This window comes from Genypterus blacodes, unplaced genomic scaffold (assembly GCF_046128005.1).
Source record: "Genypterus blacodes isolate CSIRO-AG114 ecotype Tasmania unplaced genomic scaffold, CSIRO-AGI_Gbla_v1 ptg000156l_1, whole genome shotgun sequence".
In the NCBI taxonomy this organism is placed as follows: domain Eukaryota; kingdom Metazoa; phylum Chordata; class Actinopteri; order Ophidiiformes; family Ophidiidae; genus Genypterus; species Genypterus blacodes.
The window spans coordinates 7,455,324-7,713,453 of NW_027466957.1; the positions used below are offsets into that span (position 1 = coordinate 7,455,324).

At 44.6% G+C, this 258,130-nt stretch overlaps 15 protein-coding genes across 26 annotated transcripts in view; 8 read left to right on the forward strand and 7 right to left on the reverse strand.

Annotated features, from left to right (window-relative positions):
- bmp7b (bone morphogenetic protein 7b) overlaps positions 1–14,226 on the reverse strand; it is a 17,596-nt gene extending 3,370 nt beyond the window's left edge. Inside the window, exons 1-3 of one of the 2 annotated variants that reach the window (XM_076166989.1) lie at positions 13,517–14,226; positions 1,992–2,181; positions 909–1,057 (exon numbers count right to left, since the gene is read on the reverse strand). In XM_076166989.1, coding sequence (XP_076023104.1) covers positions 909–1,057; positions 1,992–2,181; positions 13,517–13,916 — 739 coding nt within the window. In that variant the 5' untranslated portion in view covers positions 13,917–14,226. Of the gene's footprint in view, positions 1–908; positions 1,058–1,991; positions 2,185–13,516 lie in introns of both variants that reach the window. The other variant, XM_076166988.1, reaches the window with a different exon arrangement.
- Positions 14,227–20,796: 6,570 nt separating this feature from the next.
- spo11 (SPO11 initiator of meiotic double stranded breaks) lies at positions 20,797–25,768 on the forward strand. The gene is made up of 13 exons (XM_076166808.1): positions 20,797–20,961; positions 21,374–21,487; positions 22,173–22,261; positions 22,685–22,751; positions 22,898–23,006; positions 23,138–23,224; positions 23,431–23,467; positions 23,549–23,658; positions 23,801–23,900; positions 24,278–24,315; positions 24,704–24,780; positions 25,176–25,287; positions 25,592–25,768. Exons 1-13 carry the CDS (start codon positions 20,861–20,863, stop codon positions 25,709–25,711), a joined length of 1,161 nt encoding a protein of 386 aa, XP_076022923.1. The 5' UTR covers positions 20,797–20,860; the 3' UTR covers positions 25,712–25,768.
- A 141-nt stretch (positions 25,769–25,909) lies between these two features.
- LOC143013191 (5-aminolevulinate synthase, non-specific, mitochondrial-like) lies at positions 25,910–30,388 on the forward strand. Its single transcript, XM_076166730.1, has 11 exons — positions 25,910–26,307; positions 27,197–27,378; positions 27,486–27,662; positions 27,753–27,851; positions 27,949–28,168; positions 28,256–28,440; positions 28,532–28,711; positions 29,139–29,303; positions 29,382–29,650; positions 29,750–29,912; positions 30,111–30,388. The coding sequence occupies exons 2-11, from the start codon at positions 27,213–27,215 to the stop codon at positions 30,269–30,271; spliced, it is 1,785 nt and encodes a 594-aa protein (XP_076022845.1). The 5' UTR covers positions 25,910–26,307; positions 27,197–27,212; the 3' UTR covers positions 30,272–30,388.
- A 2,696-nt stretch (positions 30,389–33,084) lies between these two features.
- LOC143013249 (dual specificity protein phosphatase 7-like) lies at positions 33,085–37,174 on the forward strand. The gene is made up of 3 exons (XM_076166807.1): positions 33,085–33,826; positions 34,452–34,880; positions 35,515–37,174. The coding sequence occupies exons 1-3, from the start codon at positions 33,457–33,459 to the stop codon at positions 35,823–35,825; spliced, it is 1,110 nt and encodes a 369-aa protein (XP_076022922.1). The 5' UTR covers positions 33,085–33,456; the 3' UTR covers positions 35,826–37,174.
- Positions 37,175–44,608: 7,434 nt separating this feature from the next.
- tnnc1a (troponin C type 1a (slow)) lies at positions 44,609–47,503 on the reverse strand. Its single transcript, XM_076166817.1, has 6 exons — positions 47,420–47,503; positions 46,006–46,036; positions 45,581–45,727; positions 45,321–45,435; positions 44,743–44,879; positions 44,609–44,640 (listed from the first exon to the last, which is right to left on the reverse strand). Exons 1-6 carry the CDS (start codon positions 47,441–47,443, stop codon positions 44,609–44,611), a joined length of 486 nt encoding a protein of 161 aa, XP_076022932.1. The 5' UTR covers positions 47,444–47,503.
- Positions 47,504–62,223: 14,720 nt separating this feature from the next.
- Positions 62,224–67,996, forward strand: slc6a1a (solute carrier family 6 member 1a). The gene is made up of 14 exons (XM_076166668.1): positions 62,224–62,452; positions 62,640–62,771; positions 62,906–63,006; positions 63,143–63,252; positions 63,358–63,490; positions 64,149–64,283; positions 64,392–64,495; positions 64,803–64,927; positions 65,186–65,298; positions 65,906–66,037; positions 66,190–66,292; positions 66,584–66,684; positions 66,851–67,018; positions 67,577–67,996. The coding sequence occupies exons 1-14, from the start codon at positions 62,224–62,226 to the stop codon at positions 67,994–67,996; spliced, it is 2,106 nt and encodes a 701-aa protein (XP_076022783.1).
- A 14,035-nt stretch (positions 67,997–82,031) lies between these two features.
- On the reverse strand, positions 82,032–85,823 carry vgll4a (vestigial-like family member 4a). The gene is made up of 6 exons (XM_076166951.1): positions 85,614–85,823; positions 85,081–85,223; positions 84,403–84,565; positions 83,949–84,174; positions 83,755–83,869; positions 82,032–83,487 (listed from the first exon to the last, which is right to left on the reverse strand). The coding sequence occupies exons 2-6, from the start codon at positions 85,160–85,162 to the stop codon at positions 83,282–83,284; spliced, it is 792 nt and encodes a 263-aa protein (XP_076023066.1). The 5' UTR covers positions 85,163–85,223; positions 85,614–85,823; the 3' UTR covers positions 82,032–83,281.
- Positions 85,824–88,970: 3,147 nt separating this feature from the next.
- On the forward strand, positions 88,971–96,662 carry syn2a (synapsin IIa). The gene is made up of 11 exons (XM_076166918.1): positions 88,971–89,323; positions 94,566–94,623; positions 94,736–94,827; positions 94,920–95,076; positions 95,173–95,262; positions 95,363–95,425; positions 95,560–95,702; positions 95,807–95,881; positions 96,086–96,188; positions 96,294–96,440; positions 96,528–96,662. Exons 1-11 carry the CDS (start codon positions 88,974–88,976, stop codon positions 96,660–96,662), a joined length of 1,413 nt encoding a protein of 470 aa, XP_076023033.1. The 5' UTR covers positions 88,971–88,973.
- A 4,852-nt stretch (positions 96,663–101,514) lies between these two features.
- raf1a (Raf-1 proto-oncogene, serine/threonine kinase a) lies at positions 101,515–111,684 on the reverse strand. Of its 2 annotated transcripts, XM_076166405.1 has the most exons (18): positions 111,180–111,684; positions 109,351–109,577; positions 109,050–109,162; positions 108,854–108,956; positions 108,603–108,760; positions 108,006–108,095; positions 106,173–106,326; positions 105,572–105,691; positions 105,400–105,424; positions 105,173–105,282; positions 104,962–105,079; positions 104,738–104,822; positions 104,392–104,568; positions 104,261–104,307; positions 104,033–104,151; positions 103,773–103,904; positions 102,804–102,938; positions 101,515–102,699 (listed from the first exon to the last, which is right to left on the reverse strand). In XM_076166405.1, the coding sequence occupies exons 2-18, from the start codon at positions 109,549–109,551 to the stop codon at positions 102,559–102,561; spliced, it is 2,028 nt and encodes a 675-aa protein (XP_076022520.1). In that variant the 5' UTR covers positions 109,552–109,577; positions 111,180–111,684; the 3' UTR covers positions 101,515–102,558. The 2 variants fall into 2 exon arrangements, with proteins under 2 accessions (XP_076022520.1, XP_076022519.1); XM_076166404.1 differs by lacking the exon at positions 105,572–105,691 and having other exon boundaries at positions 111,180–111,682.
- Positions 111,685–113,530: 1,846 nt separating this feature from the next.
- Positions 113,531–117,432, forward strand: cnbpa (CCHC-type zinc finger, nucleic acid binding protein a). Of its 4 annotated transcripts, none has more exons than XM_076166745.1 (5): positions 113,531–113,614; positions 115,142–115,280; positions 115,509–115,574; positions 115,792–115,990; positions 116,434–117,432. In XM_076166745.1, exons 2-5 carry the CDS (start codon positions 115,145–115,147, stop codon positions 116,549–116,551), a joined length of 519 nt encoding a protein of 172 aa, XP_076022860.1. In that variant the 5' UTR covers positions 113,531–113,614; positions 115,142–115,144; the 3' UTR covers positions 116,552–117,432. The 4 variants fall into 4 exon arrangements, with proteins under 4 accessions (XP_076022860.1, XP_076022862.1, XP_076022864.1 ...); XM_076166747.1 differs by having other exon boundaries at positions 113,548–113,609; XM_076166749.1 differs by having other exon boundaries at positions 113,580–113,604.
- Positions 117,433–118,426: 994 nt separating this feature from the next.
- On the forward strand, positions 118,427–123,159 carry LOC143013352 (haloacid dehalogenase-like hydrolase domain-containing 5). Its single transcript, XM_076166943.1, has 8 exons — positions 118,427–118,750; positions 119,902–120,105; positions 120,261–120,373; positions 120,472–120,565; positions 120,672–120,705; positions 120,797–120,971; positions 121,092–121,280; positions 121,869–123,159. The coding sequence occupies exons 1-8, from the start codon at positions 118,460–118,462 to the stop codon at positions 122,263–122,265; spliced, it is 1,497 nt and encodes a 498-aa protein (XP_076023058.1). The 5' UTR covers positions 118,427–118,459; the 3' UTR covers positions 122,266–123,159.
- Positions 122,694–124,849, reverse strand: gp9 (glycoprotein IX platelet). Its single transcript, XM_076166944.1, has 2 exons — positions 124,670–124,849; positions 122,694–124,394 (listed from the first exon to the last, which is right to left on the reverse strand). Exon 2 carries the CDS (start codon positions 124,365–124,367, stop codon positions 123,624–123,626), a length of 744 nt encoding a protein of 247 aa, XP_076023059.1. The 5' UTR covers positions 124,368–124,394; positions 124,670–124,849; the 3' UTR covers positions 122,694–123,623.
- A 540-nt stretch (positions 124,850–125,389) lies between these two features.
- On the reverse strand, positions 125,390–202,230 carry iqsec1a (IQ motif and Sec7 domain ArfGEF 1a). 7 transcript variants are annotated; one of them, XM_076166397.1, is made up of 16 exons: positions 201,505–202,227; positions 190,369–190,398; positions 184,309–184,416; positions 139,979–140,258; positions 138,510–139,789; positions 137,780–137,941; positions 137,172–137,294; positions 136,575–136,741; positions 135,703–135,842; positions 134,685–134,714; positions 133,868–133,993; positions 133,677–133,776; positions 133,290–133,451; positions 132,770–132,946; positions 130,503–130,552; positions 125,390–129,115 (listed from the first exon to the last, which is right to left on the reverse strand). In XM_076166397.1, the coding sequence occupies exons 1-16, from the start codon at positions 201,759–201,761 to the stop codon at positions 128,588–128,590; spliced, it is 3,720 nt and encodes a 1,239-aa protein (XP_076022512.1). In that variant the 5' UTR covers positions 201,762–202,227; the 3' UTR covers positions 125,390–128,587. The 7 variants fall into 7 exon arrangements, with proteins under 7 accessions (XP_076022512.1, XP_076022513.1, XP_076022517.1 ...); XM_076166401.1 differs by lacking the exon at positions 130,503–130,552 and having other exon boundaries at positions 128,964–129,115; positions 201,505–202,230; XM_076166398.1 differs by lacking the exons at positions 184,309–184,416; positions 190,369–190,398; positions 201,505–202,227 and adding an exon at positions 173,272–174,289.
- Positions 202,231–207,011: 4,781 nt separating this feature from the next.
- On the reverse strand, positions 207,012–226,995 carry nup210 (nucleoporin 210). Its single transcript, XM_076166461.1, has 39 exons — positions 226,372–226,995; positions 225,880–226,019; positions 225,067–225,198; positions 224,373–224,469; positions 223,981–224,131; positions 223,610–223,742; positions 223,318–223,477; positions 222,579–222,646; positions 222,311–222,417; positions 221,985–222,125; positions 221,719–221,856; positions 221,470–221,625; positions 221,159–221,354; positions 220,668–220,813; positions 219,420–219,632; positions 218,701–218,874; positions 218,140–218,332; positions 217,647–217,753; positions 217,319–217,423; positions 217,089–217,190; positions 216,743–216,871; positions 216,354–216,481; positions 216,124–216,259; positions 215,982–216,044; positions 215,422–215,601; positions 215,261–215,341; positions 215,017–215,148; positions 214,614–214,772; positions 214,136–214,227; positions 213,868–214,033; positions 213,148–213,323; positions 211,120–211,340; positions 210,769–210,905; positions 210,070–210,184; positions 209,826–209,972; positions 209,289–209,539; positions 208,910–209,198; positions 208,741–208,802; positions 207,012–208,134 (listed from the first exon to the last, which is right to left on the reverse strand). The coding sequence occupies exons 1-38, from the start codon at positions 226,530–226,532 to the stop codon at positions 208,771–208,773; spliced, it is 5,454 nt and encodes a 1,817-aa protein (XP_076022576.1). The 5' UTR covers positions 226,533–226,995; the 3' UTR covers positions 207,012–208,134; positions 208,741–208,770.
- A 5,617-nt stretch (positions 226,996–232,612) lies between these two features.
- LOC143013023 (fibulin-2-like) lies at positions 232,613–252,624 on the forward strand. The gene is made up of 17 exons (XM_076166438.1): positions 232,613–232,707; positions 234,472–235,914; positions 241,281–241,395; positions 241,900–242,029; positions 242,872–243,076; positions 243,638–243,856; positions 244,567–244,677; positions 245,120–245,221; positions 246,100–246,231; positions 247,860–247,997; positions 248,779–248,931; positions 249,016–249,144; positions 249,708–249,833; positions 250,195–250,311; positions 250,411–250,539; positions 250,941–251,064; positions 251,301–252,624. Exons 2-17 carry the CDS (start codon positions 234,579–234,581, stop codon positions 251,656–251,658), a joined length of 3,624 nt encoding a protein of 1,207 aa, XP_076022553.1. The 5' UTR covers positions 232,613–232,707; positions 234,472–234,578; the 3' UTR covers positions 251,659–252,624.
- The last annotated feature ends 5,506 nt before the right edge of the window (positions 252,625–258,130 follow it).

Here is a 258,130-nt window from a genome sequence, read left to right on the forward strand (position 1 = left end):
TCTGCAAAGTGTGTTTCTGCAAGCGCACGCATGTACGCTCCGGCAGTGTGTGCCTTGTTCTCACATAAAAGAATGTGTCTGATCACCGTTTGGTGTTAAATCAAGGCTGCTGGCTGCTGCTGGCGACTGGGTGTCCCATGCGCCTGTCCGTACATGCTCACCAATAACCCCCCGATACATGCCTGATCCATCTCTCTCTACATCTGTCGCTCTCTCTCTCACACACACACACACACACACACACACTCAAAGGTACACCCTTCCCTGAAACTCCCCCCAAAATGAAAGCAATATAGTGTCTGTTCTCCTCAGCCAACGTGTAACATCCTGCCATCCTGTGAGATATCATTCTCTCGGCTGATAATGATTTCTTCCCCCTGACTCACATCGCAGTCTCATGACGACAAATCCCGGCTGAGATCCCGCTGCGATAACGCCATGTGCTTTCTGCGTGCCTGCTAACGATGCTGAGGGTACGGATGACGATGATGATGAATACCAGGGCTTGATTTATCTTCGCCGTGTAACGCACAATGAACGGATTAACTCACTTTGCTTTTAAGAAAAGAAATTCCAAACAGTCCTGTTGAATGCTGGGGAATGTTGTAATATACTGCAGACCTTTGCAAATGTACTTGACTTGGATTCTCTTACACGAGCCAGCAGGGTCGGTTGTGGTTGTGAGGGAGTTGTACTTTTTCTGGGGTCAGCACTAATGAATGACCCTGCCAAGCCATGTAGGAAGATGTACATGTTACTGTAATTGACATTTTGTCATAGGTCAGAGTTGATGCTTTGCTGTGGATCTGAGGATCTCCTGGCCTTAGTGTGCCTGCTATGTTATCATGCTTTCCTGATTTTGTACACTTGAGACTTCAGCGAGCACACTGATGTGTAGCGAGACTCACCGCTTGTGCTCTCCAGGGCCAGCTGGAGGCCCAGGTTCCGGCCGGGGTTCAGCACCCAGTGGTTACTGGTGGCCGTCACGTCAAACACCAACCAGCCCTCTTCCTCCGCCCAGATCGCTCGCGAGTCCAGCAGGAAAAGGTCTGACTCTCTGGAAAGCACACGGAAGAAATAAAAGCACACACACACACACACACACACACACACACACACACACACAGATTAGCTTAAACCAACAGGGACTAAATGCTCAATTACAAAACATGGGTTGAATTATAAGATAGAGATTAAAGCGTCCAAAGTGAGAAGCAAAGTAATGGAGTGGAGAGAGGTAGTTAGGAGGAGTGTGACGGAGCGAAACAAAGGGAAAGAGAGATGGAGGGAGAGCGAGAGGGAGAGGGAGAGGCAGAGCGAGGGAGGCAGGCAGGCAGGCAGGGAGGGCTCCAGATGGTGAGGCCCAGGGGAACACTTCATTTTCTTAATTGACAATAATGGCTTTATAAACGACTGGTCCTTTCATACAGTACACACAGTCCATCACGGGCAGGAATTTTGTGGGAGAGTCAAAAATCCGGGGAGAGAGAGAGAGAGAGAGAGCAAGAAACAAAACACAATGAAGAATGAGAGAGAATAACTGTGTGAAAAGTGGCAAGAGAAATAGTGCATGTCCAAATCTGTCCCATTGTTTGGAAGTGAACTTTGGATTTTCTGCTCTTTCTCTATCGGGAGACCAAAACCCCTTGTTGTTCATGCGGCCATTCATGTATCCGACCTATTTTCTGACTGGGTGGATAGTGTATCACAGAGCTCCAGTTCATTCATGTACCCAGGCCCGTCTCTGGCACGGGAATAAATGACTGTGTTGTTCCCTCCGGACAACAGAAACCTTTAGGAGGGGTCGAGCAGAGCAGGACACGGGCCATTCCGGAGCCCCCTTTCGCTAGTGTGGGTTACATACACCTTCCGGAACAACCAACACTAGGCCACATGGACACAAACACACACACACACACACACACACACACACACACACTCGCACTGCTTGGCCAAATCGCAAAAAGGCACCGACGCGCTGCCGTGCTCACCTGTGCGCGTGTTCCTCCAGCACCTGGTAGATGCTGATGCGGAAGGTCTCGTTGTCGTAGCGTTCATGGATGAAGTCTTTGTATATGCGGAATTCTGCAGCCGTGACAGCTTCTCCCTCGGGAATCCGGGACAGGTCAAATCGGAACTCTCGATGATGCCGCCGCACTGGGAGGAATTCCTTGTCGTGTTCTACTATAAGATACCAGAAATAAATGAGTTATCAGGCAGGTTGTGTGCAGACAGCGGCCCTAAAGTTATTTGACAACAATGGCAGCCACTTCATAACTAAGTCCAGACATCGGTCAATAAAAGGCTTCAAATAGTTTCCTAACTTCGTGCAATTGAAACTACAATGTCAACAACAACAAAATGTGCCAAAGAGACAAATTGGATTCTAGTTGCACAAACTACTAATGTAGACATGCTGACCATAACACAGCAATATTTCAAAAATCTGCTGATGTTTCTAAATATGGGCGTTATGTTTTTATTGGAGCTTAGAGTTATAAATGTGAGGCCCCGTTTGTAGAAAGCTGATACAGCGTTCGGTGTCACGTGATACCAACTGACTAAACACGTCCCTCTTGTCAGAATAGGGGTGGAGTGGGGAATAAAGCATATGAGAGCACTTCCTGAACCAAATGAAGGTCTGTGATTGGTTAAATCTGAACGGGCGGCCTGTGATCGGCAACGATATCCCAAAATAGCTTAAAAGTTAGGCACCAAAGAGAAAGAACAGCAGACGGATAAAAAAATAATAATAATGACAAACATGTGTGTAAGCCTGTTTGTCTCTTTAGTTTCACGCTGTGTCTCGCTCGTCCTCCGTTGTTAGCGAGGCGCTGACGCAGCTTGTCAGAGTCTGTCACAGATATGCGCCGCACGTGTTGTTTTATGATTGAAAAGCTCGTCCAAGAATACGTGAGGATGCATCTGGCACCCACTGGGCTATGATAGAGAGATGCGGGCCGACGCCGACAGCTTTACGAGCCCTTTTCTTCTCCTTCTCTTCCTCTCGTGGCCCTGGAGAGACATCCAGTCTGCCCTTCATCTGGTTCTCATGAGTTGGGGCTCCGTGTTCGATGTACCCCCATCGCCTCCCCTCCCCTCCCCCCTCTCTCGCTCTCTTCGCAGCTTCCCCAACCCCCTGTACCCCCAAAGGTAACCCCCCCCCCCGACCCAACATGCCCCTGACCCCGCTCCTCTCATGTCCCAGCAGGACATCCTAGGGGTCAGCGCCTTGTCTCTCATCATCTTCTAGCTCCCCCTTCACCTCCTTCTCTCTCTCTCTCTCTCGCAAACTGCCACAGACCCCCCACGCATACATGTATATACAAACACAAGATACGGTAGACACACACACACACGCACACACACTGACTTACTAAATCACTGATAACATTGCCAATGAGAAAATGAAAGCAATCAAACCAATCCAAGCCCTGTGGCAGCATTTTAAAGACACACATGCTTGATTTCATCAGGTGGACTTGGCTCTGTGTCACCCACGTGCAGGTGACGTGGTCGTCGAGGCTGTGTGACGGGGGGAAAGCCCTCTACCTCTCTGCCGTCATCAGCATCCAGCCAGCCAGCCACCCACTCACTGTCCGTCCCTTCCTACTCAGCGGACAGCAAACCGACTGTGAACTCTGGACAGCTTTGGCAGCAGAGCCGAGGCCCAGGATCTTTGCCAGGGCGTCATCTCACACACACACACACACACACACACACACACACACACACACACACACACACACACACAGAAGACACAACCACGCCCAGAATCTCTGATAACTGCAGCACATACATGTTCTGTCCCGTGTGAGGAGCTGTTCATGTGGCTTCATTTCCATCATGGCACACCTGCTGTATCTTTGTCTGTTTTTCTGTAAATGATTTCCTTTCATTGCTGTTTTCCAAGCACACACACACTCTCTCTATCTCTCTCTCTCCACTACATCCCCCTTTCATTTATGTTCCTACCCACTTGCTGAAGGATGTTATACAAAGGAAGCGCTGTGGGATGATTGGGCTCTACTCTCTCTTTAGGCTGCCATTGTCCTCCATCTCCTATAGGCACACACACACACATCACACTGTTTACATTGACCGTGTACACACTTCAGGCGTCAACTAGCATTCTAAGAAATAGCCGATTCAAGCACAGATCATCACGATGTCATATATCTCAAAGGAGAATCCGACTGTATGATTTTCTTTTCCTCTAACACTTTTTGTTTGTAGTTTTGCTCCCCTCTCCCCCCTCCCCCCTCCCCTCTCCTCTCTCCCCCCTCCCCTCTCCTCTCTCCCCTTTCCCCTCTCCCCTCTCCCCTCTCATTTCTCCGTCTCTTCCTCCGCCACACCGGGGACGTCTCCCTCCTCCTGTAACCCGGCGCAGGTGCACTCCCTCTGGGAAGAGAGCCAGACTTTGCTCTTGAGGCACTGGAGCGGCCGTCCGCCCCGTTCGCAGTAAAAGCTCTTTATCTCTGCTCGTGAGTAACAGCTGGGTGCTGCTGTGATGATACACACCCACTCGCCTTCTCTCGCTTCCCCTTTGGCTTGACACTGCTCAATGCACACATTTCATACGCTCATTACAGCAGCCTACACAGTGCAGCCTTGCCCTCTGGCTCGATTCTCCCTTTGTCTCTTTCTGTATCTCTGCGTTTTCTCAGTCTCTCCCTCCCTCTCTCTTATACACACACACACACACACACACACAGGCCATTACAGCAGTATGGCAGTGATTAGATGAGGGGAAAAGGCACAGTTAAAGCCGAGAGGGTGCATTTATGACTTCCTCTGGGAGGAAGTGAGTAGCCAATGCCCCACCTGTGTCGCACACCGCAAACACAGCGAACACACCCTCGTACACCATATGAGCCCCTTATTCTTTAGTAGCCAGGGTACACAGATACACACACACACATACACATACAAACACACACGTACGTAAGCATCACAAAGTATTGCCTGTGAAGTGAACGGTCTTGTGCGTCATTGTACTGTAACTCAATCATTATGGCTTTCTGTAATCCATAATTAGAGATGAAACAACACGTGCGCTCACACACACACACACACACACACACGCTCAAAGTGACTCCTTTTATCGTGCCTGATCCGCTATTTCTACAAATTAGGGACGATGGCGCTCCGTGCCTGGCCGTATCAGCCCACAACATTTCACATGTGCCGGCCACACACGTGCACGCCACAACAGAGATGCTGTGCTGCCGACGACCGACCGCCTCATCCTGCAAACACACGCTGCACCTGGCAACCAGAGGTTTACGAGCGCTGTAACCATCCTCCTGGCTTTGTGCTTCTCCACAAGGACACGCAAGCTTTTCAACTACACAAACGACCGATTTCTGGTACTGTTTAAAGTTCGACCTTTTCACTTTCATCGCCATGAAAGAAAAAAAAAAAAAACTTATCCCATCAAAGAATTCCTGTCTTATACCATAGACTGTAAACCTCTGATTAACTCCCTTTCTTCTTTTGCTTGTGATTCCTTTCTTCTCCTCTTCCGCCACATTCCACACTCCCTCTCTTTTCATTCCCTTCTCCCTTCTCTCCCCCTCTCCTCCTGCCAGGCCTGCGGACCTAAGACACTTCCCCGACACCTCGGGCTCCAGAGCAGCGGCGGACCAATCTGACGGCTCGAATTAGCCCAAGTGTCTGTTCAGCGCCCTCACACCCACAGTCCTGCCCTGCACACTTCCGCTGCCTGCTGAGGTGGGAGCATCACCCTTGGCACTCCCTTCCCCCCCTCCCCTCGTCCTTGTCCAGCTTTGAGTTCTCTTTGAGATAACAGATGAACTTAAAGGGAAGTCAATGAATTCAGGCTCTTACGGGGTGTTTACTTGTTTACAAGGGGATTTGAACACTGCATAGAGATGTGCAGATTTGACAGATGCACCGTAACGATCTCTCTCTCTCTCTCTCTCTCTCTCTCTCTCTCTCTCTCTCTCTCTCTCTCTCTCCCTCTCTCTCTCTCTCTCTTTGTATGGCACTAGGAACAAGCCGGTCATAGTTTCCGTAAGCAAAAAAGGAGAGAGGGAAAGAAAAATGGTGCGCAAGGCAGGGGCCGATTGCACAAGATGTTTATCCTATAAAGAGTGGAGAGGGTTTGATCTCATGGGTAACGGGTGACTACACACAGCAGGGCGATTACCACGTTAGGAAACATCCTGCCCACTGGCGACTACTGATGACATCATGCCTGTGTGATGTATTTATACTGCTGTGGAGCCTGACAGCACAGGCGCCCTGGGAAAGGGTCAGCGAAGTTTCATGCTATAACTTAACCGCACTTAACGATCATTAACTCACAGGAGAGTGTGTGAATGTGTGAAAGCACGCGTGTGTGTGTGTGCGCGTGTGTGCGTCTGCGTGTTCGTGAGCACATGCATTTTGTGCCTGTGTTAATGCTTATGTGCAAGAACAAACAGTAACCACAGGGAGAAGAGTGATTACGCCCGAGCCCTGTCAGGTTGTTCTCCACAGTACAGAGCATAAGTGGGTTTCTTGACCTCTCTCTCCCTCTCAGAGGCCACGCCTGCCCTCTGCACCCATAAAAGTGTAGGTGCTGAGTTCCATTCCATGCCTCAGTGGGCATTGAGGAGGTGCATATCTCATTTGGGCCCAAGATTTATACCAAAGATGTAGCAACATGGAAACTCAGAGGGAACGGGCTCTATCAGCGCTGTCGGCTCCCGATTAAGCCGTGAAGAAGCGGTGAAAAATGGAGAAACCACAGGACAATGAGTGAAGGTCCTGCAGGGCAAAATGAGTCATCGCGGAAATGGGAATCTAACCATCAACCTAAAACCTCAAAGTTCTTTTAAGAGAGATTCTGCTTTGTTGAAAGGTGAAGGAGACGATTCCAAAAAAACACAGCTTTGTTTGTGGCGAGAGTTGATATGTACAATAACATAGGATATGGCGATGATGTGTCTGCTAATGCTGCTCTGGCCATCTGCGCTTCCTCTCAACTGCTGAATAAAACAACTCGGGGAGACGTGGAACCACAGTCATCCAGTTTCCCCCACTCACTCTTGCCCTCGTCCCCTTGTTTTTTATGTTCTTTAATTTTGTGGCCGCAGCGGACACACCCTCCTCAAACCCAGCCAAGCCGCCTCTTATTATAGACCTCAGGAAAATTCACATACAATACACACATCAGCACATTGAAATACATAAAACACACATGCGGATTTCCGAGAGTCTACACAAACCGTTTTAAGAAAAGAATAATATCCCACGACGTCCCGGCACACATGGCAGGGACGACCATTTTAACAGCTTGTCTAAATAAATAAAACCCCGCGCAACATTCACTTTGTATTCCATACTACACGGCCATATTATTTCATCACTTATCATAAAAACACTTGCCTACAGTTGCTTGACTTTTACAAGCTGGGATTTGGCTGAAGTGGGAGCCTGGTGAGGAGTCTGGTCAGTATTATGAGCTTCCGCTAACGCAATCTTCCTCTCGTCTAGAACAAACTAACACATCACACGGCACAGATGGGGCCTGGGCAGGCAAAGGTGGCTCTGAAATAGTGTTTTTACTATGCAGGGGTATAACTCTTAGCGCTCTGGAACACATCCGTGGAGTCAGTTTAAAGAAATATAGCAATCTCGCCTTTTGCCTTCTACGATTTCATTCGCTAGCCACTTCTTGAGTGGTTGCAGGATGCCTGTCTGTCTGTCTGTCTGTATCTGTCTGTGCTTCGTCCAACTCATGCAGAGAAGTCTTAAACCCAAATTACATCCAAAGGTGAATTGTGAAGAGAGAAGATAGAAGAGCAAAAGAGAGAGAGAGCAAAATGAAGAAAAACTAGTTTATGCCCCAAATTCCTGGCATCAAGTGAACTCTGTCCATCATTTAAGCAAAGCTCCAACGCCTGCTGCTCGGTACATCTGGGCCTTTGACCACATGCCACACTGTCAACTCCCACCCGCAGAGTGTTTCATCATCTCTCCCAGCGAGTACCTTACCCTGGCCAAGAGCACATATTGCTCCGCTATGTACATCCAGATGTCATGCTGGACTCACGGGATCAACAGGTGAATCTGAGAGATAATAAATGGAAAAGCACATTTATTTTCCTTCATCTGGCCAGCTGTGGACTTTGTAAAGCTGCCTGAAGATCACGGGAGGAGAGATTCTTCATCTCAATTTGCTGTATTTATTCGCCAGACCTGCGTTCAATATGTCAAACGGTGACGTGCATTAGAGAAATTACCTGACAGGAAGGTAGAGTGATCTGTACTAACTGCTGCATTCCTCTGCTTCTGCTTCTCCCTCTCCAGCTCAAATCCATAAAACATGCACTCAATGACACTAATTAGCTCCAGAAACATTCCTTTTGTGCAGAAATAGTGGATGTGTGTTCCTGTCCATGTCCACACATGCATGTTTATGCGTGTACTTACACAAGCATGTTCCTTTAGCATACAGAAGCAATAACATACGTTCACACGAAGCAAGAATGATGTTTTATCAGCACGGAGGACAGGCTGCTACACAGAGGAACCACTGCAACACATTTATCCTGTTTTAATCCACTGATCCTCGTGTGAAACACCACAAACGCGCCTTTGAAACAAAGAACAGCACCTGAAGCTGAAGGTGTTTGTGTGTATCTGTGTGTGTGTGAGAGAGAGAGTGTGAGAGAGAGAGGTGGGGTGTGGAAAAACACACAAAAGAACTTGAGAAAGTGTTGAAATGTTTCATGTCTAAGCACAGGAGGGTTAAACCTCAGGAGATGAGGGACAGAACGGGAGGTTGAAGACTAAACACCACCGAACACGACTGAGACCTTATTATAACTAACTAATTAAAGGTGGCAGGTCACTGCTGATAATCAATACTGTTGGTTCTTGGAGGACCGAAAGGAAATTTGGTATCGGATGATCCCGTATGCGGGCTTCACGTGGAGCAGGAGCAGGGTGGAGGAGGTGGTTGGAGGTAGAGAAGAGGGGACTTGTTGGACTTTGAAAAGATAAAGTTTCTCTGCACAGCTGCTTTGGGCTGCAGACGGAGGGAAACATCTGTATTAACCTCAGCCCCACGGGCAGCCCACCGTGAAGAGGAATGCGAGGAGCAATAGAGAGAAGGGTGGGGAGAGAATGAACTGGAGTTGGGCTCCGACCGCATGAGATATGAGGGTTTTTTGAATAGCGACCTCTCTCCACTATTCTGTCAGATCAGCTATAAAAGCCGAGTTCAAGCTGAGTGGAAAGCTGAACTCCAACTGCAGTGTGACACATTTGGCTTCCGAGCCGGTGACACACCTTTGTCCCACAGCCAAAGACTTTAATAAATCCAAACAAATGTACCAATTAGACGTTTCCTCCCGTCTCTGCCACATTGCCTCCACGTTAACACACACTCACACACACACACACACACTATAACGCTGTGGCAGCTCCTAAGGGAGAGGACAGAGGGGCGTGATCGGTGCAGGGCCAGGTGGTGCCCTGTCAGGTCACCAAGGCAACACAAAGCATAATTACCTGCTATTGCACTGACTCACACTCCATGTCGGTACTATACTCCACTTTACTCTCATCGCAGCCTCCATTCACTGGTTAAACCTGCAGCAGACAGAGCCAGAACGCGAGCCGATGCTGCTCAGTTTGGTTTATTTGAGAAGATCGCTATATCAGAATTTGCGTTTATTTGCTCGATATCGATGCTTTATTGCACCGAGGGGGAGAGAGAGAGTGAGAGAGAAAACAGAGGACTGGGAGCTTTGTTTGTTTACTCCTTTTCAACTCCATTTTGCCAAATGTAACACACATCTGGTGCACATTAACAGCAGCAGAATACTGGACAATTAAATGCACCCTTCCTCCTTCACTTTTTTCAATGGTCTGACATTTGCTCACATTTTCGGTGCTTTATTTTATAACAGCGACCCCCTCTGCGTCTCCAGCCGCAGAGGGGGACATACGGCATTGCACTGGCCAGCTTTTGGCGAGTGAAAACACACACACACACACACACACACATTCGTATAAAACATGGAATGTAGAGTTGCCTTCTTTGCTCACACTCACCAAAAGGTAGGCCGCAGGATCGCATGAGAAGAGGCAGATGTGACTAACACTTCTGATGGTAACCTTTTACAGTAAAAGGCTATAAACCCCCAACCCCACTTATACACACGCACACACACACACACACACGCACACAAACACAAACACAGGTGATGCAATGCGCCTGTAGGCGGACATAGCAGACATCTAAGTCACTGTGTTTTCCTGTTGTTTGGGTCGAATAAATGAGCCTTTACCTTTGGGCGTCATGAGTGTGTATGCGTGTGTGTCTGTGTCTGTGTGTGTGTGTGTGTGTGTGTGTGTGTGTGTGTGTGGCTGTATGAATGACTATGAACTGCCATGTGCGCCAGCTCAGCATAGGCCGACCGAGCAGCCCAAAGCCCTGGAAGCTGTGGTTTGTTGAGAGGGAAATGCCTTAATTCACTGTGGCTGAGGGCTAATGCTTCCAGAGACCAGTGGGACTATGTTAAACAATTATTATAAAAAGAGTGTGTGTGTGTGTGTGTGTGTGTGTGTGTGTGTGTGTGTGTGTGTGTGTGTGTGTGTGTGTGTGTGTGTGTGTGTGTGTGTGTCAGAAGGAGAGAGACAATGAGGGGCAAAGTGGTTTCACTTAGACAGCTAGCAGCGCTACATTAAACGTCTCGTAAATTGCGGTGCATTCAAATTCAACTTTGTTTCCGAATGGGACAGAAAGGACGGAGACGGAAAATGAAAACATGCCGGCGTGTTATCATTGCATGTCCAGCACACACACCCAGTGCCGAGGTGACCCGCGTTGCACATAGCAGTGTACATTCTGAATGTATGCTGTAAGCCATTTACACAGCTGGGCTTTAAAACGGCGGTGACTCAGTGCGAGGACGTCTCTGGCCCCGGGTCTGTCCCAAAGCCCACACCCTCTCTCCTTCCCTCCTTCCCTCCTTCCCTCCTTCCCTCCTTCCCTCCTTCCCTCGCTGGCTGCGCTGGACTCCTACATGAGTGTATGGGCTCCCCCTGATTGGCAGCTGAATGATTTGAAATTATGTTTGAGAGGACAAGCCAGTGGAACCATTTCCTCGTGTTTAACGAAGCTGCTGCAATAAAAACAACTGCACGTGTGACGAATTAAATGGGTATTTTAGAACATTGTTTTGGTTTCTGACTCAATCCAAATTGAGCAGTGAATGTTGTGGTCAGGACCAAGCTAGAATCATTCACACACTCCCCTCTTTCTTCTTTTTATACACGGATCCACCATACATAAGGCTCGTTTGATTGAAACCATTAACTCTGGAAGCTCTCACACCTTTTCTCCCGCTCATACACTCTATAAGTGCACTTCTATGAACCATCTAAAGTGAAATTGGATCCTCACTTATCACACTTGGCCTTAAATACAAAATTCAACCCAGTCTGTGAGAGCAGGCCACTTGAGAGTGAGTCCCCAGAGTGCAAAGTCTGACTAATATACCTTGGCATGGTAGTTATGGAGACAAGCTGAGTTTTCAGGGACATTTTCTCTTCATTTAAAAAAAAAGAAAAGAAGCCACACTCTCATTTTGCTCTCAGACAACTTGAATTAGAAAACAAACCCGCAATGAGCAAACGTGGACAGGAAAGAATCTGGAGAGGAAATGCTCTATTCCGTTGATAGCTATCACTTACTTCTCTGTCTCTTGCTCATGTGTAACGTAATGAGACAGCACATTATCTGCTGTAATGAATCATGCCTGCGCCCATATTTGATGCTATCACATGAGACTCTGGGGGGGGGGGGGGGGGGGGGAACCTGAACAATGAGGCCTACTGATGACAGATGCAACATGTGGCAGATAGCACCAATAATAAACGACACCCAATAATACGCTGTCAAACCGCTAATAGATTTCATTAAAGCAATGTGGCTATAATTTATGAAATCTGACTAATCTCTCATGTCTGATGTGGCCAATCTTTGCTCAGATGTTTCATCCTCACCAAAGAAATGGACCAACTCCAGCCTGTCCCTCTCTCTCTCTCTCTTTCTCTTTCTCCCTCTCTCTCTCCCTCTCTCTCTGTCTCTCACACGCTCCCCTCGTCCCTGCCAGCTCGCTGCAGCCTCGGTTCGGTCGCAAAGACAGAGGCCCTTGACTCTGCGAGCCTCTGTGGTCAAATCCATCTGTGTCACAGCTTGTCAAAAATAGTCACAATGCAGCAGCTCCCACAGTAATTACACAGTGCAGTGGAGGAACCAGTGTCACCTCCCTCTGCCTTGCCAAGACGCTCTAACAATGATCTACCCGGGATTCAATGTAAACCTTAAGCTCCTTACAGATGGCTCGTATTTCACCTAAAACTACTTCTGGGTTTGCAGACGTTTGAACTATGCGTGTCAGTATTTCAGTCATTAGAACCCGAGCTGACGATCAACCTACTGCCGGGGATTGTGGCACCGGGTTTATTGGCTCAACTAAAACAATCCTGCTCAACTGGAACATAACAGGGGCAGTTGCCGTGAAATTTGTTTGCAAATCTAATCACGACGGCGTGTTTATCAATCCATAAATCTAACACAGCCCGCTAATGTCACCACTATTTGCACTTATAGCAATAAAACAGACCAAGAGAGCATGATTTCAATCAAAACAAACTGATAAGATAAGACTCAGCGGAGTTGAGACATCCAGGAACAACTCAATCAGTTTAACATCATAATTGAAATGACTTCCCTAAACAAAATGTGACTTTGTATGAGCGTTTAGGGAGCAACTTAAAGCTCACAGATGGCTTGTTGATTTCCATTGTTTGGCGGCGTTCCTAGCCTATAGGTGGGATGTCCCAGATTTGAGTGAGAGGAGGACCCAGTGCACTTTGAACCCATTCTGTTGTTGACTTACTCATTCTTTAGATAACACACGGCTGACATATTAGCTGCTGGGACCATCATCCACCACCGGAGCACCTGAACATTAGCCGGTTGCACAGCTGTTTAACAGAGAGGGACACTGGAATGTGACACTCCTGGGTATTATCTGGATAAGTGCACCCAGTTTATGTCAACACGATTACTGTGCTCCGGTGTCTGGCTCCAGTGTGTGTAAAGGTAAAGGTGAGCCATCAAGAAAACACACCAAGAAACACTTTCAGAATAAAAATGACACTCCAACCACTGTCGCCTTTCACTAGCAGATGTGGTTGGACTGGAACTTTCACGATTGGTCCAGAAGTCACAGAAATGTATTAAATGTGTATCCTTAACGGACATTTATAAGTCCAAATTAGGGCCTTATCAAATGTAATGCCATCTTTACATTATATTGTATAGGCTATACTTTCATGACAATAAACTTAAGGGTATGATGCAAAGAAGTGATTTTGACCATTTAATCTAGGGGCTTGTTTCAGTGTTTATGTGTAAGATATATTTGAGTTTGACTTATTCCCAGTATTTGTTGGTGATGTGAGTTGTAGAGAGTAACAAGCCTACCTAAATTGACAAAGCTCATGACCATATCTGCATCGTTCAAGAAGTTGTTGTCTTGCAGGCTCGCTATCGGGGGCCCCTGGGTGGTGAACACGGGCTTGTAGGGGTAAGAGTATCTGTCCTCGTCCCCCTCTGTGGACATGGCGTTGTACAGGTCCAGCATGAACATCGGCGCGGCGTTGTGCTTCCCGTGGAGGTGCGGCCGCGGCCGGTGCGGCAGCCCCAGGATCGACAGGATCTCCCGCTGCATCTCCCGGCGCTCCTGGCTCTTCAACCGGCGGTGGATGAAACTCGAATGGAACTCGTTGTCCACGGTGAAGTTTGTAAACGCGCTGTCCGCCAAGATGCAGTAGCCCCACAGCATGAGCAGAGCGGGGACGCGTCTCTCCAAAAGCGGTGCCATGGTAAATCAAACGCCGGTGCGTAATTGCGCCCCAAGTCCTCGCCGAAACTCTGACGAATGGATATTGAACTCTCAGCAAGTGGGCAGCCTGTGTTCAATATCCAAGATCAGTAGCGGGCCCTCATGTTGAGGGACGTCCCCCCCAAATGAAGCATCAATTTACCGCCAAAGTCCCTTTTTTTATTGGTTGTCGCTCTGAGCGGCTTGGGATCATCCAGAACCTGGAGCCGACAGCTTTCAGCAGACCGGTGCAGCCCGCAACTGCTGTGTGGAGGCTGCGGGCAGGCGCTCTACACCGGGAGCGATACGAGCAAGTACTGAGGAGGCGCTCTGAGCTGGGAGGAGCAGGAGGGAGGGAGAGACAGAGAGGGAGGAGGGGAGAGGGAGAGAGAGGGAGAGGGAGAGGGAGAGACAGAGAGACAGAGAGAGAGAGAGAGAGAGAGAGAGAGATGAGAGTTGGCTAAGTTGTCTTTTGTTACCAGTCAGAGCCTGGAGCTACATGTGCAAATAGAAAGCGGATTATAAGGATTTGTATGATGCATCCTTATATAATGGGCCACATTTTGTCGTTCATTTCCCACAATTCATACCCCAGGTGCCTGTGTGGGTCGTGTGACTTCATTCATGACAGATGTGCCCTTTCACTGTTACTGTGCACATGGAAAACAACACACTATATCAGAGAGGACTTATTTGCCTCGTCTCAGGCAACTGGTAGGGTGATTGTTTGCCTTTGTGTGGCTGAATGCTTGACGAATGGGGGAAAGGTTACAGCATGCCATTGTAATGCCACAGAATAGTGCAGGTGCACGCTCAGAAATGCAGTGAATCATACCGCCAAACTTATAGTTGGTCATCGGATTCCATTTCTTTTTTTTCCTTTGTTAGAAGGTAGAAGAAGATATCCATGTAGTGCGTGTGCATTCTTACAGCAACCCAGCCTCACATCCACATCCTCTAAGCAGGATGTTTGTGACAAAAGGCAGCGGTGCACAGACAGAGAACAGACTGGGAAGGCGGTGCAGATGTTTGGCAGCTGCTTCATCCCTCCATCTGCCCCCCTGGCCCCAGCACCTCTTAAACACCACACTTTAATGGAACGCTCCTGACCTTCTCGTGCGCTGTGCTCTCGCTGACACAGGCGGAGGGATTTCAGACGGCCCTTACACCAGGGATGACCGCTTCATCTAAGGAGAGCCTCTAAAGCCGTTTAACTGGCAGAGAGAGAGAGAGACAGGGGTTTCAATGTTTTTGGATCTACAGCTTGGCAGGTGATTTTACGACAATACAATTAGACTTCAGCCCCATAGACAGGGAGGCTGACATGATTGCAAACAGTGGAAGGCAGAGCATGTCTCAGGGTCATTAACGCTTAGCTCGCCTTCCTGTACGTTTAATGTGATTGTTGTTGTCTTCAAAGGAGTTCCACTTCTCTTTATCCAATGACGGTACAATGAGGCTGAGAGCATGAAAGCTTGCGCCGCCTGCCACTACTCATTCTGTATATCTAACCAATTCTCTATTGCTTTTAAATGGTCTTTCAGCAGTAGCCTGAAACATATAAACATTGCTATCCGGTGCCTCAGATAGAATCAGCTAATGGCCGCAGGTGTTTACATTACAGCAGTTTCCGACAGAAGACTTGAAAGGGTCTTGGTTTCAGTTATAACTATACATCTTCCTCTCCCTGTGCCTCACTCTCTCTCTCTCTCCCTCTCCCTCTCTCAGTCTCATGCCTGTTGCTGTGGGACTTGTTAGGCCGAAGCCCCGGTGCTCCTCCAGAATGCTCAGAGAGGGGTCGACAATCCTGGACAGGACAATGGGAACAGACCCCCCTTTATGTGGGCCTCCATGGGCCTGGTGACAGTCACAGTAAACAGTGGGCACAGACTGAGGCCAGGCAGTGTGAGCTGCACTGAGGGGCCTTTGACTGGGAGAACTAAAGCAAAACAAACAGTGTTTGAACCTTCCGTCTGCATCTAGTACCTCTGAAAAAGTGTGTCTCTTTTTCACCTTAACACATAAAACACTACACACATTTTCACTCAGTTATCTCATCAATATTCTCCCCAAAAACAAGCAGCTGCAAATATACTGTAGACTCTCTAGAGAACACACACACACACACACACACACAAACACACACACCATTGCACATGGCCAATAAGCCAGTGAAATCGATTGTTGCAATAATGTCTTCCTGGCCACCAAAACGCCTGAACACATCTGCCAGTGAGTGTGGAGCAATCGAGTACAGAAGTATGACGACTTGTAAATCTGTAAATCTCTGACTATGGTACAAGGACACACTCATCAGTGATCACACACAAGCTCAACATAGACAAATACACTCATAAGATCTTAACATCACCAAACCAATCAGGGTCAATAAAAACAGGCAGAGCGAAACACAATGAACTGCCTCCTCCTGCACAGTTTACTTTAAAAGTCAGTTCGGCTTAAACTAATCCTTCAGCCCAGAGCATTTGGAGCACACACACACACACACACACACACACACACACACACACACAAACACGCACCCACCTCCCACTACGATCTAAGTCAGTCTTACCAGATACACACCTCCCACTTACTACAGGTTGGAGCACGACACCAAGCCCCGAAGACGACCACACATCAGTGCAGTGCCGCACTGCTGGAAACCCTCTCATATGCTCACAAACACGAGAAAAACTCACACCCTCCATTCCCATGTGAGACTTTCCTCTCCTTTTTTTCCCTTTTTCATGGTCGGAGCGAGTGCTCTTTCCATCTGTCTAGTTATCTCTATTTAGGAGCTCAAAGCATGCGGTCAGAGGTCAGATTAATATTTATTTCATGGGTTGCCTCGGAGAGCAGCAGGCAGCGCTCCTTTGAAGGCTTGTGGATGCAGGAAGGCGGATGAGAGTCGGTAGGGGGTTTCGGGCCAAGCGAGCTCGCCGACGATACAGTAAAACCTTCTTCAGGGTAAACTGACCCTCAAATGAAGCAGTGCGGGGTCAGGGAGCAAGGACAGGAGAGGGCAGGGGCACATTTTTTTCCTCTCCCCCGCGCTCTTGCCCCATCTGCCCTCGTCTACGTTTTTTGGTGGAGCCCCGCTGTGCGCGCCGCACAAGCCAGCGGCCTGTTAAAACAGCCTAACCAGGTGGAGCTGAGCTATTGCAAATGTTCCCCTTCTGGTGTATCACACGTCCAGGGGCCTCATGAACATATGAGACACAGCTGTGAAACAGACAGAACAAAAAGAAGGGGTGAGCACAAAACCGCTTAGAAAATGGTTCCCTAAATACATCACATATAGATTTTCCACAAGCCGCTTGGCATTATTGCCCCAAGCCATGGGAAAGGATTCATGTTCAAGGCTTATGCGCCGATTTCTGGTGCTCACATTTGGAAGCTAAGTGAGTATTGAAGGACTGTGCTGGAGTACATGTTTCAGGCACATGGACTAAACTTGAGTATTTCCATATTTTCCCCTCTTCTACACCTCAGAGATTTTGCACTTTTTCTCCACTACAATTTTCTAAGAACTACAGTCACAAGTTGATTACATAATGGGACTTTACATTCGACACAAATGACACAAGGTCTAAGAAATTTCTCTAATGAAATGGAACACATCAGCAGACAGAACTGAAAATGACACTCCCTTAAACTTCCATTGTGAAGTGAAAGACTTTTTTTCCGATCCCTTGTGTTATTTTTAGGCTGAATTTTGGCCTTATTCTCATCGGAGCATTCGCCCTGTGGCTTGGGAGGGATTTGAGTATTGCTGTACCTCTGCACTGCTAGTAAATAACAGATGATGATTTTAGTTACATGCTGCACCTTGCACTGTCCTTGTCTATCACTCCTTTCCTATTTTCGCCTGTATCCTGCATGTCCTCTCACTCCTGGGCCTGCCTGCAGCCGGATATGGCCCTGCACGCGACTCCTCGCTTGGATCTGATTCATAGCTCTCAGCAGTCCAGCCAGACCCATCAGTTATAGTTGGTGTTGCTGACAGTCATAGATACCATTTTACTTAAGCTTCCCATAATGCCTGGCTGAGTCAGGCTTATCCTTTGCAGGATATTATCACTCAAGCACTGTGTCACTTGTGTCATCGGCACAGAGTTCAAGCTTGACACTGAGCTGGTCTCCTCAGCGGGCCGCATACTTATCACCATCCATTACTGAGGTGTTAGGGCCTGATAAAGGTCTGGCCAGCTCTACGCAGAGGTCCCATTTAGATTCTTGTCTCTGTAGTGGGAGACCTTGCTGCTTTGACTCTTGCTCTCATCACTCTGTAAGACTGTGTTCATCTGTCAATCAGAGAGGACCCTGGGTGATCAGTCAACTCCTCTTTAAGGGATGCTGGTTTGAGGAGCCATTAGAGAGGAGGCGGCGTAGCCAGACTGGCCCAGGCCAAAAGCTGATGAGAAACAGAGGAGCGGGAGAGCCTGAGGTAGAAAACGGGGGGCAGAGAAGCGGGAGGTGGATGTGCTGAACTATGTGGATTGTGAAGGGAGGGCAGCTCTGTTTTCTATTTGTGAGGATTAGGCTGACAGATCTGTATTTAGTTTCTTTGGGCCTCTAGCTGCAACTAATCCCCCTCACCTGCAGCGGGTGCCCCCCTTCTCTTTCCTCTGACCCTGCAGCCCCCTCTACCCTCTCTGCTTCCCCATGTTTCCCCCCTCTTGCCCAGTACAAACACATCCCAAGACAAGCACATGACTCGTTGCACTCTGTCTCCTCAGGTTAGGGCCTCACACTCGACACAAATCTCTCCTGGGCCAAAGAAACAGCAGGGGTCTCAGCCTTTCTGGAAGAGAAGAAAAAGGACCCCTGCAACCTGTGGCCTTTCACATATTATGATTTTTTTTTCAGCTTCAGTGAAGGGTTGTTCCTCATCATTTAGAGATAGCAATTACTTAGAAATTAAGAGCCATTGCTACGGAAGCAGCTTGTCAAAGCCGCTCAAGGGAAAGCAGGACCTTTGGTAAAGCTGCACATTAGGAAATATTCAGGGTCAGGGCAGGGGCACAGACCTATTCTCTTTAGATCCTGGCTCCCACACACTCTGAACAGGCCTTCACACTGAAAGACCGCAGTGCCTCCACAAACACACACAGCATGCCTGCCAGCAATTCTTGAAGGTGGGGACTCTGGATGACCTAATAGTTATAGAATCTAAGCAGATTTCTCTGTTGTTAAGATTAAAGTGACAAGAGTGCCAGATGAAAGAGAAATCCAAAAGAAAGAAGCGAGGGAGAGGGAGATCAGGAACGAGAGAGAGTGACGGGTTGATGATGAAGGATAAAGGCAAAAATTTTTATCGTTATTTTAATGTGCCAATGCCATTGAACAGTGTACCATATGTTACAAAGAATCAAGGTTTATAGCCTCTCACAGAGATTAATACATGTGTTTGCCACACACTAGCAACTTTATATTAAAAATCACTACCACATGGATGACAAATATAATTTGGATTGTGTGGGGCTCTAACTGCAGCCATTTAGCGCCCCCACCCCACCACAGCCATCACACACATGCAAACAGACACAGACAAAACACATACAGTAGACACACCTTTGGACAAGCAGCAGCAAGCATGTGTAAAGGGTCTTATTACTGAGTGTCACACAGAGAGTGATAATGGGAATTGTGTCTACACACCACTGAAGCAGGCTTACTACCTTACACCAATGAGGTGCTAACTGGCCCACACACATTCCCAGATCTTATTAATAGACGTTGTAAATGTGTAAACGTGCACTGACCTTTGGCATTAGGAGGCAGCAGACTGGTTGTTTTTGGCGTTTCAAATTTCCTGGCTGCTCTCTGCCTGTGCAGGCTATCAATAATTTTGGACATATAATGAAAACAGGCTCCATAGGATTTCACAAGACTAAAAGGCAGGTGGCTTCTTTTTTATGAAATGATAGCTGCATGTTTAATTAAAAAAGCTAACCTGGGTGATTAAACAATAGGCCAACAATGATGATTTGATAATATTTTCAACACACAGTGAGTAATTTACAGCCACACAGAGAGAGAGAGAGAGAGAGAGTTTAACCAAACTGTACTCATGAGGCTGTACACTTTACCACAATCAATATTCACTGTGAATCATATCGACAGTGCAAACAATATCCAAACCCTAATTGCTCTGGCTGCAGGGATTCCCCAACCACTGCTCACCACAATCCTGATTACATCTCCACTCCACCCTCAGACTACAGAGGCTCATGGTAAAACACACAAGGTCAATGATGTGATGCCATTTTGATGACGTATGTGGTTAACGTGTTATATATTTAGCCTGCATCTGTATGAAGATAAAAGTACTGTATACATTATATAGCACACACATGGAGTTTCAGTAATAGGTTTACATCCAAGTTGTCCAGCTTAAGCAGTGTTTAAGCAGTGATACGGACACTAAATCTACCATTTGTCAGGTGGATGTTGAAATCATTTATTTTTTTATGGTCGAAGACTTTGGTCACATCTGTGATAATCTGCACTGAAACACAACAATAGATAGTTTTATTCAAATGTGACCAAATCTTTGAAAAGATGGTGGTACATTAGTTAAATCTTGTTTTACCTCACTTGATTGTGGCATTGATTAAAGCCCTTATGAAATGGTTTAATGTACATATTTTGAAAAATTACTGCATTTAGCCTGAAATGTAAATGTGGGCTTGTATGTTTGGTGAGTGAGCCATATATATATTTTTTTTTTTCGAAGATCTTCTGAGGCCTAAAACAAGAAAGTAAACATTTATGATGGTTACTTTAACAGCTGAATGTACCATTAGAGCCTATATTAGCCGTTATATTTGGTTTGTTTGTGGCGTTCAGGGCACATTCAGAGCTGCGGAGAAAGCCGAGAGCTCCACATAAAACTCAACGCTTATCCAATCAACACCACTTAATGCCCGTAAATAACAATGGAGTCTAGTTTCCCTGAGCAGTTTGCTGAAGTTGACAAGCTCCGGACTCAACTTTGGGACAGAGTCGAGGCCAGTGCGGCTGAAAGTGAAGTCGGGAGGTAGGTTGTCGTTGTGTTTGTGCTAAAGTGGCTAATGGCTACAGCCTCAACACAGCTGGACAGAAGCCACCGCTGATTGAAGTGGCTTGTACTTGTGTTACAGTTTGTTTCTATTTCTATTTGTGATGACAATAATGATTCATAACTTTATTTACCCACTAAACCTTATAGGTGTAAAGGATATACAGTTTTTAGTGGTTATTCTACTAGATATTACAATCTATATTAGCTATTTATTGCAGTGCAACTCGGCTATTCCTCATTAAAAGTGGCACATATGGAGTAAGGATCCTTATGAGGAACTATAATCTGTTCAAGTTTGAGTCTTATAACCTATAACTTTAGTCTAACATGGCAAATTTCTGCATTATCCAACTCTCTCCCTCACACTCCATCCCCTTCTTATTCCCAGCAGGGAGATTTTGACCAGGATTGAAGGTGTCATCCTTGGAATAGTGACCAGTCTGTCCAAAGATGAAGCTCCTGTCCTCGTCCTGCCCAACAGATCCAGCTGGAACAATGTCAGGTAACTTTGTTTCTACACATCTTGAAGACTGAAATCACTTTGCTTCATTTTACAACACCGACTGTGGGGGATCCATGTAAGCCATCTGACCTTCAGCTAAACACAGGCGGTCCTGTTGTGTAAAGAAATAAATAAACATTGACTGACGTAAGTATTTGTTGGCCACACAAGATGCTCAGATTCTTGATTTTGATGTTTCGAAAGAGGAAATACAACCTTTGAAACGTCAGCTTTGATTATGAAGGCCTGAAGATGAAATAATTTCCTGCAACTTAATTAAAAGAGGATAGTCGGAAATGGATTTGAAACACACCAGCATACACACACACACACAGGCACACACACGCACACGTGGTGGTTTTCTAAGGTCTTTAATGTGACTAAGCTGTAGAGACTTAATGCACAGAACAAAGCAGACTGTCTGGTCTTGTTTAGATCAAACCTTCCTATTCTGCTTCACTCTTTTTTTTTTTTAAATGTGAGAACGCCACAGATGGAGAGCAGAGAGATTTCAGGGAGAAGTTAGGGAGAGGCTTTAGCTCAGGTAGCCTTCAGGGGTGTTGGGGTTTTAGATTTACAGTCAGACGAAGTGATTTCAGAATAAAGCATGTACACAATCAGTTTGGATTTCTGTAATGGTCTTTTAATGGTTTCTTCTCTGCATTTTCTTAACTTCCCACTTCAGTTTTGACAGTGCCATCGGACTTCAAATGAGCTCTGGAAATTCTGTCTCCACCGTTCGCAGTGACTGTCCGTCATCTGTTACTAAATTTGGTGAGGAAAACACACACACACCGCTCTTCCTGTATTTTCTAGTTTTTCTTTCTCTACAACTTTTACATTCCCTGACAGCGTGCATTCCATTCATTCAAAACCTTTACAGCTGTGCTATACTTCATGTGGCTTTCATTTGTATTCATTGTGAACATATGCATAAACAGCTCCTACGGCATTAAAGTCAGAGTTAGTTTGAGGTGACAAATTGGTAAAGACAGAACGTGTTGAGGGCCGGCTCTTAAGGATCAGTTTACCTCATGGATTTCCTAATGCGGAACAGAATCTACATAGTTTCTTTCTCTGCAATCGCCCTTTGCAAGTCGAATAAAAGGATTTATTGTGATATAGTATAATACTGAATGGCCAGCCAGGAGAAAATGGTTCTCACACATTATCCTCTGCTTTCTTCCTTATTTATAGCACAAATTGTCAAGATTCTCTCTGTCATCTACAAACTCGTGCAGAGCAACTCATATGCTACAAAGAGGTTGTTTCACATCAATACACATTTCAAATGTCTAACAAAGCAAGATAACCCTCACCTTTGGTACCGAGCAACTCATTTCAGTTTGATTCAAAAGAAAAGCAGATGTTGAAATTATTTAGATGGAGGTTTTTGTGTTGCTTTCACAGGGACATTTATTACAACGATACAATACTGTTTGGATCCCAGAGAAGCGTTGATAGTATAGTGGATGATATCTCCTGCATGCTGAAGGTTCCTCGAAGATCACTTCATGTGGTACGTACATGTATGTGATCTTAGATACTTCAGACATTAAAACATTCCAGGAAAAATGTGGATCGGTCGTGTTTTACTGTTGTGTCCCTTATATGGTTGTGTTGCATTCACTTGTGTGTTTTTGTCACCAGTTGGCCACATCCAAGGGATTAATCTCAGGTGATCTGAGTTACCTGGAGGAGGATGGCACAAGGGTTGACTGCCGCTTCAGCCCTGCTGTAAGCTTCAGAAAACCACGTATTGTAACTCAAGCATTAAAAAAAGGGCAGCATCTCTGTAAAGCTTAGAACTGAGAAGACACATTCAATCAAACACAAGCAAACAATTTTACACCTCATGTCATCAAGAGACTGAGCCAGACGTGGAGATTATTGTAGAATTTCTAGAGCAACAGTTGACCGTGTTTTCTTTCGTCTTCTGTTAGGGTGTTGCAGTTTCATCGAATATCGCTGGGATTAAAAGTATCCGTTGCCGTACCTTCATGTGTGTGTGTATGTATCTCTGTCCCTGTGGTGAGGAAGCTGCTCCTTGACCATAAACAGATATTGTATCATCTGCCAAATGTGTCCTGATTGTGGAGAAGGATGCGACGTTCCAGAGGCTGCTGGATGATGACCTCTGCAGGAAGCTTCATCCTTGCATCATGATCACAGTGGGTTCACCACTTGTTCGGTATTTTTAATGGTCTTGATTATATTGTTTTCATGATGTCATCCATTGTGAATAATTAAAAGCTGCCGTGTGTGTCTGTGCGTGTGTCTGTGTGTGTGTCTGTGTCTGTCTGTCTGGATCAGGGTAAAGGCATCCCAGATGTGAACAGCAGGTTGATGGTGAGAAAGCTCTGGGACACACTGCACATCCCCATCTTCGCTCTGGTGGATGCCGACCCTCACGGTACATCATCGTCATCTCCCTGAGTGCAAACAATGTGTCACGGCGCTCCCATACGTCCTGCATCTCCTCACATTTGCACCACGTTCCCTTCCGTTTCATCTCCACACTCGAAAACAGGATCGCGTGTCCCACTAAGTCAGCAGATGTTAGCACCTGACTGATTTGTCACGGCGGTTAGTCTGGCGATCATTTCCGCTGGCGTGATCTCGTCCAGCCGGGATCGTTCTGTTTCCATACCTCTCCCTCTCCCGTTGCATGGCGAGACACATATGTAATGCTTTACTTTGTTCTAAGCTCTGTTACACATCTCGCAGGGTAATTGCTCTGGTATGGTGGTGATTGCAACATGTCTCTGTCTCTCCCCCTGATTTTCCCAGGCATTGAGATCATGTGCATTTACAAGTACGGATCAGTGGTGAGTCCTGCCATGCCCGTTATTCCCGTACTGTGTATTACCCAGTGTGGCCTGTTCAGTGTCTCTGTGCCAGCAATATGTAATTATGCCCCTCTTTAAGTCAAAAAAAATCAAACACAACAGACCAATTATCCATCTCAGTGTATTTGAACTGACATGGTATGGAGTGAAAATATTGAGTGATTGGATGGCAATGACTGTGTGGCTTTCTGTGATGTTTGTATAATCATCTTTTTGTTTAAACGTGATGGTCATAGCCACTTTATGCCCATACAGTGCTGATTATCTCTGTGTTTACACGAGTTGTACTTGGTGTGTGTAACTGGGTCTGTGTGTGTGCCTGTGTGTGTGTGTGTGTGTGTGTGTGTGTGAATGGGTTTTTCCACAGGCCATGTCATTTGAGGCCCAGAGTCTGACCGTCCCTAGTGTTATGTGGCTAGGCCTCCTCCCCTCTGACCTCCAGAGGTTTGGACTCGCATTCCCTACTTCCTACTTCCTCCTCCTGTCTCTAATTGGGATTATATTCTGGGGACATTTAGGTTGTTTGTTTTGGTTTCTGTTGCTGTCGCTGTCACTTTTTTTTCTCTCTAAAGGAACTGCTTCAGAGAGGATATTGAGTTTTAAGTATATGTTCCATAGAACAATTTTAGGCCAAAAAGGGCTTTTAACATAAGTTTAATTGTAGTCTGTGTGATTTCTCTTCCTAAGTTTCCCCCTAAATATACTACATAATACAACTCTGCAGAGTGAGTGTGGTCAAAATGAGAGGAAGCACACGTCAACTCAACTGCCCAATGCTGACTGTGATTTACAGGATATTTAACGTCTTGTGTGTAATAAGATGAGCTCTCCATTTTCAGGTTGAGGGTGCCTGAGGATGCCCTCGTCCCTCTCACCAAGACAGATGAAAGAAAGCTCAACAGCCTCCTCAAAAGACCATACATAAGCAGCCAGCCCGACTGGCAGAGAGAGGTAAAAAACAACAAGTGGAAGAATGAGGGGAAGATTTAAAGTGTTTGTGTTCAATTAGTCTTCAGAAGATGACAACATATTTCTCAAAGTGAGACATAACAACAAATGTCAACGTAATGCTATGAGAGTTATCGCACTCCTCATTTTGTCCATATTGTCCACCCCTAACCCTTTCCTCTGTAGTGTTTTCTTTTTCTTTGAGGTTTGCCTGATTTCAGCGGCTGTTGGAGATAAACCCCTGATGATGAACAATTGTTTGCAGGTCTTCCTCATGCACGTCTCTGCATGTTTGCTCTTGTTGCAGATGGAACTGATGCAGCACTCTAAGGTTAAGGCAGAGATACAGTCCCTGGCAGCCATAGCCCCTGATTTCCTCACCAGCATCTACCTGCCCAATAAGATACGCTATGGGGGCTGGATATGAGCGCAATGCTGCCATCTAGTGGAAGGAGCAGTAAACTGGCAAAACTGGTCACAAAAACCACATGTACAATTTCTTGCCAGACTTCGTCAGAACAACCTGAATGTTGTTTTTTGTTTTGTTAATGTGTTCGGATTTGATAGAGACTTCTGTTTTCTGAACGAGTTTTTGTCATATTTGATCGTGTACAAGGCGAGGATTGTTTGGATGATATTGAATGGAAAATACGACTGAGCGTCCTTGTGTGTTGTGACGCATTTCCTCCAGCAGATGGAGACATTGTTAAATAATTTCAGTATTGGTCGACCGCGTGCTTAACTTTATTAGAGGGGAGCAATTAAAACACTAAACACCAACTCTCACTAGTTACCACGATTGGTGTTTGCTTAAACCACGAACGCATTGTAGGAAACTACACTAATAGAAGGTTTCTACTTGAATAGTCGGAGATTACATCACGTGCCTGGTAGCCTTTAGGTTGCGAAACGCGCTGCAGCTACGTCATCACTGTGTTGTAACGCTTGGAAATCGCCGGCTGGAGTTCCTACTATAGAAAGTATTGTAAGCCCGATTTTTCAAATTCAGAGAGGATCGACCAGGTAGGTTCACATTTGTAAAGATGTAAATCGTTCATTCATGCACTGTGTGAATGCTGTTGTGTTTTTTCAGATGCAATACCTTTTAAAATCCAGCACAAATCAGTTTTAAATCACGTCTCCCTTCATTGTTACAAATTCAAGTTGTGAGTGGTTGATCTATGAGGATTGTGTTGAACTACCGACCTTCCTCACGAGGTCGGCTACCTCAGAGCCATTAATTTCTACAAAGTACTGACCATGCAAGGGACTTCTGTGTCTCCTCCATGTCAGTGGAAACTAAGCCCTCTATTCTGTGATACATGGTGGTGAGGGTGAAGGTTGTTGAGTATTTTTGGTTCACTTGAATAAGAGTCAAGGTAGCTCCTCTCCTTGGCTAAGACCCTACATAGTGGAAAGGATCCTTATGTGCCCTGCCTCCTTGACTTGTCACACACAGCTGACTGCAAACACAAGTGAGTGAAAATAGTGTCTCATACTCACTGTGGATGGATTAGTGTGCGTCTGGCATGTTCCGCAAGGCATTTTTCTTTTCCACCAAAGTGGAATGGGAGGCATTCAGGTAAAAAATGTTAGTTTGCTGCTATTGGTGTTTAGAGAACATTTGCATTTATAGTTTGTGGTAGATTTCTGTGTCACGGTGATCTTAAATCTTAATGCTTTTGTATATTGTAGAGCTGCAGCCTGTAATAGAAATGTTATGTTCCTTTCATTCAAATTGGCTATATCATATGGTGTATGAATCAAAGTCAATTGATAGTGATTCAGATTCACCTGTAGTGGTTTTACCTCAGGATTTTGAGATAAATTAATAATTAATAAATAACCTCACAATCTTGCCTGTTCTTTTAACAACTCTTCCTCCCTAATGTTGCCTTTTCCCCCCATGTAGATCAACAGTACCACACATGGACACATTTCGCCACTGCTGCCCTTTCTTGACCGTCACACCCAGTGTTTTCCTGCAGCTGGCTGGGAAGTCATCGCTGGTGAGCTATGCCCAGAAGTGCCCTGTGTTGAGGGACCTGGCCTCCAGATCTCAAGCCAGGACTCTGACAGCCTTTGCTCACAATGGTTTGTGTTAAAGGGGAATTACATTGGCACATGATTATTAACTATAACAATATAATGAATGTTACATTTGAATTTTTACAAGACATTTCATCCTGTGTGCTGTGTAGGTCCAAAGCGCCCAGTCAGTGTGTCCTCAGGCCACCCTATGCCACCTGCTGGCCGAGCAGTGGGCTTCAAATGCCCGTTTCTGGCTGCAGAGCTGGTGCAGAAAAACAGCCTTGTAGTAAAGGAGGCTAGCATGGAACTGCAAGAGGACGTCATGAAGATGCACTCTTTATGCACAAGTAAGCAAAGCCTCCGTTACACTTGCAGTTATATCACCATAAGTGTTTAAGCTATGAGGTAGCTAACAATGCACTGTTTTTTTTGATCAGAGAAAATGGATGTAGATTCGTCTGTGGTGGATCTCATCAAAGAAGACAACACCAGCGCTCCTGATGTGTCTCATTTACTGCAGGATAACATTCCTGGAGGTAAGAAATACAGAATCCGCTGGACTTACCAGCCTTGGCAGAGGGATGTCTTCATCATTGCAGAAGTTTTGTAAATCTGCTCCCTTTCTTCCATCAGTCGTCACCTTCCAGTATGACAACTTTTTTGAAAAGAAGATTGAGGCCAAGAGGAAGGATCACACTTACAGGGTGTTTAAGACGGTGAACCGCTCTGCCTCGTCCTTCCCCATGGCAAGTGTCTACTCAGAGTCTCTGCATGTGAGAAAGGATGTGTCTGTGTGGTGCAGCAATGACTACCTTGGCATGAGCCGTCACCCCAAAGTCACCCAGGCCATCATGTGAGTAGATCATGAGAAATGAACGTTGTTTCATTGGAGGCAAATGATTTCTAACTTGTTTACTAACCTGTGTTTCTTTTCTTCAAGGGAGACTTTGAGAAAGCACGGTGCAGGTGCAGGAGGAACACGGAACATTTCAGGGACCAGCAAATTCCACGTGGAATTGGAAGACGAGATAGCCGACCTCCACGACAAGGATGCAGCACTGCTGTTCACTTCCTGCTTTGTAGCTAATGACTCCACATTATTTACACTGGCAAAAATGCTACCAGGTACAGCAAAGTACACACACGCAGACACATGACGTGTGACAACGTGTGACCCAGGAGATAAATAGTTAACTTTATTTGCTTGCTTCTCCAGGTTGCGAAATTTACTCCGATGCTGGTAATCACGCCTCAATGATCCAGGGTATAAGAACCAGTGGAGTCAAGAAGTTTATCTTTCGTCACAATGATGTCAGCCACCTACAAGAGCTGCTTGAGAAATCTGACCCCTCCACTCCAAAGATCGTTGCCTTTGAGACGGTGCATTCCATGGATGGTAAAGCCTCAAGCTTCTTACAAGAAGGATTTGACCTACTCTGATCTCTATTCAGCTCATCAGCCACAGTTCTTAATCATTTCTGTGTGTTTCTTATAAAAGAGAGAGAGTACATCCACATTTTATAGCATTTACTGTAATTGCTTCATTGGCTCGATTGAACAAAAACTGTTGCATGTATTACTGCATAGACAATAAACCACAACATCTTCAAACAAAACCAAAAGATAAAGCAATGTAATGAAGCAATGTCTCATAGTTGACACTTAACCAATAGTTCGTAGGAGGAAGTGCCAGTGTTGGAACTAAACCATTACACATACTACACTTCACACACCCAGAATAGATAAACAGTATCTCTTTTCAAGTTGTACTGTATGTTACTGATCCAAAATAGTCTAATGAGTGCTGTTCTTCCTCACTACAGGAGCTGTGTGCCCGCTAGAAGAGATGTGTGATGTTGCTCACAAATTTGGTGCTATAACGTTTGTGGATGAAGTCCATGCTGTGGGCTTGTATGGGCCCAGAGGAGGAGGGATTGGAGACAGGGACAGAGTCATGCACAAGATGGATATCATCTCTGGTACCCTTGGTAAGAAGAGCCTCCAGTGTTTTGACAGTGTCCTAATAAGTCACATATGCTTGTTTTTAACTTGTTGATCGTTTCCAGGCAAGGCGTTTGGTTGTGTGGGTGGCTACATTGCCAGCACGAGGACCCTAGTGGACACAGTGCGCTCCTATGCTGCAGGCTTTATCTTCACCACATCTCTGCCCCCCATGCTGCTGGCAGGAGCAAAGGAATCCATTAAGATTCTGAAAAGTAATGAAGGCCAGATTCTCAGGAGGAAACATCAGAGGAGTGTCCAGCTTCTCCGTCAGATGGTGATGGACTCGGGCCTTCCACTGGTCCACTGCCCAAGCCACATCATTCCAGTCCGGGTAAGAAAGTTTGCAGAGCTAAGGATGAACACAACCATGGCTGTAACAGTTTGTGACAAATGTGACTGGAGATCTGATTTATGGTGTGTTTGTGGGCAGGTGGCAGATGCAGAGAAGAACACAGAGGTCTGTGACATCATGATGTCCCGTTACAACATCTACGTCCAGGCCATCAACTATCCCACCGTGGCTAAAGGAGAGGAGCTGCTACGCCTTGCTCCTACCCCACATCACACTCCCCAGATGATGAGCTACTTTGTTGGTATGTCCACCTGAAACAAAATGTCCAACACATCCAAAGATCAAACTCAAACTGTGGATATAGTGTATGTTTGTGGGTGTCTACTGAAACTCTACATCACTCCCAATTAACCTCATTTGTCACAAAAATATGTAAGATAAGCAGTATCTTGTGTCTAACTTGCATCGTTTCCTCTTTTTGCCATCTTCATCTCCACAGACCAGCTGGTGAAGACATGGAAGGAAGTGGGTTTGAAGCTGAGGCCGCACTCCTCAGTGGAGTGTAACTTCTGCCAGCAGCCTCTCCACTTCGAGCTGATGAGTGAGCGGAAGCAGTCTTACTTCACAGACCTCAGTCACATGATATCAGCAGTGGCTTGATATCAGCTAAAAATACCAACAACTCCCACTCACCAGTCAGATATGTCCGTATGCTATTTATTGTATTTGAATTGAATGTATCACATTGTAAGGAATGGTCTGTAAGCATAATAAATGTCTCTGAAACATTTATATGTATGTGGTTGTATTGGCTTGCTTTATATGTTGCCACATCAACTTAACAGTAACCATATTGCTGAATCAGACTCCAGTTCAGTCACATATAAACAGTATTATATTTCAAGCAGCCACATCTGGTATGGCTCGGTTCAAATCAATGCTCACCCTCATACCTGAGTGTATAATTGAATACAGTTGTAACATACTGGATGATAGATCTGTTCATTTGCATTTAGATTAACATAGATCTGCCATAATGTTAAAAGCACATCACATAAAGGAGCAAAACCTGCAGCCTTGCTTAAGAACGTGCTGAATTAGCCTAAGAGTGATGTATCAAGCATGGCTGTTCGTGTTCATAATCAGCTTACATGAGGATCGGTAATTTTCTGCTCATTCACTCATTCATGGAGAGCATATGGTGCCATTCCTGGTTTCACCACATGGGGGCGGGCTGGGACTCCTGTTTTGCAGCTGTGCAGCTTCTACCTCCCCCACCCCTTTGAGATGACTCATTGCCGGTGCAGCAGCTTCCGTGATGAACCACTAGATGGAATTGATACAGAGCAGGATATTGTGTTTCCCATCCAGATAACACTGAGACCACACTGGCTGTAGCAAATGAAGCCAATCATCCTCCATGTACCTGACAAAGTGAGTGCAGTTCAGTACAGAGAGAATTTTAAATGATCTCTCTGCTTTATGTGCCATCAATCTGAATAAACGTGACCTGTTTTGTATTTAAAATCTTTAACTCTTCATATATATGTTCCTCCTGTAGCCATGCTTCCCTCAAATTATTCCAATAAGGAGGCCTCATGCTGTGAAACATCAATGAAAAATGAGCTCTCCTCCCATCCGTCTCATCTCTGTGTGCTTCACATTCACACACTGCACCTGCACATGACAGGAGTGTGTCTGTGTGTGTGTGTGTGTGTGTGTGTGTATGAGGTATACGTGTTGAAGCCCTGTGAACAGCTCTTGACACGCAAAAAGCGGGGATTCTGCAAATCAAAGACATTTTTTTCTGGGAGAATAACCATGAGCCATCACGTTCAGAGCATGTTATGTAACAGAAGTGTGTGTGTATGTGAGTATGAATGTGTGTGGGAGGGGTGGTCTGTCAGTCAGGTGACCGCCAAGCTCATGCAAGTCCAGCATGCGATGATTATTGTATTTCTATTGAGAGTAACTTCATTTGTATCATTTATTTGGGGTCAATAGATTTGATTGATTGTGTGTTGGCCTATATCAGCTCTAATGAGGGAGAATCACTCCAAACACTCACTAATGAGGTTTAAAAATGTAAACAACTGACAAATAGCCCTAAATAATTTCAAATTCTTATTGAGATTAACACACTCTATCATGTTAGTGAACCAAAACAAGATTTCCCTTCATTCAAAACTCAGTCCTCAGTTCTCCTTATGTGTGTATGTACAGTATACTCAGTGATAATGGCTGCTGGCTGTAAATATAGCTGTGTGTATTGTTTTTTGGACATTATTTCCCTCATCCATCATTGTCTTTTTGGATGCAGTCTGCTCAGTTCATTATCGGAAAAGTCTGAGGTCAGGCTCCACACCTCTGGAGAGTTCTGCTGGAACAGCATCTGTGCGCGTGTGTGTGGGTGTGTGTGCTGGTTCTCAAACTCGTTTCTCATTATGAAGGAGGCGGGCAGGTGCTGTAATGTTGGTACACTGTAGTGATGTGGTTATGTGTGCTTTTGTTTTTATACATGTGATCTACAGTATTTATGGTTGAAGGAGCGTGTGTGGTGGTGTGTTTAGCTCTATTCCTTCCTCTATGTTAATCCTGATGCTCTGCACAGCTGTGCCTCCCCCACTCACGTGTGCAGACAGATGAGCTTCATGGCTGGATTCCCACTGCACGCATCTCTCTCTCTCTCCCTCCCACCTCTCTCTCTCATTCCTCTTCATTCACTATTCTCTTAGACACAAGCAGTGGATCCAGGGTGAAAGATACCCAGTACATGTTAAGGAATGTTTGCAGCGTGATGGCAGTGTAACACAGGGTGTCAAACAGGACAAATACCCACTTCCTTAAAACACTTCAGAAATAAAATGAGAAGTGAGGAAAAGAGCACTTTCACAGGGTGTGTCACATCTGTTACAGTGATAACATGCTGATAGAGAACCACCATTCATTCTGATTGAGCTGAAGTGTGCTCCTCTCTTCCCCAAGTCCTTTCAAATAAAAAAGCTTGAAGTGAAAAAAACCCAATAATCAGAAATAAAGACTATTGTTATGCAGTGTTTACCTGTAGGTTTGTGGGTTTTTATGTGATATTCTAAAAGCTTCTCAAATAGCCTGAACAACGTTGAGTCTATTCAGAGACACTATAGAAATATCAATAGAAGATTCCTCAGGTTGTAACACAGACACAACAGAAACCCTCCAATCCGACATTACAGACATATTATAGGAGTGTTTTCAAGTAACACAAGGCTGGTACCAAGGTTACTATTGTGTAGAGACACTGCACAACAACTCCTAGGATCCCAAACTCTATAGAATCGAGAGTAAAACCTACACAGTTGTTAGGATGAATGACAAATGCGTTTCCCTGAGGTCGGTTGGTGCAAAAGTTTTAATATTTCTGCTACGGCTTTAAATTATAAGCAATAAACTCCTCCTCCCTCTTGAGTCAAGTGAGAGAGAGAGAGAAAAAAAAGCCTCCCATGCCTGCATCGGAATGGTCAAACCGAGAGTGTGTATGGAGGAACCAGCCAGCCACAGTGTGAAGGACCCGAAGTTGGAGGAAAGAGTGAAGAAAACGCGTTAAATTCAAGTTGTGTCTCGGTAATCAAAGTGTGATCGCTGCCGCCGCGGGTCAGACCCACTGATGGAACCGGAGAAGGGGGAAGAGGGGAAGTGTTTACGCTCCGGCAGACGCGCCGCCGCGCACCGGCAGGGCAACGTTTAACATTTACCAGCGCGGCTCTTTCCCACCGCGGGATGTTTAGTTTACGCGTCGGGTAGCGATGACCATGTTGTCGGTGTTTGCGTTCACGCGTTAAGGCTACTATGATACCGAGTCCGACATGACTAATGTGACGCCGAGCAAAAGCGTGGAATGGCTGCAAGCGGAGTTGGAGTCCGGAGGCGCTTCTCTGCTCCTGCTCGACTGCCGCTCACATGAGCTTTACGAGTCATCCCACATCGAGACCGCCATGAACCTGGCCATCCCGGGGCTGATGCTCCGCAGGTTCAAGAAGGGCAACATACCCATCCGGACCATCATCTCCAACCACGAGGACAAAGAGAAGTTCATCCGGCGCTGCACGACGGACACGGTGGTCCTGTACGACGAGAGCACCGTGGAGTGGCAGGACAGCGGCGCTCCTGCCTCGGTTTTGGGGCTTCTGCTCCAGAAGTTGTGGGAGGACGGCTGTCAGGCGTGTTACCTGCAGGGTGAGGAGCTGTGCTGGAGAGATAAAAAGTCCAGACGTTTTGAAATATAATGTCAAATAAGAGCAGTGCCGAGTCTGAGAGTTTACAGAAAACTTCGCTAGAAACTTTCTGGTTTTCTTTTGTAGTCGCGGTTATTTTCAAAAATCTTATGTCATCATTTCTTTGTAGTATTGACAGTTTAGCATCCTAATAAACTACTCCAGACGCTCTAAAGCACGTTCTACTCTTTTTTTTCCTTATTTTTTTTTTTACGATACGTCTTTAATAATGTAGTTTTGAAACTTTAGAAATGGTGTGAAGGGATTTTTCCAGCTAAATTTAACAGCTTTTTGTGTTCAAATCGATTCTGTAATGTGGTTTGTGTGGGTTTTATTCTGAAGTTTGAGTGTTGTGAGTCACAGAGATTCTCAATTAAAATTCCAAAATGGCTGCGCCGTGTTTTGCTCCAGCAGGAGCAGGCACGCGCCTCATGAGTGCTGCGTTTAGGGAACCGAAATTTCTTCAGCTTCCTTCAAGGCCAAATAACCTCAAGTTCACCTTATTACTTAAGATTTTGAGGCAGATTTTATGTAAGATGTGTAAGTTGTGTATAATTTTACAATATTGTGTTTTGGCTCCTGTCCAGGTGGGTTTGTGAAGTTCCACACAGAGTATCCAGAGCACTGTGAGACTCTCCTGGACAGCTCATGTCCCAGCTCCTCTCCTCCTCTCTCCGTCATCGGTTTTGGAAATCTCAGAATCAGCTCAGACTGTTCCGACGGGGAATCGGACCGAGAACCGAGCAGCGCCACAGAGTCCGAGGAGAGCCCTGTCCCCAGCAACCAGCCCCCCTTCCCTGTCCAGATCATCCCCTACCTTTACCTGGGCTGTGCCAAAGACTCCACTAACCTGGACATCCTGGGCCAGTACAACATCAAATACATCCTTAACGTCACACCTAATCTGCCCAACATGTTTGAACACGACGGCCATTTCAGGTACAAACAGATCCCCATCTCAGACCACTGGAGCCAGAACCTGTCGCAGTTCTTTCCAGAGGCCATTTCATTTATAGGTGAGTAAGTCACAATAAGAACGCCACAAACACCAAGATTATGACAGGATTATCTTATTTGTAATTTTCCAATAGCCTTTGGCAAATTGTTGTGTGTTGGTAGAGAGGTGAGTGGTGTCAGTATTTAATTGTTTACACTGTCAAATGAGTTGGATCCTATACCAGAGCTGTGGCGTAGAGCTACAGCAGAGGAAATGCAGCTCAGTAACCACATGTAGGGACTGTAGCAGTAACAATTCTTTGAACCATGGCAACAGCACAGTTGGCGACTTTCGCACAGCGCCAACAGCACAATGTGTAATACTTTTGATTCACAGTCTCGTACTGTGACAGAAAACCGCAGGTGTTTTGACGTGTTTGTTGGTAACACGGTGGCGTGCTAGTTTAGATGTAGAACGAGGACGGAAGCATGATTTCCTCTCTGAGGTTGTTGTTTGATTACAGGGTCACAAGTTAAACTGTCTGTTGGCTCTAAAACACAATGTTAGATGGCAGTTGTCCATGATTGTGCCAGCAGCAGGGTAACATTCTTATATGTGAGTCAGCAACTGAGTGTGAGTCTAAACATACTTAAAATAGATTTCTTTTGGTGTCCTTCCATGTGTTTGTCCTTACTCATTCTGTCTTCTCACAGATGAGGCACGCTCTAAGCAGTGCGGCATCCTGGTCCACTGCCTGGCCGGTATCAGTCGCTCGGTCACAGTGACCGTCGCCTACCTGATGCAGAGACTCAACCTCTCGCTCAACGACGCTTATGACTTTGTCAAGAGAAAGAAGTCCAACATTTCCCCCAACTTTAACTTCATGGGTCAACTCTTGGACTTTGAAAGGACGCTGGGGTTACACAGTCCCTGTGACAACCGCGCCACCAACGGGGAGCAGCTCTTCTTCACAACGCCGACCAATCACAATGTATTCCAGCTGGACACGCTGGAGTCAACATGAGGACCTATTGGACTCACAATTTGTTGTGAGTCCAATAGGTCCTGTTGTGTTTCTGGGGTTGTCCTAAGCCTGTCCAATGCCATGCCAGTCTACTCAGACAGCTCAATTACAGTATTTCTGCACTTAAAGGCGCTGCGATAGATCTCTTCATGAACACACTCCAGATGTAATGTCCACAGCCTTAACGTCTAACTCAAGGATGACTTCTGCTATCCACGTACAGCACATGGGATTAATGAACGACCATGTGGGGCCATTTCCTAACTTTTCTATTAAACGCAGGATCGTTATTTGTTATTCATCAGGTGTAAAGTGGATGTTTATGGGCTTGAACTTACTTGTATCAGTTATGGTTCTTACCTTTGTGGTCTTAAAGAAGACTTTGGCCAATCGGAATGTTTTCTGGGGACCAATCTGAGATGCTAAAATGGTACTTTAGCTGGGGGAAATAAGCTTCTCTACCGTGACAGTGATCAGGCCTCGAATTACTCTTCAGTTTCTACTTTGTTGATGCTCTCTCACAACTTCCTTGTTTGTCGCTCTCTTGCAGCACAACATTGTGACCACAGGAAGCATCCTTAACCGTTTTTTACTCAACATACCTTCACTGATGTCTTTAAATGGATAACACAGTGTCCACACTGCATGATCGAGCAGCCATCCTTGAAAATTTTCAAAGTTAAAACCTATTAGAAAGCTCCTGTACCTTCTTTTAATCATAACTGCATTATTTGTATGTATTGATCGATGGAGGACATTGTAAACTTGTGTTGTGTTTCCTGGTATTTGTCTGACCTTAACATGAGATTTAACAGTTACCAGGTAGAGGGTTTAGTATATAGGATTGGCTTCACCACGCTTGAACGAATGTGTAAGAACAGTGTATAAGAAAAGGACCTTTACCTTATTTTTTACCATGACAGTCTTCAGCCTGCAGCTACTCTCTCTCTCTCTCTGTGGCATAATGACGTGAAGGGAAACCTGGTGTGTAATTAGCTGTTTTCTCTGTTGCCGAGGAAATCTCAGAACAATTGAGTGAGTTTAACGCACGACAGAGAATGAAAGGAAATGAGTTCGACTAATGTGTTCTTACCTCACTGAGACATTTTCAGGGATTTTTATACAAAGCATCTGTATCTCGTCATAGCCTCTTAAATGCATCCAAGGGCTGTATTGTTTGTAAAGATGTACATAAATTCTAGTTGTTACGGGGGCATTTTCTCAAAATCATGAAGGACATGAAGGTGACCCTATTCTGACCCTGATGTATAGTATATGTAAAACTAAATGTCCAAGACATTCTGTATAAGTTTATACAACAAATATATTGTATATTTTTACTTGAACAACTTTCGTCTTGTGTCATTTTTGGCTTGACTCCCAAGAGAATCGGTTTATGTTCTAAGACAAAATGAAAGTAGTTTTGTGGTTGAGTCAACAAAGTGCAGAGTTGCTTTATTGCCCAATCAAACTGAACACACACGTTTGAATGGCGTGCTGTGCGGCCCCGAGGCTCTAGGTGTGGTTTGGCGTTTCCTGTCTCTCGCGGGCTTTTTGACACAAAGGCAAGTGACAGGGCCAGATCTGTCAGTAACACACACACACACACACACACAAACACACACACACACACACACACACACACACACACACACAGCAGTCAGAGGAAGAGGAATATGACACAGCACATACTGTCCACCACTACAGATACAAAAACTCTCAGGAACTCTGGCATATACTTGATAAAGTTCAACTGCAGGGTGACAAAACAAGCATTTTAGCCTCAGTTTGTGTCATTTTGTTGGTTATCTATCAACTTAAGTCCAATATTCTGTAAGGTTATTATTGCAGTCTGTTGTTGGGGGGGAAAAAGAGGAAATGAGAGTTCCCTGTCTTCATAATCATGCTGTCGTTTATAAAAGCGAACACGGTAATTGCGTAATTTATCTATTGTGGTTTTGCAATTTTCATGATATTATTTTAGCTGAGGAAAAATGATGCTAAACGCAAACCATTTGGGCTTTTAGGCTGAGTCGAAATGGGTTAATGCAGCACTGAACACGATATTTGAGTTTCCAGAGAGTGGTCGCTCCTAACTCTCCGGTCTGCTCAGCCAATCAATAACCTGCAGCTTGAATGAAATATGTGAATTCTTTATAAAGGTACACATCTTAGTATCTGAATGCCTGGTTTTGGTTAGTTCAGATTTATTCTCAAGGTTGCTAAATTATGAAATTCTTCCTGGGAGCTGTGATGAGTGAACATTGTTGCTGGTTTAAACTCAAATCCTCAGCGGCAGCACAGCCACATGAAGGGACTTGCTTAGCAACGCCTCGCAGTCATGATAATAAAAGCTGTTGACTGATGGGTTGGCCAGCATGACTGAACCTGGCGAGCCACATGCCTACAGGGAAAACCTGTGATTAGGTGTGAAAGATAACTCCGCGTAGGCAGAGGCAACGTATACCTGCAGAGGCAACACATACCTGCAGCAGCTCCGGCCAGAGGAGCCCTGCATGATAGACACAAGCTCACAAGCCAGGGCACAGCGGGAGTGAAAACCATTAATCACTGAGGTCTCATCTAGCCATGACACACCTGCATGGTACACATCTGCATAGTGGAATCTCCATACCGCAATATTTCCACACTTAAGAGGGGAGTTCCTGTCTGGGAATTCCCTTGCAGACGCTCCTCAGCGGCATTTTGGCAGCAGATATTCCATACGGAGTGTCTCACCTGAGAGTTAATCATAGTTATTAGCATTTTGTAATTGTAAATCATTCTCTGCGACATCGCCAAAGGCAAAATGTGGGTTCTTTCCAGCTCCTGTCTTCACTAGTTACTACTGTAAGTCGCTCTAGGAATCAGTTACAGTTGCATAATACATATTTAATGAGAAAACAGGCATATGCATGTGTAGGAATATTTATATGGGTAGAAAGCCGATATTAGATTTTTTTAGATTAGATTAGATTCAACTTTATTGTCAATGAGCAAATACAGGTACAAGCCAATGAAATGCAGTAGCATCCAACCAGAAAGTGCAAAAGTGTACTATTATATATACAGAATACAGAATATATACAGAATATATACAGAATAAACTATATACATTATATTTACTATATATACTAACTATAATTATAAATTAATAAATATGTAAATAAATAGTGCAAGGAGTCTTAGTGCAAAACGGAAGTAAAATGGACATGGAAATGATCAATGCAAACAGAAAGTTGTGCAAATTGCAGTGGAGTGCAGGATGATGCTAGAGGGAGGATGGAGTTGGGTGGGGGAATGGAGTAGAGTTCAGCAGGGTCACCGCCTATATGTGTGCGTGTGTGTGTGTTTTAAGATTAAGATTAAGATAGTTTATTTATCATGTTGCATGCATCCTGATGTGATCACTCATGAGGGGAAGTAACAGCTCAGGCAGTGCTTACTCAGCAGTTGTGTCCGGGATGTAGCAGCAGAAAGGCTGAGCAGAGGTCAGTCAGGTCTGTGGTTTCATGTTGAATATTCCCTAACATGCTGCATTACGGACAAATTCACAGCTGCTGTAATCCTGTTACAGAGAGATGTTTGGTGATCCTGTTGCAAAGGCCAATCTGATGTAAATACTCGGTCTTGTTTTGGCTGCGGCAGATGTTCACATAATCCTAATCTCAGTATGTGCCTGACATGTCACCTCTGAGGGATTGACATAGCAGCGGTGTGTGTTTCCCTCTGAAAAATACTGTGTTCATTAGATTTAGATGATTAAATCATTCCAAACTAGACTACATGACAAGCGTAAGGCCCAAACCACATGAGAAGCTCAAAATTTCGAATTCACCCTCTCCTCAGTTCATCTCACACACATTTCTTCTCGCCTTAGCAGTGTTTTTTTATAGCTGTGCAAAGACACACCTTTGATTTCAAATGCATGCTCTTCTTTCTCTCTGATACAACTATTTCTCACACCCCTGCTTTCCAGAGAGATGTTCAGGTTTGAGACTAAAGCTGGAATGGTTTCCTTCCAAACAGTGGAAATTTGACATCCTTGGGGTAACATCAGCAGCAGACGGCATCACAGAAATATCCTTGAGCTAAGAGAACCATGAGTAACTCTGCTGGAATGGTATTAACTACCAAGCCTAACATTTATTCTCCTGTTGTTGGGATTAACATTCAATTCCCTGAACCTTTGAATCACATTGAGAGCATTGCTTCCTACCTTCCCGTATCTGTAATGGAATACGCCTTAGATCCAGAGTTAGAAATATCATTGAGTCACACACACACACACACACACACACACACACACACACACACACACACACACACAGGACAGCTGAACATGGCTCATCTGCGACGTTTGTCACCTGAGTAATCAACAATATTACCACAGTTTATTTTAACGAAACACTTCACATTGCAAGCTGTGGTGACGGTATTTGAAACACTAATGCCGCAGAGGATTCAGATATCTACTGACATTACACTCATCGAGTCCTGCTAAACGTACTCACCATCTCTCCAGGAAGTATCCCATCTCTTCAGGGAGCTACTGCAGACATACAATCCTTTCAAAACAACCCTCCCCTCCCCCCACTCTTGTGAAACTTAAATGTTGTCTGGGATAGCTGTCTTCTTCTAAGAGGAGGAGAAGTGTGTTTTGGCAAAAGGATTACTGGGGCATGTGTAAAGCAGAGCCACATGGAGAACTAGTGGCAGAGTGAGGCTGCCATCTGTTAATACCAGAAGCCTCTCATTCTGTGGCCAATTTCACCATCCGGTGATGTACAGTAGACTGCACCCAGCAGAACAAAGTGAGATTTGTTTTCAGCTCATTTGTGGCAAAGTGAATGGAAAGGGAACGTTCTGTGTGTCTTTCTACACTCAAAATAACGTAAAAGGTCATTTGTCTTTGGTGAACTCTCATTGGAATCAAAACAGTGCTGTATAGGGGAGAATCCTGCTGTCTGGCATCCACACCAGGCCATATGTTGCTTACAGTATAGAACTGCTGAGTGAGCCACAGAGCATGTCTGTGCCCCGGGATGTGGAAAGCTACAACCTTAGTGATGTCATCGCGCTTCGGACGGGAATCTCCATGTTTTACAGCCAAAATAGTCTGTATCCGGACAAATTAATGTTTCATACTGGACCAAATCCCTGCATGGGCTGTCAGATTTCAAAGCCTACAGTTTGCCACAATGAAGTTTTCTTTTTGTAACTGGTAAAAATAGATAAACCCTCCAGTGGTGCATTAAAGCAAAACAATCGCCGTCATTCATTTGGCCCAGTGAATAGTTATTGTGGAATTTGAGAATGCTGTGTCTTTTAGTCTTTCTGTTCCATGGGCCATTATGGTCGGCCAGTCCACAGACAGTACTTCAGTGTTCTCAGCGCCACAAGTGGGATGGAGCATCACGATACAACATTCTGTCTGTTCCCTTTTTGATTTGCAGTCCTTCAACTCTCTCTTTGTCTAAGTGTTCCACTTCCTTGTTGTGTATTTATGTTAACCTACAACTTGCCCTCCAAACAGAAGGCTGTGATCTGTATGTTCAGGATAGGATTGTTAATGATAATACCTGTGCGTTCCTTTTTTTTCGCTGGGTATGCGGTATTAAATGATCCGTTTGTGGTTGATTTCCTACCTTACTTTCTACTATTATGATAACATATTGTCACATCACGAGGATTGTCTCTCATGACCTACAAAAAGAACAATAGTGCGAATTGAGAGAGAGAGAGAGAGATCCTCATACATTTGTGTCTGGTGAAGTAGAGGTTTCCCGGAGAATAGGCTGTGATTTTTGGCACCGGACAACATCCGAGATCATGTGATGTAGAGAAGCAAGTCAAACAGGAATCCTCTAAACCCAAAAGCCTGCAAGCTCCGAGCAAAGTCTGTGTGGGAGGCAGAAACATGTTGTGAGGAGTTTACGCCTTTCAGAAGCAGCGCTCTAATCCGTCTTCCCAAAGTAGCCCTGCCTCCTTCTTGTGTAAATCTGTAAATCATTGTGTTTCAATGGTATGAATGGGTAATTTGTAAAGAAATAAAACAATGATATGGAGCTGTAGACACACACGCACACACATTCTCTGTTCACAAGAAACTGAACCGGTTGCTCACTACTACCTATGCAAATCCCTCTGTCTCAGTCAGTGTCACAGACGTGAAGATGTTACACACAATAGAATGGCTAATGTGTCCCCGAAACACACAAAGAGGCACTTTACTATCACACACACGTAACCACAGTGTGTGTTAATAACACAGCAGGCATGAGTCATCAGACCTGTGTTGCGTAACTGCGTCGCCTCCCCACCCAACTTGCTGCTTGAGCGCCACACCCCAAATTCATTCACACTGCCCTGCTGCTGTTGCCCAGCCTCCCATTGATGAACATTACTCATCTTGTTCCATGCTGCAACTGGGAGGGTTAGTCTGGAACTTCCTTGTACTACTTGTTGTGTTTCAACCTGACCTCTGTTCACCTCAATGTTAGTTTTAAATATGGGGACAATTCCATCACAGCCTAGTTGATGCAATGCATGATGTAAGCAGGGTTAATCTGATTAATTGATTGATTGATGGCCTCTTTACTAACCCAGAGCTTGAGTGCTGAATGGAGCTAACAGCGCCCTGAGGGAAGCAGAGGGGTGGGGGTGGTGAGGGGCAGAGGCTCAGCCTGTGATCAGTCAGTGAGGATTGATCAGATGTGTGGCCGTGTCGATGGGTTTGTTCTAAAATGCTCGGCCGTGCGTCCATTCCTGACATCAGTCAGTAATGAGTGTGCGTAAGAGCGTGTCACTTCATTTAAACCTTTGATTGTTAGAAGGCAGTAGTCGAGTGGGTAGAGCTTCCGCTTAAGAACCGGAGGGTTGCCGGTTCGAGTCCCTGCCGAGGTGCCCCTGAGCAAGGCACCGAACTCTCAATTGCTCCCCCATAATGTAATGTAAGTCGCTTTGGATAAAAGCGTCTGCCAAATGATCGTAATGTAATGTAGAACCTCTGCGATAACCTCATATAAACACTACTTCATACTACTATTCATTTAGAACAGATAGGACCTCTGTGTTTCCTAGTAAGACGCTCTGGCAGTAGTTAGAGAAGTATTTGGATCCTGGGCTTGATTCTCTTCATCTGCTTGTTCCCGAACGTGAGACTCACACACGGATGAGATTGTGTTTTCCTCCTGACATCTAGTGGCCAGAAGACGAACTGCATAATTCCCAAACATATAATAAAGCTATCAACAAACAAACTCTAATTTATCCTCATCACGTGGGGAAATATTTGTGTGTTTTTTTTATACCTCTAATGGAAAACCTCAGGATGTAAAGAACGTGTTCGATATTGTTGTTTTGGCTGGAAGTTATGTGAATTGTGATGATGCAGTTCTGAATGTTGTGAGCGCGTCTGCTTTTCTGATTCCCCCCAAAAATCTGCTGTGCTGAATAAGGTCAGAATAAGAGCTAGACACATAATGGGACCAGTATCTCTTTGTACTGGAATGATGTTCTTTATATGGGCAAAGGCATCTTATTGTCAACTGGTGTGGGTCAATCCAGATCCCCTAACATGGGCACTAACATGATTAGACATAAATAGCTCCTGTCTCAATAGACCCGTGTAACTAGATACTTACACGGCGACCATGTGAATAGTTCACATGTGCCACTAAGGAATACAAATTACACAAGGGAGTGTAAATGGGATTTAAATTTTTAGGTTTGACGGATCAGTTTTACGCTGAAGTCTTTTGTTCTGACACTACAAAGATGATATTTCAGGCATCCTTGGCTTTGTTTATTGTCTGCGTGCACAGTGGGCAGGGCTGGCTGGCGTGGAGGTTAGAGAGGTGATGCATGTGATCAGGGATGTTGCTGCTAAAGATCCAGCGAGGCAAATCTAGAATGCGAATATAAAATAAGCATCGCTGCGGCTCTCACAACTGCTGATGTTGTTTCCCAGTGGCAATGTTGAAAGCACAAAAACGTTTCAGGTGCAATGGATGAGACGGTGTTCAGCAGTCTGGCTCCTCAAACAGAACAGCGATCCAAAAACAGCATCGCGTTCTTGCATGACTCATCAAGCCAAACAGAGCATCTGAGCCCTTCTTTTTGTCTAAGTGGTTATTTATAAGAAAAAGGAAATTAGAACCACTACGATTGCCTCGACAATAACACTTAGTTTATTACATGATGCACATTTTAAAGAGGATTTCTGCGTAGAAACGTTCTTCAGGTCTTCCAGGGGGATTTCGAGGGGGATTACAAAGTCCTGAGGGGATTTCAAACATACAGAAATGTGTACATGGTGCACTTCATAGCATTCACACTAGATCCAGTACAGAATGTGGCGTAAAACTATATCGACTCATGGATTTGCATCTTATATGAACAGATAAACACGATATCAGGCTCTCAGTAAGAAGATTTGTAAACTGGTTGTGGTGCTTAAGAGATTTAATATGAAGGCCGGCTGGTAAATGATATGGCCTCTGCGGAAGATAAAAGAAATTTGGGTACATTTACACAAATTCAGTATACTTGGGGCACCAACATTAGTTACAAACTATATTTACAACAATGCAAGAGATGGTAGAAAAATACAGACAGGAGCAGATACTGGTATTCAACTAAATCTTGCAAAGTCGTTCCAAAGTTCTCTCAGCAGCGTTCTAAAATCGGCTTCCAGTTTTCCATAGATGACCACGGAGTCAGAGAGAAATACAAAAATAACACTATAAGGGAGCGGAGACGTCTGTCTTCTCCCTCCAGGATTATTCCACTCCTTTCATGAACTCCAAGAACTCTGCAAACACAGACAGACAAGACAATTAGGCGACAGAAGGAGAGGGAATGGAATAAACGGGTGCAGCACATCTTTCTGGCATTCGTCGCGGAAGCTCTTCACCATCATAGTCGATTTTGCCGTCGTTGTTTTTGTCTCCGTCCTTCATCAGCTCCTCGATGTCGTCCTCGGTGATGGCTTCTCCTGTAGATTCCAGCATCAATTTCAGCTCTTCCAGGTCAATGTAACCATCTGCATTCCTGCCAATCAAAGGAGGCAATGGTATTAACACAGACCTAACTCGAACATTATGGGTAATAGTGTGTTTGTGTTTGTGTTTGTGTTTGTGTCCCTATCCTAGAACTGCTCCTGTCCTACATTTGAGTGTTCCTGAATGATCCCCGTGTGGTGAGTTTGTTCTTTGATGCACAGACGAAGTAGCTGGCTCGCATGCAGTGGGTGCTTGAAATATTCCGAGCTGTCAAAAAGGATTACAGAGCAAACTACACGCTGTTCTCTGCATAGCCATTTGGTATTTTGTCGCTGCACATAATTACAAAGGGCAGAAGGGGTGGGGTGTGTGTGTGTGTGTTTGGAGGGGGTTACTTTTTGATAGAACGACCCAACTGCTCCCAAGCATTCTTCCCTCTTCCATGCCAGTGTCACCAAGAGGTCGGCGAGCGTGGCGACAAACAACTTACTTGTCAAACATGCGGAACAGCTCTGCAAGTTCTTCTTCGGACTTCCCTTTGCTGTCATCCTTCATGCACCTCACCATCATCACCAGGAACTCGTCAAAGTCAACCGTACCGCTTCCTGCACCCATACAGTATCCTTTGTCACATCTTCACATCCATGTTGAATCATACTCAGTATCATCATCGCTTCAAACCTAGCGATAACTATCAACATAACTACATGACAACATATTTTAGCTTTGTATACATTAATTTCGACTCACCATCTTCATCCACCTCGTCGATCATCTCCTGCAGCTCCTCTGGTGTGGGATTCTGGCCCAGCATCCTCATCACCTTCCCCAGCTCCTTGGTGCTGATGCAGCCATCCTCTGCATCTTGTACGAAGATGTCAAAGGCGGCCTTGAACTCTGGGAAAGAGTTTTATATATTGGAGAAAGTTGGTAAGGTAAAGATCTTAGACTTGATTTGCAGAATGTCAGAGATGGACATTTGATGTGAGAAAGCATTAAACTCTTATGTACCAGTTACAGTTCAGATGAGTGCACCCATAATTTAACAGGCTACATCGTGATAATAATAGAGAGCACATTACTGATAATAGAATTTTGTTTGCTGGACTTAAGTGTTTTTTATTGTGGTATTATCCCTTATAATGATGTAAAGCATTCGTCAATCATTTACATACCATTTTTCTGTTCATCTGTCAGCTGCTCAACCTGTAAGGAGGTAAAAAGTATAAAGATTTGGTTCCCTGATTGCACTCATGACATCACATTGCATCAGATTTCAAAATATTTGCATAAGAATTCTTTTAAGTTATATATTTGATTTCACTATGCATAACTTGAATAAAAAGCAAACCGGCCCTTATAAGATAGATCATCGCCATCTTTGATCAAATTCGGTATCACTTTCTAACAAAACACAGGAGCTATATGTCATATGTGAGAGCCAGTGAGAGGAGGAGGTAAAAATAAATGGACAGCAGGATCAGGAACCACAGATAAAGGACACAATACACAGTGCTTTGAATTAGCATAGCTGTGGCTCGGGCTCAACAATGGAACAGTAATCCTGGAAAAGCTACCACGAATGAGAGAGGGAGACAGCTGCTTATGTAAGAGTTATTGTCTGCCGTCCACTATAAATTAAACACACAAACTTACACACACACACACACACACACACACAGACAGAGACACACTCCTCTGGTGATGATATATGAAAATAGCAATGTCCATCTAAGCATCATTAGACACACATGTACATTCCTGTGTGTTTGTGCTGTCGCTGCTCACTTGGGATGTGAGCAGATGGGACGGACCAGGCGACAGCGAGGAGCTCCATACGTATATACACAAGCGTCCACCTCCCCGAGCTCACAGATAATGCTGGAATTCAGCACGCGGGGGGTTCTAATCTAAACCTGAAGCCCTCCTCTGGCACCAGGGAAACGCGAAAAGCAGCAGTGTCGTCTGAGCAGCTGGCCAAAATTAGCCATGTTGAAGTGGGGACTGGTTCCATTTGAAGTCATGAACGAAGCATCCCAGTACAAAGCAGGGACCTGTCCTGTGAGTGACCCTCCTGATTGGCTCCTATCAACTCTGATAGCACTGAAGTAGGAGAACATCTACAGACGTATATGGTGCTGAAGAAAAGCTTGTCGTCTGACCTCAGCTGCTGGTCAGCGGGGGGTTTGGGGGAGGGGGGGAGGGTGAAGTGCTATGCAAGCTTGAATCAACAGGGATTTGTCAGCCATTTGCGTCATGCCATACTGACCAACAACAAAAAGATGGACGACATTTTGACAAGGTAGAATGAACAGAAAAGTGCCAGAACATTCCAGGTGACAGTCGCTGACATCGGGACGGAATAAAGTTCAGCTCTCACACTGCGAACCACCGACCGTGTATCAAAAGATGAGGATTTTGATATGATGTGATCACAGAGATGTTTTCAGCGAGCATCCCTCAAACAACAAACCAAAACCATGCCACCAGACAAACACACACACACACAGACACACACACACACACACACACACACTCTTTTTCCCTGTTGTTACTGTATGAATTGCGCGTGAGAGGGACGTTGCCTACCGCTGCCTTGTAGATGTCATTCATGTTGGAGGCTCGGCTGCTGCCTGTCTGACGGTGTCCTGGCACGGGGGGAAGGAGGTGCTGTCCAGCTCAGAGCAGGACGCTGGCCTCATCCTGGGAGGGTTTTATAGCTGGAGCCTGGAGCTGTCTGGTCCCTCCCTGAGCTGACCAGCCTTCCCTCTGTTTGTGTCTACGAACGTGTGTGTGTGTGTGTGTGTGTGTGTGTGTGTGTGTCATTTGGCCAATCTGTCACAATCACCAGGCTCAGATAAAAATGCGGCAGCTCTTAGGGGGCACACTTTGGAATGGAATGAAGTGAGGGGGGCACACATGGCGAAGACTAATCTCCAGGGAGGAGGGCTATAGAGACACTCAACATTCCACCAGACCTGGTTGAGAGAAGCTGAGGGCTTGGGAGGATGCGTGTATGCGTGTGTGTGCGTGTGTCTGTGTGTGTGTGTGTGTGTATGGAGGCCATGATGCGTTAGGGGCAGATCATGAAGAGGGGGGGAGGGGGAGGGGACAGAGGGGTGAAGCTCTACAGAGCCACAAGAAGGTGTGAGGGGTGTTAGTGTGGTTCAGAAGGGTAAAGACCTGATCGCGCAAACAGGTGTGTGTTTGTGCGCATGTGTGTGTGTGTTTGTGTGCTATATTAGGTTAAGTTAGGTGAACCCTGATTTATTAGGCTTTCTTATTTTAGATCTGCTACATTATTATTAGACCTATCAAGATCCTGCTGCTGGAACATGGTCACATTGTTGTATTGTGCATCTTCCACTGCTGTTTCACATTTTTGTGTTAGTTTCGTGTTCTGTGTTGGTTTCTTGCAGTTACATGTGTCTCAAATTACAGCCGTGGAGCGAGTCGTATAGCAAGGCATCTTTGAAAGTGTGTTTCCTTGAGCGGAGTCAGAAACTGTTGTTGTTGTGACACTGAAAGTATCTTTAGACGTTGATGTGGAGCTATAACATAAACATAAACTTCAATATGTGTACTACCTACTTGCTACTCGAGTGTCTCACCTTCTCTGCTCCAGGGGATCTCTCCTGCTTCTCTCTGTGGAGACAATAATCATTGTCAGCCCGGTTTTACAACCTGTATGCTGATGCCAAAATCACACAAATTACATTTAGCCTAAGAATAGAGTTCAGTTCTGCATGATTAATGGGGATTTAACTGCCAAAGCCTTCATGTGTGGTACAGGTGTAGTCAGCAGAGGGCGCTGTTCACTACAAAGACACTAAAATTAAATTGTTGCACAAGGCTGCCTCCAGATATCCAATTTATCAACACTATAACAATGGGGTAGGGGAGAAATCTGGGTCAAACAAACCAAACACTCGGCGACGCGTTTAAATGGAATCATACGCAGCACGAGAATCTGCTGCATTTATTTTATGCACTTTTAAATCAAGGCCAGTCCAATTACTTGACTGTGTGATTCACACGCGATCTCACACGTGCTTTTGCAAAAAAAAAAAAGGCACATGGACACACACACTCACACACACATGCACACAGCATGCTGTGGCAAGCACTCTAAGTGAGGAGTGATCATGCTGCTTTATAATGGGATGCTAATGGGGACTGGCACAGCTTACAAGCTTTCATACAGCTACTCAGAGAGAGAGAGAGAGAGAGAGAGAGAGAGAGAGAGAGAGAGAGAGGCAGACTGAACAACATACCAGTAACATGTCCTTCTCTTAGGATACACAGCTACAGACACACACTCCTGACAAAGACCTCACAGAGAGACATCACTGCATGTCACTCGCACCGCCATGGAGACGGGGGTGGAGGGGTGGAGGTTTGGGAAGGTGTGTGTGTGTGTGTGTGTGTGTGTGTGTGTGTGTGTGTGTGTGTGTGTGTGTGTGGTGTGTGAGGTGAAATGGCTTTATGCTGGTTGTCCTCGTGTGTCATTCGTCAAGTTTCACCAAGGAAACACACGACGCCGCGTTGGAAGGTGCAGTTGTGAATTCAGAGGAGAAGAGAACCGACATCAATGACAGCTGCTCAGCCAAAACACACTGACGAGTCTGCACGGGCAGACACATTCATGGGGATCAGAGAGCAGTGTGCTGGGTGCCAGGAGCCATGAGTAGCTCTGCAGGGGGCACTGGATTCAAATGTAAAGCTTTCTTGAATACACACACACACACACACAGTCACACACACACAGCTTGCAGAGCGTCACATCAAAAGAAAGCATATGGCGTGCTGTTTCATTGGCGCTCTCCACCAATTTCCTCTTACATGCAAAGGCTGACGGAAGAGCCAGCCATCTCCTCCACACAGCGCAATCAGACAGCGCATCTCAAATCCACAATTCACCGCACACCGCTTTTTGAGGGGTTGCCATAGAAACTCTGCTGGGTAGTAGCGGGCAGAAAATGAGAGGAGATGAGTGGGGCTATTTACCCCCTCCACCTCCCTCTCTGCCTCCCTGCCATCACATTTTGTCCTCAGAGTGACTGCATTATTTTCTCTTCTTTGCCTCTCGTGCGTGTGTGCATCCAAATTACATATGCATACACACACGCTGGGTCACAATTGGGGTTAAGAATGTTTATTTCTGCTGCCAGAAACATTCAAGCAGATGTTTAGAAGGACTGAATCTATAAATCCAAATGACTGCAATGCATTTTGATTTTGTTTACATCATGTCATAGCTATGTTTTAGAGTTAGAAAATGCTGCTCTTGTTTGTGTGTTTGTGAATGCTATGTAACAATCTGAATTACCTGAATAGGCTGAATTACCTTCATCGACCTGCAGGAATATACAACCCACTGTATTTTAACTGATCAATATCACAAAATGAGCAAGACTTCATCTCTCACGCTGACACTGAATCAGATGCACTCTATTTATGACCATGTGTCACTATACACTGCATACATCATGTCAGTTTGATTGCACGTCTAATATAGTGATTGTGTTGACATGCAGCTGAGCTGGAAGCAGAGGTCTCTTGCTCTCTCCTCCTCCTCCTCCTCCTCCTCCTCTGTCTTCCTCCCTCTGTCCTCACCACCTTGATTGCAGAGGGGAGGAGGGGGAGCTGAGTCTGTCAGCCTCTTTCTGTCTATTCTTCTTTCTTCCCCCCTCCTTCCTCTCTCGCTCTCTCTCCTTACCTCCCTCTTTCTATTTCGCTGCCTCGTTCCATTGATGATCAACCTGTCCAGCTCCTGTTGTGTGGCAGCCTGCCACAGCCTGGATGAGACTGTGTTTTTCACTGTGAAGGCATCTCTCTGTCCGACTCTGCCCACTGAGTGATTTCCATTATGGTGTCAGGGGCTTTACACTCTCACCTGCCTGCTCCCTCAGCAATGACTAACCACCACCTAACTCTAACCACTGAGAGCTTTGTCTTTAGAGCTCCAGTTCCTTTCTCAAACTCTTCCTTTACATCAGAGGTCTAACGAGCCAGTGGCCACATTAGCTCCAGCACTGATAGAGCCACTCACTGTCTTTCTGCCAGGGGGCAGCGTTTTCCAGTCCGATGGACCACCAAGTCTCCAACCTCCCTCCCTACCCAAAGCACCCCCCCCTCCCCCCCCCCCCCCCCCCCCCTCCCAATACTTGTAGATGAGTCACCCTAGACAATATTTTCTTTCAGATATGTGACAGATGATGTTAGCTTCAAGCAAAACAACAAATAAAATAAAGAAAATATGCTTGTTCTTGCTGGCAGCAAAAGAGGCAGACAGGACTTGGAGGTTGATCACAGGGAGGAGGAATGTTGACAGAGAAAAGACTGGACCTGAAACTGAAATCACAACAAAAGCCTGTGAGAATTTTGTCTCAAATTTTAATTGGTAAATACTCACCCAGATATGTCTAACATGTTCTTTTTCATACACTTACACTGTTTTCCGTGCATACGACTTTCCCTGCATGTGCCTTCATGAATGTACAGGTTGCACAGTCATCCACACCATCACAAATACACACACTGCACACCCTAGTATTTGCTGCACACACACCGCCGTCAGAGTTGTGATGATTGTTGCTGAATATCAAAACTTATCAAATGAGACCTCTGCAGTGAATCACAGAATTAAGGGTTAATAATTGATGGAGGGAAAAAAGCAACGATTCTGACACAGCAGCTGTTATATGTGAGATTTATAATCCCTGGTAAATGTGTGACAGGAAGTGGCTTTTTTTCAGTGAATTCTCACTCTGTGCATGAGCGCCCATTTTGGACCTGTCAGCGTCTCCTTCCGCTCCCGTTTCCCCTCAAACAGCCAATTCACTGAAATGGAATCCAACGCAGCCTGGGGGATGTCGGCAGCGTCTCTGACATTCTTCAGGAAAATGAACAGCGACGTAGCTTCAGCAGCACAAGATCTAAAAGTTATAATATTTCACATTTCCTGTTCTCACTGCCGTGCTAAATCAAAACCATGTGAATGATGAATTTAATGACCTCCTTTGTTTCTGGTGTATCTGAGCTCTGTAAAAACTTTTCAAACTTCTCTCCATCTTGTTTCAGAGCACATCTCAGCGTTGTTATCATGGTTTGAGCTGCAGAGGGGACTGTTGTGCTCCACCACTGAGTTCATGGTTGTTTCCTATTTAGGATAACAGCTCAGCAAAACTGAAATTTGTTGGTTAACGACACGTAGGCCAAAGCACATTAAGTAGTTACCATAGCTACGCTACAAGCTCTGAGAAAGAGTAGTTAACTACATTGCAGCTATTTCAAGGGGAGATATTAAATATGTTTTTGATTGATTCTCTTACCAGAAGAATGTGGAGAACAATGGTTGAAGTCAGATGAAAGACTGCTTTTGTTCCATCCCGATGACAACACGATTTCAAAACATATACACACTTCTATGTCTCAGTTTGTAAGGTGGAATCATGGGATATAGGAACATCAAGGGAAATTATGTCAAATGTGATGAATGTGTTTGGGATGGACTTTTCCCTTAAGACAAGCAAACAAGGTGAACGCCAAGAGTGATGCATGCTGGTATATGTTCAGGGGAGTGGGGGTGCAGGTAGTGTGTGTGTGCGTGTGTGTGTGTGTGTGTGTGTGTGTGTGTGTGTGTGTGTGCGCGCGCGTGCGCGTGCGCGTGCGTGTGCGTGTGTGTATGTCCCTCACATGATAAGGGGGGAAGGGACCTTGTGGGAAATAGCTGCACTACTCCTGCACTACTAAAAAAAGTAGTTCAGTCAGTAGCTTAGCTTGTACCCAACACTGGAGAGAGAGAGAGTTAGAGAGAGAGAGAGAGAGAGAGAGAGAGAGAGAGAGAGAGAGAGAGAGAGAGAGAGAGAGAGAGAGAGAGAGAGTGAGTCCAGGTTCAATACCGATGGAGCTTAATTGTCTCAGCTGAATGACTTGAGGCGACAGAAAGCAGCAGCAGCTGACAGATCCTCTCCACTGATCAATGTCTGCTTCCTTCCAGGAGAATCTGGTAAAATGAATAACGTGAGGGAGATCATTGTGACCCTGGAACACATCCAGCACCGCTGTCTGTCTGATGGCAGTACAAACCTTTAGTGATACAATCCATGGAGCTGCTGTAGGGATCAAAGCCCTGCAGATGCTCACACATGCAACATAGCTGAGCCTGACATGTAGCTGCTGCAGACATGTTGGGTGAGATCAGAGGTATTGGAGAGTTAAGAAGCATCCAAGTCAACCCCCCCTCCCGATTCTACACACTCACAAGGACGCACACACATTTACACACACGTCCCCCGGTGCCCTCTTGTTCCTCAGTGTTATCAGGGGTTGCAGAGGGCTCAGACTGAAAGGGGGAAAACAAACACCTCTTCATGTGCTTGCGTGTGTGTGTGGCTGACGTCCGGCCCGAGGCCCACAGGGCAGTGTGGTGACAAGGCCGTCGTGATGAGAGGAACTGTAAATATCTGCCTGTCATGTGACTCACTTCGTAGCCTTGAGGAATCAGCAAAAGGTCAATGTTCCTATGATGCCATTGCCGACAACTAAATGAAATGACTTCATCTGCCGCTCGTGCGTTCGTCCAGTTTTATGCGACATATTGGTTGGTTTCCTGCTTGTGTGTCTGCGACGACCATTCACATCTCTACTAGAGCACCCAACAAGCATGCAAACATCTTACACACATACACACCCACGCTGACAAAAATTCACTGTGACATCCGATCTGCCGTCTCCAGATACACACATGCCATCACACAGGCACAGAATCAGGCGTGTCACATGTGTGCACAACCTCTGGGTTTGTCTTCGTGTCTGTCATGTCTCAGAGTGACAACAGTGTGTGTGTGACATGTCTGCGTCATAAAGGAAATGGTGAACTGTGTTCTTTAACCGTTAAAGGCTAAACAGCATCATTTAGTGCGTTCATTAAGCTACACACACTTGTGTTTGTGGAATCAGACGCGGTGCTTGACAGGAAATAGCTGTGTGTGTGTCTTATATTGATGCTTTTACTTATTTAATGGTTGTGGTGGGATTGTGTTTGTACAAATTCACTTCCAGGTTAACAAATTACAGATCTGCTTGCCGACATCATCCCGCCCTGTGTCAACCTACCAAAGAAAGAAAGCTAATTTGGGGCAATTTACCTTCATTTAACTCACAAGAAAGAGAGAACACCATTCATTTAGCAGATAATGACATCAGAGTCCAGCCGTCACATTAGGAGGATTAAAATGCTGTGATAATGGTTCAGATAAAGATACATTAGTCGAAGTTTAAGTGAATACAGGGATGGAAAATGACAGAACGATCATGATGTCGTTACACTGCAGCAGTGATGTTTGCACACAGAGTCTGAGCCCCATTTTTGTCAAACGTCGCCTGTCGAAAAAATGAAAAGGCTTATTCCAGCGATCAGACTCGTCCTTGTATGCACTCTCTCCCCCGGAGCGGCTAAATTGGGCACAAAGGTGCAACAAAATCAGACAATCACTCCACATCCACATGTTCCAGTCGGCTCAGAGGCTCGTGTGCAGATGTTCTTTTCTGTTTAAATATCCAATTATTTTTGTCCTAACTTACTCTTACTAATATTGTTGATTGTTGCCCAGTACGACAAATAATTCACAAAAGACATCACTCATGTATTTCACGACAAACTGTTGACTGGTGTGTTACACAAATCAAAGTCAAGGCTGTGTATGAGAGAGAGAAGTAAAATGGATGTATATCTGTAAGTGCTGCTTGTTTTCCTGCACCATAAGTATATAAAACAACCACAAACACCAAAACCACAGAGCCGATTGTTCTTTTGTCATTTTGAAGCAGCGTTAGATGGTCGAGAGGCGTCTGGTGCCGCCTTACCTCGATGCAGATGCGGCCTAATTAAACACTGCGTGCCTTTGGGCGGCGCCATGAGGTCAGCTGAGGGTCAGAAGTTCACCCAGGCAGGTAATTGAAGTTGCCGGGCACGCTTTTGGCCTCTTTATGAAAAGATGTAACATGACAAGCAGCCAGCAAAATGGATTTGACCGTGCTTAGATTCCTTTCAGAAAAGCTAAGATTTGAAATTTCTGCTCCGTCTTTGCTGCACGAATGTGTGTGTGTGTGTGTGTGTGTGTGTGTGTTTACCTGCATCCTCTCCTGCTAAACCAAAACTGATCTCAGGATATTGTGGACCAGGCTTGATGGGACAAATGATTATTGCCAACTTTTTATTTAGCAGTAATTACTAATTACAGAATCTTCTCCAAGCTGCTGAGGGGGTTTGAAGAAGCGGTTTTGGATGGATTAAAGCTGACGTCAGTGGCACATGCAAATGTTGAAAAAAAAAAACCCACTCTGAATTGGAAGCTTAGCTGGGGGAATTTTGCTCCACATGCTGGAACCCATTCTCGTCAGTGCAGGAAGGATTGCGTATATTCTCACTGATGGCTCCTCCGACCGGCTCGCTCAGCTTTGAAGCCGATAAACCTTTTAAAACCATGACAAATATTCTCCTGCAATTTGCCAGAGGAAAGGGAAGGAAATGGAATAGGTGGCGATGGCAGGAATAGGAAAATATGCAGCGACATCCACCTCCAACTCTCAAGGTTTCTGCGCAGAATACGTGACACAAATATTATGTTTTGATTGTCTCGCCGAGCAGCTGACACACAAGCGGTCGTCCTGATTGCAAAAGCTGTTATTATCCTGCGACCTGCTTCAACATGGCGGCTGAGAAGTACTTCAGCATTTTGCCTCGCAGCCACCGTGTCAGCGACATGGCTACGTGGCACAAGTTAGGCAGCAAGGGTGAGACATCCACTCAGTTTCCATAGTGATGTGGTTGAATGGAGGGGATTAGCAGGGGCAGTGTGGGGAGAGAGGATTGCAGGCTGCTGTCAAAGCTCACTTTTATAAGGCTCCGTGTCTTGGCTCACTCCTGCTCGATGATGCCGATGATGGGCCCTTCGTCTAGTTCTCTCCCCGTACAGACTGTGCTGCACACACACCCTGCGGCTGCTAGTTTGGCCGTTTCCTGTTTGATGAGCTCATTGTAAGGTTTTGGCGTAAAAAACATCCTCATTTGTGACAATCTAATGTAGTGATGCAGCTATAATGGAGACAAAAGCAAACGCACCTGATCAGAACGCAGCTGTTATTGATGTCAGGACTTGATAAAGGTCTGCAGCCAGTGTGTGTGTAAATTCTCTGTGTTTTCCTTTGTTGAACTTGTAGTTTAGGATGCATTCACAGTGTAAGTTTTGTCACAACCTCATAAGTGAGCGTTTATGAGTTTATTGACTCTGACCGACTTGTGTTTTTCATGATTTAAACCATTTGAACATTTAAGGGTTCTCTAGTTTTCATCTTTTACATTCAGACCAACAGTATTCCTTCGTCTTCCTCTTTCAGTGACTTTATCGCTCCCTATGGATCAGATGTTGCCAGGATGAACACTCACACACACAAAGTAGAAACGTTTTATAAATAACATCTTAACATTTGGTTTAAAACACTTTGTCTTTTGAGACTTTGAGTGTAAAGAGGGACAAAGCAAACATCCAGAGCAGCCAAAACTGAAATCCAAACTCTTGACTGCAGGGAAAACACAGTTGACAGTTGAATTCTGGGTAATAAAATCCTCCACCTAATATGATTTGGAGGAATAAGACAATATGATGAGCTGTGCAATTCATCAAAGACTATAAAATTGGCTTGCATGGAAACTGGCTCTTCACTGCTCCATTCATCCAAGCACACTATATCTCTCTCTAAACTGAACATTGCACTTAATCGCAGTTATTGACTATTTGTAATAGAAAACAGATTAACAGTGGAATTCTAACTGCTGCTTGTTTTATCCTGATTTGTGGAATGGGGGGAAACAAATGGACGCACATCCATATGGAATTTCAAAATGAACTAAAGGATGAGCTGATGGTTGTGCAGATGTACTGTTCTATTTTTTACATTATTACACTATGTTCTATTGTTTATTATGTGTGCTTAGTGCTTAGTTTATCCCAAAGTCTGCACACGTATTACTGATTTTATATAATAAATCAAACCCGAAATGTTGATCCATTTAAATATAATTTTAAAATGAGGGAAGGAGCTCAATATTGTACCAATCAAGATATCAAAAAATTCTATATTCAATATTTTAAATGTATCTGCATGCATATAAGGTTACAAAATGGGACAAGACATAGTATTGGTGTATGAACATATTTACAGGGTAACAGGATTGTTCACAACACAATTAATATTTGCCTATTTTGAAACCAGTACTTTTGAAATTGATGCATGTTTTATTTATATTGATAATATAGTTTCTAACACTCCTTTTAGTGCTATAATAGAAACATACGCGTGGTGGTTGGAGAATTAATTTCCAAGGCCCTTTGAATGCCTCGCACGCGTTTATATGTTGGCGTTTTTTTTCTCTTTCCCGTAGCCTTAACGTGCGTTTTAACCCTCAGAAGCCTAATCTGTGCCTTTAATGGAGTTTTTGTTGAAGTTAATTAACCATTTTCAATGATAGCAGCACAGCGATCCCAGTAGAGCGCCATATAAGGAGGCAGAGACGGAGACCGATTATGCTGTTGCCTAGCAACACATGTACAAAATTTGAAGCGATTTAGTGCCCCCATACTGGTTATCATGGAGGTCATATGTTTACTAAATCCACACCGTGTGCTGGCTGCCACACAGGGCTGTAAACAGATCCACACCGCTACCTTTGATTCCATGGATCTGTTCTCTCTTTGCGTTTGAATGGATGGCAAACGCTGCAGAGGACTACACTTCATCTTCTTCTCTGCATTGTTGATCCCTTCAGCGATGCAAAATAAGAGTTAAGGAACACACACAAAGGAGAGCAACAGAGCATGCTCCGTAAAAATTGTTTGATGATTCACTCGGTATTCCTGAAATATCATTGGCCTGTGCACCTCACTGATTCCTGCATCGCACAATACTTCAGCACACGCGGAGAAACATCATCTGTCAAAAGCTGTTTTCAAAATCTGTCCTCTCAGCTTGTTTTGCGTGTTTGTACATGTAGTGTGTGTGAGTGTGTGTGAGCAAGAGAATGAAACAGAAAGGGAAACACACAAAGGCGAAAAGGAGAGATGAAGGGAGGGAGAGAAAGAGAGAGGCGAGACAGAGCTGCTGATGCACCCACTTCACAGCAATTTAGGTCATGCTAAACAAACGCTACAAACACGAGCATCCAGCCTTGAAGTGATTTCAGCGTCTTCACAGGCCGCACATTGTGCACAGCGCATTATGTAGAGGCTGCATTTAAAAGAACAGAAGATGTTTAAAACACAAGCTGCGTGCATGTGGTGAGCGGTTAAGGTGTCTCGGCAACATTTCCACGTGTTACATTTCCTGGCAAATTGGATCAAGCCTCCCTGAGAGGGCAGAACAAATCATATTTACAGACATACTGAGAGAGAGGCAATACTTTCCTGATGGAGATACTGCAGGTATCCCATCATCCCATTCAGATTCCGGATTCCTGACCTGAGTTTACCTCTCTGAGTAAGTTTCAATATAAATTTCATTCTGGTGTGTTGATGTCATTTCGCTCTATTTAAGTTTTATTTTGTAGCTTTTACTTTTACAAAACACTTTATCCAAATTTATCCTGAAAGAGTTATCAAGTTACATTTCTGATATTATCATTTAACATCATGAGAGTGATGGTGACAAGAGAACCAAGTCACTGTTTTGTTATTTTCCTCCTTTAACGCTTTATCTCTTTTTAATCTGTATTTTCATTCGTTGTGTACAAATGCTGACTCTCCACAATTTCTCGCAGATAAGACAAGCACGATATCGGAGCCAAAAAAAAGGAAACGGAATGTGTGCACTCAATTTTTTTCAGTGCCAAAGAGGAAAACAAGCCTGCAACAATATGAATAAAATATATGAATTGCTTATGATTTGCATACTAATGGCTGATCATCATGCTAATCAGTTCATTTGTGGCCTCAAATTGCAGACGGGTGTTTGGGAAATCTGAGGCTGGGAAAATACAAATCTGTAAACTTGGAAATCCACTGATTGCAAAACTGCAAGTGTAAAAAATAACAATTTCAAGGTGTAGTTTAGTGTGAGTAGAGAGGGAGGGAGGCATTTAAAGGCACTTAAAGGTGGGAATTATACACATACTGAAAAATAAATGTAGTATTTTTATTCCAGCATGCTTTGAGATGATCTCACAGCCACTTGGCCATTAAAGCGCGGGTGGTCCGAGCCCCCCCAACATGTATAAAGGGGTAACATTATAAGAATGGACAGGTAATCCCGGCCTAATGGGGCGTATATGGCTTCGGCGAGGAGGCAGAGCTGAACTTTGGGTTTGAGACGAGCAAGGCCAGGTGGTGAAAAGGCTTTGGCGGAGCTGCATCAAAAGGAAAAGCTGAGAGGTGAGGAGGTCAGCTGGCGGATCGTACCTGTCACCAGCCCGCCTGACATGCCCTTGCGCTCCATCAGCAGGTGTATAAATATGTGTCATGTTTCACACTCCATGTCTGCAGGGATGGCAGCCCAGATGGGATTTTAAATGCTACATTTCATGTGCTATCATTTAGTAGGTTAGTTCACCCCTCATTGGTTTGCCATCTGCCGCCCTCTCAGCCTGTGATAGTTACACACTCACACACACACTCACACACAGGCACACACACACATGCTGGAAACTGTGTGCCCCTCATCCTTTTCCAGCAGTTTACACCACAGTTAGAGAAGTGTGGAGCCACATGGTCTCATTGACACATGACGAAGTGACATCAGGCTGAGTTTGGGACCTTAAAGGTACAATCTGTAATCAAAAAACACATTTCACTTGTGATCACTTATGGCAAATTCCACAAAAACTAAGAATTGTAAGATTTTGCTTCATTAAGACAAACAATTCAATTCATTTTGTGAATTCAGCTTTCAAATGTAATAACGAGCTCATGACATCACAAAGTTCTAACGTATAAGCACTTAAAAGCTAAATATGAGTGTAAATCAATCATGTGGCTCAACATCAGGTAAAGCGTCACTTACCTGTACGCCTGAAAGTGAAAATCTGGACCTCAAAGAAATCTCATCATGCGAGATCCTCCACTTCCCAGGTGGAACAAAAATTACAATTCCACCTCCGGATCCAAGCTTTGCTGCCCACGCCCATCATCCTGATCCTTATAGCCCACCTGGCTCTCTTTTGTTGACGCCCCGCCCCCCCCTTTCTCTCATTTGTTTATGATCTACAGGTGCAGGACTTTTATTCTTCTCACACGTCCCTTTCATTTGTGGAGACGTCAGGCTTTTACAGGCAGGAGTCGGACCAGCAGCCTTGCAGCGCCCCCTCCCTTTATTGACGGGCTCCCTTTATCAGTATTTCCCAGATTTGCTCGGCAGCCTCTGACTGAGCCTCACCTTCCAAAACACACGCCTGTAGACCCAACAACACAGCTGATACTTTCAATTTAGTACCTCCACCACACACACACTCATGCAGTATGGCCATCATTGGAGGTGACGTTGGAACGTTTTGGGAGGTGTTTTCAATTTGTGGTTTTGGGTGGAAGAGACAATCAGAATCTCCATCAGCTGTTTGGAGGAAGATCTGCAGTAAAAAAAAATTGGGATTTTTAATAATTTAGTATAACAGGGAGAATGGATCAAACAATTACAAAACAAACAGGTTGCAAGTGCATTGTAGGTGCAGCCTATAGATGAGGAAGAGGAGGAGGAGGGGGAGGAGGAGGAGGGGAGCGACTTTGAGATGACATTGAGGCTAGATGGGAGTTGAGTCTGTGGTTGTTGATGTTAGACAGTCGCACAAGGCGAAGCGGCTGCTGCCCGTGTTAATTCCAGCCTCCTCCTCCTCCTCCTCTTCCTCCTCCTCCTCTTCCTCCTCCTGCTCTTCAGCACTGCTCCCCACTGGACAGCTCCGCTTCGCGCCTGGACTCTGCATGGTCCCTTTAAGTCTTTTAATGGAAGTAAAATCTATTTATGTTCCAAGAAATACTGGGAGTTTACAACTTCGCCCACAGGAGGAATCAGCGGATACCTCGATCCTGCGCATCCTTGGCGGCACCGATCGCAGAACCATTGTGAGTGAAAACACTGACTGGCTGATTTCTGCATGTCTGTGCGTGCGTGCGTGCGTCTGTGTGTGTGTGTCTCTCTCTCTCTCTCTCTCTGTGTTGTGTTTGTGTTTGAGTCTTACAAACCAGACTTGTATTGCATTGGATTCTTGGATTCATTTACTGTCACGGCGGAGGTAAATAACTGATTCTGCTGCTGAGATCAATGTGATGACTGAATGTCTGTTGATGATGATGAAGATGGTGATGGTGATGACGATGAGCTCTGGACCTTTTCTGCTGGAGCCAATTACATATGCAGAATTGATTGCTGTTCCTCTCTGGTCTGTTGCTTTGGAGCAAATGAGGAGACGCATTCTCAAGCGTTTAATTGCGCGTTTGGTTCTCAATTAAGCGGATGGAATGTTCGGAGGGGGGGGGGTGTTTGTGTGTGCAGCAGCCTGACGCGTAAAGGTTTTACGCATTGGACATCTCTTTGTCTCCACGGTGCGTTTGGTGATCCGGAGACCCCTGTGTGTGTGTGTGTGTGTGTGTGTGTGTGTGTGTGTGTGTGTGTGTGTGTGCGTGTGTGTGTGCGCGCGCGCGCGCGCGCGTATGCGTGTGCGTGTGTGTATGTCCCTGCTGTTTGCTTATTCTGCGTGTGCGTAACTGTTAAGAGAATCTGCAGGTGGTAATTGTTGGACTTGGGCTTCATTACGCTTCGGTCTCATTGGGCTGTTTGTTGTCTTTGCGCGTTTGAGCTGCTTCGCGTTGGATCCCGTGATTTGTCTCAAAGTTTTTCGTTTTTTTGTTAAAATACACGATGGAATAATTCGTTTATCTTTGATTCCGTCGTGGACACTTTGTTTAGCCTCTCACGTGTGCGCTGTTTTACGCGCAATCTGTCGTCTGTGTTTTTAGTTATGGCATCGAGTCCAGCGTTAGTTTGCCTCCGATGCTTTTTTTTCTCAAATCACCTGCATATGTTTGAATCTGTGTTTTCAAGTCACTGTTTGAAAGCGTAATTGCGGATTGAATCGATAAGTAAACGCATTTTTCCAACCGAACAACTGCTCTGTTCACGATTTCCAGGTTAACGGCGACTGACTGAGCCGTGTGTGTGAACAGCAGGCTTCAATCTCCAGACATTCGCTCCCCCCACCCCACCCCCCAAAACACACACACACACACACACCCAAAAAAAGGTTCTAGGCGTGGAAGAAAACACACCAAACCGCGAAGCTGCTGTCTACGTGGACCGGTGCTGAAGCCTCCCGTCCGACTGCCAGGAGCTTTGCCAAGCCGAGAGACATGGCGACCAACGGCACCAAAGCGGACGGACAAGTCACAGAACTGAACGAAGTGGCCACCAATGACAAGCCCAAGTCACTGGATGTGAAGCCCGATAAGCAGATGAAGGAGCTTCCTGCCAGAGAAACATGGGGTGGGAAATTTGATTTCCTCCTGTCGTGTGTGGGTTACGCAATTGGACTGGGAAACGTGTGGAGGTTCCCCTATCTGTGTGGGAAAAACGGTGGAGGTAAAGATTTTTATTCTGCACGGTCCATTCTGCTCCATCAAGCCTCCATTAGTCGAGCTTATAAGAATGAATACCACCTACATTTACAGCCTTAATGAACATGTCTTCATCATGCATCTGTGCAGGTTTTTTGCTCAATGCTTTTCCTGTTTGTCGTCCATAACTTGATCCACTTCTGTCCATCCAGGCGCCTTCTTGATTCCCTATTTTTTGACCCTCATATTTGCTGGAATGCCCTTGTTTCTACTGGAATGCTCCCTTGGTCAGTACACCTCAATTGGCGGGCTTGGTGTGTGGAAACTGGCTCCTATGTTTAAAGGTACCTCCCACTGAAATGCAACATCGCAACTAATTGTGTCTGCAAAGAAATGACGTAATATTCCATTTTTGATAAGATCTAAGTTGCATTTAATGAGAGAGAGACCAACACTGATCCATTTGTGTGTGTGATAGGTGTGGGCCTTGCAGCAGCTGTCTTGTCCTTCTGGCTTAACATTTACTACGTTGTAATCATTGCTTGGGCCATTTACTACCTTTTCAACTCATTCACCGCTGTAAGTATTTCACAGTTTACTCACACACGATTCAGAAATGAAAGAGGAAACCAGTTTGCAGAAATTGCAGCCTGGAAAATGATTCCAAATCCTGAAATGTGTTGAAATGAGACGTGCTGTATTTTTTGTTTTTCAGGATCTTCCATGGAGCTCATGTAACAATCCATGGAACACAGACAAATGTTACACAAACTACAGCATTGTAGACACCACCAATCTTACCAGTGCAGTTGTGGAGTTTTGGGAGTAAGATATTGTCTGCTTTGCTTTGCTTGTCCCCTGTATGCATCCCAAATTGCGTCTGTGTGTGTGTGTGTAATAGTCTTACTCTTGCTCGCTCTGATCTTGTAGGCGCAATGTACATGAAATGACCAATGGCTTGGAAAAACCAGGCCAGATTCGAGCGCCACTGGCAATAACACTGGCCATCGCCTGGGTTCTCGTGTACTTCTGCATCTGGAAAGGGGTTGGCTGGACCGGGAAGGTAAGACATGAACACTATTGGCCAAATTTGAGGCATCCTAGGCCTGCTTATGCATTGCTGGTTCTCAATAGGTGCAGCAAGCGACTGTTATGCAAGATTAACCGTTCTCATATCGGCTCATCAATCATTTAAATTGGAGCAAGCATTGTTGTGATTGATTTCAAAATAAGTGGAGAAGACATCAAACACTCATGTTGACTAATCCCACTCAGCCTCATGGTGGCTCCTCTAATTCCAATCCTCCCGACACAGAGTTTATACTGAGTGTGGATTGATGATAGGAGGAGCAACAAACAGCCACATGCTACAATCTGGGTTTGTTCTCAGTTCATGTTGAAGCACTTTCTAAAGACTAACGCATCACGTGCTGCCCATGACAAATAAAATTTGTTTTGGTTACAAAATGCCCCATCCCCCTGCACGTTAGCTCACAAATCACACACACATATGGAGAGAGAGAAAGGCTGAATATTATTTGCGTCTATATATCTGTGAGAACACTTTAATATAAATCTAGAAAGCTTGTAGCTCTCAAGAAACGCTTTTTACGCTTTCGGGGTGAATTGCAAAATTGAGTAATTTCCTTATATGCATCATTTATAAGATGTAATGATGTTAAGCTTGGCCTCCCTGTTGATAACCACCTTATATTTCATAGGTTGTTTACTTCTCAGCTACATATCCCTACTTCATGCTGTTCATTCTCTTCATCCGTGGTGTGACTCTACCTGGAGCTAAAGAAGGAATCCTGTTCTATATCACCCCTGACTTTGAAAAACTCAAAGAATCGGAGGTAACCACATATTATTATTATTGGATTCCTACCTGTGTGCTGCATGCCTGACTGAGCAGTGTTCCATTTCATGCTAAAATGATTGCGGTGTGGGGGGTTTCTTGGCAGGTTTGGCTGGATGCTGCTACCCAGATCTTTTTCTCCTACGGATTGGGACTGGGGTCACTTATAGCTCTGGGCAGCTATAACAATTTCAATAACAATGTTTATAGGTAAGACTGATGTAACTGAAGTAATCTTTGATCTAGCTGTATCTATATCTATATCTATATCTATCTATCTCTAATAACATTTACATCATTTCTATCATTTGGAGTCTCGTTCTCAGTTGGTAAACACACAATAGCTCCTACAGCCAAACAAATAAGTAGCAGTGATGTGGTCTCTCACACACTCTTGCAGACAGATTGTAGCTCTGTGGTGTGAAATGTTTCAGGATGCTTGATATTTACTGAGGGGGAAAAGAATCCACTCTAAATCTATCTAACAAAAGGCCTATTTTGTATTTCCTCTCCCCAGAGACTCTGTCATCGTGTGCTGCATCAACTCGTGTACCAGCATGTTTGCTGGCTTTGTCATCTTCTCCATTGTTGGCTTCATGTCACACGTGACAAAGAAATCCATTGCAGACGTAGCAGCTTCAGGTAAGCACAGGAGTGTGTGTGTGTGTGTGTGTGTGTGTGTGTGTGTGTGTGTGTGTGTGTGTGTGTGTGTATGTGTGTGTGTGTCTGTGTGTGTGTGTGTGTGTGTTTTCCTGTAATGGCTCTGTCAGTGCATGAAAACACTGTGTGCTGTCATCAATGCTGACTTCTACACGCTTTATACAGAAGAATGTGCCTCTGCTGTGCCATCATCCATGACAATAACCCTGATGAGATATGAATCATCTATTTCCTATCCAGGTCCGGGCTTAGCTTTCCTGGCCTACCCGGAGGCTGTAACCCAGCTGCCTGTCTCTCCGCTCTGGGCCATTCTCTTCTTCTCCATGCTGCTCATGCTGGGGATAGACAGCCAGGTAAAGGAGCTTGGAGATGATCGACTCATGGGCTGACCTACTTTTTTTAACATATCATGCAGCTCACTCCTGCTCTTTACATGATAAGCACGCAATTTGCTCCTTGTGGACACATACAGCTGAGCTTTGACATTAGCTGTCAAGTCTTTTTATTGCAACTTTATCACCTCCATCTGCCCGCAGGTTTGGCTTTATTTTGCGTGTGATATAAGACCACTGGAATCAGAGAAAACGGTGTAGCTGCAGCCATACAGTGGCTATGACCACCAGCACTTTACTGTAATAGACATCATTTATAATGCTGTATTAAATGTCATGGTAACAGTGCTTTTGCATCTCTGAAATATTAACACAAAGGCCTCTATGAAGTGGCTGCTTGGTAGATTTGCAATATCCTTGCATGGTTTTGTGGACACTGCAAATTTCTGCGATCAGTCATTGTCAGTTTTGTGAGAACTAAAAACACATTACACTATAAACAATTTACTTTAGTATTTAAATTATGTATTTGAAATATTTGATGTCAAAGTAAACAGAAAGCAGCTAGATGAAAACCCAGCAGGAATAAATCTAACTGGATGTCTAACTTGCTGCATCTGTCTTTCAGTTCTGCACTGTTGAAGGCTTCATCACTGCCTTGGTGGACGAGTTTCCCAGAGCTCTTAGAGGAAGACGAGAGATCTTCATTGCCGTCGTCTGTCTGGTGTCCTATGTGATCGGACTGTCAAACATCACACAGGTACAGCGGAGCAGCTTAATGTCTCACAAGTGGCAACAAAGAGGGACGGTGAAATGCATCTAATTCTAAATGTTCAGTCATCTATTTATAGTATTAAATTAAGTATTATGTAATGTGATATTTGTGTAACTATATTCACTGTATGTGTCCAGGGTGGAATCTATGTGTTCAAGCTGTTTGATTACTACTCTGCCAGTGGAATGTGTCTGCTGTTCTTGGTGTTCTTTGAATGCATCTCCATATCCTGGTGCTACGGTGCGTATCATCACTGAATACACCAACAACAGCAATAATGTACACAATAATCGTTAAACTCACTTCTTTATGCTTCATAAACAAACTAAGGTGATGAAAGAGTGTGTTTGAAGGACTGTAACAGGCTTGCGCGTATCCATATTTGGCGCAGATTCAAATGACGCTTAGCCTCAAGGTCGCGAGTACTCGTGTTCCGCCCAGACGTCCTCATCATCATGCATGGCAGACCGGCCAGCAAATTGAAATAAATTGGCTATGAATATTTCGATCATAGATTCATTTGTCTCGCAGGTGTGAACAAGTTCTACGACAACATCCAGGAGATGATTGGCTACAGGCCTTGTATATGGTGGAAGCTGTGCTGGGTCGTGTTCACCCCTCTCATCGTCGGCGTGAGTGCAACCAACTAACACACAACAGTACATCTAAAGTCCTGACATGAAAAATGAAGCAATAAATAAAGTCGATATTACCTGCCCACAGCCACGGCGGGCTGAGACGCCGCTGCCTGCAGTTCAGTGGTGTCAGGATGCATAAAGCGTCTCGTGTCTCCCACAGGGGGTGTTCTTGTTCAGCGCCATACAAATGGTTCCACTCAAAATGGGAGATTACGTGTTCCCTGCCTGGGGTCAGGGAGTGGGGTGGCTCATGGCTCTGTCCTCCATGGTGCTCATACCAGGATACATGATCTATATGTACCTGGGCCTCAAGGGCACCTACAAGGAGGTAAGAATGATCAATACGTTATCAGTCAATGTATACCTCATGAAGTGTAACTAATGGCTTTATTAATGACAATAAAACAGACATCGATACGAGCACCTTCTAGTTTGCTGTAAATGAAAAATCCACTTTCAAAGGGTTTTTCATTTTATGCTTAGTTATCACAGTACAGTTGAAATGACAACAGCATTGAATGTTCTTACACGAAAATATCATAATCAGTTGTGTAGTTAACATATTTCTAAAGATGAATAAAGACCTGATATAATAATATAGGCCATGTTGTGCTGGATGTGGATGTACAGCAGACAAAAGGTTTCTTCAACCCTGGCGACCCAAACGTTCTCCTACTAATGGTGTGTTACTGATCTATTAGGTTATGTAATCACTTTCTGGTCACTTATAAAACCATTAGTTACAGCTGGTAGATATGCCATATTAAAAGATGGTTCATAATACTCTGTAGTGTGTGGGCTGCAGATCAAAGATGCTTCTCTCTTGTGTTGATGACCTCAACATGCCCCTTTACTCATTAAATGCATTTACTGTTTTCTCTCCCAGCGGCTTCGGATAATGCTTCAGCCACCTGCAGTGGTCAGGCGGCCTAAGGAGAATGGACCCGAGCAGCAGGCAGAGACCAACACCGCTAACCTGGGTAGTCCAGCCAATCCAGCCAATCCAGCCAGTCCAGCCAATCCAGCCAATCCGGCCAGTCCCGCGAACCCGGCCAGCCCAACCAATCCGGCTCCGGTCAGCTCTGCGAGCCCCGTGAACCCGGCACCTCCGGCTAATCCGGTCACGGCCGCCAGCCCGGTAAACCCTGCTACCAGTCCAACCGCTACGGCCAGTCCAGTTAACCCCACCATCACAACCAGCCCCGCCAGCCCACCGTCAAACCCAGCTAGCCCATCGGAGGCCGTTAACCCCCCGAACCCAACAAGCCCGACCTCTCACCTGACCAACGCCGAGGCCAACGTGTAGACAACGAAGAAACCCTCATGGAGCATGTAGACGAAAGAGAACATTACAAGGACTTCCACGATTTCAATTGATTCACCTACCTCCAGGGGCAATATGTGATCAAAACAGATTTACAAACCATGTCTAAATGTTGTGCAGTTGTAACAACCAGCCAATAATGTCTTATTGTTGGTTTGCAGAACACAACAACATCAAAGACTGTTAGTTAGCGTTCACAAATACCGACATAAATCCGAAGAACAAGATGTAAACATACTGTGTAATACTGTGAGAAAAGAAAAAAACAATAGAAAATAGATTAGCAATTTGTTGAATATCTTCATGAATCGCGTAAATACAGTGTGAATATAGTAGATGAAGTAGTGAACAAAATTGACATCATTGAAGAGTGCAAAGAGATCAGTTTTCTTGTGGATGTTTACTAAACCTCACACAGTTTCAGTCTTTTTCCAAAAATGTCGCACTCTGTGAGGAAACTATACGGGCCGCATGGCAAACGGGAGCTCTGAGTAAGCACAATGCCAATAAGAAGTTCATGTTTAGGAGCTCTGGAGCAATCCAGTATTTGTTGCAAAAGATTTTTTGTGTGTGAAAGAGACTGTTATTTTTTTCCTTCTTTTTTTTGGATAAAAAAAAACAGGCAAACTTTTATGTGATGGAAACATTTTTAGAATTATTTTTAGGATGTTTTATACTATACTTGTGTTGTGATGGAGGACCAAAATCAATGGGCAGACAAAAGCAAAAACTATACCATTTAGTGTTTGGTTGGCAAAGCACAGGGTACGGAAAAAAAAGTACAAAAAAAACACTAAAGCACAGGGTTAGAAAAGTGGAATTATAAACATCGACGATCCCTTAATGCTGACAGTCAATCCTGTTTACGTTTTGCATGCTTTTTCCTCAGGAACATCAGTGAAAAATTTCGGAAATGTCTCCTGCTAAACAAAAAAAAAGAAGAAGAAGAAGAACAGAGACGGCCTTAAGCCAGTACATCAATTCCATCTAAGCCGTAGTCTGTTTACATGACTGGGCACATGTACAAAATCAACAATGAAAAAAAAAAAAACACTTTGTACGCTCGCACAAAACCTCGGACCAACTCTGTGTTTCAGTCATTTCTTTTCTTCATGTGTAACGATCAGTCAATACTTTGATCGATATGTATTCAGCAATACATATGTAGACGTGTAAGTGCAGGCCAGTAAGCAGGTGGTCTGTTTCTCTTTTTCGTTTCTGTTGTCTTTGCTTTACTAGTGACAAGCACAAAGCTTTAATTTCCCCAGACTTTTGCCATGGCGTGTTAGGACAATGCTAGTTTGCTTCTCTGGCAGCTACCGTGAAAGGCGTCGGGTCGAGCAGAAACATGTTTACCTTGAAAAAGCAAAACAACCGAGTGAAAAACGTGAAATGGCTACAGTTCATGTCCTGTGAATTTTGTATAAAGTTACTCTACCACAGTTTTCTCTGGAACTTTGTTGTAAAACTGTACTGTGTAAAACATGTAACTGTGAATGTCTGTAATACATTGGAAGTTATTGTCTAAATGTTGAAAAAATGGAGTTGCTGTTTTCTGCAATAATATTTTGATCACAGAAACTAAAGCACATATCTTACAGAAATATATGGAAATGATGATGATGACAATGAAGATGCTGATGATTATATTAAAAATAGAAACTATGTCTAGTAAAACGATATTGTTTTGTATATTTTTAACTGTCTCACTGCCTAATGTAAAACATAATATAAACATGATATGTATCTATATGGTGTCACATGATAAAGCACGATTGTCATGTAATACAAAGAGAAAAAAGACTGAAAAAATAAAGAATTATAGAAAACATAAATATGACAGACGCCTGGCGTGTGTACCTCAAAAGTGTGTGTGTGTTTAAAGAAGCTGTGCAGTGGAATTTGTTACCAATAATTAGGTCACCCTTCTGTCCATCAAAATTGTTTGCCGAGCTGATTCCTCCAGAGGTAATTGGCTACTTTCTCCTTTTGTGTAAATAAATCCCGATGTATCCATAGATTAGAGTCACGTCTCAAGGCACAAACGGAGAGCCGGGTTCATTTTCTATATTCCTAGAATGAGGTCAGGTGGGACGTGTAGATGCAGAAACCAGTCTCCTGTTCCCAGTTTAACTGGAATCAGAGGGGGTAAAAAAAAAAAAAGAAAGACAAGAAAAGAAAAGAAACATCAAAAGAGAATGAAAGAAAATGTCTGAAAACCTTCTTTGTGTGTGAGTGTCAGAAACACAAGCTGATAGAGGCCTCAGTGAGCTAGAAAAACATCACCACGAAAACAGCTCCTGCCCCGGGGTCTAGCTCACTCGCACGCCCCATCTCCCCAACCTCTTATGACTGTGTGTGTGTGTCTGTGTGTGTGTGTGTGTTGCGTGCGTGCGTGCCTGCATCTTCTCCCCCCACCTCCTCTGCGAGCTGCTTCCATTAGCTTCCAGTGTGATAAAAGAGACGGCACCAGCTGACACCACAACAATGACTCGCCATGGATAAAAGAATGAGATGTCCCCTCTGGTAGCTTGTGGCGAACCGCACGCGTGTGTGTGTGTGTGTGTGTGTGTGTGTGTGTGCGTGTGTGTGTGTGTGTGCGTGCGTGCGTGTGTGTGTGTGTGTGTGTGTGTGTGTGTGTGTGTGTGTGTGTGTGTGTGTGTGTGACAGACGAGAGAGAAAGAGATGTTAGGGACAGAAAGCTATATGTTTGAGCGGACTGGGGTTTGAATAATGCCCCTAATGGCAGCTCATATAAACTAGCCATTGATGGATGACTCACTGCCCTCCCTTATTCCCAGTTGTGCAATTTAGCATCATTACCTATGAAAACCAGTCAGCAGTGGGCAGCCCAAACTGATGTGTTATGTCCACAAAAGCAATACATCATCATTTTTAGCAGGTCGGTGACAGAGGGAGGAAGCTCTTGATTAGTTGCGAGCAATCTACCAGAACCCAATTAGTCTGCGGTTGGGGCCAGCAATTTTCAGCACCCAGTGATTGATAGAACTTTTTGTCATTATAACTATGTTGTTGTTTTTTATTCAACATGTTTTGCTGTGTTTAGAGAAGAAACAAGGATTATTCCTTACAGAGAGACTGTTGAAATGGTTGACCTATTTGTGAGACTTGGTAGGGGAAGAGTTTCTCTCCTTCTCATCTGCTTCACCTACTTTGTCTGTCTGTGTCTGGCTTTATTTTGGAATGAAATGTGGTTACATAAAATAGCAAAATATAACATCAACAATGAAAACAACATCTTATTTAGTTGGGCAATCTTACAGTTTGTGTAGACAGCAGACGCCACCTTTTATTTATGTAATGTGTGTGAGCGTCCACTGGCCTACAGACGATGGTCCATTCAGACCATTTTCACCTGCGTTTTTTTTTTAAAATAGGCATAAATGTTAAATAATGTCCTAGCTCACATCTGGATCTGGGCCCACCCTAAAATGCAGACCAAGTTTAATTAAAATCTGAATTTGATTAATGCTGCTATAAAATAATCCAACTAATCAACAGGTGTGGGTGAGCGCATAACCTCATCAAAAATGGGGATCATCAAGACAATCGCTGCTCAAAATGATGTGGTCAAAATAAATATAGTTTAGAATATTAATAAGGAAATCAGCCCTAATTTAGGTTTGTGTGGTTTTCTTTTAATATTTCATAATGTAAAAGAAAAAATACATTTGACAATAGACTGACTCAGCATGTTGGCATGTATGTCCCCATTTTGTCATGCAGCAGCTCCATTTTGGGGTCAGATCAGAGCATGGGACATCTTCTTCGGTGTTGAGAATTTCTTTGCGCAAGTGTATTTCTTAAAGTTAGGTGGTGCTTCCGGTGTGCCTGCAGGAGAGGAACGTGGAAATACAGACTGGTGATCTATGCGCTTATCTGAAAGAAATGACCCAACGCTTCAGCTCGTAAACACACAGGCTGCAATGATAAATCGTCATCGCCCACTTTAGAGGGAGAAAATTAATTCTGCTGTGAAGATGAAAAGACAGATAATTACATTGATATTTTCTCCTCTTTTTTTTTTTTTATCATAATGCCCTTTTTCGGGCTGAGTTGTCATTGGGTCACTGAACCTGCATATTTTTGATGTGCATTTTGTGTGATCGTTTGTGACATTTTTTTTCTTCCTCTGATGCGTTCGGTTTGCCCCAGACTCTGTCTGAGGTACACTCACCCAAGAATTCAAAGCAAATACATTAATGAATAACTGATCTTTGCAGATGCATGAATCTACATATCAATGTAATCAGAGGATGTTGTGTGCATGGCTATTTCCAGCAGTGGGGCTGAGAGGATGTCAAGCATGCAAAGCCTCTCTGCATATATGCTAATTGAGCTCCATTTTCCAGGCTGAATGTGAACCTTGCTCAAATGAACTTGTTTACCAGCAACCAAAGTGTCTTTTTTGCACACAAAATGCAGTAGCGCTCACCTATCAAACACATATTTAAGCAGCATGGCACGCCAACTGGGACGTGTGAAAAAGCAGATTCCTACTGGTATTGCAGTTTGATAATGTGCGCTTATGACACAGCAAAAATTGTGGTTATTTATTGCAGCAAGCCTCAGAGGAAAGCAGGGCGTAAGGTCTCCGTACTGATGCAAATACAAGATTTCAAAGTATTTGCCGAAGAGGTTACAGTGTCATGAGGCGTGAGAGCTTATGGCACTAGCTGTAAGAATATGCAAGGGTTTGAATTTACAAATCTCCTTCTTCTGGAAATTATACAGACCCTTCAAGAAGGATTTTAATTTACATCACATTACCCTTCCCCCACCTGGCCTCTTTTGGCAGCTCACAAACCTACAATACATGGAGGACCGTAGCTTTCTGTGCAAGAGTGGTACTGAAATTACAGAGAATAACGTTTTCAAGAAACATAATCAAGAAACAGCTAGGATAAATGTTCTCTATAACAGAGCAGCAATTCTAATTTATCAGAGAGCTGTGTCCTGCTACCTTCAGTTCGTTCTCACCGTTCTTGTCTTTTGTCACAGCTGATAACGTCTCACAAGCTTCTGGCTCAGGGTTGAGTCACTGCAGATCCCAGTCTGGGTCTGACATTGGATTCAAATCAGTTCCAGGACAAGGCTTTAGAAAGGAAACCAATTTTATTGCACACCAAATTTTCACACCGGTGTTTCCTTTGCATAACAATGTATTCTCAAAACCCTAATTCACGTAACTGTTAAGCATTTCTCTGGAGAGCTGTCTGTCTATACTGCAGGACTGAATAGCTCATGCAAACCATCCGCCAAAGGGAGAACTTCCACATGGTGAGCAAGGCATGTTCTTCTGCCTGGATGTCACGCACAGTGGGTGCTCTGGATGATCTCGTGCCCCGATGTGAATCCAGTGGAAGGAAGAGTTCGCTGTCCACTCAAGCTCCTATAATGGATTCCTCCTGTAAAGGGTTTCAGGCCCTATGTTCTGCCCTTTAGGCTGCAGCGCTTTGGGGCTGACAAATACATTTTAAAAAAACCCTGCTGACATTAAATGTGTTTGTTTCTCTGCTCTTATATAGAATTGTGCAGTAAATTGCTTCATTCTGCAGTTGCACATGTGTTAATGTCAGAGTGTGCGTATGTAAGTATGTATCAATGTGTACCGATGTTGTACCCTATTGGCTCTGTTCAGTCTGCAGACAGGATGTGGCATCTGCTGAGGGCAGAACATTCTAAATGCATCACACACTATCAGTTCACTGCATAGGAAGAAGCCTGAGTCAGTTCATTACATCTGTAAACCGACAAAGAGGTGAGGGCAGGTTAAGATGGTTCACGACCCTAAACTGCTGTCATGTTAGTTTAGGAAGTAGCATCAACATTAGAGTGTAATGGAGTGGATGGATGGATGAGTTATTCTGACAGATGCCAAGCAAGAAAGCACACAGACAGCAACACATTTTTCTCTCACATGCTTTAACACCTAAAACATGCATTTCTGTGTCTTGTCGTCAGTCTAGTGGTAATCTAGGGTTACTACAGGACAAGCAGAGTGACTAGTGGTCTATGGCCTAAAAATATTGTTTAGAAATGCTTTAAAGCTTTAAATCTGTGGCCTGGTGTTGCCTCAAAATCTTCTATAATGATCCATGGCCTACAGCCCACCTCTCCACAAAACCTCTTCAAAATCTATCAAAAACCTTTTGAATTTGAATTGCTACACCACACAACCACATACACACATGAACACAAACCAAGGCAAAAAACAATTAAAGACTGAGAAAAAAATGGTGAAGGCCAGTGGGGAAGTAGTTTCCTCTTTATGACATAGAAAACACACAACTTTTATGGTAGCGCAGTTATGTAAAAACAAGCTCATTCATTCCCCGTCTCTCGTGCACAAACACAATGATTAAGAGGTCTGTGGGCCTTCACACGATGACTAAGAGGTTTGAGGGCTTTCAGGGAGACTGAATCATGGCTGTGATGAGCTGCATGCTTTCTATTCAGATCTATCAGAGAGGCTGGAGAAGTACGCTCACTGATGAATGAGCTGTACCGCAGCAGCCTAACGCTCTGGTCCAGTCTCCCTGTCCCCTCAGCTAAACGGACAGGTAAGCAACCTCAAGAACAAACTGCACACTGCTCGTCTATTGGAGCCTGGCATAAAGGACCTAAAAAACATCTGTAGACATTTTTAAAATACTCTGTTAAACCTATTCAGATGGCTTCAATCTTAACGGAGTAAATACATATAAAAAAGTAAATCCAGCAGAGCAGTTCAACCACAAATGCTGCTTTGAGTTAGACATATAAATTGCACCCCTGTGTTGCAATTGCACCAATTTTACATGCATACACATTTGCTGCTTGCAGTCCTATTTTGTATAAGGGGAATGAGTTTCATCTCAGATTATCTATTAAAATTACTTCCTCAGATGAAATGAAGGTAAGTGTCTCTCTTGAAAGTTTTCACCACATTTTTATAATTCTGACTGTAATCAAGTGTCAAATTAAAGCAGCTGTTCTAAGAAGTAGACTCCAGGTGTGTCCTTGTTACCATCACATAGGACAGACGATACGTGAAAGTGTTGTGGCAGAGTGAAGTTCCTGTGGTCTGTCAAACACTTCCTCTGGCAGGGCCTAATGTGACGTGCGACACGTCACACCCGATCACTCTGCCTTACAGATGACCAGCTGCTTACGTATGCTGCTTGCACCGCTGGATCCCAAACCAGACACTGTCAGGTGTGATAACAGTTTGTGCACCAAACCCACTCTGAAGTCTTGCTCTCCCTTTGCCCCCACAATTCAGTGCTGCACATCTCATGGTTTCGCTCTGCACTGCTGCAAGCATGCGATGTGTCCTAAAGATGCTTTTATCCTGGTTCACCTGCATATTCCCCCAGGCTGAGAGCCAGAGATAACGCACCGCTCTGCTCCCATGGACCAGTGCACCGGTTTCCCATCACTGGGGGTTTCACAGAGATAAGGAGTGCTGCTGAAACCGGCTCTGTGGACGGATCGCAACACACTCCTCCATCACTGCAGGGACAGTTTTAAGAGACACAAACACAACCAAAAGTATTTAGACCCTTTCCATTTTTGCACACTTTGATATTTAATTAATTTAAAATTGCCATTTTTACCCATCAAGCTACACTCAATAGCAGATAATGGTAGTGTGCAGGTCACGAGAAGTGTTTCCTCCTGACATGCCGTTTAGGATTGAGGTCAAACAGTTTGGTCATGGTTTCACCAGACTACAGAATCTTGTTTCTCAAAGTCCTGACGGTCCTTTATGTGCCTTTTGTCAAACTCCAAGTGGGCTTTTATGTTCCTTTTGCTTCCTTTTCCATCTGGCCACTCTGCCATAAAGCCAAGGTAGGTGGAGTACTGCAGTGGTTGTCCTTCTGGAAGTGTCTCATCTCCACAGATCTCTGGTGCTCAGCTTGTGTGACCATCAGATTCTTGGCCATCTCTCTCTCTTACCAAGGCCCCTCACCTCCGATTGCTCAGTTTCTGCTGCCTCTAGGAAGGTTCCATTTCAGAATGCATGCCACTGTGTTCTTGGGGAATCTTCAATGCTGCAGAGACATTTTCTGCCTCGACACAATCCTGTCCTGGAGTTCTACAGGCAATTCCTTTGACCTCATGTCTTAGTTGGCTTGGTTTTTGCTTAACAAGTGTTGTGAACTGTGGGACCTTAAGGTGGAGAAACACCTCAACGATTATCTATTGTAATTGGACGCACCTGAGCTTAATTGACCTAATTATCACTGAATACTCAAAGAGGTAATTCAGTTTTTATTTTAACTATATAATCAAATGTTTCACTTTGTCATTCCTGGACATTGGGTTTAGATTGAGGTGTTTTTAATAGATTTCAGCATAAGGCTATAACGTAAAATGTGACAAAATGTAATGGGTTTCTGTAGGAGAGGCGTTTCTGCACCACACTGGAGTAGAAATATTGTTTTATTGGATGCACAGTGATAGTTCAATACCTTTGCGTTTCCTTTAGAGGACAAGCTGGTCCATCCAAATTACACAGTAAGGATTTTTGGACATTTCAAGTATTTGGTCCAAAAATTTATTATAGATTTGGCATTGGAGGCATTATTCCCCCCGGCACACACTCATTATTTTTATCCTCATTTGGCACTGCGGTTAATGCTCGTTCGCTCTCTCGCTCTCTCTCACTCTCTCTCTCTTTATTTATCACATTATATTGCTCATTCCTTTCATTTTGTCTCTTTCTGTTAATATAATTATCTGGGTGCTGTGTGGTTTTGTGTGAGCATGTTGAGCATGTTGTTGTTTGTGCTGGTTGAATAATTCTGCCTATTCACACACAGAAATGAAAAAAAGCCTCCAAATATGAAGCAAAAACCTTTCCCGTCCAATGCTTTCTTCATCATTGCATCTTTCAACAACAAGAATATTCTGCTGAATGTAGAAAAGATAAAGCCTTTCTAGATAAAATGATTTTGATATTTCTGGATGTTTTCAGGGTTTCTACTCCTTTTATTTAAATTTGGAGCAATCTACTGCGTGATTTTCTTCCTGTCTTGCTTATTGAATTTGCCTGCACGTGTATATAATAATGCATATGAAAGGGAGACGTAAGATCAGATCGATCTGTGTCTCACCTTGCCTTTCTAGCTTAACCTGATCAATTAAACACTACAGCGAACCTCTGATCATTTCCCATTTGTTCTGTTTGCTTTTCAACATGAAGGGGAAGAGTGAAGCAGATAATGAAACAGTCACTGTGCAGTCTCTGGATACTTGAGTCTGATAAAACAATGTGATGGTAAAAGCGAAAAGAAATCAGGAGCAATTTTTCTGTGCTGGATTGTTCTCTTTGATCTGGAGTGCAGTGAACGAGAACCATTATGTAACGTCCTCAGCACACACATGGCCGACTGTGTGACTGCCAAACACACAGAGGGAAGGCAAAGGGGGGGAGGCAGACAGACATGAGGAAAGAGATAGGGCCATGGATTATAGAAGATGGACATGAGAGGAAAAACATTGCTGCTCATATTGGTGTTGGGTCACTTTCCTTATTAAGACGGCTCAGTCAAGCAACTGTAACGTCGGCTCTAACAAGCCTCATAATGAGACATGAGAATGCCCCTAAGTGAGGGTTCAACCTTCATCTGCTGCTCACTGCCCAAACTCCACTGTCTCAACAGACTCCCTCTTTTGCCATTTGTTAGTGGGGGACATTTGCATAATTATATGGGATCATGATCTTGTAACACCAAAAAAAATACAAGCGATCACTAACAAGAAATATCCGCCCATCATTTCTATATCCTATCTGGAAGCAATTCATTATCATGAAGGAACGGCAAAACTGCTATATAGTCATGCCATGTCAACAGATGGTCCTTTAAATCAATCATTCACAAAACAATCAATAATATACAACATTATGAAATGGACGCCAACAGACTCCATAGCAAATCTTGTGTTTAACGAGCGCTGTGAGGCTAATACGCCGGCCAAATATGCACAACAAACGAGGTCAAAAGATGGAGATAAGACAGCGCGGTCACCAAAGAGCTCCTTTCAGAACGGGAGGACATGTGTGATTGGCAGTGTGTTGTTAGTGTTGGTGTGCAGCAACACACTGATGTTGAGATGGCCTGACAGGGTCTGTTTCTGCTCACTGAGGAGACTGTGATCCACAGTGACCATGTTGTCTTCCTTTGCCTTCACAAAGGTTATGCCATTGCCAGCAGTCCACATGACACAATGAATGAAGCACCACTGCCTGAGCCAGAGACGCTCGTCCGGTCAGTCTTGGGAAGATATTTATAAGTGGGGAATTATACAATCAATGCATACTACATTTAATAGTCACATGGGGATAAACCAGTGATGGATGTTAATAATCACCCCCTTGTTTGTGACCTATAGTCAGGCTGTTGCTGCATTTTTGAAATGACGTGCTTTGTAATCGGGTGTGTTGGCCTGTCAGCTCTGGGTGCATGATCTTGCCAGCATGACTCAAGTCTGCCCGTGAGCTGCTTCCTGTGCCTGTGTATCTACTCCAGTTGCTTGTATGATCTATTTTAGATTCTATTGCCCAAGGATGTGTGCGCATCCTCACAGCAGAGAGCCACAGAAATAAGAAATAAAAGAGGAGGGGGAATAGATAATGTTCAAATAATCTACAGGCAATCATGCAAATTCCCCAGTTGTGCACTCGGAGATGCTGTAAGGAGCGCTGCAGCCTGGCATCCTCATCGGGCACAACAAATTTGGAATTATGCAAACAAAAGAATCAGATCTCTATCAGCTCTTTGTAGGCAATATGGGAGTAAACGCGTGTGCCACTCTCATATTTACCCATTAATAAAATGATGCATTCATCCAGTGGAATAAATTACAACTTCATTCCGTGTCCAGAGCGCACTGTGTTAACCATCTTCCACCGGGGTTCAGTCATTTTATGTAATATGAAGAAGACGCTGTTTGACATGATGTGCGTCTTGACCGTGTCTGAAAGCAACACAGTCCATCCTGCAATAACAGCAATAGCAGGAGGCAGGAGCCCAAAGACCCGTCCTCTCATGGCAAGCACGTCACGCTCCTCGTGGCCTTCACACACACTGAAGGGGCTGAGACCATTTTTGGCATGACCCTGATGTGTCATCTTGATTTAGACAATATTTTCATGGAGATGTTTGATATTTGTGTGTGTGTGTGTGTGTGTGTGTGTGTGTGTGTCTGCGATTGATTTTTTGCACGAGAAGAAAAATGTGGATCTCCTCCTGCTATAATCCCCACAGGAGCGGGCTTCCTCGGAAGGCACGGTGTAGCAGAAGCGGTGGCATTGTGGTTGGTGAATGCCTGGGTCTAATCTTGTGGAGGCAGTGGTCTGTTGGTGGAGCTTTTGAGCAGATTTCAGCCGGAGGGGTTAGAGCAAACACACACACACACACACAAAGATCTTTCTCCTCTACTTTAAAGATTTGCATCATGAATGGAGCCTGGCAAATTCAAATTAGCCCAACTGAAGTGGAGGTATACTCATTGTCCTCATTTCCATTTTCATTCAGACCAGCCTACAAAGATTCTGTTTCTATCTTGAAAATGACTATAGATACGATAATCTACGATGAAAGAAAATGAAATCAGAATTCAAACCAGGAGCTTGTCATTTGGAGTGGCGTTTAGGAATATTTATATTCTGTTGTCAACATCGTTGCCTCTCTACATCCAGAAATGTAAACAGACTTGTATTTTCATACACCAAATGCATTTTTGTAAGACGAAGGGACACGTTGGTGAAATGCTGCATCCATATCAATTTTCCCAGAATGTAACGCTGGTGTCTTTGTTCGATCTCAAGGGAATTGTGAATTTTGGAGTGCTGTACAGTGGGCTTGTAGCGCCATCTGCTGGCTGAGTAACAGGAGTAGAAAACTACAGCCTGTTGACATTACATTACATGGAGGCAGTAGTCGAGTGGGTAGAGCTTAAGAACCGGAGGGTTGCCGGTTCGAGTCCCTGCCGAGGTGCCCCTGAGCAAGGCACCGAACCCTCAATTGCTCCCCCCTCTGCGAAGGGTGGTAATATAATGTAATGTAAGTCGCTTTGGATAAAAGCGTCTGCCAAATGATCGTAATGTAATACAGCCTGTTCTGGCACAAACCTCATCACAGTGTTCGATCTACATAATAAATCAAACACGATGAAATAATCTGAAGTCTGAACGGCTTTGGTTTCAACTGTAATGTATTAAAACCTTTTAATATAAGGATTCAAATTAGACAACAGTTGAAACAAGTAAAACATTGGAGGTGAGTTCTTAATTTATAACTTTACGTAAAGTATTATGCCACGGATCTATGTGTGTCTAAAAATATGTTAGGTATTACATCAGCTGTTCTGAGAAAATGCCAAAATCAATAGAAGTTTTTATTTCAGGGTGAAGAATTCTCACTGAGGTTTACTCTAAAAGGCAAATGTGCCATCTGTTGCTCTCTCAGTAAACTCACACTCCAGAGGCAGTGGAGTCCGGTGGGCCTGGACACACTCTGTAAACACACCAGCACAGGAGACATTCAGGGTGAAGTAATGAGGCCTGAGGACGGTCAATAGCTAGACCGAGAATAAACACCCAAGCACCCACTGACATGAAACAGCATGCAAAATATTTCAACCCCTTGCAAAGCCTGTTTATTTTTAAAAACGCATATATAATGTGTTTTCCCCTCTAACCTGCAGTGCAGAGGCAGCTATTTTGGATGAGTCACTTGGACTGTATTCACAAGGAGCAAGCACAGACTCCTGATTGCCTGGTTGAATAAGGGGGGAGCTCTAGTGGGGCTGTCTCCTTATTGATTCAAGCGTCTGCAACCTTACAACAGCAATTTAGAATCAAGCGTAAAACTGCTTAGCAACCCTCCACCAGCCAGAATTCACTTGGAGACTGCTGAGGAGTTTGCAAAGAAGGTTTATGCACACACGTCTGCTCTGTCCTACGATGGGCAAGTGTGTACCTGAACTCAATCAAATAGAAAACAATGGAATTTAACAGCAAAGTGTACCAAACATCTGATCTAAACAAAGCATGTCACTTTATATGAGGTAAGTCACTTATTACTAGAAATTAACAAAACACAAAGAATGCAAATATCATTTTTTTTAAAGTTTATTTGGAAGTAGTAAAGTACAAAACAGTGGCATTTTCTTCTGGAGAAATAAGGACAAACGTGGAAAAAAAAAGGATTTATTTTATATGTGACTCACACCTAGAACAGGCTGTGTCTCCAAACTAGCTTTGAGATACAGTCTAAATATATAGCAATTAAATAACATTGGATTATTACCCCAAACTTATTCCTGAAAAACAAACTTGTGTCAAACAAGCAGTCCCCAAAATAATCCCTAAAAAAGTCACTAAAGGTACACACAGAAAGCTAAACAGGTTTCTTTTCTCCACACTGCGCCCCCTTACGTCCTCTCACCAAAAAGACTCTCGTGTTCCTGCACATATTCATCTAACAGCTACGGGGGGAAACTCTTTTAGAAAGATAGAATGCATGTTAGAGGATACTGAAGGCCCGTACATATGGCTACACTACTTAATAGAATCATCTATGATCATTCCGCGCGGCGCAATGATAGTCAAGAGAAGGAGTAGGATAACATATAAAGACAGGATAGTGTGTACAGCGATTTTAAAACTGTAGAATATTAATACAAATAGAGATGCATACTTTTCACATACAGTTAAATTGACGTACAAAAACAAATCTCAATACCATTTCTTATCGATGTTGGCAAATCGGGCGACAGAGGAATTTTAACTAAATCCACCTGTTTTGTTTTGTCAGCATTAAGCGCTACGTTTGCACGTGGAGATCACACCGATCTCAAAAGAAACCAAAAAACCTATTTGTAACAGTATTTGCTAAACACAGACTGATAATTGTCGCGCAGTCACGGTGGAATGTCGCTGCCTAATGAGGGCTGTGTACGTAGCAAGTGCATCAAAACGCCCAGCTCGCGTGGAAATCAATGGAGGAATGGAAACATCTGCATTTGTTCTTGCGAGAAGGAAACCAGAAGTCGATTCTCATTTCTCTTAGTTTTGTCAAAAGGGTCACGATGAGGCCATAAACGTGTTCACAATAAATAAAGCCATTACTAACTGCATTGCCATTGAATAAGGCTGTGCTACAGAAGGTCAGTTTTAGCCGTATTCAGGCATGCATTCAACTAGAACGTCCAGCTCCACGGGATAACAAAGCAATCGAGCCTGTACTGCATTCACACAGCCTTGCCAGAGGCTGTGATTTGTAGATGGGTGCTACGGTTTACACCTACAGAGAACCAATGAAAACCAGATACAAAAAATATATTGAGTACAACTGTACCAGCAGTGAGTATTTCTAGAACTGTTACAGATAAAAAATAAATTCTGAGTAAATACGTAGTATAGGATAAGGTTTGTAATAGAAACCAGCTATTTGGAACATGCTTCCTAGTTAGAGAACTAACTACTTACTATCCTTGACATTAGTTTACCAAGAAATCAAACACAGTCAGCATATAGACCGAAAAACAAAAACAAATATTTAGTAAGCAGTGGATGCAGTAAAATCCAGTTTGGAATAAGTAAGACAGATTATTCTTGAGTCTTCTAGAGAACCAGAGCCTTGATTGCATCATCACAACTTCCAGACACAAGACATCCACTTCCACCACTCCATAAACCAACTGAAACAGGTGAACTGCCACTACAACGGTCAGAAACGTTAACAGTGCAAATCAGACCTGGCTGACTTTTTCAAGTAATACAGATTCAAAAGCAGAGTGATTTTAGAGTGAAAGGGTTAGTTAAGACAGACTAGATCTATGGCTTGGATTTTGTGTGAAAAGGCAGAGTTCTTTGGCTATCAAGGCAAGAGAAAGGCATTTTAAATCTGAGCATGAACTCCTAACAACCCAACCGCTTTGGGGAATCGTCAACGTCAACGCAACATCAAATCTAAGATTGTACAGTTTCTACAACTTTGTCCAACCAATATAATGTCTATTTTCTCCTCTTCAAAAGGAACGACTGCCAATTTTTGACTACAAATCTCAGCAGAGTCAACTAAGGAATTTGACCTCTAGGCCCACCAGGGAACAGCCGATGTGAGCACCAGTATTACATTGTTCTTGGCTAAAGGAAGTTGTTGCTTGCAAGAGATGACGCAGTGGTCAACCTTCACTTTTCATACACAAACACAAAGGAAGCCATTGTGGTTCATTACTGGCCGACCTGGATCATGGATCAGGGGTTTGTTGACCCCCTCCCTGGGCCTTGATTTGGTGCCAGGTCTCTCCCAGTGCCTTGGCAAAGTGGTCATCCACCGAACCGGTGATGGAGACCGAGTTGGAGACCGAGTTGGAGACGGGCTCTGCTTCTTTGTAGTTCTTCCCGAGGCTGCGGCGGAAGTGCTCCTCGATCACAGGGTCACAAACCGTGTTAGCTGGAATAAGAGTTTGGTGTGGGGGGGGAAGGAGACCACAGAGAACAAAGTCAATTAACAAGTTCTTAACTTTTTAAGCAACTTTTGTCTATATCAGTTTTTAGACAACCACTCCGGTGAAAGGTGAAGGAGATGCAAAAACAAAACAAAACAAAACATTGCAGTTCCTCAGAAAGTGTTTTGAGCTAAATATACAACACTGATTTAGGTTTTATGCCTAACTAGAGATAGAAGAGAGACAGAGTGTGAGACAATGACGAGGCTTACCGTTGGCCTTCCTTTCATCGGTAGTTGGGCCGGGGGAGCAGTCGTTCATGTGACAGTGTGACAGGTTGCAATTGCGGTTGCTGGCAGGAGCGCAGGTAATAACAGACGGACGATTCTATAGGAGGGAAAGTGTTTGCCATTACATGTCAGCACAAAGAATATGATGATTGCTAAAGTCTCATTAGATGGCATACCTGCTGCCGCTCTACAGATGCAGCCAGCGTCGCAGATTGCTCTCTGCTCCCCACTCCAATGTCCAGGCTGCTTCTGGTCAGAACCAGAGGTTGCTCCATGGCATAACCAGTCATGGACGCATAAAGGTGGTTCCCGAGGAGACCATTAGAGGAGGAAGACATGTGATCCACCGGACTGTGGCGGCTCCAGTGCTCGTTACGATTGTCTCCAGCAGAGGGCCGGGCACTTGACACAGAGGAACATCTCAATGTTAACCAAATGTGTTTGAATAATCAAGACCAACTCTTGATCAAGTGCTGCAGGTGTTGTGGCATGATTCCTCTTCCCAAAAAAGGTTTCTTCTGACTTTCCTCATGTTCACAAATATGCCTGTACATCATTCCATATTTTTGGAAGTGTTGAATTCAATATCATACAAACTATAATTTGCTCTGTTGTTTGAAATGTACTCACAGTTGAGTTGCAAATAATCTGCTCATTTTGGTCATGTGGTCATCGTCACAGCTGAGCCTGTCCTCCGCTTGTTCTTCGCCGTACTTGCGCTTGCTTGGACAGTTTGGGGGAGGTCCAGGTGTGCTGCTCATGGCGGAGGGCAGGGAGGTCGTCCTGGACTCATCTTAGAGAAAGAGAGGACACACTATGAATGATGAATGTAAACAAATGTTGTTATTAGTTGCGGTGTGTGATGAAACCTTGCCAATATGCTATCGGGCAGGAGGCAGCTGTAACTTGCAAAACATTTAGTTCATTAAGTTTTTGTTTGATGCCAATCTAACTTGGACTTTGATAGCTTGGCATTCCCAAAGGCAAGGATAAAAGAATAGAGCATTACAAACACATGTAGTTGCATCAAAGAGGGCAGGTGCAGAGGAATTGGACTCATGATTGCGTGGTAACGTTAACATGGTTGATTGCCAGTGATGATCTGGCCAATAAATGACTTCAATTCACCAATCTGTGATACTATCAATGTGACCTGGCACTTAGTGATACACGAAAAAACAATTTAGTCTCCAGCTGACAGTACGATGTGAACAAACTTAACGGATTTAGCCATCACGTCATGAAAGTGATCATGTCTGGAACAAACCGAGGCGCGGAGTATGTAAAGCGTGAACATGGCTTACAAACCTTCGTAGTGGAGTCTCCCGATGTTATTGTTCATCTTGTCCAGGAACTGAGCGTTCAACAGGTCCATTCTAGTGAAAAGCATTTACACCAGCTTGCTAGTCGCCAACATTGACGTTAGACCAGCCAAGACAAAAGTACCTGTCCTGGATAAGAGGGAAAGAATCAAAATGTCAGTCCGACTTAAAAACCGTGTTAGCTTTGATAGCTAACGATGAGCTGCGCGAGCTGTGTCCCGCTACTACGCTACGCTTGGCTAACTTGTTACGCCGTTAGCCTAGCTTTACACTGGTTTTGAGTTGTTCTTAAATCCAATTTTAATTAAATTGTGACAATAATGCACATTTTACAGTAAACATTATATAACAAAAACTATACTATAACAGTTTAATTCGTAGAAGCTACTTAAGTTAGGCACGCGCTAACTTTGGCTAATAAGGTTAGCGTAGCCATTAATGCTACCGACTAAGTTTGTAGTTAGCTTACAAGTTGCTGCTTCAGCTCGAAAAATAGAATAAAACTCATTGACAACTTACTGTTCGGTGACACACGGCGGGTTTATAACACAACAACAACAACACACTACGACAGATTTAAGAAGGTTAACTGGCGATAAGAGGGTAATTTGACTTGATCGATAAAGTTAGCTGTAAAATAACATGTCGGCTAGCTCAACTAGCCTCCACACACACACATACATACACATATATATACACGCGCACACACAGGCTGAAGGGACACAGAGTTCAGACAAAAGAGTGTGGACTTACTGCACACACACACACATGTTCAAATATCACTTAGGACATTAGACAACATGTGTTTTTTATGCTTTCATATTGTTAACCGTGATATAAGAAGTTATTGACGTCAACTTTATCAGCAACAAAGTCTACAAAATTGCACAAAAGCGTGCGAAAATTTACGAAATATAATATTTTGTACCCAAAACAAGAAACAATGGATTAATTAATTATTTAATTAATTGGTGACTTAAACAGATTATGAGTAATTACTTTACAGTATATTAAAAATATCCTCGCCATAACACTGCAACATTTACCGTGTGCTATCACTTCATATTTTATATTAAGAATGTAATAGTTCTGTTAGGTGGTTATAATAAAAAGCTGGAGCCATGTATTATTCACCACACACATTCCGGGCACCATATTTATACATATCTGCTCTTAAAGATGCTTTTATATGGCTCATGCATCAGACAAGTGTAAATTACAAAATTTCTCATGTTAGTTGTAATTGTAAGTGAGAGTGGAGGTGTAAGTTTTGTAAATGAGGGTAAAACATGGTTGGATCATGGCTGGTTGGATGATAAAATGTGCAATATTACAGCTGTGTGACCTGTATGCCTCATCTTTGTTTTCTTTATAGGCTTTATGTACATGCAACACACAATGTAAGCAGATTGTTACAAACCAGGCTGCTTCATGGAGACAAACCACTGGGGGCACCAGCGCCACATCTACAGCTGCTTCTGTATCTACACCGCAGAGGCTGGACCACAGATTTACAGTGAAGCAGATTGGAGCAGAGGCTGGCGTAGTTGCTCACCACTGTTATTAGCTAGTGGTGCCCTCTCAAGCATTGCACTTCATTTTCCCTTAAACTGCATATGCGTGTGATATACTGTGCATAAAAATACGACCTTATGCATATCCCACAAGCTTTAATTAGAGCTGGAGGCAGCCAGAGTCACAGAATCACTTCAATTATAACAAAGAATATTCTTCCTTGGGTTCACTCTTGAATTCTCATTGATTAACTTTTTGTCTGTCTTACATTGAAGTCACCAAGAGCAGAATATTTCTTGTGGAAGTAATATATTTTCCGTGTTCTGTGAGTTGACTTACACAACTTCCAGCACCCAAGGTTCTGTGAGTTGTGGAAGATGGACAGACTAAGTGAGCAAGTAATACTTAATAGTGATTGCACAGTTGGGTGCTAAACCTGACTGTGGCTTTGAGCTATACCAGTGCCAACTCTGCTGACCTTATTCAGCCCCCTCAGACTTTCACCACATGGCAAACACGAACAAGGAGCTTGTTTTGTCTCAGATGATGACACATCGCACATCAGCTTCAGAGGATTTGTGGGACTGCCAAGAAAGAAGAACATTCATTCAATATCGCTGGCAGAAATTGGAAACAGATTATGGTCAAACACGAGAAACACGTCAGATCGTTGTAAGTTAGAAATAATGATAGAAATAAACATCTCTTAATTCATTTAAATATGGTTTGTTGCATTGCCACTCATTAGACAGAAACTGTTGTTGAGCCACATTTCAAAAAGAATAATGCAAATGCAAGCCTGCACATTGTAGATTTTTCATAATTTTCCAACATTATAGATCCTAACGTTAACAGAAAGAAAATCTGTTTGTCCTCATTGATCACATATCCACCAGTTCATATTGAATTGATTCTTTTTTTTTAGAATGTTGTGCGCATAATGGATTTAGCAATTAGATAAAGCAGTTTGTGTAAAGAAAATAACTTTCAATCTTTTTGTACAGGCAGTCAGACTTAACATAGCTTTCATTCAATTATCCATTATTTGTGTGCAGCCCCCTACAATGGGCCCTCAGTGTAACTTCAATCTCAGATGGCTAAACCGCAGGGAGCACACACAAAGATTTTTGTTTAACGACTAGAGCAGATTTCAGCAACATGATGAAACCAGGCAGCTACCAACAATAAAATGTGTGTTTTCTAGATTTGAAAAGAAAACAGCTCAGGCAAAGAAATAATTATCACACTGTCTCAGTAATAATAAATAACCTTCTGTGTGTGTGGCTGTGAAACTTTAATGTTGACCTCTGAATATTGATTTATTGATCTGTTTCCTTAGGGTTTCCAAAAAGCTCATTTGCTAAATTTGATGTCCATGAATCAGCTTTAGTTCCATGTATATTCCTTTTACTGAATGATCGGCTGAGCAATTTTTGTATATACCGAGTGATTTTCTCTTAAATTAAGTTTTTGAAATAAATGTGCTTTGATAATACTTGTGCTTTAAATCATTTATTTGGATAATTTAGTTCACTAACAGAAAGGATTACACAATGTTGGTGCAGTATAAAGATAATTTAGGCTTTCTTAAGAGCAGAGGTAATCCATTTAGTTCAATTCTAAAAATAAATCTGTGATTGGTCGGGAAAGCATTTGTGATGAAACCTCAGCTGCACCTTGTTTACGCTCAAGAAATATCACAGCAATCTAATAAATAAACCAGGAACACGGATTTGCTGCGGACAGTAGTATCTCCGGGGACTGCTGCTGATGCGATACCTCTCCTTCAGCATTGCCCACTAGTCCTAACAGCCATTTTAGATTTCCCTGCATCTTACACACACACACCCACACACACATTCATACAGAAATGCTGTGCAAGGACACAGTGGGGGAAAACACGAGGAAGAGAGGGAGCACGAGTAAAGCAGTCACGACGTAGTACTCAGTATACCTCTTCATACATATGCTGGAAACCCTCCCTTTTTTCAATGCTGTGGTTTGAAAAAGACTGTAGAAAATGGGGGAGGGGTAGAGAAGACGGGCACAGCAGAGTGAGAGACAGGAAAGGAGAGGAGAGGGAGAGGCAGAGCATCGTTTGCAATGGAGGCAAGCACAGTGTGAGGTGATTGGCTGAGAGGGAGTGTAGCATCACAGCCACTGAGGGGGAGCTTTGAGGATGCTCCGCTGAGCTGGGAGGGAACACATTCACTGGGAGTTTGCACGGACATCTCAGCCATTATCAGCTGTGCAGTGAGAGCAGGGAGCCTTCTGCAGGATCATTCAGCACCGGCAGCGTGATATCTCTTCAAAACTCTCCACATCCAAGCCCCCGTTGATTCCTCTGTCCTCTGATCTGCAGCCATGAATTATTTGCGTCGTCGTCTCTCGGACAGCACATTCATCTCCAACCTGCCCAATGGCTACATGACAGATCTCCAAAGGCCTGACCCTGCTCAGCCTCCGCCGCCCGCCTCCACCGCCACAACCACTCCTGCCAAGTCTCCCACTGCCGGGCCTACACCTCCGGCCACTTCTCCCACTCCTGAGAGGAAACCCCAGCCGTCTCAGTCCAGCGGAGCGGGTTTCTTCAGCTCAATCACCAACGTTGTTAAGCAGACAGCTGCCTCAGCAGGGCTAGTGGAGCAGACCCAAGTCACAACACCTAAGAAGTTCAAGATCCTCCTGGTCATCGATGAACCGCAGCAGGAATGGTAAGAACACTTCCCTCTCCTCATATGACCTGTGATTTATCTTGAGTCGTTTATAGGCTTTGTAGTAGTTTGGCATTTCTGCTGCCATGTTGTCTAGGTCATTGCCTGGAAAATTGATTTTGTCCAAATGATTCCTTTCAAAACAAATAGCAGATGTGAAGTCTGTATCAAGAACCCTGCAGATGTGATGAGGGCACTGCTGCTGTGCTTTGATGGTACAGCGTGCCAGTTTAATTGTAACACACAGAGGCAACTGGTATTTAAGGACACAGGAAACTGTGCTGTGTTGATTCCTACCAGTAACAGTCCAAGATGGAGGATTTTAATAATCCTTATTCTTCCAATGTTGAAATTGATTTGAATTTGATTTTGCTCCATATTATTCAATGTGTTGATAATGTATGTTAGACAGCCGCCTGTAACATTTTGCACCATTAATCAGTTAGTGTCTTTTTTTGAGTGAATTTTAACCAAAGTAGATATGCTACAGGTTGTGCAGTAATGGCAAATACACTGCAAGTAATGTACATACTGCAGTGTTTTCCCACTGTCAGTGGGGCTTCCCCCTGCTCAATAATGCAGATCACATGACAAGCCCTGCACAGGAACCAATTACTGTAATGTTACCGCAGCCTGTCACGTCGTTGTATGTCTTTAGCTCATCTCACAAGTGGTGTGTAAAGTCAGGTGTTGAACTACAGTAGAAACATTAAATCAAGATATCAACATGGATGAATTTCTCTGGCTGCCGGGAGGAAGAACCAACATGTCAGTAGTGCAGATTTAAGATGTAACATTGACAGTCAGTTCACTGGCGCCTCTTCTTCAGAAAAGCTTAGAACAAGCTTTCCTGTCAGTCGTGTGTAGAGAACCAAAGTGTTGTACATTTAGCAGAAAGATACTGGCTGATATCCGCTAGAATAGAGCATGTTTTGTTTACACAGCTGACATCTATTTGGTTGTTGGTAGATGTGATTAATTGATGATTCCTTTTGTAAATACCATGTAATTTGTGTGTGTAAAGTTAATATGATAATCCTGTGTGTCTGTAGAAGTTGGACTATGTAGATACAATAATAACATCACTACAGTGAAACAAAAAACATATAAACTGAAATACATATTGCATCGTTTTTGTCTTCCGCCACATTACAAAATTAGACTTGCTAAATTCATGAGGCCTGTGCCGTGTCCCCTTATCCTGTTTATGTGTACAGGGCTGGTTGGCCATTTAGATAACAGAAATCTAGATCAATGCTAACAAGATCAGATCCATGTCTGCGGGATGGATGCCAGCCTTCTGACTAGGTACTCACTTCTTCCACATTTATTACGAGTGGAAAGAGCTATGGCTTGTGGAGGAGTAAGGATTACAGTCCGATGTGCCAAAACTCTGACATCACTTTTCTGTATTGCCAAAGGAACAAATAATAATGCATTAGGTCAAAACTATGATGTAATTCAAACGTCATTCTCGTCTGAATGCAAGTATAGGTTGGGATGAGAACATGTTATTATTATCAGTTATTATTTGTCCATCTATCAGTCAGTATTCAACAAAGAACTTTCACAGTATCTGATCAAAAAGTGTACTGGGTTCCTTCCTTGGTCTTATTCATTCATTCATTCATTATATATTCAGAATACTATCTTTTAAAGCCGTTAATGAGCTCTGCACTGTCAGAAACGCTGTGATCACATACAGCTATTAAATAATGGCTTAATATAATGATGTGCCTTTTTAATTCTGATATGACGTAGTATTTTCTTTTCCATAACGTTAGTCCAAAGTGCTGGTCTAAAGGCTTGTATGTGTGCTTAGCCTCTGTGGTAGGAGGAGCCGTTTCAAAGCTTTACTGGTCCTACACACTAATTGGATCTGGTAGAAAATTTTGCCATCAGCGTCAATTTATTTGTCTTTGAAACAGAATCACAGCCTCCCTCAGTATCTATGCGTCACTGCCCAGATCCTTAAGGAGCTTCACATTACAGAACACACACACACACACACACACACACACACACTGGCCCCACGTTCGAGTGTGAGGTTGCGGTTATGTGCAACGAAGCAAGGAAAAGGAAATGCAAAACGCTTTGAAACGATATAATAGGAAAGGGGATGTGGCTAATTGCAGTGTATTATAACTCTCAAAGCATGTCATAACAAGAGCTAATAACATTTCTGTTTACATATTTCCTACACTCGTAAAGAGCAGTTATATGGACATTCATGGAGGGGAGACAAATGAAAAAGAAGCAATATATCTGCAGCTTGTAAATGGAAATTGCCAGTTTGTGTTTTACAGTCATGGAGATTAATTTGGACAAATTAGAAAGTATTGTTTCCACTGCGGCCCACATCCCATATCTGTCCTTACCACATCAGGACCTGTGTTTACTCTTATATCAGACTTATACTGGTACTAACTTGTAGTCTATATGAAGGTGTGCACTTGCTGGAAAGACAAAGCACTCATTTGCATTTTGACAGATGGTATTGTTTTGCCTCATTATCAGAATCAACACCTCAGGCAAATCGTTTTGTACTCTCTCTTTGTACGCCAACCAACTTACCTCATCAGAGAAATTTGCATTCACACAGAACAACTTTCTCTATGCAGCTGTTCTGGTTGCAATGAAATGAAAAAACAAAGCTCAGATTCGAATGAAACACATTGAAATGGACATCTTCATCCCCACTGGATTGGACTTTTGCTGAAGTTTTCTCATCACGCTGGTTGCCAAGGTCACAGCAGGGTATAGAGACAGGGGTTTTGTTTATTCGATGATAACTGCCAGTCATCTGGAGACACAGTTCCAGAAACGCTGTACTATAAATTGTTTTTTTTGACAGGGGGAGCAGATGGTACTGTCTTACTTATCAGGCAAATGGCTCAGTGAGACTTACCAGCTCCTCCTCCTCTCTATTCTGTGGCTCAAATTAAAGTAGATACAGGCCCCTATCAATCATTTAATGTTAAAAATGGTAAAATACACAGTTCAGCTTCTTTCAGGTGGCATCAGGAAACCTACGAGAATATTTAAGGACAATATTTCTTACTGTGGGCTTAACCTTAGGCTAACATTGTTCACACAGGAGTCTGAATCCTAAGTAGGCTGTGTAACAAGGCATTAACATTCAGACAGCGCTCCGGCTCACCCAGCACTCGTCTGAATCATCTGAATGAAATATTCCGTTGCACAGCTCAGTCATTTGGCAGCACTTTCAAATAACAACCTCCAACCATCAATGAAGCTGACTCAGTGCCAACTACACTACTTTACCTATTTTCTGCCCCAAAGATTAATAGACTTATTGATTCAGACAAATGAAAAGTCCACGCCTGTCTCATCTGTTACATCTTTGTCTCTCACAAATGCCGTTTAATTCAGCGTCATAATCATTACCTCTGTCGATTTTTGGAATTTAAATGTATTTCTTTTGCACCATAAGAAATTATTTAAGATGTAGTTAATTAATACCACAGTGTACATACAATTTGTTATCCCATTTATAAGCCCTGTGAACAATAAATGTTTTACACAGTGTGTAAAAATGCAGTCGCCTCAGTCTTGAGTCACGCTACCAGAAGGAGACTTTACCATCTCCTCTCTGAGGGTTTTGCAGTCTTGTGGTTTTATCTGATCGGTATGCAGCTGAAACCTTTGATGGCGATGCAGATTTCTGTGGCCATGGCGATCTTGTCGAATTTCTCTAAGACTTATAAAGCTTGACACACAGCCAACAACAAACCCATTTCAGTGCTATCCATCATACGAAGCTGTAAACACATCCTCTCATCCTTCATGTCTTTATTTCTTCTCTCCTGCCTTTTCCCCATTCCTCTCTCTTGGCTGTGATTCCTGGACACCCACTGTGTGTTATGATGCTTCAGAAATACATCAGTGTGTTTTTGTGGCTGATGGATTTCACCGTTACAGGGAGAAGTACAGCCATTGTAGTCATTTTGAATGCCGTTTGCACATACCAGCAAAATTAGCCCCTTTATCCAACCCATCCTACACACACACCCTACATACAAGGAAACAGTTTCTAGATTGTTGTTGTGAGACGATAGTCAAGTACTCTTCAATAGAATACACGTGTTTAAAGTACAGTTTTTGTGTGTGGATTTTATGCTTAGCCTGCCGTGTTGCACTCTGTGCTACGTGAAGCATAGATCATGCATCGTAATGCTGACGCCACACAGCTGCACCGCACAGATGGGAATTTAGCTTTTAATATCAAACAGGAAATCAAACTATAGCTCCGTGTTTGCGTCTAGGATGTTTTGGAAACACCGTCCCCCATGTATAGGCAGGGAGCATTCATTACAGCTCAAAGTAGAGGCCCAAGATATGAGTCATGAATCCTGCTTGTTTTCTTCCACAGCCAAATAGATCCCCATACTCAGATTAGTCTGGCAAGAAATTATTCAGCCTCAACTTCATTGCCAGTGAACAAATAGGTTGTGTAAGGTACACAGCAGCAGAGCGATAGAATCTAAGAGGAAATCATGATGGAAAGCACAGATTCTGGGATGAGAAAGGTCATGTAAGTTTTACCAATTGATACCAATTGACCAATCGACCTCTTTTACCTCACTGTAGCAGCATGAGGTTTCTGGTAGCAGTGTTCAAAATTAAGCTTAACAATTTGTTTTCGTGAAACTGAATTGATGATAAATTGAGTGATGAGATACTGTAGATCACCCAATTAGTTCCTCTTGTTGTGGGTTGTGTTTTAGGCCCAGTATAGGGAAAACCCCAAAGAGCTCTATCCCACTGTTAACATCTGCAGAGACTGTGCTGCAGGATGCCAGTGGGTAAACATGATTTTTTTTCTTCTTTCCCTTAAATCATGCAGAACACAAATGTCATTTTATTGACGCTGAAAGGCAGAATTGCAGAATGCATTGCAGAGTGTTAAACCATACGCGACCCTGAGCCATGACAGGTGCAGCCATTTTATTTTCTAAATGGTACCTCCGAGTTCATCTCTTTAGATAATCCACTAGATGGCACCATTAGTGAATTAGGTGTAATCATCCTGTGCATTATGTAAGGAGGGAATTGCAATTAGAATGTCATGTGCAAGTGTAGAGGGAGTGTGTGTGAAAAAAGGCTTTGCATTGGGAAGAATTCATCTGTCAAGAAATTGTGATAGTTACATTGTTTCACATTACTAATTTATATTTATATTTATACATTGTCTTATACGTTGTCTTCCTGTTTCTTCCAGGGCAAAATTATTCAGAGGAAAGAAAATATATGGGGATTATGACATCAAAGTAGAGCAGGTATGTTTCTTCAAGCCAATGATGCACATTATGTACACACACATATATATATACTATTACTACTATTTAAGCACTTCACACTCACATGCTTCTATAATCCAAATCTCTCCAGGCAGAATTCAGCGAGATCAACGTGGTGGCTCATGCCAACGGGACCTGCAGCGTTAACATGCAGGCTCTGAGGAATGGCACCAAGCTTGTCAGGTGAGCGACACACACACATGCACACAGCAAGTCACTTTACTAAAATAACACTTAATTCTACTCATTTCTGTTACATATCTGCTTTTTTCTAGATCGTTCAAGCCCGACTTTGTCCTCATTCGCCAGCACGCTTTCAGTATGACCCAGAATGAAGATTTTCGCAATCTGATCATCGGCCTGCAGTATGGCGGCGTCCCCAGCATCAATTCACTGGAGTCCATCTACAACCTGTGTGACAAGCCCTGGGCAGTAAGCATCTAGCACCCAAGGAGATGATTAAACTTGCATATCTACTGTGCTGTAATGTTCTCTGTATATCTGACACGGTCCCTTACATATTTCCAGTTTGCCCAACTAATCAACACCCACAGGAAGCTCGGTGCTGAAAAGTTCCCTCTGATCGAGCAGACCTTTTACCCAAACTACAAAGAAATGGTGCGAAGTCGCCCGTTGCACTTTTCTCTTTCTGTTGTTTGTGACATTTAAATGTAAGACTGGCAAAGCTGAAGCAAATGTTCTATTTTTTCCGCTTTAGGTAACCATGCCGTCGTTCCCTGTTGTTGTGAAGATTGGACACGCTCACTCTGGTATTGGAAAGGTAAGCATATTTTGTTGCATTCATTCTGCTGTAGTCATCAATTGAGTGTATTGTATAGTGTAGTGTATAACTGTGAAGCATAGTAAAGTGCTATAGATTCCCCTGTGTGTTGTTCATTTCTGTCTCATGTTTAGGTGAAGGTGGAAAATCACTCTAAGTTCCAAGATATAGCCAGTGTCGTTGCTCTGACCCAGACCTACACCACCACAGAACCTCTCATCGACTCCAAGTACGACATCAGAATCCAGAAGATAGGCGCCGACTACAAAGCTTACATGTATGTACTTTGCCACTATTATTACTTATTTTTCATTCATTCACTTTAGGCACGATTAAGACTGGACTGAAAATGCTTTTATTTTGGTGCTATACACACTTTAGGAGAACATCTATATCTGGTCACTGGAAGTCGAACACAGGCTCAGCCATGCTTGAACAGGTGGCCATGACTGACAAGTGAGTCACCAAGAAACGTTATTTTGATGCTTAGTCCAATCAAATCAATACGCTGATTCATGAAAGCTATTAATGCTGTAAGTGTAGTAGCACTTTTGCTTGTTCTGACGTGATAATTGAACCGAGGGGGGTGTCCTGTGAAAATCTCTTGATCTACTTCCACCGGCCATGACTCATCCTTTAATTCTGCTGTGCTATGTTTAGGTACAAGCTGTGGGTTGACACCTGCTCAGAGGTTTTCGGGGGTCTTGATATTTGCGCAGTCAAAGCCATCCATGGGAAAGACGGCAAAGATTACATCACAGAGGTAGGGCTGTGGTTTAAAATCTACATTTGTACAAGTAGAAGTGCATATTACTTGAATGAATTGCATTTCTGGGGACATACTGGACACTCTCTCCTTGTGTCTCAGGTGGTGGGCTCCACCATGCCGCTGGTAGGAGAGCACCAGGCAGAGGACAGGCAGCTCATCTTGGACATGGTCCTGGCAAAAATGAACCAGTCAGCAGAGAAGGAAGCCAACACACCCCAGCGGCCCACCACCATCCAGCCATCACAGGTACAACAACACTAAGCAGGCACGTGTAGGTGTAGATCTCACATGGAAGAACTTCACCAACTGATTAAGTGATTTCTCTCTTTTAAGGGCACTGGTCAGAAGGGCGAGATCGCCGGCGAACCCACTAAAAACGGAGCCGGCCGCCCACCTCAGGGTTGTCTGCAGTACATCCTCGACTGTAACGGCGTCGCAGTCGGTCCAAAAGCAGTCCAGGCCAACTGAGTCACCCAGGTGTAGCTGTTGTCGGGGGTGATAGTGTCTAGATATCAATGATGTACCTTAGCTGACACGGAGGCGTGTGTGTGTGTGTGGCCGGTGTTAGCTATAGGCTCAGATCTTGGTGACGTTAGCTTGGCGCGGCTGTGTGCTGGCCTGGGCTGTGTTTTTTCCTCTATGCAGTGTCAAAATGTACTGTCTACTCGTAGACCCGTTGATTTGCGTGCTCGTATAGGTCACCTATGTTTCACTAGCTGTGGTTTTTCTTTGGGGCCGTCGTCGATGATGTATAAAGCAGATCGTGCCTACACTGAGTTCAGTGCTGCTGTGTTTGGCCCAGCTACCAGTCTTTGTTTGCCCGCCCCCCTCCTCCCCTTTTCTGTTCCTTTGGTGTGTACCTTTAGATATTGTTCAAACTGTGGATTATCGTGCAGTTTGAAGTTTGTGTATATCTTAACAAGTACTGTACATGTGAGTGTGTATGGATGTAGTGGTGATTATTTTCATACTTATACTGAATAGTTTGTTTTGCATGATTGATACAAGGCCAGTTGTAAATGTGGGATGTTCGAGTAAGACGCTGTTATACCCAAGCTATGTTCCCTGTGATCCATGCTTTGTGAATGTGTGTAGAAAAAGCATATATAAGTTCTACTTGATACATACATGTATTCATTAACAATAATGCATTATCAAAATAGAGTGCTACACTGTCCACTCCTGCATACACATAAAGCCGAAACATACAGTATGTTGCCTTTCTTCAAGAGGATTTTTTTATTTATTTCGAGTAACTAGATTATGTAGAAGACTTTAGAATACTAGTAAATGCACTCATAACACACAGAATTAGCCTGAGATTCTAGATTTTATTATATAGCTGTGGAGCAGGACACTGTATAGATGCCCGCACACAGAACTATAATATATTTGTATAATTTTGAACCAAAGAATAAATTATTTGTTTTAAATCACACTCTTTGCACTCCAGCAACCCACATTGTACATATCAGGGACTGTTGGGCTTGTGGTTGGTCACATGGAGCGTGAGTGATTTTATTCCAGAACTGTGCTCCGAAATAATACGCACTTCATCAACCTGTTATAATAATCACATCAGTGGATTGTTGTTGTCTTTTTGCTTTCAGTTTGTGTGGGAGCAAATATTACAGCTCGTAATCAAAAACGTGCATTATGAATGAGCTGTCATGGAATACCAGATTTAAAGTCTCCCGGAGGTCCTCATGCCGTATATCGGATTGCTGTGATGGTGTTGTTTCTATGGCAACGTCGCAGAGTGCTCTGAGGTTTAGCATAGAGTCCCTGCGTTGATGCCATTGAAAGATTTGGAAGATTATATTATTAAACTCCACCTGTGAGTTGATGGAAAGTGCAATATAAATATTAGTTTTTTACTTAATATTGTATTTATTTTCAAATCAGATCTTCCACCAGTTTAATTCACAAAGCTATAATCACTCACGTATTGAATTTATTTGAAATCTTTTTACATTAATGTCACAATCACATGGTTGTTGTCCAGTGGCTTTTGTGGAGGCCATTTATTGTATCGAATACCCTAAATGGTTAAACAGCTAAATAGCAACCAAATCAACTGTAAAAAGATACTTTTTCCAACCATTTGTTTGTTAATTGCTAGTATAAAATATGTTCAGCAAGTTCTGTGTGCAATTCTTTTCCAAGGTGTATAAAGTGCCATTTTATCTGTGAGAGTAACCTTGTAAAAGCCATGCCTGAGGCTTAATGGATGTGCTGTTTTGTTTTATAGGAAAAACGCCATGACATTGATTTCCAAATGTGGAAAGTGCAGAGGTACCTGATCTTAACAGCTGCATGGTTAGGCCTTGGTTCAGTGACTGTGATTCAATATATGATATATTACTACAGGATGTGTTTATCTGACCTTATGTTGAGGAGGTATGAATCCAAACATGCAGGCGTCAAACTAGTTAGGGCCGTGGAAACTCGGATATACAGTATATGTACTATAAGAACTGGTGTTGGACTGTTTTACATCAAGAGCAAGAATACAACAAAAATTCCATTCTGGATATTTCCCTGGTGTCACTGGCAATAAAGCTTCCTTTGCAATATGTGTTTGGTCCGTGTCACCACATTTGTTAGTTCTTGTTGGTTGCATCCACCTCACCTACTTTCAACAAAGGTCACACCTGCGATGCATGTTGTTCTCCTATCTACATAATTAATGTGGGATTACAATAAGAAGCTGCAGTATCACCTCTTTTCAAACTTGACTCTATGTATGGAATGGGAATGTTAGGGCCAAAGACAAGCCCTTAAGATGACAATATTGAGAGATCAATGATATTATTCACTGCCGTTCTCTCGAATGGGTCTTCGTTCTTGGTCCTTGATTGGAGTCCCAGCTGTCCCCTGCGGTTTCTTCTGTTTTGAACCATGAGTCACTGTGGTTTGTGCCAGCCTGCGATTTTTCTTAGAGTGCATCAACAGCATCTGCATCACTGCAGGATAGACTAAACAAAAACATCTGCTTCCTGTCGGTTTGATGTGCTGTTTACAGTCAAACCCCCGCAATCACAGACAGCATCAGCACTACGGCCAGCTTGATTTGTCTTAGTTAGAAGGTCATCTATTCTTCATCATCATTCTTGAATGCATTTTATTTATAGCCGGATGTGACAGAGATCCATAGATTCTGCTACAAAATGTTATTAATGACACCTATTAAATAGAGACATTTCACATGATATATTTGTCATGATACCAGATGTATTGGTGTTCTCCCTCATGACAAATACAATTATTTAAAATAATAACCCTGTTGAATCGCTCCTAAAAATGACAGCCAAATCCCTGCAGGTTCAGACTGAAGAGCTTCCATCCAGACTCTTCCCAGCTGTTCGCTAAACTGCTGCACAACGTCTTGAGCAACGTGAGCCCTGTGGTATCAAACAGCACGGGCCATCTGCTAAGGAAACGGTGGAACAGACGTATTTGCATCCCTTACGTGCGACATCCTGCAACTTTTGTCCAAATACAATCAAACAAAACTACATCAATGCCATTATACTGATAACTGAACGCACAAAGCACCACACAGTTTATTGTTGCCATCTGCTGGTGGTGACAATCAGAAGCCATTGGCCTACATATCTTTGTTATTGTAATTATACAATTGCCCGCTTCAAATCACAACATCTCTTCAAAAACATCTGATACTTCGTCTGTATTTGCTTCTATTGGGCAATGCAATACAAATATATTGTTGCCTATGTATGACATCATATGCTCACATGATTGTAGAATTGAAGGTTGTTAGTTTGGTTGCGCTGGCACAGAGAGGAAGGTGGCATTTCATTTAGCGAGCGGCTCATGTTACAGATTTGTGCAGCCAGTCGGGAGGTTTTCTTTGTCTCAGCTGTGTTTTAAAGAAAAAAATCTCTCTCTCTCTCTCTCCGCAGCCATATTCAAGCCATTTGGGTGGTGGACAAATTCAGGTAACACCGTATCTGCATTGTGAGAGGGTATTTGTGTGACACATATATTGGGAGCATATGGAGCACAGAGCATTCACTCCCACACCTGCAACAATGACCATTTGGAAATGTTGAGACTATTACACTGATCAAGCAGGATGACCGACCACTAGATGGAGCCGTCGCAGGGACAGAGTGGGTGTTGGTGTTGCTTATATTTTGGCCAGCCCCCTGCGGTTTGTCAGAATGCAGAAATAGAACAGATAACCACATATAGTGAAAGTATTGTAAAAATAGAAGACTTGTGGTCTGCAGACGGCTGTGGTCTTGTCTTTTTTGGAGACATGTGAGACAACAAAATGCACTGAGCTCAAGTCGAGAGGACATAAAAGATCAAACACTGGCTTGGTAAATGTTCCCATATTTACAATGAATCTGGGTCAAGTTGTTTCGTCTTGCCGAGCAGGAACTACACGTTGGATGTTGACACTGACACAAAATATCTCTGTCCTCCCTCTTTCCACCACTTGTCCCTCCCTTGCTGACTGATGGTTGTTCCACCGAGCTTGCCAGTGGCTGTGTGGTGCACTGGTGGCATCAGCCAATGATGGAATCCCCTGGTGGTGTGTCTGGACTGAGTCCCCTGTGAGGTTACACCACGTTGCCACTGCTACAGCAAACATTACACCCTGCCACAAAGTCTTGCACATGCGTGGGATTTTACTATGACAGCTAACCAGAGGAGCAGGGGCATAATCCAATATCCTAAATCATACAGACGTGGCTAAGAGTGTTGGTAAAAACACTCACAAAGACTCACAATAAGGAACAAAATAAGTGTCCGGCATGATCAAGGTAAAGGCTACAAGCTCCAACCAGCTCGATGGTCCCGTGACCGCGATTGCTAATATTGTCAGGAAGTTTAAGGTCCATGGGCGTGGCTGCAAGAGGTTAAACAGAAGGACAGTTTAAATGGTGGAAAAAAGAAACAGAAAAACATCTAAACAAATAAAAGATCAAAGAATTTATCACTTCTAATAGGTATCAATAATTTTGTCCAGGCCTGTATCATTTGTTCCATCATGTAAAACAATACATTGAAACAAGAAAAGATTATATATGGAATAAGAAATGGTGGATGCCAATTTCTTTCTTTGAATTTGGGGTTTTTGTTTTTATTAGAAAAAAAAAAAAAAGTAGTACAACAATTTTTGTCACACCTGTTTGTGATTTTAGTGTTGGGACGTGACCGCCTTACCCGGTTCTGTTGCTAGGGTCAAAATGAAACTCAAGCGCCTCCGTTTGCAGCATTGCAACATACATGTACATCGACTGTGCGGTGCAAATCTAGAACAAGAAGTGCAATCCATTTTGGCAAAGAAATTTAACTTAATTTTATTAAAATATTGAATAAACAACTTTCTCACCAAGTTCAGCACAATAAAACGTTTAACCTCATGACAGAGACGTGATAAACAAATACAAATTAGTTTCCAAATCATTTTAAATATTTAAGACGCCAAATATCCAGCTCGGTGATCACCTACCCGTGGCAACGGCTGATAAGAATGTGTGGGTATCTACAGATCTGTTTACCGAAAGCCACGATTCCATCTGAAACATGGACTTTGCTTTTGCTAAAGTGTGCAAATTCAAAGTCTGCCATCACCACTCATGCTTTGTCTGACAGGCTGTATTCCTCCAGAATTACCACTCCTCCCCAACCCCCCCCCCCCCCCCCCCCCCCCCCAAAAAAAACAACATAAAGACAATTATAAGAAGTCAAAGGCAACTATAACAATTTCCCATAGCTACTCCATTCTGATTAAGACAATTCAAAATTAACCACTACTGTGCAACTAAATTGACTACTACTTTGTTTCTGAACAAGAGGAGGTGAAGTTGTGCAGGATCGTAGTCCAGGCTTTGTTTCCTCTTAAGGCAGGTAAGCGTTAAATGTCCTCTTCATCAGAAACCAGGACAGCCAGACAGACGGTGTGCTTCACATCACAGAGCTCAAGTTAGAGAGAACACATTTCTCTCTCTCTCCCTCTCTATCGAACTTCCTTCAATGTCTCTTTCTCTTTGTCTTTAGGTAGGTGTGCGTGCATATATTTACATGTTTTACCCTATGCTTTGCCACGACGCAGCCTCTGCATAACTTAATGGGTGCAGTGATAAGCAAGGCACCAATTCGATGATGATTTTGTGCCAACCTCTTCCTGTGTAAATCCAACCGCCGTCCAACAGCCAAATCTAATCCACCATTCATCTCGCCCCTCTCTCCTCTGTTCCCCCCCACAGTTATTTAGCATTGGTGTCTGTATGTAGAGACTTTGGGCATGTGGAGGGTTTGGACGACACTGGATATTTGGAAGAGAAGAGGAAGACGAGTAGGAGGAGGAGGATTCTTGTCTGAGCCTCTAGAAAACAGGCAGTCTGGTGGAGGTCAGAGTACAGGTGTTGATGTCCTCTGTGTGAGAGGCTCTGTGCAGGGACGGTTCAGAGGCACTGCGGTTGATCTTAGGGAGGGCGTGCTGGAGAAGCTCAATGGATGACAAAATCTGGAAAGAAATGTAGAGAAGAATTGAGGAGAAGAAAATAATTATTAGTTACACCAAACGCCTTTCTTTCATGTTTAAGACGACACATAAAGAGAGATGTTCACCTGAGGGAAGAGCGGCCTCTCATCCTTGGACTTCTTGATGCAGTCGGCCACCAGCCTCTTCATGGCTTTGGGACAGTTCTTATAGAGTTTGCTGAGGTCTGGAGACAAATAGCCTCTGCCTACCATGAAGATAATCTGAACGGGGGGGGGAGAGTCGAGAGAGAGAGAGCAGATAAGACGAGGCAAATCTGACAGAGTAACAATGTTGGATGTATGAATCCAAATGCAGTAGTTCTAAGACATTGAAGGAAACTTGATCATCAGTCCTAAATCCAATATCTGCCTGAGTGATACTTTGGAAATATGGATAGTGAGTGTACAGCGAGAGGCATGATTAAGCCTGGGGGTAGCATGAAGGCAGTGTATGACATGGCAAAGATAAAGTATGATATTAGTATGCAGTGTGCTTGCCAAATCAGTTAAGCACCATTCCACCGAGGAGCTCAGGGGTACAACAGTGAACCATAATAGATACGGGGACAGTTTGTACTGCCACTTTAGTCTAATGTTAACACAGACGCAGTAATTGCAGAGAACATGAAACTCGCAAAAGTCAGATACGATCCAGGTCAGTCGGTGTGGCCTGAGTAGACACAAAACCACAGACACACATGCAAATGCACAAACTCTCACACGCGCGCACAGGGTTGTGTTACTGCGTCTAAAATTAGGCCTGTGGCTCCGCGGTGCCTGCCTCTGTTTCAGGGTGGGACTGAGGCCAGGAGCACGACCCCTTTTAGACAGTGACCCCAGGTGAAATGCAGAGCCACATACCCCGAATGTGGGTCACCATTCCGATTGCGTTTGACATGATCTAACAAGGAAGCCAAACATGTCAAGCCTAAACTAGCCAGTCTATGAAGCATGAGAGCGGGTGAGGGACATCTCCTCGTGTCGGCCACATACAGTGCATATACCACCCATCCCTTGTTGCCCCGTATACGCCACCACTCCATACTGAGTCCTCACCTGGTCTCTGTTTGCTATCAGGGAGTATGGGAGCTCTCCCGTCATCAGCTCAAAGAGAACGATTCCATAGGAATAGACATCAGACTGGAAGCTGTAGGGATTGTTATCCTGCATCCGTATAACCTCAGGAGCCTTCGGAGGAAAAAGCAAAGCACAAGAAAGATTATTTATATATAATTGTGCATCTTAGTTCGAGAAAACCTCACGCTGTTATGAACCGTGGCTGTGCTAATGCCTTACAGTGAAAAGAGTTTACTGACCATCCAGAGAATGGATCCAGAAGGCTGCTCCACCTGATGGGAGCCGCTCCACCTGGCCTTCACTGTGGCCAGACCAAAGTCCCCGATTTTCACTGTCAGCCCTTCATGGAGGAAGATGTCTACACAGATGTCAAAGAATCACAGTGGCTCAGACTGAAGGAGCACAATAACACTGAGCAGTATGAAGGTGTTGGTACACTGAGGGCTTTTTGTGGACAGAAAGGATACTGTTAGACTTCATGTCCCGGTGAATGATGTTCTTTGCATGTAAATAGCTGTAAAAAGCAAAACAAAAATGAGTTGTCATCCGAGTTGCATTCATTTGGTTTACCACAGACGTGACACCGATGAGGTCTTACTCCATGCCCTGAGCCGTCTGCCTGGCGATGTCGATGAGCTGGATCATCTTGACGTTTGTCTCCAGGACGTGGATATGCTTGTAGAGGCTACTGCCCTCACACCACTGGGTCACAATGGCCAGGTTGTCCTTTGTCATGTAGCCCATGAACAACAGGATGTTGACATGTCGTGTTTTCCTGCAAGCAGACACAAAGGGGAAGAGGAAATCAGCAAAACAAAGATGAGATAAAAAGTTTGCAAAGACGCTGATCTGCCAAGAATTCAGCGGTTCACAGCCGTCAAAATGGTTGGAGAGAAGGTTCGATGATGAGACACATTGTATCCCTGCTGCCTAATAGTTCTTACCTCAGGACAGCCACCTCGTTTCTGAACGCCTGGAACTGCTCTGGGGTCGGGTCAGTCACCTTTAGAATCTTCACCGCTACATCACCTAGAACAACAACAACTCTCTCGTAAAGGAATTCACAAAGCGAAGCAGCCAAAGTCAAAGGCAGGAGTGTAAACTGATTTTATATGCACTATGCAAAGTTATCACTCAGACATGTGCTGCCCCATCCAAACATTCCTACCGTGCCATTTCCCTTTGTATACAGTTCCAAAGGAGCCTGAACCGATGCGGGAGTGTAGATACACTTCGCTGGCCTCGATCTCCCAGTAGTAACTGGAGTCTCGCTTGTCCCGAGGTCTCTGAATGAACACAAATTACTCAAAAACTTAGCGTAATTATTATTTATATGACATGTCAGTCTCAGCAGGCAACAAGATAGACAAGGAACTTACAATTTTATTTTTCTCCAGAGTGTTGAAGGACGTGGCCCTCTCTCGCTGGGCGGGTGCCGGGGTTTTGGACTGGGACCAACCTGTAGGACTCTGGCTCGGGGAGCTCCCCCCTTCACAAGAAGAAGAGGAAGAGGGGATTCAGAATGGAGAACTTGGGCTTTATCCCAACCCTGCCCCCCCAGAAATAAACTGTTTGAAATGCAGTTATGAAGTCAGCTTTCACTTACCCGAGTCATGATCACGCATTGCATCCTGCAGAGACAAGAACCGCATTAGTTTGTCCGGAATGTTTCTCGGTCACTCATGCTTTGACTTCATTACGAAGATGTGAATGTGGATGTCTGTTTGCAAGGCATGCAATTCAGACTGTACACACACATACACACACTGCTTTCTAACCTTTTCTGGACTCTCAGATGAGGCCTCAACAAAAGACTGGGAGAAGTGCACAATACCTACTTTCCTCTTCAGCCAGAATCTATGGCACCAGGAGCTGGGGGAGGCATTCAGGCAGTCTAGCTACTCCCCAGCAGGGTACAATACAACAGGCCAGAGAAGACAGAGCAGAGAGGGACACCGTAAAGGAAAGCAAGGAAAGGAAGGAATGAATGACAAGAGTGATGCTTGGGATTTACTGAAAAGAACATAGGGCTGGGGGGAAAATACTACACAGAGCGTGCAAACCTGATGAGGCTATCACACAAGATACAGCAACACTGAGGTGAAAAAGAAGCAGAATGCGGAACTGATAAGGAGGAAGTGCAGTACAGTGTAAAGATATGAAAGAAAACAGGAGGTACAGTAAGAGGAATCACACAGATCAGGCTGAATCCTGTCCAGGTAGATGACTTCATAGTTAAGAGGTAGCATAGAGCCAGGCAAGCGTGGTTGGAATGCCTGAGATGTAAGAGGGCACCATCACTCTTGGTCAGGAGATATTTTGGGAGCGGCTGCCTGGACCTACAGGAGTACCCCAGGGGCCTGTGTGGTGTGTAGTTACCTCGATCATGCTGCTGTCCACGGGCAGGGTGGTGCTAACCATGTGGACGTTGGGCGTGGACGTGGAGCGCTGCCTCTGGGAGAGAGCGCCTCCTGTGGGCGGGTAGGGCGTGGTGTAGTTGAAGGCATGAGGGGTGGAGTATCGGTGCACGGAGCTGGGAGGGGGGAAGATTGACAGTTGTTCAGGCGGAGCAACTGCAGCTTATGTCAGTTCCAGACTGACATAAACTTTGATTGTACTGCGATTAAGGCAGTGAATTGGCTTTTTCCAAACGTCCTTCCAAACCTTAATGTGAGTGCAATTGGCACAAATCGAAGTAATGTAAGCGTCTAGCGTCTACCAGGGAGACTCATGGTCACGTTACTCTGTTGCTCCAATCACAGTCATCCATCTCTTCTAGTGGGCTTCGCAAATGCATTTCATTCACATACCGTATGTGCCATGGAATCATTTCAAGCATATCTAAGTCTCCGAGTCTCCATTGTAGAATTCTTAAGCCGAGTAACCGACCTAGATTATGTTATTGTAAATCCATTTATTAAATGTAAGCCTCTGTGTGCATTTCCTCAATGGGCAGAGGCGCCTCACACACGACTTCTGTATCGAAGCCCTGCAAGTATCAGCATAACTGCACACAAGAAAGGCAAATACTGCGAGTACAGAGTGCATGTAAACATACTCAAAGCTATGAATACTCGTATGTTTACATGCACTCCATGAGCCCAGACTCTTGGGTGTGGTGGACATTGATGCAGTGAGTGTTTTAGTTACATTTCTGTCCCTCACGTTCCCCATTCGTCTGTGAAGCAACTGGAGAACGCTTTCTTTCGACCAATGGAAAGCACATTTTAGAAGGAAATGGACTCAAAAATGAGAAATGCAAGAAAAAATACTAAACTAAAATTTGGCACTGTAGAAGTATTTCTGGGTATAGTTTTGTAGTTTTACCCTTCTCCCATTTTTAGGCCAGTTTGACAGTGTTGAGGTATTTTGCCCCTGGTGTTTACCGAGAGCGGTATTGGCTCAGTTGTACGGTTCAAAGCTCACCAGCCAAGCGCGTTAATCTCTCAACAATCCAAATGTCAATCCTATGCAAGTTGTTCACATTTACAGCAATTGCAAATTCTTCCAGAAACATTTGTTATCGTCCAAAAGAAAAAAAGCACATATTAGATCCAACCTCTTCTAACCGGACCGTTCTGTGCCGGTGAACATGAGGGGACAGTGGAACTCCAGCAGAATGACGTACATAAACAGAGATCACATATCATTACACTTGCGACCAACGGAGAACACTCCATGAGAACAAATTCCCCTTTTTGGCAATACAGAACCATGTTTCAAAACTGTATATGAGATTGCTCGGAGTGGAACAACTTGATACTGTGCGAGTGCTAATTTGGCAGCTCAGAGTGCTTTTTAACCATTTTAAGTGCTCCAGAAACAACAGGCTCTTTTCACGCCTCTTGTTACATCAGCCCCTGGACTAATAAGCTCCCATAAAGCCCAGGACGTAATTAAAAACAGGGTTTGATTCAATCAAGGCTAAGGTTCTTTACAACTAAGAATGTATCTACAAATGTGTTGTTTGGAAACAGAAGGAATACATTGTCATGGTTACGGTTCAGTCTAATGTACGTCCACGTTGTTTGTATTTTGTGGTTTGATAAGAGTTGTACTTGTATATGTACTTTTACGTGCACATAATATAGCCTGCACCACTCGTCTGCTGCATTTAGGGTGTGTATCCATGTAATTCTAACCAGGGAACATACAGAAGATCTTTACGAATTAGATGTGTAGGCAGATGGACACCTAAACCCTGGGTCTTACCTGGGAAACCGCGTCAAGGATTCTCTCATTCGCCGAGATGTCAACGGGGGCAGTGACGGGGCGCCGCTTTCACCAGGCGTTGGGAACAACCTGAAGACAAAGAGAGAGTCAGTGGCTCGTTGTATACAGTGCTTGTGCATATGTGACGTGGGGGAAAAAACAGAGTAAAGCTCAATCTAACAAGAGTCAAATGCTAAGGACTGCAATGGTTTCCAGGTCAAAGGTTTTATCTCTCCACAGCCAGAGATATGGATCTCTGAATGCTTACTGTCAGGTCTACAGCCTGCATGCAAAGTAACCCTCTTCTCAGTGTAGGTATGCAAAGCTGCACACACGTGTTGAGACGCACTCTGCAAAGCTTGCTCTCCCTGTTTCATCCAAACAATAGCGTCTGCCAAAATGATCGTAATGTAACAATAGCATTGGTCATGCAGTACGTGCCTTCCTTCACGTCATTAGACCAAACTGAATGAAACTAAGAGCTTCCTAAGAGATGGGGATACCTATTGTAGGAAATAATTCTAAGTTTTTGGACTTAAGCATGCAGTAGCTGAATTGTTCTTGGTTCATTTTTGTTTCTCACTTGAACACACTTACAGAAGTTGTCTGATATTACTCCAGTCCACACACATCGTGGGCACTTTGGTGCTGCAATGCTCGTGGAATTTGTAGCCGCAGGTTTGGCAGCGAAAACCGTTCAAAAGAAACTTCTGGCAAATGTCACAGAATGCTAGTTTCAGAAAGGTTTTCCGAACCTGCAAATGAAACAGAAAAAAAAAATGTGACTTTATTTCTTTAGCGTGAACACCATTTCAGTGTGAGGACACTAAACGCACACAGATACTTACAAAATTATGTGTAGTCAAGGGCACATGATCCAAAACCTCCACCAGCAGCTCTTCCCCAATCAGTGAGGTGGAGTCAGTATTCCAATCCATACGTAACTTTTTACTGTAGGAAAGGGGATACATCAAATAAAGAAATACACCAAACATGATTGATTGAATACTTTCAACTTTATTTCCATGGCAAACAGACGCTCACCTCCTCTGCCCTGGATGCAGCCTGAACACTGCACAGCACTCAGGCTGGAGCCCCCGCACCTTCAACGCTTTAATCAGGCAACTGTGCAGAGTCAAACCGGGTCGCACATTTACCTGAGGCACAAACAAACACTATTTATTAAAGTGTTAAGTCCTGCATTTCTTGCCAGAATGCAAGTAGTTCAATACCCCTTCAGCGCACTGCTAAAAAGGCCGTATTTGTTAAGCCTTACGGGACGTCTGCCAAGCAAAGGTTGGGAAACATTGTGCCGTGTGCTGCCGTCGGTAGTGATTACACTCACCACAGTGCGCTGCTGGTTTGGGAGGTAGACGCGGATGGTGCTGCTTGTCCTGGAATCGGGCATCTTGCTGTCATCAGAGGCGCGACGCTGGCAGGGAAAGCCCTGGACCATGGTGGGTGAGAGGCACGGGCCCTCGAACGCAGAGTCCTTCATTCCGAAGCCGTTGCTCAGGGTCTTCCACGCTCCCTGAAGGTGCTCCATTAGCAAAGCCAAGTGCTCTCACCGGTCTGAAAAATCAACACGTGCACGCATACACACATACACAGACACACACGCGCACACACAGTCATAGTACTTAGAATACAGGAAAGCTCATGTCAACAACTGACCTCTTGATCAATATTACATTAGTTCTCATTCTTCTTGGTAAAGATGGCGGAGGTGTGCATCGTCACAAAGACGTGCACACACAGCTTTTTAAAAAGTAGTCAGAACTCATAACCAAACATAAGCTAACTTAACTCTGAGACAATAGCATGATGATTGCGATCACTTTACTATAATGTTAAAGGGGACTTGTTATTAGTTTCAATAAGACACATTTGGCTATTTTTGGAATAAAGCCGACATCTAGGGATCTTTCATTCCTGTTCCGTTGGAGACGTAGCAGCAAAGCACGGCGCACAAACTAATCCACTCAGACCAGGAGAATCTCAAGCCACCACAAAGGTCAGTCAAGTTATTTACAGTATGTGCTTTCAACAGCCTCTTTCTTCTGCACAGTCAGACGTCGCACAACTAAAGGTGAAGACCAACGCAGCACAATGTCCTCACTCTGGGCTCCAATAAACTAAAGTGGGACAGAAGGTTGAACGCGATTGAATAAGTAACCAGAAGGCAATACTGGGAAAATAAACAAAAACTGCAAAAGCGCAGAAGCAAAACACAAAGTGTTGCCTTCTTTTTCAACTAGTAACTCAACAAGCCTGAGGGAATATGTTCAGTTTTTACAACCCATCACAAACCAATATGCTCCCTCTTCTGCTCTGTTTTCAATACAAATGCAGAGCTGTATGTACACATAAACAGAAGTCTCACTCCTTCTTCATCCTCATTTTGCTCTCCAATGTGTTGGGTTTCTCCCTTACAAGCCAGCCAACTCGTTGTCTTTGACACAAATACCTGTTATAGCCCCGATATCAGAGGCGATTCGGTGCAGTTCGGGTGGTTAACAATCACATCTAACACGTCACAACCCGAAAAGCAGGAACTTGGAACGATTGTGGCTCTGTTGTTCCCACCATGCTGCAGGAACTGTGTTCAAAACAAGTGATGTGATCCATCCAGAAAAGTGTATCAATACAAACAATTGAGCACAGAAGAATCAGAGTTTACTACCTCATCTGGTTCTATTCTAAACGACACATTTACAAACAATACACCCCGTGGCAGCCACTTACTACAGCTGCTGTGTGACTTCACTGCAGCATATAAAGACATAAATATAGGTGAGATCAATGTCAGCAGGGCAATGGACGAGTTAGGGAAAGTTACTTTAGAACGCCTTTTGCTAATTAAAACACAGGCGACTTCTTGTTTAACGTATACGCGTCGGCTAAAGTACTTTTTCGCACAGATATTCGCATGTCTCGCAGCTTTGTGTGCCATTATACGGCCTAGCACAGCAAGTTATCATTGTGAAATTAGCTGTAGGCCCTCTGAAGCGAACTAGAAACTTCACAGCACAGCTCGATCCGCCGTCCATTCAAATCTCACTCGGTCAAATCCGTCTAGTCTTTGCCGACAGCGCGTTTAACAACAGTTGAAGTGATTTAAAGTATAATTCGCTAAATAGCCGTGCTAAGAGCCTGTAGCCTGCGTTTGCTTACCAACAGAAGTTGGAAAAGTTGTGCTCCGCCATAACTTCAGGAAAAAGTGGCGTCGGTGACATCATCATATTTGCAACGCATTCAAAGAAAGGAGGAAAAAGTCGAAGTTTACAAAGAGCTTGAGAATGTTTCAGAAAATATCTCCGGTAAAAGCGATAGTAATGATTACTTGAAGGTCACGGGCGAGTTTTTTTAGACGAGCCACGCAGAGTAAGACAGGAAAACTTTAATCTTCGAGTCGCGGTAAATGGGAGAGAAAAAAATCCGTCGGACCCTCAAAGTGACACGACGAGGGATATTCCTCACGCCCCGAGAAGCCTTTGCAAAGTCAAAACCCCCGATCGGTTGCTCGGTAATCGCTTTCCGATCAATATTTACATAGTAGAGGCGAAGGCGAAAAGGTTTGAGTTAGTGCCTTGCGTCCGCCTGACGCCAGTGATTGAAACAGGACCTTCAGTCACAACAAGAGTTGGAAGCATCACTCACACTGCGCAACTATAGCACAAAGTTAAGCCCTCCCACTGCCTCCCGTACAGCCGTTATGAGGAAATCTTCTCCGGGAGCTCGAAAGTAATACATAAAAGTGAAATAGCATAGTTAGATCTTGAGATTTAAATCACAGCGACTCAATATGCGCTTTTTGATATTACACGCCGAGGAGCTCGCGTTTAGTTTAACCTCTCTCAGCCTAACCGGTCTGTTATTGTAGTTTTATAAAGCAAAATCCTTAAACGTTCTTTGTAAATGTGTGCCAACTGGTGAATAATTCCAGAATTACTCCAAGTGTGACATCAGCTGGAGAGTTGAGGTACTGCAAGCTTTGTAGCATAACAATAGTGAGCCATGTACATACGTGTCGATATTCATAAGTCATGCTATATTTGAAATGGACGATAAAATACACTTTGAGTCAGTATTACGGCATATAAACACTTATAAACATCAAAACATGCTAAGTAAAGGGGAGAGGCTTTTGTTTGTCAGTAACATCTTAATTCTATTACAAAGCAGCTCTGAAACAGTTCACTACCAAATACTCACCATGTGTTCAGCATCTCTGTCGCATCCCGGCCTGGGTCCCTTGAGGTCCCCTAATCACACACGGTCGAAAGGTCCCATGAGCAAGCTGGGGTTTTGACCATCTGCGGATAAAGGTGTCTGTCTCACTGACATCCAGTCTGCATGTCTTGATGGGTTGAGCATATATTGTTTCCGTGAAGCAGCTGACATTTTTCTTTTGCGGTGTGTAAACTAATCACAAAACCATGTCGTATTCTTCTTTTTGCAGCAAATTTACACATTTTCAAGTATATTTTTTAATGTATTTTGGCACAGATATACCATCTCCAAATAAGAAATTATAGACATACCACATACAGGTGCTGTTTCTATGAGGACGAGGGCAGGGCTGTGTCATTGTGGAGCGTTTTAAGGAACCCCGCCTTTATATTATTCATTATTTGGAACATCACACAATTTAAAATAAAAGACATTAACAATTACAATTCATAACGTTTGATTTACTGGAATGAAGCTCATCAGATGCTGAATAAGGACTCAACGGGTGTGGCAATAGCTGTCCCAAGGTTGTACAACCAATGCCACCTTAAGATCGGGACGAATCCATCTTTCCTACTTTATTGATCTGGCTGAGCACTCAGGCCAGTTAGCTGAGATCTCCTTATAGCCTCGATGGCTACAGGATTGATGTCTGTCTTGGTCCTCTCCTATTCAAAATGATGCAATCAGGATGGATTTCCAGATGTGCTACCAGATATATGCAGCAAAGTGTCTGTCAGATCATCAGTTTGAACAACAAACATGCGTCATTGTTAACTTGTTTATTTTAGGCCCATTCCCACGCCATTTCAATGGCAGACTCTTGATTCCCTACATTCCCAGCAAAAGCTTTTGTTTGTGGTTTGATTTATTAATTTGTCTTTGAGGCAGTGAGAGACCAAATCTGGTATGTTAACAATGTTTTAAAAAAAAAAAATTACTTAATTTTATGAATTCCTTCATGATAGGTGATCGGGAAATATTTAAAGGTTCCTGTCCAAGTCTAACAACATTACTGCATTTCTTCTCATTAATATTATTATTTTGGCTGTTATAGGCAGTGGTTGTATTGTTGTTGTTCCTTGGATATGGTTCCTGGGATAAAGAAAATATAAAAAATAAAAAAATCGAAAATGACGTGGGTGAAATAAGGTCAGTCGATTTAGGAAAAAGGACCAATGCACGTTCGTGATTGGATGATTCATAGAGGCGGTGTCCAGATATTCCCGTTTTTGATTGGCGGCATGGAGCGGCTGCGGCCAATGGCGGCTCGAATCTGAGCTGGATACTGCGAATGACAATTCAGGAACTCGTGTTCACGCCGCATGCAGCGCAAAGAAGGAGGCATAAACAGTGACATAGCGGGGTAAGGTAAGGTAAGGTAAAAAAATATCGGTTAAATAATTTGATCAGTAGATGAAATAACTATATGAGCTTCGAAAGTACGATATCAATGCACGGTCTTTGTAAAATGTATTAGTTTGCGCTGTATTTCAGCGGGTACATGATTAAACGTGGGGCTGAGTAACGGAACATCGGGTTGTTGCTGCGGCCTGCTAACATTAGCCACTCACGACTTTAATGCATGCTCGCTACGCGGGAAATGTTGTTTCTTTTGTAAAAAATTCACGGAAATTCTCATTAGAATGCACACTCGTCCAATAAATGTCGTTTTGTGGAGCTACGGCGACACTTTCTACCGAAAATGCACGAACAATCGTCGACTGCGCCGCGCCACTCGCTTGTGATGGTGTGGTGGTTATGCTATTATGTGCTAGCCAGCAGCAGTGTCTCGCGAGTGCGCAGGAAAATCAACGTGACTAGGCCGGTGCTAGCGTAGCTGCAGCCTGTGGCTCTGCTCTGCCCCAAAGACGTGCACGAAAAAATGCCTAATTCCCCGCTTTTAACTGCAACATTTGAGGGCGATCGATTGGAAATTAACCCATTAAACATCCAGAGTGATTTTGTCCTTTTGTGAAAGCTCAGCCTGACGATTTTAGAGAGCACAACATAATGCGAAGTGACGGCTCTTCGGACTAAAGCGTGTCAGTAAAGCGTGCAAACCACGAGAAGTGTTGACTCATTTTCATTTTTTGTAGCGCTGCAATCGTGTTGTAGCTTTGCGCGAGTGGTCTTTCATCGTAAATATGGCTAATAAACGGAATCAATCAGCTTTGTAGACGTCATTTTAACATGTGGAACAATGTTACTTAAGACAATTGAATCCCAAGTGTTGTGGATGGCCACTAGTTAAAAGTGGTTAGTTTGCTTTGGCGATCTTGAGTGAGACAATGGCCACCTTTTACTTATTCCTCGCTTTATTTTTAGAATCATCGTAGCTCAAAGTCATCCGTACTGATTCAGTTACACACTGCTATCTGTGCATGTGGTGAATAATGGGCTTTCCTGTGCTGTGATAACTGAGGAGTTTACTAACGATTAACTCACATTCTTCCTCACTTGATGTCTTTAGTGTCACCATGAAACACTTTGGAGAAGTTTGGCCAACATGATTCCATTGTGGAAATCATGTAAGTTAGTTGAGTGGGTAGTTACAGTCCAATGGGCAACAATGATAGACTCCTCTACAAGAGAATTGAACCAATATCCAGTTGTAGAGTAGAAACCCCTAGTAGTGTTTATGTTAGAGAAGGTTGTGCAGTAGAGCATGGTCAGCAGGCTCAAGTCAAAATCATTGTAATCACAAATTTGTAACATTCTGCACAGTCCACATCTACACCCATGACTCATTAATTGTTGCATTTTCCAATTCCTATTGGGATTTGTACTGATTTTTACTTGGCCTTGCACTAAATTGCTTATTCGATGCATTTTTTTGTAATTTATGTGTCTCAAATGGTCTCATTGTGAATTTTGTGTACTAATGTATTGTTTTTGCTTAGGTAATGGAAATGAGCAGCAGTGATTGCTTTGGATGTGGTCGCCCTGGCCACTGGGTGAAGAACTGTCCTAATGGAAGTGGAGGTGGAGGTGGCGGGATCAGTGGACGTGGACGCGGCAGGGGTCGCCCACGAACCAAGGGTACTAAATATTATCTGCAGAAAAATGCAATACCACGTGATTATTATTACATAGCACTTTGGTAACAGTGTCTTTATCTTAAACTATATAAAAGCCTCCATGAAATGCTGTAATGAGTGCAGTTGGGGTTGGATTACAGTTCTCATTGCACAGCAGGGGTGGCCGGTTTCTGTTTAAATGATGACCATTTGCTGTACTAAATACAAACTTTCATGCCTGTCATTCCAGAAATGTTCTGCTTTCGATGTGGAGACCCAGGTCACATTGCGAGGGACTGCCCACAGCCTGAGGATGGTGCGCATTGCTGTCTTACTTGTTCTTTTACTTCGATTTTGGTGATTTGATTGCAATTGTCTCATGGTGCAACAACAAAATTTCTTGCACCGTTTTTTGATTTCCTAAAACTTAAAACTGTAAGTCTTGATTATTACTAGGTTTACATTTTGTTACTACCTACATGAGTGAGACTAACAGGAGTGACATTGACTAACTTAACTGTGCTTTCCTTCAGCTTGCTACAACTGCCACAAGACTGGCCACATTTCCAGGAATTGCAAGGAACCGAAGAAGGAAAGGGAGCAGGTCTGCTACAAATGTGGGAAAGCTGGTCATCTGGCCCGGGAGTGCGATCATGCTGAGGAGATGAAGTGCTACAGCTGTGGCGCAATTGGCCACCTCCAGAAAGTTTGCGATAAAGTCAAATGTTACAGGTGAGTGCTTCAGTCTTGATCATGGATATTTGGCCGCAAACTCCCACCAATCTCCAAAAAGGTCTACATGGAATTATATTGTGCTAAACGATAAATAAATGTGTTCCCCTCTTTATCTTTCTTAATCTGAAATGTTCACTGGGCATAACAGTCAGAGCTGGAGCTGATGGGAAATTAACTCCAACAATATATTTTAAAATTGATCTTGTGGGCTTTTAATAGTCCTGTACCTGCGATTTGCTCCCTGTGCGGATCTTACAGTGCCACCAAAGCAGGCCGCTCCTACTGTGCATTCATTATCACCGCTAAAAAGGTCTGGTGGAATTTGAACTGCCGACCCAGCTAGATGTAATGCGGCCGCGTCCTGTGTACATTTAGGGTTATACCACCTTTTGTCCGACCAAAGTAAAATACTAAAACTTTCTATCTTTTGTCCCGTGTAGGTGTGGCGAGATTGGTCACGTTGCTGTGCAGTGCAATGGCAACCACGAGACAAACTGCTACACCTGTGGAAAGCCTGGCCACCTGGCAAAAGAGTGCGGCGTTGATGCCACAGCATAATCAGTGCCCTTTGTTGCCCCTCCTTTTTCAGATTGATGGTTGGTTGTATTATTTTCTCTGAATCCTCTTCACTGGCCAAAAGGTTGGCAAACAAAGGCTAGTCCCAGGCCAGTGAGCCTCTTGACATGTTATTCAATGAAGGGGGTGAAAATATCTTTCTGCATTCAATACAAAAATGTTTTAGTTTGGTAGCGGTGTTATGTATAATGCTTTGTTAAAGAACCCCCCCTTTCCAAGCCACTGAAGATCAGAGATGAGTGGGACTAAACATATGGGTTTATATTGGACCTCTGAGCTTGGGGAAATGAGTCTCGGTCAAATGAGATGGAAGAAGAAAGGAGTAAAAGGAAACCTGAACTTCTGTATGGTTATTTTGTTTTTTGTTTTAGTGGCATAAGAGTTGGCCAAGAGAGTGACATGGAATCAGTACATAACATGATGCATCTGGGCCCTACAAGCAGCTAAGTGGGCGGTAACATACTACGATATAATGCAAAGATGTACAATTTTGGAGGTATAAAAAGAAACAAGTTCTTTTATAATCTGTTTACAATTTAAATGTTAGTCCAAGGTAGACATTTCCTTTAAAATGGCTTTGGGATTTTGTTTTTGTTTTTTTTTTACGCCTTGGCAAAAATTAACATCAAGAACAGTTGTCGGAACAGCAGAATTAGAAGTTATTTGGGAATGGAAAATGTTTTCACAGAAATCAAAATGTTATTTTTGTACAATATCACATAGACTACTGTAAAAAAAAAAAAAAAAAAAAAAACCATTTGCTTGTACTCAGTTTTTAAGTCGGAAGGAAAGTGCAACTGAAGTCCTAGAAAATAGAAATGTAATTTTAAACTATCAATAAAGCTGGAGGAGCACGGGGAGAACTTCTATGTTGTGGTTTCCTTGATAAGATTTGTTTCTGACAGTTAAATCTCACTTCATGGGTCCACTGTCTGTTGTGGTTAACATGTTCTCTGCTGCAGCCTATCTAACATTCGGCCTTAATTATACACTCTTTTGAGCTGATACGGGAAACCCAAATATTTACCCGATAAGCGAGATGGGCACAGGTTTTACAGCTTATCTGCTCCATTTCCTCAATATTTTGTGCAGATGTCTTTGTTATGCTCTGGCGAGGCAGCTTCTGCTATATATAACCTGGTATTAGTTGCAAGTTTGGTTGCATTACAAATGGACTCTGCAAGGGATATCTGTGAAATCCCACGCAAACCAAAGCTCTCGGGAGATGAAGAAAAAGACCTTGGAAGACCATTCTGCAAGATCTCTCCTGGAAAGTTCAGGTGTGCATACATGGGTAGCAGTCAAAGATCTAGCAACGATAAAATGAATTCTACTGCTTTACGTCTATGGGGCACAGTGTACTCTGGAATAGCAAGCATCCTGATTGAGAAACATTGACTAATCCGAATTTAAATATAAGTTATTATACTTAAAACAAATTCAATAAAAGAACCTGTGGGGGGAAAACGTTTTATTTGACCACCTATCGATCCCTGAACTAGGGCGACAGCCGTCCCAACCATATCACACATCCTAGTTTGACTAACATTTGCATCCTGAGTCCTAAAATGGAACACGCGTGCTTAGCCCTTCCAGTTAATGGTCGTCACATTGTGGTACAAAACATGCCACCATAAGTAATCGATGACGAATTACACGTTAAAACGACTCAGTTTGTGTGTTATAAAGGCGACTCATGAGGATCGCTGTGTGTGTGCCCGTGTGTGTTGCTGCACTCGTGTTGTCGCCGGGGCTGTTGTGCTCCCAAGCTCCTCCTCGAGTGCGTAAAATGGCAGCAGGGCAGCAGATGCGGCAGCTCCTCACTGCACAGATGATCCTCTTCCTCCTCCTCCTCCTCCTCCTCGCTGCACAGACGATCCTCCTCCTCAGATGACGCCATGGGCCTCCTCCAGTCACAGTTCAGTATCGAAAATAACTGAGGAAAACAAGCTTGTCTCCAATCAGCCAGCCTGCGCTGCCGGAGCGAGCCGGCTCCCTTCAGTCCGCGATTCTTTTCATTTATTCCTTTTGTTTTTGTTTGCTTTTTACAAAATACGGGAGATGAAGGGGCTTCTGTCGTGGTACCGGGCTGTGTACACCCTGAGTAACCGTCAAGCCAGGCGGAAAACTGGGATTGCCGGTTCTCGGTGCGGGTTTTGCGGAACTGTGTCTAGTAGCAAGGTACGGATCGAGCTGCGCCTCTGTGCGATGTTGACAAGTCGATAGTTTGTTGATATTTATGTTTTTTTTGTAAGATATCAAGACGACGTTGTTTACTACGATGCATGACACTTACGGAATGTAGATCTCACGGGATCTGACCTCGGATGCAACGTTTTACATGAACAATCGCCGCCCTACACAGCCTTCTCAGTTTGTTTCTGATCCCCAACAACACAGAATCAAAAGATAAAAGTAAAGCTCCTTACATCTCCGTTTGGGTATAATCCAGATTATTGGTATCAGTAACGGAATCCCCTTTCCCAATCCGCTGTGTCACCTTTAGATCCCCACTATGGAGCTGTGTGGCTGCCTGAGTCAGTAATGATCAAGGGCCCTTATTGTCTCACCCTGCAGACTCTGCAGGGTTCTCAAATTGTGATAGGTGTCTACGTGTCTCAAAAGTGTCCCCTTGTGGAATGCAAGAAGACATTAGAAATATCTGTAGAGAAACAAAACATTAGAAATCATTGGGAATTCTGTCAGGGTGGCAAATTATTTGTAACTAAAACAGGTTTCAGTAAGAAATGTTTTTTATTGTATTGTATTAATTAAGACTGTGTTTTGTTTTGGTTAAAAGAAGAGCAACTCATCCTGTGTGCACACTGTGTACTTCTGTTCTACATGAGCACACATGCCGCAGTTAGTGGCTTTTCAGTGAGGTCACACAGAGCATCAGATGTTTTTATACACATTATATTTAGATTATTTCCTGTACAACATTTAATACCAGATTCACACACACTATTTCAACCTGAATCTGTAAATTGTGATTTGAGATGCTTGCAAAGGCATTGCAGACACTCGGCATATCTATGTCAATTCTCGTGTGGTGAAATGTGGTTTTGACACGGGACAGATTTGTCTGTGGTGTGTGGTAGTTGCACCTGTGTCACCAATCAGTCATGTCTCTCACGTGTTCTTGGTAAATACACTGTCAGTTAATTTAACCTGATGTTACTAATTCAAAAAGACAAGTGAACCTTTGTTGTTGTATTAGGAAAAATCATTTTTCCACATTAGTTCTGGGAACACCTTCATCTTCTGAGTTAATTCCCTTATTTTTCTGACTAGTGGCTTGGCCTATGAACTCATTTCCCTTTCCTTTGCAGCCACAGCCAAGCTTTGGATTGCTGTTCGACATCGATGGCGTGCTTGTACGGGGACGGATGCCAATCCCTGCTGCAAAAAAGGCATTTGAGAAGCTGGTCGACACTCAGGGACAGTTTGTGGTGCCAGTTGTTTTTGTCACAAATGCAGGGAATTGCCTCAGACAAAAAAAAGCAGACCAGCTTTCTCACATACTAGGAGTCCCGGTGAGTCAAAAGCACTCTGCTGTCTGTTACATAAGCTTTACATATATATAGGCCAGATTTGATGTAGCCTTATACAGGACTAATATATTTCTTTCTGTATTTGTTGGATTGAAGTGTTTTTTGCTGACACCTTGGCTATGAATCTCTATTGCTAGATTACCCAAGAGCAGGTCATCATGTCCCATAGTCCACTGAGGATGTTTAAGAAGTACCATGACAAGTGTGTGCTTGTGTCGGGACAAGGACCTGTGCTGGACATTGCAAAAAAGTATCCTTAAATCAGAATTTGTTATGTTTCTTAACACGTGATCTATAAGAATAATAACTTGAGTAGTGCCTTGTTTTTCCTTAACCTTGCATCTTTAGCGTGGGCTTTAATAATGTGGTCAGTATAGATATGCTGAGGGAATCCTTCCCATTGCTGGACATGGTGGATCACAACAGGAGACCCAAACTGCCGGTGAGGAATCCACCTTAGATGTAGAGATCACATGTAGAAACATTAATCTGCCCTTTAATGACGTACATACAAAAGCACGTGTTCAGTTTCCATTCTTCATTTTCAGTCCACTGCTATTGGCAACAACCCCAACATTGAAGGTATGTATATGTGCTGCTTATAAGCTTATATTCTCCTCACTGATTAGTCATTGAGAGTCCAGAGGTTTGATATGTATCACATCTGTCTCAGCTGTGATTCTCTTCGGGGAGCCCATTCGATGGGAGACCAACCTGCAGCTGATTATGGACGTTCTTTTGACCAATGGCAACCTCAATAGTGCCCACCAGACTCAAACCTCACCCCACCTCCCAGTGCTGGCCTGCAACATGGACCTAGTGTGGATGGCTGAGGCCCAGTCTCCACGGTAATGTTTAGCATTCAACACCAACACCCATTTAGAATAACAATTTATTTTGCAATGACTGAGCCTTTGGAACTACTGAATTAATGAAATGATTAAACTCTGTTTTTTCCCTTCTTTCAGGTTTGGCCATGGGACATTTCTGGTGTGTCTAGAGAACATCTACAAGAAGATTACAGGAAAAGAGCTGAAGTACGAGGCTCTGATGGGAAAACCGAGCGAGCTGACCTACCATTTTGCAGAGTACCTCATCAGAAGCCAGGCCATGGAGAAGCAATGGAAACTTCCCATCACTTCCCTTTATGCCATAGGGTAAGACACCGTATCATCCCTCTGTTTCCACCGTTACAGTCGCTCTCTACTGAATTTGGTTTGTGCGGCTTTCCAGATGAATGTGACAACAGATCATTTATCCTCTGTTCCAGCTACTTTCATTTCCGCTTGTAGATGAATATCAGGGCATTGTTTGTTACCCTTCCCTTTTATTTTTCTTACTATCTGCAAAATCTCTTCATCCAGTAGCTAGGATACTAGAATTGATGTGAGCGCCCTTATTTGGTATCTTAAGAACTAAGCAAATGCATTCATGTGCATTTAAAGAATTTTAGAACTTCCTTCTTTTGCCCATAAGCGTGTTATTGGACACATCACATGTTTATTGCAGAACATTTTATAGTGCCACTCTTCATCTTTCACTTCATCTTTTTTTTAGCATTGTGCTGTGTGTGTATATTTGTGTGCCAGCCCTTTAATGTGATGCGATTGCGTAACATAACATAAGTATTCTAGCACATCCCGATGCCATCTACAATCGATGGGGCAAATTATTTGCATCCATCTCCACAGTCAAATACAAACCAGCTCTAACATTGAATAGTCCCTTCTCCTCTGCGTTCTTAGAGATAACCTCATGACTGACATCTACGGAGCAAATCTATACAACTGCTACCTAGAGGAGAGGGTTGCCAGAAAGAACCCCAAAGCGAAGGCCAAGATGGTGGCCGCCACAGGCTCCACCACAGCCATGCCGCAGGAGGAGGAGAATGATAACCTGTGGGAGAGCGAGTTGTCGTTACCTTCTGCCACTTCCTGTAAGTCCATTTTAGTCTGCACAGGGGTCTACGATCCCAACACGGAGGTGCCCTCTGATTCCAGCCATTGCATCAAAGAGACTGTGTTCCACGGGCACCGGGACTTTAGATTTGATCCTGCGTTGGTGGAGCCAGACCACATTGTTCACGATGTGAAGGCAGCTGTTGACCTCATCTTTGAGCAGGAAAAGTTTGTGCCTCAGTAGGTGAACATGTTGGTACGAGCGTGGAGGCTCTAATAGAGGGGTGGTGAAGTGTTAAAATTGGGAACACCACTTAATGCATTAATCTGTAGGAGCCTAACACTGTGGATACCATATCACCACCTGACAGGGCATTGACCAAACACAGGTCATTTTCAAAATATGTCATTGTCATTTGAAGGAGAATTACCTCTCATGTAAACTGTAAACTGTCAACTTACCTTTTATATAGTTTGGTCTTTGTAATTACACAACCTATTCCGCACAATTACCTGTACCTAATTGATGATCACATCAACTATTTGCCTTATTTGACCTTTCTCTAGATTATAGCAAAGATTTGAATCCTGATATCATCTTATATTTATTACAAGAAAGTATCAGTTTTTATGAAACATTACATTTGATCTTTGCTCTTTTTTAAAAATACGTTTTTATCCATTTACCCTGGAAGAATCTATGCATGAATACGAGAGTAACATTTGTATGGTTAAAAAAAACAACAGAAAAACGCTGTTCGACGCTCAGTGTGCAATATTGTTTGTCTAGTTGTGAAACTCTTGACTGGTACTTGCACAGATCTGAGATTTTACTCCTCATTAAATGTTTGCATCTCTCCCTCAAATCAGTCTATTGTTCAGCGTGTGGTGTCTTGTCCCTTTTGTTCCTCGGAAGCCAAAAAATATGATAATATGATGTGAATCTTATGGCAATCAATCTAATTTGTGGTTGTATCGTATCTCATCGTAAACACCTGTACAGCTGAAAATATAAGGAAGTTAAAGATTTCTGACTTGAGCCAGACCAATGGTTCTCAAACTGTGGTACCTCAAGTGTCCCCTGGTGGTAGACCAGATGACTCACAAATCATTCATTAATTCACCAATAAATCGAGTTTTGTTAAGAAATTGTTTATGTGTTATTCTTTATTATATGTGTGGATGTCAATAGATGTCACGCTCAAACGCTGCCACCCAACCCCACATTCATACATGTGTTGTTACTGTTGATGAGGTGGTTACATACATGTTCTGGTTGGCTCAGGTCATAGAGATTTTATAGGAAATGGCCCATATCCTAACCACTGTATTTAGTCTCCTGTACCTGTAGAGTTCTTAAGATCTTGGCCCTTTCCAGTTATTTGTATGTAAAATCAAACAAGTTTTTTTCAGACATTTCTCAAATCACTTATATTTTCAAATGTTAGGATATTTACAATTTAGCATCTTCACCTGCTTAAAAATCCTATAAAACCAAGATAGCTCTAGTGTGCTGCCTTGTTATTGTCCTCACCTCTGTATGGCAGATGTAGTGTTTGTTTGGGTGACATCACATCCCACTGTAACTGTCAAACAGGCCACTCAAGAAGCCTTTATCTTTATATTGTGTTTCTTGTGCAACACATCCAGCACTTCAGGCAGTATTTCCATGTTGATAAGAGGCCTTTGTTGATCAACTGTCCAAGTGAGATACTCTGAGTTCCCACCGACGCCTAACATCCCACTTGGCCTACTACTGTGTTTGGGCCTCTGGGACCGCAGAGAGTCGGCCTTGAGGCCTGCTTGTCCCTTATTGATGTTGAGGGTGAAAGCGGACTTTTTTGCCAGTCTCAGGCTCCACATCAGTATAACAATAAGGCAGAGTAGGGTCAACCCAATCACAGCGTTATAAGCTCCACCTGTACAACTTGTTTGGGCACAGGAAGAGAAGAAGTCGTCGCTGAGTTCAGTAATGCGTCTCTGTGCCACAGAGCTGGGACTGGCACATGTGGGCTCCTTAGACACAGCAGCCATGTTCTTCAGCAACCAGTTCCTTAGGTACTGGATCCTACAGTCACAGCGGAAAGGGTTCCCTGAGAGCGACACCTTCTTTAGACTAACCAGTCTATCAAACAGTCCTGGAGACACTGTGGTGAGTTGGTTGTCCTGCACATGGAGCTCTACAGTGTCTGAGGGCAGGTGAGGGAGCTCCGTCAGGCGAAGAGAGCTGCAATTGACCTGGAGCCCAGAATGCGGGAGAGCCATACAGACGCAGGGCTGAGCCATGCAATGTGCTCTCGATGTGAGCATGAGAAGGAAGACAACTAAGCCTGAACCAGAGAGCATTCTGTAGGGTCAGGAAAAGATTATTCCCTGTGGAAAATGACAAGAACTAGTTATACTGTAATTCCATGTTTTAGCAATATTCAGATCATGAAACTTCCAAAAACTCTCCTAAGCAGTGTGTACATTGTCCATTGGGTCATTTTAAAATCAACCATGATACAGTTTTCAATCTTCCATCAGCCACAAAGAAAAGTATTTTTATTTAATAATTCATACTAAAATGTAGCACAGATTAGGCCAAATCAATAAAGATGGAGGAGATGTGTTCAAACTGTTTCAAATGACATTAAATGTGTACAAACCTTTTGGAATTGAGCAGACATGGAAGTTATTCCTTGTATTTCCAGTCATTCTTCAAGTAAATCCAATGGCATTTAGTCCAATGTTACGTGGGAGTCTCCGGCATATTGCAGAAAGTTTCCACAACCCGTATCGCTTCTGTAACTGACATATTATGCACTAAGGAATACCCACACACCCAATACAGGACGTCAGTGTGAAGCAAACACCAATGAGCGTGCATTTGGACTCATTTGATATGAAGGAAATCCATCTGCTTAAAAGAGATAAGACTTTATCTATCAAAAACAGGGGCAGAGGCTAACTGGAGCTCTCCCACCCATGGGCTATTAGCAGCTGCATCACGTCAGTACTAACGGTGGAACACACACTGACATGTACTGGTTTGTGACAATCTGTTGATAACACACAATGGTTCAAGGCAAAACCAAATGGAGGGAAGTCCTGAGGGATAAGAAGATAAGAATTTGAGTAATCTTTTCTAATCAGGAATAACTTTCATCCAAGATTTCTACAGCTCAATAATTGAAACGTTTCACCCATAGATGGAGTAAGGACACACTTTTCCATTCTTCCTTCCATATCAAGTTAATGTGCGCCCTCTAGTGGACATACCGCAGCACTGAAGGAGCCATTGTTGCACCCTGGCATTGGAGAGAATGAAGCGCAATGGAGATATATTTTGGATGGATGACACAGCCGATAGAAAAACAACGCATGTGTACCATAAGTCATATATTTGTTTATTTTGCGTTCTCAACATTGTCACAGTTGAAGTTTTACAATAACTGGGGTCTTACTGACTCACTATTCACTGTACAAACAGAATGCACATAGAAATGAGGCCGTTCCTGCCTTTCCCCTTTTTTTAATATAACATGTCTCACACTAGACAGAACAGCTTTCAGCATGACATGTGTGTTTTTGTGTGTCTAGAGGGGGTCGTGTGTGTGTGTGAAAACAGCTGAATGTGAATGGCAGCAAACTTTCTAACAGTCTGTTTTTGATATCTACAGCAAATGACAGTTCATTATAATCAGAGGCAGACACAGTCGATATGTGCATACATCACCCCTCTCATGTATCCGTGAGGTGATGAGTATACATCCTGATCTTAACTGCAGATATCAGAATAGTGTACTGATAATATACACATTATGTACAGCTCCTTTTCCTCCTCCCCCCTTGTGTCTTGGTCCCTTTACAGCTTCATACAGACAAACCCTATTTCCAAGCAGTTCATCAGTTTGCACATCCAATCCCTTATTTACACGATGAAAGCTCTCAGCCATCTAACAGAAGTGCAATGGGGTCTTTCTTTTCTTTTTTTTTTAAACGTTTGTAGTTTATACAATGGCTATGTTGGTGAAATGCATGCTGAGCTTTTAATAAGTATCAGCCTTACATGAAACAGCAAGAGCAAGTCAACATCAGGAAATTCCAAATTACTCCAAACGAAAAGACAGAAAATTTACAGGCTGATTTTGTTTTTTCAGTCAGCTCACAGTGAATAGGACACATGATGCATCAGATCCATGCAGTGCATTGTTGGGGTATCTTCTCACACCAAAAGGACTATGGACATTTGAAGCACTACAACACACACTAAAATCAAGTCAATCAACAGGTTCCTTGGTTTAACATCATCCCAAGACTTTAGAATTAAAGGGAAATATGAAATCAATGGAAAGACACATTCAACTGATCATTAATGTCCCATGATATGTCATCTGAGCATTCTTCATTATTAATGAGTTTGCACATGAAGAGAAAGGTGTGTGAATAAGCCTGACTTATGGCGATGGTTTTGTTTGTTAAAATACATTTACAACCTGAATATTGGGAAAAACAGTTTACTGTCACTAATTTACACACTATAATAGATTTTTATTTGTAGAATGTAGAAAGTTAATCTTTACATATACCCAGTTCCTTTGTTCAGTTTGCATTTCTGCTGTATATTATAACTGCATTTCCTGAAAAATGAAAGTGTTCTTTCATATGTGCTTATCCAGCAAAATATTTCTGTTCAGCCCAAAGAGAAGCATATTCCTTTATTAAAATATATACACACATTCCTCTTTCCACTGCGAACTGTGTAAGTATTTATATATTCTTAAATGGAAAAAAAACAAACATTTTTTTCACCTGAATCTCTTCCTGGACAACATGATAACAGACTTTCACTCTTAGTGCAGGTCTGCATTGAACATGATTGCACTTTAACTTGCCATGGTAACACTGATTTGTTATACAATGTGCTGAGGATCGCCTCACATCAATAACTTTACATGCAAAATCACTTACTAGACATTCCACTCCAAAGACTGTACCTCTTCAAGAGCACAAGGACAGCCACATATTAATTTAGCGGAAGAGACTGACTGGGGTCCAAACTAAATAAATAAATAATGATGCAACATCAAAAAAAATAATGGACACAAATGGGAGGGACACCTTGCTTGATCTTAATGTACAAAATCAGAACAAAGATATTGCACATGTGATATAAAACGGTGGAAAAACACTTCACCATATAAGAGCCGATTTAATTTATTCACCAAAACTACATGGTTGGGAAAAGAGAAAAAGGCAAAAGCAAATTTTGTGACTATATTTGATTTTTGGAGTCAAGAAAGCAGCTGTTGCATATGTTAAAGGCAACAGACAATGCAACGTGTTCTGTGGGTTCATTTGCTAGGCAATCTGAGCCATCAAATGTAATGTAAAGATGTCTGTGTAGTCCTTTCAACGCTAATCTTCATCAATTTACACCGTTTGAGCAGCCACAGTATGAGGAGTAAACAGAGAAAAAAAGGGACCCACCAGCCCAGAATATCAACCAGGAGAGTGGACGGGAACGTTTGCTATGAGGCTTCTGCTGCGACAGGCCGACAGCTTGAGGCCCATATGCTACAGCTGCAATCCAGAGGCTCTTTCTGATCCATTTGAAAGGCAAATATCTCCACAACGGATTAATCGGCCAGGCTGAGTGGAAGTTCACTCCTTTCAGATTTACATATCCTGTTACCATAGAGTCAGTATAATACTGATAGATTTCATTTTCACTGATAATAATAGTTGTTGTAAGTATAATCTTACAAATAACTTTACGCACAATATACTGTACATGAAGTCTTGACTAAATAGATTATGCATTAATAATTGGCACATTTATTTATGAGAGCTAGGAGACAACACATATAGCTGTCATCTACAGTAAATACAGCACTAGAACTACTATGACTGAGCCTGTCTACTCAGTTGTTACCTGTCCTTTGATCACGTTAGTGTGAAATGATTATATCTACCTTTTTTTTGTCACTACATATGAGTTCTACAGGAGGCAACAACAAATAGCATTCGTAGCATGGTAGGATCTGCAAACCCAAGAAAGTAGTGTTGAAAGTTAACTGCAGAAAGGCTGTGCACAACATATTGTCATGGGTGTGACAGAGAATACAGTCACGCTCTCCTCTCAGGTTGCCTTTTCCTCCTGATTATGTAGAGGTAAGACGGGCTATTGAAGCGATGAAGCGGCGGGGAGCGGCTTACTGAGGAAACCCTCTTCCCCCATCAGCCGCCACGGCCGAGTGTTGTGCGAGTTTGTGGAAAACAAAGAGCATCTTCCCATTTGGAACCACACCCCAAACCCTGCTGGAGCCAGGCCCTTATCATCAGGCAAACTAGCAAAGGCCCCTGGTGGAAGATTTGAGTCCCATTTCCATCCTGCATATTATTTGGGATCTGGAGGTGAAAAAGGTGACTGTCTGTGTTTTGTTTCCATCACAGCAGCAGTAAAACACAGTGGACAGGCCATAGAGTTATGCTGTCAATCCCTTTGGTGTAAGCACATGTCCCTCCTTTGTTAAGTTCCCTCATTATTTCTCCTTCTCTACCTTCTCTCTTGGTGAGGAACATCACACTACGGTGCTGATGCCACTGTGTTTGGGTTTGGGTCCACCAGGTGCCGAACCCGGCTGCTGACTGTGGTGGTGGGGGGCGTGCTGGGCGTGATGGGAATGCTGGTTGTAATGGCTCTGCTGCGGATGAGTGTGTTGGTGTGCGTGTGCGGTGTAGCCTGGGTGCTGGTGGTACTGTGTGTGTGGCGGGGGGTGGTAGTGGTGGTGGTGGTGGTAAGGCGGGGGGTTCTGTTGGACTTGGCAGTACTGGGCGTGGTGAGCGTGGTGCGGGCCCTGCACTACATGTGCTGCCTGTGCTGTGTGGTGCAGGTTGGTCGGGTGGGGCTTGTGGGATATAAGGGTGGGCTGACCAGGTGCAGGCATTGAAGGGTGACTCTGGGATGAAGGTTTCCCTCGCTTACTGCCAAAGAGCGACCCAAGGATGGAAGTCGAAGCTGAGTTAGGGATGGAGGGGTGGCCGCGGGGTGTGCCCTCCCGTGGGGTGGTGGCTCTCCGGCGTGTGTGAGGACTGCTAATGATGGACCCCTGCAGGATGGAAAAGGTAACAGCACGTCCGTCAGACATAACGCAGTTTTGCAACTTTGCACTACTACACTACAGCACTACGTGGCACCGGCAAGAAGAATTCAGAGATTCTGCTTATTTCAGATAAACAAGTAGCAAAATGTTATAGGGCATGCAAATGAGAAAGTAAAAACTTTTTCAAGATGGGGAGCAGCAACACCATGAATACTTCAGCTTTGGCAAAGACTTCATGATGAGGGGAGCCTCTATTCAAAGGAGCTGTTCTGTTTAAGAGCTAGAGCTGACTGGTTTTCAACAAGACCAAATGCAGATACCATAAAAACAATCATACATCATGACAATAACAAAAGTAGAAAAGACACTTCATCTTCAGTCAGTGTTCCAAACCTGCTAAAAGTCCCACATGCAACTTGTTAAAAGCAACAGAGGCAGAGATTCCACATGCAGAGGATATGACAGGCAAACGCATCATCCGCAGGTCAGCATTCAACCTCAAGTCAGAAGGAAGGAGGAATTCAACTCTCTTGTATGCACTTTTGGACACGCCCCCCCCCCCCTGTTCTGGGCCCATCAACACCTTCTATCCGAGTATAAATTCTCACAATTCTATGTTGCTTTAAAGCTTTTATCCTTTGGCACATGCTTTCTTTTTTTCTAAGACTGGAGAAAGACCATATGACTTCTTTGGAAGTGGAATGAAATTCTCAGGGTTCCAGACTTCAACCCAACACATGAACACATGGACACATGAAATGAGTGGAGGATGGATGAATGAAATCCACATCTTTAAAAAGTCCGTATGAAGCCCAACAGTCGACCTCTGACTACGAAGGCTTTGCTGTTCGCCGAGCCTGACATCGTTTAAAAAGGGAGGTTGTGGAAAAAGAAAGAGGTGAACAGGGAAAAGGCAGCGGGAGATAAAAGCTTCCCACTGCCTGAGAGTTTCAGAGCTACCACCCTGCCACAGAGAAGAAGAAACAAATGAAAACTGACCGCTTGGATGTGATTGAATTGAATGAAAGACAGTAAACTATGACAGACAGGCAACAACGGGAGGTTTCAGAGGGGGGTGTGTGTGGGGGGTGGGAGGGGATTAGTGGAGTCATGCTTGCTTCAAAGATAAAATGTACACTGGTCACACAACATGACCAAAACAGGAGATCTCTGGCTTCCAAACTGGGGCAGGATCAGAGGCAGGCAACCCATGCATGCACACTAACGGAGGCAGGCAGGTTATAAGGCATCCCAGGGAGAAAAATAAATGATCCAAACAAATGGACTGAGTCTATGAAGCAAAGAAGGTGTAAGACCAAAAATAAATGGTGTATTTTGACAGTGCACATCATCACATAGAGAGTAGCTTGGATACCAGCTGCTTCCAACTTACTTCCATATTGCTGTCTAGTGATCCTGCACTGCTGCGACGCCCCCGCTTGCCTGCCCGAGACATGCAATACCACAGATTAGAGATCGACAGCACTCCTGTATCAACTCTAGAGGTTTAGGCAGCCCACCAGTCCCATAGGGGGCAGTGCAGTGGATTGTGACTGTGATTAAGATCCAAATATGGGCAGGGGGGGAGGGGATAAGGCCTGCAAGGGTGGTGGGTGACAGTTGATGGTTACTGCGGCCGTCTTTATGGTGAAGTCACATCTGAAATTTTAATCCAGGCTTCCATCAGATTTGAGAAGACTACAGATTTTGGATTGAATGATTGATGATCACAATCCGTAATGTGGTTCCAAATGCAGGCTTACTGAAGAAATAGTAAATTGTGTGCATATGGTCTCTACTTGCTCTAGTCTGAGAGACCAAGGAAATGTAAGCGGTGCCGTTTTACCCACAGATTGCAGGTTAATAACTAAATACAGGCTTGATATCTAAATTTCCCAGATTTTGTCCTGATAAATTGTGACAAACTTAATGCTGTCGTTAGATGTAGATTTTCATAAAGGGCCAAGGCCGGCTACAAAGCCAGTCTCAGTGGCAGTCACAAAGGAAGAGACATATCAAAAGCAATACAGTGGCTGTTGCACATGGGATGTACAGGCATACAGGGCTGAGGGCGAACAGAGCACTTTAACCATTATTAGGCACACTCAGCCAATGATACATGACCAATAATCACACATAAACAGGAAAATACCTGATGTGTATGGAAATAACAGTAAATACGCATGAAATGGAGTATGGCAGGAAAAGAAAAGAAAACACTTAACGACGAAAATGACCCCACTAACATGCCACATCCTGCATTGAGAACGTAGTGTCAAACACAGGAAACAGGAGGGCGGACACATTATGGGTTCTATAGATCTCTGCACAGGCTGACCTATCGTTTCCCATTGATTTGGAGATCGTAAGGACAAGGCATAATCATATTACCCACAGTGACAACACCCCTAACAGCATTTCCTTACGTTATCGAGTCAATCAACTGATTCACATTGCTGTTATCTGTAAATGAATGAGATGCATTCAAAGTCTATTGTTTCAGAGACAGAACGGTCGGGTTAAGCACCGGTTTTCATGGCTGTGAAATGATCGTTAACCCAGAGACTGAGGTTAAATCTGGACTTGTTGCCGTGGTGTTGATACTACACATCAACAACTGCTCATTGTACTTCACAAATATTCAGCACGTACGTGGGAGGGAACAACCGAATGGTAAATGGTTAATGGAGTCGATAAAACACAAAAGAAGCTCATCGTGGGATGCTAATAATAACTTAGGAATGCAAAAGTGCCAAGTTAAAACAAAGTGACAATCAAAAACGTGAATGGCAGTGTTCATCAACTAATCCAAATGATCAGGGGTGATCAGGACTGCCTGTCAATTTCATTCAGCACTGAGAAGACAGATCTGGAGAAGCCAAATCTTGCTGCATTTCTTTACCGTCGACTCTTTTCTCTTGTAGGTCTGTATTCAGTCTTTAAACTTTATAAAATGGCGGTGAGCCCACGTTAAGACTGCTTAAGCTGCTTACACATAAATAGCAGTGAAATTATGCTGTGGTGACTTCAGATGCCAGACCGAGACCAAGATACATCAACAAAAAACAGTCTCTTTGTTTCTTCTGCTTCAATTCTGATTATTGTCAGAGACTTTGACATGCAAAATGTCCGGATCAAGCAGGACCTGTGTGTTTTTATATTCTTCACTGTTTTGCTGTTATTGGCTGACAGATTTGATTTGGTGTGGCTCCTTCGTCAAAAAGTTTCATGTCTCATGAATGATCATGAGCTAATTGTGGTCTCGTCAACAACCTGATATATTTCTGTTAAACTCTGAGGATGATTCGGCCTTGGTGGAGGTATGTGCTCTCTGATACAGCTGATCTAAAAGGCTTGGCTAAGTTGATGACACATGTTAGCCTTGGTCGGGCCTCAGCACTCAGCTCCTTGTGCGTGTGACACACAAATTGCTTACCACAGCGCAATTTTACTGCAGATTATGTGTAAGCAGCTGGAGTCTCTCAAAAACACAGCATACAAAATAAGTATAACATCAAAGGACACACTGTCCATACCAAACAAGCCAATCATGAGTGTGTGAAAGAGTGGATTTAAAGGGAAATATGGTGCCGTGAAACAACATTTTGCTATTTTTTATCCCCTCAATGTCGCATCAAAACAAGTAAGTTTGTGCTGTACCTGCTTCGGAGAGGTCTCGCAGGGAGCTACTGAGGGCGCTCCGCTTCAGGCCCTCTCCAATGGCATAGGTGTCATCCAGGCTGGCACGGTTCATGTTTCCGTTGCCAGCCTCCTTCTTCAGGCCGGAGCTCTGCGACATGCTGGGCCTCACCACCCCCTTCTGCTTCTCCAGCTCAGCTGCGGATCGGAAACCAGGAGAGACTGAGGTAAGTGTTGGCCAGAAATGTGTAAGTTTCTCTGTAACGCATTCATCCACCATCCACCGGCTTAAACACATAAATGTATCCATAGACACAATCAATCCACACAATAACATCCTGTTCTTATTTATCATGACTGAAAGGCCTTTTGAAAATCCAGGCAAAAAAAAAGCTCTCCCCTCTGGTAGCCATTCTGTGAACTCTGTAAACATTCTCCCTCATAAAATGCAGTTGAGTAATGAGGACCATGCTCTGTTTCTACTTTACACGGCCTGAGTAGACAAAGAGAGGGGGGATGGGAGGGAGAAAAGTCAGCTCACACTCTATCCTGTATTTCTCCATTTCCTGAACCTCAGCAATGGACTCTCGCAGGTCGTCTGTGAACTTCTTGCGGTCCTGGGGGTTGGGCGCGTTAAAGTTGATGAGCACTTTGATGTCTGCACCTGGTATCGCCGACGTGAGCCTGATTCCATTTGGATAATCTGGGCCAGCGTCAAACAGAGAGGAAGAGATATTTAGACACGGACCATTGATCAAAACCAAGTTAAACCACGTTGGGGAGAGTCTGTCTGAAGTTTGGGGCGTATAAACAACGTCACAGCCCATTGCTTTGACTTCTGCCGAATGTGTTGCTGTGCTAAATCAAACCCTGTGGAGGTTGATGTAAACAGTCAGGGGTATGAACTGAACCGTTGTCTGCTACTTACACTGGTTCTCAAACAGTATGACCTGCATCCCGCACAGAGAGAAGGACTGTCTGAAGCTGTACGTCACAGAGTTCTTCTTTTTCTGGAAAATCTTGGTTACCTGATAGCATGCGGAGAAGAGAGTAATGTGAGAGCTGGAGAGGAGAGGAGAGGAGAGGAGAGGAGAGGAGAGGTGGGGATGGGGGCATTACCACTAGGAGGTCGTTGAACAGGAAGATCTCCCGCTGGTGCAGGCCCAGCTTCTGGAGCTTGTTGGGGTCTGGCACTTCAAACAGGCGGCAGTAACACACCAGTCGGCGATGAGGCAGAGACAGGACCTAAAGGCAGAGAAGGGTGGACACCAACATGTTAGAGGTCATTATGGCCTCAGAAGTGAACCCCATCCACACAGAGGGTGCATGTATGGGTGCATGTACTGACAATTAAAGAGGGCCTCTCAATGTACAAAAATGCCTGAAATCTTTCATGCTTACAAACTCAATATTATCCATAATACATGTTCTCAAAGCTTCTACGTACTGCGAGTACAAATCTAATGATTTCTTTCCTCATACAACATGCATACATAAAGAGAATTCTCGTTATTGTTAGATGTAGAATATTAATTTCAATGTGAGATGAAGGATTCTGCCCTCACATACATTTTAGAGCTTACATTTCCATATCATTCTGTGCTTGAGGGGGATCTGTGTGATGTGCACTGAATGCCATATTCACCCTGCCGGGCTTAAAACTGGTCAACACTGCAGCTCAGTGCCACCCAGGAATTTATGTCTGTTGACTCTGCCTACAAAGTACAGCCAATGCCTGCTCATCTCAGTAACAGACGTGGCACTTTAGGGCCAGAGGTTCTGGGCTTCAGGTAATCCAACACTACCAGTAACCTGCATGAGGTGGATTAAGTGTAATGTGTAGATACAAAGGGAGCATGTGTGTCTGTGCGCACACCTTTCCATGAATGATAAATGATCAAATACAGCATGAATTATAGATATTTAGCCTACTTACACATCCCAGGCCGTGGTGGAGAGAGCCAATCTAAAAACAGAAGACAGAGGAGATGTTAAATGCAGCTGTACAGTTTAAATGCCTCAGAGCATTAAATCCAAAAGCATGCAGATGAATGTCTCCTGCTGGGCCTGTATAAGAGTACGTCCTTGAGGACTGAACAGCTATAATAAGTTGGGAGTGAGATACACACGCCTGATGGGTTTTCTCTGCTGCTGGACTCTACAGAGTGTGTATATAGAATGAAAACAGATCCTCCCTTAGAAGCCCACTTTGAGCAGCACTCATGAACATAGCCATAATGGAGAGCAACTCCAATGTAGTTTTTGTGTTAAAGTGATTCACTGAATGTCCTCCCGGGCTTTTAATTCAGGGGCTAAATTGCGATGAGGGATCATATTTTTTAAACACATTCAATTATTAACTGGCTCAGCAGAAGAGACGCCATCCAAATGCTAAACTGACAGAAAGTCTTCCGTACGGGACAAACCGTCTCCCTGGTGCTGAATAGGTTAATCAGCTTTAACCTTCACACATGAAAGAAACATCACTGGCTGCAGAACAATGCAGGCACGCTGCTCCACAACGCCGCCAGGGACGCCAGTCAGCACAAAATGTGATACTGGCTTCTACCCAGCACAAATACAAATCAACCGACTATTATACCGATGATTACTGGATCAGTGGATTAATGTAATGCATCTTAGGGGACAAGCAGTTTATAAAAGGGAATATCATTTGCTAGAATAGTAGTTGAGTGCCTGTTTTTCAGATGACTGCGGTACTGGATGACACCTCTCAAGGGCTTTGGGTGCATTAAAGTCAAGAGCGTGAAGGGCTAAACCCAGACTGAACCACACAAACACATCATTTTAACCCCCTGTTCCCTCTATGCTTTTCACACAAGACGTACGTTGACTCTACAAATACGGGATTGAGGAGACAGGAAATGCAAAATTCAGAGAGCTGACACTATTCCGACAGATGTATTCGTAAGCTTTGATCGAGCAATACTCACCGGTTTCTTTCCCACAATGAGCTTCTCCACCTTCTGCACCTGTGATACGTGGTCCTCATTGGTCTTCAGCTCCCGTTTACGGATCCTCTCGTAGATTCCAACCAGAGTCTCTCTTGGAATATCCTCCCCATCATCCACACCTGACGCACAGGGGAACGCCGAGTTATTAGACACAGTATGAAACACACACATATACAACATGAATGGAACACACATTCGTCAAAGAACATGACCTCAGAAGTATGTTAGTATATCAGAAAGTATGTGAAGAAGTTTTAACACAGTCAAACATAGAATATTACTGTTTATTCACATCTGCAGATAATACAATATATAATACAACGCCATCACTATTCTAGGTGCATCCACAGGGTCACATTTAAGTTTATATGACCCCAAATAAACATATATAATGCTTAAACATATATAATGCATGATTAATACTTTATGTTCCTGTAGGCTCATGATTTGTATGTAAATATACTCTGGAAATACAAAGTCCATTTCATTTTTGTGTAGCGTATAAGCACATCCAGAACAAAAAGGTACATACTGTATACTTAGATGAATATGTAGGTGTTGTGTTTGTCACCGTATTTAACATAAAGCCCTTGCGGCCCTGTAGTTTTGGTCTAACAGAAAGGGTCCACACCCTGTAACCTGCCTGCCTGGGACCAACATATGCGTCTCTTTCTATTTCCATGGAAAATTCTTTGAACATTGTCTCAACAACGCCCTCTAATCCTTTCATTTCCCAAACAGTTGCATATAAATATTTGGTCCTTCAACCAGAGTCACATGTACAGATCCATTCAGCCCACGGTAGTTGTCCATGCGTACTGTATGCGTGTTTAAATTGCAGCCTTCTTTACCTCTGAGATTCTTGATGAAGTCCTCCAGCTTCATCTTCCTCTCAGGCTTGACATTGGGGCTGTACATGTCCGTGTTGAGGAGGATGATGGCGAAGGCCAGGATGAAGATGGTGTCGGGGTTCCTGAACTGCCGCACCACTGTGGGGTTACAGATGCAGTAGCGCTGGCTAGAGAAAGGAAAGGAGAGACCAGCGTCAGACGTGACAGATGACAGACCGAACATGCACAGAGGAGACGTGAAGGCGGCGCTGACGTGATCTCAGCGGTGATTAAGTTCGGTCAAGCAGCAGTAATGTAAGGATGGCTTCATTTATGCATCAACACAGCTATACAATACAGCCGGAAGAACACCGGCAGAAAACTAATTTCTCTCCTTTCTGTTGTCAGTCTTTCCTTTTTCATTCTTTCTCACTTTTGCCTCCTTCACTCTATCCTTTCTTCTTTCCTTAGAAATTCCAAACCTTGACCGCTAGTTTCAGTTTTCCCAAGTCAAAGTCCTTTGCTGTGCTCATCAGTGCTTCCAGATTGCCTTTCCCTCGGGCTGCTCAGTGTTACGTCCCCTACGTTGAGGTGCCATCTGTCAGTGTGTGAACGAACCTGTAGGCTTCGATGAGGCGCTCCACTTTCTGGGCCTCCCCCTGCACGCGGATATGATTCTGGAATTTCCTGAGGGCCTCGTCCAGCTCCATACTCTGGAAGTCCATCTCATCTACCACACAGCTGGTACACACAGAGAGGAAGCGGCAGAGAGGGAGAGAGATAATGAAATAAGAGGACGCAATCAAACACTATCATGCGATAACAAGACACTCTACAGTTACCACAGTCACAAGACTTTTAAAGATGCATAAAACTTAGAGGGCTTAGATTACATCAAGTGGGATATCTCTGTGTTTGGGAAAGAGGATGTCACAGGGGATTTCAAGTAACATTTGTACAAGCAGTAATCCTTATCACCTGCAGCATCTTAATGAGACAGGGTTTCAGGGAGATTTTGTGCTCTCCTTCTCTCTCTTTTTCCATTATTAAATTCTCTTCAGTTACTTTCCGGCACATACCAAACTTCAGTAAAACACATTTTCTGTGCCCCAAATAACTTCAGCATGTGTTGCAATTTAGACTGATTTTTATTCGGAGAGATTTTGATCTGTCCTCTGATGACTCATGGCTGTGTTTGGGGGACGTTAGGGGAAGATCATACTCACTCCAAGACGTCCCTGTTGAACTGTTTCTGCCTGTTGCCGAGGAATTCACCAATCATCTGCCTGCTCAGACCTTTCCTCTGCAACAGGAAGTGGGCCACACCCACTGGTGTATCAGGGATGAATCCCCTCTCAGTCAGGTACTGGATGCCCTTCTCTGGCTTCCTGGAAAATCCAACATTGAGAGGAAATTATGTCTTGATGAGGTGTGAAGATGTTGGAACCAAATATTGTTCAAATTCTCCCATTTTTATGATTCATGATAATTCCATGTGAATGAAGGAGAGTCTGCGTCCCCTCTCTTGTTTGCATTATTATGAAAGTTTGTTTCATTCCCCGACTACTGGAAACGCACCGTCACGAAATAGATGGTTAATCTTTAACCATTATGGCGTAATTGTATGGACAGGAATTGAGTGAAAGGGGAAAACAATTCTACTAAATTAACGATTTCTAAAGAATCATTACAGAAATGAAACATAGACAAAGAAATAGTATAGTAGAAAAAGTATATGCTCCATAAATGTATAGCTGTTACACTGGAATCAAACTAACTACAATTTACATTATGTTCATAGTTTATTCTATTGAGCAATTATATTTCTTTATATTTGAATTAAAATGAATTAACTAGTGAGTATTGAATTGATGACTGCAGATGACCTGCTTCTCTTCCGCACACTGAGAACCACACACCGGTCATGCATGTGCTCCATCAGAGCCGAGTACCTACTTGTTGAAGAGGTTCAGGCCGATGCGGTAGTGCCTCTTTCGGATAACATCGTTGCTGAAGATGGGCGAGTCCCAGCTGTTGCGAGTCTCCTTGTGATAGGTCTGCTTGCTGAGCGTTTGCTCTCGTAGGCTGTCTCTCGACGAGGACTCGGAGCTGCAGTTGATGGTGTCGTTGGAGTTAGACGTGCTGTTGATGCTGTCGTTGTCCCCATCAGAGAAGTCCGATTCTGACTTACTCTGTCGGTTGGCAGAGCCGTTGATGGCTAGATGGCTTTCCAGCTGGCGGTGGCGGTGGCGTAAAGGTGCGTCATCCTCCCGGGGGGGAGCTCGAGGCGGGGGTCCATGGGAAATGTGTTTGGGGCTCGCCTGGGATGATGTTACAATGTGGCTGTGGGGGTCATACGGAGGCGGCCGTTTGACAGAGCCACGGTCAGAGCGGTCGCTGAGCTCTGCGGAGCTGTCACTGGGAGGTTCTATAGTGAGCAGTGGAAGATGGTCCATTCTAAGACGCTGCTCCTGGCACTCCAGAGAGGGAGTACTGCGGCAGCTGGTGTCTGTGTCACGGCCCTCGTCTTTAGGGTCAATAGGCCAGTAGTCCTGGGAGGAATTGACTGAACGCAGACGCAAGTCGGATTCCATACTGGAGGGCTGGTCTCCTGACCTCGAAAGACCAATGGAGGGGCACATATCCTCCTCGTCAATAAACAGAGTTACATCACTGTAGGATGCCAAAGTCTCATCGTGCATGCGCCCAGCTGCCCTGCGGTGGGACTTCACCTGAAAGGGCACTTCCCTCGCTACTTCAGGGCAGCCAATGGATTCTGGGTCTGGGCCCTCATCCCCCTGAAGGCTGCGACAGTTCAGTGCATCATCTATTGACTCAGCCAAAGACTTGACCTGCCTGGAAAAGGCATCCTCCAGCTCTGTGATGGCGTCTGAAAGGTCACCCTGTGGGGCTGGGTGGGGTGCCATGTTGGCCTGCTGGTGAACCTCTATATCGCCACATTCAGTCTGCACCATGGACAGCGGGGTGCCATCCTCCGTCATGGACACCTGCCTCCCTTCAAAGTAGGAGCTGTGGACTTTCTCAGGGCCCTCAAAGGAAAGCTGCATCCTCATGTTGGAGAGTACAATGCGCCTGGACATGCGGTTCTCAGACATAGAGCTCCTGAGGCGTTCAAAGTTCTTGTTCATCTGGTATTGTCGGAAGGCTGTCTGGATGGTGCGAGCCGCATGCCTGGTTATGAAGCGCCCACCATATTTACGCTCCAGCATCTCCACCTACAGAGAAGATATTAAATTAATGAATTTGCTACCAATGAAATGTTTCACTGCATTTTATCTGGGGTACAAATAAAAGCAGCTGGGTTTCTTACAAAAAACGCACAACAGCCAAAAACTGAGAAGCAACTAATACTAAACACTAAGAAACTCTAAAGTGAACCAACAGGTGAAGTTCTGTGTGAGTACCTGTTTGTCCTGCAGGTCAGCAGAGAGCTCATAGCTCTCAGAGAGCGAGCGAGAGCGCTTGATAGCCTCCTCTTCAGCCTGCTTACGAAGGATAGACTGTGAGTGCTGGAGCTTCGGGCGGCGGGGCCTCTGAGGCCCGGGCTGGACCCCGTGGCCAGAAAGGGGGCTGTCGAATCGATCGGGGCTGATAGCTGAGCCGTGGGTCACTGGACCCTGGCCATAGCTGGCTCCACCGTCCAGGGAAGGGCCACTCTCATTGGGCCGTCCATCCCCTTCCACACTGCAAGAGAGGAAATGTTTATTTTAACACCCGCAGACATAAAAGACATTTCATCTTCTTGAAAAATAACAATTACATTTGCAGACAGAATGTGATTCAGCATTAACTAATTCTTTCAGCTGTTTAAGAGGTTAAGAGGCTACGTTTAAGAGTCCACCAAGCATGGGTGGAGAGATGGAAATGGAAATGATAGCGAATACACTGATCTTATCTGCCGTATTACTGGAAAACCTCATCAGGAAGTTATTTTGCTAAATTGAATGGATGTTTCCGAACTTTTGGGTTATAGTCTCAATGTTGGCCTTAGGTAGGCTTCAGAATTTGAATCCCTTAAAACTGTATAAGATTGAATCAATGTACCCTATGTTCAGCAAAGCATTTCTAAAGCACCATTAAAATCATTCAAAAGAGAAGCACATCACAGAAAGGAGAAGTGCAGAGTCAGTGGTGCGAGCGCGGTCAGGGGCGTATGTGTGTGTAAATAAGTGCAGCCATTTCACAGAAGTGCTGATTCCACAACTCCATGATATACAGCCAACATTTCAGCCAGCGCTATACGTTGATTAAAATACTGGTTTGTACAATTGGTATTAGAAATATGACTACGAATGCCAGAGATTTAGCACGAGCAGAGAATAAAACTGTCACACACACACTCCCAAAAATGAAGTACCTCCAACCACTCATTGTCCAAAGACACACAATGGAACAAATGAAAGGCTACTCACTCACTCTTACATTCTGCAGTACTAGGAGAGGACTGCTTTTGGCGGAAAGACCTCCTGTTCTCTATAAAATGCCAACTCTTCCTCCATATTTTGTCCACCATTCTCCCAGGCAGGTCCAGAGTGCACACAACTCCTCCAGGAAACCGAAGTCTCTGCCACCTTAAGGGGCCAATCAGTGACCGATGACGATTACATCATGTTTGCCAGAGACAAGTCACTGTTCCAATAGAGGTTACAAAGTCCAGTTTAGAGTGGAGTGAAAAAAACAAATAAAGGTTTAACAGTCGTTTACCACCAGCTTAAGATGAGCTGGTGCTCAATAAATGACTTCACACTAACTTTCATTACTTCATCTGTGGTACAGCATGTTCACACTGTTGGTCAGGCAGTGTAATGTTTGTTTGAGTAATGACTTGCCACACCCATACACTGTACACAGACCACTTCCTTCATTAGCAGCCCAGAATTCGTCATTCAAGCATGAACAGCACATTGCAAAAATAGAAATGAAACTGAACTGGTCAAAGGTTCACTGATCTAATTTACTTATTTTAACCCCCCGGTTCGCATATTGTGACATTAAAATTGGTTGTCCTACGTGCTGAGCTTGCTTTAAAAAAAGAAGAAGCCCACTTAATGAATTCAAGCTCAGGGATATTTGCTGGCACAGCCGTCTACAAGCTTCTGTTGTAAATCTAAATCCTACATCCTTTTCTCTCTCTCTCTCTCTCTCTCTCTCTCTCTCTCTCTCTTTCCTCTATTAACAGACGTCATGAAAACGTAAAATAAAATCGAATCGTCTATTATTAAAAGATTTGACTCGTACATTTAAGGATTACGAAAATGGCTTCAGGCTCTACGTTGGCTGTGAATCTAGCTCTAATAAATACTTTTTAGAATAAACTACTTCCTAGAATAGACGCTGCTTTGTCACCGCTACAGCTAAACCAACTCCATCTCCAACCAAACATTTGACTGTAAAATACTTAAACATGTCGGTTTGCTGTGGCTGCCAAAGTACCACCAAGGAAACAGCAGATCGACACCCAGAGAGTGTTTAGTCTGGATGGGGTTTGGCTGCACATGAATATATTACCATGTCCTCAAAGTGCATTTGCTTCTACCAAATCCAGAACAAACCAGTGCAGCAGAGTGAATTCTGGTGACAGTTTAAGTGCATCACATTTAGTGCCCTCCCTCTCCTCTGTTAGGGTGGAGATGACCCACTCAGGGTCAGCCAAGGCAAATGGGACACAAGATAAAGATGCCTGTAGTAGATATACACAACGTCTGACCCAGCAGGCAGCTTTGGGGCTATACGAGGAATAACACAAATCCCAATACGACACGGTGGAAATCATACTTCCTTGTCCAATCACCACGACGGGGATGAATTGCCGCAACCATCTGTCTCTGCAAACTGTGAGACAGCCATCCCTGGAGTTTCAGAGTCACACCTCGCATGCTGTCACAGCACCAGAATGCAGGCAGTGATGTGTTTTGCTCGGCTTCTTGACAGCGTAGACGTTTTTATGATGTCTCAGTCAAAAGATGGATTACGGAGCGGGTTAAACTGACGTTAAAAGGTATTGTTTGGGTACGCCGGTAAATTTGACAGAATAATGATGGGAATAAGAATCAAGTCTGTGTGTGAAATCATTGAAAATACAATAACCTACTGGATGCTTTTAATAGCTATTACAGTGCTCCTCTGGGGGTGTGTTCCTTAGCCTGTCACCTCAGAAAACATCGGAGAGATAAACCCAAAACTATCGCTACCAGGCTTGTTTATCCAGCTGAATCTGACATCTTTCATTTCAGTTTCTCTCTCTGCTTCATTTTCTCCCAAACCAAACATTCAGCCTCCATATGGGACTTTGGGAGTGCATAAGACAGAGACAGGGAGGGAAAGAGAAAGAGAACAAACGCCGTTGTAATTTTTTGCTCTGAGGTCATTGAGAACTCTAAACAGTGAGGTCAGCCGCTCATGATGGCGGGAAAAGGGGCGGAAAAAAAGCAAAGAAAAACAGGGCAGCATTTGGAGAGCCGATGTTGCGGGGCTGTGATGGATGATGAAAAGGAGAAGCGGTGAACTAAGAGCAGGGCAGGATATTGTGACACAGAACGCTGTCTAGTACAAACAGAACTTCAACTTTCATGTTAACATGTTGTACGTATAATCAGAGAGGATTTTGGAGCTGATGCAACGAGGTGATGGATGAATCCACGACGGACTACACTTCCTGATTCTATCTTTACGGCCCTTGAAATATGATCTCCCTGTATTAGCAACTACTACCCAATGGTGTCTGTCCGTCTGTCTCGCTCTTTATTCCACCAGGAGCCCCTCGTCATTCTGATCGAGGCATGGATAAGCATGTCAGCTCAGCTGGCAGTGATTTTCAGACAAGGGATCCAGGGTATTTGGGGGGTGTGTGTGTGTGTGTGTGTGTGTGTGTGTGGACCATCTCTCTTTCCTCCCTCCTTCCCCCTCAACACATCCTGAACAAACAGGCTCGAGCCCCTGCCCAGGCCTCAACCCATTCCATCAGTGGGACCTGAGGGAGAAACATTCCTCCATCCCGGAAAAGAGGAGTCACATCTACAGGAGTTCTGGGAATAGAAGAAGGCTAATGAAGTGCAGGCTGCAGCTAAGAGGGAAGACAGAGTTGTAGTGTGGAACTTACCTACGTCCCAAACTCTGACAGAGAAGTCTATGAGGCGTAGTATGCCAGCATGTTTTTCCACTTAACTTCAAATTGTCAAACTTCTAAGCTATTAGTCTCTTCAGAATAATAACATTTTCAATTGTGACGTTTGAAACTCAAAGCAAGGAGAAATACGATAAAAACACATTTCAGTTCTCGGTGTGTTTACATACACTGTTATGATCAAACCGTTTCCGCTTTTGACACTAATTGGATTTTATATAAATCGTGCCTGACAGCTGCTTAGCGGTACTACTGAGGAAGAGGAAGATGATAAATGGCCTTCTTGCACATAAATACTAATTCTAGTATCTCCGTTAAATTCAAGACAAGCCCCGTATATTATATATGATATTATAAACTGTATTTGAGAGGAAGAAATGAAATAAAAAAATCCTTTAATCCAAGGAGTTTGTGCTTGATATTACATTGTTAACATTTATTAAATATTTCTGCAGTTAAAAAAGTTAACACTCGAAAGAAAACAAATAACTCTTCTCATTGTGAACTTTTGCGGTGCAATATCTGCTCATATCAAAAATAAATAAATAAATACATACATAAAGTCATGTTGCTGGAGTTTGTGTAGTTTAAGAGTTGGAGATCTGTTGAACGAAGGCGTCTTTGTTTACAATAACGCTTAAGTTGACAATGAAATCAACTCGCTTTATGGAGGGAGTGAGGTGGTGTGTGTGTGTGTGTGTGTGTGTGTGTGTGTGTGTGTGTGTGTGTGTGTGTGTGTGTGTGTGTGTGTGTGTGTGTGATTCCTCACTTAGCTGCCTCGGGGTTTTAGGGGTAAAGGAAAAACTCCAACACATGTAATCTCATTATCAGATTTCCTGTCTTGGCTGTGTCTGTATGTAGGCAAGGCATACCCACTCAACTGACCCCTGGAATCAAACGGCACTTCCATACCACCACCAACCCCCAACCCACCCACCCACCACACACGCACACACACACGCACGTGCACCGACAACATATGCTCCCAGCACAACAAAAGCAGATGTTTTCAGGCTCCTCAAAGCGACTCAGAGAGCTCGTAAATACAGATGCAAACAGCAGTCCACATGACACAGATGTGAGGGAATATTCCGGCCAAGGATAAAGGGTTTGAGACCACACAGTAACATGTCAATGAAGCACAGAGCCAGTTTCAAAAAGGTAAACTTGTCTGTAAACACTGGGGACGCATCAGTCATTACAGCGCCAGCAACCCTATTAATGGATGTTTCTAAGTGCTATAAAAAGAAAAGCGGGAGCAGGTTGGGATTTGCAGCGAGACAGACGCAGCTGCAGACGCTGGCAGAAGGCTGGAATATCGCTCGGAGAGTTTGCAGCAGACAGCGCACAGTCGACGGGGGTCTCATGAGACTGGGGCTTTGTTACTGCTGCAGTGTTTTGGCTCGAGAAGCTTCACTAAGTCTACAGCACTACAAATCAGGAGAGTCAACAAAACAAAGCTGTCATCTGAACCTGCTCAGAGATACATCAGTTCATCCATCTGAAACCAATGCAGTCACTGTGTTAATTGATTATCGATTGAAGTACTGACAGCAGACACAATTTCAGAACTGATGCATGAGAAGTTGCAAAGACTTTATGGACACAAACAAGCCAAAACAGTCTCCCCCTGCAAAAACAATGACAGATATTGTTTCACATTCCAATACTCATTACCTTAACTAATCGTAAATCAATACCACTGCAGTAGTAGTAGACCTCATTAGCTGTCAGATCTTGTCTCGTCTGAATCCGGACATGGCTCATGTCAAAGGCCCACATGTCTACAATCGAACAGCCCTCCTGTCAATATCTCTCAGCGACGAACGATGAATTATTAAACTATCTTTCACTCCACACGCTCCACCTGCCCTTGAAGATCCAGCCATGAGAAAGCACACAGTCACAGCCGACAAGCAGGAGGGCCACAACACACCACAGGAATGCCCTTCAACCAAGCAGGGGGGACAATCCAACTCACAGATGGAGTCCGTCTCTAAACACTCCACCGTAGGAGACGCACGGTGTGACTCAGAGAGGGGACATGATCTGTTTTCCATTGTACTGGAGTCGAAAATTGAAATGGCAGACGCTGCTTTAAAATTCATGATCTTCTCGCCTGTGGCTGGAGGCGTCACATTACTTCTGTCATACCTGTTCACTTATGAAAGCAGACGAGTAGCCGTTTTAAGCGTGTCAGCAGCATTTGTGTGTGCGAGAGTGTGTGTGTTTGAACCGGGCGCTTTTCACAAACATTCATACGCTGTCTTCCAACTGTTTATTAAACAAGGCTTTATGAGCTCAAGCGGGCTGGTGTAACCTTATCCAATGACACCACACACACACACACACACACACACACACACACACACACACACACACACACACACACACACACACACACACACACACACACACACACACACACACACACACACACACACACACACACACACACACACACACACACACACAGACATAAACACACGCCGACACAAACACAAAATAAACACATTCTCATTTACAAACTCTTACTCAAACTATTAGTCTTACCAGCCATTCAGCTCCAGTTCCAGCAGCGACTGGGTCTTCTCTGAATTACACTGCAAACACCACATGCTGGCCAACCCTCACAGGACAATGTACTCCAAACATCAGCAATCCCCTCTCCCAGTCCCCATTACTGACTCAAATTTTCCTTTAACAGACACACACACACACACACATCTCAAGACTGCCATCTGCTCTAACTCCTAGGTTGTAGCTCTCTATTCCTCATCAAGGTTCCCATTGCTTTGCCTTAGGAAAAGCTGCTCCCCATGGAAGGTAGGCGGACATGGTGACTGCTAAGTGGTAGTCTGTAATCTCTGACAGACAAATGGAGCTTTTTCTTGTTCTCTTTCTTCCTCTGTGTGCGCCGGGCTGGTAGGAGTAGGAGAGGGAGGCGGAGGCTGGAAGAAGAGGGAGAGAGGGGAGTGTGGGTTTTTGCCAGGGCCTTAGCAATATGGAAGGGGCGGGGTGCCGGGAAGGGGGTGTGAGAGCACGGTGGCTCTGTATCCAAGGAGAGGGAGGGAGAGAGGGAGAGAGAGAGAGAGAGAGAGAGAGAGAGAGAGAGAGAGAGAGAGAGAGAGAGAGAGAGAGAGAGAGAGAGAGAGAGAGAGGGAGAGAGAGAGAGAAGGGGATGGAATTCCTCCCGTACGAGGTTTGAGATTGTGTAAGGAAGGGGCACGGAGATGACCCTGGGGTTAAAGGATGTAGAAAGAATGATGGTTTTCAGGCAATCCGGGTATCATGAAAGCATATGAGGGGAGAAAGCGCCAGGGACGACGAGGGTCAGGGGTAGGAGAGATAAAGCGAGGCACTCACACCGCAGGGAGGAGGGAAGGGAGAGAGTGACAGTTTTTAGACGGTTAGAAACAGAGGCATAGTGGAGGGTAGGTGCAAAGAAATTGAGTTAAAAGAGAGATGCATAGAGGAAAAAAGGACGAAAAGGCACACAAATGCACGAGTGTGTAGGAAACACGGTCCGGGTGCACTTCAATGCCAACGGTACCTTCTCCTCGCCATGTCTGCACCGACGAAGGCGGATGTACTAAGTGGGTAGATATGGCAAATACGAGAGAAGCACCTCTATTAATAGAGCCTTTCAGGGTAGAGGACCAACTCTTAACATGCACAGAGAGGATTCAGGTCTTTCAGCCACTCTGTATCCGTGCATTCTTTACAGGCACAATCCAAAACAGACCATATGAAGGTAAACGTCGGAACACCATAAGTGCATGTGTCCGTGTTTAACCATCTTGATTTTCAGATCCCTTTAAATCTCTATTGTAACATGGAACAGTAACGGTACACACAAGCGGATGTGGCAAATACTGGCAGACTGTTTTGTATATTTTTATAGCTTTTATTCATTTCCCAGTGAGGCTTTATTGTGCTATAATGTTGGAACTGTGAAAAATCCTGTAATATGTTTCCCTTCAATAACCAAAATGTAAGCTTTGCAGAGGATCCTCGCCAAACAGTTCTGGTGAGGATGAATGAAATGGATCTGTATCTGCCAATACGCTGCAAGGACATATTACATTTATAATGTTTTTGTACAAGTCCACGATCAGCGGGTTGTTTATCATGGATGATGTTAACCTGCGTAGAAATTACACTTTTGCAGCAAAGCTCACCAAGTCCTCCATCCGGGAGATGTCTTCACCTCCTGACTGATGAAGCCTTCAGTGTTGTTGAGAGACAGGCCAGATACTAATCACCCCTCTGAGAGAAGGGGGGGTGGGGTGGGGGGGTAAAACTGCCCCCAAGTCAAGGTATTTTCTGTCTAATGACTACTGGAGCAGGAAACAAGGGGGAGAATGGTTCCCACATGGAGCCAGTTTACAGGGACACCAATCATCCAACGCACGTCTTTGGTGGGAGATGCTGATGTCCGCTAATTACAGGCCCGGACCCCAAAATGATCACCTTCTCCGACTTGTTTTCGTCTGAGACTTCAAACAAAAAGATGGAGACTAAGAGAGAGAGGGGAAGAGAGCGAAGGGAAGGATTACCAAAAAACACACCCACCGTATCCACACGCGTGTCATAGATCACGGCTGGGGGACGACGCGTGACTCAGGCAGTATCATGACTGCGTGCAGACATACACACAGACACAAACTGACCAGCTGATCTATTTCAGTGTGAGACCTTGGCCCTTTACTCTTGTGACTACAGCTGTCGGTGCATCACGGCGGCACTGCAGAGCCGCGACTCAACTTACAGATTTCACCTGTCACAGAATCTCTCCAGTGTTACTGAAATCCATTTATCCCTGAATGACAGTGAACAACACGCACAGATTCGACAAGTTAATCCATTTCAGAAATCCCTCATTAAGACTGGCATCCTCATTATTTTATCATTTTTATAGACTTAAGAATCCCAGAGGTAGCAACAGAGACAGAGATCCAGATTCTGGGAGGAGCACCTGATATTAGATGGACTGCAAATGAAGTTGTGTTTTGTTTGAGGGACCACAGGGAAAGTCTAACTAGAGGTTATTTGTTTGGGGAGGAGAGATGATGCAATATCACAGTCTGGTTTGAAGGCAAGCACGTGAAGCTCAAAAGCCCCAAGCCTATCATGATCGCCTCAGGATGAAGCTCAAGGGCGGCATTACTTGAATCGTCAAGGCAAACGTTCTGCTGAAACGATCGCAGTAATTAGATGAACTCCAGGTAAAGGCGAAGCTGTAAAAGCGTTGAAACAAAGTTCAGGACACTTAGTGTGTCCTTGGAATTCTCCTCGTCTGCCTGCCTCTCCCTCTTTCCCGCCTGGTCGCATCTAGACGAGACGTCGCGTCTGGTAAAGGCCTGATCTATCTCCTCTGCTCTCTCCCAAGCTCTGCCTGCACAGCGCTCGGCTCCAGAATGATGTCATTGAGAATTCCAACCGGAGGCCCACTTTCTGCTCATAAAACGCCATTTCTTCAACTGAATACATATGGTCTCCCTGCATTTCAGCTCCCACTCTATCATCCCCCCCTCTCCCCGCCGCTGCCCTCCGTCTCTTCCCTTCTTCTTTGGTAGACGGAGAGTTAGATACATTAGGCTCAGGACAAGGTCAAAGAGGCATCTGCAGTTCAGCCTCAGACAAATGCCTTTATCAGGTGAAGTCACACAGATGTAAAATGAATAGAACCACAAGGAGTGAAAACTGAAAGCCAGAAGATACTGTAGCTTCTAGGAAACGTGGTCACACGGTTTTGACTCTGTGTACTCTATCTACATGACATCATGCACCAGTTGACATTATCCATTATCTATTGTTGCTGGGAATAGAATGAAAATTCGGCCCTTGCCTAGTCTGGAAGCAATTAGAAGGGGCTGATGTCATCGTTTGATACTACGGGGTACTAAACGAGATGTAGCGGCGCGGGAAAGCTTAGTGAGCACAAAGGAACTTGTATGAGAGAGAGAGAGAAAAAAAGAAAAACACTTCTCCCTGGAAATTCTCAGGAACAAAGAATATTTGTTGCACCAAAAGGTTCTGACGGCAGATGTATAAATAGAAGTGAAATGTGAGTAATTAAAGGATACGCTGCCTCTGCTCATCGGATCCTGGCAGCAAACCTACAGCAGATGTGTTGCCTTTGGGATCCGATGGAAGCCATCAAAGATCATCAGTGATCAGTGAGTAAGTGATGTCGGAGAGACTTTTCCCTAGACGCCTTCGTACATCATCTTACTAATGTCTGAGCTCATTCCACTTCAGAATGGAACAATCTGTTTTTCCAGTCACATGGAAACTCAACGCTGGTGGGAGAGGCGAGTTATTACACTCTTTAAAAGGGTTTTGTCGCCTGAAAATAGGATTTCAAAGCAATCGAATGCAGCGGGGTGGAAGAGCTGCTCCAGTCAATATGATGGGAAATACTGATTTATAAGTAAAAGTCTGGCATTCGGGTGTCTCCCACACAGCAGGGGGGATCCAGGTTCCTGTGTGCGTGCTCTTGCTCTCCGTGTGTTTGCGTGGGTCTCCTCTGGCCGCTCCGGTTTCTTCTCACATTCCAAAGACATATGTGAGTCAGGTGGGCCGCACAGCCTAAATTAGCCATAAATGCGAATGTGGGGTATTTTTCCTTAAACTTAGTGACCCATCCGGGGCGATTGATCTGCCTTGGGACAAATGTGCAGGCCAGCAGCCCTCTGAATGATTGAGTAGGAAGAGAGAATGAATGAATATATGAAAATAACATCCTTGTAACGGCTGCGTACCAAACTGATACTTTTCACATGTTTGTCTTCCTCTTTCCTTAAAAAGAAGAACACATTTCATCGAATTCTGGTGGCTACAACACTTCAAACTCCATCTCCTCTTCTCTTTTAGTGGTCATGCATGCGTCATGCCCTGTTACCATTATTAGAATGAATCAGAGCGCCATTTGTCCATTTACAGTATTTTCCTCTCGGTTCGCTCCATTAGCCGACACCGTGTTTCACTGGAGCCCTTCACCACGGCCCCGCCCCGGCACAGACACACACTATTCTCTCTCTCTCTCTCCCTCTCTCTAAAAATAGACCCATGTGAGGTGTCACACTCCGGTAAACACTCACTCAGGGAGACGGAGAGTACAGTAAAGAAACAAGACATGCAACTCCGGTGGAAGAAAGCACGTTAGAAACAATTCCTATAATTTGCACCACTGAGTTCCGCTTGTTACGGTTGCCTTTGAGAGAGAGAGAGAGAGAGAGAGAGAGAGGGGGAGAGAGAACAAGAAAGCAAGAAAGAGAGAGAGGGTCTTTTTAACGACATCCTGAAATTTAGAGGTCAGGTGGAAACGGTGAAAAACTTGTTCCCACTGTGAGCACAACTAGGGCAGTGTGTGTGTGTATGTGTATGTGACTGTGTGTGTGTGGTGGTTAGGAGCGCGGAGCCGCCCTGCCAATGTGACAAAGGGCACAGTGGGTATAAATACCCGGAGTGGTCAGGACGGTCACGGGAGCGTGACACCGCAAGCAGGCAGACTATAACAGACTCCAGCGGGCAGCTCCTCAGGGTGACAGTGCCACCCACTGGTTGTAAATGACACTGCACGGTACACCCGTGGGCTAGCACGCGAGGGGGGTCAGAGGTGAGGGCGGTGACATCATACTGGAGGTCAGTCGTGCTCGTCGTAGTTGAAGTTGAGTATTTAAAGGATGTGTGACCTGCTTTCTATGGGTTGGGGAGATCCTTGTGGGGTGTGTGTGTGTGTGTGTGTGTGTGTGTGTGTGTGTGTGTGTGTGTGTGTGTGTGTGTGTGTGTGTGTGTGTGTGTGTGTGTGTGTGTAGGGGGGTTGGTGGCGTATTCTATTTGAAGCAGCGGCGGTCACACCTGTCTCAAGTCACACTGGCTCATTTACAGAGTGTGTGTGTGTGTGTATTTTGAACACGTGTCTGAGTAAGAATATTTGGATCATAACCCAATCAGAAAAGAATGTTGATCTCTGAATCTCTACACGCCTCATTTCAGTGCAGAATAAGTGAAACACGTTAATCCTTTTGTTGCTAAGACCATCATTTGAAAACTAAACGACGCCATTGAACTGGGTAAGTCGAGGATGTTCATAACTGTTGTTTCAATCAAATCCCATTAAGCGCCCGGTGCTTCAGTGATCAGATAAACACCGTTGTTGCTGATTTTGAGCATGTTTGCAACGCTCGATCGTTCAAATCACTGAGGGAATGTCATTAGCCATGTAGCATGAAATGAAACGCTGCTAATCGTTCGGAATCGATTCTACTGTAAATAAGTTCAGAGCTGAGATGTGTTAATTACGCCGACGGCCGTGAATCGTCGCACATAGCGTCCTGCGCAAAAGGTTTCCATAGGAGAAGCACACGAGGGGAGGAGAGAGAGATCAAAACCTCCACATTCCTCTAATACTCAGACTGCATCGCATTCCGTCTGTATTCACCACACACACACACACACAGCTGTCTGATCACTTTAACACAGTTTGTCTCGCTTTGGACTCCACTCTTGCATGTGCTCTCTGCTTGCTCTTCTCTCCAACTGTGCCTCCGTGGCATCCCAAGCCCCCCACCCCGGACACACACACACACACACACACACACACACACACACACACACACACACACACACACACACACACACACACACACACACACACACACACACACACACACACACACACACACACACACACACACACACACACACACACACACACACACACACACACACACACACACACACAGGCTATTGAAGGCCCTAAGGAGAACCTCCCGACTCGGACGTCTGCACTGGCACAGCTCATTGTTTGCGTTGGCAGCGAGTATAAAGCCGGCCATTCTCGCGTGTGTGTGTGTTTGTGTGTGTGTGTGAGTGTGTGTGTGAGTGTGTGAGTGTGTGTGTGAGGGTGTGAGTGTGTGTGTGTGTGTGTGTGTGTCCGCCACCATCTTTGATTAGAGGGAAAACACAGCCGCGACTAACAGGGCCGACGCGGTACAGTGCAGGGCTGTGAGACCGTGCCAATATGTCTGTCCCCCACAAATTGGACACATTGTCTTGGTCGCTGTGTAATTTCAGTCTCATCAATAATCCCAAAGTTTCTGCTGGGCTTGGGAGCGAGAGCGGCGAGAGCGTATTTCATTTTAATGGCCCTCGTTTGGCTGACAGTGATAGAATAATTCAGGAAACATAATGTTATTTTAGGGTAAAGTGCCCCGTTCCACAGAATTGAATACAAATGCGAGTGTGTGAACGCAGCCATCGCTTTTAGAGGGATCACAACTCGCCGCGCAATTACCGGTGACTGACAATATCACCAGAAGCGACGGCATTTACGCCTTTTTAAAGAACATTGGCAGGAAATGGGAGATGAAACGACACGCCAGCGGAGCTCAGTCTGACTCAGATTCACACGTCATCACACTCAAACAGATGCAGAGTAATGGAGTTGAAGGTTTTTGAGATGCAAATCTAAACGGGTTCACTCCTATCCGTCTATTAACATTTGCCAAGTAAAGAAGTACAATAACAGAGTGAAACTGCAAAGTCAGGATCACATTTGTCAAAGGAAATCCTGAATGCTAAACTAGCAGAAAACAAGCACCAAATCCAAACTCCTGTCATCAGAAACATCAGTATCGCTTTACACGCCGCTCCAACTACAATGAAAGCTCGGCCAGTTGCATTAAAATATTCATTGAAGTCGTCGGTTGAATGAGCTTAAACGACGGCAGGTGGAATTAAAAACGAAATTATTCATGATTCTCATCTGATCTGGCATTTTTTGAGACACAGATCAGACATACGAGAGAAAAGCATGAGGCGATTGATCCGATCAGAGGGGGGAATAAAGCTACTGAGCCTTTCTCGCGTCTGCATTCCTTTGCTGTGGGAACGCCAGCAGCTCGGTTCAAACTTTCCGTGCAGGTCACCAGACTGCTGAGGAAAGGATTCATGTTGACATATTCCAGTGGAACAAGATCTCCTGAGTGTGCAAGTTCCATTCATACCTCATCTCCACAAGACCCGGTGTGTGTGTGCGAGTCAGCAGATCTTATATATCAACCTAAACGTGAAAAGGTACGCGACGCACAGAGACGGAGACAATCCGACACAGGCAAACAGGCCAAAAAATCATGGAAACAACCCCCTGGGCGAGTCAATAAAAAGGATTACGCAGCACCGTGTTTATTGTTTCATTCCTCTCTGTGCTTTTCATAACCGCCACTTGAGACAGAGCCAAGGCATTTACAAGAACACAGGGTTATACGGGGGCAAATGGATTTCCTCGCCATTTTATGACAAACTACCTGACAGCGGCTAATGTTGTTTGGCTTCCATTTAATTTTGTAGCAACCGCAGCATATTGGATGTCTTCTATCATATATTGGAACTCAATGATGCCATAGCTCCATCAGAGGCCAGTTAGAGGAGGCGCCGGTGGCCCGTTTCATACATCACAGTCGGCAACAACAGACCGGCCCAATTAGAGAGCTCGGAATATTATTAGAGGAAAAAAAAGAAAGAAAGATTAAGAATTTCTGTCATTACAGAGAAATGGATTTGAAATGCAGAGTAAATCCGTCTGCAACCTCGGGAGGTTTGATCTACGCTCCATAAAGCTTACTGCTTTATTGACTGGATGCACCGTCCAGGTCTCTGCAGGGTCCATCGATCTGCCTCTCAAGGCCCCTGTCCCAGCTCTGGGCCACAGGTTCACACACACACACACACACACACACACACACACACACACACACACACACACACACACACACACACACACACACACACACACACACACACACACACACACACACACACACACACACACACACACACACACACAGGCCCTTCCATGCATAGCAAAGACTGTGCCTCTAGGCCTGCATCACAAATTATACCGCGATACATCAGAAATGATTAAAAAGAAAAACACGACGGATTAGGATATGGAAATCTCTGGAGGACTGAGGATGTTTCTCCACCTTCTGTTTCACTGGGAATCTGTCAAATCTCCTGCGAACCCGGCGGTGCGTTAATGTGTGAGAAGTTGTTGGTTTTGGGCGCCCGGGCTGTCATTCTAATCAAATGAACTTCCGAACAGCCGCAGGTATCTATGGAAAGAAGGAGGTTTTGTCGGCACGTCCGATCATTCTCACGGCAGAGCTGTAATCTCTCACTGACGCCCCGGATCAACAGCAGCCATATGAGACTGTTTTCTCTTTTGGTGGAGTCTGCTTCCTCAAGCTGCTTCCACAGCACACACTCAGTCCCTAGAGTTTATACTGGAGGGAACTTCTCACTCTAGTCAAATAACTCCTCGTCTCATTTTGAGACTGATCCGCCTCGATAACATTTTTAATTCACAAATACAACAAAGATCTTAAGAACCTGAAGGCATCTGAGTTTATGTTTGGATCTACTTGGCCACATCTTGGTGAACACTTTGCCGTTCCAGGAATCCATCCTCTATCTCTCCATATAGCTACAGGGGCTGGAGCCGACCCAGCATGCACTGGGATAACCCATACAGGGTTCACATTCACACCTACAAGGAATTTAGAGCGTCCGATTCTTTTGAGATATTTGAAGAAATCCACAGGGATAACAGAGAGAAAAAGAGAGAAGGAAAGAAAGAAAGGCCCTTGTTGGATTCAAACCCACGTCCTTCACGCTGGTTGTTGGGTTTGTCCTTTCTATTTTGAAATCTTGCTGGGCTGAATCGATCTCGACTACGATATTCTGAGGGAGGCCTGCTGTTTGATCGCCGTTGCGACAGAAATCCTGCACGGGGGGGCGACGGCAAATGTGACTTGATGGAGTGTAAAGACAGGACAGAGGAAAGGAGAGACAGAGAGAGAGGGGAGGGCAGAGGAAGGGAGAGGAGAGGAGGGGGGGTTTGTGTGGGAGTCGCATGTGATGGAGAGAAAAACAAAGGCGTGTGTATGCATTCAGGCACAGGGCGGCTCTGTGTGGCTCTAACCTCTGTTCTCACGTACAGTATGACTGATGAGCGAGAGGCGTCTCACGCTCTGTGCATCTAATGGGCTCTAATGATGTCCTCGCTAAGCCGTCCATTCTGTGGAGGTCTAATGAGAGCAGGTCCACACAGCTCAGCTCAGCGGGCACAGGGTTACGCAACAGAACCGCTACGACACGGAGGTTCGACTCAGGTCAGACACGTAAACAAGAAGAGATCAGAGAGAGTAGGAATCAAAATACACCCCGAGACAGAAGTAAGGAATGCTAGTAAACACAAACAAGCCTTCCTCTTCTTCTTCCTCTTGCATTAGTGTGATATGACATCGGACCAGAGAGCGGCGGTGAAAGACAACCACATATTCGTTCTGATCTTATTCTCAGCTCACCACACGCTCGCAGTGCCCGACGATGTAAACAGCTGGCGAACCTGCACCTCACAAGCAGAGATCACACACACACACACACACACACACACACACACACACACACACACACACACACACACACAGTGAAGCCCACCTACCTCAACACATCTGTCACTGGGTCGGCCCTTTCAGCACGCGTGTGTATGTGTGTGTGACAGGCTCCGAGCTGTGATGACAGATCGCTTCTGCTGCTCTTTACGCCGATGCAGCCAGCTACTCGTGCAGCTACTCGTGCAGCTACTCAGTCAGCTACTCAGTCAGCTACTCCAGCTCTGTGAAAACCTCCATGTGACTGATTTACTCTGTGCCGATCAGCACATTCCCCCTAAAACGTCAATGAAAAGGGGGAGGCTCTCCTTTGCACACAGCACCCTCCCACTGCCTCTCTCACTCACTCAGCTGTGTCCCTTTGGATTCCTCTCCTCCTTTCATCACTCCATCTCTCACACACACATACACACACACACAAATCTCCATCTCACATCAGCTGTCCTCTCTGTCCAGCTCACACGGCCACATGCCTCCTCCAGGTCTCTGAGTCCGTTTATTCAGCTGTTGTGCGATTCCCTGGTCGAGCAGCGGGGACGCACGTCTGAAGCCTGCGTGTTGCAGCGCCGCAAGGTCACAGATTGTTTTTCTTCCTCCCTCTTCAGGACACACGGCCTTGCTGGAGAGGAAATCGGAGCTCCGGAGCAGAGCGTAGACCCAGACAACATGCTTACATTATACAACAATGTCTTCAATCCAAAAGTGCACATCACATCTAGTTACCTTGTTAATTATAGCGTTGTATCTGCCTCAGTGAATCGAGAGGAAATGGATTCAAAACGGGCAGGAAACTGTTTCTACTGAGCGCCGTATCTCACTGTTATCTACCCTTCCTGTTCAGAGCAAGCAGTCCAGTGTGACGGCGTAGGATGCGATTGTGACATTTCTAACGGAAGGATTCGTCAGCAAAAACTGTGTCAGACGGCCGACCAGCAAACATCCACCTCTCACCCATCTTTGTGCGCTAATCTAACCGGTTCAATCCAGTCGGCCGGCGGCGACAGAAAGCAAACAGCGAATCTCAGGGATGTGCAGATATTTGCTCAGGCCGCTTCCTAGAAATGACCCGAATCAAAACAAAAACACACCACCACCCCCCTCCAGCCTTCAACTTTGATCCAATTTGTTTTGCTCCGATTCATTTCCCAGAAATAATAACTGTGTAACATGATGTCGCTGAATCCTGTCCTTTATATTGAAACAACAGCAAAGGGAACTTTTGCAGTAAATCGCCATCGCAGGGTTAACAGTGGGACACACAGGCCGGAATAAAGGGCTGCAAGGCTGAACAGCCTCAGTGGGACACCAGAAGGGTCTAAACCCATCTGCCTTCATTTGTCACCTCTCCACTCACCAATGGCTCACAGCGGAATTCAGAAGTGTTCATTTAATTGACTTAAGACGTTTTCATTTCTTAGCTCTCTGCCCTTGACTTGATCACAGTGGCGTCTCACAAAGCCCACTGATTGTCTGAGTGGCCATTAGCAAACAGTGGCAGATGTAGACGACTTTGACAGGTGATTATCCCCTGCGTGGTTGTGAACAATGCAGCTGAGAGTTTTGGATTATCCGCACACAGCAGGGGGTAGATGGATGGAATACCGTTCATCAGGCAGTCGGGCTTGTTTTATGTCCTGAAGCCTCTCTGCCAACAGATGGCGGTAGTGCACAATCAAGCTTCCACACAGAGACCCGGCAGAGGGAAAGAGCACAGAACGGATCAAAGGATTTCCTCTCTTCTTTATTGAACAGGGGCATTCTGGTAATAGGCTTGGAACAATACAGAAGCGGTGGTGCGGACGGCGTTTTAACGAGGGTGGAAATGTGGCAGGAGGAGTAGGAGACGGCGGTGGCGGCGGCGGCGGCGGGAGAGACTCGCCGTCCTTCTCCAGGGAGCTCATTTAAGTCACCGTAAGTCAGACATGTTTGAGTCTCTGCGAAAAGAGAAAAAGAGGTTCCATCCCAGAGTCTCAGATGTCAGACGGTGACTTGCTACTTTTAGCTTCGATTGGTCGCCGTTTCCAGTGACCGTCACCTCTAAGCGCGCCCCGACATTGACTGTAATTTAATCTATTGCTACCACAGTATGACTCCTACGGGTATAACCATAGTGATGTTGCTGATAATGAACAGTCCTGTGTGATATCAATCCAATGCGTGCTCTGATTGATTCCCGCCAAAAAGGAAAATCAATGGGCGGCCATTAAAGCCAGCGCGGATCGGGTGAAGCTCGGTTCAAACGTCCCGTGGCGATTGGAACCCTGGTTGACGCGAGCGATGGATTCGTGCTCTGTGGATGTGTGCGGCGTTGGAGCCAGATTTATTTCTATGGCTCGCACGTGCACAGATCTCAGAGGCCAGTTGTCAAGGCAACGGCAAAGGCTGATAGAAAAATTGCATAGGCTCCGCTGTCGGGCCGATATTAGTGTATTTGCAGAACCACGCCCCTGCATTTACACACAATCTAACACAATTAGCGGGATCAGGATAAACATTGAGCTTTAATCACTGTTTACCAGGCTGCTGACAGCGTGCCTACCTCACTCACAGGGACAGGTGCTAATTTCACAACAGGCACACACACACCATCCATGCAGGGGGAATTCGCAAACCATTAACAGAGAAATATTTAATGGTGACGCTGAAGAATAACTCTGCCTCTAATCACCCAAAGAGAACCGTTCAGCATTTTACACACACACACACACGTACACACTCCACCTCCCGTTTCCCAGGTGAGTCAGAAATGAGCCGTGTGTTTATGATGCAGGCACCGAGGTCCTTGGATGACACATTTCTAATGTTCCGCGTTTGCCCAGGGCGGTCTTTTATTCCACTGTCATCTACCTATTCATTTCAGGCTCAGACAGAGCTAAAAGCACCCAGAGGAGCCATTCTTTCTTCCATAGCCAATGTGCTGTCACGCCATCAACGCCCCCGCCCCCCCCGGCTCCCACCTCCATCCAGTGACCCCATCTGAGCACATTTCTGTCATGAATTCAAAATAAACCACATGGGAATCTTTGTGAGGGTCTGTGTCATCGCAGGACAGCAATTATCATGGCTGAGCTGTGGAGGCTCCTCTCTGTGCCGAGCATGATGCAAGAGGAGAGATGAGCCGTACACGTCTAACAGCCACGCCAACATTCAGACCCTGCCATGGGACATTCACTTGAGAGCTAATTATGCAAGGAGGAGCTGTTCCGTTCTGTGTATGCCTGCAGATGTGTGTGTGTGTGTGAGTGTAACGACATGCACACGCACATTACGCACACGTGTCTTTGCGTGTGGGTCAATCGACAAAATTCAATATCAGATGTAAAGTAAGAGTGTGTGAGATTGCTCATGCTCAGGCGTGTGTGCACATGGCACAGTGTAGGGATTGTGTATACAAGCGCTGCAGTGCAGCAGCATGAGCTCATCACTCTTCTCTTCACGCACACCCCCCCGCCCCCCACACACACTCCTTCCCCTCCCCCTGCTCACGCTCCCCATTACATAAGTAAATGCAGCACACACCCTCATTATTCTCCAAGCAGGCGCTGTGTAGAGATGCAAAGGAATATGTCATCAAAAAGTGGAATAAAATCCAAAGGAGACACAGAAAGAAGGAGAGTTTGGGGTTTGCAAGCTTTTAACGTCCTCCACTGATCACAAACAGCAGTGGCACAGGCGGGGGAGCCAACACATTTCTACCGCTGCTGTAATCACACAGACAGCATACATGAAAAGAAAGACAGGGGAGACATTCGGGACATATTCCAGTTTTTCCCATCGTTCATTTCCCCCCCCGCCCCATCAGACACCGTCACACCTCAGCGCTCTGCTGCACTCCGACTCAGGCATTCTCACATATCAGAGTAAACAAAGTGGCTTTGGCAGATAATTAGCATTTCAAAGTCAGAAAGTCTTAAGATGTGTAGATACTGCAGGAAGGATAACGCTGCCAAATATACAGCACAGGTCGCTCGCACGGTGTTACAAAGCTGCAGCAGAGGGAGACACACACACGAGCTGCTGCTGTGGTTTTATTCCCAAACCTTTCACCTACAGTACAGCCACATACTGAATAAGCACATTTTGCCATCCCCAAGGCCAAAAACAACCCCGAACAGATTACAAACCGGCAACTGGCAACCCTTCCTCCTGAACGTGAGGTTAAGAGATGCAGAGGCTACATTCCAACTCTGCACACAACGCTGATCTCCCTCTGGGATGGACATGTGCGTAAATTATTCAGTGGTTTGGACACTAGCTGCAACTTCAGCCTAGATCAGAAAAAGCTTGTGTGCATACAAAGTACGTGAGATCTCAAGCAAAGCCCAGTTTAACTAAAAGCACGCAGATTTATGAATGCTCTCTTGTTGGTCATGGGGCTTTAATTAAATATTTAAACCTCCATAACGATGCATCGCAGCGAGGAAGGAGAAGCTGGGTCACAGAAACAAGCAGAGGATACAGACTGAGGTCCGCTGGTTCAACACTTGGACAAGAATATTACCCTAAGAAGATGAATAATATACAATAGAAGAAAAGGAAATTATGAATTTGAATCGTTTGTGCGCGGCAGTGAAACCGTGGACCTCTGGAGAGCAACCACAACAGTTTCTCAAGAGCTCCATCATCCCGCCGTTTCCGACCAGAACCCAGCTTTCATCCGAGACGCGTCTAAGCTTTTCCACCCCAGAGAGTCGTCTTTCACTCACCACAGTGGGGCTGCGAGTTCGCTTGGCAGGTTGCTACTTTTCCATTACAAGCAAGTCGCTCTCTGCCCCCTCCCCCCCAACACACACACACACACACACACACACACCGAAAGTCTTAATTTGTCATAAACCCAGCAAACCAAAACAAAGGGGAGGGGGACAAAAAGGGGCACAGACAGAGGACAAATGTATACCTGGCCTCGTCCCTTGAACATGAACTTAGAGACAAATCAAAGAGGCAAATAGGGTAACTGAAAGTGTGCATCAGGCCTGTGTGTGGGGAGAGATCATGACACTGGGGTGAGCTTAGCTGAAAGGTAACAGAAAGGGGCAAAGAAACAATAAATCCCTACAATTAATAGATAGCACAATAGAGAAAGTGAAGCGCTGCAAGATAACAAAGAATAATGGTTATCTAAGTCTTTGTTCTCGCTTGGGTACATCTGTTTTTTATTCAGAAACAGATTTCCATTAGTCAGACGACATTCCCGCTGCGCTACAGTTAAAGATAAGTGATAAAAAGGTTTAAAAGAGACGACAACATCAACTGCCAGATTATCCTGCGCGTCTCACTGCGTCCTTGGAAAGGCGGACAGGCTTGGGAGAGAGAGACCTTGAACGTATTTGGTGTTGCTCGTCTGCGTTTTTTAAATGTCCCCTGCCAGTGATGATATGTTTCCAGGGTTCTGGATAGGAAACCGCCGAGCTTGAGCATATAGACAGGAATGTTATTTGATCAGGTCAGACGTCAGAAATATCTGCACACGCTGCTGCCTGTGGTCAGTCCCAAAAACAACCGGCACTTATACTGTCATCCCATCCGCGCCGGCTGTGGCGGACGGTCTCCTACCTTATAGTTCGGCTGGTAATGCAGTACTTCCACATGGCGTTCCAAGCAGTGGTGACATCACCGGAGGCGTCGGACATGCCCGGAAAAAATGCACATGGTACAAAAGAGGAAGTTTCAAAATGTTTCACAAACAAAAACTGCGGCAGCTCCCCCCTATAAGTGCCAGAAGAAGTACAGTCTGTGCTCGCTGGCTCCTCCACCACAAATTACACCCCACATCCTTCACTTTCCATCGAAAAAACCACAGAGAAATTTATTCTTTTGCTGCTAAAGTTACTTCAGCCTGTGCCTTTCAGGAGTTCTCCCTGCCCTAGTTTACGTGGGGCTCCAGCAAGCTGCCTGATGACCAAGTAAGGTAAAGGGCCAGAACGTATAGGGGAAGAAAATCATCCCTCTCTGCTGAACAAAAGCTCTCCACCCACAACCAAAACCATCAGCACTCCTCTTTTTCTTCTCAGCAAAGAAAAAAGAAAATGTGTTTGTTCCTTCCAGAGAAATCTTTCACTCATCTGGAAGTGATGTTGCTCCCCAATGGTGGTGGGCGGGGCTTATGTTTGATCGCCGCGTGTTTTTTTGAGAGAGAGGGAGAGAGAGAGAGAGAGAGATAGAGACAAAGCATTCATGCGCCGTGTGTTTGTGCATGCATGTGTGTGTCTGTGTGTATGGTAATATTTGGGCACACGTCCAACACTTACACGCCTCTCGACGGGAAGGCCCCTGCAGCAGAGCGGGTGAAGTCCAGTTCAGCGGCAGGGAGAGGCTGTTTTGAGTTACTACACTGAACTCGCTCGCTTTAATAACACGGCCACAGCGCTGGAATACAATCTGACCGTGTTGCTGCCCGTAGAGTCCCAGCAATGTAACCAGTTACACCCAATGACCAGGATTTTCCGGCAACTCAGTGGAATTGGGGGAACTTAGCGGGGGAAAAAAGAACAATCCAGTCCTTCCAAACACCATAAAGTCATGGGATGAGATCATGATTGCAAGTTGGCAAAAGATATGTAATTGTTTGGAAATGTCTTTTCTATGATGCAGCAGATTCTTAATGACTTTGTACAGGATCCCAGAAAGAGTGGGTTCAAGATTATTGACGAGTTATTAAATCATAAAGGAAATAGTCACACCCTCAAAATCGATCACGACAAAATGTCCCTCTACACACGTGTGTTACATTAGCAGAAACAGATATGCATCTTCATCTCACTCTCACTCTCACATGTTCGTAATGGGAAAAGCATGTCGGAAGACTGGGCTAATGTAATCAAAGCAGATCACTGTGGTTGTAGCAGGAGGAAGCTGCATGGAACAGAATAACACTGCGGTTGAAGATGCCAACATATTCCAAACAAAGTTCTTCATCACTTTGGAGGCTGCATTCCCCAGTATTCCAGATTAGGTGTGTTGTTTTGTGCCAAACAGCTCTATGTGCATCTTCCTCTGAGCAGCTTGATGAATGTAACGCTATGAGCACTAAGCAGACATCAGAGGATCTTTTTTATGGTCTCACGACACCAGCAGGGGGGGATGGGATGTCATTTACACAGTGCCAGAGAGGGAGTGAGCACCTTTTCAAACATACCTGGCAACCGCGCAATGAGAGGAAACCTGCAGAAAATTGTACCTCACTGCTTTCAAAGGCACTAAAACCTGAGAGCTCCGAGCTGCTAAAAGAAACGCTGCCATCCTCTGATTCACAGATGTGATCTATAGTTTGAGGTCATCGATACGACACTAAAGCAGATCCGATGACATGATTGGCAGATTGCGCACAGAGATGAAGAGAACCGAAAACAAACTATCGTAAAAATAGATTTGTCTGCCAAACCTTCAGAGTTGCAGACTTAGTAATCAAGCTCAGATTATGCACTGGGTGAAAGGTGAACGGGGAGAGGTCCCAGTGGGACACAGATGAATTCATTCAGCCAGAGAAAGCTCGGCTTGCTGTATCCAGCAATGCAAACTCTGAGCAGACAACAGACATCAAACACGATCATTCCAAATGCCAAGTTACTTAAAGGGGATTCTGGAAAATGCAGAGAACGCCATCACCTGGGAAATCAATATGCAGGCAGCTAAATCAGCCTGCATGTCAGCATTACATAAACACTAATGCTGTTTAGCTAATTCCTGATTCTGTTTTAAAATGTATCGACGTGCCTTCAGTGCAGACAGAGAGATCAAAAAGCTGAAGGAGGAGTTCAAATGTAGCAAAGACTGGCAGGGTTAAATCATACCTCTTGTAAAAGTTGTTGTGTGGGTGCAAACACAGCACGTGCCAGTAATCCAGGCAGAACGCTTTGAACTTCCACATCCTCAGCTAAGTCTCTTCTCACAGCAGACGATCAACAGGACAGTGCGGCGCCCATGGGAAAGGTCTCGGATCAAAAGGCACCATGGCACGACGGGCTCGGGTCCTCGCACGTATGTTCAGCCAGTGAATCCTTGCTGCAGATGTGGGATCCCGCCCTCCTCTGAACAGCTCTACCCGACCCAGAGCAACTTCATCACCCCCGGATCTCTCTCAGGCGACCCAACCCAGGACACCAAGGCCCCAATCGGCACGTGTCAAGACTGGATTTGGACCGAGTCAAAGCTTGGGATCGGCCTCAGCTAAATAAGCTCTGTGTCGCCGACTCCTTCAGCTCCGTTTAGCTTCTATCCAGGTCAGTCACTCTTTCGTCTGTGCCTGTCCCTCCACAGAGTACGTCAGCCATGGATCCTCTGAGACGTCATGACGACAGCTGCAGTTGCTGCTGCTCCAACACAGGCACAGGTACGGGAAGGTGTCAGAGTGCAGAGAGAGGTAGAGGATTCCTCCTAAAGTCACCTTTTCTATGTAAGCAGGCTCGGCCCTCAACAGGGGATCGTCTGCGGCCTCCTCCTTCACCTCCTCCTCTGCTACAAGAACAAACTTTCCGACGAGGTGAGCGACCAAAGTCTTTTCTCTCATTCTCAGCGTGGTTCTCCCTCAGCTTAGCACCATCCCTCTCCTCCTCTTCTCCAGTAGAATCCTGAACCTTCTCTCCTCCTATCTCTGCCTCCCTCTCTCCCCTCTCATCTCCCTCAGTCTCCCCCTCCGTCTCTCGCTCTCTCTCTCGCCCTCCCTCCCTCTTACAGCTGCTGCCATCCACACAGGACCTCCCAGAAATGTGCCGATTCTGGTTGCTGGGCAACACTACGGTACTACTGAAGCTTCAAATGGAAGCCTGTGCAAAGGAGGCTGTGATTGGTCGGCTTGTCATTGGGGAGGGGCTGCTGCAATGTTGTATGACCACATGATTTTATACATATGCCTTCATCAAATAAATACAAGGTTTGATGTTTGGGCTATTCTTATTTCAGGTCATCAGAGTGGAATTATGTGAACTGAGATTATGGCTGTTGTGAAGAAAAATAGAGGTGAAACTGACTTTGTGATTATGACATCATTGCTTTGTCAAACCTGGATCTGCAGTGCACATTGCAGCTCTAAGACGTTGTTCTTTGCACTGAACACAAGCACAGCGCTGTTCTCTTCTGTCTCTGAGATGCAGTGCCAGACTCTGCAGTGCCACCCAGTCCCAGCAGGCATGGGAAAAAGGGGTGTGGAAGGGCCTCTCATCAATATTCAGCCACTGTCAATGACCAAACACACACACACACAGCACTGAAAATGCTCAATATTTACCCAGACTCTGAAAATGTCAACACAATCAAACAAAAAGACGCTCAAAGTTTGCGTGTATTTGCGTGTCGACATACTAATTGGAGTAATCAGATCAGTTTCCTCTGACGAGTGATGGGCGTCCTACGATTCCCAAGCCAACACATACAGAGGCACAAAGGCAAAGAGGCGAACGGCACCCACACGGAGGAATTAATTAATCTAGATGGCATTCATCAGCCTTTTGTAACGACTCTATTCACACACACACAAACAACAACACAAGCTGACCGAGCCTGGATCTGCGCTTTTCAACTCACTTTGCGTGGACAAAAATTGTTCTTCAATGAGTTAAAAATAAGTGAGGTTTGTTTGAAGTGTCTGTTTACGCTGGAGTTTGAATCCGCCAACATCCTCAATTAACGCCACTAAACATGATAAAGTGGCTACTCTCGCTTTTTCCAAATGTGCATCATGATGACAATTAATTAACTTGTGCGGCTCATAACACATGAAACACACTTTTATATTCCCTGTTTCTAATGCATGTGATGTAGTGAGTGTGGGCGGACCCCCCCCCCATCTGTGAGCAGGACACACTTGAGTCTGTCAGGGCCAGCAATTACCGCGGAGCTAACTGGCATAAAACACAGATGGCTCTCATTCAAGTACACATAAGTTGGTAATTACTTGTTTTTATAGGATAAAGCCCAAAGTACGAGCAAACACACACACACACACACACGCACCTGGGGATATTATTTAGTGAGGAAATGGACATAGAGTGAACATTTAATCCATTTCATGTCCATTAGTGTTTTACTGCTTTTTGTGATTGAAGCTTCCATCTCTAAGTTGAATGCAGCTTAGAGTCTCTACTTAACACACAACACAACACCTGCTTCTTCCTACACATGCACTGTTTGGCGAGTGGTGGGTTAACACGTGCTTGGCTGCAGCACTTCTGAGCGTATGACAAGGATGAGCATATCCAGTGACACATCACTCACCACCATCTCCCTGATATTTATGACATCTTCAGCTTTATGAGATAGACAAGAGTGGACTCGCTCACAATCATTCTTGGTGAGTCTCTCCACTTTATGATGTTCAGTGCTTTAAACCATCCAAAGCTAGTGTACCACTACGTTTCTGCTAGAGGTCAAAGTCAAGGTCAGCTGTCCATTTGAAGGCATATAGCTATCAATGGCTCATCTGTGGTAGGGATATAAAAATATGACTGAGTTATTTCCTTCCTTCCTGACTAAAATCTCCATTGCGGTGTGTATGGATCAATATAAATCCACAATGTTTTACAGATAGAAAGCCTGTAAAAGTCAGATAATCTTATTTGTCCGGCCATCACTCACAATAAATGACCTCACATGGAACGCCAAGCGACAAGCTCTCTTTGTTTTCTGCTGCCCCTGATGCAAAGTGCTCCGATACTATTGGCTGATATTGAACAGTACAGAAGCGGCGCTCTCATGACTAACACAGTCAATCACTGATAAGATGCCACTTGAATTTCCTGATGAGATGTGCAGTCAATAAACACCTCAATAGAAGGAAAAGGCCTGGTGCATAATGTGCAAAAGAGAGCTGTGCAACAAAAACAATGCAGGGAGAAGGTGGAGCAAGGACAGAGAGGAAGATGACGATGACAGGGGAAGAAAATGACTCCTGCCTGTTTAACAAAGGGAGGCCATCTCGCCTACAAGGAAGCTGATTGGATTGTAACCTTAACCCTGACCCGGACCCATGTACCAGTGCTCCTTAGCCATCTCACAAACTAGAAATCCATTCTGAGGTGGACTGATGAAGATGAATGGAGATGACATAAGGCATAATAACCATCATAGATCATAAAGAGAAGGATGTAGGGCAAGGTGAAGAGTGGGGCTGCACAATTAATCACATTATATGAAAATGAGAGATTATTATAACCACAAAAGGTTTATATAAAGGTGTAAATAAATAATGTATGGATGCATGTGGTCGACAGGAGGAATGCTTCTCTGCTTTATCTTCTCTATAGACTTTGTCTCGTAAAAAAATAATATATAGGCTGTAAAAAGGTAAAGATCCATGTATATTTAATCATATGCCACTCAGACTATGATGAAGATCCAATGAAATGGTGGGAAACCTCCAGGAGAAGTATGCTTTGGCACAGAACTCCTTCTGCATACCAGCAACCAGCTCAGCAACAGAGAGCTTTCAGTACAGGAAGGAGGGAATGTTGTAACATAACGTTGCTCCTGTCTCACACACGAAAACTTGGAAAATCTGGAGCCACTGACACCAAACTGTAAAATAGCCCCACCAACAAGAAAAGTTCAAAAGGTTTATTCTTCTTATTTTACACATTTAGTTTTTTGGGATTAGATTTTGATAAATTAAAAAAATGGTGGGATTTTGAAAATACTAAAATGTTTCCTTATTCATGGAATTTAATATTTGTTAAATGTTCTTCAGCCACAGGATGGTGATCATGTGAATTGAAAAGTGAAGTCACAATGTCAAATTATAATAATCTGTTTGACAAAAATCATGCAGTTCCAACATAACTGGAATTCATGAACTATACTCCATAATAACCAAGTATGAAGTCCAGCACAACCCAGCTGAATGCATGTGTTAGAATAGTTCACCCCCTAGTGGCCAATGTGAGAAGCTCCCATGGAATTCAAAGGTTAACTGATGGGAGGGCGGCATGCTGATTCATTCACAGAATATCAACATGATACATCGCCTGCATTCATATTTATATCTTATTCATACAGCAGCGGAGAAACGGCAGACATCATTTCCCTCATGTTTATATTGAATTATGGACAAAAGAGGATTTGACATTTATTATTGCAAAGAGGGAATATACTTTACCAATTAACGAAATGGGATCATTCATAAAATAGCTTTATAGTATCAAATCAGAACTATTTGTATGTGTCTGACTGATAAATGAAACGATAACTTTTACTCTTATTTGATTCTGTTCTGTTTGGAATAAAAAGAAGAAGTCCTTCGTGCCAGGAGAGACTACAAGGACACGGACAACTGGAAGATACCATTACAAGTCAAGAGGGAGGCATGGGAAGTGAAGAGTATCTCACTCACATGCTAGTTTAGGCGAAGGGCAGATAACATCATTTCATATTTTACAGAGGAGCTCTGGGGAGATAATGGCACATGAAGGTTACAGCACAGTTTGTATGACGCGCAAGCTTTTGCTTCGCACAGATTGTACAAGTACAGCTGTTCAGCCGCCAGCCTAAAAGCAGCCATGCAGAAGGTAGGTGGAGAGAGAGGAAGGGTGGAACAGGAAAAGAAGGGCGAGAGACAGAGCAGGAGAAGAGAGAGACAGAGGGAGGAGGAGGAGAAGAAATCCATAAGCAGAGCAGACTCATTCCTCCAGCATCGGCTTTGTATCAAAGCAGAAAGACAAACACAGAGAAAATAAGAACGAAACGGGGGGATGGGGGGGGGGGGGGGGGGGGGGGGGGTCCTCTGTGGGTGGAGGTGGATCCCAATATCCTCCATGTCTGCCAGCTATCTTGAGGGCCTTTCATATCCTGAGGCTGGGCAACAGAAGTGACAGAGACCGCTGTGATCCCTGTAAAAGGAGGGGGACACTTACTGTACTGCGGGACCACCAGATACCAGCACAGCACACACACACATCCAACACTGCAGACTGCATGTATCAAAACTGCAGCACTCAATGCTCATGTGACAGAGAAACAAGACCATGATACTACTTTGTACTTTAAATCCCTGAGGGGATTAGTGTGGCGTGGATGAAGTAAGCACATAAAGCGTGCAGACAAATTCCAGAGTAATGAAAGCAAAACAAATGCATTAAAAAAAGCATGAGTCATATGTATTCTGCAGACATTGCCAGAAGCATGATGAACATTTTTTTTCAATTACAGATGAAATCATAGCCAGAAAATGGTGGCAACAAAAACAAACAGATAACATGCTGAGTGATATCTTGGTAGGGTTCTTATACACAACACGGTCGCTGATAAACACAACCTCCCAACTGTTTTTACTTTTGCTAGAGGAACAAAATGTTCTGGAGATGCATCTATTCCTCTTGCACCCAATTCCCCTCTGTCGCTTGTGACGCTGCTGCTGGCAAAGGCAGTTGCTTATTATGGGCTGTTTCAAAACCACGGATGCATCAGCACAAGCTTTTCCCCCGAGGAAACTCCAGCTCACTGAGACGTGCCCCTGAAAGCTCCGCAGCCCCCCCACTGCTCTTCATAAGCCTCACATATGATTCACACGGCTCACCCAAATGTATCCTCCGCCCCCTAGAAAAAATAACCACTCAGCACTCAAAGTTTAACCTGCATCTGACAGCTTTTGATCCAGCTGAGCTATGTTTATGTCACGTTCGTGCTGTTGTAGCTGACAACAACATGCTGCCGTCCTCTGTCATCAATGACTGCAGCCATTCTGTGAAGTGGGTGAGGACAAAAAGGTAAAGTAAGCACAGCGACTCATCTGGGTGTTTGGAGCTCTGCTGCACCTGCGCTTTCAGAATCCCTCGGTAATCTGCTCGTGATCTATGTGTGTGTGCGGCGCTGTGTTCGGCTCAAGTTTATGCTCTGTTCTGTCAACGCTGTTCTGTTGTGGGAGCAAATTAAGGGAGGAAGCGTCGGGATGTGAATAAGAGCCCAGCAGATACAACAGCACTGCCAACACCTTCAGCGTGTTTTGTCTTGTTGTCTTATATAACTGCATCAAGTAGAAATAACAGAGGATAAATCATTTATCATGTGTTATTTTCATCTACATTCGACCTTCATGTTCTATTCACACTATATATGGATTTATGTTTGCAATGTAAAGAACTTTTCTATTGTAGTAGTAATATTACTGTATTTCTCTATAATGTATTCATATCAATTCTAATAACAATGTGCAGTGTTCTTTCTAGACTATTGTTAAGCTGACACACAACCTAATTTAGTTGAATTAGTATTGTAGTCTAACTGAATTGAATGCATCCTTTAAAACGAAATACTTTGCTGGTTCATACATTACACATAATAGTTGTGCTGCCAAGTATCGATATTGCTTTCGGCCTCAAAGCTCCGCACTCGGATGTGAACGTCTCGCTCTCTGTCAAAGCCATTAAAAATGGATCAAACAGTTGATCAATGGACACTGAACATAACGACTGAAATAATAATCATGACACTGTAATGGATATAATCACACCCACTACATAGATGGACTGTAGTCATTGATGACAGAGGAGACTGATCTTTAGCCATCGTAGTGTTAAAATGACGTGTTATTATGATGACAGGCCTGCAGTTACATGCAGTGTGTACTCCTGCATTAGTACTGGAGCATTATGCCCCCACACACTGATGCTATGAGAAGTGACAGCATGTTTAGTTTGTATGCAGTTGCTGCCTTGTGCTACGGCGGTATGCACCCCCCAGTATGTGTGTATTCATAGCTGGCAGTTGTATTTGTGCTCCCTCAGTCTGCGCACCTTGTTGTCACGGGTTGAGGCTGAATGTTGAAAAATGTGCTGTCAGAGCTTTACAGCGGCGGTGACGCACTCTCACTTTCATCAGCGCTGGCGTCACTTGAACAGCAGCATCAGATTAACAATCCTCTCAGCCAATATTGCAAAATGGGCATTCCTGCCTGCCGGAACGACTTCACGACACACAGCAAAAGCCCTCTGAGAAGGAGGGACATTATCTCAATGAAGGGCAAAATCCATTGCTGGTTACTGGCCAAAATCATTATTCAATCTATTCAGTCTGTTTATGCAGGAAAGCAATGGATCACAGGGAACATATATGCACAAAGGCCGAGTATCTACAGACCTATGACATTAGGAGAGACACACAGTGAAAACCCCTCAGACAACTCGGGGTGCGTGCGTGTGTGTACAGCGCGATTACAAAATGCTGATTTTCCTGTCAGAGTACAGACTGTATTCCTCCCCCGGTGTGCACTCGACGTTCCTCTGCACCAGTAAACTGTATGACAACCAATTACCTTAATTCCACAATAAAAGGCGTCTCAAACTGCACACACACTAGCAGACAAGGAGCAGATCTTCTCTTCCATCGCAGACAGGGCAGCAGGCGATAAACTGTAAATGCATATATACATGCTCTTATCTTACAGTATTGGACCCAGGGCTGCTTCTGCATTGCTTGGGGCCAAACTATTGAGATGTGCGATCCTCATAGGCCATTGGCTAAGCTGGGGACTTCCTGCGCTCTGCCTTCCAGCGTGATGTGCCCCAGCATTGAAATTCCACGGGGGAGCGCTGATCTGCCAGCCCGATGATGGAACGACATTTACAACACAACAGGCTCATCCGGCTCCAGCTCCTCATTAAAGGGAACACTGGCCAGACGGACGTCCTGCCGCCCAATTCTGCTAGGGAGACGGTCCAAGCCAACAAATTAGCGTCACTCTACAATGTAGCTACCGTGTCGTGTAACAACAACAACAACAACAACAGCCGCAAAGGTTTGAAGACGTTATTGATTTGCAGGACATTTCCTCCTTCCTGACCTCCCCCCCTTCAGCCTGGCTACCTGACCATCGCCAGACTAATAAAATGCTCCTTAAATTGAAGCTACATAGACACAGACACAGGAGAGGATGGTGCGGTCCTCTCCAATGTGAGCAGCATCAACAAACAGTGTGAACCGCAGACAGAAGGAGACTGATTCCACTGCCGGTTATGCAACAGCAACAGCCAAAGTATATTCACCAGCCTGTTTCCTGAGAATCTCATGCATACATTTTAATTTAATACATGCAATGTGCATTCATAGGAACAGATCATCTGTGAAGGACTTATCAGGGGCCTGTGAAGGTGTCCGCTTGTTCATTAAGATGACAGATCCCGGGTAATCTCATTGCACCTGCCAGGTAATCACTGGTGTGTAGCTGTAGTGCGTTGAAGGATCGTTGTGTCCACATTGGCGCAGGTGACACACAACAACAAAGTTAAATATGCCTCTGCAGAGGAAAACAGCTTTGAGAAACAACGCTTATTCAGCTAAATAAGCCTGGAAAGGGTGGATGGCGTAAATACAGAAGATGCCTTTACACAGGCTCGGATTCTGTTATGTAATGCCTTACACATCAATCATATAAAGCCCAAACATAACTGCAAGTCAGAAATACTGATCTAACTTTACCCACATTGCATTCTGGCAGCTTTTAAAAATGAAAAAAAAGGGAGTACAGGCGCAAGATTTCACACAAACTACAAGGCTGAACGCCACCCTGAAAATAACAGCACTGTCTCAGCCGCATTTCACATGCACACGCGCATTGAAGAAATGCCACACACACACACACACACACAGCCACACACACACAGACACACACACACACACACATCCACACATATACAGTGCAGCTTGGGAGGAACGTGTGTGTTCAATGGGAGCCGTCACAGCATCACCAAGAAATGAGTCATTTCTCTCAGGCACCAGACGCTCTAAAGCTCTAACTCACATGACTCTGTTGTGCTTTCAGCCTCTCCAAACCAGAGAAAAAACACTCAAGTTTCATCAGCATGAAAGGGAAAGCACATGGCAGTCATTGTTCTCTGTAAAATGTCATCACCTTATCCACATAAAGAAGTCTATGTTCCTCCTCACCGCCCCTCCCATGGAGAGAGAGACGTTGTTTACTAAGGCAGGATGAGAGAAGAGGAGAGGACACAGCGAAGTCTGGCTGATATATGTGACTCAGCAAACCCGCCGGAGTGGTTGACACTGCGTTATCAACAGTCCCCCTGACCACTACGCCGTCTCCATCGATGATGACCTACAACCAGAGCCCCCCGGTGAGCCCGGTCGCCTCATCCCACCACTTAAACACCAAACCCTTGCTACTCACATGTCGTAGAGCCTGTAGCCCATGGCAGAGCCCGGTCTGCTGGGGAGAGGACCGGGGTCCCGTGTCCGCCGGGGGTCAGTGCTGCTCACTACAGCGCGCCACACGCTTGGCTTGTCCATCCTGTACGCTGGTCAATGGGACTCGACGGTGGGGACGGCGTGCGCACACGAGCTCACTCACTCACTTACTCACTCACGCTCGCTCTCCCTCTCCCTCCCAGTCACAAACACAGTGCTGCCAGAGAGAGAGAGAGAGAGAGCTGTGTGTGATGTAACAAGGAGCATCCAAGAGGATGGTGGTGAGTGGGGGTTGGGTGGGGTGTGTGTGTGTGTGTGCCGTAGAGCCCAATATTGAAAGATGAGATGTCTGTTTTACAATGATGAGAGAATTCTGTTTAACAGCATGTCGGGCGAGTGGTAATTCTACTGCGGCGCCAAGGTCAGGCCACGGGTGGACACACACTCCAAACCACGACGGGGAGGACACGAGGGGCAGGAGGGCTGCTGGGAAATCTCACTCCCTCCCATAAACACAGACGAGCATCTGCACACACACCTCTCTCCACCCTCTCCTCCGCTCTGAGTAGTACAGTCCTCAGCAGGGCCACACGATTGGCTCCTTGGTCTCCATAGAAACAGGAGGATGTGTCAGAGGTAGGGCTCATTATCATGCCATTTCTCCCTCTCGCTCTCCTTCTCCCTCCTTTTCCATTTCTCTTCTTCTCACACACTCTACCCCCTCGCTTCACCTCCCCATCTTTCTCTCATCTGGAATCAATGCACTCTTCTGTAGTGCCTTCAAAACAGATGAGGCTTTCTGGGCTTATGTGAGACGGTGTGGAAAAGGTGAAGACGCTCCGACGCCCCGATGAGGAAAAATACAGAGAGGGGATGATGTGAAAACGGCATCAACCATAATTACAAATGTGTTATTTGTCAAACAGAACACACTATAGTATTGCTGTCAACACTGGCAGACACATTATGAAGCTATTACGTTCTTGCACAGCCGTTGCATCATAAATACAAAGTATGCAGAAACCAGAGAAGAAGAAGAAATAAATAAGGCAACAGTAATAACAATTCTGTGTTAATTCAGGGAGGAAAACTGAAGCATTCAAAAGGAAAATGAATCAAAAAGAATTGAAACACACACACACACACACACACACACACACACACACACACACACACACACTCTACTCGCTCACACACTCTACTCGCTCACACACACCCCGCTGGTGAGCTTAAGCGCCTCTACAAAGGAAATTGATGGTATTGTTGTTGACACCCTCACCTGGTAACATCATCCAAAACAGGAAGGTAGCTAGGTAAGTGTCTATGGAAACAAGCTCTCATCAAGACAATAGAAAGCCAGAACAGTACACACCAACACACACACACACACACACACACACACACAGTGGGCTAGAGACAGAAACTGATGGCTTACATTCTCCAGGGGAGGATGTGTTTCATCCCAGGCAGACTCCATGGCACAAAGAGCCGTCGATGTATTGACTATTAACGTCTAAGGTGACTAACGGCTTAGAGACCTTTGTGTTTTTGTTAATGAATTTGTTTAAGGGATAAAAGCACCAGTGCGTCATCTCCTCCAAATTAAAGCTGTTGGTACCGTCTAATTACAGAGCCCACGTGTTCTTCCCCGTCAAGCTCGAACATGCTAATGTCTTTGCTACGCCGCCGTGTGTTTACGTGAACTTGCGGTGGAAAACTTGTATATTTCCTCCTCCCAAATTTCTTCTCTGCTGGTCAGATCCCCGTGAAATTTGGTATCTGCTGTGTAGTCACGGTCACATAAAGACAGAGCCTCGTGTTTCCACCGTGACATGAACTTGGCCTCTTGTCTGTCACATTACCAAATCTGAGGAGTGTTTCTGTAAAATGTACGACCAGTATATTCCCTCTAGAAATGGGTGGGGGGGGGGGGGTGGTGAGATCTACTCTGTCCCCCCCACTTATCAGCAAAGCCAGGACCAAGTATTAGCAGTCGGGGCACATGCAGAGACAGAGGAGGAGGAGGAGGAGGAGGAAGAGGAGGAGGAGTGCGGTGAGCAAGATGCTCTGTCAGATTGATAGATAGCCTTACATTCATGGTTTCAAGAATACATCACGAGCGGCGCACACAGATTCACAAAGCCTCAAATGATCTTTTATCGTTTCCTCCTCTGCTCGAGGCGGAGCAGCACGCGCCGGCACATGTTCCCGTGTGGCCTTTAAGATGTACTGCGCCTCCTCCTGCCCCGCTGGTGCCAACCGCTCTCTCGCCCTCTCCCCTCTGTCACCATATGGCCCCTCTTGATCCAGCTGGCCGTGCTGTAGGGTTCTGTGTAGGCGGGTGCGCGGAAGGCTTGCCGGCCCAGCGATATGCAAACAAACACACACTCATAGGGCACAGACATACACACGTTGGTAAAGTGTTGGCATGTGTGAGGCCGGACCTCCTCGACATGCACTTCCTGTGACCTCGTGAAGAAGCAGCCAATTGTAGAGATTTCTTACAGAGCACGTAAGTCACATGCAGCAAATCGGTCTGATAGCATATTGGATACGAAGCAGGATGCCAATAGCTTTAGAGAGGAGGATGAATGGGGAATTTCAACTGGATCTAAAATGGTTGAGAAGAAAATCAATAGAGCGGAGCTGCAGCTGGCCCAGATTCACTTCCACATTTATGCTGAACATCCCAATGCCTATATGCTGTAGATTTAACTGTGAAACAAGAACTCAAGCTAGAGTTGAAAATAACAGATTTTAGAATTTCCTGACATCTGCTGGCATATTCTACAGACTAAAGCACTTTCACCCTTCAAGCTTCCTTCCTTTGGTCATCTTTGCGGTTGGCTTCGTTCCCTTTGGTGTCAGAGAGTTTCCCCACAATGTTTAAGAGAAAGGGAGAACCAAACATTCACCACAGCGGTGAGAGCTGTGGGCCACAAGATGGCACTGTATCACCTCTTCACTATCAACAATGCTGCCACTCTGAAGCGATCAATACTATTACTGAAGCAGGGAAAACATGTCCCTCAGGAAAGGTTCCATGAGACAGAGCTGCTGAAGCAAAGCACGTGTTACATGCTCGATTTAGCTCATACAGACAACAACAACTACACAATACGTGTGTAATTCACTAATTGGTTTATTTTAAGTCAAGGGAAAGGAAGATGAATAACGTTTTCTGGCGTTAAATCGAAAGAATGGACGCAAATGTATACAGATTATGCTCTAAATCTACACATCTGAGGAGGTAAAGGGGCAAAAGTAGCTCCTGTTGTGTTATTCCAGCCTTCTTAATAACAACCAAAGCACATGTTCAGTTTTCAATAACCTGCTCGGACTGAAAATAACTGTGCAAATGTTCCATAATAATATTTTTGTAAGCGCTGCAATCAGTGTCAACAGCTGAGAGGGGGGAAAAAAAGGTGAGATCATGACCCTTCCACTCCACTCTGGGTATGAGCTGAGTTTCATTTCGCTGCAGTTACGGCTCGTAGCGACGGCGGCACAGACTCGGCTGAGGCTCTCTGGCAGAGGGAAAGGCTCCCTCTGTCATTGAAGTTGGCTTAAAGCCTGAGGACACATCGGGGACGACAGTAGACAGACAGGCCTCTCATACTAGGCCAAACAAAGGATCTAACTGAAGTGGGGACAAAGCCTCCTCTCTTCATCCCCCGGGACTCTGCTGAGCCTCTTCTCTGCAATCCCCTAAAATCGTGATTGCTCAAAAAGTTAAGGCACTGTACATAATACTTATCAGCTTGAGTAAGCATAGACGCCTTCACTGGTAGTCTGGATCAATCTTGGCACATAACGCCGATTTATCTTGTGTCATTAATAACCTAAATGACTGATCTTTATTGTTACGTCAATCTGCTGGTTATAATCATACATATTGTCGATACAGTGCAACTTCATCTTAAATGAAAGGGATGTTTCGGTGTGTTATCAACACCATACTGTGCAGCATCTAGGCCTAATTTGAAAAGCAAGTGCAATCTAATCCCTTTGTCGTACTTTGAGCTGCACTGCCTGCTCCTCGCTCACCAATGCTTTCACCCACACACACACACAAACAGATCCATACAGATGCAGCCTCATCACGCCGCACACAAACAGACAAAAATCCCTCCTCTTGAGTAAAAAGCAGCTGCGAAGGAGTGATTGTGCTCATTTCCTGGGGAGAAGCGTACTACTCGTCTCCCTCCCTCCCTTTGCTCTACGCGAGCGGCGATACACAGCTATGGATTTGCAAATGCCTGCCATCGGCTTGGGGGAGATGCATCTGAAGTGCTCCCAGGCCCTTTCCGTCTGATATTACTGTGGCACGGAGCTGATGAAAGGATAAGATATGTGATGCAGCCACGCAGTATCACTAATCCCACCAAATCTAATTCACCGGGCAATGTGGCCACGGGTAATGCTGTGAAAAGCGAGTCGGCTGTGGGAGGGAAAAAGGATGCTGCGCTCCCACATGTTCCCACCGCACTGCTCGGGGTGCATTGATGGAGCTTGTATCACCGAAAGGCTTCCAAAGAATCACACTGATGTCAGAGATGATTTGGTCTCGAATGCAACACCTGTGCACCGTCTCCAGACAGCTGGTGTCTTTTCATTACTGCTGATGGGACGCATTTACTATACTGCTGTACTTGTTCATCCTCAAGCTACTGCACAAACTAATACCTTTATATGAAAAAACAAAACAAACAAAATGCAGTGTATGCTTGTCATGCATAGAGGGTGCAGTTTCTCCCCCCCGCCCCCCTCCCCCTCCTAGAAAATCATTTTTTCAAATTGCACTGTGTTCCCAGATAAATTGATTTGCAATAACTAAAGGGCTTATTGATTGAAACGTGATTGAGGGGATGAAGGTTGCAGCTGTATTCCCACTAGGAGTTGTGTGTTCAGTACAGTGTTAATTTTGTGTCAAAGGACATCCTGGTTCGCATTGCTAATTACCCAGTCGTGGTAATCTTACACGTTGACACATAAACACGCTGCGGCGAGAATCCGCTCAAGTGTGCAGAAATGTAGCATCTGTGTGTATTTCTTGTGAGAATGTTAGAATGTCTTCATTTTCGTCTTTACGGAGCCGGAATTTCCTCGAGCCTCTTTATGTCATCCGCCGCAATCTCCATTTTTGAATTAAGCACTTTTTAAACGAGTGTGATGACATGGATTTTGCTGATGGGTGTGATAATTCGGTGTGGTTTGCTGTTTATAGCGCTGCCAGGTCCTGGGATCAAATCCACCCGGGGCCAATTTCTGTAATGAGTTATGTGAATTACGAAATGACCCATCAGTGTGTGAATGAGTGTGTCCTGTTCCTGTGCTTCGGCCTGGACTCCTGGAACAACCACACACACACACACACACACACACACACACACACACACACACACACACACACACACACACACACACACACACACACACACACACACACACACACACACACACACACACACACACACACACACACACACACACACACTCGGGGGGGTTATTGGAGGATGGATGAATCAATAAATCATGAGCAGAAAAACAGCAACATTATGACTATTGCTTGTAAACACACAGCGCATTTTTACAACTGTTGGAATATGGAGGAATAGAATAGCAGCGACGTGTCTGATAAAAGCAGACGCTCTTTAAATAGTACAGAATGAAGCTGCATGCAAACACAGCCAATCCCCCCCCGCGGCTCAGCGCTGGCCAATCTTTACTGTATTGGATCTCGACGCTTCCCAACTGTTAATGTGTCGCATTGGCTGCCTGGATGCTAAACAATGACAGTTCACATACATTCTATCTCCTCATTCCTCGCCTTTCCTAAAGCATAAACAGCAGCAGCAGGCTGGTATAGATGGAGAGTTGAGTCTTGGTATCATGAGCCACGTGGCCCCGTTCTTCCCAGCGTTCCGGCGTGGCGGCGCAGCGTGGAGTCGGTAATTAACGTGACGACAAAACAGAAGGGCCCGAACATCAAAGACAACCGCCAGCTTTCCCAAGGGTTCACACACGCATTATGGAAGTGGGCCCCTGAGTTTCATAGGCCCATTAAAACAAAAGCAGCCGCTGTGATTTCCGATCTGCTGGAATCAAATTTTTTACATGATGAACAGCTGTAAATAAAAAGAGCCAATAAAGACAGAATGGGAACGCAGGACACTTTCATTACTGCTTTTTTTTCCTCTAACCGTCGATAACTCTTCCGCACAACAACTGTGCCTTCATTTGCCAAAGAGTGTTTGCCAGCGCGCACAATAAATGTTTACTGTTGTTGTTAAGCCCTTTCAAAATTGACCTTACATAGTTTCAAGGCCTTAGAGAAGCAGCGATACCGGAGCAAACTGCCAACAATGACAAACGCGCTACAAGAATTCATGAAAATGTGTCATTCTGCTGCTCTCCTGTGTCCAACCATCAGCAAATAACACAACTGGCCGCTCACAATGGGCAGACTGGGGGGCTGTGATGGCGGGAAGGCAGGCTGTTCCCAGGAATCAATAGGCTGTGCAGTGTTATTATTAGGGGGCCTGGATATAATCACGGGTTCAGAAACAGCCATTCAAAGTAATGAAGATCATAAAGAATCTGAATTATTTATACGTGAAATGGAGCTCTGGCTTCATATCTGTACCGATGCTCTGATGCCAAATCGGAACCCAGAACGGAAGCACAGTATCGGTGCAATCTTAAAGCTTTATGGCCGTGTGGTAATACCGAGGGAGCCTTAACAGAGGGATGTAAACGGGCGCAGGAAGATTTACACGATGCCCTGACCCTCAAACCTCAACCTCAACTCTGTCCAGCATTGACCTTGTGTCTATTAATCACGTCAGAAGCGTTTCCTTAATCGCGGAGATCGTAAAAGAGAGAGAGAGACACGGTAAGCTCTGCGGAGGCGGGACGGACAAGAGCAGGGGTCGCATTTGCATTTTGACTGAGTGGAGGAAGAGGGGAAGAGACAGAAAGAGAACGTCTGGAGGTAAGAGAATGAAATGAACAGAGGCGTGAGGCGAGGAGGGAGGGACAGCAGTGCATCGTGGGTATTTAAAGGCATTCCTTCAGCCTGGAGCTGGGTTCAATGAGAGCAGACACTATGGACAGGACTGAACTAGAAGGCAGCTGCAGGCGATGAATACAGAGGCGAGGGCGCAAGGCGTCACACACCCTCCTCCACTATCTCCATCGTTCAATACACACCTTTTCTCCTCGGGGTTAATAGCAGCGAGCCCCCTGATGGAGGAAGTTGTCTCCTCTCTACTGATGAGGTCATTTATATTCCCGCGTCAGATTATTTTCACACTGTGCGTTTGGGTGCCACGTGGCTGCGGATGGGCACAGAGGAATTACAACACGTCTCACAATAAAGCTGCAGTCCTGCGTCCCTGCTGGCCTGGCTGACTGCTCCACTTTCACTTTGTCACCCTGATGCAAACACTTACTAAGCGTTCATCCCTCACTACTGCCGCTGCAGAGTCACGTATAGCAGAGAGTCGGGAATATTTGTCACCGCTGGTTCTCGTTTTTATGGCTGCGTGAAGTGCGGCGTGAGGAGAGGAACGAGGCGATTGGCAGGAGGGGGACCGATGGCGGCGGCGGAGGACACGGGGAAAATACTGATGACCGCAGGTAAAGCCGCAGAATATAAAAGGACAGAAGTGTTCAAAACAATGTGTGCGGGAGGGGAGAGGAGACAAGGGAGGAAATAAAGCAGAGAGGGAGGGAAAGAGAGAGAGAGAGGGGGGGAAAGAGAGAGAGCTTGAGGGGGCCGAGCTGCTGGGAAGTCGGCACAGGGACGGTGACCATTAATCAAACATTGAAGACCATCTCCACCCATTGGCAATTTGTTGAGTCAAGACCTTTTAATTCAAGGGCCGCAGAGTGCAATCGCAGACTTAATGAGCTTTTGTGCTGGGAGTTTATCTTACAGTACAAGCAGCCACTCACACCGACAAACACTGATTCAGACTCGGTCACCGACGGAAGTGTGTAAGCCTCAACGTACTGGACGGAACATTCTGCAGAGATTTATGGAGATGTTCTATGTGTTAAAGAAAAGGAATTCAAAAAATCTGCACCAAATATGATTCTGTTCATGCACAAGGTTCCGTTCGGCTCAGAAAGTGTGTGACTCACTAACTTAGTCAACTCTGACTTAGTTTAATCCTCTACTTGTCGGTAGAAGTTCAGCTCCCTTATGATGCACACACACTTTGCTCCCCGACTGTCTGTCTGTCTTCCTCCTATCCTGTATGCGGTGCGGTGTTCTGACTCCACACACACCCACACACACGCCTGATGTGACAAGTGACACGGGTTGACATGACGAGTGAACTCCTTGAAAACGAACCTTGCATGCTCTCACAACAATTTCCTCGAAAATTCCCCAAATCTTCATGAAAACTACACTGCATGCTACATTTCCCCTTATAGCTCTCCCTCTCACACCGTGACTCTACACTGGATGGGATGTTTTTGATTTCAGGACCAATCAATCTCTGGTTATTGATTTATGGAATGATGACAGACGCTTTGCTGCAAAGTCTGATGTTTATCCGCGCAAATAAATCACAAGTAGATTTGATTTCTAGTGTGCGCAGATCTCTTCTTCTTCATCTATACGTGAGGCCGTTCTGCTCCCTAATACTAAATCTCCAGTGTGTGTCTGTTATATAAGGGAGGGAGGCTGGTGGGGGGTGGGGGGGGGGGGGTGCAGACGAGGGAGGGGGTGGGGGTGGGGCCGGGCATATCTTGCAATCACAAATCCTGGAGGAACAAACTTTGTGTTCGGAACATTTTTGATGAGCTTGCGACTGCACCCCCGTGGCAGCGCAGCGAAGACAATTAATCGAACCGCTTGTGGGCTTATTGTTGGGAGTCCTCGGGTAATAAACACTTTGCGGCTTCTGTTGATCATCTGGCCAGCCATAGTGGCAGAGTCATCATAACAGTGCTCCAACATCATCATTAGTTACTACACTGACTCAAATATACACGTATGGGAAATAAGATACAACACCGGGGCGATCGCGGCGCCTCTATGGTACTAAAGCTTGGCCTGCTGGCACGTGATAGCGATGCGTTGAGGCGTGAGAAAGAGAGCAAGAGGGAGAGAGAGAGAGACGAGGTACAAGGTAATATTAGAAAAGGGCAAAGGAAGGAAGGAGAGAGATAAAGGGAAAAACATACAGTAAAAGTAAGGATTGCAGTGGGTCCCTTGGGTCCGTTACTGCCATCACAGTCCAGCAGCTATTCTGCTTTCTCTGAGTGTGATTGGTCGTCCCTGGAGACGGCTCCGAGCATGTTGAGCGAGCCAGGGCCCTGCTTTTCCCGTGTTGCTTACCGACGCCATTCATTCCTTCCGCCATCCTCGCCTCGGCTTCCAAAATCTGCAGAAATTAATGAAGCTTCTAAACGAGCACGACAAACTGGATCTACATAGATGGAGCGTAGGATGAAAAAGCCTCTGAAATGTTTGACGCATTAAATAGCAGACTGATAAATATTTCCTCTCCCTCATTCCCCTCAGAGTGTCCCGCCCCCCCGCCTTCCACCCACAAACAACTGTGCAGGGAGATCAATCACTCACTAAGAGGCTCGCATAGCTTGTGAGGCCGGGCTGCGACATCCTGTGTTCAGATCTGGCCCGGGACCTTTGCCACCCTGTATTACGCAACCGTCAACTGGACGATGAAGGAAATGACGGCCAAAGCCTTCGATGCTAAATGTCCACTTCCTGACAAAGGGGTGCAGTGAAACGTTCCACTCAGTCCTGTCCTTTGCTCCGGCACTGTGAGGAACACCATGCTTATTTACGTGAGCATGTGTCTGTGTGTGTATGTGTGTGCGTTTGCGTGTGTGCAACACTGCCACTTAACAAATGTGCTGAGGGCATGCAGTCAGTGTTTGTGCCACCCACTCAGAACCATTGTGCTCCATTAGGAGTTTAGAGAGATGCAAAATAAGCAAGATAAGGATTAAAACTGTCACTAATGGCTGCCACGGAAATTTCACACGCCGCAACAGGACAGAAGGAAGAGAAATAAACGCTAATGACTAAAAACAAACTTGTGATGACACCATGAGATGGAATTTGATGAGGGCATCGTCCCCGGCAGTGTTTTCATTCGCTAATTAGGGGTTGATTATGGTGACACGTCTCTGCGAGATGGCTGAGCCCAAACAAAGGCAAACAACGCTGCTGAGTTGGCGATGAGAGAACAATCAAGCTGGGATTGGGGGGCATCACCGTGTTTGCTGTCATGATCCATTTAACCTATTAACTTTCAGCTGGGGAAAATGAGTTACAATGGCGCAGAAAACAAACAGGAGAACACACACACACACACACATCCCCGGCGTTAATCAGCCAGTAAACAGCATTCATCACTCCTGTAACACTGCCGAAAGTCTCCTGACACCCACAGATGTTCTTACTCATCAGAAACTTGTGAACGCGGACTCCTTAAAAATAGAACGCTCCCCGTTTGCATCCGGATTTATTTTTGGGCTGTGGATTAGGAGCACGTTGCTATTTGATGATGAAGCACAAAGCACAGGGAGGCGTATCGGAAAGCCTTTTGAAGCTGAAAGTCTTTCCCACTTGGCGTGGACTCGTATCCCCCCCCCACACACACACACCACACCTCCTCCATCTTGGCTCGTTTTATAAGAGGCTCCCTCTCAGGCTTCGGTGCAGACTAATGGGGGAGTCACAGTGAAATACATCATATTTCATCATGTCAAAGCCTAATTGGCTCCTTCTACAGTGCATTTGGTCAACGGACGCATTGCTGCAGACAATAGTGCAGGAAAGTGAACCGCTGCGTCATAAATCCTTGACGGGTTGAGAACAGCTGCTAACAGCCAGAAATATGGAGCTAAAAGAAAAGTTAATTTCCTGAGTTCAGACAGGACATTCTTTACTTTTCTTTTCATTCCAGACAAGAATGAGCACCTCAGACCATCACCATCATCATCGAATAACAATAACAAAGTCTTACTGTACCCAAAGGACGCCGACTTCCACTTGCGGCAGGGGAGGACTCTCCTGCAGCCCGCCGAGGCCAAGCTCCCGGGATTCCCCGTGACTTGGACAGGTAGGGAGGCATGTCTCCTACAGGGACGGACAAAACGGATTTTAGCAAACGTGACATCAAAGGTTGCTGACAAGGACGGCCAAGTGGAAAAAAGGACGGAAAAGGAAGAAAAGTTTTTCCCCCGTCAGGAGAAGACGACTTTATAAACAATTTTTTTTTTGGGGGGGAGGATAATTACTGCAGAGAAATCATCCACAACCTCACGCTATCCACAGCAAAGCAGGCGAAAACTCGACACCATCGATTTCAAAACACTTCACACACCATTTTCTCAAGGCCGAGGCAGTAATGTGGGCTGCAGAAACCAAGGCAAAGTTGAGCTTGTGGGGCATTAAAGTAAACCACTTAAAAAGACCAAGCCAGTGTTTTTCATGTTTTAGTCCATTTACTGCAACCCACGCAAAATTAAATCCCTGCTGAACACATTCAATCATTGCTGAATGTTCTCTTTCCCGCCAACTTCTCACATTATTCAACAGCCTTTGGGTTCATTAATTTGAAACTTGTTTGATTGTAATTGGTTATGTTCTGTACTTCAATCTGCCACTTAGTTTTAGAACAAACTAAACTCTTTATTTGCTTATCATTAGTTTTTTGGGGTTTGATTTTCAGATCAAATTGACGATGAAATTAAGATTGTTTCATGTCCACCGAGACCGCAGGACACAACGTTTTGCTTTGGCCGCACAAAAAGAAGTTGAACCCTCCACCGATCACCGATCAGACATCCGTCCCCTCGTTGAGCACCGAGGCGTTTCGTTCTCATCTGTTATCTGTTCAGGTCTTCCCTGTGCTTTCCCACCTCGGGGCTGTTAGCTCAGCCGGGCCGGGGGACATTTCTCAGGCTGTCAACTTGCAGTCAACACCGGCGGAGTTTCCATCTCTCCAGGGGCCCCGAGGTGTTCATCACAAACACATCTGTCTCCATCGAAGAGCGCGATCGGGCTTATAATGACATTCATAGCCGGCGTTGGGAGCATTCTGCATGTATGTGCTGGATGTTGAAGACATTATTGCGGATTGGATTAACATTTGTCCCGCAGCCAAAGCAACGGAGATTCAGACTTCAATCCACATCAAGCAAGTAGATTTCCCCTTTAGTCCACAGTCGTGCCTTGTGAGAAAACAAAACACTCATAGAGGCTTTATGTACGATGAGGGCCATCACTCAATGAGGCCCTGAAAAATATCAAGAGCTTATGGTATCATGCCCGCTGCCATTTGCTGCTCTTTTGGCATAATGAATTATTAATATCACAAATGCTAATGTCTCTGCTGTGGCTGAGTTGGGAGCTGTGAGCCTTGAATTAGTCTGAATCCTCTTCCTGTCGTCCATTCATTACCCAGACAGAGCTGCAGCGTCACAGACCCGTTTCCAGGCCCGGCAGTGCGTCTGACTGATGCACGAAACCCCACAGTTCATAAAAATGGCAGTTCTTTACCAGCACTATGAACTAGAACATGTTCTGGGTTTATATACGCCGTCTTTTGTTATTGCCTTCTTTTTTTCAAAGCTTTACACTGCAAGCCCCGAGCTGAAGCATATTTCCAAGGGAGGGTTGTGTTATTATCAGAATGACGCGCGGCTAAGACCTGGAATCCAGTGTGCACACATGGTGAGACAAAAGGAACTCGCACAAGGACAACTACCCATCAAAGTTGAGCATCTCTCTCTCTCCATGGCAACAAGAGGTAGTGAATGAAACGACGGGCTCGCGTGATCCAAATGTAGAGGAGCGGTACGCCACGGCGATGACGGCGCTGAAGAAAAACGAGTCAGTGTGCCGTCACGCTTTTTAGGTTCAAATCCCACAAGTCCAATTCAGCCCCGTCAAAGAAGAAGAAAGACATTCTGACACTTGTAAGCCTTTTTCCTCTGGTGTCTTGTCGTGCTTTGTTTTTTTACACCACTCGGCCTAAATCCGCATTTAAAGTGATCGTGAACCGTTGTTTCCATCGCTGCCGTCACAAAGAGCTTGACCTCTGCAGCGACAGCCCGGGCTAAGCCTTATTCTCTTCATTCTCCTCACTATTCTAACGGGGGACGCTTCATAATCCCCCTCCCTGTTTGTGCCCAATGTCTGATGGGTATAGAGAGAAATAAAAACCCTCAGACCCCATGCGAGGCTTTTTCAAAATACCTCCAAACAGCTGCTGCAGCACTTCTTCAGCAATCTATTCCGGCCTCGAATTATTCTCACGTCAGGCCAAACATGTTCATTAATCAATGTGCACAGCTCCCAATACCCAAAGTCATGAGTATGTAAAATTTTTATTGCTAAGACAGTCCAAATAAAACAAGGCCTATCCATCACTATACACAGGCTCACTTGGCAAAAGCGTGTGGTTATAAATTACAAGAGCACAAGCCCACTTTTAGGAACTATTCAGTAATGGACAGGAACATTGTTCATCCACTCTCATTGCTATCAGTGTGATAAAGTGTCTCAGCTGGAGCCTTTTGTCATGAGCAAGTCTGGGCTTGTGAATGACTGCGGTGCAACAAAAAAAAAAGCCGCACTGGGGGGAATGGCGAGCTTCTTATCATCAGACATTCAGTGGAGAACAATCCAATGAAAGCGGGTCACCGGGGCTGTTCAGCGCCTCGTCTGAATCTCTCGTCCGGGGTTCTAATCACGTCTGAATGAAGCCATCCATTCTGATTACAGAACAGTGGACCAATTAAGCACTGCCATGCTGTTATTCCTCTCTCATTAACCGTGTGAGTGTGTAAACGAATAATCCCGGAGCACCAAGAGGGCCGATCTCCCTCTTCGCACGCACGCACGCACGCACGCACGCACGCACGCACGCACGCACGCACGCACGCACGCACGCACGCACGCACGCACGCACGCACGCACGCACACACACTTTTATCGCACCAACCCAAAGCAACCCAGTGGGATTGGGATTTATTAATTTATAGCCCCTGTGCCAGTCACTTTTCCATTATTAATGATAATGAAAGCTACTGAACCATGTAACCCACACAAATTCTAATGGGCTCAGTTGTAACATGGTGTTGCATATTAACACTATGAGAGGTTTATGTGTCTGGAGGTGTTCAGTACATTTGTGTACAGCAGTAATGTTCCAATTTGCCAGTTACAGAGCTTTTAAACGGCGCCTGGGCTCGTCTACAAAGCAGAACTTTGAGCCAAGGTGAACGTGATTCACGGTTGGTTAATTTTAGCCGTTTGTTGCTGCTGAATATTTACATCAATATACAGTACTGTGCTGATACTATATCCATATCTGTCTGGGGGAAGCATTAGGGGAGATACAGGCAGTCCAATTTTGAAAAGGCTATCTGCTCCCTGGATGACTGAGCAGGGGGGTGTATTGTAGAGAAGCTCCGACACACACACACACATACTCACACACACCAACAAACACTCCTAACACAGTGGGGGAGGCGGTGGGAGTGACAGTGCTGCCCAGTGCCTTGACTGAAACACAAAGCGAACCTCTTCTGCCAGTGATGCTGAACGGAAAAGTCCAAACCATCCTGGAACACCTATCGTCCAAATCTAAACTGGTTCCAGCTCAAAGCCTTTATCGCGTCGTGGAGGAGATTAGAGTGTGAACGGGCCAAACCAGGTGAGAAGGGAAGGAGACGAGCAGCCGTCCTCTGCTGCTCAGAGAGTCCCTTTGGGCGACTCTGGGCATCTGTTCAATTATTAGAATTGATAGTAAATTGTAATTGCTGCACTTAAATGAAAACAGCTGACGTGCAAAAACCCTATAGAAATGATATTGCATCCAAAACAAAACTACCACAGCCCTTTGCCAAGCACCATCAATGACTGTGTGTGATGTGAAAGGGCGGCTCGCAGCGATGAAGCCGCAGTGAGTTACGGCCGAACAATTGGATCTCTATGGGGCATCTTTCACTTCAGAGGTTTATGGGTTGGCTCACAAATACTTTGAGCTTGAGAAAGGGTTTTTCATTATAATAATGGGTTTCAAATGAAATTAGTGCCGCTCTAAATAAACAGCACGTGTCATTATATCATTATCCAATATTCTCTCTAATCATTCACGTGGCGATCTGACCAGCGTATCACCGACGCCGCCATCTGAATCTGTGCGCTCATTATGTGCAAAAGACAGAAAAAAAGAGTGCGACCGCCAACGAGAGCTTACGTTAGCTCGCTCGACAAATCAGCAAAGTTCCTGCCCTGATGGGACCCAAGGGCTCCACGGTGTTAATTGAGTTGGATAATTGAAAAGTAAACGTGGAACCGATTGGTTAATGAAAACACTAATTGAAAGAAGGACCCCCTAACCCCCCCCCCCCCTTAATGTTGTTGTTTCATTTCATTTTAACACACGATTTATTTAAATAACATATTGATTATACGATTATTGATTCGATTTATCATTTATCTGCTTTTCGTGGATTAAATGTAAAGTATAAGATATTATACCATTATTCTCTCTTTTTATAGTCTGATTAGACAATAAATGAATGAATCGTAACACCGCCCCCCCCTTAAATCCTTAAATCGCCTGATATATCAAGTCAAATTAACTCTTTGCTCTCTCCATAGCACAGATGCCTGAGCAGCCTGACATCATGAAGAGAGAGGAGCTGCTGCTGTGTGATGCGTAGAAGCTTTGCTCAGTCAGGATTCGTGGCATCTCCTCTGTTGCTCAAAGCCAAGTGGAAGGCAGTTATCGATTTTATTCACGGGTGCCTTTTCCATCCAACCGTAGTACGCAGCGGCACTACAACGCCTATTAAGAACACGATCCAAAATGTGCTGTTAAATCTTTCATCTTTGGCACGCCAGCGTTTCGTCGGAGAAAAGGTCAAATTCACAACCAGCACTAGCATGTGGGAGGCTTCCTCTTTTCATCCCGTTTCCACCATTACCCTTTTATATGACGGCATCATCAGTGGGATCTGAGCGAGGGGCTGCGGGACAGAAAACAAATAAACACCACATTAATAATCTCCATGTGTGCTCTGGGAGCCTAGGATGGAGGAAGCCAGTGAAGGGAAGCAGCCTCAGGGTCAAGTGGGGCTGCAAAGGTGTCACTGATGGGTCGACACACTCCTGGGCCCCTCTATCCTGGCTGAGTTGCTATGGGGATGGTCTCTGATGTATTGTATCTGAGGGGGTGATTATGGAATTAAAAACACTCCTTCTCTCATGTAATTAATCATTTGAAGTACTTTAAACCTGAATATCTTAGAGATGAGATCAAGTACACCAACTGAACTTATTCAATATGAGCCATTATTATACTAACTGCTTTTATTTAAGAGCACTAAAGTTGGATGGGAGGCGACAGAATGGTAGACAATCCTTCACACACACAACCACACACACACACACACACACACACGGTTGTTTGAGACAGGACATCTGGAGCTGAAGAAAAGTGGTTGGGGAGCTCACACATGGCCTGAAAACACACAACACGCACACGCACACACACACAACGCTGCAGGAGTCGAGGCTTATATGAATCCTTTCCCAGAGTTCCATTGCACTCCACATCTCATAAGTCGCCCGGCCGCGCTCCCAGCAATGATGGATGCTTGTTACAGGTTTAAATCACCCCACATCTTAACTCACACACACACACACACACACACACACACACACACACACACACACACACACACACACACACACACACACACACACACACACACACACACACACACACACACCAACAAATCTCCCGCTGCCAAAGTTCACGCAGGGAACAAGCTCACGATAGCGTAACGTGACCTTGGGTTGCACTTGACACGTAATCTCATCATTCCCTTTCCGCCGTAATGGCCACCAGCGCCTATCACAGACATTACATCAGGCTTGGCACAGTCACACAGGGAGGTGGACAGTCAATCACGGCGAATAACGTGGTAACGCCGATGTCAAGCGGTAAAACAAACAACATGCAGACGTGTAGTACAGTAGATGCTTGCTTGATGAGCCAGTTGGACGTACCTGACCATTCTGGATGCATCACAGTCAGACCTGGAGGAGGGAAGAAGAAACACAAACAGGTTCAGTGACTTTGTTGTATGCTGCATTATGACAGCAATGCAGGCTTATAAATGGAGTCCTAAAGACGAGCAATGTAACCTCGTAAAATGCGCCACCAAGCCACAACTCTCTGATGCAGCGGCCACATTAACGGCCATGGTGGCGTTTGGCTGTGGCACAGACTACACGCCGCAGCCATGCGTCGTCCAAAGATACGGCCTCATTGTTCTGCTGTCGCGCCTCATAACCTCCTAAACAGATTCCACCGTCGTGACGAAATACTTCAAAAGACGGCGGTTCTGTTTGGTCATGCAACACCGGGTCAGTTTGGGAGTGCACAGACTGCAAGATCCAGACTTGATTGGCGTTGTATCCGCACGCAAATGTCACAGATATTGCGTTGCACACACATCACCCTAATGCATCTTTGGCTCCGTGTGTGTGTGTGTGTGTGTGTGTGTGTGTGTGTGTGTTGCGAGGCGTTTGCCGTGCACTCTCCGGGGGCTCTTGTCTTGTGATTTCACAGGCACTCTGTGAAATAAGACTGCAGCAGAGGCCATTCTGACAGCAGAAAAAGGGAAAGTACTCGACGGCATATGGGAATAAAACGCAGCCTGTTCTGTGAACCATATAGACACAGAGCCATAAAGCTACTGCATGGCTGCATCAGGGCAAATTTATGGAGCTTCTTGTCACTTCCTTTCAGTTTTCACATGGAGGACAAGGAAGTATTCATGGTGCAAAGACACGAGTGTAACAGTTTACTACTACAAGCGGAAACATTTTTTCTTTAATGGAGTTCACTGTTGTGCTGGCTTGAAGGAAACGCTGCAGCCACTTCCTTCTCTCATTATTCTTCATTATCGTTTGTTTTCCTCTCTCGGCTGTACCATGTTCCTCCCAGCACAAATCTAAAATATCTTCTATTACCAGAACATCTGCTCTGCTTCCAAAAGTGAAGTTACGTCAGCAAGAAAATGGCCAAACTTTGTTGCTCGGCGATGATGCCCAGAGCAAAACTCTGCAACACGGCGGCGGCGGCGGCGCTTTCGTCAGATCAAACCGAGGGAGCAGGTGGAGTCGATGGCCTGAGCCGGGTCAACGAAACGCTCTTGAGGAAGCAGATTCATCCACATATCTACTACAGTTGAAAGCCGAAGCTACAGATTGATGTTAAAAATATTTTGTTTACATGTTTCTAACCAAACCCCACGTAAAAGCAGTGACAAAACAGGCGAGGAGGCAGCGGTCAGCACCGCGGACAGCTCCTCTGCTACCGTCCACAACAACCAGCAGTAACGACGACGATCCATAAATCTCGATCTGTCCTCGACCAAACGTTCTACGAGACCGTCCCACTTACAGAGAAGACAGATGGACGGCTTACACAGTGTGAGACACCATCAGTCATCAGCGGCCATGCGGAACTTCCATCATTTTACGTTGTCCGTCTCTGAGCTGCAGGCTGTAGGTGGCAACAGATGGCACTTATTCTTCATACAACCCAATGAACAAGTTGGGAGTCAGACAAAATGGGAACTTAAATAGTATGTTCTCCTTTTTATCAAGAATTTCTTGGACTGAACTATGAGATTGTAAAACTGCTTCAAATTACTGGATTCTATTTACAGTTACAGTTTCTGTTTGTCCTCTGCAAGACACAGAGATCTCCTGACCTCTACCCTCTGTGTGACTGGTGACCACAGAGGCCAAACCTCAGACTGATGAAGAATACAGTACATCCACCCGTCTGCCTCCAAAAACACTAAATCTTAGACAAACTGCATCTCTGTCGATTTGCACTTGGAAACATGCCTTTCAGAGAGACACAAAAGACTTGATGTTTCCTGTGAAGAGAGTGAAGGAGGAAGCTGACACACACACAGGGCGCACCCTCCGACGCCACCGCAAAACTGCTGACTCAGGGGTTTTATCAGTCCTGTACGGTTAAGTGCAACTGGACACGACTACAGAAAAGCGCCGGTCTGCTGGTTTAATCATAGCTCCGGTGAACTAGAACACCGTCTACCGTGAGGCGGCGGCGACGCAGCTGCGAGCCGCTCACGCCTCGCAACGCTGCTGAGCACGCATCCGTGTTTTGCCCATTGTATCCTATTTTTAGTGCCGCGATTTCTATTCCAATCTCTCTCCTCCTCCAAATACGGCGTCGCATAAGCAGGCAGGAGAACTTCAACCCCCCTAAGCTATTTAATTTGCCTTCGCCTGGTTCATGGCGGACCAGTTCTAATGCAATTATACAACCATTATTTGTTTTTCATTGTAAAATATTGAGTCGCGTCGCGTCTCCAAATCCAAACGCGGCCTCTTGCGTTCATCAAATTACCGCCCTTGTTATGGCAATGATGGAAAAAAAGTAGAGGGCTGAAGCAATAACGGAAGTGTGTGTGTGGCTATTTCCTTTCCTGAGAGCAGAGGTAATTGCAGTTTGTCCAAAGTTTGTGAGTCATGATTAGATTTCCAAGTAACAACGTTCGTTTAAGTGTGTGTGTGTGTGTGTGTGTGGTAGAGTAGAGATTATATAACAAAGCTAAAAATCATCGACATTGTTTTATCTTTCTTGATTATCTGCTTTCTTCAACTTTCAATCTCTTTTACAGCAGGAAATCCCAGAATGAACTCCTGTGCGTCCTCTGTTGAACCGAGGCGAGTCGTTTCCGTGAGTTACACAAGCGCTTTCTGGGTTTGTTGAACGTATCATTCAAGGCCACGGGACACTTCCAGCCCTGGCGACTAAACTCTCCTCCAAGCCGCGGCCGTAAAAACCCTAAATCGAGTCAGAGGGGGGGCGACGGAATTTACAAAACCTTTTTTTGGTTATCAGAAAAAAGAGAACCGCTTCTTTCAATTTTGCGGCTCTTGCCTCGACTCACAACAGTGTCACCGACATGATCAATGGCTCCAACCTGCCGTCTGGCTGTGCCGCCTCACTCACGCTGACAGCTTCAGCAGCACAGCACAGTAAAGCTCCACACTCACACACACGCCTCCTCATTTTTCCTTCCTGCTGCATTTGGACTCTGGACGCAGATATCGCTCTTGTTCTCTGCAGAGGCGTCTGCTCGTGCCCTTTATTCCTGCTCTCCCTCGGTTTTTCAGGGCATTTCCTCGCTCCGGCGAATGAAACGAAGGACATTCATCATTCTCCGGGCTCCTCTGCAGCCGCGCATACTTCTGCCATCCATATTAGCGAGACCTAAATGATCTGAATTCATCAGCTACTAATTACAGGCAGAAATGTGTCTGGTTAAGCAGATCTAATGAGTCAGTCCAGTCGGCTATAGTGGGCGACTCCTGGTGCTGCTGTCTAATTATGTATCTCTAAGGAGTTACTGGGCCATGACCCCTGCTGGCTGTGTGACCTGATATATGACACACTCACTCGCACACACTCAAAGCGTCACACCTTCCTGTTACATCTACATTCAGCCCACGTTGCTTATTCATCTTAACATCGCCCCAAACGCATCAATAAGTTATTTAGGCAAACGCCAAGACGCATCAGACGCAGCGGCGGAGCAAAGGAGCTTTTAAGAATTGATGCAGTGGCTGTCAGCAGGCAGGTAGCAGTGTCAATCTATCGACAAGTGGACGATACCCAATTATCTCACATTTGCTTTTGCTTGGTGTGAATGTGAAGTGCAGCCGATTGCAGCCTGAGAGAGACGGAGTGGTCTTCATATTTAATAAGAGCCCATCTCACAACGGAACAGTGTCAGTAACACTATAAGCCACACAGGAAAGGCGTGCTGTCCTTTTCTTCAACCTGAACTCCAGTGTGGCAGTAAGATGCACGCGCACGCACGCACACGCACGCACACACACACACACACACACACACACACACACACACAGAAGTCCCGCTTTAATTATTGCTGCATTCCTGAACATATTGCTTCATCTAAATCCGGCCTTTGTCAGACAGAGGAATGGAAACGCGCCGGTGAGAGGTTTGACCTTAGAACGAGCAGAGGAAACACAAGAATCAGCGCAAGATCTGCAGAGACGGCGAAGATAAAGCTGCGATCCACCCTCTGATGCATTTTGTTTACTTGCTGCCAGTGACTCAACCCCAGGAATGTTTCTGGAACATCAGTTTGTCGAGCCGTGTTGAAGCCGTGTTTGACATTGTCTCCCGATGAAGATGACATGAGCGCAGCAGTTTCTCGTCTGTGTTTCGCCGTCGACTCAGCCTCCGGCTCAATGAGCCTCTCAGAACCGCACAACACACTTTTGCTCGGTAGAAAACCAGTACCAGCCTCTCTGGAAGCTCTCCACAGGTGCTACGCTACAAATTGCCTTCGATTCGGCTGCTGGATCAGCTGCTTTTGACAGCTGTGAGGCGGATAATTGGTTCAACTGTGAAGAAATAAAGAATGAACAGGCGACCGTACTTTTGCCTCGTGGCGGCTCAGTGTGTGCCGCTTTGGTTTTGATTACAGTTTGTAATGTTAAAAGGGGGTGGAAACCGTTTGGAGAAGGTAAAGTTAAGATAATCCATCCGAGAGTTTCTTTAAATTACGAACTACTGGGAAAACTGCACTGGCAGAGCGTTTAGGCGTGTGTGACAAGTGTGTGAGGAAGGTTGTCTCTTTGGTTTTACGGTTCTATTTGCAGTTACAGCTTCCTTGTTCCTTTTTAATACAAAACCAAATATTTACACAAAAGGAAGAATCAAACAGTTTATTCCTCATATTTCAGTAGCATGGGGAATTACACTGACTGCAAAAGCTGCAAAGGAGAAGTAAACTACTGATGTTTCAATACAACACCGAACACGTGATTACGCAATACACCACGGGAAGGATTACGTCTCATCCTAGTGATCAACCATGAGATATACAGCATTGTTTGCAGGGACGTGCAGACTCACACACGCTTCTCACCTTGAACTATTCTGGGTATGAATCCTATCCGGGGCGACCGCAGCCTCAAGCGCGGCGTTTTTTGAAACAGATGCCACATTATACTGAGCATTCACACCCCGCAGTGTAACACCATAGCAACACTATCAAATAACGCAGGGAATTAATAGTGGAGGAAATTTCTCTTTTACTTCCTGAAGTCAAATTGCATTGAATTTCAACGAGCTGAACTTCAATGCTTCACGTCTGCTCCATAACCAGCTGCACACCCTCCTGCCTATTTACCAGTAGCTGCATCAGACAGAGGTAACAGCTCTCATTAAAGCGATCGTTATCCTTCTCGTGGGGCAGCAGCTACATCAAAGGACACAAACTTACTTTAACTCACTCTTAATAGGCCTGATTGGGGAGGCAGAGGTCACAGCGCCTGGCGGATTTCCAGCCACAGTGAAAATGCGAGGAGGTACTGTCCATTACGGGTGAATGCAGCCTGTGATTTTGAGTGCAAGTTGCAAATAGGTCTTTGGACATTGGTGGAGATTTATAGGAGGGTCTGAATGCAAATCATCCCAGCGTGGACATTAATCTACTCGGGGTATTTCATTAGAGGGGGCTTTGCTAGAGAGAGGGAGTTCATGCGCTCGTAAATTTGGTTTGGCACACTGATTGTTCAGCAGCTCGGCGGGTAAATGAGTGGACGCCGGCAGCCCCGAGAAGCTGCTTCCTCCACCGTGCTATTATTTCCCCGCTGAGGGCTCCTGAAACACACGCTAAAGCTGTTACGCTGGCCAGAGGTGGACTATTTATGAATTTGCTGGTCCCTCCCTTCCTCCCCCCGTCAACAGGGTTCCATTCAGGGGGAATCGGAGAGGGCAGCTGAGGTTCACTCAGGTAAGGAGTTACAGCAAGAGAAGCAAAGCATGAACTGTGACATAAACCAGCAGAAAGTTTAAATCAGCAGCTTAAAGGTAACTCTCTGGAAACATCTGTGTGTATTATACTGAAATCAAATGAAGTCAGTTTAGGAACAGACTGCAAAATACGCCTTTGCAAACAAATTTGCATATTGAAGAGGACATATTTAGCTTTTTGCCTTTATTTAGTAGTGTAATATAGCAGAAACTATGTGTTCAAGATTGTCAGAGGAACGTCCCGATAGAATACGAGGAAGAACAGAAATCCCCCGTTATCACTCAGTGTGCGTGGTGATGCTGCGGCAATTCTGGCTCTATTCCACCACATACTCTATTTACTGACTGGAAAACTATTCACAAAAACACAACCATTTATTCCCGCGTATCAATTCTACACTAGCCCATGTTTCTTCTCTTATTCTGTCAAGATGAAAGTGTAAACACAACTCCCCAAACGGCGGCACAACAGGCGTAAATAACACATGAAGCACATTATCAGATGTTCCTATCATGGGAAACAACATCTTTTGTAAAAAATCCCCCCTCGACACAAAGCTGCCTTTGCACGGTATAATAAACGTTAAAAAGAAGAGGCTACACCTACTGACAGTATAACTTGTCAAGCCCTTGCTGGTCTTGTGCGTTACAGTTGTTATAGTTTATGTATCAGCAGAGGATGTGCGGCGCTCCTCAGAATAAGGATATATAGGATTTGTCGCCAACTGACATTATATAGGCGTCTTTGGTTCTTATGACACAATAGAAATGATAACCAAGTCTCGGCCTGGCACTCATCCTGCCTGCGATGCTCCGGCTCGTTCGTCACTTACTGTACATTAGCTCCATTAGAGCATTGACGGGCAAAGGTGGAGTTCACTCCGATTTGATGGACAATAGACAAAAGCTTCCTTTATCCAGTAATGTAGACATGCAGTGGACAATATACTCTTACATGCCTACAATGGAAGTGCAAATAATGAATATCCAACTTGCAAGGCACAACATAAAGAGTACAGTTGCAAGAGCGGCAAAGTAGATTGCTTTCCTTGTCTATTTGAGTTTCACGACAGTCAGAAAAGCTTGAAACGAGGCTGTTCAGAGAATAACAGTATTGACTACATCAGCTCTTTGTCATCTGCAGCAGCGCAAGATGTTATCTCCTCGCCGAGCGCATCAGTGTCCCAAATATTGTTTAGACTCGGTTGGCTATCCGGGCCCGGGACAGAGTCTGAATGCTAAATGTGGGTTGGCTGATTCATCAAGTGAGATAACAAATGAAAGCACTCGCAAACACATTTTCCAATCCGAGTCCCAGAGGACCGACTCAGATCACATCCCGGTCCACTCTGATTAAACCGCCTACCCCCCCCCTTCCTCGTCTGTGTGCGCATTTGACTTATATGTGACCTTTTGTTATGATTTACAGCTTATGTGGATCCATTTTCGTGTTGATTTAAGGTTGTGTTTTGTGTAGCTGGCCTTACCTGTCATTTACGTCCAAAGCGAGCTTAGGGGAACAGAGTAGCTGCAGAGGCGGGTTAAACAAACACCATTAGAGAGCGCTTGCTTTATAGAAACTCCATATGGTCAGCATAAATACTGTCAGGCTAAATGGCTGACAAGGCAGGAGTCATGTACACAAGGTACCTGATGTATTTGCTAATTTAAACCAGTGAGAGCGACATCGACCTGTGTTTACATAGACTTTGCCTATAACTGCAAAGAGGGAGAGAGATGCTGTCCAGCTTCAGATTTACACAAGCCAATGAGACCGACTCGTCCTCTTCTGAGTCTGTTTTACCACCGCCTCGGAGTTATCATCATTCAGCTGGACCAGTTTATGGATCCTCTGCCGGGTCAGTGCACACCCAGATGATTCTCAGTGCCTGAGAACCTGAAAGGCAACAGCCTGTCCTGCGGAATCCGCAGAGAAATCTGTCGACTTGGCACCAGAGGCTCCACTATCCGCGGCGTATCAGATTCCCTGCTGGCTGCACTTTGTTTCTAAAGGAGAACGGAGTCAAACCTTACAAACTACACGGAGGGAGACGCCTGTCATTTGCAGTCGAGGCCAGATAGCAGGAAATATTCTTATCTAGTCATTCCAAGCAAAAGCCAACCTGCTGTGTGAGTGATTTCCTCTCCATCCATCCATCCAGCTCTGGAGTCCCTTACAGGAGGTGACATTAAAAGGGTGGATACACAACTCTGCACAATCCTGTATATAAACAATACACGTGTGGTTTGAAATAACAACGTCTGATTCCAAATAAGTAAATCATTCTGTCGCTGCTTACACACACACACACACACACACACTCGCTGCCAGCCGCCTCACAGGAAAGAGAAAGTGAGCGGAGGCATGAAAGCTCCTAACTGACACAGATGTCTGTCAACGGGAAATTTAACCATCAAACTGAATTAAGATCTCCATGTGTGTGTAGTCTCGCCTCTATTTTGCGTGTTAAACTGCATTTTTCCGTGACAGGAAAGAAACCTGTGGTGGAAAATAAAAACCACAAGAGCAATATTTTTCTTTCCGCAAACCTTTGAGGGTAAAGATGAAAAGCAGGCTGCAATACTCATTTGATTCCGTTGAAAGAGTTTTCAAGGGTGAGTGTGAAATCTAAAACGTTTAATTAACAGAAAAGGTTTGCTGGAATTTGGGGGATTGAGTTCAAGATCGAGTCAGAAAGAGATGTTTGATTCTCTGCTGTAATTGTCCGGAAAAAAAGAAAAAAGATACAAAATGAAGATGTCAACACGAGCAGGAGGTCGCGGGGTTCATGCCTGACTCAGACGTTTCTGCAGGGTGTTAAACATGTTATTGATTTCCCCCCCAGTGAAGAATAACTTAACCCCTGCCAGCGATGCATGGATGTTCAGACAGGCCGCTCCTGATCTGCATCCCTGGAAAAGAAGAGGAACCACAGAGTGTTTTCCTGGGGAATCTCCCCCAGATTTGGCTCGTGACAGAAACTTCTGCCAAGGTGCTTAGAAAGACTCTCCTGCCAGCGGCCAAGAACAAGATTCCCATGAAAAGAGAGAGGATTACCTCCGAGTTGTTAAACAGAGACAACGCTTTTTACACATTCGCAGATAATTGAGGACTCGGGAGGGCATTTGATAATCTGTGTTATGTGAACAGGAAAGAGATGATAGCAGCACATTTCAATCTTTCCAGACTGTATTCTATCCTATCGCCTACTAAATAGCACTTTAATAGCATTGATTCATTGTAATTCCTTGTAAGTGGATAGAAAGTCAAACATCTCCTATCCTCTAATCTGAGTGATGCTGATGTGTAACTTATCAAGGCAAAGGGCCATCAGGTGTTGTTTCTATCTAATCAATAGTTTAAGCTTCATAGGCTTTATCAGCATGTATTCTGTGATGTGCGCAGGAGTGTGTGGCTGTTTTGTTATGTGGTCAGGAGGCAGAGGAAGTACCTTCATGTCTGAGTCAGTAGTTGCGTGTATAAAAGGTGGACTGACCCACTTTAAAAAGAAGAGTCCAGATACAAAGAGCATGACTGAGATTGCTTCTCCGGGCAAATAAAAGGACGACCAGCTACAATTCATCATCGTTCAATCCAAAATAACAAATCATTGCTGCCTTTAGATCTCAGCATCAGGGCAAACTTCCTTTGTTAGTATGTTCAGAAAAGCAGAACCTCCCGCTCTGGAAATCCCCTCGTTTCTGAGAAAAGGATGTCAGCGCTGATGTGGCTGCCTGTTGTCGCTGTGACCCTGACCTTAAACAAGGATGGCAAACAAACTGGAGAGTTGAGTCATTTTCCAAGTACACACGCAATTTGAATCCTACTTTCTCTATCCCAAAATGACCTCTGTAGATCTTTATACAGCTTGTAAAAAATATCAAAAACCCACCGCAGCTAAATGACATTTGGAGTCCGTTAAGCTCCATGAAACTCGCTTTCACGTTACTAACAGCTGTCATATTTCATCAGATTCACTGGAGAAATCGGGGCCTGCTTGGTTACCCTGGTGCCCGCCTGTTCAGACACTGTGACCAGAGATGGTGACAGAGGCCGACACCCCGGTGAAATCAGGCAAGACGGCCCAGAGTGCCAATCTGATACATGGAAGCAGCTAAAGGTCAGCGCTATAGTACATCCTAATCACATGAGTCTGGTTCATCCACCTGCAAAAACATACAGTCTATGAGTCATCAGTATTGATCGGCTGCCACTGATCTTCATGGCACTAACACGCCCCTGGAGACAAAGGTCAAGCCTGGTCAGATGATCCTGCAGACTGTCAAAAGCCGAGTTAAATGTCTGCACAGAGGCATTGTAGAGATGCAGCCGACACAGGGTGAACTCTGAACGCAGCACTAGATCAAGGAGGAGGAGGAGGAGGAGGAGGATATTCCCAGCAGTGTTTCTCACTATCAGAGTCTTTACCACTGCTCCTGATATAATGCTCTGTAATCTCCGCTGTCTGGGGTTTAACCCTACTGCCTGAACAACATAGGGAACCAATTGCATGATGGATCTGTCCCATCTCTGTGCCTTTCTCATGGGTCTTAGCAATCCAGACATCATGGATCGATTTGCCTTCACGAGAACATGAAATCTGCTTTTAAGAGCACCGAGGGCTTGAAAGCCGGCCTCAATCCGTCTCAGTATTGCAAACTACAAACGACAAAAAGGAGCCTAATAGCAGTGGCAAACCACCAAGCTTTGAAAATGACAAAGCAGAATTCATCACAGACATTGCTGCTTCAGAATTTGCAGTGTACAAGGACAGGATTCAGCATTCTTTTTGATTTATATCTCAATATACTGAAATGGTCCAATCATCTTTTCCGAGCTTCACTCACGTCATAAATACAGCTGTAACAAAATCACACAGAGGCGATGTGGAAGTGAAACATTTGGACTGAATATCTGTTACTGAAACAGATGTGACTGAAAAGCTGATGGTTTATTTATATTTATCCCCCAACCACACTTAATGATGTGAGATGCTGCAGTCAAACTGCTGTGAAGGGTTCACACTGTATTTCCAAATAAGGTCAGAGAAACTGGACAGTAAAGTAGTCAACAGCCTTTCTGCTGCCGCGCGTAAATCAGCGACCTTAATGTGCCCAACATCAGCTGCCGAAGTCGGCTTGTTGCGGCAGTGGATCCCGGTGGCGGCGCCGGTCCAGCTTTAGCACTAATCTCTATTTGATTAAGAACATTTGATTCAACTTGTTTACATACTTATAAAGGACAAACCCCGCAGTTATCTCGTGTCCTTGCCCAACAATGTACAGATAACGTTATCTCTTACTTTTCTTGCGTGGTGTTTTCCTTTATGGCTCCCAGTGTGAGCAGGCTGTTGCCCTGCTGCAACCTGCAGGTTGCCAGGTGCCGGTGGTATTGCTCCTTCAGACACACGTTCTCCGTGCACAAGTCGGACACTTGCTGCTCCAGCTCCTCTATCCGGCCCCTCTGTCTGTCAAGCAACTCCTGCTGGGTGTCGATGATCTTGTTAAGCTCCTTCAGATATTCCGCAGCCCTGTTAGGGTTCTCGGTCGGGCTTTCCATAGTCGCTCCGACAGCCCTTCCGCGCCGTGGTCCTCCCGGTGTGGTGGTAATCGCAGCAGCCCTAGTGTGTACAAACACCCACCCCCGGCTGGGTTTACGCGCAACAATTCGCGGGATTGCGTCTTTTGCGCTTCGCCATTGTTTTAACTCGGTTCAGGATGATAAAACACTCCGGTGGACGCGTTCAGGGGTCCCACTGCGCAAAACTACGAGCTCCTAATTCAAACCGAGCCAGCTGCATTTTGTTATTACGCATCAAAATATCAATCAAACACAGCACATTGCGCGGATCGTACGTGGGTCTGTGTGAAGTCTGGCTCAGTCCCCCCCTGTTGGCTGCGCGGTGTGATATGTCCAGTTAGGCACCACGCTGCTCCCGTGACTTTTCGTAAACAGACGCTGGTTGCCAAGTAGGCGGGGTTTTCAAGTTTTATGAATCTGCAGGTCGCACCGGGCGCAAATGAAGCTTGTGGCTGCAGCTGGAAACGAATGTCTCTTTCTCTCTCGCTCTCTCTCTGTCGCTCACACACACACACACGTCGTTGGAGTCGTTATTTTCGCTTCCCTATTGTGTTCTCCGTTGTATCTCCACATCAGCGGCAGGCTGCTCCCACTCCTGTCAGATGATCGGGGCGGTTGAAACTTGGGTGTGTTGGTGTTGTTGTATCAAAAGCGACTTCATAGTGATTCATCACTTCTGTATGTATGTGTGGGGGGGACGAGGCGGGGGGGGGGGCAGGAGTGAGAGAGCAAACTGCAGCAAAAAGAAACACTATAACACACAAGTGACACATCTCCTTCCCATCATGCACCTCTGACCCGTCCCAACTGGCTGGGCTTTGAAAGAAGACAGATTTAAATTTGATAAGCTTAAAGGGAAAGGGAGGTTAGAGTGAAAAAAAATGTTAGAATATTCCCGTATGATGTGTGATTATGTGTGGTTGAGGCTGAAGAATGGGGCCGTTTGTGTTATTCAGTCTACTGCCTGTGCTCACTCCACCATTCCAAGCTTTGTTATCAAAGCTACAGGGAGATGACACCCACACGCCCACTTGTCAAAACACAGAGCCGCTCAAACGTCACCTCATCCACCCCTTTCCACACACACTCCTCTATTTTATGATCATTCCTTCTAAGCTGTGGTGAGAAACAGCACTCCCAGATGCAGCTCAGTGCGTTTTGTTCATTAAACTGAGGTCTTTACAGTCTAAGTGAGCCACCTGGAGAAGGACACGCTGTAGTCTAAAGCTCTGAGATGAATAGTTTAAACGCTGTTGACACACACCAGGGTAGTAGTGTGTGCAGCAAACCAGTGGCCATGTGGTTTGCAGAGCAGTTGAAGATCAGAAAGGGCAGATGGAGTGCATTAGGTTTTCTCTGTGGCTTCCTAATCCACTTGGCAGGAGGCCAAAGAGGAGTGCAACAGCCTCCATTTACTCAGACATGCCACCCGGAAGGATTGACTGCAATTGTAAGTATTACCAGGCAAAACTCCCTGTGTGACGTTACATGGCGAGACAGCAAATAATAGCCATAATTATTTACTCAGTTTAGATGTATTTCTATTCCAGCTGTTTATACAGTGTCAGACTGGCAGGTTTGAAGGGTTCAGGTTCAGGCCCTTGACTGAGACACTGAATCGTTCTTCTCAAAGTGCCGGTCTTCAGATGATCCTGGGTTTGCGACCTCTCCTGTTCCACACAAAAACATTATAAATCTAGCACCGCAAAAAGATGACAGTCTAACACCGAGCCGTCCCATTCATCATGCCATTCTTACCTTCACTCACTGGAAGTAGCTCTTGACAGTTTTGAAAGTATTTGGGACTCATCACCCACGGATGAGGAATGGCAGCAACCACAGAATATTAACCACTTCAAAACACACAGCTCACCATCACTATGCTCTTGGGTTTCTGCTTCCTTCCTTTAGATGACCGGTCATATGCCGGTGCCAGTGTGGATGCCAGCCAGGGAGATTTATTTTGTGAAATCACTCATACATTAATTTTCTAGCAAGGCAAAGCGCTCTTAGTTTAGCCCTGCAAAACATTTGCCAGCTGTGATGGAGGAGGGGACCCAATCATTTAACCAGCAGAGTGGAAAACTTTCCTGAGAACGCCAAGTTGCCTGTCAATGCTCTGCAGAATCTAACAACCGACTCATACAGACATGCACTTATATGACTGATGCGAACTGGCACATGAGAAGGAACTCTGCAACACTGCAAGTAATCACATTGTTCACTAGGTTTTCGATTATATACTCTATATAATGAAAGTCCCAAACAGGTTACTGAATTTCCTCCACGGTGCACTACTGCAACAAATCAAAATAGTGAGCGTATAGAGGCTGCCTGATAAGCTTTGCATATGCATTCCATTATTTATTGTCACCTCTGAGGGCCGGAGCGGTGCAGCTACAACTCAGCATAGCAGGTAATATCTATGACAGCAGTACCGGGACACAGTGCATCATAAAGGCTGCTTCCAGAAAGATGAGGGAGGGAGGACTCGCCCAGGTCGAATACCAACAAACATGGCTACTTGTTTCTGTAAGAGGTTGCACACTGAAAGCTTCAAATGCAATCAGACAGTCTGATGGGGCATCGGATAAGGAGCGGTGCTTTCTAAAAACATCGCTCAGTTGATTGTGGAGAGACTAAGTGATCTCATTGCATTTCTGTTTGTCTGTTCTGTTAAATAATCAGTTACAATAAGTTGCAAGTTAAAAATATAACTAATCAGCAACTCCTTTTAAAGGGTCAATTTGTGACTATGGGAAATTAGGAGGGGTACGTCTGTTGTACTTGTTCTTGTTTGGCTGAATTAGTGAGATTTCCTTATTTGCTGTGTGTGTGATGCTGTTGAGCCCCCTGGTTTTACAGCTTTACTGTTGAAAAAGTTGTAAAAACAAAACTAAATCTCTGTAATACAAAACTTAATTAGTATTTTCTTGCTTCTGCTCTGTCATTTACTGAGGAAATACTCATGGCTTCCTCCATATTTTAAGATGTAAAAATGCTACGATTAACTTATAGAAAACTGAAAAATCTGCCAAAGCGTTTAGCCGACAGTTCCCAGCCTCCCTCAGTGAGAGATTTCAGCTCGGGCCTCCAGTTAACGTTGACCTTCTCACACCATCCGGATTATTCTGTGGGAAGAGCCTTGCTATTCTTGTCAGGTCTCATTCAGTGCCTGGCTTCATTGATCCCCTCCACTGACAGCATAGTAAGCCATCTGGAACAGCAGCAGCAGCAGCTTCCCTTCACCCAGTAAGCAGAACAACGCGCTCAGCTCGACAGCCTGACAGGTGGGGTTTATGCAACTCTTGCGTCCTAACAGAAAGAATAAATTGAGTGTCATCTTAGCTTAACATGGATGACTGCCCTAATGAGCAAGAGATGTATAGTGCGTGGTCATGTTTCAACCCTGTACGTTACCACTGTTTGATGGCAGTAATTTCAAAAACGACCCCTTTCCACTTCGGAATCCCATCACGATTCGATTCGGTAAATGAGAAGACACTCACTCCGCCGGTGCACTGCTGCTGTGTCCTTGTCTCCCGAAAGCAGCCAGTGAAGTGGATAGCCGGTCATTTGTTGCATTTCTGTGCACAAAACAGAACAACACATAAATGCACCTTTTTCCTAGTAAATGCTGTATCTTAAGAATACCCTTAAGCTCCTGTTGTGGCCATAATCTGAGTTTCACAGCTGCTTCTCCAGGGTTTTCTCATAAACACCTCTAAGACGTAGAGAGTAACATCTCCTATGAGAAATAAGGAGCATGTGAGAGAGATATTGCATCGGTACTGAATATGTCCCACTCGGGCTTAGTTCTCCTCCGACTCGACCGTGAGCACTTGTGGGATTTCCATATCCGCAAACATGATTTCCAAGTATCTCTGTAATCAGTGCTGGGTAATACTAACACAGGCCTTGTTCATGTTGATATATTCTGTGCACACACACACACACACACACACACACACACACGCACGCACACGCACACACAGACACACAACCCTGCAGTACATAACATGAACGCCGAGGTACTTGGGAGCCCTTTCTGGTGTTCTCACCCATTTAGGTTTGCTTAGAGAGCATACAAATGAGCGAGGTGACTGGGACCAATCACAGCAGTGCAAGCCACAATCACAGGCAGATGGGGAGATGTATGATCAGTGATGTCAGGCCTTTACACGTCCGCAGGGAAGCATCCTGCTTATCCCCTCCGTTTGCTTCAGAGCGTGTGGCTGTGTGCCGTGGGACAGATCAGCTGCGGCTCATATATGCCATCAAGTTAAAGGCCCCATTTACACTCCGCCCGCTTCATGCCTTTTCATCGTCTGGATAATATCCGGATTGGGGAAAGTCACATAAACATGCAGGTGTTAATGCACACAGGAACAGCACAGGGGGGAGTCACTCCAGGTTTACATGGAAACTCGTACAAACACGGAAGAGGACATGGGAACTCCAAGCAGGAATGAGCAGAATGGGGCTTCTAATCCGGACCATACTGGTTTGCGAGGTCACAGCGATACACAGCACTCCCTCGGGATCTGGATTGACACCAAAGTTGAATGGGTTCATCCCGGGTGATGCCCCACCTTTCTATGAGTTAATCCTGCTAAAACCTTATCAAACCAGCTGAGCAACAGACACAGGTGAAAACATAACCCACTTTATGAGGTAATAATGAATTCTACCTTTATCGTCTCTGTATCGTTTGATCAATATGCGTCTCCTTTTATTGTAACTGCCTGTAGACATGTTAACAAGAAGGTTAAATAAAAGCAAAACATTTAGGAATCCACTTTCGTCACTTCAATGAAAGTATCTCACCTAAAAAATGTTGGTCGTAAATGAAAAGGACGAGGGAAATTAAGTGTCAACAAAATCTAACAAGCGGGAAAATAAAATGCATAAAGGATTGAATAAATAAAACAGCACTGAGGCAGAAAATTAATTTGTAGGAAGTCAGTATACAAAGCAAAGAGAGTTCCCTGTTGCTATTCAATCATTCATTCATAATCTACATTTGATTCAGAATTTAGAGATGGAGACGTGGAGACATGATCCTCCTTTAAATCACATTCTCTCCTGCAGAGTGATGCTGATTATTAGTTGTGCTTCATTTCTTCAAACTAAATCAAGGTTGTTCACGCCAAGGTTTCAGATTTCTAGATGTTAAGATTCTGCATTTACGACCAAGATGCATTTACAAGTGAAACAAAAGTGCTGATGAATGTTTTAAGTAAAAAACAAAACACTTTAATTAGCAAAGGCAAAGCATATTTACGTAAGAAACCCAACAAGTGCTGCAAGGGACACCAATGATTGTGAGTTATGACGATGAAACTTAAAAAAAAAAAAAAAAAAAACATCTGATGCAAAACAATCTCCAGTTTTAGAGTTTAGTTTCAGCATAAATACAATTCTTCGTCAAAACATTTTTCATTAAATACAAAAATATCTCATTTAAAGTGACACCGTATGCATCTGACCCAGTGATTTAACAGCGCTACACAAATCTCCCGTCCCGGAGCACAGTCGGCTGCTTTTCCTGCTCCGAGGCAACAGTGGCATAAAAACTGAAAGACGTCTCACATTTGACTGTTTTCACATTGATGAATGGAGGACGAGCTGCGTGTCTCTGTGGCTCAAAACTGTCAAGACACGTACCGAATGAAACAAACCAAACAAGGAGGTTAAGACGCCCGATAAGAGTGAATGCCCCGGGGATTGAAATGCAACCTTTCTTGGTAGGACCATGCACACATTATGGAGGGTTCATCATTTTTAAGGAGGACGGCACTCAGTGGACGCTACTTTCACAACGTATATAAGCTGCAACGTAAAGGACATTTCATAAAAACAAACAACTTTCAAGTTAATAGCTGCAGACAGCTGTCGCACGAGAATGTATTTCATCCTGAGTTAATAAATCATCGCACACACTGATTATTATTAACAAACAAAAAAAAAGCAAACAACACACACAAAGCGGACTTAATCAGTCACTATAATTCATAACTAGAGATTTGGTTATTCTATCGCTCCTCATAGATGGCGGCTTTTTATAGTGGTCTTGTATAAAAACAATTTCAACAGCGTACGGCAGACATGATCCATGTAAACCCAACGAAAATTAACCCCGGCGTCACGACCTGCTGTTGTTTCCCTTTAAATGAAGGATCTTTTAAGTATCAACTTTGCAGTCGCATCGCACGGCGTTCCTTCATCCCGAAGAGGCACAGTCAGTATACGTTAAAGGCCTGCGGTGTTCTACTTTTTGAAGAATAGAGTCCAGGCAGAGGGCTTTATCAGTCTGCGAGCTGAAGGAATTTGATACTGGAAAGCCAAAAACCTGCAGGGGGGTGTGGGGGGGAGAGAGAGAGAGAGAGAGAACAACACAGAATCAAGAGAGGAGAGCACATAAAACAGATCAAAGCACCGACATAAAACATACAGGAGGAATGTGTGGCGGAGATCAATTACTGGTGGGTGCCTTTTCTACCGATACAGCAGGAATTAAAGGGGATTTCAGCACTTCAAAGTCACCATTTGACAGCCTCGTTACAATTAGTGATAGTAAAGTATAAATCTCCCAAACATACTGTAGCAGCCAAAGCACAGACTGTAAATTGTCTGAAGCAACTTCAGTCCCGATACATTTGAGACTTGAGTCCTGATTCAGTGCTCTGCTTTGCTTTGAGATTCCAAACGAGCTTTAAATTACAAATGTAGCATTCCTTAAAGAAAATCTATTCTGTCCTGAACGCTGTCGGACATCTCATCCATCTCTTTATAAATAATTCTTCACGGAGCTTCAGGGACAGACGTCTCTTATTCGAGACGAGAAGTGTGATAGTGCCACAGCGTTCACTTGGACGTTGACACTTGACCTGACTGTTCTGAATAGACTTCCATTTCCTTGGGAGTGTTTAGTGGGGACAGTGTCAGGGTGTCCTACCTGAGACGGGTGGAGCTCTCTGGTTGGAGCTCAGTTCCTTGGGGTGAAGACTGAGTGGCAGACTGCAAAGAGACAACATATCAAATGAGAAAAAGCAAACTGAACTCCTTCAATGTATTAGGAATAAAGCCGATTCCATTGACTTGTCTGTCACCGCCAACCTACGTACCGATGACGATGACAGCCGTGCCAGCAAGCAGAGCAAAAAGGGTGAAGAACATCATCTGGTAGGAGTCTATGAAGTTCTCCTGGCCCTGTATGTTCATGGTGGCGTCGGCCATATGGACCAAAGTCACGGGGATGAGGAGGCTCTGGCTGGAGGAGGCGCTGCTGAGAGAGATGGTGGCACCCACGGCTGCCAGAGGGCCCACAGCCGTGGCGGTGTACTTAACGAAACTGGGGACGCCGTGGTAGACCTCCTTCTCTTGGATGGCGATGCTGGGAGAATTACACAACACCTAATGACATGGAGAAAAGGAATTGCCCCATTAACAAAGACACATAATTCCTTTCCTGACCAGCCCTACAGGGCAATATTGGGTCCTGACCTCCATGCTGGTCAGAGCTGCTAAGGGGCCGTAGACCATGAGCTCAGCCGACGGGTGAAGGTTGGAGAGCAGCAGCTCCGTCTGCTCGGTGTAGAGGCCCGGCTCGATGGGCAGCTGTTTGCTGACCTGCTCCCCGGAGAAGGCACTGCCCTCCACGCCGGCCTTTACCAGCAGGTTGGTAGTGGACATGCTGAGCATGCGGATCTGTTGGTCAGTCACAGGCTGCAGAGTCAGGGAGCACATGTAGAGGCCTGCGGCAAAGATGGACGGATGCAAAAGAAGGGACACTTATGTTAACCATCTACCAAGAGTGCAAATCCTGATGTCAAACAATAACTTGATTGACAAAGCGGCCATTAGTCTTTGATCACAAGTGACAATATTGTCTCTATCATTTGCAGACATTTAGAAATAGTGTAAGGACAGTTAGTAGATGACAGAGTTACGATAATGATCTAGTTGAGATTCAATTATAAAGGATTCAATATGTCGCCTCAGTGACCACAAACGTGAACTGAGCCCAAGTTTGAGTCTTACCACTGTTGGCGTCAAAGCTGGCGTGTGTATTGAAGACATCGTTGGCAGGGAAGCCGACAGTGTCACTAGTGAAGCTGAGCTGGCAGCTGATGGAGGTTTCCGGCTGCAGCTGTGTGATAGCTTCAGTCTGAGCAGAGGAACACGTTCCTGCAGGCCAGAGAGCAACACAAACCCTGTGTGACTCTAATACATTTAGATACTCTTAACTAATATCAGCTGATGATTAAACTAGGTTGGGACATACCTATGAGGTTGGTTCCTCTTTCTCTGGTGGTGAGCAGGACCTTGGTCTCTTTGCCGTACCTGACCGGTGTGTTCTGCCCCGCCGCTGTCGTCCTAGTCACTGCTTCCACCACAACCTGGAGGGATCACGCAGCCATAAGAGTCAATAAACCCGGGGAAGTTTGTGAACTTTGCTTTGAGTGAGCTGCATTAGAGCCGAGAGGCAGTGCCGTCACCACCGACTGATAGAAAACACACAACAATCTACTCCTTTAGCAGACGCCATCAAATCTCAAAGCACGAACAGGAAATCTTGGTTCAGCCTCATGTGAAGCTGAATGGCGACACCGAGAAATGGAGCTAATTAATCCTTTCCACACTCCATCATGTATGGGAGTAACGTCACACGCACGCGTGCACACACATGAGTGAGTTAGTGAAAGATGAAGATGGATACACGGCGCACCTGTTGTACTGTAACGCACTTCCTCTCAGTCTCGTTTACGATACATAAACAGCTGAATGAGCGACACGGCGGGGTGCACCGATACTTCAGATCAAATCTCTGGAGGACAGGTAGTTGTGGTTTGTAAAAAGGGTGACGTTTGTGTTATTACATTATCCATAAGCTCATGAATCACAGCTTCTACCAGAGGAGAGTCAGTATATCTAGCGTCTTCACACCAGTGAAGCGTTGCAGCTATGCCGGTCGACAGCATACCTCTCTGTACGTTCTCAGAATCCCCGGGATCTCATAGTACACAGTCACGGTCCCAGAGTCTCTGGCCACAGCTGCACCACTTTTCGGATCCACCTGGAGGATGCTGTTAACTGAGGAGCTCCATGTACCATGAACACCTGCAGAAGAACAAAAGATCACCCGTGGATAACTGCACACCTAATGTCAAAAGGAATCTGCTTACACACACAGTAAAAGCATCCCAGAGCCACACTGTAGGGACGACTTCTTGAGGGAAAATGAGATAAAAAGAATGAGTAGCAAGTCTCTGTCCAAACTTAATCAGACAGGAAAATGATGTTTAACCCCTGAAACGGCAGCTGAGCTTCTCACCTTCTGTGCTCACATACTGGACAGAGAAGCAGACCACGTCTCCCACCACCAGTCTGTGTGCGACCTGTGGGTGGATGGCGTGTTGGACAGGCAGGGGGACGTAGTCGGCGGCGCCCATGTGTTTGCCGTTCAACACTGCCAGGAGTGTGAGGCCAACGTTCACCGTCCTCACCGTCAGAGTGTTGTTGCCAGGCCCGATCTCCACCTGAACCAGGTCATCCCTGACGGACGGAGAGAGGCCACGAGTTCAACCACTGAATTGATTGATGATGCAGTTTGTGTAATCGTTATGCAAAATTAACGAAAAATTATTTTTATAATAAATGCTTAAAGATAAACTTCGGACAACTCCGATACACACACACACACACACACACACACACACACACACACACACACACACACACACACACACACACACACACACACACACACACACACACACACACACACACACACACACACACACACACACACACACACACACACACACAGCTTTGAGAATCTTGAATGATGTCACAGCCTCTGTGACGGATGGTGTCATTATTTGAAATACATTTTGTTTTGAAATTTTAACAACATGGTATTAATGAAGCTGAACAGGAAGTGAGCTGAACTGTTGCAGTGGACCATTCTGAGTGATGACTAAATATACACCCATCACATTGAAGAGTGTGTGTGTGTGTGTGTGTGTGTGTGTGTGTGTGTGTGTGTGTGTGTGTGTGTGTGTGTGTGTGTGTGTGTGTGTGTGTGTGTGTTTCTTTGTTCAGGGGTCTGGCATTTACATAAAGTGTTTTCCATTTCATCTTTCTACTATAGCTGGAGAGTGGTGTGTGTTTTTACTGGAGGGTCTGATAAACAGTTTATCCTATAAGATGCAAGGCTAACAATTGACTAAATTCAGTTTTGCTGTATACCAATGTGTTAGAAATGAAGAAGCCGGTCTGCTGGCAAATATCCTCTACACACATAACAGCAAAATTCAATTGGACCCTTGGAGAGAGAACTGGATCTGATCACAAGCCAGACTGCTCAGTCACAAGACTATCAACCCTTTACTACTGTGATTTTCTATACTTTCCCCTTAAAATTGTATGTCAGCACCTCCAGAACACAGTAATAGAATCTATCCATTGTGCAGACAGATGGGGGGAGGCTCTCATTGGGATTGCAGCAACACCCCACCCTGCCAAACACTCTCCCATCAATTTAGCGCGCCCACTCAGGTGGAAACCATCTGAAATGAGGAGGGAGGAACTTTGTGCCGAGGCTGTCACACCTCTCCACTGCTGTACTCTATACAGACATGAATGTGCACAGGTCAGCGCACATCATCGGAGCACAGAGTCAGATATTCCTTTCGCTTGTTTGGAATTACACGCTGCATCACATCACCGGCTAGTTAAGAGAAAATGTGCCGTGTGATTGGTGTATCTTTGGAATCAATACAATAAAAAAAGCCCAGAGTGAAGTTCATTCAAATGATCAATTCCAGAAATCAATATGGTGTGAAGAAAAGCTGATCTACCATGTTTACTCTCTAACCAAGCTGAGGATTATGATGAATTAATGCGTTCAGGCTGAGGCCGGGAATGAAATAAATTTTCTCCAAGTAGAAGAACAGCAGTTTGACTTGCCTGGTATGATTTGTAATAGTGAGAGACATTAGCTCAGTAGGCTCGGGTGAGGCTGCACCAACAGGCCACTCCAAAGAGGCCTTGGTCCTCCCTCTATATATAGCTGAGAGCGCCAGCATAACAACTTCTCAACCTTGAGGCACCAAGCAGACTGCATAACACATCCTCCCTCAGCATTCCCATCATTGTCTCTCGCATAGAATCCTTGGTGTGTGTGTGTGTGTGTGTGTGTGTGTGTGTGTGTGTGTGTGTGTGTGTGTGTGTGTACGTGTGTGTCAGTGCAGGTCTTGTGGATGCGCCTGCGACTATCCTATTTCACACTGTGCTTTCGTACAATGACGACAACGTTTCAAAGGAGTGTTAAACGGACCCCTGCTGTGCGGCAACTGACCTGTTGATGGAGAAGGAAAGGAGCGAGTTGGAGCTGTGCAGGCGCTCGCCAGTGTTGGCGTGAAAGTGGACAGTGAAGGTGAGCACGATTCCGAGGGGGAAGGCTGACACGGTCTCTCGGGCGGCGGTGTGAAGGGCTGGACTGGTGCTGAAGCGCATATAGGACACAGGGACCACCTGAGGAACGGAGGGCACAACCAGTGTGGCAGCATGTTAGACTCATTACGTCCAGGGGCAAAGTCAGCTGGCCTTTCAAGGGTCAGTGCTACTGTTAACGACTAACACATCATTAGCCTCTCTGGGTGGAACAACAGTCTGCTCACGGCTTTGTATGATATGTGATATAGGATAATGAGTCAATGTATTAATAATACTTACATTTTTATTGAAACAAACTGGGGCAGCAGCAGATTCTTAATTTACTCCTCCACAGTGTTTTCAGGTTAAATCCTTTTAAATGTATTCTTTAATTTGTTTGTTGGTGGTGCTGAACATTCCCCCAAGGTCTTTTGTTCACTTTATATGATGACAATATTAATGTAATGTAATTGCTCCTTATGTATTCTATATCATAATATCATGAGATATATGGTTACACTCAATAATGGGCTATCATTTCAAATGTGTAGAGAGTATCTAAGCAGCAGGCTGAACCACACCTTTTATCTAGCAAATACAGACTGCAGTACGTTGAGTTGGGTGTCACTCCTCTCAAACTGACCTTGACGGCGATGATGAGAGTTTGATTGACACCAAAGGTCTCCAGCGAGGTGACCAGCAGGGAGGAGGATCCAGTCAGAGAGCCGGAGGAGAGCAGGCCGTTATCGTCCACTTGAGCGATAACGACCTGATCCAACATCTGGTAGGAGAGTACGCCCATACCATCCCTGTTGGTCATTACGGGAGACACAAGACAGCATCAGGCTCCCTTACACTTACGCTCACTTAAACACTGTGGGATGAATGACGCGACACGGCTTGAACCTCACCTGTTAGTTTGGAGTTTGAGGGCTGAATTTGGAGCCATCAGTATCTCCTCAGCCGCCACTTCAGGATTAAGCATGTGCAGCTTGTCATAAACCTTAGCCAAAGACAAGAGATGGAACCCCATTTATTATTAGACTTTAATCATTCTGTGATGTTTTGGTAGCGCTGATGTGCTACAGTTCAATGCAGTTTGAAGCAGGGTGAATTATCTACCCAGTAATCTGCAGGCTTATCTCTTCACAGAGTTAACAACATCAGATATTCCAACATTCGGGAACTCTGCTGCTTTTAACTAGATTTCTTTACTTCAGAGAAGGAAGAGATGCGGTAATGATAAGCATCATCAAGCCAGCATCATTAGGTAGGACGCTGGGCTATCATGTCACATTGGTGCTGCAGACACACAGACAAAGACATTTGCCGGTGCACTGTTCAGGTGTAACCACAAGGAGACGAGCTGTGGTGTCCTTGCCACGGTACCTGGATCTGGATCTCGTCTCTGAGCTCCTGCAGATTTCCCTCCAGCTGCCCGGCCTTTGGGTCAGTAGCTTTAAGCACCACCTTCAAACCGGTCCGTCCTCCTGTTCTTCCTGTCACGCTCATGGCAAAGTTATGCTCTGACTGAAGCCTCACATTAGCCTAAAGGAGACAGGGCCAATTATGAGACTGCAAATAACAGAAGCAGGAAATCAAATAAAGGCAGCAGTGACACAAAAGCCGAGATGAAGCAGAATCTGAATGTAGCGCAGGGGCAGCACATCTTTATTTGCTCTTAACTCAATAAGATAAAAGCAGAAGAGGACTAAGTGGAGCCAAAAATAGTAAAGGCTTAGTGTGCATGTGGTGCCTAATATAACAAGAAATACACAGAGTGGGCGGGCACCTCAATGTGACGTGACTCCACATCCAGGATGTCCCTCTTGGTAGTGGTCCAGTGGAAGGTGAGCCCCGGCATGGCATTACCAAAAGAGAATGGCGTCTGACTGTTGGTCAGACCCATCACATACACAGGCATCTAAAAAAGAGAAGAAGGATCAAGACCATCAGTGAATTTAAAATAGAGAGGCCTGAAAATTAAGCTTAATTTATTTTATTTATATTTATTAAGTTTCTCTTCATAAGTATACCTGTGCTCCTGTCTTCATTCTTGTGATGGGCGCTCTGATCCGAATGCCTTTTAAACACACAACCTCAACCTCTACTTGATCCTGTGGACATAAAATCAGAAGTTTCTTATCTGTGAAAGCTGCATGAGCCACATCCTAATCAACATCATTGATAAACTTACCTCAGACACGACGACAAGCTTCCCAGTCTCAGCATCAACAGCTTGGACCAGTCCAGTCACTGTCACGTTGCCAATGGCAGCACCCCTGACATGGCCTATGCCATTAACAGAAGCTATGCTCTTATCGGTAATAGAGAAAATGATATTGGACTGAGGCAGAGGGCCTCCCTCGGATGTGATCTACAGGAACAAAAAGAGGAGAAATGGTATGAAACTAAATGGCAGAATCTCACATGATTGGTCTTCCACTATGCTTTATAAAAGAAAGACAGCGTATTACGTTTGCTGAATGCACTCTTCACAAAATGGATACCCAAAACGGGTTTTGCAGATATATAACTGAGTTTAATGTGCCGCAGTTAGAAGACTTCTTCTATGGCTGCTAAATGCTTCCTAATTGGAGCATGAGTTGAGGCAAATGAGAGGTGAGCTCGATGTTTAAACCATGTGCAATTAGGCTCAGTTTCCACAAGAGTCCTGGCAGGCGACTCAACCTTATCCGTGAGAAAACTCAGGCCAGCTGTTTCTGAACCGACTCCATGTGCCAAATGTATACATACCTGCATCATTGCTCCAATTAACAGTGTCATTTTTCTTGGGATGAGTTTGAATGGTGGAAAAACCTGGGAGTGAAAACAAAAGTTGGAACATCTCCGAGTGGAAATTTGGACCGATACGTGGGAAACTATAAAATTCTTATACCTCAAACTGCTGAGGCGTTGATGTTATTTTTATACCACTTCTATCCACAACAACAGCCGACAGAGTGGTTTGACCGACGGCGATGCCTTTCACCATAAAAACAGACGTGTCCTCTTCTGCGGGCTCTGTTGATGACCTGCAGAAAATTGACAGACATTCAGAAATTGAGATGAAACCTCACATGTTCTTGCACCCTTTATAGAAAGTTGACCTTGTGTCGCGTCACTTACTGCAGTGAGACGATTGAGGAAGCTGCTTTGAGTTTTAATTTCATAAACTTGAAAAGACGGGCAGGGAAAGGCTTCTTGTTATCCCCCAAGACTCTGACATACGCTCTCACGGATTTTCCTATCTCCACCTGTAATACAGAAGAAGGAAATCCATCACACGGGAAGTAATATTTCAGTTCACACACAAAGCAAATAAAGGATTTACATTAATTCAAGGCAGATTTACGCTTGTGAAACTCAGGAAAGCAAACATTTGAAGAGGCCAGCCATATTTAGAGCTTAGGCACCGGTCAAGCATCTGTGGAATGTAAGTTCCTGATAACAGGGATCATCTAGTCAAGCTGTGTTTGTACCCTCCTCCATGAAGCATTATGGGACTTGAAACTGACCTTGTCAACCACTCTCACATAAACTTCCAGGATGTTGGACACATGCACTGTGGCTTTGGCAGGTTCGGGCAACGCCAGACAAAGGTCATGAACCATCACATTCACCACGCCCGGAAGGATTGGAGCAACCTGGATATGAAGGAAAAGGTTTCTTATTGGAAAACACGTGCCTTGCATTGCTCACATGCAGTGGGACAGTTTTTCAGAAAACTACTGCAGTTCAGCCCAACTTCAACATCAGAAGACTTCTGAGAATTTATTCGGTGCATTATTAAAAATGACAACAGTGTATTTCCTACTCTAGTCCCTCAGCTGGAGCCAGAGTGCAGATTGTTTTCTGTCTCACCTCAGCTGTTCCTTGACCCTCTTGAAATACTACGTCTGCAATTCCTTTAACGCTGGTATTGACAAAGAAGTGCCCTGAGCCCTCTTGCAGAGCCAGAGTTGCCTGCAAGACACATGAAAACAGATTCCTTAAGACAATACTGAAAACAAAAATCCATTACAAAGGCATCAGTGTGACATCAAAGGGGACCTCTGATAACACATTCAATAAAAAAAAATCCTCTTTCTTACCCGCACATCTGGGTGGTTGTAAATAGTGACCGAGTCAGGAATTACTTTCACATCTTCTACCAATAGGAGCTCCAGGGTGGCTGAGATAGGGGTCAAGGGCCTGTGCTGTACGTGAGAGAGGTTGATGCAGAACGGTTGCTATGGTTAAAGGTGTGAATACTATGCAATCAGGCATTGTCTTAAAAAAGAAGCCAAAGCTGGATTTGGAATTGAAAACAGGATACGGTTTAAAACAGGTACCACTCATTTCTGCAGCTTCCCATTTTTCAGAGGGAAGTGAGCAAAAGCTATTTAACATATTTGTGATTAAGCTTTTGTTTTCTCTTACTGGACTGAGAACTTTCGCTGCCTCAAGATGTGAAACCTGGTAACTGACAGCTGTGACTACAATGGCAGCAATCCCAGTCTGATGATGGACAACAACCGTCTGGCGTCCTACAGATGACAAACGACAATCATTACACAAAAGCAATCAATAAAATAGTCAGCAGTAATGTGTGGAAATGACAAACCCCATAAAAACAGGCTTGCCTAGTGGCAGTTGAGCACATAACTCTGTCCCCTCTGAGGCCACATGTCTACACCTTCATCCTACCAGAGCATTCTTCCCCGTTTCTATCTCATTATTTTACTATACAAACCCTGAAACATAAACGTAAAACAACTGAATGCAAAGCAACCCCGCCATCATTACATTACATTACATTACATTGCGGTCATTTAGCAGACGCTTTTATCCAAAGCGACTTACAATAAGTGCGTTCAACAAAGGTAGATCATCACACAACAAACAAACATTTAAGCTGCATCCAAGGTTTTACCATGAAGTTTTTTCTGTTTGTTGCCATCCTCTACCAGCTCAAGCGTCATGGGCATAGAGGGTTCAATACTAGCCAGGGACACTTTGGACGACTCCCACAATATACTCAGAGAGCTGAAGTTGTCGAACTTCCTTCCTTGTTGATCGAAAGCAGCCAAGTCCAAAATGGGATTATGGTAATTTGAAACGGGCACCTGGACAAAGATAGTGTTCACATTTAGAGCATTTTCCACAACAATTATCATGCATCCCTGAAGAAAAACATCATTAATTAAACTTCATCACTGTCATCACTCACACTGTGTTATACTCTAAGCAACCAATGACTTGAGATGCCATTTAATAATTTGGCACAACTATAATTATAATTAGTTTTAATTCTGCAGCATCCTAATTTACCATAGCTGTTCATTCAAATGGCATACCTTTCTTTTTAGGCACACAGATCTATCATTTCAGTGTGACATTGTTACTATGTTAACAGTGTAGAACAAACTAAACTGTGCCAACTGAGCTGAACACAGCATGTTAAAGCGCCTATGTAACCACACACTGGACATACCACTTGTTTGTTCTGCTGCAGCAGTGGACAGGTCAGACCGAGCTGTGGGCTGGAATACACTGGCACCAAGGTGAGGCGAGACGGAGGCGCGCATACAAACTTGACAACTGCCGGCTCCACAGCTGGATAAGGATTGGTCAGACTTGCTTTGTTCCCTACCATAACTTCCAGGACCTGAACAAGAATAGGCAGATAAAAGCAGATGAGAAATTCACACAGCAAATGATGAAATGTAAGGCAATGCGCTGAATAACAATCTGTATTTGCAATGCCAGTGAACAAAGTGAACGTAAACAAGCAAATATCTGAATATCAGATGGGCTTTACATCTTTGAGGTATGACATTTCCTATATGCAATATAGAAGATAAACTTATTCTACTCGCGGCCCTGGTTTGATCTTATAGACTTTGGCATTAGAATAAGTAACGATTTCTTATTTGTATGCAACATGGAGGCAAAATGTTGGATTTGTCATTCAAAAAAATTGCTTTACATTCCTGCTGAGTTCTCTCAGCCAACTCATTTCGAGCATTGAAGACATTACCCAAATGTGTAGCTCTACTGGGAATACTGGTTCAGTACTGAATGTTACAAAAGCATTAAATCCTAGATTTTACTGCCATTGGAAAGTGTATGGATATAGACACAAGAAAACATTGGATGTGAACCCACATAACACTTAGAGAGAATAGGTGAAACTATTTTAGATGACCTCACCTGCTCTCCGAGGGCCCTGCATGTTGCTCTGACCCAGTGTTGGTTGTAGTTGTGCGAGGAAGGACTGGTCAGAGAGAGGGTTACACTATCCTCATCTTCAGCTTTTAAGTTACAAAAGAACTTTGAAGGCTCCAAAACCCAGGGCCGAGGGCCGCCTTCAAACAACATGTCTTTAGACGATCCCAGACTCACCACCACCACAGAGTCCATCGCCTGCCAGACAACATTCAAACATTTAAACCTTAACAGGGCTTGATTTTCAGGGACAAGGATAAGATCAAAAATCATCTGATCAACTGATCGAGGTAAACGTACATTGTATTTCTAAGATATAATAAGAGAACGTGCGTGCAGACAGTATTACACAAGATAATAATAGTAATTTAAAAACTCAAAGTAGAAACAAATTGATATCAGCTTAGTCACTATCTCTTAACAAGGGGAGATGTTGAACAGATAGTATTTGAAGTATAAAACTGAGTCAGTCTAGAGCTGCTGGGGCAAAACAAATGTGATGAAATATGACAAAAATATCTGCAAAATATAACATAACAACAGCCTGAAGATGAGTGCATCAGTCAGCAGTGTATTCCACAGGTAGAATGTAATAAGGAGGGGATGATGCTTTAGTGACAAAACCATGATGATGATCACCGTAAGAGGGTAGGGTCACCTCTCATCATCACGTATGCCTCACATCGTATTAACACTATATCCAACGGCAGATGAAGTCAGTTTCAAGCCTGTGTAATTCTAGAGCCTGGGCAGAGAAAACAAATGGGTGTAGCAGTGTGTGATGCATAATTAAAATGCACAGCGCATAGACAAGGCCCAGGAGGAGAGCATTTCACTGATCATCGCATTTCTGCCTCAACTGAAGGGAGAGACGGCATATAAGTGTGTGTGTGTGTGTGTGTGTGTGTGTGTGTGTGTGTGTGTGTGTGTGTGTATGTCCTTAGAAGAGAAAAGCTAATTGGTGCTCAGAGGCAGGTTGAAAGAATAAAGACAGATCACAGTAAAGACTGCAGGTAAAATCCAAGATTATTACACACTGCAGCAGTGGAATTATTCACAAAAAAAATGTCAATGTATTAATTACACAATCAAAAAAAGTAGCAGATGGGAAATAAGCTGTTCGAGATAAATTATGGAGGACATAAAAATATGCTTGCATACATCAGGGAGTAGAATAACATCTCAGAGTTCTTCATAAGCAAATTTGTGAAAGAAGAGCCCGTAAGGCCTCACCCTGAGAGGCAGGTAGGCCGCGATCGTGATCTCGGCACTGAGGTGAACGTTGCCGTGGGTGTAGCTGACTGTGAGGACACTGTAACCAGGGGACAGGGCCTTGACTCTCACCCCACTGCAGTAGCCCTGGGCTGGGGCCAGTCTCACTAGATTTAGAGGGTGAGAAGACATTTAAGGAGGAGGGAGAGTGAGAGAAAATATCTTACAAATAACTGATTGTTAATACATGAATACCAGTGCTATTTGTCTTCCTCATCTTTAACCACAGTGAAGCACAGAGAATCTTATTATTGTCCCCGGTAACACATCTGATTCATAATGCATGATTCCAAAATTATGAAACTAAACATGTTGCAGAGGAACTTTCAGAGATAAATGGTGCACCGACAGTCTCATGGGCGTGAAAATAAAAACAATGAGGTGTTACATGGATTGAGTACATATGAAAACAAAGATCGGCATTGCCTGAAAAGTGTTGTCTGTGGACTCACCATCTAGCAGCTGGAAGATACCCTGGTTTTCCTCCTCAACCTGCAGATCGAAGTGGGAGCAGTCGCTCAACATGACCCGCTCCTTGTCCAACTCTAGCACACCAAAGATCCTGAGGGGCAGATCCAGAACCATGTCCACCCTGGCCTCTACTGGGCAAGGAGCAAAGTCCATGGCTACGGGCTCCACAACATGCACCTGGAGGAAGACAGCGGGGAAACAACTTAAGCAATCAGTGCTGAGTTTGGATTTCTCCGCTTGGGACAACTCATTTGTGGCTTTATGCAAATGCATATTTTGCATGTCTGCTTACCTTCATCTGTCCATAGTGCTGAGGGTTACGCAGATCGTGAGCGTACACTATGCTGAGGCCCACGTCGCTGACAGTTGTCATCACTCCTTTAACCGTTACCGTGGCAACAGCTGTGTTTGAGGAAGACCAGGTGAAATTGCCGCTCCCTCCTGTTGTCTGTCACGCCAAAGAAAAAGACTTGTTTATGTCATACCTAGACTATGTGGGACCATTACAAAATATTTATTTCAGGGCTCAAGGAATAGGCACCTGTATTGTGTACTGGTAAGCGCCAATCTTGGGCTGCCATGGGAATGTGAGGATACTGGGATTCAGAACAATTGGGTTATAAATTTCCACATCCTGTTCATTGTGGACTGGGTTGGCAAGGGCATGGACATGTCCATTCTGAAAGACAACAGAGGCCACAGGACACAATCAAGCTCTGCCTGCTGAACTGCAAGAATTAAGTGGAGGGTTAACACTAAATTGATGCTCCAGCTAACACTATGGGTCAAGGCTAGTATATAACTCACTTTATCCACAACAGCTCTCAGGGTGGCATCAATGAGTGTTTGGCCATCCTTTAGTGTTTTGACACGATGGTAAGATCCATTCGGCGAAGTCTCCAGGATTTTAAAGTACTCCGCAGGGAAAACGGTGTCAATTCGGATATTCTGCACAATCGAAACAAGACACACAAGACGTTTAAATGTTTGGTTTCATATGATCATGCGGATCATAGGAGCCTGGTTGCCCAAAGGGAAAAAGAGAAAAGAGATGTGGGATTTTATTCACAAAAATTGGTAAAGATTGCCTTGTTCTTTTTTTGGGAACACCCAAGCAAACAAAACATACTTACATCTGAGAGGTACATCTTGTTGCTCGATTTATCAAATACTTCAATGAGGATGTTATACACTCTGGTTGTTTCCAGAACCCAGCTGTCTCCTGGGTAAATTTTAAAACCTGAAAACCAGAAGAACAGAGGGGAAACAGAAGTCAACATTTTAAAGAACTGAGGCTATGAAGAGGAAATATTTCTCACACATTATCTCTCTTTACGGGGCCACAACCATATCACCCCCAGCTGCCAAATAAATATTGCACAATAGAAATGAGATACAGACCTAGGTAGCCTGGTTCCACCACATAAAGAGTGCTGTTGGGTAGGTGAGACACTCCTTGCATTCCAAGGCCCAAGAAGTAGCCACTAAGGAAAATAAAGTCAAGAACACTCACACACAGCACCTACAAGAGACTGAGGCCACACACACACACACACACACACACACACACACACACACACACACACACACACACACACACACACACACACACACACACACACACACACACACACACAGCACTGGCTTTACTAGACAAGCCAAACAGTCAATTACCATCAATGACGCCTCTTTCAATGATGAAATGTAACAGTGTATTGGCTAGACTGTGATCACCCCCCACTATACGGATGGCTGTGAAAATGTGAATAATTTAATGGCTCTAGTCCAAGCTGTGCACGAAATTTTACGAAAGTCAGTTCACAAGTTTTGGAGTAAAAGCCTGCTGATAAACAGAGAGATGGAAAAACCAACATGGGCATAAAACATAACCTCCTTGGCCGAGGTATTGATCCGAGTTGATGTTTAATCCCGTTTTGCCAAAGCTCGCCGGCTTACTCACCGGTAAAAACAACCGAGTGAGTAAAAGAGACTCGGTGTAATTAACTCTTTCATCACTACAGTTCATTAACAGAAATTGCCAGACTGTAAAATATCGACTGAGATTGGCGTAGTGAATTACAGCTCATTACAGCGCTATCTGCTGCAGATATTAACAGGGCATGTTATCTTCAGTAGGATACTCTTGTAGTCCAGCACCACATTAACGTGTCCCAGCTGAAAGGCAGTGACGGTGGAAGTGCTTTGATCCAGAGTGGCTACAGCAACGTCTGGGTTTCCATTAGGGCCGACCACACTGTTCTGAAGGTGCAGCTCATACTGATCACAAGGCATAGACAGCTCTGGGCAAACAGGAGAGACAAAAAATGAAAAAAATGAAAGCAAACTCAATGTCAAAGTGAAAGTTAACTGTTCATAAGTAACTGGATAACAGACCGCATTACAAAGCCACAGTTTTGAACAGTCAGACACACCTGTGATCTTGCCCTGTCTGATCTTCTGGACCTTGTACTTGACGGAGGTCCCAGCCAGTAAGTAGACATCATGGGCAGGACTTAGCAGGATGTTCTCTAAAATCAGAAGTCTCACTTCCGCAGCACCCACATCCTGTCAGATAGAAACACGAAAGCTGCAGCAGAACACCAACACAGCTTTTCACTCCAGCATACCAGATTAGACGAGTGGCAGCGCTCAAAAATAAACACAGATGTAAAACTAAGACTTTAAAATCACATTTGACTCGTGCAGTATCATGTGATCACTTTTGGGATGCTAAAGAAGAAGAGAGTAAAAACTTTGTACCCACAGCTGTGAAATCCATCTTATGTACTGATTTCACACTTACCTTATACAATGGCTCTTGAATTTTGGCCTTCAGCTTGGCATGTCCCGTCTTTTGCCCCAACACCAAAATAGTGTCTCCCTGTTTCCCAACTCGCTCCATTTCAGATATGTAGACGGGGGGGAAGTAAGTGGACTCAGAGAATTTAAGCATACTTGAAGAGCAAGAAAGCAAAGATTATGAAGTCAAGTTAGTATCTTGAGGTAATATGCGGTGAAATATATAGATCTACATCCTGATACTTCTGCAAAACAACAAGAATCACTGGACCAGGGATATAATCAATGATACATTAAGGGTATCAGTGTAAATTGCAATGTTCTGTCATAAAGTACTTGCACTGTTCTCAAGTTGTTAAGCAAGGTTCAGAGGAGCTTGAGCAAAGGGAATCCTACCGTAATGAATTGTAGGAGTCTGAGAATCCGACGACATCTGCATCTTTCACAAAGGACCAGTCAAAAACTAGACCTGCAAGCGTAGTGAAGGTGTTCCCTGCAATATGAAAAGGTCAGTGTCACATGGGCCATTTCCTTCAGCCACAAACGTATCATTCAAAGTCTAAACATACATGTAAAAGGAAATCCACTGCAGTACAGAGAATCATCAGCGACTTGGTATTCTCCAGTCTGTAATACATGCTGATTACAATTATTTGAAAGCCCCTGGCAGTTAAATTAGCTCAAACTAAACCAATAGGCATACATTTATTCCTATCTAAGAAATCTAAAACGCACTTTGAGGCCAAAGCAAACAAAAACAAAACAGAAGCCTTGGAGCCATCATCAGAAAGAATCAGACTGTGGCTACAGCTCATTAAACTAAGTGTGTCTGCCCTAAATGGAACCAGTGGAACAGAACAAACAGAGCCACTGCACAACAGCAGCCTGGGGGGGGGAGGGCGGGGGGGCGACGATGACACTGCCATGGGCCAGCTCAGTCATTACACTGAGAAGTCTTTAAAATGGAAACCGTGGATTCATTGCCGGGAAAAAAAAGGTCATGTATACTAAATTGATAATGATTGATTGATGCGTCGCACGACACCTGCAGCCTGACATTTATACACACTCTGATAAGCCAATACCCCACCTTCAGAGTCCAGTGCACGAATCCTGAGCTGCAGCGGCGAGTCCTCCAGATGTAGCTCTCTGGTAGTGGACACTACAAAGATGTTATCGATGATATCAACGATGGCATCACAGCGCAGCACCTGTCCTGTGACTGCAAAGGAAGCACGGCCACATTAGCATACAAACTTAAATTTGCGGTAGCTGCCTGAGAATAGAACACAGAATGTAGAGCACAGCTGTAGCAGATTGTTTGTTCTGCTAAATGGGCTATTTTGTGTCAGGTTTGAACATTCCAGACTTAAAACATGCGGGCAGTTCAGAGGCATGAAGTGAACTGAGTCGCCAACTGTGGTCTAAACAGATTGTGCCTTATGATTTGGATTTTTATTGTCATGTTTTCCTGATCATAAAGCAAATGCTCAGACAGTCATTCCAGAAAAGGCAAACGTGCCACAGGCGTGTTTATCAGTTCTTGAAATCTTGTCCGCTAGTTTCCAGATCTTCCAGTTTTTCCAGGATGTGTCACAACCATACAATTACATGTCCATACACACGGTATGTAGGCAATGCTTCGGGCTAAGACATACAAGTTTGTTGGCTTAGCCTTAGCCAACAAAGGACGTGTGTCTTTGAACATCAGTAATGTTGTTATACTACACTACCGTTTGATGCTTCAATAGTATTTTGTCCTGTAATTGCTCCTGTTTACATCTACAAAACAACAGACAAATACAGCATGTGCATTAACTGTGGATGGATTTGTTTGCCCAACTATCCAACAGAAATAATTCTCCCATGAACACATGCATGTGTATTATTTCACTGTATTTACCAACATCTTCAGCCATAATGATGCTTGACAGTCTGGACGGCTGGGTGGACTGAGCTTGGAGCAGAGCTCTCTGGGAGCAGCCTTGGCTGGCTTCAGCATCTACAACCTGGATGCTCACAATCTCCGGTCTGGTAGAGAACCTGGGAACCATAACAAACAGGTCAGGGACATGATAGTGAGGACAGATAGTGCTGCATGTCTATGTCATCTCAGCAAGGTGATATTTGACTTAAATATGCTGTGGTAGTAGCAGCATTAATGTTTAAGTGAATCAAAGATGAAATGCAGCATCTATCTTCAGCTCAGAGTGCTTGCTTGTTTTCTGACACCACATGCTGACCTGAAGTGACTGCAGTGTAAGTGTGTTGCCCATGTGGCCTCATATGACCCGTGTGTGTAATCTGAACCTGGCCCCCCAAAGCATGCAGCCCCTTTCCGGTTTCCTCCTGAATACAAATGCAGACATCTGCCCTTTTACGACTTTCCACTCACCATTTGTAACAGCCGTCAATAGCTTCCAATGTGAAGTTAATCCTAGTGCCTCTTGTAAATGGTAATAACACTTTGGGGATATTTAATTTCGAGGAAGCGTTGACTCGAATCGCGGTTAATAACGAGAGACCGAAAAACAACGATAATCTCAAACGCACCATTTCCGCTTCATGAGATCACACAGATTTATTAGCAATGAATGAATGGTCTAAATCGCTGTCAACCAGTAGTAGTGAATGCCAAGTTTCAGTTTCCAACTTCAAACGTCCCATTAGATTGAGTTTCTGCAGTGGTTTGTGGGGTTTTCTGTCTCTGAGGTAGATAATTACGACATTACTGTGCCGCTAACATCTTCACTGACGCCACTTCTTTCTGTCAAACGCACGCCGCTCCGCTTCTTGAATTCAGATGACAGTAACGGAAACCGGATACATGATCCCGCTAATTCGGAGCCGTAAAGCGTCGGATATCTTCGGGGTCGCTTCCGAACACACGCAACTCGCCACACGCACAGTTCCGCTTGAATTTAGTGCGTTTGTTCAGAAAATAGCGGCTTAAAATACGCAGGTTTCACACAAATACGCGCCGTGAACAAAAATTGATTTCCAGTGAGCATGCCGGGAGTAAGTGACGTCACAGTTTAAACACGGTTGACCTGCGATGATCCCTTTTCTTAAAGACACAGTACCCCTGGACAAGTTAGGTATTTATCTATGGCAGCAGCAGCAGTAGTAGTCGTCGTAGTAGTCGTGTTATGTAGTAACAATTATTGCGTTAATCGATGGATAAAGATATAATGAATTACAACATCAAAACGCGTAATACACGTATTTATTTATAGCATATTGTACTAAACAACTATTTAGAGGATATTTACAACATAGGACCACGTAAATAATCAGCAACAACAGTAAAACAATACAATTAATTACAACAATAACATACAGCAATAAAAGATGAAGCACTAGCTCGTGAAAACAATTAATTATAATGAGCACAGCCCTGTACAATGACTGTGTATTATAATGTAAGTATTAAAAATTATTTAAAACATTACATTGGCTGCATTCCATTTAGGTGTGTCAGCAACATGATTTTGGCTGTGTGAATGTTGGCTCGTGTGGCTTCCTCTCCTGGAAGCAACTGAGCCACCGTTAACATGTTTAATTACAGCTGTGCTTTTTCTGCCTTGTGTCCACATGTCAGGTTGGCCCATAGTCACACTTGGCAAGCCTACGATCAACAGCCTTGAATTTGTTTATTTGCTTGTTTCTAGTCTACTGACGCGTCCAATAAAGAAACATTAATCACAAAGTCTGTTGGCACACAATTGAAACATAAATGTGCCGTTGTAAACAGCACATTTATGTTTCAATTGCACTACCAAACATCTGAAAGGGCAGGTTTGGATCTGTTTGGTATTTACCTGAAACTAATTGTTTAGAAAACCAGAATAACAACACAAGACCGACCATGGTTCACAACTGGTCCTGCTTCTTTGGAAGTGTCTGGAATTTGTGACTTGGTTCATATTCAAGAACGTGCAGTTCACAAATTTTCACCTCTAGATGTCACTGACAGCTACTCATACTCTCATCCAGATGTGGTTAGTAACTATGCATGTGAGATGGTTTCATGTTATTCACTGAGGGGAATTGTCATCATTACCCTTTGAATATTAGCCATATAACACAAAAGCTGAAGTGATTTTTCCTGAGAATAGGCGCATGTCAACATGTTTGACTGTGGTCGTGCAGCATCAAAAGCATGAATGAGCTCATTTGGCTGCTTTGTTTCCCATCCATCCCCTCATTCCCTTTGATGCTGTTACCGTAAAGCTCCTCCTGGACCTTGCTGCCATTTTCTGGACACAGAGAGATGCAGAGCTTGATTGGGAGCTATGCTGTGGTTTTGATGTGTTTTACATAATTGCATTTGTGCCAGAGGTGACATATTCTATGAGTCAGAAAACATTAGTTAGCTCCCATAACTGAATGGTGCTCCATGCCAAATACCCTGGCATTACCAACAACAATATAATGTTAAATTGCAGCTATCTGTTTATAGAACCTGATGTGTATTTACATGACTGAAAGCAATCACTGTTCCCGCTTGACTCAACTTGCTTAGGTTTTTGATTTGATGGTTCTGAAATAACTTATATCCTAATTCAGTCAGTGATAGCAATGAAAACTGAGGACAACTTTCAAATATTTTGAGAGCACAGCTTCATGTGGGCTTCAGTACGTATTTTAGTTTCAACTTTGTACCCTGTGCATGGGCAGTGTGTGTAGAAACGATGTTAGGAGTGAGTGATGTAATGTCTGAGCATTAGGAAAACAATACCTGAATGTCACACTCTGTGTCTGTTAGCACTTCTTGTGGAGGGTTACACACAAGTCTAGACGACACAAAGTGTAGTTCCAGATTGAGGTCATTGAGAGCGCAAATACTTATAAATTGGAGTTGTTGTTTTTTCTACCTTGGACAGATCTTTCAGTGATTTCCTCAGCCAAAATCTGGCAGTATTCTGAGCCATGAACTTCATCCAAGAAGAAAGGAAGTTCTCAACTAGTTGGAATGATTTCTCTCTTAAATTAATTGAGTTTGTGTTCGTGTTTTTGACAAGTTTGAGTGTCATGCCAGTTTTGAATTACTCATTTTGCTAAATAGACTAAATCTTCTAAAAGGTGGTCTATCACAGATGCCAATGTGTCATGGAAAACTGCAAGACACCTAAAACTATCAAAACATTTTACCTCTACTAGAAAGACTGCTCTGCACACCAAATGGGTGTTGTTCCATTCAATGACACCCTACATTTCAAGTTTCTCTCCCCCTATATCACAAAGTCTGCAGCTGCTTTCCAAGTCTGTCCATCTCCTCATCTGGCATGCATCAGCAGTCACATCCTTCCTTGTGTGAAGACGGGAACTTTTCTTGGCCACCGTGCTTGACTTAGTCCAAACAACTGGGTGCAGAAGGCCACATAGCTTACTTAAACACTTACTCTATAGCAATGTTTCTCATGTGGCAGATCAGCATTCGGAAATGTAATAGCATTTAGATGGGTCACTGCTTCAAATATTTTAGGAAGTATACAGCTTTAATGTCCTTTTGGTGTGAGGTGTGGTGAGAACTGCTCTATGTATGAATAACAAAAGGTGTTACAATCAGTGAAGTCTTTGAGGAAGACTTTCCCTCGGGGAGCTATCTGTGTGTTCCAACAAATGTAAAATAAGACAAGGAGCTGGAGCACAACAGTGATAAGGGTGCAGATGAACACAAGGTCTCTGCAGTTTTCTCTGCAAACTGGTAAACATTTATTCATCACTTTCTCTTAAACTTCATTTACAGTCTGTAAAAGCCAGTTTACAGTGCTGCATTATAGGCGTGAAATCCCTTCACGCAATCTTAACACATGCTTTAAATTCCCAAGCTATTTCCATGGTGTAGGCATTAGGCGGAGAGAGAGCTGAGAAGGTCTGTATTTGCAGCTCTATGCATTTGTGATCATGAACAATGGGGGTATAATCTCTCTAAAATGCTTTCATGTGTCCGCCACGTTATTGTATACCAAAGAGACTTATTTTTCATTTGCGTTAATTAAATTTACATCATGCGAACTAAAGCTAATAGAATATTTTATATTAATCCATAGCGCTAGATCAGTTTCAATCCTTCTTAACACCTTGTCTGTAATTGCAACTAAACTTTGTTAAATTATCTTGTGTATTCATTATATCTGTGGAGCAATTCTACATTGTTCAATTTTGTGGCTAAACTATAAGCAGTTGCCCTCAGGGACTGAACCCTTCTCCAGACATTCCCTTATTTACAACCTGGAAAAAGTCTTTACAAGACACAGGTGGGGGAGTCACTTTCTCCACATCACATTTGGGTCTTAATACGCTTTAGTGTTGCAGCCCCCTGCAGGGCCACTGTGCCCCGTCTTTGCTGTCCCACATGAAAGACTTCCTCTTTACACTTCATCTTAGACCTGCAGTACTGTGTGGCGAAAGAGAACATGTTTGAGTCTGCAGGGAAACTATCCAAGCAGAAAACGTGTGCGGCATTTTATTGGCCAATCAATGTAGCCACATGTGTGGTATGTTGCTGCTAGTAGTGTCTCTGCAACTGTGTCATGGTGCGCATTTTATTTTGTCTTTATTTGTAACTGGCCTTCTCACTGCTTACATCACACACACAAGTCGGACCCAAGAGGGATTAGTCATGTAATGAAAAAGTAATAGGCTGGATTATTCCGTATGTTGCAACACAGGCCATCCCAAACTATTCCTGTGACTCCAGAAGCCTTACAGCCCATTGAATCTCTATCCACCTGTTTAAACAAAGGAGCAGAACACAGTGTCACACAAAGGAGAGATAACATGAACACCTGCTGCGTCTGGGGCTCCAAAAAGACAATGATGTCACTATCACTGCCCTCAAATTGATTGAAAACCGCGAGGAATATTAATGCTGTATTAAGACATCTGAGGCATGACTTCACTCTGCTCACAGAACAAATAATAAATACGTGTCATACATTTTTCTGATGGTGTGTGAGGTATAAATTGAGGTCATTAGACAGATTTTTACGAGCCAGGGTTACAGACTGTGGGCTTGGTGAATTAGCGGTGGCATAAGTCATCATTCAAACATGCATGAATGAGAAATTACAACAGCGTGGGGTGCAATTACCTCTGCCAAATCAGTGCGTGTCAGATGACATTATCTTGCAAGCTGAGAGCCATTACTGCACTGAGGTTTTCTAGCCTCACAAGAGCACGGAGAGGTCAACTACTGTGGAGGAACAGGCCATTCAGTCCCTGCTTGCACACGATGACGTCTCTCAAAGAGTCAGGGGCCTCAAATGTTCTGAACCCCTAATGGGGACACTCGTTGTTGTTCATGTGATATGCTTTTTACTGCAGATTGTTAAATATAGGTATTTTACACACTTAACACAAAGTGCCTATTCAGAGGTGACAGAAGGAATTGGGGATCATGCTTTTCCAATGATGCTTCCTCAGATATTCCAGTGCATTTGTGACAGAAGTTCCTGAAGGTGGCCACAGATAACCCATGTGTTATATAATGGGTGTCACTTGGCAAACATTTCTGTAAAAAGGGCAGATGTAACATTTGATTTCCTTTGATGGCGTTTTTATTACTTGCCTACTATTCTGGGGGTCAGCAGTTTATGGGCGTTGCTTGGTTGCACTTGGCTCCACAGCAGGGCAGGGCTGCACTACAGTGGCAACCTCCCCTGGGGATTATCCTGCTCCAGAGGCACTTAGCTCATGCGTCCAGGTTATTAAGACTGAGTCTGATTACCAGGCACAGGTTAGCCTGGGATCACAGTGGAGCAGACAAATCAATCCTGCAGTCGGGACTACAGCCCCTGCTACAGTTTGCATTGCAAGTAGTGGATGAGGACATACTTAAAAGGTCATTGGTCTGTTATGAGGGATACAGAGGAAGCAATTTCTGAGATAATCTGTGAAAACATTTCAATAAAGAGAACCTGGGAGTCCCCTTAGTTTTACACTCTTGAGCAGCTGTGCATTTTTCTTTATAATTACTAAAAAACTAATAATGGGGCTTCTGACTCATCTCTGTCATTGATTAGTCAAGGGAGACCCTGAGACAAAGTATCCAATGAACCCCACTTGCCAGTGTGTCTGTCTGATCAATCTATTCACCCACTGAAGCAGCTTTTGTCTCCCTTTATACCAACCAGTGACCTGGGATCAAGAAGGCAAAACTGGAGTTGTGTAAGAAAAGACCATTCCCAATATATTCTCTGTAGAACTGAGCGTGTGTGTATTTCAGATGTCGTACACACAGATCAGTCATGTGATAGTTGCTTGTATGTGAGTGTCTTGAGGCTCTTTAGGACTGTAGGACTAAACTGCTCCATATCATTTAATTGGAAAATACAGTATGAACTACTTCCTTACTTTTACAGAAATTTATTTGCAGTTTGTGTTTCTGTCAGTGTGTAACTATTCTGCCACCATCATTACTATGGACCATCATTACATCTCCTAAACTCTGGGATCACAGTCAGTTTCACAAAGACACATACTTCCCTGTGAAGTGACTTGGGATAAAATCTCGTAAACTGTGTCCATTTTACGCATAATAAGGAATATAGAGTTCATTCCAGACCGTCGAAATAATTTGGAAACAGCTCCACGGATAAGTTTGTCCCGCCCTCCAAAGGGAGCGGGGCTCTCCCTGCCTCCATGAGCCCGGGATCGGGGCACAAACTTTGCCGCACAAGTTTCCTTCAGGAGCTCACCAGCATTGCAAAATCAAGGACGCAAGGTAGGAAAGACGATTTTGTATTCTAACAGCCATCAAACCGCCCGTGTAACAATCGGCTTTAACGCACAATTTAACACAGTGAGATCCACAGGTTGATTTTTCGCTGACAGTTCTTTTTTAGAAAATCTATGATTAAAAGAACAACAGGGGGGAAAAAATTATTAATGTTTCTGAAAGTAAATCCACGCGGTTATAAATGACTGATATTGTTTGACATTTTCTCGAGGGGGGATTAAACCGCTGCAAGTGTGTGGTTAGAATTCCCCTATAATCCTAATTCAAAATGTCCCTTTGGATTTTAATTTGAATTCAACCTTAAGAGGCAGGTTATGTTCCACATGCAAGGCTATAACGTGGCGGTTTAAACACGGATGTGTGTAACATTCTTCATCATAACATTTCTTTCTAAATTGGAGAGTTATAACACAAACAATTATCGCTAGTGAAGCTTTTTGAAGTACGCATTTCAACGTGTTTGTTTGGAGATGATAGAAATCAGTATTTGCTCACGTGTGTGTGCGTGCATGTGTGCATGTGTGCATGTGTGTGTATGTGAGCAGAAGGATAAAGGTCAGTTTCCCTGTCTGGGATGAAATGCTATGTAAAGTCCATAAACTGATTGTTGGACTCACATCCCAACACACTGTTTTTCATTCAAAGAAACCAGACCTATCAAAGCATTTAAGATACAGCCAGATGAGTCTCAGACACAGATACTTGGGGTTTTGGTTCATCTGGCTAAATGAAGTTAAAACACCATGCTGGTGGGCCATGTGCCAGTTAAAGATCTGGTAAAATGGTTTTGTGCCCAGAGCACACAAAGACTTCATTGATTCTCCAAATGGTGCTGCAGTGCACTTTGTGTTGGTCCATGGCCTTGGCTGAGTAAAGAAAGTAGAAGTGACAGAGTCTGACAGTCATCATACAATGTATTGATCAAAGTATGTTAAGTGATATAGGCATTATTACTTTCAGATAGATCGTGCTGAAGGCTTTGCTCAGTGCACCGGGAATTCTCAGCATTTTGAAATGCAGAAAATTATGTAAATGTTAACATCTGCTACGGTTTGGGTTTAATCAGGAATTCCTGTTGTTTAGGCTGGACTCGCACAGTGTAGCAGGATGTAAACAGCAAATTCATAACTAAATTAATCTCTGATTTGAACCAAACTGAAATGTCACATACGTTTCAGCTCATAAATCTCATAGGACTCAAAAGCAAGCAGTGAGCAGGAACAGAAAAAGTAAAATAGAAAACACCTGGTTTTCAATCTGCTCTGATTTGAAGTCACAACACTTCCACTTCCTCACAGCACGAGGCCAGTTTCTGCTGCCACTTTTTTTTTAGGTATGCCGACATTTACTGATAACAGATAATCGTGTGTGCAACACGTTGGTCACACTATCGTTGTATGTTACACTAATTTAGTGCAGTGGAACTGATAATGTGCTTTTTCAGCACTGTTTCGCCAGCAACTAGTTTATTATTATAAACAATATTTGTTTGTATTGTACATATTTCTTTCAATCCCTCTTCAGCTTTGGCCAAATTTCCATTTGCAATCAACTATAGCCCATGGCTCAGGCTCCCTTTGGTGCCAATAGCCATGGCACGGAGAAAGCTACGTTTGGCAGGCCGTCAAATGAAAGCATTAACGTGAAAATGATCCAGAATAAATGGCACTGACTGGTATCACCTGTCAGGTAACTTTTTTTTTTACTGTAAATACATCATTTAACATTAACAATTGTTTCTTTTAACAGGCTAAAAGACACACATTCTTTCTCATCTGGATAAAAAACTTTAGCCTGAAGAAAAACATTCTAATAAGGACTGAAATAAGGACCTGAAATAATTTTCTAATATCAAAATGGATATTTGGAAGCCAACGTTGTTCTTGTGCTGGACGATGCTGTGCATGGACACCTGTCTCAGCCAGAGAGACTGCGCAGGTGTGGATTGTCCTCCTATGCACAATTGCATAGAAATAGTTTCAGAGAAGGGGTCATGCTGCCCTACCTGTGCTCAAAAGGGCTGCACGTGTGAGGGTTACCAGTACTATGACTGTGTCCAAAAAGGCTTCCGGAAAGGGAAAGTCCCAGAGGGAGAATCCTACTTTGTTGATTTTGGAAGCACAGAATGCTCTTGTCCTCAGGGAGGAGGGAAGATTAGCTGTCATTTTATTCCGTGTCCCGAAATCCCACCCAACTGCCTCGACATTGTACAACCTGAAGATGGATGTCTGGAATGTGGGCGAGTTGGCTGTATCCATGGCAACAAGAAGTATGAGGCAGGACACTCCTTTCAGATAGACCCGTGCCAGGTTTGTCACTGTCCAAATGAAGGAGGAAGCTTGATGTGTTTGCCTGTCCAAGGATGCAACCCGTATAGTGTTAATAAGCCTACGCAAGAGAGTAACAACAATCCGTCGGGTGACATTAGCAAACCTCACGACAGACGACAGACAAATCCGCTGGAACCGCTCTCCAAGCTGGCACTGGGAAACACTCTCCCACTGTATAAGGAGGACCCACCCAATTTTGGCACAGAGGATTATGACTATACATTGGCAGAGCCTACATCTTCCACTCCTCAGGATCTGGCCCTGCCACTGGAATCTACTACAGTACCACCAACTTACTCAGAGTCAAGCTCCATTTCCGTGAGCTCCTCTGATGGGAGGAAACACGAGCTGAGAGTAAAACAAAGAAGCCCTGATGGCGAGAAGAGCAGTCAGTCTGAGGTCAAGCACCACGCAGATCCAACCACTACCAGGGCCCAGAAAGACACATCGACAGTGTTAACAACTACAACCACACACAGAGTGACCACAGAAGACCACAGGCCAGGGCAGGAAGCCGTTGAGAAGACCATCAGATACAACAACGGCAGGGAGTCGTATAAAGACGCAGCTCGAGCCAACAAGGGTGCTGTCAGACACACCGGACAGCACAAGCACAGGCATACGGGCAGTCATGGGAGATCTCACGCCTCAGGCCATAAAGGTCAAGAAAAGGTCTCAGCTGATCCCAAGCACCCTGATGGTGAAGAGGTGCGTGACTCATTCCCCACAATCCAGTTCAGTCCCACCAGCAGGGCTCCTGTGAGGGTGAAGGAGGATGGAGAACAGCCACGCAGACAACCCCAAACGCTTTACAACTACCAGCCTTCCCACGTCGAAGGAGAAGAAGAAGAAGAAGACACAGGTATGCTTGCCCATTATAAAGTTTGGAACATCACCAACGCTGTAATTTGTGTTTACAACAACTACAGTAAGACTATAGACCTAATAAACGTTTTGATTTGCTCACTGCCAACATCCAGATATGTTAGGACACGATTTACAGCCTTGTGATGACAGTGTTGGGTTGGTACAGTTTCATCACACATCTTCCTCTTCCTCCTTTCACATCCTGCCTTTTTTAGGAGGAATTCATAATCACTCTATTCAAGCTGGCAGTGGTCCAGGAAAAACAATTGTTCATGGAAAGTCTGTGATCCCTAGATAGCATTTATCTACCTACACTGTGTACTTAGTATGGATTCTATGCCCATTCATGTTGAGGGAATAACATATTTCTGTCTTGTTCTTTATAAATATGGGTTAATAGTAAATCCAGAGATATAGATTTACACGACGTTGCTACAGTCTAACTGCCATGTGACTTTCAGCATGCTGTCAAACAGTCCAGCCCCCTTCAGCCCAATCCACTGCAGGCATTGCAATAGAAAGCAGATGATGAAGTGATTACTAGTTTGTCTGGCAGATGTGTCACAGTTCACTGGGAACTAGGAAGAAAAGCATCATCTCGAGTTCCAAAGAAGGACTAATATGTTACGTACACACGATTTACAGTTAATGATCGTAACAACCCTTCTGAATAATGTAATCGAGCACGATCCCATGTAATCATCGAAATTTATGTTTTTCTCACATGAATTCTCCTCAAGGCTCCTCAAACACTAGTGATTGATAAGCTTCCTGCGCAGAAATCCTAATCTATATTTCTTCAAATGTCATTCATGTCTTTATGTCTGAATATAATCACATTTCTCTAAGAGGTCTGTATGACTTTCTCCCATGTCTGGGCCTGTATTTGTTAATTATCAAGATACCCTAAAACAAATATTCTCCATGTATTCCAAATTAGGTCGTGGTGATGTGGCTGACCAGTTTTGGTTGCAGATAGCACCGCCATGTGGCCTTTTATAAAGCACTTTTGTCTCATAAATCTCGAGCCATCACGGAAGCAAAACATTTCCCAGATTCCTCGGTTCAAGACAGATTTGTCGGTACGGTCCACACCCATTTCTGCCTGAAACCAATTAAAAGTAGTCTTCACTCGGTTCTGAGCATAACCTATATCCAAAGAAATTAGTATTTGTTTTTGATAGATCTAACAGTTTTCCTGTAGCTGTGTGTCAAGTTCTTGTAGGCTTCGTGAGTTTGATTTAAACCAGCATAACTCTTGAGCACTTGTGCGTTTGTGGCCAAATTTAGATGACATGTGCACAAATCAGCTCAGACATCCCGCTGTTTTTGTTTTCTTTCTTTCGTTTGGCCGGCACAGCAACGTGATAAATGATATCGGACGTTATTCAGTGGCTGTGAGTCTGACTCCACTGAAATTTAGCACAGTTTATCCTTACAAACCCCAGATTAGATTTATCCCCTTAAAATCATGGTCACCATCAGTCAATTGGCTTGATTATCTGTGGTGTTTTGATGCATATTAAGATTTTGTGAACATATCCTGTCATAGAAATACGCATTTTCAATCATCCTGTATGTCTGAGTTACGCAATCTGTTGAGTTCCTTCTTGTTAATGGAGTTTTGTCTAGCAAACAGCAATCTGGAGTTGTCCTCGCCCTCGTCTCTTGTTAACCTCCTTTACTACACTGTGACTTTTGTTGAGACCTGCCAGGATATTTCTTTCCTTTCAGCACCTGGCCTCCATAGGTATGTATAGTATGTGTGCATCCATGAGGTGTTTCTATGGGCAGCAGAGGCACATGTTTGAGTTCAGCAACGTCAGAAAAATATAGGTTATGGACTGTTTGTTGCTGTTTACCAAGCAGGCACTTTGACAGGGAGCATTACACTGATGTTTATTTAGTATAAGACTGAGCTTTTACACATTAGGGTATTCTGTTACTCTTCAGCCTGCCCACCCTAACAGCTTTGCCTTTTCTTCTACTTGTATGGAGCATGGAGATGGCCGTCGCTTGTTAGAGGCTGCATGTGAGGTTTCACAGTGATGGAAGCTTTCCAGAGCAGGGACATGTTAACGCACAGACAGGAAAAAACTCAGCAGATAAGACCCCTGAGTAATGCCTGTTATCAACGCCATTAGTGGAGGATGTTGAAGTTATTCAGAGAGGAAAAGCAAAAGCTTCAATAACAAGGGCACGGCCATTTCTTAGCAAACATAAATGATCTGTCTTTGGAGTGGAACACAGTGCAAGATGAATGTATTTTTTTTTCTTGCTTTCAGTCAATAACTCCCCCCTCGTTTACCCTCTCGGCCTCCACCGGGAGCAGTGTGTGCCGGTGGGGGGATGGGATTGTTTAGGCTTTCTGATCCTGTGCTGGACTTGGTATAGGATTTCTTGGGGGCTGTACCTGTGAGCGGCATAATACCCATGTGATGAATGAGACCACTGTTGTGGCGTGATTGCCAGACGCTACTCACTGCCAGTGTGATTACCCATCTCCCATGAGGCTGCCGGTTTCCCAGTCCTCCCAGTAATCACCCCATCTCAAGCACACCTTCACACAGCCTCACTCACCCTGCTCAGTAATTTCGCTGGCTACATTAGAATCAGCAGCCATCACTTCAGACGAAAGGAGGCGAATGTTAGACATGAATAACAGCAGATTAAACGTGTGCGTATAGAAAGCTTTGCCGTGCGTGGGAATGGGCTCAACAGCTGGACAATTTTCCTTATGATGAAAAGGAGGGTGGATTCCAGAGGTGGTCATGAGAAAGTTCACTCCTACTGTACCATTACTGTGAAGATTAGATTGGTTTACTCTCGTTAATCTAGGGTGCTTTCCCGGTCGTTTCCAAGAATTTCAACGTATCTGAAGTCTGCAACATGTCTTTACTGCAAACCGCCTGATCCACATGTCACACGTGTGTATAAATAAAAAATAATATCGGCTCCAGATGCAGGAAACCAGTCAATAACAAGAGCCATGAGAGATGGGTGAGAAATTACAACCCAATAGCAGCTCTGCTTCTTTTACACATCTGTCATCAACATAGTGCAGAGTGCAGTTGTGTACCGCTGATTTCTGACACACAGATATGAAGTACGATAAACTTCTCATATGAACTAATGCATGTTTTTTTTTCTTTAAGATATATGATTTAGATTAATTCCATCTGTTGGGACTTCTGCCAGGATTTGTGTTATTTTTGTCCAAAATCTAAGTTTGGATGGATTTCTTGTGACAAAAAATGAGCAAATGTTCCTTAGTTGTGTTATGTGACCACACCTTTGAATAGATCAGGCTGAATAATACAACACAAGAGAGGGCACATACACGTCACACAACTGTGGAGAATATTTGCTCACTGATTTGAGATCTGATTCCATGTACAAAAAGCCAATTTACACCAATGCTGATTTAACGGCATTGTGGTGGCGACACAGTTACACGCTCTTCATGCTTGGATGGTTCAAGGACACACGCGGCACCTGTGAGAAACACAGTGTCACTGACAATCAACAATGCCTCCTTTATTGCACCATTAGTGACAAGTGCTGACAGAATATTATTATTGAGCTAATCTAATCTCACAAAGGTGTAATTGGATTGGATGTTACTGTGTGAAATAGAGGCCAAACCTCTGGGCTCTCTTCAACTGTAACCCCAGTGAGGAGAAAAGATGGATGACACGTTTCTGATTCAATCTCAGGCAGATTGATTAGTTTAGATTAATAGCTGTCAACAATTGAAGCGTAATACGTCATTTGTTTTATGAATGAAGCCATGGCGATAACGAGGAGAATACTCCCTCTTATTTCACAGCCAGCTGCTCTTAGACATGTTCAGAAGATGTGATATCACAGTCACACTAGGAACTAGACACACACACACACACACGCGCGTGCTTCTCACACAAACGTCGCCACGCTTTTAAGCTTTCACCGTCAGTGACAAGTTCAGCCGCACTTGTTTGTAGCGTTTGTGAGCTGGTGACCTGTGCACATTTGTCAGTCCTGTTCTCTCCGGCCCACCTGTTTTGTAAATCACCGCTGTGTCCACAAAGGGGGAGCTTTGATGAGTGGCAACGCGCGGCTTTATGACAGCTCCCAGGCATGTCCAGAGTTGCCCCTTTTTGGTTGTTAGTGTGGCTTCATATTTTCAGGGAGTGATGTCACAGGTTTTGGATTTGGATGAGAGCAACACATCTGGTGTTCACTCTAGTCTAATGGGCAGATATAATGAGAGGCTGAGAGTACAGAGATGCTCCTATGAAATCTTCCATTGTGCGATCCTGATAAATCACCCTGGCTAATTATCACTCCTCTGAATGGAACGGAGTTTGCTGCTCAGGCTTAATTAGAAGGCCTGTCAAAGATACGGGGAGAGACTGGGTCAGCATCGCTGGGATATGTAATTCAGCTTAAAGTTTCTTTTCATGTATAGCGACTACTTTGACTCTGTATACGTTCCCCCTGCTGTATGCACACATGGAGCAAATTTGTTTAACGTACACGACGAGGGAACAGATTCCACCTGGAGAAAATGAAAAAGAGCAAAAGATGAAGGGTGAATAATTATGTTCCCTGTCTTTTAATATACATTCACCCAGGTTCAAAGCAACTTGTTAAACTTGTGGGACTGGAGTTGAGTCACTGTGTCTTTCAAGGTTTAGATTTTCTCATTTTTAAAACTATAAATTACAGACGCCGCATCACTCATGTGCTGCGTTCTGGAGTAACGGCCTTGATGTCAAAACATAAAGGGCGAGTCAAGGTTCAACACCTGTAAAGCTGAGATGAGAAGACATTTGTGTTCCATCCAGATTCTCAATAGTTTACAAATCCTGATTGGATCCTGACTGACGGGGGGAAGACGTGTATGTCGTGAGTCTTTTACAGTGCAGGAGCCACAAATCAAAGCTGGAATGCGCGGCCCTGTTATTGCCGTAACACGTATATTTTCCCTGTAAACCAGATAATGTGTTTTTGCCCCGTCTGCTCCCTGACCCAGTTAGAAAACAAAGCTCTAATGTGTTACTACTCCTTGTTCCTGCTCCAGCACTGATGAGCCTCATGTGAAAAAAATACAAATTCGCTTTAATTTCGTCGAGACTTGGATTTCATCCTTGTTCTTGCCAATGTCACTAAGTGCCGAGTCTGGAAAGAAAAACAGCTTTGTGCAGAGTACAGTGTGCACAACAAAATACGCAGAGAACTAAGTGATCCTCCAACAGCGAGTGTGTTGACTTATCGCACTCCTTTTCTATTAGAGCACCTCAACTTTACTTCAACTCCCTAAATGTTCTCGCGCCCAAACACACTGATGCATTAATCCCGTTTGTCATCCCGTCACAGCGTCTGCCAAGGAGCTGGTGAAAGCCTGCTGCCAGACTGGCCAGGAATGGGCTTCGGCTAAAGGCCACTGCAACAACATGGACCCGCCCACAAAAGATAGGCGCTCCATCTGCTGGTAAGACGGTCGTTAAACGCCCATCCACATCATTTAGTTTAACTCTCATAATTAAAAGCAGCACACTGTAATTCATCTTTAATTACATTGTGTGGAGAGGTACTTACAACGCCTGTTTATTGGTCTTTGAATTTGAAGGTGATTTTATTGAAGTGTGCATATTGTAGTCATTTGTCTTTATAGCTCCCCTGAGAAACACTGCAGGATATACATATTTCCTTATTACCGGTGTTTTCTTCTGAGATCAGTTACATTTAAGTGAAATTTTCTTTGGAAATGCCAAATGCTCTTAAGGGATTTGACTGGCTGCTGATTAAGATTTAAATTTCCACAGCAGCACTGCTATGCATCCCGACTCTCTTTCTCTTCCAGCCCTTAATTAGATTTCAGAGGACGCTTCCGACTCGGTCAGCTCCATCGCCGAAGCGGTGGGAAGCAATCACTGTTGCTTCATGCTCAAAGTTGCCGTCCAAACATTCTCCCGTGTGCTTTTCCCCCCGTCAGGACCGCCCAACAACAGTGCTGCGTGGGCTCGCTGAGAGAGAGTCGGTGTTTGGCCGGAATGAACGCAGCCAGGGGAGGAAATGTCTGCGAGGAGGATGCCAATGACAAATGTGGAATCGATGCCTACAAGGCTAGTAACACTGACCAGATAACACAGCAAGAGCCAAACATAACCGGGTTTACAGTCAAACATCCTACAGAGGAAATATCATATTAAACCTACGACCGTCTTTAAATTAGAAGTTGACAATTTTGTTCGTCCACAGTAGAATTGCACTGACCTGAAGAAGACTCATGACAGCTTTATTCTGGACGTCTCCCACTGCTGTACTTCCCTCTGTTATTCAATTACTGTATTCAATTTGGACTAAATGCTCAAGGGCCAATTACAATCAAAGGTTCCCACAGTTCTATAAGCATCTTGAAGTGGAGGACACAGCCACAGGAGCAGTGATAAACTGCGGCCTGGTCACGGGGGCCTCTAACTGTCATATATTAGTCCAGATTTCCATCAATTTACCCTCTGAGTGACCTACCAAAGACCCTTTGTGCAGCATGCAACCATTATCAACTCAGTACTCTATTACGGCTGTTAATATTAGTTTTCAACACCTCTTCGTGTGACTCCTGTAGACTTAATACGATGCCGACTACAGCCGTGCTGCAGCAGAGTGGTCATTACTTGAGTTTTATGTTGGGCCATGCCTCTCGCTGCTGTGGGCTCTTGCTGAGAGACAGAGGGTCAAAGGTCGCATGCGAGGGGGGGAGTTTCCCTGAATTGAGACCATATCGCAATTCAGAAAAAACAAACCTTTGCATGTGGTCTGTTGCGTGCAGTGTTTTTCATAAACTGTTTTTCCAAGCGCAGTAGTTACTCTAATGAGCCACACAATCCCTTACTTTAAACTACATTATTGCCCAGTATGCAGTATGTATTGAGTATATATGTATAAAGCCACTTTCCACTTGCAGGAGTGCTGTGGCTGTTGCTCGCTGGGGCTGCAGGTTGGCCGCGAGGGCCACGACTGCGACGCCCACCAGTACCTGGGCCGCGACTGCAGACACGTCTTCCTCGCCTGCTGCGAGGGCGAGCGAGGGAGGCCGGCTGGGAATGGAGACGGCTGGCACGCCATCAAAGAAAAGCCCATTCTAGACTCCACTGCCCTGCCAAAGAAAGGTATTGTTAACAAACACACACACACACATTCACGCACACACAAACTTGCAATGCTAATGTGTTGCATGCACTCCATTGTCTTTGCCAAGGACGCAACACACACTCCAAGAGAGGTTGGAGGCCAGAGGGGGCAAAGTAATACACTGGTGCACTTCCAGAGAAAAGTACTGATTTACACAAAAGACTCACGATTTAGTTGATTCTAGCTGTTAAGGGAAGATTTATTTGATTCTAGCTGTTAAGGGAAGTATTATAAGGTGGTCCCTCAACCCCCCTGAAGAATGGTGCCCCTCATTGGCCTGCAAGAGCAAAGTACAATACCCCAGTTCACCCATTTACTGTAATTCTAAGAGATCTAGGGCCCGCCTGGAACCGCCTTAAATCCTCTTCTTAAAGCACTCTGAGCTGGAGACATATTTGCACTGACAGAAAAGGAAAGAAAGCTTTTACAGTAAAGATATTAACTGTTTCCCACCTATTTCGCCTTCGCACATACTGTATCTCTCTACACACTGATGTTTTTGCACGTTCATGAAGCACACTCTCCCCGCGCCCCTGCAGTGTCTGACAGTCCGTTCCCCAAAGAGGCCTTCTCCATCGGCGACGAGCAGGAGAGGGAGAACGCGGCGGAGGGTCCCGTGGAGGTGGAGGACATGGACGAGTGCCTGATATACGAGGGCAGCCTCTGCCACCACAGATGCGTCAACACGCCGGGCTCCTTCAGATGTGAGTGCTTCCCCGGATACACGCTGCAAGAAGACGGTTTTACTTGTGCGCAAGGTAAAGACCACCGTGCAGCGATACGAGACTTTTATAACCCCAATGATGCTGGCATGTAATAAAGTGACTCTGCTCTTTGAAATATGATTTACAGCTCACATTGCTTGCAGGAAGACCCCATTTGTTGCAATTTGTCTAAACACTCAGAGTGTATTATTTTCCCGGTCTTTCTGAGAGTTCCTTCCTGTCTGCAAGCGCTGATACCGCCTAATAATAGTTATCCTAATCACACAGTAACATTTATTTCCTGGACTGATACCAAAGCTCAACCTACGACACACTTCTGCTGTTGTCGCTGTGTCTTAATCTAAGTTGTGCTTAGATTAATATTATTGTGTTGTAAGTATTTTCATTTTAGGCTGAATGACTTTGCTACAGTGCAGCAGACTTTAATCAACAGTAGCTTTCACCATCACAAGCTTGTCCCAACAGGAAACTAATGCTAGAGCTCTCCTTGGCAAATTACAGTGAGGGATGGAGCTCACTAATAAAAGAAACTGTTTGTCTGCAGGCCATGTTTTTTCCTGTCTCACCTTTAGTGCTATTACAACTTTCATCTGTGGCTTCCTCGCCTCATATCGCCGGGGCGAAAATGAAGCCGTTGCACAAGGTGTAAGCCACTAACTAAGAGCAAAGTAGACGGCAAGGTGGAAAGCGAGATTACAGTGCAATTAGCTTCTCCTGTGATGAAATTATTCGTGTCTCCGCAGAGACGGTGGACGAGGAGAACAAGCTGAGGGAGGACGACAGAGCAGCGCCCGAGCCCACCGCCCTCCCTCCACCTCCTACACAGCCCCCCGTCCCGATGGACCCCTGTGAAGGTAAGACACACGTGGACAGAGGGAGATGAATACCCGACACACCACAATTAACTCTTTCATTACACTTTATGTCTTAATCAGAAAGTGGAACGAGTAAGTTGCTGTATGTTTCGAGCAGCCAGTTTGTTTTCAGCAGTTACCAGTTGTTCTCCAGAGGTCCACATCATCCTTTGTGCAGGGTCACATTATGTTTCTCTTGTTTGGTTTCCATAACATCAGGGTGGAGGTCCCACACTGTCGTCAAACTGTTGGAAATTCAATATGACCGGGTCAGGGATCAACCTGGAAACAGGAAATGAGCCAACAGTTTTGCAGTAAATAGTGTTTATCTGACCCACGCAGAGGCACAGATCTCCTGTTTCATACTGTATGTGGCCTACAGGCTGTTTTGTGGAGCAGTGATATATTGCATTGTATTTGACTTTACTACCGCTCTGTTCAGGAAACAGCCTCTGTGAGCAACAGTGCACCCCGGTGGGGGGAAGGCCACAATGCTCCTGTTTCCCAGGCTTCTCTCTCCGAGCTGATGGACGTTCATGTGAAGGTGAGGAACTGAAACGTTGTCATAAGAAGCTGAAAGCGAGCGTCAGCTGTAGCAAAACTTGAGCTCCAATGTTATCAGCAGACACTGACAAATGCTGCACACGAACAAAAGCAATTTCATACCGTTTTCTGAGTTTCAAATATTATTAGTTTCCTTTTCAGATGCTTCCAGTTGTCCTTTCTGTAGTGTGAGCCCGCTCCATTCCTCTACTGTAATTGTTCTGATTCTTCTAATAACTTGAAATTGCCTTTTCCTCCTGACAGCAAAACAAAACTCTCAATCCAGGTTAAAGTCTTTAAAGGGCTTGAATATATTTTACTACCAATTTACTACTATTTACAGTAAATTGGTTGTAAAATTATTTATTATGAACTATTTATTGACTATTTAATGTGGATCTTCTGCTTTTATTTATTTAATTTAACCTGAATACCTGTGCCAGTGTATCTTACTCTCTGCACACCATGTCCATCCTTTTATCTCCATGCCTTGGACTGAACTCTTCATTATGTTTGGGTTAAGACATAAGCACTGGTTTGGCTGCTGCTCCACGGCAGTGAACTCTGCTAGGGAGCTCAGCAGCAGCTCAGTGCGCTGACAAATTTCTCATTGTGTGGATTTTATACTCAGTGGCTTTGCCCCTAATCTTCCTCCCAGAGGAGGGTACAACCTGCCTCTTTAATCTGGCTGCAACTGTGTTACGCTTGCTGTTACACAGAAATACCAAGCAGGGCTCAGCTGTCGGTACTTTCCTGCATCTCCTCCACTCTTGTTCCTCAGCCTGTATCCAGACACTTACACAGTACACCTTTATTCTCGTTCTTCACGCTGACTCCACCTGACACGTTTCTCTTTCTTTTTTTTGTGTCAACATTTAGACATTAATGAGTGTTTGTCCACTCATGCCTGCCAGTTGAATGAGCGCTGTGTGAATACGGCAGGCAGTTACGTGTGTCAGAAGCAGATCACCTGTCCCCCGGGCTACCAGATCTACAACGACATCTGTGAAGGTACGCAGTAACACCCTTAAACTACCCGCAGTGGCTCAGGTGTGAATCCCATCAACACATGTGTTCTAAATGTTCACAGTCTAACAAATACACGTTGCTCAATGTTGAGGCATTATTGGCATCCACTGATTATGAAATTTCACATATGAGCACACCCAGGAGGGCATATCAAGGTGTATGACGCCAGAGAGTGTTTGCCTGTGAAATCTTGGCACAAGGAGCTTCATGGCTTTTCATTGTCTAGGAAGCTTCCTTTGAGGTGTAGCAGTAAACCTCCCAGTACGTCTCATTACTGAATCGTATTGGGTCCATGGAGGCGCTGAGGAAGGAGGACCTCTACAGATGATGGTTAGAGGGGTTGAGCTAATTTACAGCTGTTTATACCTGAAAAGAATGTTCAAGGGAGTGTAATGTAGTTAAGAATGCAGTAAGTGTCCAAATTATGACTATTTCATAAATAAAAAGCGTTTCTGTGCTGGGTCAGAAGTGAAATCCTCTTCTTTCTCACATCCTCTCACGAGTGACATGAATTTGCCAAACAAGGAGAAACCGAACTCCCTTGCTCAACACAATGACTCTGTCAGAACAACAAGCAAACTCTTTCACAACCTCACTCACTATCTTCCGACCTAACCCAATGTCAGTCTTTAAATGGCCTGCTCAGATGAGAAATGAATAACTCTTTAACCTTTCTAGCTTTTTTAAGGGCGGGGCTGGGTCCCTCTCTAATTTGTAAGGACCCATTACGTTCCTATTGCCTTGACTGGGAGCGAGGTCAGTGCCTCTCACACATTAATCCTGCTCCCTGGCTCCTCTTCCTGTGGCCGTCTGTGTTGGGCTGGCGGGGGTTCACTCAGCTCTGGATGGAGCTGCCAGGCTTGTGTCAGGAGCAAGATGCTCAATCACTATCTGCTGTTTAGAGACCCTCCTTATATCCGCAGGGCTGCCAGAGCTGGTTTTAGGCTGCTGTACTGCAATTACGGCGGCAAACTCATGCAAGCCTCGAGTAAACACGAGATTCTCATGAATTATTAACGCACACATCTGTACCACAGGTTGTTTTCTTTAGAGATTACCATTTCCCTGCAGTGCTGGTTCACGACACAGCAACAAATGTGGGAGTGTGATTGACAGGAGGTAGATCCCTTAGTAGGCAGGTGGTGAAAGACTCTGGGGGGGGATATACCACAGTGTTTTGCGAGACATTCAGACACTCACAGACGCAGACACAAATTGCATGCATATAACATCTGCTTCCACTTGAGGTAATAAGCCGTGGGCCCTTCTGTTGTAATATGTTATAATGAGAGTGATTAATATAAGAAATATTTTTGAACATAGCCTCGACATTATAATTTGATTCTTTTGTTCCCGTTTAACCTCTTAAGTATCTATAGGCATATATTTATGCACAGATGTGAGTTTTAGAATCTGCCGTTTAACCACACTACCATCCAGTGGTGGGTAATGGTATTACAAGTACAGCAGGTAATTCATCTCCCGGCAAGGAGATAACACATCGGGCGGATTAACAGACTGAAACTAATAATCTTTGATTTATACTGAAGTTTTGATGAATCATCCCCTTCGCCTCTCATTCCCTGTGTAATTCATCTTCATCCATCCAGATATCGACGAGTGTGCGCAGAGCAGCCATAACTGCGGGCTCGGCTTTGAGTGTGTGAATACGGAGGGCTCATTCAGGTGCAACCCCAAACCCCGATGCTCTGTGGGCTTTACCCAGGACACACAGGGCAACTGCTTAGGTAAGAGAAACCAGATATTTTTTAATATGCTGTGTATATCAAGAGTTCCAGGCTGAATATGTAATGGAACTGTAGCCTCAGCATACAGATCCAAAAGGCCTTCAAAGTATAGTTTAATGTAGAGGTACACAGTCTTACTCCACTCAATCTGATCATTTCCTCTGCTAAATGTTGGAAATGCCTTCTTACAGTGATTCATCAGGAATGCCAATCTGTGTAAAGTCATGAATCTAGCTCAGTACACAGATGGAAACGTCTCTGTTGGTAATTTCACAGCTTGCAGTAGACTTGGGATTGAATACTGCGTGCGTGGAGCAGCAGCAGTGCAGTGACAGAGGGGTTAAATGCCACACAGACAGGAGATCAGAGAGGTTGCTGTTAGGGGCTGCAGAGGGGTGGATAAAAGCCAGTCCTCTGTCCTCCTCCAGTATGAACTGATGCTGTGGAATTAGCCCCAAGGGGCAGGAACTGGGGCATGTCGAGGCAGCAGACATCACTGTAAAAGGAGTGTAAAAAGAAATGCTCTAAAATGAGAAAATGGAAGAAATTCTACGATATACACATGCACACTACACAGCAAAGTCATCCAGGGGAATGCAACTGTGTGATGTTTTGCTCTGCTTTGATATCACAGTGTGGCTAAAGACGAGCTGCCCTCCTTTCTCTTTCTCATCTCACACTGCGCTTATTTGTGCCCCCCGGGTCTTTATAAACTTCTCTCTGTGCGTATCTCGCTTCTCTTTGCCGTGTGTTTTTCTCCTCATCCCTCTCTTTCTGGCAGACATTGACGAGTGTACCGCTGGCACCTTGTCCCAGCCGTGCAGTTCAGGATATAGCTGCATCAACACAGTGGGATCCTACACGTGCCAGCGGAAGATTATACTAATGTGTAGCCGCGGGTACCACGCCAGCCCTGATGGATCCAGGTGCATTGGTAAGATCACCAACATGCACTCAGATATGATTCAAACACTTCAGAAATAAGTGATGTCGTGTTATTCTATAACTTCTGCTGTAGACGTGGATGAGTGTCAGAGCAATGTACATCGCTGTGGAGAGGGTCAGCTGTGCCACAATCTGCCGGGTTCCTACCGCTGCGACTGCCAGGCAGGCTACCAGTATGACACATTCAGACGGACGTGTGTGGGTATGTTGGCCAGCACGCGCAACCATTAGAGGAAGAAGAAGAAGAAGAAGCACGCCTACAAAACACTCACCTCCTTTCACTTTCACACCGCTGTAGAACCCCCCAGCCCCCCCTTCTTCTTCTTCTTCCCTCTGCTGCCTCTGTTTATTATTAACTACGGTTCTATGGCTGCTGCAGTTTCCCAGGCGGTGCCGCTGCAGCCTGGCCTCGGCTCTTGCAGCAGCGGCCGGCGAGCACGTTTCCCGCGGCAAAGGACTCCATTCTGCCCCTGCCGCCACCTCCGCCGCTGCCGCTTCGCCTTCTTGTTTCTGATTCACCGTGTTGTGACTCTCATAATAATGGACCGGGCTGAAGTGTTTAGACTATCAGCAGGCAGCTGGTCCCCTCACGTCACACTCTCGTTGACAAGCACACAAACACGCACAGGCCTGCACACATACAGCACCCAGACATGTAGGGAATCAAACCTCGACACACACTTGGTTGCACACATGCACGCAAACTGACAAAACCACACACACACACACACTTCTCACAGGTATGACACTCCTTCTTCCTCTCAGATGTAAATGAGTGCTGGCGCTACCCGGGCCGCCTGTGTGCCCAGACCTGCGAGAACACCCCAGGCTCCTATGAATGCTCTTGTACCGTTGGCTTCCGCTTATCCGGCAATGGCAAGAACTGTGAAGGTGTGTGTTTGCGTCTGCCCGTGTGGGTGTGAAGGAGTGTGTGCATCCATATGTGCAGTTTTTTCGCACGTTACTGTATGTTTGTGTATTTGTGCACGCAGACATGCCTGTGTGTGCATACATGAGGAGGGGCTTAGGCGTGTGTGTGTTTGAGAGAGAGAAAGAGAGAGAGAGAGAGAGATAGAGAGAGAGAGATTATATCAAAGATTTCCTGTGGATTGATGTTGATATTTTACTGGTGTTTCATATACTGTGTTCCATTCTTTCAAAATAAAACCCTATGAACTACAGCTTCTTCATATGTTGTGATTAAACATTACAAATCCGTTAATCTAATGATTTGTGACCCCTATAATTCCAGATGTGAATGAATGCTTGTCCAGCCCGTGCAGTCAGGAGTGTGCCAACATCTACGGGTCGTACCAGTGCTACTGTAGGCAGGGCTACTACCTGAGGGAGGACGGGCACACCTGTGAAGGTGTGGCGCCGTCTATTGTTCTCCTGCTCTTATAGCATGTTTAAGTCTCTCCTAGTCTCTGGATGTGTCTCACATGACTTCCTTTCTCTTTTCACTCAGACATCGACGAATGTTCCCAGAGCATGGGCCACCTGTGCACCTATAAGTGTGTGAACGTTGCCGGTAGCTATCAGTGCGCCTGTCCTGAATACGGTTACACCATGTCGGCAAATGGACGCTCCTGTCGAGGTGAATGAGTCCCGATCAAGCATGTACACACTTACATCAGATCATTTCCAGTGTGCTTCATCCTCCTCTTAAATGGCCGACAATATCTATATGCACGTTTAGCTCAACACAGAGTACAATGCCTGTGCTCAGATAAATATAATTGGTGGTTTTTACAGTGGCTCAGTGATTACCCAATCCATAAAACTTTATCAGCTCAAAGTTGGTTCTCCACTCATTTCAATTTCTGTATTTGAGCATTTGTTCCCCGCAAGAACTCAATTTAGTTTTACATGTTTCCGTAATGAGGCCTTTACTCAGAGTTAATTTGTTCAGTGGCTCACGCGTATCTCTCTCACTCTCCAGGCAGTAAACGCAGCGCTTACGTCTTGTCTTATGTCAAACTGTGCTTTGGGTTCTAGATATCGACGAGTGTGCCAGCGGGGCCCAGAACTGCTCTCTGGCTGAGACCTGCTACAACATCCAAGGAGATTACCGCTGCCTCGCTCTGGACTGTCCGCCAAACTACCGTAAAGTGTCTGACACGTAGGTTATAGCATCTGTTTGAAGCCGTAACCACACTGTAATCGTGCCGCATTGGTTTCTCACAACGTTAATTTGTACTGCATGGAATGGAATTATTCAGTGGTTTTCCTTGTTGACTCTGTTGACTTTAAGAGCTCATTCATGCTCAGTAATTACTCTTTCCTGACATATTTGACTCAGTTTTACTCAATAACCTATATTTTGCGTGTGCCTGACCTGACTTGTCTCTCCCGTAGCCGTTGCGAGCGGATCAGCTGTCCCAACTACCTGGAGTGTCAAACCTCTCCTCTGAGAATCACCTACTACTACCTCAGCTTCCAGTCCAACATCGTCATTCCTGCCCAGATCTTCCGTATCGGCCCGTCCCCTGCTTACTCCGGGGACAACGTCATCGTCAGCATCACCCAGGGAAACGAGGACAACTACTTCAGCACCCGAAAGCTGAACACCTACACGGGTGCCGTGTTCTTAAACCGGCAGGTTCCCGAGCACAGGGACTTCCTCATTGACGTGGAGATGAAGCTTTGGAGACAGGGGACGTTTTCCACTTTCATGGCCAAGATTTACGTCTTCATCACAGAGAATTCACTCTAACAGCCGGAGCCCAGTTGTGGCCACCATGGACCCAAATGTAACTCACAAGGACTGATTAAATCTTTATTTAACAATGTCGTAAAACTTACCACTGTGTCTCAGTGGGTTTATATCCTGTTGAAGTTGACTTTATCACAGCCCTGTAAAAGTAGATAAATATAATAAAATATTGTAATTTCTATCTGATTTACGAACATCCTAAACAATTTCAAACAAAAAATTCTATAAAATAGTTACACCTCTCTGCTATGACAATGAAAACAAAAGCTTGTATGCTCGGCTTGTTTTTATACCCTGATAATTAATATTCGTCTTGTATCGTCCCGTTAGCTGATGCCAGTTTAATTACACTGCGGCGGAAGGAGAAGAAATTGTTAATAAGAGTTTTTATTCCTGTGCCTGAACAGCTATTTCTTTTTTTTTTTCATTTATAACCCTGCGCTAAGTTTCCTGGTTTGTCTTTGAAGTAATTTTACCACTAATTTAATATGACCTTATATGGCATATACAGTATTTGTATCCTTGTAATCAGACATATCATGAATGGATGTATTATATTTTTTCTGCTTGATTCATAAGCCGCAAAGTATTTTTAATAAAATGTTTCAAAAATCCAATCCACTTTTGTGCGTTCACACTCAGTTGTAACTTTAACCTGCTTATTATATGAAACATGTTGGTGAAGTCGCCCGCTCTCTTTGTATATACAGAGTGTATATGATTCGTATTCTCGGTGAAGTGAAGTGGTTCAAGTATATAATCCATTCTTGTCCGGACATGTTACCCTGTAAATTTACTGTACATGCCTATTTACATACCTGTTCACACTTCACTAGTGAACTCACCCTGAGAATGAGCATCGTTCGTCAACACACACGGTATGACACACACGATTTATGAAAGCTAATGAAAGCGATGGCAATGTAGCGTTTGATATCTGAAACATAAACATTATAGTCTTCTGCGTGTGTGTGACTTCATTTAGGCTCCAAAGCATCTCAAGGGTTGTTGCGTTGAAAGAGTTAGACTTCCACCTACAGGCAGCCAACGGTCCTACTAGTTGGCTTTGCTCAAAAGCAGTAGAACCATCTAAACTTTCTAAAGAGCGAATTACATAAAAAAAATAAACTTCATGAATCAGGGGAATTTCACTCATAATCAGTTTAATGTTGACCGAGTGTAACTAAAGTAATAAAGAGTTTCCATTCAGTCATGACAACCTTCCTAACTGCTAATGTGCTCTAATAATAATAAGGTCATCTTTAGCTCAGGCCTGGAGTTCAGAGAACCTCCCAGACCCTCTGTAATCATCGGAAAGGGTGTGAGAGTCTTTCTGACAGCTGTATTGATTGTTGTGCATCCACACACAGCTCCTGGCCAGTTTTCTGTTCTCTGAGATGAGTTATACTCTCAAAGGTCATTTCAACCAAATAGACCAAGCTGCTCGCTTTAGTCCTTTACTAATTGTCTGGTATTCAAAGTCAGAACACAGCAAACGTGTTTCAAATACTGAGAGGATAGAAGTTGGTTAGTGGCAATCTTAGAATGATCAAGGAAAAGATCAATACACCTTTATTCTCTCTAAGTCTAAGATGTTCCCCCTGACATGCCTCCTAATGATAGTTGTGTGTGTATGAAAAGGTCCCCCACCTGACTCAACCCTCCCCGACACACCCAGTGATTGAGGCGCAACGTTTGGTATGTATAATACCAAGAAGTCCCAGAGCTGTGATTGATGTCTCTTTCCCCTAATTAGCTTTATCTGCTCCTCAAGATTAGGTGGTGCTGCGTTTCAGGGACAGCTACTCACGCATCTCTGACAAGGGGGAAGTTCCTCACATCTATTATGGTTTTAGGGACAGTGACAGGAAGTTTTGAAATGTCCAAGACAAAAAGGAAAGGGACTATTAGAGGGTTGAAGGAATACCAGAGTAGATGTACAGGTAGTTGCATTCAAGATCTGACTTAAGTGGAAGTTAATAAGTGTTGGTTGTGGTCAGATTTACTTCAACATGTATACGGCAGATAGAGATACAATAAGCATAATTCAAATCAGTCATATTCTACAGTTATCTAATTGAAACTTTCTATTTTAAATTCTTCGGATTAATAAAAATCCCCCTAAATTGGAAGTACAAAGTGTTTCTCCCAATGTTGAAGATTGTCATGCTTTCAGGTCTTAAGGATTTGATGTCTTAACCTGCAAAGTAACTACAGTTGTCAGTTTAATGGAGTAATAAGTACAACGACTCTGTGGAATAAAGTAAGAATAAAAAAGGGAAAGTACTTCAATACATAACACCTCAAAAAAGGGTAGTTAATTTACTTCCCTTCTAACCTTTAATCATACAAAACCACAGAATTTCACTTAAAAGGCCTGAGAAAAGAGAGACATTTGAAAGGGAAATGCTCTACCCTCAAACAGTAAGAACGACTATAACTCATGATCATCAACAGGATGATGACAACAGTGAGGATGATGATGATGATGATGATGATGCACACATCTCTAATAAAATCTTCCCACGTTGCCACTTTTTAGGGCAAAACAACTGCCGGTCGACTGCGCAACCGAAAGTACGGCACATGGCTGCATGGAGGTCGGCACATGGCGGGGTGGGGTAGTGTGTAAGGGATGGAGTGTGTTGTGTGTGTGTGTGTTTGTGTGTGTGTGTGTGGTGGGGGTGTGTGGGGGGGCTGGTGTTACAGACATGGTTGTCTTTGATAGCTCAGGTGGTCATCACCTGAGGGGGAAACAGCGTTAATGGGCATTCTCCACAGTAGACAAGCACAGGCTAGTGCTCCCTCATCCCTTTTCTGCCATAAACACAGGGAAGTATTCTTCATTAGGCGAGGCGGAGGCGACCCGTCTGTAGGTTGGCCCACTTTGTACAGTAGCGAGCCGTATGATTGGTCGGGCAGCCACTTCGTGCTGCTCAGCGCGGTTGGATTGCTCAGATTTGCGCCTTGACTTACAGTGACGTGATAGGTCAGTTTGTGAAGCGGCTACCTGCGTCACAGAGAGAGCTGCTGTCGTAGATTATGATGTATGTCAACAGTTGACAGCAGGTTGAGCAGATTCTTATCATGGACACAACAACCTAACCAGTGTGACGCCTCAACTAACTTGACCATTTAATAAAGGTCAAGCAAAACTGTAGCGAAAGTGACAACAAAGGACAGAAAAGCTAAATGTTTGTTTCGAATTGTGTACAAAATGATAAACAGCATCTGAGAGACAAGGGGAAATGGGGGGGGGGGGGGGGGGGGAGAGAGAGAGAGAGAGAAAGAGAGAGAGAGAGAGACAGAGACAGGAATTTGCCTGAGAGGAGAATGAAGGAAGGTATGTGAGGCTGTCCGTCACTTTGGGGTTCCTGATAGCTCCGTGTCATCTTATCACACTTCTGCAGGTACAGCAGTGCACTGTGCACATAAGAATCTGCTGCTGGAAGTGGAATTGATGATGCGATTGGAGAAATCTAAGCGCACCCTTCAGTCAAACCTTTCGGCTCCAGTCTGACCTGTGAATGAAGTCGACTGGCTTAAGAGTGCAAAGATATGGCCCCGGGGCGGATACAGAGGGAAAGCTGGGGCTCATCCCCACAGGAGCGCATTGACCTGAGGGAAGCTCCTCTCCAAAGCTCCCTGGGTGGGAAGATTTACTGGAGTCTTAATCACAGGTCGACACCTTGGCAACGGGCCAATCTGACCAATGGGAGAGGAGCTGCGGATGATGCGCTGCCTTGTTAACTGCTCCTCTGACAGAGTGCAATGCCAGACATCTTTGGCATGTATGACTTGTGACACCACACACTGTGTTTTCTGCTTTCTGGGTGTACTGTTGACACGCTCACACTCAGGATTATATTTGTTGGACTGTATAATAGACGGATTCAACATGTAACAGTTCATCAACAGTTGTGTGCTGATGATGTGGAGATTTGAAATGAGTGTTAGTGATTAAGAAGAAAGAGAGAGAAACAAGTGCGACAATAAAACAAATTAAGGGCTTTATTTGTCTCAAGAAACTAATAATATTTATCCACCTACTTATTACTAATATATACAGAATAAATATGTCTGTTTGCATTCATTAACATGGTCTATTGCTTTTAAAGACAAAATATTATTATATACAACATAACGATATCCTGATGCTCTAATATGAACAAATCCCTGATCAGGACTAGAATTCCTTTCCAACCATCTGCAGCTTTCATGTAAATTGATTCAGAAGTTTTTGAACAAACAAAGACACAAACTTATCTGGGTGGCGGTACGACTTTCCCATTTTGTCTCCTCGAAGATGTTGAGGATGATGATGATGATGATGATGATGATGCAATAGAGACGTGGAGGCCATCGGTAATCACAATCATTAGCCATTATTTAACGGTTCCTCTGGTCCTTTAGCCTGTGTGATAAAAAGGGCCTCCCTCATTTAAGTGGTTAAATTTCACAATATTCACCAAATGAATTTGCAAGATGCGACAGGTACTGCAACGCTTTCATGACTGTCTGCATACCAGCGTGACCGCAGTCTAACTATTACTCTCTTTATCTCTGCCCCCTGCGGCACCAGGGTTGAAAATCCTGTGTTCTCTTTCCAAAAAAAAAGGAAGAAAAAAAAGAAAAAAGTCAACTCTAAAACTTCTGTGGGATTTGTTTGTGTTTACCCCTAAAGGAAAGTTTTTCCTTGCAAATATCTTAACAGAGTTCTGCCTATTGTTATTGCACTCTGTAATGAACTGACAACCTCATTCATTTGTGTTGAGCGCTGCCACAGAAGTTTGTGTTTGTGTTGGAAGAGATTGACGCCTCTGTGTTTATCCGGTGTAAATCGTGTTGTGTGTGACAGCGATCTTCACTCTGAGTGGCAGCTGCTCAATATTCGTATTCATAAACACAAGCAGCAATCAGCATAAATCATGTCAGTCGCAGCACTTCATACAATACACGTCAAGAAATATCTTTATAGGACAGATTGATTTGTTGGTACTTCTATCCAATTGTCTAACTTGTCACTGATGCGCCGTCTTATGACTCATGAGCAACATGCCCAGTTAATGGTCTCGTTAGAGGGGGAAATTTCCCTTAGTCTTCACATTAACTTACAGATAGCCTAGGGAACTGCAAAGGTGCCCGGATGAGCTCTGGTCGTTGAAGGTATCACCAGATTCATGAGGGAAAACAACCTCACCTGACATAAAACCATTTTTCTGGCTGACAGAAGAAGACACACAGCACCAGGAATGGAAATTCTCATCAATTTGAAAGAGTGTCACTGTGAAGGTCTGACAGAGAACGAGCTCTAAATCCTGTCCAAACTAGTTTCCTGCACTGTGGAAAATAGGTCACGGCTGACCAACTGGCACGGCTTTACACAGCATCAGAATACATGGGCGTACATTCATTTATTATATTATTATTGCTGAGGAGGAACCAATCTCAACCCCTCTCTCTCTCTCTCTCTCTCTCTCGCTCTCTCTCTCTCTCTCTCTCTCTCTCTCTCTCTCTCTCTCTCTCTCTCTCTCCCCAGTCCCTCCCCCTGACACACACGCAGCTTTAAATCCGACTTGCAGGTGTGTTTTCTCACGACCTCTGCAAATGTTCCAGACATCTGACCCTGAACTGAACCATAAATGGCTGATCCAAAGCAGCTCTCTGCCCCACACTCTGCCCCTGATCGCTTCCAAGAGAGGATGAGGATCTCTGCAGGTTTACTGGTGGTGCTGATGATTTGCTGTCGGTCCAGTGCAGAGACACTCAGCACTGCCAAAACTATTTTGCTTCCAACTGCTAATGTGGAGAGTCAGGGGGAGATCGCTCACAAGCAGAAGCCTGGGATTGAGGATGAAGAAGGTGAGCGCTATCTTACTATGCAGTCAGACATTTGGGAGGAGGTGAGGAATCTGACAGTCATGGTGATGGTGCAGACTGTGGAGCTGAGGTACCTGACCACCAGAGTCACAGCCACCGAGAGCCTGGTGGAGGCCTTGCAGTCAGAGAATGAAGGTACGTCACAGTGAAGGACTCACTACTACAACCACAACAATGGCCTATTTCATCTTAAACGAGCAAGCCCTCTTGTTATAGCTTTGGAGGCCAGATTGATCACGGCCGAAAGCCTGGCACAAGCACTGCAGGCGGAGAATGAAGGTAAATATGACACACTGACATTCTACCCAATCCTATCAGATATGTTTTGATTTCTCTTATCACCTGTCACCTTGTAGCTCAAGCTTCAGATCTCGCAGCTGCTCAGCAGAAAATCAGCAATCTGACGCAAAGTTTAACAGTCACTGAACGCCACGTGGAGGAGCTGAAGGCGGAGCAGGAAGGTAAAGGTCAAACAAGGGAAAGCTTATGAAAGACATACACCAGATTAGATTCTGTGCGTGCAGGTCAGATGCATATTCTGTGTTTCCAGGACAAAGGATAGCAGTGCAAGAACTTCAAAACACCAACAACG

Coding starts and splice junctions, on each gene's coding strand:
- spo11 (XM_076166808.1), top strand. CDS start 20,861: ATGGAGTCTAGTTTCCCTGAGCAGTTTGCTGAAGTTGACAAGCTCCGG. Junction 20,962..21,373: donor GCTGAAAGTGAAGTCGGGAG/GTAGGTTGTCGT, acceptor TCTTATTCCCAG/CAGGGAGATTTTGACCAGGA. Junction 22,752..22,897: donor AACTCATATGCTACAAAGAG/GTTGTTTCACAT, acceptor TTGCTTTCACAG/GGACATTTATTACAACGATA.
- LOC143013191 (XM_076166730.1), top strand. CDS start 27,213: ATGGACACATTTCGCCACTGCTGCCCTTTCTTGACCGTCACACCCAGT. Junction 27,379..27,485: donor GACAGCCTTTGCTCACAATG/GTTTGTGTTAAA, acceptor TGTGCTGTGTAG/GTCCAAAGCGCCCAGTCAGT. Junction 28,169..28,255: donor AAAGTCACCCAGGCCATCAT/GTGAGTAGATCA, acceptor CTTTTCTTCAAG/GGAGACTTTGAGAAAGCACG.
- LOC143013249 (XM_076166807.1), top strand. CDS start 33,457: ATGACTAATGTGACGCCGAGCAAAAGCGTGGAATGGCTGCAAGCGGAG. Junction 33,827..34,451: donor TCAGGCGTGTTACCTGCAGG/GTGAGGAGCTGT, acceptor GCTCCTGTCCAG/GTGGGTTTGTGAAGTTCCAC. Junction 34,881..35,514: donor AGAGGCCATTTCATTTATAG/GTGAGTAAGTCA, acceptor GTCTTCTCACAG/ATGAGGCACGCTCTAAGCAG.
- tnnc1a (XM_076166817.1), bottom strand. CDS start 47,443: ATGAATGACATCTACAAGGCAGCG. Junction 45,436..45,580: donor CGACGAGGTGGATGAAGATG/GTGAGTCGAAAT, acceptor GTATGGGTGCAG/GAAGCGGTACGGTTGACTTT. Junction 44,641..44,742: donor CGGCAAAATCGACTATGATG/GTGAAGAGCTTC, acceptor CTGTGTTTGCAG/AGTTCTTGGAGTTCATGAAA.
- slc6a1a (XM_076166668.1), top strand. CDS start 62,224: ATGGCGACCAACGGCACCAAAGCGGACGGACAAGTCACAGAACTGAAC. Junction 62,453..62,639: donor GTGTGGGAAAAACGGTGGAG/GTAAAGATTTTT, acceptor CTGTCCATCCAG/GCGCCTTCTTGATTCCCTAT. Junction 66,685..66,850: donor TCACCCCTCTCATCGTCGGC/GTGAGTGCAACC, acceptor TGTCTCCCACAG/GGGGTGTTCTTGTTCAGCGC.
- vgll4a (XM_076166951.1), bottom strand. CDS start 85,162: ATGCTTTTCACTAGAATGGACCTGTTGAACGCTCAGTTCCTGGACAAG. Junction 84,175..84,402: donor AGATTATTTGCAACTCAACT/GTGAGTACATTT, acceptor CTCTGTGTCAAG/TGCCCGGCCCTCTGCTGGAG. Junction 83,488..83,754: donor CGATGAAAGGAAGGCCAACG/GTAAGCCTCGTC, acceptor CTCTTATTCCAG/CTAACACGGTTTGTGACCCT.
- syn2a (XM_076166918.1), top strand. CDS start 88,974: ATGAATTATTTGCGTCGTCGTCTCTCGGACAGCACATTCATCTCCAAC. Junction 95,077..95,172: donor TGTGTGACAAGCCCTGGGCA/GTAAGCATCTAG, acceptor ACATATTTCCAG/TTTGCCCAACTAATCAACAC. Junction 95,703..95,806: donor GCCGACTACAAAGCTTACAT/GTATGTACTTTG, acceptor TACACACTTTAG/GAGAACATCTATATCTGGTC.
- raf1a (XM_076166405.1), bottom strand. CDS start 109,551: ATGGAGCACCTTCAGGGAGCGTGGAAGACCCTGAGCAACGGCTTCGGA. Junction 102,939..103,772: donor TGATAGCAAACAGAGACCAG/GTGAGGACTCAG, acceptor CCCCCCGTTCAG/ATTATCTTCATGGTAGGCAG. Junction 102,700..102,803: donor AGAGGCCGCTCTTCCCTCAG/GTGAACATCTCT, acceptor ATTTCTTTCCAG/ATTTTGTCATCCATTGAGCT.
- cnbpa (XM_076166745.1), top strand. CDS start 115,145: ATGGAAATGAGCAGCAGTGATTGCTTTGGATGTGGTCGCCCTGGCCAC. Junction 115,575..115,791: donor CTGCCCACAGCCTGAGGATG/GTGCGCATTGCT, acceptor GCTTTCCTTCAG/CTTGCTACAACTGCCACAAG. Junction 115,991..116,433: donor GATAAAGTCAAATGTTACAG/GTGAGTGCTTCA, acceptor TGTCCCGTGTAG/GTGTGGCGAGATTGGTCACG.
- LOC143013352 (XM_076166943.1), top strand. CDS start 118,460: ATGACGCCATGGGCCTCCTCCAGTCACAGTTCAGTATCGAAAATAACT. Junction 120,972..121,091: donor GCTGAGGCCCAGTCTCCACG/GTAATGTTTAGC, acceptor CCCTTCTTTCAG/GTTTGGCCATGGGACATTTC. Junction 121,281..121,868: donor ACTTCCCTTTATGCCATAGG/GTAAGACACCGT, acceptor CTGCGTTCTTAG/AGATAACCTCATGACTGACA.
- gp9 (XM_076166944.1), bottom strand. CDS start 124,367: ATGCTCTCTGGTTCAGGCTTAGTTGTCTTCCTTCTCATGCTCACATCG.
- iqsec1a (XM_076166397.1), bottom strand. CDS start 201,761: ATGGAAAGCCCGACCGAGAACCCTAACAGGGCTGCGGAATATCTGAAG. Junction 184,417..190,368: donor GATGCATCCAGAATGGTCAG/GTACGTCCAACT, acceptor CCGTCCCTGTAG/GAGACATGCCTCCCTACCTG. Junction 133,452..133,676: donor CATACTGTTTGAGAACCAGT/GTAAGTAGCAGA, acceptor ACGCTGGCCCAG/ATTATCCAAATGGAATCAGG.
- nup210 (XM_076166461.1), bottom strand. CDS start 226,532: ATGGTGCGTTTGAGATTATCGTTGTTTTTCGGTCTCTCGTTATTAACC. Junction 216,872..217,088: donor AGGGTCAAGGAACAGCTGAG/GTGAGACAGAAA, acceptor CTTCATATCCAG/GTTGCTCCAATCCTTCCGGG. Junction 210,185..210,768: donor TTCTGAGAACGTACAGAGAG/GTATGCTGTCGA, acceptor TGATCCCTCCAG/GTTGTGGTGGAAGCAGTGAC.
- LOC143013023 (XM_076166438.1), top strand. CDS start 234,579: ATGGATATTTGGAAGCCAACGTTGTTCTTGTGCTGGACGATGCTGTGC. Junction 241,396..241,899: donor GATAGGCGCTCCATCTGCTG/GTAAGACGGTCG, acceptor TCCCCCCGTCAG/GACCGCCCAACAACAGTGCT. Junction 250,312..250,410: donor GGACGGGCACACCTGTGAAG/GTGTGGCGCCGT, acceptor CTTTTCACTCAG/ACATCGACGAATGTTCCCAG.